This window comes from Marmota monax, unplaced genomic scaffold, assembly GCF_021218885.2.
Source record: "Marmota monax isolate L192 unplaced genomic scaffold, Marmota_monax_Labrador192_F-V1.1 WCK01_AAM20220418_F8-fsc00157, whole genome shotgun sequence".
In the NCBI taxonomy this organism is placed as follows: domain Eukaryota; kingdom Metazoa; phylum Chordata; class Mammalia; order Rodentia; family Sciuridae; genus Marmota; species Marmota monax.
Genome location: NW_026694573.1, coordinates 3,165,854 through 3,436,994, shown reverse-complemented (window position 1 = coordinate 3,436,994; position 271,141 = coordinate 3,165,854). Strand labels below are relative to the sequence as shown.

General features: G+C 44.9%; 8 protein-coding genes across 21 annotated transcripts; all 8 read right to left on the bottom strand.

The window, feature by feature from the left end:
* Positions 1 to 20,581: 20,581 nt before the first annotated feature.
* LOC124077005 (cytoplasmic dynein 1 intermediate chain 2) lies at positions 20,582 to 22,709 on the bottom strand. The gene has a single exon (XM_046421160.1). The coding sequence runs from the start codon at positions 22,594 to 22,596 to the stop codon at positions 20,698 to 20,700; it is 1,899 nt and encodes a 632-aa protein (XP_046277116.1). The 5' UTR covers positions 22,597 to 22,709; the 3' UTR covers positions 20,582 to 20,697.
* Positions 22,710 to 44,365: 21,656 nt separating this feature from the next.
* Susd2 (sushi domain containing 2) lies at positions 44,366 to 52,962 on the bottom strand. Of its 2 annotated transcripts, none has more exons than XM_046421293.2 (15): positions 52,801 to 52,962; positions 51,013 to 51,220; positions 50,682 to 50,833; positions 50,017 to 50,184; positions 49,308 to 49,482; positions 48,987 to 49,188; positions 48,722 to 48,807; positions 48,379 to 48,647; positions 48,150 to 48,293; positions 47,813 to 47,971; positions 46,195 to 46,443; positions 45,760 to 46,032; positions 45,451 to 45,627; positions 45,250 to 45,365; positions 44,366 to 45,139 (listed from the first exon to the last, which is right to left on the bottom strand). In XM_046421293.2, exons 1-14 carry the CDS (start codon positions 52,874 to 52,876, stop codon positions 45,262 to 45,264), a joined length of 2,442 nt encoding a protein of 813 aa, XP_046277249.1. In that variant the 5' UTR covers positions 52,877 to 52,962; the 3' UTR covers positions 44,366 to 45,139; positions 45,250 to 45,261. The 2 variants fall into 2 exon arrangements, with proteins under 2 accessions (XP_046277249.1, XP_046277248.1); XM_046421292.2 differs by having other exon boundaries at positions 45,266 to 45,365.
* Positions 52,963 to 56,080: 3,118 nt separating this feature from the next.
* Cabin1 (calcineurin binding protein 1) lies at positions 56,081 to 201,016 on the bottom strand. Of its 11 annotated transcripts, none has more exons than XM_058571780.1 (40): positions 200,908 to 201,016; positions 197,527 to 197,646; positions 196,851 to 196,886; positions 193,961 to 193,994; positions 189,435 to 189,509; positions 188,869 to 188,961; positions 179,366 to 179,479; positions 175,832 to 175,966; positions 174,630 to 174,810; positions 168,399 to 168,528; positions 166,709 to 166,858; positions 165,293 to 165,708; positions 164,068 to 164,236; positions 161,401 to 161,537; positions 160,417 to 160,634; positions 158,816 to 158,894; positions 157,921 to 158,108; positions 156,942 to 157,094; positions 155,549 to 155,743; positions 150,519 to 150,761; positions 149,127 to 149,298; positions 144,268 to 144,383; positions 138,919 to 139,080; positions 137,894 to 138,100; positions 137,525 to 137,670; positions 134,075 to 134,336; positions 132,465 to 132,725; positions 129,190 to 129,341; positions 127,312 to 127,490; positions 113,005 to 113,187; positions 107,176 to 107,507; positions 99,913 to 100,026; positions 71,179 to 71,342; positions 70,130 to 70,226; positions 68,891 to 69,571; positions 67,104 to 67,178; positions 62,803 to 63,085; positions 58,368 to 58,532; positions 56,898 to 57,124; positions 56,081 to 56,674 (listed from the first exon to the last, which is right to left on the bottom strand). In XM_058571780.1, the coding sequence occupies exons 5-40, from the start codon at positions 189,435 to 189,437 to the stop codon at positions 56,531 to 56,533; spliced, it is 6,726 nt and encodes a 2,241-aa protein (XP_058427763.1). In that variant the 5' UTR covers positions 189,438 to 189,509; positions 193,961 to 193,994; positions 196,851 to 196,886; positions 197,527 to 197,646; positions 200,908 to 201,016; the 3' UTR covers positions 56,081 to 56,530. The 11 variants fall into 11 exon arrangements, with proteins under 11 accessions (XP_058427763.1, XP_058427759.1, XP_058427758.1 ...); XM_058571776.1 differs by lacking the exons at positions 193,961 to 193,994; positions 200,908 to 201,016 and adding exons at positions 199,137 to 199,214; positions 200,534 to 200,901; XM_058571775.1 differs by lacking the exon at positions 193,961 to 193,994.
* A 2,220-nt stretch (positions 201,017 to 203,236) lies between these two features.
* LOC124077010 (D-dopachrome decarboxylase) lies at positions 203,237 to 206,422 on the bottom strand. Its single transcript, XM_046421167.2, has 3 exons — positions 206,140 to 206,422; positions 205,637 to 205,812; positions 203,237 to 203,487 (listed from the first exon to the last, which is right to left on the bottom strand). Exons 1-3 carry the CDS (start codon positions 206,359 to 206,361, stop codon positions 203,415 to 203,417), a joined length of 471 nt encoding a protein of 156 aa, XP_046277123.1. The 5' UTR covers positions 206,362 to 206,422; the 3' UTR covers positions 203,237 to 203,414.
* Positions 206,423 to 213,173: 6,751 nt separating this feature from the next.
* Ddt (D-dopachrome tautomerase) lies at positions 213,174 to 215,182 on the bottom strand. Its single transcript, XM_046421165.2, has 3 exons — positions 215,016 to 215,182; positions 214,509 to 214,684; positions 213,174 to 213,427 (listed from the first exon to the last, which is right to left on the bottom strand). Exons 1-3 carry the CDS (start codon positions 215,121 to 215,123, stop codon positions 213,355 to 213,357), a joined length of 357 nt encoding a protein of 118 aa, XP_046277121.1. The 5' UTR covers positions 215,124 to 215,182; the 3' UTR covers positions 213,174 to 213,354.
* Positions 215,183 to 216,113: 931 nt separating this feature from the next.
* Positions 216,114 to 239,812, bottom strand: LOC124077008 (glutathione S-transferase theta-3). 2 transcript variants are annotated; one of them, XM_058571774.1, is made up of 10 exons: positions 239,601 to 239,812; positions 237,639 to 237,726; positions 235,662 to 235,812; positions 225,706 to 225,882; positions 225,333 to 225,523; positions 223,097 to 223,230; positions 221,415 to 221,502; positions 219,066 to 219,216; positions 218,304 to 218,480; positions 216,114 to 217,999 (listed from the first exon to the last, which is right to left on the bottom strand). In XM_058571774.1, the coding sequence occupies exons 1-10, from the start codon at positions 239,710 to 239,712 to the stop codon at positions 217,805 to 217,807; spliced, it is 1,464 nt and encodes a 487-aa protein (XP_058427757.1). In that variant the 5' UTR covers positions 239,713 to 239,812; the 3' UTR covers positions 216,114 to 217,804. The 2 variants fall into 2 exon arrangements, with proteins under 2 accessions (XP_058427757.1, XP_046277119.1); XM_046421163.2 differs by lacking the exons at positions 225,333 to 225,523; positions 225,706 to 225,882; positions 235,662 to 235,812; positions 237,639 to 237,726; positions 239,601 to 239,812 and adding an exon at positions 223,607 to 223,731.
* A 12,619-nt stretch (positions 239,813 to 252,431) lies between these two features.
* LOC124077068 (glutathione S-transferase theta-4) lies at positions 252,432 to 258,865 on the bottom strand. Its single transcript, XM_046421295.1, has 5 exons — positions 258,754 to 258,865; positions 257,395 to 257,482; positions 255,437 to 255,587; positions 254,155 to 254,331; positions 252,432 to 252,626 (listed from the first exon to the last, which is right to left on the bottom strand). The coding sequence occupies exons 1-5, from the start codon at positions 258,863 to 258,865 to the stop codon at positions 252,432 to 252,434; spliced, it is 723 nt and encodes a 240-aa protein (XP_046277251.1).
* Positions 258,866 to 266,638: 7,773 nt separating this feature from the next.
* Positions 266,639 to 270,096, bottom strand: Gstt2b (glutathione S-transferase theta 2B). 2 transcript variants are annotated; one of them, XM_058571701.1, is made up of 5 exons: positions 269,574 to 270,096; positions 268,884 to 268,971; positions 267,459 to 267,609; positions 267,200 to 267,346; positions 266,639 to 266,875 (listed from the first exon to the last, which is right to left on the bottom strand). In XM_058571701.1, the coding sequence occupies exons 1-5, from the start codon at positions 269,776 to 269,778 to the stop codon at positions 266,666 to 266,668; spliced, it is 801 nt and encodes a 266-aa protein (XP_058427684.1). In that variant the 5' UTR covers positions 269,779 to 270,096; the 3' UTR covers positions 266,639 to 266,665. The 2 variants fall into 2 exon arrangements, with proteins under 2 accessions (XP_058427684.1, XP_046277202.1); XM_046421246.2 differs by having other exon boundaries at positions 267,200 to 267,373; positions 269,574 to 270,093.
* Between the last annotated feature and the right edge of the window lie 1,045 nt (positions 270,097 to 271,141).

Below are 271,141 nucleotides of genomic sequence, written 5' to 3'. Positions count from 1 at the left end.
AACTTAATGAGACCTTGTCTCAAAAAGAGAAAAGGCTGAGGATGTAACTTGGTGGTTAAGTGCCCCTGGGTTCAATCCCCGATACAAAAAAAAAAAAAAAAAAGCACTGAGTCCATGGCCTATTTCACAGGCCTTAATCCTCCATAGCATAGACCCCGACTCTAAATAAGTTGCATGAATATTTACAACAACGCAGAGTCCTTTTCCAACAGCTTATTGACTCCTGAGCTTCATGTAGGTAGTATTAGGCCCAGTTATATATAAAATCACTTCACTGCCTCAGGTGGCCACCCCAGTGCCTAAGAGGGAGGGGAAGCCCCATACCTGAAAATGCTTTGTGCATAGATGGATCCAGCAGGGGGAACCCAAGCATCTGAGCTGCTGCTGTAGCATGACCTGTCACTGACATTATCTGGTTTGAGACAGGAGAAAATCAGAGTAGCCAACTAGCAGAGCTATTGGCAGTATGGTTGGTAATTAGTCATGTGCCGTGGCTGCGGGTTATTTGTATTGGCATTCGGGTGGTGGACCAAAGTCTTACACTGTGGATAGCACAATGTTAAATGGAACAATGGTCTATAGTAAAAAGAACTTTCTAGGAAGCCACAGTGTGGCAACACATTTGAGAATGGCTACATGCACCAGAGGCACAATTAAACTGTATATCACGTTCCTGATCACGTTAAGATCTCTGTGCCTGAAATTATGGAGGTAGAAAGAAAGAAAGAAAAATAATGTCCTGAGAAGGTAAGTATGATCTGATGCATTGATAATGGTGGATTGACAGTGTCTAAGGCACCTATTTCACAGGACGTGCTGCTCAGGATTGGCCCCAAACAAATGATGGCACTTTCATTTGCCATACAACATTCAAACAGTATGGTTAGTGAACAGAAAGAATGGCTTATTAAAGCAAGAGGTATGTACCCTAGTCAGCAAACCCACCTTGGCTATTGGACCGAAGTCCTTGGAGAAGTGCTAAGACATGTATATAACCATATGAATGGCACACTTTATCCTTATGACCATCTGGGGACTCTGGTTCCTGCCCCAAATATTACCCATCTCCAAACTGTGTATCCAGATGTAATACTTCCAGAGTGGATGCATGAACAGAGAGTGCTACTGTTTTGCACACTACAAGCATTAACTCAAGGGTAGGGGACAGTTCAGTGGGAGTCCAAATGACTGCTTCCTCTTGAATAAGTTTACTATTTCTTGTCATAGTGTGAGGAGCTCCAGCTCACCTAACTTGGTTCTCATTGATCTTGTTGTACTCTGAACCATGTGGTCATGACTTATGCCCTAAGTAGACTAAAGGATATACTTCAGAAAGCTAGAGTTGGTTTATAGGTCCACTCAAAACATTTATTTTTCTGTGGTCTTGCCAGGCATGGCAGGGCACACCTATGATCCCAGCTACTTAGTAGGCTGAGGCAGAAGGACCATGAGTTTGAAATTAGTCTGAGCAGCTTAGTGAGACCTTGTCTCACAATTAAAAAAAAAAAAAAAGCCTGGGGGATTGTAGCTCAGTAAGAGAGTGGCATTGGGTTCACTCCCCAGTACTATTAAAAAAATAAATAAATAAAATAAAGCTATGGTCTTTTGCTGTGTCTTTTCCCCCTGGAATATCTGGGCCGTATACCAAAACCAAATTAATGCCTAGTGAGTTTCCTACCCCTTCCATGGAAGATATGCTATGCTGGTTTGATTTCTGGGGTTTCTGGTAGGAAAAGTTGGTTGTTATTATCATTTGCATAATTGTTCTTTGTCTTTTTTTCATGCATGTTTCTACCATTGTTGGGGATTCTGCTTACAAGCTGGACAAATGGACTTGCCACTCCCAACTACACAATGTTAAAACCCCTCACAGCCTCAGGGGACATAGCAGAAGAGTGGGGCATGTGTGATTGAAAGAGCCGATTACCGGGGTGATAGGGATACAGTTTGACATGACTGCAGCTGTCCTGTATCTTAACCACTACAATTATTCCTGAATAACCCTGGCTGGGTTTTTCCTGAATAGTTTCTCAGAAAAATATAGATAAAACCATTACAGTCAAATGTGAGGCTTTACGGATCTTCAGGGATGTACCTGGCTTTTCCATTATTATTCAAAGAGAAAAACCTGGTACATTCTAGTCAGGATGAGTCACTTTTGTCCTAACCCATAAATATACCCACCTCTCTGAGCTAAAATGTGGGATCAAAATGGTCTTTCTGACCCCAGAACCATGCTTCTATCAGTAAATTCCCCAATAAATTACACTCTGTGCAATCCCAGATCTGTCTGCCCCACTTTCTTTGGTCTTTTGGCAGCTTTGGGCCTCACACATTAGGACTGGGTTATTCTGCAACAGCAATCAGTATAGATCAGCTCCTGCAAATACAGCTAATGCAGGACTCAGAGGAAAATTTGTTGTTTTTAATAGTTACATTAATAATAAGCATTAAAGTAAATAAAGCGTTTAAGGTAAAAAGTTAGGACTCTAGGAAGGCTGAGGCAGGAGGATTGTGAGTTCAAGGCTAACCCAAGCAACACAGTGAGACCCTCTCTCTCCAAAAAAAAAGAACAATCAGAAGCAAAAGCAACGAAGAATAAAGAAGCCAGGCATCATGACACTTGTATATAATTCCAGCAACTCAGGAGGCTGAGAATTGCAAATTCAGGGCCAACCTCAATAATTTAACAAGGTGCTAAACAACTTAGGGAGACCCTGTCTCAAAACAAAAAAAACTAAAAAAGGCCTTAGGATTATAGCTCAGTGCTGCTAGGTTCAATCCCCAGTGGGGAGTAAACAAGACTAAAATATAATTTTAAAAAGGGCTGGGAAGCCAGGTGTAGAGCAGATGCCCATAATTCCAGCAGCTCCAGAAGCTGAGGCAGAAGGATCCCGAGTTCAAAGACAGCCTCAGCAATTGGAAGAGGTGCACCTGTAGTTCCAGCTACTCAGGTGTCTGAGGCACCTGCAAGCTTGATACCAGCCTAGGAATAATGAGAGTGCATCTCAAAATATTAAGAAGAAGAAGGAGGAGGAGGAGGAGGAGGAGGAAGAGGAGGAAGAGGAGGAGGAGGAGACCACCACTAAGAAGAATTCCTGAGTTGGGGATGTAGTTCAGTGGTAGAGCTTTGAATGTGTGGGGTTTTGGGTTTGGTCCCCAACACTGCAAAAATAAATAAACAAATACAAATAATTTTGAAAATAATACAAAATAAAAATACATATTTAAAATATCACACTCTGGAAAGCAGTATGGAGATTCCTCAGAAAACCTGGAAGGGAATCATCATTTGACCCAATTATCCCACCCCTTGTTATATATACCCAAAGGACTTAAAAATCAGCATACCATACTGATGTGGCCACATCAATGTTTATAGCAGCTCAATTCACAATAGCTAAACTATGGAACTAGCCTAGGTGCCCTTCAATAGATGAATGGATAAAGAAAATGTGGTATATATACACATGGAATATTACTCAGCCATAAAGAAGAATGAAATTATGGAATTTGTTGGTCAATGGAAGGAAGTGGAGAATATCATGCTAAGTGAAATAAGCCAATCCCCAAAAACCAAAGGCCAAAGGTTTTTTCTAATATGTGGGTGCTAACTCACAATAAGTAGGGGTGGGTAGAAGTTCACTGAATTAGACAAAGGGGAATGAAGGGAAGGGAGGGGGATGGGAATAGGAAAGACAATAGAATGAATCAGACATAACGTTTCTATGTTCATAGATGAATACATGACCAGTGAAACTCCACAACATGTACAACCACAAGAATGGGAAATTATACTTCATGTATGTATAATATGTCCAAACGCATTCTATTGTCATGCATAATTAAAAAGAACAAAAAAGAATATAGAAAAAATAAATAAAAAACTACACCTATCTTCTATGATTTTTACATGGTGGCACAAAATCCTGCTTGTGAAGCAAGAGGCTAGGTCTTAACGCTCTCTGCTTCAGAAACATTCAGAGATAAATTGGTAGGAAAAGAGGTTTTATTCAAAGCTACCTTTGAGGGAAGATGGGAGAAAAATGAAGGTTTCAAAAGTTCCACTTCTGTAAAGCTCTGGGTGGAGAAAAGTATTTAAAAGTGCCAAGGGAAGCCAGGAGCAGTGGCACAAACCCATAATCCCAATTATTTGAGAGATCAAGGCAGGAGGTCAAAGCCAGCCTTAGCAATATAGGGAGACTCAGTCTCGGGGGAAAAAAAAGTAAGTAAAAATTTTCAAAAAGTTAGTTAAAAACAAAAAGGAAAGGGGATGTGACTCAGTGGTTAAGCTCCCCTGGGCTTAAATGAAAAGGCTAAGGGATGTACTAGGACAAAAAAAAAACAAAAAACAGAATTTCAGTTTAGAACAGCTTTCACTTTTGGTCATTCTGGCCCAAAAGGCTTTTCCGTCTTTTGACTCCTGAGTCCCTGGAGTCTTTCTTACTACATCAGAGAAGCTGGGACTTCCTGGAGCTAGCATCTGCACCTTCCTAATTCAGAGGGTGGGAAGGTGTCTCAATTTCAGTCTGCTTCAAATACGTCCCCCCATTAATTTCTACCCTCAATCTTGAAGAAATTGGGGCTCCCATGACATCTGGCTGGCAGTCCACTGGTGAGCAGGAAGTCAGATGCTTATTCCTGAAGAACGATGCAAATTCTGAGATATTTAATAGCTCTGCTAGAAGGAAGGACTTTAACATTAGTTCCACAAATCCTGGCTGCTTACCTTTTTGGTGGGTGTGAGAAATAGAAAGTCTGCTGGGAGCCATTAGCCAAGTAGGTATGACAATTTCCTTGCCAGCGTACCCCATGTTGCTTAGTGGAAGGACTCCTGGAAATAGGACATTTTGCAGTGACATTGCATGCAGGTGACCTTGCTCAAGGACCAGGGCGGATCCGGGATTAGGGTGTTCCCGGTTTAGGATAATCAGGTTTAGGGCGTTCCAGGTTTAAGATTATTCCTGCTGGGAATAGGGCGTATCCTGCTGCCTGAGTTCCCCTTGAGTTCTCACGGGATTCAGACAGTATTTCTTTGGGGAGAAGAAGCCCAGTGGAGGTGGATTTGGGCAGAGAACGTGGATTTCCCCAGAACGTGATTGTAGATGGCTGGTGTGAGTTCGGGAATAAAGAGTTGCTGTTTGAATCTACAAGCTGTGTGGTGGCTCGTGATTGTGTGCCCAGCCAGACTGTGGCAAAAGTCCAGCTGTCCATTTTATTTAATATTTATAGATATTATTAATAATAGATAATAGTTAGCTTTAATTGGGCTGTAAGATCCAATCATAGCCATTTTAACTATACCCCGCCCCAATTTTAAAATTAGCCAGTTGAATAGGATTGTAACTCAAGATCCTCCTATTAGAGCAAGGGGTAGTGCTGCATTAGGGATAAAAACAGGTGGCCTGCCCACTCACACGGGTGCTTGCTTGCTGGATTTTTTTTTTTTTTTTGGATAACACCTTCTTCTGCAAAAGTAAAGTTTGCCTTGCAGAGCTACTTCCAAGAATGTGTCTAATTCCTTGTGGCGCCTGGTATTTCTAACAGTGGGGTTTGACAAGTGACTCCATAAGATTTCCTGCTCTGCTTCTGAATGATTTCCTCTGAAGTTCTGTTGATCATTTGCCAAGCATCTAGGTTTCACGTTGCAGGAACTTTGTCCAGTTCTTATCATAAGAGTCATTCCCGTGGGAGGGGAATTATTAGTTCAAATCTATTACACAGACTGGATTAGTCTAACTAATTCTAATTAGTCTAATTAATTAATTCTTGACTTTGAATCACCATCCCAAGACCTCTTTTAAACCAATTAAAGCAACAGTTTTTTTTGAAAGATTAGCTCTTTGGCCAGAAAAATACTGTTACTGAAAGCTTGATCCTTGTCTCTGATGTCAATCCAATAACAAGGACACGGTTTTGAGAAAAAGGGAAAGACGTTTGATTGCTTTGCTAGCAAAGGAGAAACACAGGGGACTCCTGTCCCACAAGCTGGGATTCTGACCATCAGGGGGAACAGAAGGTGCTTTTTTTTTTTTTTAATTGTAGTTGGACACAATACTTTGTTTTTACTTACTTGTTTTTATGTGGTGCTGAGGATCGAACTCAGGTCCTGGCCCTCACGTGCTCTGTGCTCTAGGCAAGGGCAATTCAAAGGTTACCTTCCAGGTGTGCCCAGTCCTGGCACATGTTGATTTGGGAGATAGTGGCACCATCCAGTAGGTCTGAATTACTTCAATTCCTGTGGTGTGTGCACTCAAGGACAGATAACTCAGCTTCTGATGGGAAGATGAGTTATCTTGTTCCCCCCCCCCAGGTTGGGGAGAGGGAAAGAGAGAAGAGAAAGGAAAAACAAACAACAACAAACTGTCAGTTTTCAAATAAACTGCAGTTCCAGTCCTGGTGGTGCACACCTGTAATCCCAGCAGTTTAGAAGTCTGAGGCAGGAGGATCCCAAGTTTGAGGCCAGTCTCAGCAAATTAGGTGAGGCCCTAAGCAACATAGTGAGACTCCGTCTTAAAATAAAAATAAAAATACAAAATACTAGCAAGAGCAAAGCGATCCATCTAAAAAGAACAACAACAAAAGCAATCCAGTCTGTGCAATAGATTTGAACTAATAAACACAATCTCTTTAGCTTTATCATCTTACCAGGTCAGGGAAAAACAACTTGTTTGCAAAAGCAATCTAATCAGATCTGTGTTAAGAGTGCCTGTTAGCAGTGCTTCTCGTGCAAATCCAGGTTAATCACCACCTGGGTAGAAAGTATCTTTAGAATTAGATTCAAATTTAGGTACATTTATAAAAACTTTGACAAGAATTAATGAAGGGTTAATGAAAATAATATTCCTACAAGACAGTCCCTGGGAAGGGAAAAATAGAGGGAGGAGGGAGGGAAATTAGCCAAACATTAAATCTCCCCCAGTATATCCTTTCCCAGTAACAATGGGCCCTAAGGGAAAAGCAAACTTTCATCCCTTCCCAGGTTCATCCCCAGGATTTCCACCAAAAGAAAACAGTCACCCCTTCCCAACCACAATGGGTCCTGAAGGGACGAGGCAGATACTGAAAGGCTGGGCCCTGGACTTTTACCTTTTCCCATTGTAGATGAGTCCTGGAAGGAGAAAAGCAAATCAAAAAGCTCTAGGTCCCAGAGGAAGGAAGATAAGTAGTGAAATCTGAGTTTCAAACCTTTTACAACTGCCTTGCTGAGTTAAAATTTTAACCTGCATTACTAGGTCCCTGACTGTCTGAACAGCACATCCGCAGTCTCCAATGATTGATTCACCCTCATTTTAAACTATAAAACTCAGACTCCTTCTATAACCTGGGGGCCATTTCCATACTCAGAAACCGAGCCCTCCGGTGCCAGATTGACTTTGCTGGAGAATAAAGGAGAGGCTTGCTGTTCCAGGGTTTGCTTCCCATCCCCCTCCTGTGTCATTTGTCCACCATGTGCTTACAATTAATGCCATTCCATCAAGTAAGATCGTGCATGTACACTTAAGTGTACTTTGCGAACTAAGTCACAACACCATGCAAACAGTTTAATTGAGAAAAACCCTTTTAAAAATAGCCAGTCTTGTTGGATCCAGTGGTGCTGAGAAACCAGCCTCTATCTAGGAGCAAAGCCTGTCCATGGAAGGGGGCGTGACCCTTGTCCTTGGAAAAACCCACAGAGGGTTACCCAACTTGTTCCTGCCAGTGAATGTGCTAATCATGTTTTAGAGTTGTTGTTTGATTTTTCCCGCAGTGTGTGATGATTTGCTAAGAGATGCTATGATGTACGTGAAGCCCCTGCCTTCCCCAAAGAGTGTATAAAACTGCTGCAAACCCTGGGCTCGGGGGCCTCTCAGCGTCACCAGTTGCTGTGTGTGCGCGGAGGACCCAGCTAGCTCACAATAAACACCTCTTTGCTACTTACATGGATCTTGGTCTCTGGTGGTCTTTTGGGGGTCCCGAATTCGAGCATAACAGTGCATGCGTGTAATCCCAGTGAGGAGAGGCTGAGGCAGGAAGATTTCAAGTTCCAGGCCAGACTCAGCAATTTAGATCTCACTAAATTGTTTCAAAAAGAAAGGAAGGAAGGAAGGAAGGAAGGAAAGAAGGAAAGAAAAAATACTGGGTATGTAGTGTTATGCTCGAATTCAGGACCCCCAAAGACCACCAGAGACCCAAGATCGATGAAAGCAGCAAAGAGGTGTTTATTGCGAGCTAGCTCAGTCCTCCGCGCGCGCACACACAGCAACTGGTGACGCTGAGAGGCCCCGAGCCCAGGGTTTGCAGCAGTTTTAGACATTCTTTGGAGAAGGCAGGGACTTCACATACATCATAGCATCCCTTAGCAAATCTTTACACACCGCGGGAAAATCAAACAACAACTTTAAAACATGGTTAGCACATTCACTGGTGGGAACAAGTTGGGTAGGGGCGATTGGTTACTACAAAAGGGGTATTCATTTGAACTGATTGGTTTAAGCTAAGAGGGGTGTTCGTGCTGAACGACATGGTTTCCCAACACGTTATCAACCACCATAAACTACTGGGAGGGTCATCTGGCATCCCAGGTATTTTCCCTGTCTCATGCTGATTGGTGGCTGCTAGGGGGTTGCTATGGGTCCCCACCTAGCCTGACTGAGTCAGGGACACCTGGCTCAGCAGATCTCTCCTGTTATTTGTAGTGTTATGCTCGAATTCGGGACCCCCAAAGACCACCAGAGACCCAAGATCGATGTAAGCAGCAAAGAGGTGTTTATTGCGAGCTAGCTCGGTCCTCCGAGCGCACACACAGCAACTGGTGACGCTGAAAGGCCCCGAGCCCAGGGTTTGCAGCAGTTTTAGACATTCTTTGGAGAGGTCAGGGACTTCACGTACATCATAGCCTCTTTTAGCAAATCATCACACACCGTGGGAAAATCAAATAACAACTCTAAAACATGATTAGCACATTCACTGGCGGGAACAAGTTGGGTAGGGGTGATTGGTCAGTACAAAAGGGATATTCATTTGAACTGATTGGTTTAAGCCAAGAGGGGTGTATGTGCTGAACTACATGGTTTCCCAACACCATAAACTACTGGGAGGGTCATCTGGCATCCCAGGTATTTCCCTGTCTCATGCTGATTGGTGGCTGCTAGGGGGCTGCTATGGATCCCCACCTAGCCTGACTGAGTCAGGGACACCTGGCGCAGCAGATCTCTCCTGTTATTTGTAGATAACTGTCTGTCTTAGCAGAGTGGGAATGTGCCTAGGAGTGCTCTGTGGGTTTTTCCAAGGACAAAGGTCATGTCCCTTCTTTGGACAGGCTTTGCTCTGAGATAGAGGTTGGTTTTTCAGTTCTCCTTTGCTAGCAAAGCAATACATATTCTTTTTCCTTTTAATCAAAACCATGTCCTCATTATTAGATTACACCAGAGAGAAGGATGCTGGGAGCCATCAGCCAAGTAGGTATGACAATTTCCTTGCCAGCGTACCCCATGTTGCAGTGACATTGAATGTACGTGACCTTGCTCAAGGACCAAGGCAGATTAGGGTGTTCCCGGTTTTAAGATAATCATGTTTAGGGCGTTCCCAGTTTAAGTTCCAGGTTTAAGGTTTAAGATTATTCCTGCTGGGAATAGGGCGTATCCTGCTGCCTGAGTTCCCCTTGAGTTCTCACGGGATTTAGACAGTATATTTTGAGAGACAGAAGCCCAGTGGAGGTGGATTTGGGAGAGAACGAGGATTTGGGAAGAGAATGTGGATTTCCCCAGAACGTGATTGTAGACGGCTGGTGTGAGTTCGGGAATAAAGAGTTGCTGTTTGAATCTACAAGCTGTGTGGTGGCTCGTGATTGTGTGCCCAGCCAGACTGCGGCAGAAGGACCAAGCTTTTGGTAACATGTTTGCTAACTTGGGGTTTAAAATAAATTTATATAGTGTTGTTTATAGAAAAATTCAAGTAATATTCATTTATAGTTTTATATTTTCTGTATAAACTTCCTGTGTTTATTATTTTAATGAGAAAGATGCTTCACTGCCTTCATGAAATGTTAAATGAATTTTATGCTGTCTGATGTTGTGAATTTAGTAATGTTTAATTCTAGAGGAACTTAAAATACATTTATAAGTAGGATATAACTGAAAGCATATGAAAGGGAATACAAAAAGAAAAAGGAAATGGAGGCCAACCTCAACAGACCAGCGATGCTTCATTAAGCAACGGAAAGGCACATTTTTAAGAGGGAAAATGGTGGCAGCCTCCAACAAGGGTTTGGGTTTCATAGGAAGGATATGGGAGGGCCAGGTCATGGGAGGAGTTTTGGCAGTGGGCCCATTTAGGGTGGGGTGGGTAGGGGAATAGTAAGGGAGGTTCCCTGGGGTCTATTGTCCATATCCTTCACTAACAGTTTGGCAATGGCTAACCCCCTTCATAAAGTTTACAAAGAGCTGGCTTAAAGAATAAAGATTTTGTTTTAGCAAGATAATTTCTTGTCAGTTTTCTGCTGATACTGGTTAAGTTTTTAATTGCTTAAAGAAAAATTAAGTCTTTAAGGATTAAGATTTATTCAAGTCTTCATTTGTTTCTTTCTGTAATTCTAATTAAATAAACTACTTTTTGAAAAATAACGTGGAGTTGTATTGATAAAAATGTCCTAAAGCTTTAAAAATCTGACAGTCTAAATATAATGCTGTTAATTGTGATTGTTGTAGAGTTAACTAAATTGTTTACTAAGTTGCTAAGTTCCCTAATAATAATAATGCCTTCCATGTTGCTGGTAATCATTTTTACATAATGTGAGCTATGACTATATAGTTAATAGGGGCAATCGTGCTTCGTTCATTCTTCATCTCAAGACAAATTTAAAGATTTCAATATAGAATATGTGTAAGACAGGTTATTTTGTTTTATTTTTGGTCCTGGGATTGAACCTATGGGTACTGTACCATTTGAGCTAAATCCCCTTACCCTTTTTAAATTTTGAGACCTGAAATTTATGATCCTCTGCCTCAGCCTCCTGAGTTGCTGGGATTACAGCATTCACCATCGCACCCCACAAGACTGGCTATCATTTTTTAGGGTACTGGAGATTCAACTGTTACCACCTAGGGGTACTGGGTTCATTTTCTTTGTTCAGCAAAGAATTAAAGAACAGCACACAGAGATAGCAAGAAGTAGGTTTATTGCAAAAGTGACAGAGATACAGAGGGACTTCTCTGGTGAAAAGGAAACCCAGAGTTGGAAACCCAGTGGGGGAGTTTTGGCCTGTTTTCTATGGTCCCTGGAATTTCCTTCTTTTCTTATCCCCTCCCCTGTCCATGCAGCTGTTGAGTTTTTCTATTGGATCCCCTGCGTAAGAGCATGAGTATGGCAATGTCTGTCTGGTTGGGTCCTCTGCTTGTGTCCACTAGTGCTTTCATTAACCAGGAAGTTGACCTCTTCAGAAGACCCTCTCCATGCTTCTTTGTTCTGGCCCTGCTCCTACCTTCCTCACTCGCCATCTTTGCTTTGACTGCCTAAGCACTATCTCCCTCAAAACCATGGGTACTTTATCCCTGCACTACTGAAAAACCAGCCTCTATCTCAGAGCAAAGCCTGTCCAAGGAAGGGACATGACCTTTGTCCTTGGAAAGACCCACAGAGCACTCCTAGGCACATTCCCACCCTGCTAAATTGTTTATCTACAAATAACAGGAGAGATCTGCTGAGCCAGGTGTCCCTGACTCAGTCAGGCTAGGTGGGAATCCATAGCAACCTCCTAGCAGCCACCAATCAGCATGAGACAGGGAAATACCTGGGATGCCAGATGAACCTCCCAGTAGTTTATGGTGTTGAGGAACCCTGTAGTTCAGCACTAACACCCCTCTTGGCTTAAGCCAATCAGTTCAAATGAATACCCCTTTTGTACTGACCAATCACCCTTACCCAACTTGTTCCCACCAGTGAACGTGCTAATCATGTTTTAGAGTTGTTATTTGATTTTCCCGAGGTGTGTGATGATTTGCTAAGGGATGCTATGATGTATGTGAAGTCCCTGCCTTCTCCAAAGAATGTATAAAACTGCTGCAAACCCTGGGCTCGGGGCCTCTCAGCGTCACCAGTTGCTGTGTGTGCGTGCGGAGGACTGAGCTAGCTCACAATAAACACCTCTTTGCTGCTTACATCGATCTTGGGTCTCTGGTGGTCTTTGGGGGTCCTGAATTCAAGCATAACATATGGGGGCTCGTCCAGGATCCCCCTAATAAGCCTACCCAGACACCCCGATCGAGAGGTGATAAAAACCCAGCCAGTAAGTAAAGGCATTGCCGATCTGTAAGTTTCTGTATTCTAGTTGCATGCAGGTTCTGGTTCTGTGTTGTGTGGTCGGCAAAAGGTCCAGGTGGACGCACCCAAGGGCAGCCAATGGGGTTTGTGGGAGACGTCCCCAGCCCCTTTCTGGGTTCTGAGTGGATTGCCTGTAGTAAAGTATTTTGTGAAGTGTTTGATATAAAGTATTTTGTAGCTGACGGATCCGCGATCCGCCTGTGCTTTTAGTTTCTGGATAGCAATCCACAACGCGCTGTGAATTCTGTGGCCATGCTGTGAATTTTGTGTTATGTGTGTTTGTTTCTATTGTCCTGTCTGTCTCCACCCCAACACCCTGGCAAGAGAACTAATCTCCCAATCTGGGGTCGTCAGACCCAATCTGAGGGGGATGCTCCCCCAATCCGTTTGTCTGAGGGAAGGCCCCAGTTGGCTTGGAGCCAGCACCCATTTTCGTTTTTTGACAATCTGAAAGGGAATCTATGTCTTTGTGTGTCTTTTTCTCTGTGTCTGTGTTAAGTGTGATGGCATTGTTGTACTTTGGACAGATGCAGTGTCCCAAGTTCCAATCTGCCTTAGATGTGTGGAGGTAAATTTAGCTAAATTTTAGCCTAAGAATGTCCCTAGTGTGCTTCTCCTGTAAGGGACCAAAAGCCAATAGAACTGCCAGCTTTTCTGTTCTCAACTTTTACATCCCTTTTAGCTGTGTTTTAAAGAACTTTGATAAACGTTACTCCCCTTTGTTAAAAGGGATTAGGGAAGCAACGTTTTCTTCCCGTAGTTGGCTTGAGTGCACACACTGCAGAGGGAAATGCCTGCTGGGGACCTAAGAACTTTGATACCTTACTTTTTCTTTTTCTCAAAACCCTGTCCTTATTATTAAATTGGCATTAGTTGGCTTCGAGGACAGGAACCAAACTTTCAGTCACAAATTTTGGCACCCCAGAGGGGACTTTAGAGGAGTCCCCACTCTGCCTTCTTGGGGAAGCCTAGCACTGGAAACAACTGCAAGCAGAGGATTAACTTTTTGAGAGCTAACTACTGGAAAGTTAGGAGATATGCCAGCGTGCCTGGGATCAGACCTAACCAAAGGAGCTAATCCTGTAAGTAAAAGAGGGACTGAGGGACTCCCAGCAGCTGCCAAAGCTCCTTTCGCTTTGGGGAACCTCCCTCATTTCTTCCCTGCACTGTAAGGATTGCTCCATCTCTGTCTACTTAAAAACAAGGAGACACTGAATGCAGTAAAGTCGCCACACCGAGACCCTTGATTTTATACTTCTGGTTGCCCCTATGTGAGAACATATGGTCCACTCTGGGGAAATCTATGGTGCCACTGATGTAGGAGTCATAATTAAATGGGAGTTAGAAACCTGGGGAGATTTTTCTCTTATCTGGTCTGTTTTAAAGGTTATTATAGGGGCTGTGTAAGGGTCCCGCGAAACGTCGGAGAAAGAGACCACCAAGTGACCACTCATGCAATTGGCAGAAGGGGGGATTTATTGAACCAGCATGCTGGGGCTCCGTGCCCACTCAAGAAGGGAAAGCAGCCCAGAGCCCCGAGCAGGGGCTGAGCACTGCTTAAGTACACTTTTTGGGGAGGGCGGAGGGCTTTGTATACATCAGAACAAATCATCATTAGGCACGGGAAAATTGAACAACAACTCCTAAACCTGATTAGTTCATTCATTGGCGGGAACAGGTCAGGCTGGAGTGATAGGTCATTCCTAAGGAGGGGGTTACATTTAAACTGATTGGTCCAGGCCCTGCAATGCCTGCGTGCAACCACACAGACCTCTTCAGTTATTAAACAACCAGACAATCAGGGGAAATGTTTACTGGGCGGTTCTAAGCATTGTCTTAACAGCTAACTCAGACCTTGCAGCTTAGAAACTTTTACAACACCCGGTCTTTTACCCTTTAACTTTTACGCTTTAACTTCAATTTCTTTTACCCTTACAGCTGGGGATGTGGCTCAAGCGGTAGCGCGCTCGCCTGGCATGCGTGCGGCCTGGGTTCGATCCTCAGCGCCAAATACTAAAAAAAATAAAATAAATATTAAAAATTTTTTAAAAAAATAAAGGTTATTATAGATTGTTTCTTGGGGATGATCTTGGCTGGATGTGTATCTGAAAGATTATTTTTTATTGTAACAATCTGGTATCTGAATGGGTTTTTGAAGCATTGCACAATCTTGCAGTTAAAAGTTGGGTTTAGGTAATTGTTTAGTTTATGATTTCAGATAATTCATGCCAGAGAACTTAAATACTTAGGATAGAAAATTAAAGAACTCTACTTCCAAGTTGGCAAGTAACTCCCAATCATTTATTTTTTCATCAATTTTTGAACTGGGTAGCCTGGGAAGATTTCACTAGGTGTACCAGTGCATTAATTTGGGCAAGGATAGTAAATTATGATTTGGTATCTGTTCCCCTCAGTGTGTAGGATTTAGGAAAGGAAAGTGTTGGATTGAGACGTTGGTCTGGCTTATTGAAATGCATTGAATAGCAACAGTCTTGGGAATTTTTAAAGCTTAATTTTGGATGTACATGGCAGTATGTGGTTCTCTTTTGGAATTTTTTTCAGGTAATTTAATGTAACTTAGTACTACTTTAGGAACTTCAGAACAAAGGATATGGCTTAATGATCCTGAAGGAATTTCTTCTGATGGTAGCTTTTATATTATCAAGTAAGATCCTATTTTCAGTTTTGTGTGAGCAAGTTTTTCTAGTGTAGGAATATGTAAAGGTATAAAATTTTGAGAATTGTATCTTAAACTTGTATCATAATTTTCAACATCCAAACCTGAAAATTGTGACTTATGGTTAAAATGCCTTAGGCATGAGGCTTCTCGGAATTCCAGTTTTTCTTGCTCCTTCCAGACCTATGCCAGGACTTAAGTTGAAATGCAATAGAAGAAGCCTGCAAGCTCAGTAGGAGACTGATCTGAGGCCCAAGGGGGGGGGGAAGTAAAGGTGTCTTTTACCTGAACTCAAACTAGATTAAACCAAAAAGTAAATTGTGTGGTATTTACTAATAACTGGCCAGTCATTTTTTTTCTAGGACTTTTACTTTTTCTTAATTCTGTATTTTTTTCTTGAGCTCATGATTTTGATCCTACAGATCTAAGTTTTCTAATCAGTTCTATTTTTGATCAACTGTGGAATTTTTTAAACATTGCAATGGAGATTTCACCTGAGAAAAGCTACAAGACCTTTACTATTGTGTATGTGTGTACACTTGTGTTATGTGTTGTATGTCTGTATGTGTATGTCCATATATCATGCAATTATATGACAATTGGCAGATATGAGGAGCCGCATGAAATTTTTAAAAAAAGGATCCAAATATCTTTGATTCACGTGATTCAAATGGTTCAATTTAAATTGGGTAAACAGATAAAAGTAAAGATGTCTTTAAAATTAAGCTTATAAGTTTTTTCTAGGTGTTCAAAAATAAAACCTAATAAAATGTTGATGTCTATGAAATAATCTGCCTAAATTCAGAAATTTACAAGTATTGTTTCAAAATGTGAAAAAAAAGGAGGTTAACAGATGGAAAAGAGAAATTAAAAGGTTTTAGGTATGGATTTAATAGAGGGAAAATGTGTTTCTGGATAAGAGAGTCTATGTGATTATGTAAGTAAGAGGGTTTAAGTAAGTGATAAAGAAGGTCTATGTAAGTTGGTTATATGTGTAAGTTTTTTGAGCAAGTAATCTTAAAGAAATTAAAAATTATACAATTATGGTTAGACAACAACTGTTATTTTTCAATATTGTAATATGTTATTTCTTTAAAAGCTAAACTTGGTTAATATAAAATCATCAATGTAATTGTGGTGCTATTAATGTGTTCATATCTTCCAGGTATACAAGTCTGTAAGGTAGAAGCTTTAAAAGAGCATTATATCAATCTGGTGTTCTAAAATAGTATGGTAATTTTAGGCTTAAAAGAAATCATGTTGGAGATTTATTTATATCATTTGTGTTCTATAACTGGACTTGTTATCAATAAGATATGTAAAGTTCTATGTTACTTTTCACACTGAGATACAATTTAAATGTATTTTTAAGCTAATGAGAGTCTAATCTGTGTAAAGGTTGATATTGTAAAACACAAAAGTACTTTGCTACTTTTCTACAAAAGGTTAAAAGCTTTCAGCCTTTCTTTAATTCATGTTTTGGATGTGATATTATATTCTGTTAGCTAATATTCATATGAACTTGAGCAACAATTTATGTAGGCTTTGTAAAATGATGTCTAAAAAGCAAATTTTAGCTTCAGAATTACAGTACTTAAGATTTATGAAGAGCCCCGCCTTACCTGAGATAAGGCTCTGTGTCCCATCTCACAACATGTAAAAATGACTATGAAAGAAGTAGGCCAGATTTCAGTACATTTAAAGTTGGTTTTTGTCAAGATTACTAGGATCTCAAACAGGGGTTATAATGTATAACTCTGCCAAAATTCAAAGTAGCTATTACATGAACTAAATATGTTTTTACTCTTGTTAATTTTATTTTGTAGTTTTCTTATAAATGGTCTAAAGATTGCCTGTTAATGTTTTGCAGAGGTATTCCTTTAAGAACACACAACCTGGGTTAATTTAAGATAATGAGTTATCACCTACAGGATAGAGAGATAGACATTAAGGCCCAGTACTCTTAATATAAGGCTGCTGAAATTTATTTGCTGGATGTTTAAGATTAAGTTTTAAAATTAAAGTTAAATTAAAAGGGCTAAGAAAACCAATATTTGGCTCTTGTCCTCTGAGTCAGTCTGAATCCAGGGGACATCTCTAAAGAGCTTTGCAACTCTGGGGCACATAACCTCCGGATCAGGGAGATTAATGAGACCACTGGAGAACAGAAAGCCAATCAGTGCATTTGCTATGAAGAGGAGGGTCATCAGAGAAGGGAGACATCCCTGATGCTTCCAAGGGAAGCCACATGGTCAAGCAAGGCCTGGACCCATCCTAGCGCAAATGGCACTAGCGGAACTGAAAAGCTGCTGTAAAGTTCCCCCAGGACTCCCATGGAAACACAGCTGTTAACAATAGATAGAAACAAAAGTCAGTTTGACTACTTCATCTTAAACACTTAATAAAGACAGTTAAAACCAAAACACAGCTATTCCTGGGCATTTTAAATAATAATAATAGTTAAATGTAACTTCCAAGAATAAGTAAACTGGAGGCTACAAAAGAGATTCTTAGGCAGGAATGCCTGATAACTATCAAAAGGAACTGCCAGAGTAGTTTTTAGTTTAAAGCCCACAGCTATTTCTAACCTATACAGGTAGGCTTAGTGTTTACTAGTGTGGTTATCCAGCCCTAAGTAACAGAATTAAAGATTTCTCTATTAGACACAGAGGTCATACTAGTAAAAGAATTTTGCAAGATCAGATGACATTAAAATTATTAAACTGTATCTTAAGGAGAAGGACATCTGTAACCCTAAAAGTTAAATGTTATGTTTACAGTTCTAATAACTGGGGATGTTAAAGCCTGGTGAGGGAACTTCTATACAGTGACATGTTCCAGCTGCTACAACATTTATTCAGTACTCATGGTTTTTGTTTCTCTCATAGAAGCACCCATCCCCAGATGACAACCTGTTTTTCCCCAACCAGACCTCAAATGGAACTGACTTCTAAAAAGGAACTCACGTGCCCCACGTCGCCCCCCATGTCTTCGAGCCCCCTAATGTTCGACACCCCTTTTCAGCTCTGAAGCAACCAGAACAAGCCGTCGCCCCTTCTCCTTACAGCAATAAAGAGTTCCTAAAATTAGGGGGAATGAAGCCAGAAATGGATAGACAGTATAGATAGGTAAATCGAGTCAGGTTGGATGGATATAGGAGGCCAATTTTGAGTGAGTCTGGGAAGTTGAAGACTGTCCCCTGAGGATTATGGTTTACCAAGATGTAGATCCTGGCCAAATAGGCCCCCAACTGAGGGAACCATGATTGGTTTCCAAGTTTCCAGACAAAGGGGGGAATGAAAAACTAGCCTCTACCTCAGAGCAAAGCCTGTCCAAGGAAGGGACATGACCTTTGTCCTTGAAAAGACCCACAGAGCACTCCTAGCACATTCCCACCCTGCTAAATTGTTTATCTACAAATAACAGGACAGATCTGCTGCGCTAGGTATCCCTGACTCAGGCTAGGTGGGGACCCATAGTAACCCCCTAGCAGCCATCAATCAGCATGAGACAGGGAAAATACCTGGGATGCCAGATGACCCTCCCAGTAACTTATGGTGGTTGATAACGTGTTGGGAAACCATGTAGTTCAGCCGAACACCCCTCTTGGCTTAAACCAATCAGTTCAAATGAATACCCCTTTTGTAGTAACCAATCACCCCTACCCAACTTGTTCCCGCCAGTGAATGTGCTAATCATGTTTTAGAGTTGTTGTTTGATTTTCCCGCAGTGTGTGATGATTTGCTAAGAGATGCTATGATGTATGTGGGGGTCCCTGCCTTCTCCAAAGAATGTAAAAAACTGCTGAAAAAACTGGGCTCGGGGCCTCTCAGTGACAACAGTTGCTGTGTGCGCATGGAGGACCAAGCTAGCTTGCAATAAACACCTCTTTGCCGCTTACATCGATCTTGGTCTCTGGTGGCCTTTTGGGGGTCCCGAATTCGAGCATAACACTGCTTTTAGGAATTCCTTCCTGCAATAATGGGCTTGAAAATTACTTCTTATGTGTCATGGTATCACAGGAGAGTGGGGAGCTGAAGCTTCAAACCTCCATTCTTGCATCCTGATGAAAGAAAATTTAAAGTCTGACATGAAAAGTCAAGCAACAAAAATTTATTATGAGTGAAAATAAAGTAAGGCTAAAGCAAAGCAGACTCTCAGAGACTGTTGTCTCTGAGCAGAGAATAACAAAGAAAACAATGCTGCTTCCAAATTTATTACTGTTTGATGTTTGCTAGGAAAACTGGGTTCCACCTTCCACAGTCTTTACCAAATGTTTAACTCCTTCTTTATGCCGGGTGGGGAGGTTTTGATCCTAATTCATCCTCTCTGGGACTGTCATAAAGACTGTCCTATTCAGGTGGACTTGTTATGCTCGAATTCAGGACCCCCCAAAAGACCACCAGAGACCAAGATCGATGTAAGCAGCAAAGAGGTGTTTATTGCGAGCTAGCTCAGTCCTCCCGCGCACACACAGCAACTGGTGACGCTGAGAGGCCCTGAGCCCAGGGTTTGCAGCAGTTTTATACACTCTTTTGGGAAGGCAGGGACCCCACATACATCATAGCGTCTCTTAGCAAATCATCATACACCATGGGAAAATCATAAAACAACTCTAAAACATGATTAGCACATTCACTGGCGGGAACAAGTTGGGTAGGGGTGATTGGCCAGTACAAGAGGGGGATTCATTTGAACTGATTGGTTTAAGCCACAAGAGGTGTACTTGCTGAACTACATGGTTTCCCAACATGTTATCAATCACCATAAACTACTGGGAGGGTCATCTGGCATCCCAGGTATTTTCTATTTTCCCTGCTGATTGGTGGTTGCTATGGGTCCTCATCTAGCCTAACTGAGCCAGGGACACCTGGCACAGCAGATCTCTCCTGTTATTTATAGATAAACAACTTAGCAGGGTGGGAATGTGCCTAGGAGTGCTCTGTGGGTCTTTCCAAAGACAAAGGTCATGTCCCTTCCTTGGACAAGCTTTGCTTTGAGGTAGAGGCTGGTTTTTCATCAGCCCTACTGTAAGGATCCTGCGAAATGTCGGAGAAAGAGACCACCAAGTGACCACTCATGCAATTGGCAGAAGGGGGGATTTATTGAACCAGCATGCTGGGGCTCCGTGCCCACTCAAGAAGGGAAAGCAGCCCAGAGCCCCGAGCAGGGGCTGAGCACTGCTTAAGTACACTTTTTGGGGAGGGCGGAGGGCTTTGTATACATCAGAACAAATCATCATTTGGCGCGGGAAAATTGAATAACAACTCCTAAACATGATTGGTTCATTCATTGGCGGGAACAGGTCAGGCTGGAGTGATAGGTCATTCCTAAGGAGGGGGTTACATTTAAACTGATTGGTCCAGGCCCTGCAATGCCTATGTGCGACCACACAGAGCCCTTATTAAACAACCAATAGTCAGGGGAAATATTTACTGGGCAGTTCCAAGCATTGTCTCAACAGCTACAGAAATTTCAGGTTTTGCAGGTAGCACAGATACCTAACAATACCTAATCCTTTACATTTTAACTCAGACCTTGCAGTTTAGAAACTTTACAACACCCGGTCTTTTACCCTTTAACTTTTACGCTTTTTTTTTTTTTTTTTTCCATGAAATTTCTCTTTAATTATCATTTAGACAAAAGCATGCAAATAGTCTTAGGATCTACTGTAGAGCCTTCCCCCAGTCCACTAAAGGCTATACTCCTCTTTTTAGGAACTAAGCAGGTATTCGGGTAGCTGCTTCCTCTTCTGCATCAGCTCGGTTTGCATTAATTTCTGCGAGTGTTCGGCCGAATCGTGCCCATTCATCATTGCGGGGAACGGCAATCTGCTCTCCCACATCATATATAACAATCTGTCCTTCAGAATCACCCACGGCAATCTCTCTTCCAGAATGGGTCCATCTTACACGATTAAGAGCAGGATTACCCTCCACAGAAATGCTGGCAGTTGGTACCTCTGTATCATTATTGAGATTCCACAAATCCAATCTCCCCATGCCATCAACACAGGCAAACAGGGCTGGGTGGGTGGGTGACCACATAACATCATAAACGTAGTCTGAATTATCTTCAAATGAGTATAAAGGCTTGTTATTCTTAGTTGTCCAAAGTTTTACTGTCCAGTCAAATGATGAAGTGACAAAAAGATGTGAGAAGTCTACTGCTCCAACAGCTGCATGACAATGGATGCCAGTGATTGGTCCTTGATGTCCCTCAAACATCTCACTAATTCCAGCTTTGCTGCCATGGCGGCATGCTGTGTACACAGAAACTTCTTCACTCCCAACAACAAAGTTGTTGACATCTCCAACAGGGAAAGACATAGATGTCACAGCTACTGCCTTTGACTGTTTGTGAACCAACTCCATGCTATCCTGTGGGTGGGAAAGCATGTCCAGACTCCATGAACATATTTTTCCATCAGTGGAGATGCTGATCAGATTGTGAGCATTTTGTGTTCCAACGACATTTACACAATAGACAGGATGTGTGTGTGCAGCAGCTGACAGTGGAGTTCTCTGCACTGGTGTTCTTTTATTGCTACGGTTATCCCAAAGCACAATTTGGCCTGAATATGTACCACCAACAACAAGATTTGGATGAAATTTTGCAAATGTAGCAGACATCACAGCTGACTGGCAGTGGAACACATACTCTGGAGTAGTTTTTTTGTATTTCATATTCCATACAAGGGCAACACCATCAGGTTCATGAGGAGCATCTTCATTGTTATTATAGGAAGCCACAAGTAACTCGGGATACTGAGATGACCAATCCAAACAACTAACAACCCGATGCTTTGACCAACGTTCATCAAAAAATTGCCGGTTTAATGATAGTTTAGCACCTGCTTGAATCTCTCCTTCTTTGTCTTCCAGATCTCTCCCACTATAGTCAAAGAAGATGTTAATCTGTTCAGAAAGAGCTCTTTCTACAATTCTTGTAGAATGGTCAAAGAAACTTAAAAATTCCTCTGAGTGTAAGATTTGTTGCTTTTCTTCTTCAGTCAGCTCATGAGGCGGAGCTTTACTTTCATTTTCTTCATCTTTTTTTAAAACTTTCTCTTCTTCAGGTTCAATAGGTGGTTTAGGAGTCACTACATCATCATCTTCCTCTTCATCTTCTTTGGGTTGAGCCATAACTGGAGTCTGAGTTTCCTTAGTATATGTGACAATTTCTCGAGGAGGAAAGTCAACTTGCGTAATTTTGGCCATTCCAAGTTTAATAGGTCCTCGTCCCAAATCGGAATCTGAGTGAAGCTGAAGAACTGATGGATCTGTATCCCAATGCAGCGTCCTAGATCCCACGGCACCATCTCCAGAGTCTTGGCTTCCAGCTTCACTTGGCGTACTCACAGACTTGGAAGATGGAGACATAGGAGGAGGGACAATGGGGGGTTCTGTAGTTAGCCCCATGCTTTGAAGCAATGCTTCAGCTTCTCTTCTTTTCTTTTCAAGATCTGATTCTTCTTGCACAGGAGCAACAGCTTCCTTTTTCTGATCAGTTTCTTTTTTTTTCCTTTCTTCTTCTTTTCTCTTCTTTTCCTCTCTGATTTGGGCCAATCGCTGTTTCTTACGTTCCAATTCAGCCTTTAATTCACTTTTGTCCGACATGTTTGTGACCTGTCAGGTGGCGGGATGGGGAAGAGTCGTCCCTTCTACAACTTCCCGGCAACGTCCCTAGTCTAAGCCCCAACGCCAACTGTAGCCACCACAAGCTCGGGCGGATTCCTCAACTTTTACGCTTTAACTTCAATTTCTTTTACCCTTACACTACCATAAGTAAATAAAACTGGAGGCTATTAAAAAAACTGGAGGTTCTTGTGTGGAAGTGTCTAATAATAACTATCACAAAGGACTGTAGAGTCACAAGTTTGTCCTGAGTCAATTTGAGCCTGATGTAATAGACCTGCAAATCTTGATAACCTCCTATGTTGATAAACTCAGTCTGTTTTTCACTGGTATGATTATGAGTTATTGTCTTCATGATTTTCAGAGACTGGCTGAAATATTATAATTGCCTTTGTGCTAATTATTTATAAAAAAAAAAGTAATGCTTTGTTATTTTGTTTGTTGTTGTCTTAGCATGATCCCTGCCCTTTGGGAAAAAGGAAAAACAATGTTTATTGCTTTGGGAGCAGAGAAACACGGTGACTCTTGTCCTGGAAGCTGTGATTCTGCTCCTCAGGGAGAAGGAGGCCTATTGGGGTGGGCAGATAAAGAGAGGATTCAAAGGCCACATTTCTCCTGTTCTTTGTTGGAGTTATAATTTGTAATTCACTAGTTATTCAAGTTGTAATTCACAGTGTCCTTGTTATTGGATTGGCATTGCAGACAAGAACTGAGCTTTAGTTAACATGATCATGAGGGGCTGGGGATGTGGCTCAAGTGGTAGTGCGCTCACCTGGCATGCATGCAGCCCAGGTTCGATCCTCAGCACCACATACAAACAAAGACGTTGTGTCCACCGAAAACTAAAAAAAAATAAATATTAAAAAATTAAAAAAAAAAAAACATGATCATGAGTTTCTTTGAAATTGCATTTAAAGAACAATCAGGTAACTTGTAGAAAAATAGCAGGTGTATTGACCCTGAAAAGCAACACATGGAAACAAAGTGAACCAATTGAGAAATAGACCGAGAAAGAAAGATTAATGGGGCTAACTCCTGAAGGGGTCTACTGAAGTCTTTGTAAAGTTAGGATTTATGATTATAGTTTTTTCACCATTTCAAAAGGGAAATTAAATTAATAGCTCAGGTGCATTAAGGTAAAGTCTGCCCAGTCCTTGACCCCAGCACCCACATTCACAAAGAATTGACTTGTAGGTAAAGTCTGAAAAAACAGCCTCTACCTCAGAGCAAAGCCTGTCCAAGGAAGGGGGCTTGACCCTTGTCCTTGGAAAGACTCACAGAGCACTCCTAGGCACATACCCACCCTGCTGAGTTGTTTATCTACAAATTACAGGAGAGATCTGCTGCGCCAGGTGTCCCTGACTCAGGCTAGGTGGGGACCCATACCAATCCCCTAGCAGCCACCAATCAGCATGAGACAGGGAAATACCTGGGTTGCCAGATGACCCTCCCAGTAGTTTATGGTGTTGGGAAATCATGTAGTTCAGCACGAACACCCCTCTTGGCTTAAACCAATCAGTTCAAATGAATCCCCCTCTTGTAGTAACCAATCACCCCTACCCAATTTGTTCCCGCCAGTAAATGTGCTAATCATGTTTTAGAGTTGTTGTTTGATTTTTCCAGCGGTGTGTGATGATTTGCTAAGGGATGCTATGATGTATGTGAAGTCCCTGCCTTCTCCAAAGAATGTATAAAACTGCTGCAAATCCTGGGCTCAGGGCCTCTCAGCGTCACCAGTTGCTGTGTGTGCGTTCAGAGGACTGAGCTAGCTCGCAATAAACACCTCTTTGCTGCTTACATCGATCTTGGGTCTCTGGTGGTCTTTGGGGGTCCCGAATGTTAGACCAGGATGCAAGAAAAGACCACTGACTCCAATTAAAATCAAATTAAAGCAAGCTTATTATTTCGACTGGCCGGGCTGCCTCTCCCTCCCAAAACAGCGGGAAAAAGACAGCAGCAGCAGCTTTCCTGCAGCTCAGCTTTATAGCCCAGAAAGTTACACAAAGGGGGGTTACAGGTAACAGAACTCTGAGGAGCATCACACGAATGGTGAATGGTAGTTTACATTTTTTGCTGGCCCCAACATCAGAATTTATGAGGACCATTAGAGCCTGAGAGAGGGGCATTATCTGGCCAGGGAAGGCCAAGATTTGTGAGGCGTCACTAAAGTTTCAGAGAGGGCTGCTATCTGGTCAGAGAGCCAGGCATGGGTGAGTTCAAGGCATGGGCAGGCATTCCAAGCAGGTTCAGAATTTGCAGCGATTTAAATTAAAACTGAAATTATCTTTTCAGGGCTCTGTGGCAAGATGGCTCCCAATTTTAAGAAAAGATCAGGTTGGGTCTATCACCGAATTCGAGCATAACAAGCCTCCCCCATAAAAATCCCAGAATTCAAGCCTGTTTTGCCTTTCTCTCCTATAGAGAGATGGCGTTTATTTGTCAGCTCTGACAAACTCTTGTGTGTGTCTCTGCCTGGTCTCTTTCATTTCTTGCTTACCCATCTCTTGTTCCTCACTTTCCCTTCAACTGTGCTTTGGTTATACTCTCCTGCCAGGTGTTTAAGACCAAGTCAATCAAAATTGACCTTGTTCCTATCCACTGCTTACTAAGAGTAAGCCAAGATTATCCAAGTGTCACTCTTGGGAACAAGTGAGAACCCTCTTTGTTCTTTGTGTCTTCCTCTACCAGTCATGCCATATGTTGGGACAGGTCAGAGTCTTGCTGACCATACATGTCCTCTCTTGGAAGTCTCAGGGATATTTCCTACTCCAATGACCCTCCTCTTTGCAAAATGTGTACTGGTTGGCTTCCTGTTCTCTAGGATCCTTGTAGAGGGTTCCTGTTGTTCCCTGGATCGTGGATCCTGGATGACTCTAAACAGCAAAGGCCAAAATATTGGCTGCTTTTTCCTTGGCCCTTTTACTTCCTTGGCCTTAGTCTCCAAGTTTTTGCTTTTAAACATCCAGCAGACCAGTTTCACCAGCCTTGAGGTAGGTTTTAACTTCCATGTCTATTATATTACAGATATCCCTTTCATTTAGTTGGAATCAGTATTAGTACTGGAAGTCAGCCTCTTCTGAACACAGCTTTACATGAGTTAGTCTATTTTAAATGAGTCTAGCCTATTTTGGAGCCATTCTAACAAGGTGAGAGGCAGAGCCTTATCTTAGGTAAGGAGGAGCTCTTGACAAAACACAATTCAACATTACATCTGAAACATGAAACAAACAAAGGCTAAGAGAGCTTTAACTTTTTGTGGAAAAGTGACAAAATGCTTTCATATTTTACATCAACCTTTAAAGAGATCAGGCTGTCCTTATTATCTTTTAAAACATACATTTCCAGATGGGCTCGGTGGTGCATTCCTGTAAACCCAGCTGCTCAGGAAGCTGAGACAGGAGGATTGCAAGTTCAAAGCCAGCCTTAGCAAAAAGCAAGGCACTAAACAACTCATTGTAGACTCTGTCTTTAAATAAAATACAAAAAAATAGGGCTGCGATGTGGCTCAGTGGTCAAGAGCCCCTGAGTTCAATCCCTGGTACAACCCCCCCCCCAAAAAAAAATCCATCCCAGTGTAAAAAGTAACAAAATTCAATATGTATCATACTGATAAAAGGTTATCTTCATCCAGTTACAGAACATTAAGTGACATAAATAAATCCCCAATTAAATTTGCTATTTTTATGTAAGTCTAAAAGAGATTATCACTATAGACAAGTTTAATTTGGAGAACACCAACTTGGTAAAGTGCTCTCTTAAGCTTTATATCTTAAAAGACTTGTATACTAGAAGAACATGAATACATCTAATACACAATGAAGCCAGTGAGGGTTAGCATTACAATTACACAGATGTCCTCATATTAACTAGGTTTAACTTTTACAGTAAAATTCAGAATTCATAAAAAGTGCAAGAAGTAAAATCAAGAATCAATATATGGGATGGATTGAAACTAAAAAGCTTCTTCTCAGCAAAGGAAAGAATCAATAATGTGAGAAGAGAGCCTACAGATTGGAAGAAAATCTTTATCACATGAACCCCAATAAAGCATTAATCTCTAGGGTTAACACCAAAAAACAAATATAAAACAAAACAAAACCCACCAAATAACCTAATCAATAAATGGGCTAAGGAACTGAACAGACACTTCACAGAAGAAATACAATTGATCAACAAATATATGAAAAAGTGTTCAATATCGATAGCAATTAGAGAAGTGCAAATCAAAAGTACTCTAAGATTTCATCCCACTCCTGTCAGAATGGCAATCATCAAGAATACAAGCAACAATAAATATTGACGAGGATGTGGGGAAAAAGGTGCACTCATACATTGCTGGTAGGACTGCAAATTGGTGCAACCACTATAGAAGTCAGTATGGAGATTCCTCAGAAAACTGGGAATGGAACCACCATTTGATCCAGCTATCCCACTCCTTGGTTTATACCCAAAGGACTTAAAATCAGCATATTACAGTAATGCAGCCACGTCAAAGTTTATAGCAGCTCAATTCACAATAGCTAGACTATGGAACCAAACTAAGTGTCCCTCAATAGATGAATGGGTAAAGAAAATGGGGTATTACTCAATGGAATATTACTTAGCTTTAAAGAAGAGTGAAATCATGGCATTTGCTAGTAAATGGTTGGAGTTGGAGAATATCATGCTAAGCGAAATAAGCCAATCCCACAAAACCAAAGGCCAAATGTTTTCTCTAATATGTGGATGCTAATTCACAATAAGGCGGGGGTGGGGGGCACTAGGGAAGAACAGCATTACTTTAGATTAGGTAGAGGGAAGTGATGGGAGGGGAGTGGAGGGGATGTGGGGATAGGCAATATAGAAGAATGAAACAGACATTATTACTGTATGTATATATGTGACTACATGACCAATATGATTCTGCAATATGTACACTCAGAAAAATGAGAAATTACATCCCATCTATATGTCAAAGTGCATAAATGCATTCTATTGTCATGTATAGCTTATTAAAACATATAAAAAATGAAAAAAATTCACACATATAATATTTTTATATTTCTTTTCTAGTTTCAGACCCTTTCTTAAATTTGTTTTCTAAAATAATCCTTATGAATTTTTTTTTAAAGAGAGAGTGAGAGAGGGAGAGAGCGAGAGAGAGAGAATTTTTTTAATATTTATTTTTTAGTTTTCGGCGGACACAACATCTTTGTTTGTATGTGGTGCTGAGGATCGAACCCGGGCCGCACACATGCCAGGTGATCGCGCTACCGCTTGAGCCACATCCCCAGCCCCCCTTATGAATGTTATTTGTGCATTTAATTTACATTAAAAAATTTCATCCCAGGAAAAGATTGGCAATCTGGCTTATACAAAAACTGTGCCTTAATCTTGTTTTTTTTCTCCTATGTTGCCTTTAAGTAGTTGGAGCACAGGATATTCTTGAGCCTGACTTGTATCTCTTATCATTATTATAATCTCATCAACTTTAAGTGAATTCCCCACTGTCAATTATATCCAGAGTTTCCTTTGGGGCCTTTTTCTTACACAAGGCATATTGATATTTAATGGAAGAGGCCATTTCCATCCCATTATTTAGGCTTCCATAAAGATCACTTTGCAAAGGCTATCAACAAAACACAAATTGGAGATTGGCTTTAGTTTCTGTTTTTCTTCTTCTTCTTCTTCTTCTTCTTCTTCTTCTTCTTCTTCTTCTTCTTCTTCTTCTTCTTCTCCTCCTCCTCCTCCTCCTCCTCCTCCTCCTCCTCCTTCTCCTTCTTCTTCTTTTCTGGGTCCAGTTGTTTCAGTGATATCCCGAGCCAAATGGGGTGTCCTTCCTGTCTCCATATCATAAACTAACAGTGCTAGAACCTACTGCCTCATCTTTTGTCTCCACTTCCCATAAGAAAAGAGGCTGGAAGGCAGGGCAGAGGCCAGTTTCTCTATGCCCATTTTTCTACAGCTCAGTCAGCTTTTCTGGAATTTTTTCCCCCAGGACTGGGCTGGTGTCCCTGATCCACAGTGAGATGATCTGCAGCTTCCAGGGCCAGGCAGAGAAACAATGCAGGGAGTGTCAGCACTGGATTGAAAAGATTTAAACCTTTTTCAAAAGCCTTTTCTTGGGCTGGGGATATAGTTCAGTGGTAGAGTGCTTGCTTCCCATGGATAAGGCCTTGGGTTCAATCCCCAGCATTGTAAAACAACAATGACAAAAAAAAAAAAAACAACTTTTTTCTTTTCATATCCTATCCACTCACACCAGAGGCAATACCTTTTGGCATCTTCAACCTAGTTTCTGACTGTTTAGACTTCTTATCATGCAACTGCATAAATGACTGTAATACAGAATCTTTTTCCATATACTTCACCTTTGACAGACCAACTCCAAATGCAATATTGTATAATAACCCAGAAAACGATTCAAAGGCTAGATTGTGTAAAACATAAAACATCTTTCTCTTAGATAGGCTTATAATTATAGGTCACCCATTGAGCTAAGTAAGATATCTTTTCTCAAGAGACTACTGGTAAGGTCAATGCAGCATGGCTCATGTTTTAAAGGGTCAGTAACAGATGCAAAAACCAAAAATGAAACACAGAGACAGACAATCAGAGATTATCTCCAAAATGATGGTTGACAGATGGGAACCTTTAAAATAGACAGATCTGCACATATAGAATTTCTTCCACTGACTTTACCTCTGACAGGCCAACTTCAACTGCAAGATTATACACCCCCCCCCAAAAAAAAAAAGAAAAAGAAAGAAAGAGATGACAACAAGAAATGATCCCCAAACCATGGCTGAGATACAGAAACCTTAAAAACAAACCAGCCAAATTCTTTCCCAGGAGACTACTTACAGGGCCAATGTAGCATTGCCCACATCTTAAAAGGCGCAGTAACAAATACAAAAAAAACACAGACAGACAAACAGAGGGAATAATTTCCAAACCCAAGGTCAACAAACAGATGAAAATTTAGAACAGACCAGAAGGAAGTAAATGTCCCACTTAACCATGACTCCTATACCAGTGGAACTCAGATGTTGTCACAAAGAAGGGCCAGATGTGTGAAATCAAGGGTCTCAGCACACACACCAGGGGGGCTTACAAATGACCAAGGTTGTCACTGTATCATTCAGGGAGAGTTCCCTGAAGCAAAAGGAGCTTCAGCAGCAGCTGGGACAGTCCCTTTGTCCCTCCCTTTACTCACAGAACAGCTCCTCTGGTTCAACCTGAGGCAAACTCATTTGTCTCCTAACTCTCCAGCAGTTGACCCTGAACAAGTTCACCAGCCATCTTTGCATTCTCAGCAGAGAAGTGGGGTTGCTTGGAGTACCAGGCCTGCCCAGGAAAGCTGGACCAGGAGCTGCTTTTGGGTCCCATCTGAGTTGCCAAGTTTGTTACCAAAATCTGGGTCCTTGTCCTAGATGCCAATTCGATAATGAGAACAAAGTTTTGAGAAAAAGGAAAAAGAAGTTTTATTGCTTTGTGAGCAAAGGAGAAATACAGGAGACTCCTGTCCCGGAGGCTGTGATTCTGCCTGTAAGGGGGATTGAGGGATTTTTAAAGAGGTGAATTAAAGGCTACATTCCACTGTTCTCTTTCAAGAGTTGTAATTCACTTGTTAATTTGGGAGATAGTCATTTCTGAGATCTTCTGGTGCTATCCCCAAAGTCTGAATTTCTTCCTTCCTGTGGTAGGTGTGTGCTCAAGGACAGATAACTGCCTAGGATGGGGAAGAAATGTAATCTTATTTCTCCTGAGATTAGGGAAGGGGAGAGATTAGGGAGGAGCAGGGAGAGAAGAAGAGAAAGAAACACATCTGTTTTAAAAATAAACCTCAGTGGAAGAGCAGCAGGGCTATAATCAAAGTGGCTGGAAGTAGTGGTGCACACCTGTAATCCCAGTGGCTCAGGTGGCTAAGGCAGGAGGATCACAAGTTCAAATCTAGCCTCAGCAAAAAGCAACTAAGTGAGACCCTGTCTCTAAGTAAAATACAAAATAGGGCTGGGGATGTGACTCAGTGGAGTGCCCCTGTGTTCAATTCCTGGTATCAAAAAAAAAAAAAAAAAAAAAAAAAGCATAAAGAGGACCACTGTTACAATCCTGCTATGATATTGGTTCAGATTTTACTGGTCACTACTATTGTAAGGGTCCGGCGAAGTGTCGGAGAAAGAGACCACCAAGTGACCACTCATGCAATTGGCAGAAGGGGATTTATTGAACCAGCATGCTGGGGCTCTGTGCCCACTCGAGAAGGGAAAGCAGCCCAGAGCCCCAAGCAGGGGCTGAGCACTGCTTAAGTACACTTTTTTTGGGAGGGCGGGGATTTTACATACATCACAGTCTCCTTTAACAAATCATCATACACCGTGGGAAAATCAAGCAACAATTCCTAAACATGATTAGTTCATTCATTGGAGGGAACAGGTCAGGCGGGAGTGATAGGTCAGTTCTAAACGGGGTACACATTCAAACTGATTGGTTTAGGCCCTGCAAGGCCTACGTGCAAGACCACACAGAGCCATTCAGTTATTAAACAACCAAGCAGTCAGGGGAAATATTTACTGGGCGGTTCTAAGCATTGTCTTAACAGCTACAGGAATTTCAGGTTTTGCAGGTAGCATAGAAACCTAACAATACCTAATCCTTTACGTTTTAACTCAGACTTTGCAGCTTAGAAACTTTACAATACCCGGTCTTTTACCCTTTAACTTTTACACTTTAACTTCAATTTCTTTTACCCTTACACTATTACTTAACAATGGGAAGATATTCACATGCCAAGGGGTGAATGGAATTGCTCAAGGTAAATGTTGACTATGCATTTTCCAGATGAGCTTAAGTTTCCTGAAGTTCTTTTCAACCCAGGAATGGGTTATGTTCTGAAATAAAATTTCCTATGCTAGTAGCTGAATATGTTGTTGCAGCCATCAGAACAGCTTGATAGCCCTGTTGCAACCATTTATCAAATTAACAAAACATCTTTTTCACAGTACTAGGAATTGAACCCAGGCTTTTGTGTATGTTAAGCAAGTGTTCTATCACTGTGCTACACTTGCAGCCTTTCAAGTTAACAAACATCTAAACAGTTGTACTAAATCAGCCTGCACTTTTAGATCTATAGGCCATGATGTAATCTTATCCCCAAACAAAACCGGACACTCACCCAACCAATATAATTGTTGAAGTTTTACATTCTTTGAATTTTACCTTACTGATCAGTATTCAAAAATCAAAATGGCTTAGAATGGTTCACTGGAACTTCAAGCAGCTTAAATTCCACTTATGTTCCTTTTCTTTTTTTTCTTTTTTTTTTTTTTTCCTGGTGCTGGGGATTGAACCCAGGGCCTTCTGCATGTGAGACAAGCACTCTACCAACTGAGCTATATCCCCAGCCCCCTTTTGAGTTTTATGGTTCACTCAAACCCAAAACAACTACTCAAGACTGGAGAGTAGAAAGCTGGCACAGAAATATGACCCACTCATGGTTCCAAACCTCAATCAATGGAGATAAAATCCTCAATGTGCACCCTGATGGGACTTCCAACATGACCCTGTTAGGTAGCTAGTCAGCCATGAATGGGTGAGCAGGGAAGGACAATGAAAGGCAACTGAAAACCAAAGAGAGCCTTATCTAACAGGGGGGGGATTGGTGGGTTAAAACCTCCTCCAGCCATAGTTACAGCCATTTAAGAACAACTATTATGTCAAGATTATGTCACACCATATCATGTGGTCTGGACTCAATTTCCCAAACTATGTCACAACCTCCATCACTTTTATAGCCAAACATCAAAGAAAGCTTGATGGGGATATTCGAAGGGTAATAAACTGATTTAGGGAGTGGGCAATTGAGGCAAAAAATAGGGAAACTTGGTAACAAACCCATCAAAGGGAAAGAAAATTGAAACAAGGGGGGGACTTAATTTCCTTAAAAACTCCTACTCTTGGGTTGGGGATGTGGCTCAAGTGGTAGTGTGCTCACTGGCATGCGCTTGCCTGGCATGCGTGCGGCCTGGGTTCGATCCTCAGCACCACATACAAATAAAGATGTTGTGTCCACCAAAAACTAAAAAATAAATAGTAAAGAATTCTCTCTCTCTCTCTCTCTCAAAACAAAACAACTCCTACTCTATAAGCACCACACTGTCTGTAAGCACAAATAATTGAGATGGGAGCAGATCTCAAATGGATCAGCAAACTGTCTTTATTAAGCATTTGGCAGAATGGAACATGACACATTTTTAGGTAAAAAATGGGCACTGGTTCAAGAGTGGTCTGCTTTTTATCGGTCTTAATGAGAGTAAATCATAGCATAATGTTTAGTGTGACTTAATCATTAGAGACTTGTGCAGTCAGGAAACTAGTTGTTCAGGGAAACAGCTGTAGAAGCACTCAGTGTTACTGGGAAAGGATGAAAGCCCAGAGCTTAGAGCTCATTATCCTTATCCTCCTACCTCCGGGATCCATTGTTACCCAGAACTTCACTATTTGCTTTTCTCCTTGCAGGATTCATTGGCAATAGGAAATGGTGAAAGTGCTCAGTATTTGCCTCCTCCCTTCAGGACCCGGTTGAATGTTTGCCTTCTTCCCTCTTCCCTCCTCCTGGGCCACATTGTTCTTTTTTTGGGGGGTGGGGGGAGGGCTACCAGGAATTGAACTCAAGGGCACTCGACCACTGAGTCACACCCCCAGCCCTATTTTGTATTTTATTTAGAGACAAGGTCTCACGGAATTGCTTAGTGCCTTGCAATTGCTGAGGCTGGCTTTGAACTCATGATCCTCCCATTTCAGCCTCCCAAGCAGCTGGGATTACAGGCATGTGCCACCATGCCCATCCCACTGTCCTCCTTTCTTCCTGGGGCTGTCATGGGGAATGTTATTTTTCATATCTTCATCGTCCTCTCTTAGAGGTGGTTCCTGCAGTTCCTATGCTGTCAGTCAAAAGTCAAGAGGTGGACTTGGATGGAACTCTGGAAACTTCCTGGGACTCCCTCCAAAACACAGGAGGGCAAAAGGGTCATGATAGGTCCACCTCTTCCTTGAGAGTGCCCTCCTTTCCTCTTTTTCATTCCTGGGTTGGGCTTGGTGGCACATGAATATAATCTCAGTGACTAGAGAGGCAGGAGGATTGCCAGTTCAAAGTCAGCCTCAGCAATTTTTCAAGGCTCTGTCTCATGTTGAACCCCGATGCAAAGAACCACCAACTCCAATTATTTTAATTGATTTTTTAAAAAAATAAATGACAGCAGAATGCATTACAATTCTTATTATACATACAGCACAATTTTTCATATCTCTGGTTGTATATGAAGTATGTTGACACCAATTGGTGTCTTCATACTTGTACTTTGGATAATGATGCCAACTCCAATTTTAAATCAAATTAAAGCAAGCTTGTATTTGTGTACATAAAGAAAGCTGATCAGTGACTGTCTCCCCTAACACAGGCTAGAGACCAGCACCCCCAGCTCTATAAGAATGATATTTTATAGCACAAAAAATTGTAAAGGGGAGTGTCTTGAGAACTTACGGATAACAGGATAACAGGATTTTGACAAGCATAATACAAAGGCAGATAGTAGGTTAGTGATCCACATGGAATGATATTTCAAGGTAGAAAGTAAATTCAGATCCCAACATCAGAATTTATGAGGCGCCACTGAGGTTTCAGAGAGGGTTATTATCTGGTCATGGGGAGCCAGGATTTATGTTTTGCCCCTAAGGTTTTAGAGAGGGCTGTTATCTGGTCAGGGGGAGCCAGGCATGGGTGAGTTCAGAGAGCACAGGCAGGAATTCCAAACAAGTTTAGAAATCACAGTAATTTGTAGTAAAACAGAAATTAACTTTTCATGACTTTGTGATGAGATAGCTCCCAATCTTGAGATGGAATTAGGATGGGTTCATCACTCAAAATAAAAAAAATTGAAAGGGCTGGGATGTGGCTCAGAGGTTAAGTGCACCTGGATCCAATCCTCAGTACCAATAAAACAAACAAACAAACAAACTCATTCCTGTAACTCTGAGCAATCTGTCTGAAATTTTTTGACCTGATCCCAAGAATCTGGGGGGAAGTGGTGGCCTCTGCACTGCCTCGGTTTCACAGAAGGCCCCAGCCCTGTGACAAATCATCTGTCATTTTCAATTACTTCATTTTCCTCACAAATTAGGCATTTTTTAGGTAGCCAAAGTTAAAACAGGAAGGAAAAGGACAAATATCCAAGGATTTAAATATCTCAGGATAGTTATTCCCATTGTTCCAACTGTAGGTTTGGTTAGTTACTAACGCATCTCAGTCCTCAGCCTTCTCCTTAGAGATAGGTGCTGGCCTAAGATTTCCAGGGCAGGATTTTGCTCCTGGAATGGCTTGCCAAAATTGTTACTGGGCAACGAGAGTCTTGACCATAACATTCTCTGCTTCAGAAACATTCACAGTCAGATTGGTAGGAAAAGAGGTTTTATTCAAATGAAGATGGAAGAAATCTAATTGTTTCAAAAAGTGCCATTTCCAAAAATTTCTGGGCAGAGGGAAGCTTTTTAAAGAGGAAAAGAATGCATTAGGACAAACCACAGAATTTCATAGGTTTGGAACAGACTTCACTTAGAAGCCATTATGGCCCAAAGGTGTGTCACAGGTTTTCATTCCTCCTGAATCCCTGGAACCTTCCTTATCATATCAGTCTGTTTCAGGATTAGGTGTGCTAATAGTCATATAGCTTCTAGCATAGCTTACAGAACATGATAAGCACTATATAAACTGTTGATTAAAGAAAATTAGCAACAAAGTTGGCTGTAGCATTTATTACAATTCTAATAAATACTTGTGTATCTATAAAAGAAAAAAGAACTAACACATTTGAACATGTAACAATGAAAAATTTTATGTAAAATTTTAAATTCTTTGATGTAGAAAAAAATTTCTTAAATGTGCAACAAAAGACTTAGGGGGGAAATTTCAATGTATAATATGATGTGGGCTAATTTCTTTAACATTTAAATACTTAAATATTTACCAACAAAGAGCAAGAGTCCATTAGAAATATTCACAGGGGTGTGACTCATTTGGCTGTCCATTAGAAATATTGGGGGGGTGGGGGGGGCGGGGGAAGGGGAGGCATGACTCATTTGTCCATAGAAGGAGAACTTCAAGTGGCCCTTTTAAACTTGTAAGAAATTACTCAACCTCACTCATAAATAAGCATTGCCAATTAATATAACAATGAGATCCCAGCAGGACAAAGGAAATAACTCTAGACCCAGAGGGCTTCTTCAGTGAATTCTTGCAAACATTGAAGGAAGAAAATAATAGCAGTCTTACACAAACTCTTCCAGAGAAAGAAAAAGAGGAAACATTGCTCAACCTCTTTAACAAGGCCGCTTAACCTTAAGAACAAAACCTGACAAAGAAATTTCAAGAAGGAAAGTTGAGGGTAATTTCATACATGAACAGAGATGGAAGACTCCTATACATCGTTCCAACTGTAGGTTGAACAAGCTTGTAATATAGGCCAACCAAATCCATAGATATAGAAAAAAAACATTTGTCACCACCAATTTTGGTTTGTTCCAGGAATGCAAGATTGGTCAAATGTTAGAAAAGCAAGCACTACAATTCACCACACTAACAGAACAAAGAAGGAAAACCATGACCATATCAACAAATGCAGAAAACTGATAAAATTTGCCAATATACACATGTGATAAAAACTCTCAGATACTAAGAATGGAAGGGAACTTCCTTAATCTCATAAATTGTGGCTACAACAAAATTACAATATGGAAAAATTGATAAAATGTAATGTTAAACATTTTAAATAAAGATTATGAATTAATTCTCACTCCCTCACCCCTCCCCCCTGAAAAAAAAACCTACAGTAAAGGTATTTAATTAACAAACATAAAAAAACCTTCTCTTTTGAGATCAGAATCAAGATAAGAATCACTCACTTTCATCATTTCCTTTCAATAGTATAAGGGAAGTCCTAGTCAGTGCAATAACATGAGAAAAAAAAAGGCATAATATGTATTAGAAAGTAGGACATTGCAGGGTTGTGGATGTAGCTTAGTGGTAGAGTGCTTGCCTAGGATGTCCAAAGTCCTGGGTTTGACAACAAAATTAAAATAGCAGGGAGTGGTGGTGCATGCCTGTAATCCCAGAGCCTGAGGCAGGAGGAACACAAGTTTGAGGCCAGCCTGGTCAATTTAGGAAGACTCTATCTCAGAATAAAATAAAAGGGCTAGGGATATAGCTCAGTGGTATACTGCCCCTGGGTTCAATCCCCAAGTCTGCAAATTAATAAATGAATTAATAAAATAAAAATGAAAACCACAGATGGGGTATCTACTATACCAGATATCAAGAATAAGCTACAGGAGCTGGGGTGGTAGCTCAGTGGTAGAGAGCTTGCCTAGCATGTGTGAGGTACTGGATTCAATCCACAGTGCCACATAAAAATAAATAAATAAAATAAATGTATTTTAAAAAAGAATAATATATGGTAATTAAGATGATTTTGTATTCAACAAAGAGTCACCTGACCCCTGACAGAGAGGACACAGCAGTGTAGTAGGAAAGTGACAATATTTCAATAACTGTTGCTGAATCATTTGAATATCCACATGAAAAAAGTATACCTTGACTCCCATCTCACAATATGCACAAAAATCTATTTCACATGGTTTACAGACCTAATTATGAAATATTAAGTAATAAAGTGTTTACAAGGAAAACATAGAACATCTTTGTGACTTTGGAGTAGGTAAATGTTTCTAAAATAGAACAAAAAATACTAACTATAAATTGGACTATTAAAATTAGGAAATTCTGTTCAACAAAATGTATTTTTGGAACACTGAAAAAGCAATTTCCAAAATAGAAGGATATTTGCACTTCCTATACCCGAAAACAAACTCTCATCCAGAATATATAAAGAACTCCTACAAATCAATTAGAAAGATCCAGACAATAGAAAATGAGCAAAACAATTGAATATGCATTTCACAAAAGAAGGGATCCAGATAGTCAAGGAACATATGAAAAGGTGTACAACTTCACTAGTTGTCAGAAAATGCAAATAAGCCCACAATGTGCTACCAATACACCCATCAGAATGGCTAAAATAAAAGAGACTGACAATATCAAGTGTTGATAAGGATGACACAACAGAATTTGAATATGCTGGAAAATGTCAATTGATAAAGCCACTTTGGAAAACTGGTATTTTCTATTAAAACTCACACACATGCCTAGCAATACTACTACTAAGAATTTATCCAAAATAAATGCACACATTTATGTATTAAAAGACACATGCAAGCTAGGTATGGTGGCACATACCTGTAATCCCAGTGGTTTAGGAGCCTGAGCCAGGAGGATTGCAAGTTCAAAGCTGTTCTCAGCAATTTACTGAGACCCTAAGCAACTCTGTGAGACCCTGTCTCTAAATACAAAAAGGGGTCGGGGTGTGGTTCAGTGGTAGAGCACTTGCTTAGCATGTGTCAGGCACTGGGCTTGATCCTTAGCACCTCATAAAAATAAATAAACAAAATAAAGGTATTGTGCCCATCTATAACTAAAAAAATATTTTAAAAAATACAAAAAAAGCTAGGGATATGACTCAGTGGTTAAGTTCCTTTGGGTTCAATCCCTGGTACCCTCCCCCCAAAGCAAAGAAAAAAGACAGACAAGGATGTTCACAGAGACACTAGCCATTGTAGCATATTTTAATCAGCATCACATTGCTGTGACCAAAAATCTTACAAGAATGACTAAAGGACAAAACGTTTATGTGGGGATCATAGTTTCAGAGGTTCAGTCCATGGTAGGTTGATTCCAAGGCTCTGGGCCTGAAGGAAGGCAGAACATAATAGCGGAAGGGCATGGCAGAGGAAAGCAGCTTCAACATGGTATCCAGGAAGGGGAGAGGGAGAGGGAGAGGGAGAGGGAGAGGGAGAGGGAGAGGGAGAGGGAGAGGGAGAGGGAGAGCCCTCTCTCTGCTCAACAAGGACAATATATAAACCCCAAAGTCACACCCTCAGTGCTCTACTTCCACCAATCATACCCTACTTGCCTAAATTTACACCTTTCATAATTTAATCATTTCACCCTTGAAAATCCTTGCATTGTTTCACACATGAGCTTTTGGGGGACACCTAGTGTCTAAACCATAATATAGCCCAACACTGGAAACCACCTCAATATGCCTCAGCAGAAGAATGGATAAACACATTGTAGTGTTATTAGCTTTTTGTTACTGTAACAAAATACCTGAGTAAGCAACTTATAAAGAGGAAAGTTTATTTTGGTTCCCAGTTATCCCACTCCACGGTTTATACCCACATCAATGTTTATAGCAGCTCAATTCACAATAGCTAAACTATGGAACCAGCCTAGGTACCCTTCAACAGATGAATGGATAAAGAAATATGGTACATATACACAATGGAATATTACTCAGCCATAAAGAAGAATGAAATTATGGCATTTGCTGGTAAGTGGAAGGAACTGGAGAATAATAAGCCAATCCCCAAAACCAAAGGCCGAATGTTCTGATATACAGATGTTAACTCACAAGAAGGGAGAAGGTAGGGAAGAATAGAAGTACTTTGGATTAGACAAAGAGGAATGAAGGGAAGGGAGGGGGAATGGTAATAGGAAAGATAGTAGAATGAATTGGACATTATATCTCTATATGCATATATGATTACATGACCAATATAATTCCACTTCATGTACCACCAGAATGGGAAGTTATATTCCATATATGTATAATATATCAAAATACATTCTATTGTTATGTATAACTAATAAGAATAAATAAAACAATTTAAAAAAACAGAAAAAAAAAGAGACTAGGGTATATAACTTCAGTGATAGTGTGGGCTAAGCATGTGTAAGGTCATTGGTTCCATTCCTAGCAGGCACCCCGCCCCCCTCAAAAAAAAAAAAAAAAGAAAAAGAAATAAAGAAAGAAAAGTAAAAGATATCATATTTACATCAGTTAGAGTTTCATCAGAGAAGCCAGGTCCTGCAACTGTGGAATTACTGAGCTCCTAAGAGGACAGATCTAAGTCTGTCCTCTTTGATCTAATGCTGGAGTTTAAGATCCACTCAGCAGGGAGTCAGGAAGGAAGGATGCATATAAAGTGGGGTGGGGACTCCAGAGCCAGCTGGAACCACAAGACTGGCTGGCACCCACAAGGATGGACTGAAGTCCATAACCCTTCTTGTTCCATGGGTGATGAAGGTTTCCTGCAGTAGCTGGGACCTTTCATTGCACACCTAGCCCAGGGGACAGCACTGCTGAAGGCCAATACAGGGCAAGGCAGGGTAGTTGCAGGCATAGCCTCTGATGATTAGAAGATCAGCCGCAATGAGAGTGAGCTCCAGAAATGACTACTGTTTCACTTCTGCCTGTCAAATCTTGCACAGGAATCTCTCTGTGACTGGTCCTAACCAGAAACATGCAGGGAAGGGAAATCTTGGAAACGGTGTGCAGACTAGCCAAGTTGACACAAGCCTTACATTTTTCATCTGTGTAGCAAAGAGGAAAAAAAAAAAAAAGTAGGAGCTCCACACACCAATAATGGGGGTGGGTGGGGTGGGGATGTAGGCTCTCTGGTAGGTTGTAGTGGATATCAGTGTGGGGGTCCAACTCAAGGATAAAAATGTGTGTATTGATTAACCAGCCAATCTGCTATAAGGATTTCTCCTCTGGGCAAAACTGAACTTATTCACAAAGTACAACAGTGTTTGAAGAAGTGAAAAAATTAGCACAACTGAAATGCCCAACTGGGTTGTGGGGTGTGGTGTGCATGCCTATAATCCCAGCCACTGAGGAGGCTGAGGCAGAAGGATCATAAGTTTGAGGCCAACCTTAGAAAGACCAGAAACAGAGGTATGGAAAACTTAGTGATACCTTGTCTCAAAATATCAAATAAAGAGCTGGGGTTATGGCTCAGTGGTACAGCGCTCGCCTTGCACGTGCAAGGCCCTGGGTTCGATCCTCAGCACCACATATAAATAAATAAATAAATAAAATGACGTTATAAAGAAATTTTTAAAAATAACAAAAATGGATGTGTCAAAGTGGTAGAGGCCTTGGATACAATTCCCACTACCATAATCAATCAATCACATCAAAAAAGGCCAACTAGGGCCAGGCGCAGTGGTACATGCCTGTAATCCCAGCAGCTCAGGAGACTGAGGTAGGAGTATCACAAGTTCAAAGCCAGCCTCAGCAAAAGCAAGGTGTTAAGCAACTCAGTGAGACCCTGTCTCTAAATAAAATACAAAATAGGGCTGGGGATGTGGCTCAGTGGTCAAGTGCCCATGAATTCAATCCCTGGTTTAAAAAAAAAAAAAAAGAGAGCCCAACTAGAACTATTTTTTAATATTTTTAGGTGCAGATGGACACAATGCCTTTATTTTTCTTATTTATTTTATGTGGTGCTGTGGTGCTGAGAATTGAACCCAGTGCCTCACAGGTGCTTGCCAAATGCTCTACCACTGAGCCACAATCCCAGCCCTAAAAATTGATTCTTAGATTGTTTTAGCTTTATACACACAGTATTTATTTTAATACTAATGAAAATTGGAAGGGCAGTTTTTCATACCTCTGTTTCTGGTGAATTGTTAGAGGGACTCACTGGTGCAACAAAACTAACCCCCATGCCCCACATTCAACCAACATATCCTGCTGAATCAGAAGTTTATTTCTTATTTCCAGAACAGTATAGGATGACCATGTGAGTATGTATGTGTGTAGGTCCTCCTCCATGCTGGGGACCTAGCAGAGACCCACATTGACATGGTTTCCAAAGTCATCCGTGCAAAGGAAAGAATCTGGAGGCAGGTGTCAGTGGGAGGTTGGGAGGTTTCTTATGGGCCTGGGTTGGAAATCTCTCCAATCCTCAGCTCACATGGCCCTGGCTAGACCCAATTACATGATCACCCCCAGCTGCAAAGGGGGTTGGGAAATATATCTAGCGTGCAACTGGAAGATGGGTCTGAGCTACTAGCAGTTACCTGTTCAACTTCACTTCCCTAATTGGTTTTCAACCTTAGACACTTGGCTGGAGACAGACTCCTCCAAGAAGCCCCATAACTTCCTACTCCCACAACATCCTACATGACCATTTCCTCCTCTTCAGGCAGCTTTGGACCTGAAGATAGGTCCCCCAGAGAGCCTAGCAGGGGTCTGGTCCACCCCAGAAACTCAGCCACCATAGGGCTTTTTTTCTTCATAGTGCTGGGGTTGGAACCCAGGACCTTACCCACACTAGGCAAGCACTTTTCCACTGAGCTACATGCCCAGTCTACCCTAGGGCTTTTGAAAGAAACTGTCTGACCTGGCAGATGTGGAGGGGACAGTTCCTATACTTAGTGGGAATCCTCCTCACCCTCTCCTGTGTCTACTGTTTTCAATTGTGCCCAGCCAATTGGAAGCCCTAGGGGGAGGCTGGAGGGCAGTAGGAGAGAAGTAGATGCTTCTTTCTGCTTCAGTTGATGGGGGAGTCTGCAGCAGGACCAATGCCCTTGTGACTCTGGTCAGGGTGAGCCAACAGGCCTGCATAGTTCCTGCTTCTGTGTGGATATGGGCCTGGTTCCAGAAGCACATCCCTCACTTTAATCCCTCTGCCTGGGATGTTGCCAGAATCCTGTGGGTGCTTCACTGGCAATTATCTGATCCCCTGGCTCTCCTTGGATTACCATCTCTCTTATCCTGACTTATTCGAGGGGGATAGCATGCCACAGGGCTTTGATTTGGATGATCTGTCAGTCCAACCTGTGGGGGACCATTTGCAAACCTCCCACTGTTGTCTATCCAGCAAGCTCTGTGGCTGCTGTTTGAGAGACCACCTCTCTGAGGTGGAGGTCCCTACCTTTGATGTCTGTAGAGCATCTGTGCTTTGTTCTGGTACCTTCTGGTACCTTTGTAAGGGACTAGTAGTACCTCTATCTCCTTTGGGACCCTGGGAAAGCCCCTGTCAGGTGGCGGGACTTCCCATCCTGGCCTGCCCCTGGCAATGGAAATGTCTGGGGCTAAGGCCGCAGCCAGTGTGCCCTTTTCTCCTACTGGGGAGGGGATATAGGTCATGTCCTAGAGGGAAATAGGTTGGACAGGGGAGACTGAAGTTGTCCATGCTTTACTCAAATGCCATGGTGTAGCAGCATAGTCATCTTGGTTGGCCCCCTAACCCACCCACTGCTCCTTAGACACAACTACCAATCTCTCCCTTTGAGCCTGAGATACCCTCTCTGATAAATGAGAGCTCTGAGAATACAATCTGCTTTTTTTTTTCTTTTTAAAAGAAAAAAAAAAAAAGAGAGAGAGAGAGAGAGGAGGCCTGACCATGTTGCCAGTCTGGCCCCAAACTCCTAGACTCAAGTAATTCTCCTACCTCAGTCTCCTGAGTAGCTAGGACTACAGGTGTGTGTCACCATGGATGGATTATAACCTGTCTTTTACCCTGAATGGGACACCCTCTGCTAGACTTACTGAGCCATGAAGTTGCCCCAGCCCTCCTGGGCTCCTTGGGTGCCTGTACCTACATGTTCAGGCCTTGACCAGGAAACCAACCTTTTATTGACTGAGGTGGCTAACCTGGCCTGGTTTGGCACAGGGATGCACTGGGGACTCAGGCAATGGGAAATGAGACTTTACCTCATCTGCAGAGAGGAAAGTACCAGCTCAATGGCCAAGCGGCAGGGAGCACCACCCTGCCCCAAGTTACAAGTTCAGAGGAGTCTAAGGACAAGGCGGGGAGGGATCTGGGAAGAAAGGAAACTGACCTCATTATTCCTCTAATTTCTTGGATGACCCTTCATCCTTCCAATTCCTGTCAGCTGTTTCCTTATATAAGCTCCATCATGCTTTTCTTCCAGGAAGCCCTCCAGATGGGAACTGTCACTGCCTCTAAGCTCTTCTATTTCTGTCCTGGGCCCTTTATTAAGTGCAAGGCTCAGTGAGTGGGAGTCCTGAACTCTGTCACCACACCTGCTTGCAGCAGGTTGTGGAGGAGATTGCCATCCCCAGCCATCTGGGACAGGGCACAGTCCCTTCCCTCAAAATGTTCATTGGTCCTACCCTCTGCTGCCTCCATGTGGTCACTCCTAGAACTACATGCTATACTGAAGCCTTCACTCTCTTAGCACCCACAGTACCTGTGGGCATCCTCAGCCCCACCCTCCCCCATACTTTCTCCACCTAAGATCAAGATGCCTAACCCTTATTCAGAAACCTATCCACAAAAGAGACTTTGGGCTCTACTTTTCCTCCACTGGCTCCTAGTTTGTGCTTCCATGGTGTTCGGCCACTCATAGTCTCAGAAGGCAGGTAAGGAGCTGCTCAGGTGGGCAGCAGTGTCATGTCTGTGTCTAGCTTCTGGACATTCCTGGGTGAAGGAAAATGAACCTTACTCACTCAAGGACTTAGGCATGGCCCTACTAATTACTGCCCAGTCAAGAAGCAGCCTCTTGCAGGGCAGTGCCAGGGTCATGATTAGGGACCAGCTTGCTGCAGGGCATACATTTCTTCTCAGAGAACACCAGGTGAGAGCAAAGGGACAGGAACCTGGGCTGGGAGAGCGTGGGCATGGCCAGGCTGGATCTGCCCCTTCCCATCTCCTGAGTAACCAATGTGACATGGCCCTTCATTTCCTACCCCACAAGGTGGTCACTATTCTGGATCCCATTTTATACATGAGAGAGGCTGTAGAGGCCTGTCCCTAGTCACCTGGGAGTCAATGAAGCAGACAGGACTTAGACCTTGATACTGTAGGTAGTGACTTCACAGGGTGACCATGGAACTCTCCAGAATCAAGCTACAGCATAAGCGCCAGGACAGCAGGAAAGGAATACAGAAGGTTTGTTTTCTCCTTTTACAGGTGGGGACAGGGGGTATAGAGATATAAGCCTGGAGTGCAGAGGGAGGTCTCTTTCCCACTGGAGGACTTCCTCTCTACCTAGGGGGCCCTGAGGTCTCTTGCCACCTTGGGGTTGAGTCCACCTGAGGTTTCAGGCTGGGACCATGGTCTAGGCACCAAGACCGCTTGGCACTGAGGCCCCATGGGGGAAGGGCAGCAGATCTCAGTCTACCAGGGGTCATGCCACCGGCGTCAGGCTATGCAGAGTGAGGTATTAAAATCTGAGTTTCTGATGCAGAAATATTAGGCTTGGGACACAGGCACTAGCACTAGCTTGGGACACAGGACATGAGGTCTCAGGTCTTAGGAATTAGAACTGTGAGTAGTAGGGAAACAGAACAAGGGGTTTTTGACAGGGATTTGGAATTCCTAACATTAGGTATTCTGCCTCCATCTGAGATGACAGACTAGGTATATGGTCTTGAGTCCACAGGTGTTAAAGGCCCAGTTATCACGTGTCCAGACCTAAGGATTTGAGAATCATAGGACTGGTGGTTAAGTTATTGGGAGTCCAGGGCCTTCATCTGGGAGGCTGGGTCTTGGCCTTGATGTGACCCTGTGCTGCTGGCCAGCCATGCTCCAGTCTCAGGGCTGCAAGTTCCACATGTTCCTGCAATGGAAATGAAGTTGGACCAGTCACAATTGTCCCACTGGCTGCCCCAGGGTCCCAAGAAAGCTGAAGAGGGGGATAGGTAGGGGTCTGTGGGTGGGGCTCTCAACCTGGGTAGGGTCTCACATGTTGCCCTTCCTTCGTAGCAGCACATAGATGATAGAAACCAGTAGCACCACAGCCAGCCCTCCGAAGATGATGCTCAGCAGTACCGTATAGCTCCGTCCTGGTGAGTGGGCCAGAGTAGTGAGTGTAATCTAGGGCATGTGGGCATGCAGGGGTGGGAGGGTGCACAAGAGAGGTATCCTCACCTAACTGGCACTCTGGAGTAGGTGTGGACCAGGTGCCGTCAGCCTGGCAGGTGCTGGTCTCTGCCCCAGCCAAGCTGAAGCCGCTGTTGCAATGGAAGTGCACAGTGGAGCCCACCAAGTACCTGAGTCCCTCCTTGTGCCCATTGGCGGGGGGAGCCAGCCAGCCACAGGACATCACTGGAGTAGGAGCAGAACATAGACAACAGGTCTAAGTTGCTGGCCACAGCATGCAGCTGGCCAGTCCTAGAGGCCATATCCTAGTGCAAGGTGGCTTCTCACTTGCCCAGGCCTCCTCTCTCCCACCCTTACCAGGCTGTAGGCTCTGCATTCGCTGCTGGTGCAGTTGGTGGGCAACCAGCGTGGCATTTCCCACACTCAGGCTCCCGGTGGCTGCCACATCGAATATGCAGAAATGATCATTTCCACACAGTTTGGCTGCCTCTTCTGCCTGGCTTGGGCTGAGAGTGGTCTTGTCTGGGAAGAGGGGCTCAAAGGTGGGGTCATGCTTAGGTTGGTACACGAAGTTGTTAATCAAAAACCAGGAGTCATACGTGAACAGAGAAGAGGTGTTGTGTACTGCCCCTGTGGAGACAGGTTGCATGCCTGGGTGGACACAGCTCTGAGTAGTGACCAAGGGTCTGATGTCCCTTGGTCCACGGATCCCACCTGTGCCATGCTCCAATCCACCCTACCCCACTCCCAGCTCTGCTCATTCTGCCCAGTGTTTTCCACAGGGCCACTTACAGTCAGCCCCAAACTGGAACAGCTCCTGAGCACTGGCGTTCAGGGGCAGGACCTGTCCACTGCGTAGGGTGAAGTCATCGGTGGGGTCATTATTAAGTGTCCCAAGAAGGCCACGGGTGTGGGTCAGAAACTTATCAGGTAGCAGGATGGCCACACTCAGGAAAGGGCCCTGTATGCTGACCTCCAGGCCGGCCCCTGATGACAACATGATGGATACCTTGTCCTCAGCAGCCACTGACAGGAACAAGCCTGGGCACAGGTGAAAATGGACTTAGTCACTCCCTGTGGTCCTTGTGCCTTGTCCTCATCCTCACCACAACCCCAGAATGGGGTTGGAGGCACCTAAGAGGAAGAGGAGGGCTGACCTCCTATGATATGACTATGATTATGATATTCTACCATCTCCAGCATACACTTGCAGCAGGAACCCAGATGCACCCAAAGTGCCTAGTTCCTGCAGAGAATCTCCCCATGCTGAGGCTTCATGTGGGGGCATGTGGGGACAGGGCACAGCCCCTTCTCCCAACACATTCATTGGTCTTGCAGCAGTTTCACCTGTCTCTGCCCTTTCTGAGGGTCTTTGTATATTCATCCGCTCTATTTCCATTGGGTACTATTTTGTTTGGAAGCCCCCTGAAGTATGGGAATGGTGGTGGCAAGGGAATGGGACACTGAGGCTATTACTCATTTTTTTTTGGGGGGGGGGGCGTTACCAGGGATCAAACTCAGAACACTTGACCACTGTGCCACATCCCCAGCCCTATTTTGTAATTTATTTAGAGACAGGGTTTCATTGAGTTGCTTAGGGCCTCACTTTTGCTGAGGCTGACTTTGAACTCTTGATCCTCCTGCCTCAGCCTCCTGAGCTGCTGGGATTACAGGGATGCACCACTGTGCCTGGCTGAGGCTGCTACTCTTGTGTGCCACTCTTAGCTGTGTTCTGAACTCTGCAGGCATGGCTTCCTTGCAATGGCCTGCCTGCCTCTTTCTTTCTTTCTTCCCTTCCCCTTTTCTCCCTCTTTTCCTCTTTTTGGATTGAACCCAGGGGTGTTCTACCACTGAGCTAATCCCTCAGCCCTTTTAATTTTGAGATAGGGTCTCATTAAGTTTCTGAAGGCCTTCTAAGGCTGAGGCTGGCCTGGAACTTACAATCTTTCTGCCTCAGTCTTCTGAACACTGGTTCTATTACATCCAACTTGCATGGCTTTTCATGATGGAATGAGTGACCACAACAAAGCAGTAGAGCCATGTGGACTAGCAGTGAGTCCTGGCATGCCGGCCCCTAGACTCCTTTGGGCCATAAGGAGGCCCCATCCTTCAATTCTGGCCTCTCAGGGGTATGACATGGATAACTTTATAGGTGTCAAGATGTGAGATCAGACCTCAGGCTGGACCCCTGCTACCTCTAGCCTAAGACAGCAATGGTTAAGGGCACAGATTCACCCACCCGGCTATGTTTTGCTGGACCTATCTCCAATCCCCAAGAAGCCTCCATCTTTGTTTCTGAGCCCTAGACACCACCCTAGTCCTTAGCCAGGGCTGGGGAGAGGCACAAAGTCCCTAAGGCTACCTTCAACCCCTGGGCAGATCACTGAACTTATCTAGCCATGCCACTCACCCTTCAGGTCCATCCAGCTCTGTTCAGCAAAACTGAGCACCTCCTGATTCAGCAGCACCTCTAGGACCCCAGACCTTTTGGCCAGCCGCACCTCTACCACATCTGAGTTGCCCTCCTGGACAGCCACTGCAGTCAGCCCTGTGCCTCGGGCCTGTGAGCCTAGGATAAGAGGTGCAGAATGGGAGCTGGGGCTGTAGCTCAGCAGTAGAGCACTCGCCTAGCATGTGTGAGGTCCTGGGTTCGATCCTCAACACCACATTAAATAAATAAATATAAAATAAAGATATTTAAAAAAAAGAGGTGCAGAATGGGGTAGACTGTGGGGTCCTGGTCTTACCATTGGTCATCATCCCTGGCTGAGCCCGTGCTTGCACCCTCAGGTCTGTCAGCACCGCCTCTAACAGCACATATTCGCCACGCCCATTGAATGTGAGGTTGGTGCCATCAAAGGTGACAAAGTGAGGATCCCCGAAGACAGAGGCTGGGGCAAGAGCAGATTAGATAGGTCCCCCAGTACCTGGCCCTGCCCAGCCCTCCCTGGGGCTAGTGCTCAAGCTGGCACCTACCCAGGTGTGGGGGCCGGTAATTGCGGCAGTCGCTGGAGGGCCGCCGCCGCATGTAGCGGGAGCACTCGGGAGCCCAGAGGCAGCAATAATAGAAGCTGATGACATCATAGAGCCAGTGAGACATGCTGGGCACACGGGGTGGTGTGCGGTATGGGGGTGAGCCCCAGTCGTGGCCACGGTCCGGGGTGCTGCCACTGGTGGAGTCCGCTGTTAGGAGCTGTGTGCCAGCTGCCGTGTAGCAGCACTGCTGACCTGAGGCATACTGGGGACTGGTAGGGGAAGGCAAGTCAGGAGCCTACCCCCAACCCCTGCCCTGTCCCTCATCTCTGGTCTAGTGGCTCACCTGGCTTGTACAGAGCGTACACAGTGTACGGCCCCAGGGTGGTAGGTGCAAACGCTGCCATGCTCAATGTCACAGCCGTAGTCTGTCTGCAGAGTAGCCAGTGGCTATTACCTGGGTTTTGCATCCTCTCCCTCCTTGGGAGCCAAACCCAAGGGGACCCTCTGAACCCAACCTCACCCCCTGAGGGTATCTGTCTCAGTGGGGAGGCTGGCCCCACCCATCCCCCAACATCCTCTCCCAAGCCCTAATGGGTTCAGGGGCTCACAAAATAGCGGCCAGAGTCAGCTCGGGCTTGGGCCAGGGTGCAGGGGCAGTCGGGCAATTCCTTCAGGAAGTTGGGCAGCTGGTCCTCCAGTGCCTCCCAGGCCAGACACTGTGCACGAGCCCAAGCCACAGAGTCCTCTCGGAAGTCGTTACCCAGGTGCCAGGCCAGAGCATGATCATTGGTCCAGAGTGCCAACACATCCCTATGATGGTGATGATTCATGAGCTAAGGGCCAGGCATGGCCTGGGGTTTCCCAAGCAAGTACGATGGTCTACATACAGTTGGATGCCCCCAGCCCATTCTCTGTACTGAGGCCCTTACTTTTTCCCTAGATAGTTTTTGCTGTCAACGATCCGCAGAGCACCCACTTTCCATCTCTGATAGTCAGGAGATGCAGGTTTTGGAGTGAAAGTGAAGAAGCCAGAGTTGGGAATGTTTGTGGCCAGGGTATACAGGCATGACCACTCTGCTGTCCAATTCTCTGAGTATGGCTTCCCTGAGGGGAGAGAGATTCTTGGTCAGCCCTAGGACTCCTCTGAAGACCCCCGGGGCAAGAGAGGAACCTGGACCCAGTCTCTTGCACTGAACAGCTTGGCAGATGGATGAAAGGGCAATGGATAAACAGATGGTCCTCATGGGAGGGCTTGCTGGAGTGTCAGGAATCCCTTGCTTTGGTGCTCCACTTTCTCCACTTCAGGGTCACTGTCCCTGTATCATGCCAAGCTCAGAGAGGAAGGATCAGATCCAGTTTCTCTTTTTCCAGCATAAGCCTCCTATCCAAAGGCCAGGGCAATCAAACCTTCTACTAGGCATGGGGCCCAAACAACCAGTCATCCTTTCACCATGCCTTCCCCCTCATTCAGTCTATTCTTCTTCCCTAGATTGATGTTTCTTGCTCCTGATCCCCCAAACCTACCTGGAATTCCCTTCCTTTCTCTTCCACTTACAAGACCCCACTCCCACACCTAGGACACCCATTTCTGGGAGCTCAAAGCTCCAGATGCCTCCACCAGCCCTGGACCAGCCTCACCTGTCTCTTCGTAGCCCCACAGCTCAATGGTGACAGTCTGCGTGGGCAGTCTTGAGGTGTTCCAAGTGAGACTGAGGTTACCTGTGGTGCCTGGGGTGCCGTAGTATTGCCAGCGGGTCTCATTCACCAGCTGGCTCTTCTCTGTCTCTGACACTTTGTAGGGGTGCACTGTGCAGAGGCAGGTGAGGGGTAAGTGAAGGCCTGGGGCCTAGGTGGTGCAGGGGAGGAGGCCCTGAGGCTATAAGGTCTAGGGAGAACTCTCAAAAATAAAACACTTAAGCAGCTGGCTGACTTGTCCAGTCCCTCATAGAAGAAAAGGATAGCAAGGCTGGGAGAAATGAGGGCCTGGCCTGGTCTGGCCTGGCTGAGCTGGGTGGCAGGCACTGGCCTACCTTGTTCAGGGACCCACTGCACCTCCACTCCTTATGGGCTGATACACCCATCTGGATACCAGGAGGTTGGGTAATGAGATGGAGGAACACTTGTCCAAGGGACTGGTTCAGCCAGGGTGGCAGGTGGGTGGACTAAGTCTCAATGTGCATAGATTAGCACTGGGGAAAGTCCCTATGGGCTAAGGATGTATGGGGGTGGGAACCAGGACCCACAGAGGGTGCATGCCATCTGGGGCCCACAGCCTGGACTGACTTGGTGGAGTGAGGGCTCACCAGCCAGCCAGGTGCCTGCATAAGGGAAGGAGCGACCATTGTCCATGGAGATGTTGAAGGGGATGCGACCACTCTCATAGAGCAAGGGTGATATACAGTGGACTTGCCCCAAGGAGTCCACATGACCAAGGGTCTGGATGCTCTCCTTAAACCTGTGGAAACAGAGCTAGTAGGAACAGCTGGGCCAGTGTGATCTGACCAACTCAAAGGCCCGAGTCCCCCACCTCCTCAGGAAACAGTGTAGCCAGCTGTCTCTGTGCCCTCCTGCCTATTCTTGGTCCCAGGGCTCCACCTAGCCAGCCAGTGGGGCTGGGAGTATGGGGCCTCCCACCTGCAGATCACACCATCTGTGGAGCTGATCCACTTGAGATGCTGTACCACAAAGTCCTTGCCACCCATCATGGAACCTGAGGACGGTGAAACCTCCAGGCAGAAATTCTGGAAGTCCAAGCAGCAGGTGCCAAGGCCTGAGCAGGTTGGGTGGCAGGAGCAGGGCCCATTCCGGTCCCCACAGCGCAAGGAACAGCTATCCTGGGCACCTGGAAAAGAAAATCCTGAGCATCTGGCTAAGGTACATGCTAGGCTTGCTGCTCTAAGCACAGGGCCTGCCTCTAATTTTCCCCAGAGTCAATTAAGGGAAGCATTCCCAGGGAGGAATGCTGGTTGGAACTGCCCTCCCTGGTCAACATGTGGACAAAATGGAAAGCCATGAGTTCCTTGGGGCTGGGGTCAACCTTAGCACAGATAATCCAGTGGAGTGACTAGAAAATAGTAAAATGAAGAAAAATGCCTCAGACATTCAACCTTATAGGGTCAGAAATAACTCTCAGGGATCTACTAGCTTTCAGACACTAAGGCCTTATAGCTCACAGGGCAGGCGTTCTGGGAAGGCCACAGTTGCCTGCGTCCTTGACCTGGGCCTGGGGACCTCTTTTGGCTCTCAGATGGGTCTGTGGACAGTGTGCTATCTTGGGACTCCATAGTCTGGAGAAGGACACTTCTTGCTCACCAAGGCTGGGGTCTGGTCACATAGCCACGTTAAAGATCTAGGAGGGACTGGTGCCTGGGCTGAGCTTGACCCATTTTACTTTCCCAGGGGGCAACAATAGAACTCCAACGAGAGCCCCAACTTCAGGGAAGAAGGTCAGGGGTGTTTCCTTCCTCTGGGGGAAGAGGAGGGACATTTCTAATAGGGAGCCAAGGAATAGGGAAAAGGTAGTCAGGGGTGTGCCATGGGGAGCTGTGGAGGTCACGCCTAAGACTTCTCCTATGGATAATGGGGACCTGAGGTAGGGCAAAGACTGGGGTGGGGTGGAAGTACTCAAGTTAGAATCACATATCTCACTTGGCCCTACACCATCCCCCACAACCAAATGAGGCCAGTCAAGGGCTGGGCCTGGGTTTGAGCCACCAGAATGTCCCTATTTAAGTGCAGTGCCTGGCATTCAAGAGTGGCAATAAATATTCATTGTCTCAAGTGGTGTGGGGAAGAGGCTTCTATATGCCAATAAGTGGCAGAAGGGTTGTGATACTTCCCTGCAAGATGGAAGACAGGGTGGGGTGGAGGGCTGTGGGTGGGTGATGCCTCTCTGAGCCTGAGGCCAGGGTCCCAACTCTGGAGTTCAGGCCTTCTGCTAGATTTTCTTGGGTTCAGTCTAACCCTGATGAGGACTAACAAGCCTGCCTAGAGCTGGGAGGGAAATTGGGGGCTCTCCATATGCAACCACACTCTTCACTGGGATTTGGGGTGCAGACCAAAGGCTCCGCTGCTCTCCCCTACCTCTCTTCTAGGCAGCCATGGCTTCCCGTCTCCCAGAAGCATAAGGCAGGCTCAGTCCAGACTTCCTTCCCATCCCTCAACCCTGGAGCTTCAGAATTTCTTCCCACTACTCCCAGCACAGTCACAGAGGCCCTGACAGATGGACAGAGGCCAAGCCCAGCGGGGCTTGGAACTGCTCTCCCTCAGCATGTGGACAAAATGGAAAGCCATAAGTTCCATGGGGCTGGGGTCAACCTTAGCACAGATAATCCAGTGGAGAGATTGCATAATCTACCCCAAGCCTGGCTGATTAGGCCGATGGACTGATAGACAGGGGGACAGAAGCGGGTGGGAACATACCTGCTGTGGGCCTGGGCCTGGAGCCGGGGACTGTCGCCAGCAGCAGCAGGACCCAGGGCAGGAGGGCAAGCTTCATGGTGAGGTCTGGGTCTGTAGTCAGCAGCAGCAGCAGCAGCAGCAGTGCAGTAGCTCAGAGGCGGCAGGAGGCTCTTACTCCTTGCTGGCCTGGCCCCGCCTGCCTGCCCTGAGCTTTGAGGCACCGCCCCTCCCTTCCCCACCCCACCCGTCTCCCTTCCCACCCCACTTATTCCCCTCTCAAAGTCCACAGGTGCCTGAGTAGAACAGCAGAGCCCAACCTGCCCCGTTAGCACATTCCTGGCCCAAGCAAAGGACATGGGAGAGGGAAGAAACCCAGCCCTGGGACGTTGTGGGAGGGATATGGGGCTGGAGCCTCCAGCTGCAGAATCTTTGGCACGTGATGAGCCGGATGTTCAGAGGTTGCAGCTTGGATCCTGGGTCCCAGCCCAGTCCTACATAGAGGGGCTGAAGGGTGGGGTTCCTGAACGGGTGTTTGGTGTGCGGGCAGGAGCTGTCAGGTCAGTCCCAGGTTGATCCTTGGCCAGAGGCAGCTCTGGGAGGATTCCTGTTGGAGGGAGGAAGGGGAGGGGAGTTCCCTGAGATTGAGACGGGCCCACTCACAAGCTCAAGTGATCCTCCAACCTGGGCCGGGGAGCCCACAGATGCACAGCCTGCTGCAGGATGGGTGAATCTGGTCTGTGCTTGAGATTGGCAGGATTCCAGCCCCTGTGCCTTCTGGTCAGATTTCACATCCTCAATTCTTAGTTTCCTGCATGGAGGTGTTGCTAATTCCTCCTCAAAGTTTGATGGGGTGAACAAGCAAACAGATTCTAGCCAGGGCTTGCCCCTGGTGGGCATGTGTTTGGTGTGTGGGAAGGAGCTGTCAGGTCAGTCTCAGGTTGATCCTTGGCTAGACAGCTCTGGGAGGATTCCTGTTGGAGGGAGAAAGGGTAAAGGAGGGGAGTTCCCTGAGACTGAGACAGGCCCATTCACAAAAAAGTGATCCTCCAACCTGGACAAGGGAGCCCACAGATGCACAGCCTGCCCAACTACACCCACCCTTGAGCTGTCATTCATCAGAGTTTGCATAATCTCTTTAATCTTTGGGCAGATGAGGAAGCAAGATGGAGACAGCAGGGGACAAATCAGGCCCCAGGTGGCTTTTGGGAGCCCATGCAATCAGGGAGAGCTAAGTTCCAGGCCTAGGACTTCTCACTCAGGATTTGCCACCTGGGCTGAATGTTAGGACAGGTAGGTGGTCCTCCCCTACCCTAGCTGCAGCTTCTCAAGGTGTCCTAAGAGGGTGTTTATTAACTTTGCAGCTAGTCTTGCACAGCACCGAGTTGAGGCCATCTGGGATGTGACCTGCCTCGGCCTGAGGCCCCATCAGTTCATTATTCTCCCATTTCTCACCTAGGTCTGCCCTAAACTACTCAATGTTAGTGGTCACCCACCTGCTCCTCCCTTGGGTCCAGATCCAAACAGAGAGACTGGCTCCTATTATAACAGTGGTCCATTTTATACTTTGAATATAGCCCTTGCTGCTCTGCCACTGCTACTTATTTAAAAATATTTTTCAGGGCTGGGGATGTGGCTCAAGCGGTAACACGCTCGCCTGGCAAGCGCAGGGCGCTGGGTTCGATCCTCAGTACCACATAAAAATAAAAGATATTGTGTCCACTGAAAACTGAAAAATTCCTTCCCTCTCTTAAAAAAATATTTTTCAGCTGGACACAATATCTTTTTTTTTTTTTTTAATGTGGTGCTGAGGATTGAACCCAATGCCTCACACAGGCTAGGCAAGCATTCTACCTCTGAGCCTGCAACTTATCTTTTAAATGGAAGTTTCTTTTCTTTTTTAGGCTCCTCCCTAATCTCAGGGGAAACAGATTACCTTTCTTTCACATTTTAGGCAGATTTATCTGTTCTTGAGCACACACTCACCATAAGAACAAAGTAATCCAGACTTTGGAGATAGTACCAGCTCTCAGAAATGACTATGTCCAAATGAACAAGTGAATTACAACTTCAACAGTGTACACGTGGAATGTAGCCTTTGAATCACCTCTTAAAATCCCCCTATTCCTGCTGATAGGCAGAATCACAGCTTCTGGGACAGAGTTCCCCTATGTTTCTCCTTTGCTAGCAAAGCAATAAACCTTTTTTCTTTTTCTGTGTCTTCGTTATTGGATTGGCACTGAGGACAAGGACTGAGCTTTCAGCAACTACTGAAACTGTCAGAGGAAGCTTATGGTTGGGGGAGTTGGAAAAGGGCAGAGTTGCTCCTTGGGAACCCCTGCCTCCATTCTATAATATTTGTGCAGCACAGAGACATTTGATAAGAAGTCTGTGAGACCCTTACCTCCAAGAAGGGAGAAAGTCCCTTAATGCACAGGGTTGCTGAACACTAAGGGTACTTCCCTAAGGTGTGCCCTGCATCTGGACACTGATGTCCTGTGCCAGGAAGCAGCTTATACCCCAGCCTGGACCAGGGCTGTGGGTGCTTTCATTCACATGGGCAAGGGCTGGCCTGAGGAACTGCTGGACCAGTTCTCATGTCCCAAGATGGCAGGTCCAGCCAGGATCCCCCTGGGCTGGCATATCTCTAGTTCCAAATGGCCTAGGCTGGGGATCCAGGATAGTGCCCTGTTCCTGGTGCCTTTTCTCCTGGGCAGGGCCACCTAGCTAGCAGTAAGGAGGTGCCCCATCTCCAACCTGGCCCAAAGTTTAGGGACAGATGGGTCTCTGAAGAGCAGAGAGGGAATGACAGTCGTAAAGGGCAAGTGTGAGCATTTGGAAACCGTGCATCCTCAAAATAGACAGGCTTGGAGCCTGTGAGGGCAGGGTCAGCATTAGGGGCTTGTTTAAGGCTGTTGTCACATTAAGATTCTTAGTAATTTTTGTACAAGAGGTTCACATATCTATCTTGTGCTGGGCTCCACAACTTATGTGGCAGGTCCTGTTGGGGTGGGAAGTATGATACCTCCCTCTGCATGGTGTTTCACTGCCAGTCCCTCTGGCATCCAGTGAACTCTGGGGACTTCCCAAATGCCCCTTTAGGCCCAATGCCAGCCTTGCCTAGAGGAGTCTGCAGCATTCTATGACACTCTACATTCTCCAGACTCTTGTGGTGCCCAAGAGCTGAGCCTAAGAGAAGGAAATCAGGTCAGAAACCAGGGACATCAACCTCCCGAAGTCTGGGGCCTCCCCACCTCCAGCCCCACTGGGAGAACAAAGCAGTGAAGACCATTGTTCCATCTTTATTAAAAAAGAACACCCCCCCCTCCCGCAAAAAAAAAAAAAAAAAAAGGTGTGAGGCAAGCCTGGCCCAGGTGATGCCTCCACTGGGATCTAGGCAGAACCCACTTTGTCCTGGGGTCAGGTTGTAGATACAGCCTGCTGGGCTAGGTATGAGCATGTTTACAAACATTTCATAGAAAATGATGCTGGCCCTGTTGTGCAGATACACCAATCCATCCTTACAGGGCTAAATTGGGCCTCCTCCTCTTCCTCTGGGCCCCCACACTGTGGGTGTGGACAGCCCAATCTGTGAACAGCAGGATGCTGGGAAGACAGGGCTGGTGGGCGGTGGAGGCTGCATGGGAAATAATACCCACTTAGGTTTCTGGCCTTGCTCAGGGTCTGGGCCAAAGGGGATTCCAGGCCCACTCTGTCCCCTTGGGTGTGGCTGTGGGGCTCTGGAAGGCCTTCCTCAGATGTCCATGTAGTCATCATCCTCATCTGTCTCACTCTCTAGTGAAGACTCCTGGCTGGATGTCTCCAGAACCTCCAGAGCTGGCTGACACAGGTTCTCCTTCCTCACGTTGGCAGCTGACTGGGCAGACAGGATGGCCGACTGCAGACAGGGCAGGACACTGGTCAAGGATGCCTGGCCTACTATAGGCTTCTTGACTTTATCCAAGCCCCTCTTCTTCACAGCTCCTCCCTCCCCCCCAGTAACCTGAGCCCTTGCCCCAGGCTCCCATTTGCCCAATCCCCTGCCCTAAGACCCCCAAGAACCCAAGCCCCCACCCCAGGCTCCCTGTAATTGGTGCCCTCTGCCCAGTACTTGTGGTCACCTTTAGCTTCTGCTTGGTCTCCTCCGAGATGCTGCCTTTAGGGGAGAGCAGGGTCGGGGTGGGCGGTGTGACGGTGATCTCCGGAGGGAACTTGGTGGTGGCCGAGGGGATCACCAGCTTTGGCATGTTGGGTAGGAGGCGGGACTTGGCCCGGCTGGGCTCGGCCTTGCCTGGATGGCCCTCAGGTGGCTGAGTACTCCCACTGCTGGGGACCTCGGAGCTGGCAGCTGTGGGGTGAGACCTCAGGAGCTGAACTTTGCTTGTAGCCTCCTGAGCCTGCCTGTCCCTCCCCTGCTCAGGATTCGGTTTCCCCTCTAGAAGACAGAGATACCCTGAGCATCTCTCTTCCTTGTTGCATTAGAAAGTGGGTGCCTTCTCTCAGCCCACTGGTCCTGGGCTTGCATGCCAATATGCTTGTTCTGGCTGTCAGGCCCCCAGGCCTCCAACCTGGTCAACTACTTCTTACCCATAGGGACTCAACTCTGGCTCTGGACCATGGGGTGCTGGGACTGTGACCCTGACCTGGAAGCACCATGAACTCTGAGAGCTCAGGGCCTGGGACATGGGAACATCCCTAAGCCTTCCCAGGGATTCCATGGCCCTCTCAGACATCACAGCTTACATGAACTGTTAGATCCCCCAAACCATTCCAGGCCACAAGACCTATTGATGTCCATACCTCAGGGAAGACACTGAGGCCCAGAGACAGTCAATAGCCAGGTGTGGTCACTGAGTCAGCCCTAGTACATCCACTTTCCCTTACACTCCAGGGAGAGTGAGGGGTTGTATTTTCCTGGATACCAGAAGCCGCAGCAGTTGCAGGCTGCAGCTCTAGAGCCTGGCAGCCTCCAGGGAGTTGCGTGAGCTGGGAGAAGCACAGCAGGCCTGGCAGAGCTCCACATTCCTCTGCAGTCCCATGGCTTTAAAAGGAGTGGGGCTTACTCAAAGCCTAAGCCTGGTCACTGCAGGCTGGCGCCAGGTCTTACTGTCCTGAGTGGTCTGTGGGAGGCTCAGCAGGGGGAGTTCCCGAGGGGCCTGAATGGGTAGGGTGGCTGGTGGGAACATGCAGGACAGAGGTTGGGATTAGGCTGTCTCAGTGGGGATGCCTCAGTGATCAAGCCAAGTTCTTCCCTATACATTTCTATTCTTCTCTTGTCCTGTCTGGGCTTTGCAGTGGGCTGATGGCTAAGAGGCCCAATCAAAATGTCTGTCCTTGTTGGAACTCCTCTGTGAAGCCAGGGGCAGAATGAAAGAGGCTCTAGGGCCCTGACAATGGTCCATATCAGATTCCAGCTTAGGTTCCTCCTTTGCTCCCCTACCCTCTCCTGCCTTTCTTTCCCACCTCATCTCAACTGACCTTCCCCAGGCCTGCCTTCAGGCTTGGTGCCTCTGTAGAGAAGCCTTCCCTGGCTGCCAGTTGTGAAGCAGCCTTGTGGGAACCAATGCCCAGCTGTTCCCAGCTGGCCTTACCTTGGCTGCAGGTGGGCTCAGCACCTATCTGGGGGGTAGCCTCTGTTGTCCAGCAGTGTGGCTCTACTGGGGGACCTGTGGGGGCCGTCTTCACCTGTTGACTGCGTCGTGGCTCCTGAAGTGGGAAGCCAGTGCTCTCTGCCACTCCTGCCAGCTCTTCTCCCTCTGTGGGGACATAGGCCAGATGCAGGTGACATACTCATAATACCTCCCAGGGCAGAGCCTCTTTTGTGGGCCCTGTGAGCCTGGGCTGTGCTCTCAGACACCCAGAAGAGAAATGTGTCCAAAGTGGGGAGCTTGGGCTAAAGCAGCTCTTTATTTCCACAGGAGCAGACTGGGGACCCTCAGGAACTCTTCTGGGACAATCTAGGTTGGTACTTTCAGGAAACCTCTCAGCCCCCAAGTGGACATTAGGAGTTGTTTCCTACTTGGACTGGAAGTATATCAGACACACTAGGGGCCAAAATGAAGGCTGTATGGCCCCTGGACCTGGGTAAAACACCACTATGGTTACATCATGGGATGGGGGTCTTCTCTCTCCTCTGGCTCACAGGAATGACGCTGAGAACTAAAGTCAGGATTAGAATCACAACTACCCAACTAAGACCAAAGAGGACAGAGAACACACTGGCACTGTGCCCTCATGCTGAGCCAGACCACTCCTTCCCTGGCACAATGCAGGGATGAGGAATTGGCTTCAGTTGTGCCAAGGACCAGATGGGCCCCAGGGGCTATTGCAGTGCCTGTGGCCGACAGCCAGGCCATTACTCAGCATCAGTGCTGCAGATGCCCAGGCCTCCCCAGACCCTGTTTCTAGTCTCTTCTCTGTCTTCTAAGTCATTCTCTTCTTCCTGCTTCCTCAGAGCTAGAATCTCTCAGCATGCTGATACTGTCCCATTGCCTGCCCTTTAGGCTCTTTTTACTAGGAATGCCAGCCACTTTTTCCATCAGGGGAAGCAGGCTCCCCTCCTTGGCCAGGCATGTGTGATAACTCCTGAGACAAAGATAGACCAGGCTGCAGGCAGAGGCCTAAGGGCCATTAAGCTTCCCTGGTCTCCACTGAGCTGCTTAAGGGCAGGGTCTGTGAGGAGGCTTTATCTTAAGCCTGGCTCTGGGGAGCCACTCCCTTTCTTGGTCTCACCACCTGGCAATCCATACTCATAGATAGCCCAACACAATGGTTTCAGAAGGCCACTCTAGTAATTCCTAGTCATCACCCCCAACTATTGGAGACAGGACACACACCACTAAACTAAGCTGATTTTCCCTTGGCCCTGGGATCTAAGGTCATGCCCTTTTGTAGGGTTAATGGCCTGCCCTTGCTCTGGCCGGATTTTTCCCTTCTGTAGCTATTCCCTCAGTAGTGTGTATGTAGGGAGCTGTTCAGGTTAGGGAGGCTAGAAACTTTTTTTTTTCCTTCTTCTTCTTTCTTGGTGTTGGGAATTGAACTCAGAGGTGCTTTACCACTGAGCCATATCCCTAGCCCTTTTTATTTTTAATTTTGAGACGAGTCTCTTCCTTAAATTTCTTAGGGCTTTGCTAAATTGCTGAGGCTAGCCTAAGAGTCTCCTGCCTCAGGACTAGATTCTCCTGCCCAGCCCTCTCAAGTGGCTGGGATTATAGGCATATACCACTATGCCCAGCAAGCCTGGCTTTCTTGGTAATATAAATCTATAGACTGGCTGCAATGAGGTGGGTCAAGCACACTCTGAACAGGCCTGGGGCCCACGGCTTCTCAGCCCTAGTAGCAGCCTCATTGATTATCCATCTTTCTCAGGCCTGCCTTTTCAGGGTGCCACCAAGAAGAGAAGGTATACCCCTGTGTGGAGTCCAGCAGAGACTTGGACACACAGTGAGGTGTTCCCTAGATCAGGTGGTCTCCTCCCCTCACCAGAGCCATCTGGGCAACCCAGGGGTGGGACCTACTAAGGGAACAGCCTGCAGAGAAGAGCTGTCTGGAGCTTCCCCAGCCTTGGGTTCTTGTCTGGGGAGCAGGTGTTCAGGCAGAGATTCTATGCAATCAGGACATTTCTCCTGTTTACCAGGACAGATACACAGATTGGCACCAGGTCTAGCTGTCTCCAAGGCTCATATTCTGGGAGACCATGGGCCTGGCTCAGACTTTCCTTGGCCTCTCAGGGCCTGCATGAGGCCAGCACTCTCACTACCCTCAATACTACTTGCATTTCCACTCTGCTTTACTCTTCCCACCCTAGAAGACACAATGGCTTTGGAGAAAAGGATCCTCTGGGGAGTCTGTTTTACACAAAACTAGGACCTGGCCTAGGGTGGGTGGACATCCAGCAAACAAGGAGATAGACACACTGGAAGAAGCTGCACAGTGATAGGCAGTGCCTGGGACTCCCTTAAGAGACACAGGGACCTTGAGCCCTGGCCAAACTTGAGGGGTACATCTGCTGCATGGAGCCAGTTTGGGCAGTCTGGCCTGGCAGGTGGGTGAGCTTACTGGGGCCTGGGGATGTTGTGTACAGCTACAGCAGGCAGGACAAACTAGGGTTCTCTCAGGGTTGGTTGGCCATTTGATGACCTCAGTGGATACTGGCTGGAAATCTTAGTTCCTCCCCTGTGGGCCTTTCAATAGATAGCTAGTATTCCCCATGTCATGATGAACCAATGATCCAATAGTTTGTGAAAAAGCCAGATGGCCACACACCAAACCTGGTACAGTGAGGAAAGAGTTCCTTGGGAAGGGAACCAGGAAGCCCTAGAGCGGCTGCCTTCATTCCTTCTTGGCATTGCCTGCCCCACCCTCAAGTAGGTGAAAACCTGCAATTCACACCCTATTCTCTAACTGTTGTATCTAAGGAAGACTATCAAGTGCACATTCTTCAGTCTGGAGAGTCAATCCTTTTCTACTTCCTTCCCCAAAACTAGATTAAATGACTTTTTGTCAGAATGAAAATCTTGAATATGTGCCCACGTAGGCCTGGCAGAGGGTCCTTCTAATGGCCCAGGTATCCAGCTTGCTCCCTAGCTTTCTGGGTTGGTGTTAGGGCCAGGCTGGGACAGGTAAATACCATCAAGCCCACATCTCTAGAGCAGAGAAAGTTCTCAGAAGGAAGGAGCTGGCTCCCAGCAGGGTCTAAATTTCCAGACATAACAGGGTTATGTGGCAATATGGCTGTAATGGGGGGGGTGGCTACCTGTAAAAGCTCCCAGTGACTACAGAATGTGCAGGACTAAAGCCAAAGCCAGGGTGATGGCATAAGATTGGGAGTCCATGCTAAATGAGTGCTGAGCCCTGGGGGAGCAAACTTGAAAACACATTAACCCAGGACACTGACCCAGGTTTCATGCAAGAGAACCAAGACAGTGGTTACAGAGGAGACTTGACAGTTGCAGTCCCTGAGGCAGTCATCCCTGTCTCTCCACTGGCTATCCCTCATGCTCAAGGAGAAGATAGCTGGATTGTTACTGGATGGACAGGTAAGCCTTCAGGGATGGCTCCAGATGTGGGTAGGTGGGAGCCTGGCTGTAGACCAGTGCAGGGTCTCAGGCAAGAGCACAGGCTGGGAGAAGCATGGGGGTGGAGCTTGAAATACAGGGCCAAGGAGACACATCCATCCCTGAATGTGCTCTGGGGACACAGGCAACTCACCAGACTGGTCTTGGCTAGGGACCCACCAGCTGGGGAGGTTAACTGGTCAGGGAATATCCCTGTCCTGTTATGGGTCTTCAGAGCCTGGCTGGGGCTGTTCAGGTAGAATCATAGCCACTAAGCCAGAAGCATGCCTGCACCAGTGAAAGAGATAGTGCTTTGCTTAGTCCCTTCCTCCTTATGGCCTGTGTGGTGCTGCCTCAATGACCCTTTCTCCCAGAAAAGCTCCTGGCCCAGACTTGTCTAGTCTGTTAGGTGGCCCTGAAAGACAGGCTGCCTTTCCAGGGGATTTCTTATCCTGGATGGCTTCCTTCTGTCTTGTCCATGGGGGTGTGATGGCACCTGAGCAGATCTAGTGCGGGAACAATGGAGGCCAAGTACTGGTGGCCCTGCAGTGTGTCAGAGTCAGGAGCCCTCCTGATACCCATGGGAGGCCTGGTCTGTGTTCTTCCCCTTCCTACCTGATCAAGCCATCTTTCTTATTTATTGAAAGGCTTTATTGGGGGGAGTGGAGAGAAAACCATTATGGCAGCAAACATCAAATGATGGTGCTTGCCCCTACTCTCATCACTACCCCTTTACAGATGGCATGTAGGGTTAGGTTGAGATTGGTATGTGCAGGATGTACCGATTGGCACCACTGATGCTGCCATACACTGACGAGCAGACCAGCAATCCCTGCTCTCCTGTGGGATCACACAGGCTGGAGGATACCCTTGCCTTCCCCCTTTGCCCATGCTTTCTATTCAGGGAGCAGAAGCTGCTGTTGACTAATGGTAGGGGCCCCATACACCAGTTTACCAGGATGGGACTCACCTGGGCCCAGAGAAGCCACATTGGGGGTGGCTTCGGGCCTGTGTGGTTGGGGGGGCCCAGGGTCCTTGGCTGAATCTGGAGTAGAGGCTGATACTGAGGCAGGGCAGCTGATGACAGTTGTGGCAGCAGCCAGTGCAGGGCGAGGTTTGGTGTGGATGTCGTTGGGTCGCTGGAGCACATCAGCTGGCATAGGGTCAGGTGTTGTGGTGCTTACCACTGTAGGAAAGAAGTTCTCTCGGCTGTCCTTAGGGTGCTTGGGGGTGGTAGGCATGTCCCCTGAGGTCTGTGAGGACAGAGGAGAGGTAAGGCAGGCCAGCTGGTCAGCCCTGGGCCCACACTGTCCTCCCTCACATCAACCCAGTGCAGTCCCATAGGACAGTTTGTCTGGATCTGGAATGCCAACATGACCCTTTGGCATCTAAGCCCCATCCTGCTGCCAACAAGATCCATAGGCACCCTTCCAGAAAAATGCTAATGTCAGCATATAGCTGGGAACTGTGCACCCCTCTTGGAGATGTCTAAGCCCTGCTGGTGGGGACTCGGTGAAGATCTCCAGCTGACCTCCCCCTACACTCCAGGGTGCCGGTCTGGAAAATCATATCCAGCTGTGACCCAAGGCATAGGGTATAGGCCTAATCTGGGAACTTTAGGAATGCACGGTCAGTCTTGGACAAGGACTCCTAGGGACACTAGTGGTTCCAAGAGAATACTACAAGAATCTACACCCTGAGCTTGGGATTGCAACTGGCTGCAAGCCCCAGCCTAATGCTGTCCCAAATAGGCCCTTTGCCTACAGCCTGGTCTTGCAATGCACCTGCCACAGGTCTTTGGTTCTCTTAGGGGCCTCCAAAAGTCTTCCTTCACACAGCTCCCTCTGTCATGAGACCCTTTTTGGAGCTACACAGGGCATACCCACTCCTCCCAACCACGATCGATCCCCCTCCTGGGCTGCATAAATGTGAAGTCCATAGTGCCTGACAGTGTGCTTCAAAGTGAGATTAGGTAGGGTAACTCAAGGTGGTAGCCTCTCACAGCAAAGCACCTGGACCCCCACCCCCTACCCCAGCACCAGGCCCACTGTACTGTATGAGCTGCCCACACTGGGGCAGTAGGACCCTCCACCCTGCAAATTGGGAGAGTCAAAGGCTAAAGGGTGGGCATCTCATTGGGAAGCTGGCTTCTACTGATAATCCTGCCTCTTCTGATGAAGTTTTGCTTGAATTGTTCCATCATTCTGAGATCCATATGATGGGGGACAGGCCCTGGAAATTCTGCCATGTAGTGGGTGCCTGGGATAAGCCCCAGGCTGGTGTTAAGGGCAGCAAGTTTGGTGGGAGGATGGGGCAGGACAGCCCTGGCTCTCAGGGTGCCCAGAGTGGTAGAGTTAGGAGCACCCCAAGTTGCAATGCGAGCAGACTTGAGCGGGAGGATAAGTGCTATGTCCCTATTCTCACTCAGGAGTAGGTCTCAGCCACAGGCAACTGCATCTAGCTTTTTACAATGTCCCGAGCACCCTCCAGGCGTGCATAGAGCTGCCACAGCAATTGGGACATGTTGAGGGGCAGAAGCATTGACTCTGAGGGCCATGGCTTTCTTCTCCTTGGTTCTGGTCAGAAGTGGGCCCAGGATGGCTGTGATCATCCTAACTGATGGCTCTGAAGTATGGGGTTGGTGGAGGGTACTGCCAGATCCTGTGGGAAAGGAGGTAAAGGTTGGGTGGCTTTGAAGAAGACCCTGAGATAATACCCTGCCTTCCATAACACCAGGAGAGGATGACTTGGCTGAGATGAACATGAGGCAATAGGAGAAGACAAGGGAACCTAACCAGAGGGCTTAAGGGGAGTGTTCTAGGTGGCTTCTTCTAGGAGAAGGGGGCAAAACACAAAGGTTCCAGAAGAGTGAGAGATGGGAGGCAGGAAATGGCCTCTGGAGGGAGATGAAGACCAGAGCAGAATAGCCCTCAGCAGTGATGCTCCAGGCCTGAGGCAAGAGTTGTAGGCCAGACTTGTGGTGAGAGGGCTTCGGGTAATACCAGGGGCATCCCATTCCACTGGGGTCTAGGAAATGGGTGACAGGTGGAACATTGATGGGGAGGACCTCAAGACCACTAGATTGGCTCTCCTCTACACTGGGTTACACTAGTGCCTGAACTGACATTGCCCAGAAGTAGGCAATCTAAAAGTTAAAGATCCCAGTGCCCTAGTTCTGGCCACTCCCAGAAATTTTTTGAGGTCCTTGAAATAAGGAAACCTCTGTCCACATCTCTCAGGGGCCCCGATATGAGCATGCCCAAGTAGCTACTGGTCCTCTAATATATGAGACTCTGCCCTGCCCTTGTCCCCCCCCACCCCCCCAGTACCAGGGATTGAATCCTGACTGTTGAACATGATAGCTGCCCTTGGATCTTGCCAGCTAGGTTCCAATGAAGAGAAAAGTATATGAATATTTCCTGTGTGAGTCTATCCTTTAAGCTGGATGTGTAATCCCAGCTACTCAGGAGGTTGAGGCAGGAGAATCACAAGTTCAAGGTCAATCTGCCCAATTTAGCAAGACCCCATCACAAGATAAAGTAACGTTTAAAAATGGTTGAGGGTGTAGTTCAGTGGTAGAGAGCTTACCTAGCATGCACAAGGCCCTGGGTTCAATTCCCAATATTGAAAAAACAAAACAGTCCTCCTCTTTTGTTTGTGGTCACTGTCTGCATGTTCACTTGCCCCACTTGGGTCAGTAGAGGCGACAAGAGGGGTTTCTAGGAGGGCTTAGGCCTGAGCCCTGCACAAGGGCCTCAGCAGTTATTTCTGCCCCATGGAGAAGGGAGGCTATGGTGGGGGTTAAGAGGCCATGGCCAACTGTGCTGTGCCCTTTGGCAATAATAAAGTGGTAAGGACTACAGGCAGGTTGGGGGCATATCTTGCCAAGGACTCTGGCTCTCAGGAGACAGGGCTCACCTATGACCCCCAGAGAGTCCCCTGCTTGGTCCATAGCCTGCTTGGTATAAGGGAACTCACCAGGGCTTTCTAAGACCTAGAACTTTGGCAGGAGTTATGGCCAGATGCTCCATTTTCCACAGGGAGGAAGCCCATCTGGACCCCCAGGGTGGCCACCAGTCAGTTGCTGGGGCTGTTGGGACTAGATGGCTTAGGGGCCACCAGAGTAAACAAAGGCTATACCTATTCAAATGATGAGCCTCTGTGTTTTTTTTCTGGTGGTGCTGAAGATTGACTCAGGGGCACTTAACCACTGAGCCATATCCCAGCCCTCTTAATTTTAAATTTTGAGACAGGATCTCCCTAAATTGCTTAGGGCCTTGCTAAATTTCTAAAGCTGACCTTGAACGTTCGAACCTGTTCCTCAAAAATGGCTCTAGTCCCTGGGTCCCCATATCTGGTAGGTCCCCATTCTTGCTATTTGGCTCCTAGAACACTATCTTTCTTGGATACCACTCTTTCTTGTCCCAAGACTCCTCCCTGTGTTTGTGGTCCTGTCAAGGTGCTTGGCCCTGCCCGTACCCTCTGGTCCATACTGATGATTACAGACTCACCAATACCAGGGTTCCTCACATATAGTGTTCTTGCCTGGATTGATCCTCTAAGCTGGGGCAGGGTGAGGGCACTCTTGACTTTATGCCTTCATGGCCTTTTCCTTCAAAGAATTTCAGATTCAATAAAACCCTAGTCTCCACTCTGGCTGGGGCTCTCCCAGGCACTTCCCAGGAGGGGCTTTAACTCCACTTCCACCCCTGCCATTTCTACCTTACCAGTTAAGCTTCTACCATCTCTTGGACCCACCTATCCTCATCTGGCCTCTGCACCAGCTCTATCCCTCTCCATCCATCAATCACTCCCCTGCCTGATAAACACCAGTATTCCTACCCATTCTCTGAGAACTTGTCTCCACTTTTTTGTTTCTACTACATACCCTCATTTGGTGGGTCCCTAGGCCCCCAGCTACTTTGCTCCTAATTGGCCTGCTTCTAACGCTACTTGGTCCTCTACAAATGGAAGGACCACTCTGGGTGAGGTCAAATGGCTTGAAGTCATTCTCTCTGTTTCTGGAAAAGGAGCCAAGACAAGGGGAGGGACCCATCAGGTTATGTATTCACATATGCCAGGGATCTGGGCCCTATCAAGGGCATCCCACTTTGGGGTAATACTCCACCAGCTAGAGATTCATTCACTTCCTGCTTATTTTCCCACAGCCCACTATGACCATAAGAACCATCCTCAGGGCCTACCTACTTCTTGACTTATAGCCCTGGGCCTTGGTGTGGGGCCGGCCCTACATGATGAGGCTGGGCTTACCTGTCTCTGGGCAGCAGCCCCAAGGTGGACTTGACAGAACTTCACAGCTTGCTCCAGTGCAGCCTCCTCATCTACCTAAGCAAGGAGATGCCCAAGGTCAGAGGGCTTAGTGGTGCTTGAATTCCTCCCAGCCTTGACCTTTAGGTAGCACAGACCAGCCTTTTTTTTTTTTTTTTGGTGGGGGGGAGACCTCACTCCTGTGAAGGGCCCTCTTCACTGCTGACCACACCCAGACTCCCTCAGTGATGACTGTGGGCAGGTGCTCTTGTCTTCCAGGTGGAAGGGCAGGTCAAGGTCCCAATGGTCCTAGGTACTGATGCCAGTGCTGGACCCAGCCACTATTCTGGCTACACAAAGTTAATTTCTGTGGTGAGTAATATTCATTCTCAAAGGCTAAGGCTGGCAGAAGGATTCAGATCCCAACCAAACCTTCAAATTTGGCTGAGGCCATTTACTTCTAGATGGCTTCTGGGCTAAAGTCTGCCTCTTGAGGAGGCAGGATAGAGGACTGTGACTCAACTGGGAGGGGCCTTGTGAAAACCCAGGTCTGGATGGTGGGCAGATGATGGTAATGGTCCTGGGCTGTGCCAAGTATGTCTGGAGACCAAGAAACCAAGCAATGAGGAGGTTAGTATGGGACTAGGGAGATGTGGGGGTCACTCTGGACAATCAGCAGGCTGAACTTGCTTGCAGGAGATGTCTATACATTGCCAAGCAAGGGCAGGAGAGTGAGCAAGCCAGGGCAAGGGACCAGGCAGGCTCCCTAGCAAGGAAACCAGCAGTACTTTTACTGTCTTCTGAGTAATTAGCAACAAAAACAAATGGAAGTTAACATTGGTGGCTGGTGAGGTGAAGGCAGGCCATCTTAAAGAATGTCCTGGAAATTGATAGAATTTGGGGAAAAAAATTGTTAATCAGGGATTTGGTCAACCCATTTGAACTTGTCACTGAAGTTCTGGGTATTCTTTCTATGGGAATAATTTCAATTTGAAAAAAATATGTGCTTAAAAATGAAATCATGTTATTTGCAGAAAAATGGATGGAACTTGAAAACATTAAGAGAAATAAGTCAAACTCAGAAGATCAAGGGTCATATGTTTTCTCTCACATGTGGAAGCTAGAGAGGACAAAGGAAAAGAGATGTTGGGGGAATCTCATAAGAAATGAAGGTAGATCAGTAGAATAGAGGAAAGGAATTGAGAGAGGGAGGTAGGAAGGAAAAGGGAGGATATTGGGGAGTGATACTGGCCAAATTATATTGTTATACTGTGTGCATGCACAAATATATAACACAACAAATCCCATCATTATGTACAACCACAATGTACCAATGAAGTATGGGGAAAAAAAAAGAAAAGAAAAAAAAGGCAAAAAGAGAAGGATGACACTTTCTTTGGTCACATTCAGGGTACTTCAGCCACCCTTAGATGGTACCCACAGAAGTCTCAAAGGAACTGCCTCATAGTGATGGGACCAGGTGTTTGATCTCTGAGTATTGGATTTGCAATGTGGTTTCATTTTACTTTAAGACTGAATTCAGACATTTTAAAGCTCATTATTTTTCTGACTCTAAATGTATTGCCTTATCATTGTAGAAAGACTCAAAAACAAAATAAAACCAAATAAATCATACTAAAGGAAAAAAAAGCACATAGTTGGATGGGGTGAACAAGATACCTAATACCCACCCCAGAGGCAGGACCTGGTACATCTAGACCCCCAGGAATAAGCCTCCTGGAGGACAGAAGGCCAAGGGCAGGTTGGGGTGTGTGGATAGGCCCACCCACCTGCTTGATGAGCATGTAGGTCTCTGACATGATCCTTTCAATGCGGCCCAAGTCATAAGCCACACCCTTCTGGCCCTGCTGCCACACACGGTAGGCATCCAGCAAGAGTGTCTTGCCAGACTCAGTATCCTCCAGAAGTTTCCTCTTGCGGCTGGGCCGTGGGGGTGGCTCCTCAGGATGGCTGACCCCCCTGGCCCCTGTGGCAGTGGTTGGGGAAGAGTTGGTAGTGGAGACTGGTGGGGCTGGTGTGAATGGAGAGGGCTGCTGGCGGGCACTGATGCTCAGTTCCTCCAGGGACAGCTCAGTGGGCCTGCTCTCAGGGCCCCGGTCCCTTGGGGGGCGACCCGGCAGCACAGCTGGTGTCCGCTCCAAGTCTGGGCGATGAATAACAGCCTCACCCGTGTCCATAGGCTCAGTAGGCCCTCCTCTGGAACTCTCCTTGTCCTTCTGTTCCTTGCCCTGGTCTGCACTGTCTCCTGCATCCATGGCCATGGACCGGTGGTTGAGTGGGCCAATTTTACACCCTGGCTCGGGACCTGGTCCTGAGCCCTCAGCCAAAAGGGGCTTCTTGGAGTGGGGGATGCTCTCCTGGCCATCTTCAGGACTGGCCTTGTGTGAGACATCGGTGGTCATCCTGGCTCCAGTGAGGCTACAGGCCTTGGGCCCTGGGCGTTCTGACTCCTACAAGGAAACCAAAAATAAAACATTGGTAACTTGTACCTTTTGACATCCTCTCCCACCCAAAGTCACTCCTGTCAACCTTAGACTGCCCTATGACACTCCCAGGTAGCCAGATCAATGGAACTATTTATTTGCTACTCCTGAGTAACAAGCCTGGCTCTAGCTGGGATGGCACTGCCTAGTCTTCTTGTCCCTTTGTGATGGGAGACACAGGGTGTTTTATAGGAAGGGACCTGCCTAGGGTCACCAAATGTGCTTGTTGCACAGCCAAGTCTCTCTAACCACTGGTACATGAGGCCAGGGTTTCTGGTGGCAAGGACACTTTCAGACCCAGATACCATCAAGCCCAGTCTAGCCTTACTAGGCACTGGTTCTGAAGAGACAGTCCTGGCTCAGTTTCCAGCAGCCTCACCTGTTAAGTGGGTCACTTAAACTCCTGGGCCTTGGTTCTTTCATCTGCAAAATGGGAGCAGTACTCTACCTGCTTGGAGGGTGAAGAGGGAGGGTGTACACACATAGTTCACTGGTGGTGGAGGAGAAGGGTAATGGGCAACATACCTCTGTGAGCTCACTCAGTGTATCCTCCAGCACCTTCACAGTGAGAATGAAGGCCCGCTGTGCCAGAACCTGGCGGTCTGCATCTCGTAGATACTTCCTATGGTGACACAGGGTGATTAGAAAGGATGGGGGCATGTCAGATACCACACAGTGCTGCTAGGTAGTAGCCCAGTGTCTAGTTCCTGCCCCAAGAATGTTTGTTTCTGTGTCCCACTTACTGAGGTCTGCTCCCCCAAGTTTCACCTGAGTCCCACCCTCCACACTCAACAGGTTTCTGACTTAGCCCCAGCTGGTTGCCCTGCACCTTCTTGACTGGCTGTGAACCCTGAAGGCAGGGCTATGATGGGCCAGTCCTGTGTACTGGCTTAGGGAGGGTGGGGGTGAAGGATGAGCTTTAGTTCTTCTCCCTAAAGTCTGTCTCAAGGGTGCTCCAAGCCCCAGCTGGAGGCCCCTTTGAACTTGTGGCATGTTACCTGGGAACTCATAGGTGAATAAAACCATGAGAAGGTGAGGAGGCAGCTAATGGAGGATGGTTGGCCTAGCTTATGGCTTTATGACCAGGCCAGTCCACCTGTGAGCTCTATTTCCCACACAACCCCTACATGCACCAGCTATGTCAGGTGCCCCTCTGTTCTGGCTGTTCCACCCTTCTGGTTGAGGGGTCCCTGGTCCCCATTGAAGACATGGCTCTCCTGCTGCACATTATTCCTGGCCTTTACCTGGAGTACTATGGCTATGGTATGAATATCTGTTTTCCCCAGGACTTGACACCACCTCTGAGAGTCCCAGGCTAAGAAGAAATAAAGGGAAGGGAAACCAAGGTCAGTGGAGAGGGCCTGTTTTGGCCCTGGAATGCTTGAGGGTGGGAGCGATATCCCTTAGGTTCTAGACACTGGGACAGAGAATTCTTGAGGAGAAAAGGCTGGCTGGGACTCCCCAACAAGTAGGCTTCAGGGCCAAGTTGAGCAGGGTACAAAAGCCCTGGGTAGATGACTGACTCAGGGTAGCATGGTCACGGGCCAGGATGGGTACGTGTGTGGCTCACTCACTTGCCCTGGTCTGGGGTCCGTTGCAGCATGGAGGACACCTTCAGCAGGGTGCTATGGTCCCGGAGCTGGGCCAGCACCTTAAGCAACAGCACAATGGAGCGGTTCATGTGCCAGGCGAAGCTGCCCGGCCGGTCAATCTCATCCACAGGGATCCGCCAGATGCCCTGTGGGATGGGCAGAGGTAGGCTGTGAGGAGGACTGCCATGGCTGAAGCCTCAGAGATACTCCTGCCTGGAACCTGCCATGGTGCCAAAGTCACACCATCCCATTAGGGACTCCTTGGCCCCTTCTCACCATCCAGAAGACAGAAGTGTGGCCACTTCCACTTATTGCCTCCTCCTCAATGGTGGCAAATGACATGCATGCAGTTCTGCTACCTCTTTTGTATGACTATGTTGCATGGTTTACTGGGTTTATCTTCTATGGTGGCACTCAGGTCACATGCACCCCTCTCAGTACAGGTGCTGACTTAGATGTACAACCAATACCTAGAGGTGAAACTACTAGGTTAAATGGGGACATGATGCTGGGTATGGTGGCACACGCCTATAATCCTAGCACCTCTAGAGGCTGAAGAAGAAGGATTTCAAGTTTGAGGCCAGCCTTAATAGCTTAGTGAGGGCCTCAGCAACTTTGTAAGACCCTGTCTCAAAATAAAAAGGACTAGGAATGTACTTCAGTGGTAAAGTACTCCTGGGTTCAATTCCCAGAACCAAAACAAAACAACAGCAGCAACAAAAGGGGGACCATGGTGAAGCTCTGGTGGCTGCTGCCCCCAGATGACTCCAACACAGCCCTATCTTGCACACCTCCTTCCCTACAGTACCCAGAGAATCTTCACAGCTCCCATGATACCCAGGCCCCTGTCACCTCACTCTGAGCAGTTTGCTCCGCCAGGGACCCTCCTCCCCTCTCCCTAACCCACTGCAGTACTGGACATATACTACCCACTGTCAGCTCCAGAATCTAGTCCCTTGCAGGGTCCTGGTGACCAACATGACATCTAACAACCACTTGGGGTTCAGTCAAGGTGTAGGGAAGGCATGAGTGACAGAGAAAGGGAATGATGAGTAAAAAGAACGTTAAGGAGGCTGGTCACTAGCAGAGGACCTCAGAGGCCTGGAAGGAGCTGGCAGGCTCCCACATGGGTCCCTGTAGCCAAATAATGGAGATATGCCTGCCTGAATGGACTAAGGCTGCAAAAGATACTGCCTCCTTTTGCTCCTCCTGGGCATGGGGCCTGATCTATGTCAGGCTGCAGTATGGGGTTCTTGGGACCTCACTTATCATCCATGTGGACTACAGTGGCGTGCCCAGGTGGTGCCCCTCTCAGGGCCCTATTCCTGTGGGTGCTCGCTGCCTGTTTGTATGCCCATGCAGAGCTTGGGCCTACTCTGTTCCAGCAGTCCTGGAGGGAAGACAGGGCACCTCCAGCTTTGAGCTCTTTGGATCCCAGTAGAGCTTAAAATCCACATCCCTGAGCACTTGCACCTCCACACTGCGCCACTAGGCAGAGAAATGAGCAGCCTGGCTCATACTGTGATAAAAAGGGCCCACCAGATAGGCTAGGGGGCTATTTGGAGGCCACATTCTATCCACAGCAGTGCCCAACTAGGATGAAACCAGGGGGCTGAGGCCATCTACATCCAGTATGACAAACACCAATGGTGTGTCTTCCTCAGAAGTGGTTCTGTAGCAGCTGAAAAGCTACCACAGGGAGGTATGTTGGATGCTTTTTAAGCAGCTGTAGCTGCTGGTTTGGGGAGGTGAGGACCCCAGGCCCTGGCAACCATCTGTTCCCAGAGCTGTGTAAGATCTAAATGAGACTGCAGTGGCCATGAAAGTGCTCTCTCTGTTACCTCCCAGGCCTAGCAGGAGGGGCCAGGGAAGGACCCAGCTCCCTGGGAAGCACTTTACCATAGTTTCACACAGCTACACTGTGGATGCTGGAGCTTGGAGATGTGGAGTAACTTTCCAAGAGCAGCTCAGGTTTGGCCCCTCACCACATCCATGGCTCTAAGGAAAGGATTCCTTTGGGCCTACGGAGGGAATCTTGGACCACCTGTACCAGCCTCAACTGCACTGGTTGGGAGAGGGAAGAAACCCAGGGCTACAAATTGCATTGGAGAACAGGGTATGACTTGGAGGGGAAAGTGAGTGATATGCCCTGCACAAATGAGAGGGTTCAGAATGATCCTGGAGAAATCCCTCTAGCACTTTCTGTGCTGAGCTTAGCTTACTCTTACCCAGAACTAAAGTCAGACCCTTTCAGACCCCAGGGCCCTGACAAACCTGGCAGAGCAGCTGTGGATGGGAGAAGGTCCAGCCCTCATATCAGGTGAGGATGAATAAAAGAACAGCATGTGTTTTCCTCAATTGTGTTTTGGGGAGTGGGGATGTAATGAGGAAGGCTGACTTTCCCATCACCCTGAGTCTCCACACTAGTAGCTCTGGTGCCAGGGCACAGGCAGGCTGAGAGAGGAAAAAAGACAGGAGTTGTGAGGGCCTCAAAGGCTCCCAGGCACTTAGGCCTAGAAAGACTGAGGGTGCTTGAGCCCTACTGCCTTTCTACCCTCCATACTATAAGTTTGATGCCCGTCAGATGCACATCTGAAAGGCTAACCACCTTTCAAAGTAGCCCACTTCATCTTAATTAGCAGGAAAGGTCTTTTTCCTATGGTGCAAGAACCCCAGAATCATGCTCTAAGGGTTGAAATTATGCCCACTGGCTTTTTAAAACCTCCTTTCTCAACTCCCTTACCAAGCCCTCAGCCCCTCTGGACTGACACAAGCCAGGAATTCTATGCCTGGGAGCTTCTGCTTACATCCTTTTACCTCCTTTGCCTAATCAATTTTTGTGTCTTCCCAGGTCCAGCTGTGATGTCACCTTCTCTCCAAAGCCCTTCTGGCATGCTGCCCTCCTCTGACTCTCACAGAGACAACTTAAGGTCAGCCCCTCAGATAGCTGAGGGTTGTTTTAGGCTGGTAGTATATCTTGAACAAGAGTGGGTCTGCTTTGGTTCTGGGTCCCCAGGGCCCTGACAAACCTGGCAGAGCAGGTAAGGCAGCCAGTTTGAGAAGGCTTTCTGCCTCCTAGAGAGTATACATGGACTCTGTTGAAGCCTCCATCTGGAGAATCATAGTTCCCTAATCTCCTTGTTTGTCCCTTACCCTGTAAACGCTCATGTTCAACTGTTTAGGAAAGGTGGGAGATAATTCTCATGGAAAAGAGAATGCTCTTCAGAACTCTGAGTATGCAGAGGTGCCCCATGCTGGGGACAGGGATGGGGCTGCAGGGAAGATGAATGGTGCCCTATCACCAAAAGGCAATCACTGCAAGGCAGCAACAGTTGATTAAGCCGGGTGACAAACAGCTCACCTCTCCCCCACAGGAAAAAAGAGGCCAAGAAGGTGCTACCTAAGATAACCACACCTGGCCCTCTGCAGACAGAGAAGCACATAGAAGTTCAGAGAGGGATTTCAAACTCCCGTTCCCAAGTTCAAGGATCGAAGACACAGGGTATTTATCTGTGTGTGTATGTGTGTGTCACGGGGGTCTTCTAAAATGAGCCAATGAGGATGTAAGAAAAAAACCTCCTGGAGGGCCCATGAGGTCACCTAAAGTGGGCTACCTGGTACTGTGAGTGCATCTAAAACTGCATGGAGACTGGATGTTGGTATACCCTCATCACTTTTGGGGACAAGAGCTGTCTTCTGTTTATTGAAGTGAGACAATGTCCCAGGAGACAGGTTTGAGTCCCAGGTTCATCCAAAGCCTCATCTGGAACATCTGGAATGTCCACAGGTTCTGTTTCAGAGGGACCTGGGCAGTGTTGGCCAAGCGGCACACCCAACCTCTTGCCTCCCCTGTCCCTTGCCAGCTGATGCTGGGCTTCCATCCTTAGCAACTGACCTCTCTGGCCCAGGCACTCACTCTGCTAGGGGGCTGGGGGATGAATGAGGCAGCTTCACTCTCAGTACCTACTGGTTTGGGGTAGAGTGAAAGGAAAGGGTAGGGCAATAAGGGTAGAGCAGGGAAGGACTCGACCCCTCTGATGGCCACAGAAAGGTGGCATAGTAGATAGATGGCAGGTGATGGCGACAGAAGCACATTCAATGTAACAGGAAAGAGAAACCTACACAGGCTGGGTCTGTCAGGAGTAGAAACCCATGTGGGCAGAAAGCCCTCTCTGAGTCTCTGTCATTGAGCAGCAGTATATAACCATCTCAGGTTGACAAACACTCCTGTGTGGACAGGTCTAGTTTGCACTGCACATTCCAGAACAAGGTTTAGATCCCTATCTTCCTTCTGTTTCCTTCCATGACATAACACCGCCCATCATGGAAAGAACAGAGGATGAAACGAATCAGGTAGTGAATCCATGAAAAAACAGAAGGGAACTATGGAGGTTCCTGTCTGTCTGTTGCCACTGAATGTCCCCAAACCAGTCCTTAGAGACTTGAAACACAACATTTTGCACTTGCACACACTTGTTTCATTTTGGTTTCTTGCTTATTCTTTCCTGATAACATTGGTGCTGAAAAGCATACTTCCTATGCCGAGTCTAGCTGGCTCAAGAGCCCTTGTTCATTCATTCACCTTTTATTCATGCACATGGCACAGCGTGGGACTCCTCGATCTGTTTACCAGGCAATGAGTACCATCCTCTCCCCTCTACCTGTAATAGATTTGTTCCTTCCCACTCCCAGGGCTGGACCTTTTCGCTGCTCTGCCCACCTCAGCAGCTATAGTGAAACAACAAGCAAGTGAATCCAAGATCCCAGTCAGGCCTCCCTTTCCAGCAGGAGCCCCAGGGAACATCCCCTCCTTTCCTTAGCATGGGGCTGTGTGCAGATGGAAGTAAACCCCACCTCAGCCCAGAGATGGCTTCCTATAGCCATGGGGATGGACTTCAGGGTCACTTGGACTGAAGAATTACAGCCACCAGGCAGAGATACAGGGTGGAGAGCAAGCCAACAACTCTGCTTCCTGGATGAGCCAAGAAGAGATGAGCTTCTGTGTTTGTAGCTCCAGGGTGGCCTGGACAAAGCCTTACTCCATGGGGACAGGGAGGAGCCAAAGTAGATCTCTCCTTATACTGCCCTTTTCATACCCTGCCTGTGGAGGGCTATGAAAAACCTCAGAGAGAGCCACAGTGTTACAGAGGTCCTCCCAGTTTGAAGACAGGAGTCCAGTAGGAGATGGCACCTACTTTGCCCTGTTTTCCTCACCACTGCCCCACATGAGGTGGTGGGAGGCTAGGTAAAGGTCCCTACTGCAAGGTGTGTGGGGGACATGCCAGCAGGTGAGTGGAGGAAGAGCTAAGTTGGGGCCTGATGAGAAGGGCTGTGGACAGCAGTGCCAGAAAGGAGGCCTGGCTGAGAGCAGATAGAGACCAGCAATGGGGTGCTGACACCCCTTAGAATCTGAAGGGCAGGCCAGAACAGAACCACAGATTTGAGAGAGCCACAGGCAGGAAGGAGTCAGAAGCTCCCCTGCCAGTTCTCCCTAGCTACCCTCCAGCCTGTGCTGGTGCCCATGAATGTTCTGTCCACTTACAAAGGGGCTGAAAAGTTTGTGTGTTGGGGAATTGGGCAGGGGGGCGGAGCCAGGAGAGCAGTTTGATTTCTGCTCATGGCAATCTTATTGACTGACACAGTAGGGAGATGAAAGACAGAAGTGGCTCCTGCAGGTATGGAAAACTGTTTCTGGACCATCTAGCCTGTGCCTGAGCTTGTGGCTCATGATGTCTCCTGCACACTGTTATCCAAAAGAACTTATTCCTGGAAGGGTATAGATGCTCTACCACTGTGCTACATCTCCAGACTTTTTTGTTTTGAGACAGGATCTTGCTAAGTTGTGGAGGTTAGCCTCAAACTTAGGATACTACTGCCTCAGCTTCCTGAGTTTTTGGTATCACAGGTGTGTACCACAGTGCCTGGCCAGGTTCCTCTTTCCCTGGATTCCAGAAGCTGGCCAGCCCACACTTCCCTAAAGGCCTTGGAAGAGCTCACCCAATGCACACTCCTGGGTCCTAGGGTCTGCATACCAGTGAGGCCACTGAACACAGCCATTTACTCAACCTAGAGCCACCTCTGAACCTAGCACCTGAAGGCCACAGATTCAAATACAGATCTGGTTCTCTCAGTAAACCCCATGGCCCTCTAATGGGCCACTGCTTAGGCTACTTTTGACAGTATAGCCCAAGGCTATTCTGGGGCTCCTAGGCCAAGGGTTCCTAGCCCTGTTATCTTAGCAGGCCCTGCCTTTCAGTTACAGATCCTGCTACATTCTCCTCTAAGGATACAGGGAAAAGCCTCTCCAGGAACACAAGTGCCCCGGAAGTCAGAGCAGGAAAGAACAGCAGGAAAGGGTGTGCCCATTCAGAAATTCACTAGGTCCAAGGCTTGTTGCAGAGCAGATGAGGTTTGGGGATGGGATTAGGAGGGGACTCAAGAGATTCATCCTACACTTATACTAGCAGGGAAAGTCTGAGTGTGTAATCAATCCAGCCCTTGTATTCCAGAGAGGGAAAATGAGTTCAGTGTCCTCCACTAGCACCACAGATACCTCTGAGGGTCATATTTAAGTCCCTTTAGACTCTGTTGTGGGAAATGACTTCCAGCCTTGATCCTCCCAGAGTTCAGTTGGCCTCTTCCAGCTCCCTCTTGTTGTCACACCCACAGGATTCAGATTGCCCCTTCCCCTGATCTGCCAGTCTCAGGGCCATGCCCACATGGGATGCCAGGCAAGTTTCAGGCAAAAGAGAAAATGTCCACACCTGGGAATGCTGAGAAAGGTTATAAAGAAACCACATGGGTGCCACACAGAAGTATTTAGGAGGGAAAGGCAATGAAGTGCCAACATCACTTTGGGGAGTCCCAGGGTACTACCTAACAAGACAGCAAGTGGGAAGCTGGGTGAGTGGGAGTGAATATCCCCTTCATCTTCCCTTCTCTAGCTCACTCAAGCTCGCCATCTCAAGCAGCCTGAGTTTGTTTGGGGCCTTCTTGGGCTGGCCATGTTCAGGCTGTCTACAGGAACTATCTCTCGCTCTTTTTTTTTTTTTTTTGTTCTGGGAATCAACCCAGGGATGCTCTGCCATTGAACTACATCGCTAGCCCTTTTTATTTTGACACAGTGTCTTGCTAAACTGTGGAGACTGGCCTTGAACTTGTGATCCTCCTGCCTCAGCCTCCCTAGTTGCTGGGATTACAGGCATGTGCCAGCATACATCGCTGTCCCTAGCTCTTGACATCAGCAGCTAATTTCAAAGGCCTGTGCCCTGGACAGAATAGCATCCCTGTTCTTGAAACTGAACTCTAGGTTGCTGGACTCTTTGAATGCTGGACTGCTCAAAGGTGGGAGGGCTGGTAGGCAGGCAGTAAGATGGCATCATGGCATCACTCTTGCTTACAACAGCCCTCTGAACAGACCTGCTCTCCTGGGGAGCGCATAACCTGTGAGGTGAGATGAATTCTCAGGGAACTCCTTAAGTCTACCTGTATGAGTGAGGAAAGGAAAATCAGGACAGCTATCTAATGGGCCTGCCTGTAGACTGTCTTGAGAAGGAAAGTTAAAGAGAGAAAGAGAGAGAGAGAGAGAGAATTTAATATTTATTTTTTTAGTTTTTCGGCGGACACAACATCTTTGTTTGTATGTGGCGCTGAGGATCGAACCCGGGCCGCACATATGCCAAGCGAGCGTGCTACTGCTTGAGCTACATCCCCAGCCCCGAGAAGGAAAGTTTTAGGTAAAAGTCTTAAAGCCTAGACTCCAAGTCCTTTCAACTTTGGTGCAAACCTCAGGTGGCTTTCAGTGAGTCCCAAGAGGGCAGGGAGAACTTCTTGTCCCCCAGAGCCATATCTGGGCTAGCCCTAGGCAGGCTCTGGGAATTAATGCAACAGACAAACCCTTTCAAAGAGCCAAGATGCAGGGACAGGAGAGAGGCTGACAGAAGGAATAGTGGGCCAGGAAAGCAAAGACTCTGAGGGCTTATCAGGGAAAACCAGACAAAGCAGGAGCAGGAGCTAGAGAAAGAGCCTCCACAGAACAGGTAGAAAATGGGCAGCTGAGCATACAGTGATGACTCTTTTAGTCAGCCCCACCACCCAGCATATCCTAAGCACAGGGAACAGGTAATGTTTATCTAGATTCTTTAACTCAGTAAATAGAGCATACATATTTTCCCACATTGTCAAAAATATCTCATTTAAAATGACCACAGTGTTGGGTGTGGTGGCACACACTTGTAATCCAAGTGGCTTGGGAGGCTGAGGCAGGAGGATCCCGAGTTCAAAGCCAGCCTCAGAAACGGCTAAGTGTTAAGCAACTCAGTGAGACCCTGTCTCTAAATAAAATACAAAATAGGGCTGGGTATGTAGTTCAGTGGTTGAGTGCCCCTGAGTCCAATCCCTGGTCCTCACTTGCCCCCAAAAAATGACCACAAGCGGGTGTGGTGGTGCACACTTGTAATCCCAGTGACTGAGGAAGTTGAGGTAGGACGATTGAAAGTTCAAGGCCAGCTTTAGCAACATAGCAAGGCCCTAAGCAGCTTAGTGGGGCCTAAGCAATTTAGTGAGGCCTAAGCAACATACTGAGACCCTGTCTCAAAATAAAAAGGGCTGGGGATGTAGCTCAGTGGTTAAGTGCTCCTAAGTTAAATCTGCAGTACTAAAAAGTAAAATAAAATAATCACAGAGCCAGTGACTCAGGAGGCTGAGATGGGAGGATGGCAAGTTTGAGGTCAGCCTGGGTAATTTAGTGAGACCGTGTTTCAAAATAAATTAAAAAGGGCTGTGGGTGTAGCTCAGTAGTAGAACACCCTTGGGTTCAATCCCCAGTACCATAAAAATAATAAAATGACCACACAACACTAAACCCAAAAAAGAAGTGGGTTATTGGTGGGTAACTGGGACAGAGTCTCCAGAATTATTATGAAGAATGCTGGGCTGAACATTCTTATCTATGAAGCTCTCCTCCCTCTACACGGGATGATTTGCCCTCAGGGACCAAGAGAGAAGGCACCTAGCAGCAGGCTGGACTCTTGGAGGTGATGTGGCTGAAGTCACACAGTGGGGGAGTTTACAAAGGAAGACCAGTAATCAAGGCTTCCCAGAGCAGCACTTTTTCAACAGCTTTGTTCACAGAAAACACCACTGTGAGTAACCAGGGGAGAGCCTGTTCTCTTGACTGAGGGATTCCTACAGCACCCCCCACCCATATGGATACAGTGGTGACTCAATGCTAAGAACAGGAGAAGGAGGGGGAGCTTACTGGCATCCCATTCCAAGGAGCAGCAGGCACAGGGATAAGGAAAGGCTGCTTCTAGCTAAGGACGAGATGCCTAGTGGTGGCTGGTGCTAAAGAGAGTGATGGAGCCTACCAGCAGGGTGGGGTTCTGGGACAGGAGATCAAGGGCCTTCCCCTATCCCCCAGAGAAGCACAAAACTTTCTGTGGGCTCCAGGACAGCCTCAGAGTTATAGCCTGACACCTAGCTGAGCCAGGAATGTGAAAGAATCTGGACTGTAGGCCCTGAGGTCAGAAGCACTTGTGAGGAAAATACCTGAAAATCCTCTAAAGTTTTAGAGAAACACCTGTCACTCAAAGACTCATACAAACCACCCAAATAAGACTACTTGGACAGAGAGGAGCAGGTAGGGTATGGAAGGATACTTCAGTGCCAGTGAGCCCCAGGAGTTGATTTCATCTTCTGGGGTCAACAATTCACAGGGTGCCTGCCCAGCTTCTTCAACACATGATTTCACTTATACCTTCACTGTGGGAGAGGAGACTAGTTCCAGGGCAGGCAGGCAGCCAGCAGGGAGCTGAGACCAGAACAGTACTCAGCCCACTAGGTTCTTATACTCCACCCCACTTGCCCCCAAGTAAGGACAGCATCAAGAACAGAGCCAGGCCAGGATCCTATATCCCCCTGCCTGTTCCTCTGCAGCCCTCATCCTCAGGAGACCAGGCATTTTGGGCCAGGACTGTTTCTAGGCTGGCAACTCTCCAGCCTTTGATGCCCTGAGGAGTTAGGGGCCCTCCCCCTCCTGTAGCACTTTTGCTTCAGGCTTAAGGGGGTGGGAAGAGGGCTCCTGAAGGCCAAGTTGAACACCACTGGGGGCAAAAAGTTCCTACAGCTTTTACCCCGAAGTCATCTGGGAGCCTCTCTAGCTGCAGGGCTGTGCAGAAGCCACCAGGCCCGCTCCCTCCCACCCCCAACACGGTCTTCGGTCTTCATTGTCAAGTTTGGGCTACAGAGGGCAAGGAATTCCCGGTGTCATTACAGGTAATAAGACCAGAACCCACACAGGAAGGGCCTGGGGAAGGCTGCAATTCGCCCGCAGCTGGCGCCCACCGTTTCCAGCCTCCTCTGCCAAAGGAGACAACGCGCACTAGGTTTTTCCTCCCCTCCCCCTCTCGGGAAAAGCAGAAACGACAAACAACCAAGTGCGAGTGTGTAGGGGAGAGCCCAGGGGCCAACTCTCGGTGGCCAGCCTTGCCTTCCACATGGGTACCTTCATCCCACGCCCAGGCCCAACCCAGGCTCAAGCGATCCCTACCTCCAACCCTACCCTTCCCACCAATGTGAGTGCTGAGGGTCAAGGACCGGGTTTAGCCCAGAGCTTTGAGCCCGCTGGCTCTCACTTTTGAAAAACCGCTTGCACCATCTTCCCACCCCCGCACAGCAGCTATTTTTAACTAGGGAGGCACCACGGCTGGGTGTTGCTGCCCACCCAGCCGGGCGGCCAGCTCACCATCCCCGGGAGCAGCACCGCGCAGCTTCTCGCGCGGTGCTTCTCATCGGTGTCTCTGCCGCCAAGTTGCTCCAGCTAGTGGCTTTCGCTTTCGCGCGGTGTAGCGCAGCACACACCCCCGTGCGCATCGGCTCACTGCCCTGGGCTTGGTCGGGTTGGGCTTGCAAGGGGCTCCCTGCGCGGGTGCGTGTGCTGGCTCCGGTGGCGCTTGCCACCCCCGCGTGCCACAGCCTAGGCCGGCGTGGCAGCCCACCTGACGCTGAGCAGAGCGCCAGCTCAGCTTAGGCGTGGGGGTACCGCACCCCACTGCCGGCTCACTTCCTCCGCGGGGTGTCAGGGAAACCACAGCGCGCGGGCTTCCTGCTGCAACAGGGGCGGGAAGGCTGGGGGCGGACGCGGGGGCCCACCCAGGGAGGACTGAGTAAAAGAAACACAGAAAAGCGGAGAGCGAGGCAGGCAGAAAAAGCGTGGTAGTCCTGTGGCCCTGGTCCCAGCCCCCGCCCTCAGCCAAGGGCAAGTTCCTACCCGCCGGCTCCGCCGTGGCATCTGTGCAGGAGAGCTAAAGCAGGCGCCGGGCCATGGCCGCGGAGGCTCGCTTGCTTGCTCTCGGCGGGCCGGGGTGGGGCGGGCAGAACCGGACAGGGCGCCGGCGCTCTCCTGGAAGCTGGCCCAGCAGTGCAACTGACTTTGGCTGGCCAATCCTGGCGGGGTCCCTGGCCCGCCGCGGGTGCGTTGGTGGTAAACTGCTGCTGATCCGACACAGGGTGATGTGGGTGCAACCCTCAGCACGGGAAGCTGTGGGGCTGGGCGGCCCCAGACTGGGCAGAGTAGGGGCGGCAGGGATGGCAGCGGCCAACTGAATGCCTGGGTTGTCCTCTACCCTCTTTTAGTACCTATGTGAATGGCGCCCCCTGGAGTTGTGCCACACAGTGCTCTGTGGTAGGCAGAAGTGTAGGTGTGTGGGACACCTGTAGGTGTGTGGGACACTCAAGAACTTGAGTGAAGACTTTTGAAGCAACATCCTCAAGGGGTAGGAGAGCAGAACAGAGATGTTATGATGAGTCCACCAGTGGGCTTTATTGCTGGAAGTGGCCTGGCTTCATTTTCTAGCTGGGTTAGAGAAAGGGCTGGGCCAGGTAGGCCTCAGGACCTGTGAGCCACTGCATTCCAAGAATAGCAGTACCCTTCTCCCTAGCACATGACTAGCTTTGCAGACCTCAGGGAGAGTACTGACTGTGACCATCTACAGAGGAGGAAAGGACTCAGAAGGAAAAGGCCTTACTCCAGAGCACATGGCCAAACCCCTGCTATTTATAGCCTCAAAGAGTCTTCCTCCCTGCTTTCTTTCCAGTGAGGTAGGCTGCACTGGAATTGTCCACCAATTGTTGGCTGCTGCTTCTATCCTCACTGAAGAAAGAACAAGGAAAGGTGGGAATGGACCATTATTGATGGTCTAATTGGAGAGATGCTGTACCCACCACAAGCTTCTCTTACCACTTGAGTGCAAGGAGCTCCCTCTTCCCTCCCTAGATCACCAAGGGCCTTGAATCCACCTGGCCCAGTGATATCCCCTCTTTGAGCTGACTAGTCTCCTACTCTTAGCCTGGTTCCTGCCCACTAGCATTTCTAAGCTTACCATGAGTCCTTTCCAGGTGCCTCTTGTCCAAATCAGCCTGGGTCCAACCTGTCCTTTCAGCCTGGAAAATGCAGTACTTTTTGCCAATGGAGGATAATTTCTTTGTCAGGCAATGTGCTTGCTACTGGGGACATGAAAGATGCATGCCTGGGCTCCTAGAAGTCACTTATTTGCAGGAAGACATACCTGGCACAAGCCACTCCTAGGCTGTAGAGAAGGACAAGGGGCTTCTTTAATATCCCAGTTGGATATTAAAGAGTTCTGAATCCACGTCAGTCACACCACTAAAGCCTCTCACCATCCACATTGATAGATACAACACACATGTGAACAGGTTCAGAGAATCTGAGTGCTTCATGCAGTTACATAGCAAGAAGTGTCTAGGATGGTTGAGATCTATTACCCAGGTCTGGACAGCTCCAGTTGGGTCACTCCTCTCAGTTGTCCCCAGTTACTGGCACAGGCATGAAAACCAGGTGCCAAAGTAATGCTTGCACCTTGCAAGCTCATGACCTCACTTTATACCTTATCTACTTCCTGTAAGATCAAGTCAGACTGAAGGAAGCTGAGAACATGTGCTCATCATCTCCAGGCCACAGAGAAGCTGTTATCAGTGTCAAGTGTTCAGTCCTTGCACCAGTAGCATCCAGCTCTCCAGAGCATGTGTGCTCACCCATACAGTCTGGGAGTAGGTCCATAGGCACATTCTCACATGCACAGTGGTGAAGGAGCCTGACAGCACCCCCACATCTGCCAGTACAGATGAATACACTGAGGTTTACAGATAAATACACCCAGGGGTAGGGATTTGGGCTGCCCAAGGTTCCAGTTTCTGCTGTCACAGCAAGAGGGAGGCCTACGGTGATTTGAGGGGAGCTCAGGGATTCTATGCTAAGCTCCCATTAAGCAAAGCCTCTGAGGAGACATCTTTGGGAGAATGCTTTGTAGACTCTGGCCTCTTTGGACGTAGTACTCTACCACATAGTGTCCTGCACTCTGAGCCCTGGTCTACAGCCTTCTCCAGAGCCCCAACGCAGGCATACCATCTCTAGATGACAGGTAAGAATACTTAGGCCAAGGGCAGGAAGGTTCCTCACAAGATGAGTTACCCTCCTTGTCTCTCCACAGGGGGAAGTGCCCAAGTCCATGCTAGAGCCTCCTGGGGCTTCGTGTGAGAGTACTATGACAGTTACAGGCCGTGTTGGATCCTCGAGAATGCCTTCTCCCCTGTCTGACAATCTGGCCAATTGCAAAGTTAGTATAAGCTTTCAGGAGTGTTCTGAACCACCCTTGCTGTGGACTGGCAGAAAACCCCTCTCCTAGGCCCATAATACTATGAGATCCACAGAATAGTATACCCAGGTGCCTAGGCTGAGAGTTGGGAGTGGTGCTCACATTGACCTCAGGGAATGAAGCTGAGTGAAGTGGGATCCCAGCCACTTGGAGTACTCCCTCTATGGCTATGCCTGAGCATGGGTATCTCCTGTCTCCCAGGAGAGGGACTTCTCATCTACTATAGCCACTGGAGGCTAACCTTTCTGTCAAAGGCACATTACCTCATAGAGTACCCCATTCCCCTGAGGCAGGGCCAGGTTCACTGTCCACCAGGCCCTGAGCTCAGGTGTGGCCTGCAGTCCAAGGCTCTCCATTCCTGCTCTGAGTATGGCTAAGTAGATCCCTCCCTGGAAATAAAGCTTGGAGCTAAGCTGATGGTAGCCCATTACTGATGGATGCTCCTATTGACCCAGATGCTGGGTTGTTTCCCCAGTAGTCCAGACGGGACCCTCATTTGCTTGGGCTTGTTGAACAAATGACCCAGTGTTTCTGTGTATTGAGAGGGTGGTATTTGGGAGACTACAGAATCTGTGTCCAGCCAGTGACAAGCTGAATCTGCAGGCATATTCCATGGGGAACTTCCATAAGGCTACCTGCTCTGAGCTAACTTAACTTATACACATATTAACAATCAGCATTTCAAAACTTTTTATTTTTTGATACCGGGGATTGAACCTAGGGGTATTTTACCACTGAGCTACATCCCCAGTGGCACCACCAAAATTGTTTTAAAAACAATTTTGAGACAGGGTTTCACTAAGTTGCTTAGGGTCTTGTTAAGTTGCTGAGGCTGGCCTTGAATTTGTGAACTTTTTGTCTCAGCCTCCAGAATTGCTGGGATTACAGGAGTGCACCACCACATCCAGCCAAAACTGTTTTTTAATAAGTGAATTTCTGCAATGCTTTCAGGGAGTCTCCCCAATTGGCCCCAAACCATCTTACCTTCTTCACTGACTCCAGTAAGCCCTATCACCTGTATTCCTTTAACCACCTAGTCTTTTCCCTACCCCATGTCCCCTAAACACAATGGTCACTGTTGCTGTGTACGGTGTCCCAAGCAGGTGCTATGGTCCACAGCAGTAATGTATTTTTGCTGAGCATTTTCATGTGATCCTTTCCATGAAGGAGTTGAGCCTTATAAACACTGATTAGCTTTCTCAAAGCCACCCAGTGGTATGGGGTGGAACCAGATGTGGAGAAGAGCCTGGAGGTGACTGGGGTGTTCCACCCAAGATCAGAGACAGGACAGGATACACACTACAGAAGCACAGAGGCCCCATGTGTAAGGGACTCCTTGGCTTGCTCCTGGGCAGTGCCTGGCCCCCAGGCACTTGTGGGCCCAGCCCATTACCATGGTAACCAGGAAAGGGCTTCAGTATTTCAAACTCAAGTTTCTCAGAAGCAACAAGCAACATGGTCAAACTTTCCAAATAGGAAAAGCGGGGTGGGGTGGGGGGAGAAGAAAGGGTGATAGAGATTAACTTCTTAGACTGAAGCCTTTCTACAAAGGAGACCTGGCTACTGAGCTAAGGACAACAGGAAGAGTAGGTGCTGCCTGGGACTCTGGAGGCAAGGAAGAGAGGAAGCCCACAGCTCTGGCTTACAGCTTTCCTGATCAGGAGCCTGGGCCAGTGGGAATGTGGCCTGAGAGGGTGGGGTCTGGCTCTTCCTGTGGCTGCTGGAGCAGCTACCCTCTCATCTGTTTTCCATTGGGTTTGTGAAAAAGGTTTCTTTTGGAAAAAGGGCTGGAAAACCACTGACCTCATTCAACTGGTCCACCTTTGGAGATGGAGAAACTGAGGTCAAAGGGGCCAGGACCAGAAAGTCAACAACAGAACTAAACCAAGGGCAGAGTGGCATTCTTCCCCAAGAGTGGGCACACTGTGAAGACCTGGGGATTATGTTGGACTTGGCCCAGATGTTCTGTTCTTCTGGGTCCTTCCTGCCTTCCACAAGCCCTGGCCACACTCACAGAGGCTCCTGGCTCAAGAACCCCACTCAGGGCAACCCCAGTGACATGCATAGTAAAGGATGGGAGCCCTCAGGTCAGAATGTGCTCTTTAACCCTGGGGCTTGAGGGCTAGCCAGAATCCCTAGAAAGATATGAGCCATACTAGACTTTGCTGCCATAAGAATCTATCATAAGGACACAATAGCATTTATTTATTTATTTATTTATTTTCTGTGGTGCTGAGGATTGAACCCAGTGCCTCACACATGCTAGACAAGCCAATGTTGACCTGGAGACTAAATGAACAAAGCAAAGGCTGGCACTGCTATCTCTTTCTTGTCCCCTCTCAATGAAGTGTTGTTGTTGATTTTTTTTTTTCCTTTGTGGTACTGGGAATTTAAATCACACAAGGGGTGCTCTATCACTGAGCTACACCCCCAGCCCTTTTTAATTTCTATTTTAAGACAGGGCCTCAATAAATTGCCAGTGCTAGCCTCAAACTTGTGATCCTCCTGAGTCTCTCAAGTCAATGGGATTACAGGCATGTGTCACCATGCCTGGCGAAAAGGACACATTCTTGAAGTAACCCCCTCTTCTTCCTAGCTTAGAGATAAGAGCTTTCTGTCTCTGACCCCTTAGTGGCCATAGACCTCCCCCCAACCTCTCTGCCTTTTCCCACGCCACCCTGAGTCTGAGAGGGCTGCCTATCTTGCTCCATTTTCCAGCCTTGCTGAGGGCACTACAACTTAGCCCAGAAGTGTTATCTTCCCTGCTGAGATCTGCAGCTAGGTGCTGCCCTGTTAGGCAATAGGCCTAGGCCTAGGCCTAGAGCAGTTTCTTGGGAGAACAAAGCATGTAGGATATAAGGCTTTTCCCAAGCTCAGTCCATCATCCATGCCTCAGAAAGACATGGCAGGAAGAGCAAACCTCTAAAAAATAACTTACAGTAGTAAAAAAAAGTCTATATTGAAAAATATTCTTCTCTTCAGGAATGTTAAACAGTGAGCTCTTGAGTGAACATACAGAGTGGAGCAGCTGGGGGCGGAGGGGACCAGAGCTGAGGTCAGAACTGGATGTATACACAAACATTGCAGTTCTTCTGGGGGAAAAATAACAGTGCTCCAGAGAGGCTGCGCAAAAACTCTGGCATGGAAGCTAGACCACAGGATATGGGTCTCCAATCCTGGGCTCTAGTCCAGGCTCTGCCACTCACAGGCTGTGTGACCTTAGCAAGTCATGGCTGCCTCATCTGTAGGGGATCCTGAACTCCCTTTTCAGGGCTATCCTAAGGACTTGGTGATGAGACCATGAAAGAGATGGATTCCCTCTGACCAAACATCTTGACCTCACCACAATTCTGAATCTATACCTAGAGGTGAAAAGTGTTTCCAGAAAAGAATGTACACCAGGGGATGACAGTCTAACATTTGGTTTCTTTCTTTCTTCCTTTCTCTCTCTCACTCTCTGTTTCTCTCTTTCTTTCATAAATCATAGCCATGAACACAGGCAGTCTCGCTTGGCAAGACTTCTAACTGGTGCTGTATCCTATTAAGGTAGGGGCCTGGGCATCCTGTGTCCATGGCTTTGCCCCCTCCTTGTCCCTGCAACCCTACTGTGTTTCCTTTTGCTGGCCCTCAGGCAAAGAGTCATGGAAGTTTCTCAGGAGAAGCACTCCTCCATCTGATGCTCTGGGGCTTGCCCCCTCCCCAGATACAAAGGCAGGGATGACAAGGAGGCCTTTGATACCTGCTCCAGGCTAGACCTGGGGCTGAGAAAGCCCAAAGCCGTTAAGTTTTACTCAATCTACAGAGTTAAGGACATAGGAAGAAAGGAAGGGTGGGGGATACGCTCAGTGTGCTAACTCTAAGATTCCTAAAAACCGGACCTTTTTTCCCCTGGAGAACTTGAAATGTTTCTTTTGTTTACTCTGCGTGTACAATTGGCCGATGGATCATCTCAGCAATGCTAAAAATAGTGCTATTGCAGCAATTCCTATTGCAGCCAAGAAGCTCGCATTTCCTCAATTTAAACTTTTCCCCTGCTTTTTTGTCCTCTGATTACCACTGTGATGTGATTGGGCTTCCTTTGACCCCACAGCACAGTAATGGCTCTGCTGTATACCTTGGGTCATCTTCATGATGAAGAGTCAGCTCAGTGAGTCTAGGTGACCTTTCAGAGTCACAGCCACCAAGGGTGGGCCCTAGGAGCAAAAGCCCCACAGGATTCCTGACCAGCCAGGGATGGTATTTCCACAGCCATTGGTGACTGTGGACGAAGAGAAAAAGCCATAACCAATCCCAGACCATTCTTTTGAGAACCAAATGATGCTGGAACTTTAGGAAATAAGGGTACTCTGGGACAATAAGCAGCATCCTCCCAACACAGTCTCATGCGGCATTGAGGACACTGCTTACCTCTTAGTGGCATCCTGGTATGGGCATCCTAGTATGCTGTCCACTGGAGGACAGGAACATCCTTGCACTCAGACCCAGGCCTACTAGGCTCCTGGGCCCACTTCTCTTTATACTCCCTGTCATTACTGCCCTGCCCCTTATACTGTCAGTTCATGGGTGTTCAAGGTCCTTCTTGCCCATCTCTGGAGCTGTTCACTGGCCACCATTCCTACTGCCACTGATTTGGTTCAGAATATCTGAACCTCAGGCACTAACCTCAGATTCTTTCATCTGTAAGGCAGGAAGGCTGTGAAGATTTAATGAGCTATGGTGAGTACAAGACCTGAGGATGGGTGTGTCAACAGTGCTCCTGGCAATCTACACTCATGGCAGCATCTACCCAACCATCCATGTGTACACCCTGTAACTCTTCAAGACCCTTACTGGTGTGTACCCACCTGTGCCTCACGTTATCGTGCACACCGTTCCTTTGTTCGGAAGCTGGGCCTTGTTCTATCCTTCACAGGCACATCCCCAACACTGACTTCATGTCTTTTTCACACTGTCTGCTCATCTTTAGGTGAAGGCATCTGAATTCCAGGAGGACTGAGTGCTTAGTCAAGTCTGGGGGCCTAGCCAGGCACAGTGGCACACACCTGTAATCCCAGCAGCACGGGAGACTGAGGTGGGAGGATCACAAGTTCAAAGCCAGCCTCAGCAAAAGCAAGGCGCTAAGCAACTCAGCAAGACCCTGTCTCTAAATAAAATACAAAACAGGGCTGGGGATGTGGCTCAGTGGTTGAGTGCCTTTGATTTCAATCCCAGATACCAAAAAGGGGCGGGGGGAAGTCCTGGGGGCCTCAAAAAGCACATATACAAAGTGATTCCTGTTGGGGGCTCAGGCAGGGCCTGACATGAGAAGAAGCTATTCTTGGGCAAGGAGGCTGCCAACCTGGGGCAAGACTGGGGGTGAACTTGAGGAAGCTAGGTGCAGAGATCCTGTGGGGAACATAAATTGAAGAATGGCATCCACAAGCAGGTCTGAACTGGCCTTAGGAAGGCACTGAGGGAGGCCAAAGGCCTGTGGTCAGGATGGTCAACAGGATGCCATTCAAGGGAGGCTGGAGTGTGGAGGAGACTTATGGTTTCTACAAACTGGGGGCAGCGTAGCCCCATCAGCCCTGTTCAAAGCAAGGGAGGGACAAGAGACTCTATTATTGAAAGGAGGAGGGGGAAAGTGGGACAAAGACACAATTTCCCATTCTTGCTGTCCCTCCCTATCACATACCCACAGCAGGCAGCACAAACAGAAAAGAGAGCTGGGAAGTTGCCTCTGAATTCCCAATGACACAGCAGCTAAGAAGGGTGTAGGACTTGAAGTCAAACAGACTAGAATCCCAGACTGGCCATTTGCTAGCTGTGTGATCTTGTGGCATTTCCTCAGCTTCTATACTTCAAGGGGGTACAATAGCACCAGTACTCTGCAGGGCCCTGGGTCACTGTGCCATGACCACTAGCAATTGCTGCTGCAGAAACATACTCAGCAACACCCTTCTGACAACATTAAGAAGATATGCAAGCTGTGGAATGAACTGCAACAGGGCCTCAAAATGGGCAGAGGATAGAAAAGGGCTTTTATCACAGCCTTTGGAGACCACTGGTAAAAATTTCTATGTCTCTACAGTGGGGATAATAATAGTACCTAAACCTCCTAGATATATTATGGGAGACCAAAGGATGTACCCCCAAATAAACCCTCCAATGAGACTGGTCCTACAATAGCTGCCATAGGCACCCTTCCCTGATAGGCCCCTAATAAGACCAGGCTGGATCAGGCAAAGATGTTCTGGTGCAGTAGCAAATGAGGCCTCTACTGTTTCTGCTCCTGGCCTCAGGAGCCCCAGCCCTGAAACGGGCCTGGGTGAGGTGGCTACCATAGAGAGGTGGCACAACCCCCAATAGACCTGGTGCCCAAGTTAGCCTATAGTGCTGTTCCACTCCCAAAAGCAGATCTATTAAACACCTTAGTCTACCTATTACATCCCCCTCATTGGCTTGGAATCCCAACCTCGTCTCCTAGGGAAAGGCTAAATGCCCATGTTCTTCTGTTCAATGCCACCCCATCCTCCCCATTCAGCCAATGGGTAACACTCCTGCCTAGGGTAGCTGTGCCAATGACATGAAGGTACCAGCAGACTCCTGCTTTTCTCCTTTGGGTGGGGCTGCTGGTCTCCATGCATGGGATTCAGTGCTAGACACTGAGGTTGATGCCCATCCTGCAGCACAGACTGGTGATGGGACCTTCCAACCTTGAGGGTTGGCCTTCAGATCTGAGCCTTGTTGATAATATAGTGGGCCCAGGACCTGATCCATAGCAGGTGTACAGTGGGTTAATGCACTTCTTGAAGCATGGGCACAGGGACAAGTAGTGATATAAGGAGAACCAGTCACAGCTGGTCCTGAGTGGGGAGAAGGTGATATAGGCCTGAATGAGGGAAGGCATGGGGCTATTATAACTCAGGCTCTTCCTATCCTGATGTTTCTTAGTCCTGATGGAGAGGGTAGGCAGAAAGTCCTCATACTGAAGCTTTTGGGGCTTGTTTACCCCTGCTGGCTGCCTGGGGTGATGGTAGGTCTTAGGGATAGATAGAGACTAATACCTCTTATCCCTAGTTTGCGACTTGGCCTTTACTGATATCTACCCACAACAAGCTCTGAACTTGGGGCTGGTGTCTGGGGATAGAGTGGTCCACAGGCCCACTAGGCATGGTACCTCTTAAAAGTAGGAGGGACTGAGGCAGAGAAGAAGCAAGTCTGGCCTAAGGTGATGGGGGAGGCAATAAGGGATCTGGCCCTGCAACAGGAGGTGAAGGCCCTGGATACCGGCCACAGCTGAATTCCTGGGTACATGAACTAAGAACACTGATATGCCTGTTATCCCTTTGTTCTAAGGCTGCCTCTTTCCAGTTATTCATCCCAGGTAATTCTCTTGGGGGTGAGAGGGATTCATAGTCACTAGGCATGTCCTCCCTGAGCTGGAGGAGGCATTGTGAAGACAATAGCAATGCTGTTTTAGATGAAGTCCCCAGGGTGGGGGTCCATTGGCTGTGTTCTGCCTGGCTCTACTGGTCTCCATCTGGACTGCTGGCTCTTTCTGAAGGGGAATGGCACTAGCTGAAGTCTGGCCTGAAAAGTGGGCCCACTGTACCTGGCATCTACTCGCCAGATGGGAAGAAGTAGGGATTCTCCCAAGGCCACATGAGCCAACTGGTAGCAGTTAAAATAGAATGGATGTGAGTGATTCTTGTTGAACAGAATGTAGTCCTGGGACCATGAAGACCTTTTCTCCTTCCCTCTAGCTCTGGCAAGTGGTCAGCCCCCCAGGTGGCTGCTCTACCAGTGTGTGTGGGGGGCCCTTCCTTCCCAAGACTGCATCAAAGCCCTTAGTGTATACTTATGATACAGGGCTAGGGACTACACAGAGCACACACACTTAAAAGATACAAAGATGGGATAGGGGTGGCAGACGCCAAGTAGGGCCATGAAGATGGCAAGAAGGAGCCCCTGAAATAGGCCAAGAAGTGCTGAGAGCCATAGCCGAGTGGGAATGACGCATGGCATTTTTGCCAGAAGGAGTGGTTGAGAGGTGACCCCAGCAAGCCACTGAGATGATAAATGGTTATGTTAAGCTGTGTATTCAATTGTAAATTAGACTCCTGCTGTCCACCTCAGCCTGCTACTTTGGAGTTCTAGGGCTACTTTGGAGTTTGGAATCTCCTGCTACTTTGGAATCTGGGGATTCCTGGAGAGTTCCCATTGGTTGGGGAAGTGCCGGAGGGGGGATTTCCGGAGGAGGGATTTCTGGTTGGTGTGTGGTTGGTGTGTGGTGTGTCCCGGGAGAAGGCCGCGTGGGTGGGTGGGTGGCGTTGGCGGAAAAGCGCATGTGCAGTGCCGGTAAGAGTTGAAATAAAGTAGTTGCTATTTGAACCTACAAGGCTTTGAGGTGGCTCGGTTATTTGTGTCCAGCCAGACTACGGCAAAGAAGCAGGACAAGGAGATGGATAAGGAAGATGCGCTTTCAAGCAGGAACATAAAGAGTAACAGAATAAATTTGAGGAGCTAAAATCAAAAGCCACAGGAAAGGACCCTGGCCATGAGTGGAATTAAGAAATCTGGCAAAAAGTAAGGTGGTTCTTTGATACTGAGATGATGGTGACCATTGATTCCATTGCTATTTAAATATCAGGGTCCCTGCTATAACATCTTGCCACCTATAGCTAGAATGAAATGCTGTCTTGGAGTCTGTTGTAAATTTAAGAATAAACTTTTGTTAAAAAAAAATAGATACAAAGATAGCTCATGATGACCATATTTCCCATCAATTTAAGTGGCATAGACTCAGGACAAATAGAACCAGCTGAGCCTGTGTGGGAGCTGCCAGGTAGAAGAGAAAACTTCAGAGCCTAGTCAAAGAAAGGGGACTGGCCTCGGGCCAAGTCACCTGGGAAGCACAGACTGAAACCACCCAAGTTCCTCACCATACCCCACACATGGGCCAAAATGAAAGTCATCGGTGATTGAGGGCTGGGGGTGGAAGAGGGAATGCTGGAAAGAGGGAAACTAACCCAGTACTGTAGAACTATCTGGTGATTTGGCCCCAGACCCCAAATGGTTCTACAGTACTGGGTTAGGAAATAGAGGGTCTATGTCCTGGTCTGTACTTCCAGGCATTTGTTCACAGAGATGCTAGAATAGGGGAGGAAGAAGATGTAAGGAAGCGGTGTGTCTGTACCAGTAGAGAATACCTATGTATTCAAAAGAGGGCAGGTAAACAATCTGTGGGATGGTCACACAGTGGAGTGCTATGCAGCCATGGCCAAGAAAGAGGGAAAATGACCTGTATCCATAGGCACCAACTGAAGACCTGGCCAAGCAGAAAAGGGCCTATGTGATGGCAGAATAGCTATGTCTGCATCTTGTGCAGCTCCACTAAAGCCAGGGTAGGCCTTGAGGCTCAGGATGTCCTAACCATGCATGAATCAGAGTCTCTACTAGCCCCTGCTTCAATCCCACCCCTTCCAGCATCAGCACTAGACTCTGGGATCAGTGGAAGTCCACTGGGATTCATGGAAAATCACTGAGGCTCCATGTGAGATGACCTCCAGTCCTAGAAATAAATTGTGCAATATGCTGAGGACTTTCATCTACTTGTCAGGACCACCCTGCTCAGGGGCAGTCCTAGGCTTGTGTAAGGCCAAGGAAGGGATGCAGTATCCCAGAGCTGAGTGTATATGTGACCAAAATCTGTTTGTGTGCGCTTTTTGGTGACTCTAGGTCCCAGGGACTGCTGGTGGCTATGGAGGAAACACCACATACAGGGTAGTCACAGAAGCTAGCATCTTCCCTCTGCTCTCTTTAGTTCAGGACATGGGTACTGCCCACCCCACACAGTCTCAGAAGTAGGAATCAGTGCCAATCTGGCCTGCACCTCCCTTTGCTTCTTTCACAGAGACTGGAAACTGAACTGAAATAAGAAAAAGCCCTGCCTGCTAAAATGAACAAACATTTTGGGGAAGAAGGGAGAGCCATCTCTGGCTTGGTTACTATGGAAGAATATTTCTGAATCAACTACAAGATAGGGAAAGGGGTTCACTCTGGACAAAGCAGCTTGGCCCCAGCCCCCACAGGCTTGCCTTCCTAGAGGTGCACTGCCTGCACAGGAAACCCAAGAAGTTTCTAGGGACCCAGAAATAAGCTTTTAACTTCATTGGAATGGACAGTCACCCAGAAACATGTGCCATCCAACTTGGCATGTGCTTTTCTGGCCTCCTCTGCCCAGAGGACGATAATCCCCTGGTTCCATTCTCTGTAGCCCCTTTGGACTTGACTGATAAAGGAGAGGGACTATCCTATGCCTACAGGTGCAATTTCAGTCTCATTGCCTCCCACCCCAGGCCTCTGTGTCTTTCCTGGACTTCCTTTTCTGTACAACTGGCTTAAGAGCTTTGAATCACATGGCCGGTGCTTTTTGTCAGCCCTTCCTGAGACTTTGAAAGGTTGGGCAATAGTGTCCTGGGTGGCCCTAACCAACAACATCCAACAACTCTGGCTCTGTTTTGGCACAGACTAGACTCTTCTGCTGGTAAGAGAGGACTGGTGTAATGGGGGCCTTTGCTGGGGATGTCAGCTTATTGTGGTGTAGGAGCCTCAGCCCAGGAGCTTTGACACGCTCCTGCCTTAGCTTGAATACCCACAAGCAGGATTTTCCACAGCAGAGATCAGGTGGCAGGAAAAGGCTAGGTGGGGAGCTGTTCTTTCTCTAAGGATGCTGGTTCAGTTAGTGTACAAAACAGTGGGAATGAATATGCACAAAGTTTATTCCTCCTTCACTTATCCACAGGTCCAACCCACACCACTGGGCTTAATGCACACCATGTCTGTGCCACTGCAGGGGACTAGACAACAATAGGGCAGGTCCCACGTGCAAGGGCTGGGGATGGAATGTTTCTTGTCTGGGATGTTAGAACCTAAGGTCCCATTCACCCATGTCCCTTAACATCCATTCTTTCCCAAGAAGGCTCAGTCACTTACCTAAGGGAGGGTCCAGCCTGAGGAGCTTCACAAGGATGCCTCTAATCCTGGCCCTTCTGGAAATCCATATGCAACAAAATGAAATTAAACCCCTATCTCTCACCATGCACAAAACTCAACTCAAAGTGGATCAAGGACCTAGGAATTAAACCAGAGACCTTGAGTCTAAAAATTAAAAAGTAGGCCCTAATCTTCATCATGTAGGATTAGGCCCCAACTTCCTTAATAAGACTCCTATAATGCAAGAATTAAGATCAACAATCAATAAATGGGATGGATTCAAACTAAAATGTTTCTTCTCAGAAAAAGAAACAATCTGTGAGTTGAATAGAAAGCCTACATCTTGGAGCAAATTTTTACCCCTCACATATCAGATAGAGCACTAATCTCTAGGGTATATAAAAAGACCTCAAAAAGGTAAACACCAAAAGTACAAATAATCCTGACCCTTCTCTCCTGCCCACTTCCTAGCTAAGCAGCACCCTGACCTCCCACATGGTCTATAGCATCCAACAGAGGCCCCGCAGAAAGGCCCTGAGGGGCTCTATCATAAGCCTTCTGTGTCCTGTGGCAGGAGCCAAAGATCTCCCTGTCATCTAGTGTATTCAGCACTAAATAGACCGGACAATGTGCTTGGAAGCCATCTATCAAGGGAAACAAGTTGAAATCTACCCAGAAATTCTCCATAAGCACCTTCTCTGGGTCAGGCTCGACCAGACCAGGAGACTCACACAACATGGCAGCAACACAAGAATACATGCCCTAGGATGCTGTGAGAGCAAATACAGGGCCTACCCATGTGCCCACCCAAGGAGAGGGCAGCAATTGCTAAGAACAAAATGGCCTGAACTTCTCACATGGAAACCCAAGATTTCAAGTCAGTGAAAAGAGCAAGCTGCCGAAGAACACACATTATGACATATTCACATATGCACACATACATGTTTTCAGAAACAGAACAGTTGTGCTCTCACTGAAGCACCTCTAAGAAGGGCACAGTGCTTGAGGTGGGCAAACAAAGGGGTGTAGCTCCTCTATGTATCTGTCTGTAGTGACAACATGGTCCTATATGACTCAACACAATTTTCAAAAATTGTCACTAAAAATATAATAGGAAGGTTTCCCACCTTCTGTTGGGATAGATGAGGGGGCTGCCTAAATAGTTGGGTGAATGGCACTGAGGCTGGGAAGCATGAATGGTCCAGGTCAGTGGGCCTGGAAGAATGGCAGGCCAGGGCATGTGGTAACCCTGCCCCTCAACCTCTACCTACCTCCTTTTAAGGAGGAAATCTCCTTAAAAGAGCTGGTCCCCACTACCTCACTTTTGCCTTCCCCAGAACAAAGCAGTAAACCCCATTGCACACTGGAGGGAAGGTGGGCCAGCTAGCTCACCCTGACCTACAGCTGGCCTTGAGCTTTTAGAAGTGGACTTGGGAAATCTTAGTGGGTCCAAAGACAATTACTGAGCCTTGAAGGATGTCCTCAGACACAGGAAATAAAGGACCACTGTGAGATGGGATTCCAGAGCTCTATCTGTCAAGAGACATGGTTTTGTCCCAGTAGTGTCTGAGGGCTGTCCTATATATTCCTCCATCAACATGTTAGTAAACAGTTTCCTCACACCTAGTAAAAGACATTGTTCAGAATTGTGTGCTGACTGCTCAAGGTCTGCCCAGCACTTCCTGCCATGCTGGGCACCAGGCTAAAAAAGCAGATGGGGCTGGGAGGGATGCTGAGGGTAGTAAAAACAGCAGGTTGCTGGAAGAACAAGCAGCTGACCCAGAAGAGGGAAAAACCACTCAAAACACCAGTCCAGCTTTCTACAGAGGCTTCTGGCTGACACAACCTCTAAATGTGTTTCTGTAGGACTCATTTTCTAGAAGTTCTCAGAAACTATGAGGGAACTTGCCAGGAGTAAGCCTAGTGGGAATGGGGCCTGGAGCACAGGGCCCCAGCTCAGATGTGCTCCATTTGACCCAGTACCTGAGGTACCAGTTTCCTTAACTTCAGCATTAGAAAGGCTGAGTGCCTCACCCATGAGGCAGGCATGAAGGCTGGGCCTCTCCTTCCAATATTTCTGCACTGTCTTTAAGGGCAAAGCACCAATAGTAGAGGAGGAAAGGAAACCATTTTCTCGAGTACCTACCATGTGCCAGATTCTGGATTAGGAATACCACCTCATCATTTAACTTGGTTCCTACAGTTACTCTTCAAGGAGAGGCAAGGTAATGGAAACCCACTTTAAAAGGTAAGTAAACCCAAGAGCTCATGGTAATTAAAAAATTTGCTTGGTCTATCAACTGCAGAAAAATGTTACCAAATGGGCACACTTCATTATATCAAATAAAAAAGAACCAATAATCCAACAGACAAATGAACATGAGTAGAACTAAACAGAAGTTAAAACTTAACATGATATCATCATCGTCAATCTCACTCATAATACATGAAACACGATAGATAGCATTTCCATCTACTTAGGAGCAAATATTTCCAAGTCGGTAATATAGAACTGATGAGGTCTGAAAACGTGAGTCTAAAAGGAAAGTGGGCCAGTTCTTTGGAGAGTGGTTATCTACTTTAAAGGTACCATACCCTTTGTCCTAGGAATTTGATTTCAGTATTTATCCTATAAATGGGCTCCCACAAATGTAAAATTAGGTGTATATTAAAACATTATAGAAACAAAAGACTGAAAATAATGTAAATGCCCATCAATAGGGAATAGGCAGATAAACTATAGGGCATTCATATTTTGGGAGTCCTGTGCAGTTATTAAAAAGACTGAGCAGGCTAGACATATAGCTCAGTGGAAAAGAATTTGCTTAGGCCCTGAGTTTGATCCTCAGCATCTCAATCAATGAATAGAATGAGCAAGTGCTAAACACTCTCCAAGACATGCTCTTCAATGAAAAAAACAGAGGGAGGGCACAAATATGTACTTTTACTTCTTTAAAATGCAAACTAGCTTACAAAAGGCAGATGTCCTCTGGAAGGACACACATGGGACAAAGAACAGTAAACTCCTGTGGGGTATGGCTATGGCCTGGGCATGTGGGTGAGAGCATACTTCTTTTTCATGGCAAACTCCTTTGTACCATGTTGCTTGATTACCAAAGACAGCTACTATTTGTATATAATACCAAAAGAAAGAGGTGCACAGATATAGGACTCCCAGGTCTGGAGTACCAACCAGACTCAGAAGGTCACAGTCTGAGACCTAGCCAGATGGGACCTGAGAACCAACTTCTGTCATATTCTTTGAGAACTGCCCTTCTTAGCTCCAATTCAGGCTGACTCCATTTTTCAGTTTCTCTATGAATATTGGAAAACCAGGGAAAAATACATAAGAAACAAAGGTGAGAGGGACTGTGTGACTTATCAAAGCCACTCAGCTGGGATCTGGCCATGCTAGGAAGGGTGGTGGAGGATGCATGTGGAGTTGGAGGTAGAGGAGTGAGGGGCCAGTTGTCTGTGAAAGGCAGAACAAATGATGAAGGGTTTGGCTTGGCAGGGTATCAAGGAAGACAGATGTGGGCTTTTGGGATGGGAGGCAGACAGGCCTGGGCAGCGGGCCATTCTTGCCTAAGGAGTGGGTTTCCATTCCACATGGAATGTCAAAGCTAAAAGGGTACTGAAAGCCCAGCATTGGGCAAACTTATTTTCTAAGCAGTAGAGTCACCTGTAGTCAGAATCTCTTGGTGCCCAAGACTACAAAGTGGGAGGTGGAACTGCTCCAGAGGGAGCAGGACTGTGACCTAAAGCTCTTCTCACCACTGCCCGCCTTATTCTCTGGGACTCCAGAGAACACACCAGGGTCACCCATTCCGCTCTCACTGCAGACAGCAAACCAGTGCACAGAGGGACAGTGATTTGCCAGAAGTCGCTCAGCAATCATCCCCTGCCTGAGTCTGGTGCACTCTCACCTGCGCCACCCTGCTTGTCCTCTGAAGGTACTGCAAATCTGTAGCCCTGGGAATGCCCGCCCAGAGGGTTGATTCATGCGCCTTCAATAAAAAGCAGTGGCAGCAAGAAGCCTCAGAAATCAACAAGGCAAAGTACTCACATTGAAGAAATTGGTCTTGTTCCTCTCACAGAAGAGCCCCTGTGCCGGCATGTGCTGCAGTTGTTGCCATGGGATACTGCTGCCTAGCAACACATCTCGGGCCCACTGGAGGTTCTGGGGAAACAAGAAGTAGGTTGGAAAGGAGTGTGTGGGCTGTTCAGGGCGCCCACGGGGAAGGCAGGCAGTCCGCTCCTTCCTGGCTGCACTAGCAAACTGAGATGAGCAGCAGTTCTGCAGACATCGATCCCACAGCTCCAGGCAGTTCTGGCCATGGGCTTTGACCACTGAGCTATGGAATGTATCTCCAGAACTGATTTCTTATCTAGTAGAGGTGGCTGAGAGGAGAAGTGTGGCCTCAGTTTGCTCAAAATGGGCACAGAGGGACTTCTCCCTTTAACCAACCCTGAAAACCTGCCACGTGGACCCAGTACCCATTTGCTATTGGGGGGACCTCCTACTACCCCCAAAAGCAGCTCTGACTTGTTTATCTGAAACCCCTACTCACAGCCAGAAATAAAGCTGCCTTAGACTCAAAGGGCTGGCAATAGTGCTCAGGCCCAAGATCCCTGGGCAATGGTGCCTCTGGTGAAGCTGGGGGCAGGGAGAGAGGGTGGGCATGGACCTGGCTTCCTCAAACTTTCTCTGGGGCCTTTTTACCAGCCTTGAGAGGAATCCTTTCTTACCAGCTTCCTAGCTAGCATCCTTCCCTCTATGTTCTGTACCACAGTGTGCTTAAATAGTGAGAACTAGAACCCTGGCCATACATCCCACCATAGGGCAGTGCTACCTATCCTACAGGGGAGGTACTGCAGGGAGCACAGCTGGGCCTGGACCCCCTATCCTTTCTATCATACCCACTCTCTCAGGCCAATCAGTCCTCTCCTCCCCGTTAGGCCCCTTGCTTATCTTTCCTAGCACTGGGCCTACACTTTTATCACCTCATATTCCATCTGTTCCCAACACCCTCTTCATTTCTTGGCCTATAAGCCTGTACTGGCCAGGCTGAACTTACTGTTATCTCCATCTTTAGGTTAAGAAAAGTGCAAATCCAGACTCTTGGCTTGCTGGTTGTGAGGCCCATGCTTGCTAGCCTCTCAGCTTCTGACACAGAGGGCCATGCCCAGCAGGCTGTTCCCTAACATCAGGTAGGACCTGCAGCTGTATGGAGGTGGGCCACACAAGAATGAAGGCCCCCCTTGGTATGCCTGAGGTAAGGTCCCAGGTATACATCTCCTGGATGATATATTCATGGCAGAAAAAAAAAATTGGCTCTTCCAAGGAAGTCTGAGGGAGAGAGCCACCTCCCTGTTCCCCTATTAGATGGTCCTCTAGTCCCACTTGCCTCTGCTCCCACTTGAGTCCCTATAGGTCATCCCTCAGCCTGGTGCCATCTTGCCTGACCCCCACCCAGCCTCCCACAATACTGTCCCCACAGCATCACTGCCACCTTGTGCAGTGGCACTGACAGGTTTGCTGTCAACCCCATGAGGAGAGGGCCATGGACTGACTTGTTCACTAGTGGCTCCTCAAAGGGTTAGCTATCAGTTTAGAGCCCACAGAGGGGATGCAATAGATATTTGTGGGGAGCATGAAACGAAGATGAGCAGGTTTCATGCTTTCAGAAAACGGAAAAGAAATCTGGATGCAGTGATATATGGCTGTAATCCCACAGACTTGGAAGGCTGAGGTAAGAAGATCATAAGTCAAGGTCAGCTTGGGCAGTGTAGTGAGATCTTGTCTCAAAAATAAAAAGGGATGGCGATGTAGTTCAGGGGTAAAGCATGCCTGGGTGCCATTCCCAGTAATAAATAAATAAATTAAAAACAAACAAACAAATAAAATGGGAAAGAAGAAGACATCAGGCCGAGGGAACAATCTGAGGCTCAAAGGCAGGAAAGCGCCAGCAGTAGATCAGGGAAGGAGAGGACTACATATTATGTGCCTAGAAAGAGGCTGGAACCCTTCCATAAACTAAGTTTCTGAAACAAGGAAGAAACGTGTCAAGTGAGACAACAGGGGGCCAGAGGGCATGAGTAGGGCAGCCTAGGCCCCACCCAAAGCCAGCATTGGGCTTCCCCTAGTGAGACAGTCCATGACTGCAGGGTTTACTTCAACTGTCTGCTTACTAACATGTACCACCCTACCATTAATTGTCTCAATACGTTACCCATTGGGCTAACTGCCAGAGTTCTTGGGAGCCCCTGAGGATTTCCTTTCATACAGGACATCAAGGCTTAGAGCAGGGTAGCCTATGTCCTTAACTATACCAAGAGTTCTACATGAAGTAGTGATTTAGCAATGTTTGCTAATGGCAGGAAACAGGAGAACTGGGCTACTGTCCTTGAGGTGTGAGAAATAGAAAGTTTGGTGGTCTATTTTCAGAATATAGTATTTTAGCCTTAATTGGGATGTAAGAGCCAATCATAGCCATTTTGAGATCCAACTATAGCCACTGTAACTTATAGCCCTTCCCTTAGCCCACCCCAATTTTAAAATTAGCCAATTGTATAGATTGTAACCCCAAGCTCCTCCTTTCAGAGCAAGGGACAGTGCTGCCTTGGGGATAAAAACAGGTGGACTGCCCACCCAAGTGGGCAGAAGTAAAATTCGCCTTGTTAAGCTACTTCTGAGCAGATGTTTGATTCCCTGCAATACCCTGGTATCTCTAACAGGGGGTCACCTATAGTCCTACCATGTAGGTGGTTCTGATAATGTGCTCTGCCTGTGTTTCTGCTCCCAGGAGCTCTCCCTCTGCTACAACCAATCACAGTGGTTCACTCACTGCTTAATGACCTCTTCTCTCACAAATCTATGAAAGACAGAGTGGGGCTCATAAGGGCCGGGTTCCATGACCCCTACATGGTGATACCAAGTGTGGGAACTACCTGGCATGCTTCTGGGAGGAGGACCAGCTTCTCTGTGAGACAGATGGGACTCTGCAGAGTGGCCTTTTGCCTAGCATGTGTGATGGCAGGCTCAGCTCTTTACTTGGTTATATCTCAGGAGTTGGTCTGAAGAAAGGGATGGGGTTCAGGGGTTCAGGGGTTCCAAGACAATTAGAGGAATCAGGAATGGGTAGAAGTCCTGGCTTTAGCCTGTGGAGCCACTGCTGCCCTGGTTTCCCCAGGGTAAGGGGAATTGGTTGGAGCTTACAGAGTGCAGAGCTGCATGAGCCAGGAGACTCTGGGGAACTCTGATGGAGCTGGGGACATTCACAAAGCTGAGGATACATCCTCACATGAATTCACCCAGCAAAATGCAGGACACCTCCATGCCCATCAGTAACTACATGAGGGTAAGAACAGAAGGATACATATATCCCAATCCCAGACCTGGTGGATTGATCCTTTTAATCATTGGAAAAAAAAGGTGATTAGACTTTACATGTTTGGAAAAAGCTAAATGTAAGAAATTGGAATACACTGATTGGCAAGGCTCTCTAAATTGACCTTTCACTGTCTTCACAGCAGCTCAAATATCTTTCACTATATATATATATATATATATATATATATATATATATAAGCTACATGACACCTCTGTTGCAATGGCTTGAAGTTCACTTGGAATGACGTCTCCACAATTCATCCTGCCTAACTAGGCCCCAGCAGGCCTCTGACCACACCCTCTTCCCCCTCCTTCTTGCCTATTACTTCCCACCAGACCCATTTCTATATCAAGGCAGGAATGCTGGCTGTGCCATCTACCTGGCAGCCTCTGCCCTGATGACCCATGGCTGTCAGGTCTCCATCAGGTAATTCAGGTCTTTGCTTAGATAGGTCTTCTTTGACCTCCCTGACTCAATAGCCAAACTTCCTCCTCCATCTCCTTATCCACTTTATTTTTCTTCCTAGACTCATCACTAGCTGCCAGTAGGCATGTTTTTCCTCTCTGCTGTCCTCCAGGTGCATACTGGCCTTTGGCAACTCTGCCCCAGGCAGGGAGTTCTCAGAAGGCCTGGCAGAAGAGCAAGCAGCCATGGAGATGCTGAGACCCCACCCTAATTAGAAGGGAAGAAAAGCTGTTGGCTGCTTTACCATGGAACCCTACCCTTCACTTTGTTATCACAATAATTCCATATGCATATCACCAGCATTCTCCTGGAACAGAATTTCACTGAGCCTCCAAAAGTTCCCACTATGAAGCCAGGATCTGAACCCAAAAAAAGTGCAGCCTCAGAACCCACATTCTTTCTCTCAAAATCCTTATGAAACAAACCATGCCCTTTCTGAGGCACTGTGAAAGATCTAAGGGGACAGGAGTCAACCATCAGGCCTGAGCAGGCTCTATCTGCTGGGTTCCTCTGAAGACTCAGACTTCTGGCACTCCAGTTGGCCACTGAGCCACAAGATAGCAACCAGAAAATGTCACTGTCAAGCCCACAGGCAAAATTTTATGAAGAAGTGTGTTGTCTTCAAATATACACAGTGTGAAGTGTTTGTTACCAAATAGCTATGTTTGAAAAGTGGTCATTGCTGCCAGTTAATGGTTTGGAATTAGTCAGCAACAGAAAGAGCTGTGTCACCAGATTTGTGGACAAGCTGCTACCAGCAGAGCTGACACTCAGGCCCTGTCCCCAGGACACAGGCATATCCTGAGTAACAGGATGGTTTTAACTTAGGTATTCAGTGGATCTAGATGCTAATAACCTGCCATTCAAGTTGGTGGTGTCAACTGGTGGCAAAGGTCCCTGGATAAAGCTGACAAAGAAGCCAATGGGAGCTGGCCCAGGCAAGCAATCAGGTTCCAGGGCGTGCACTTGATGGCCTGGAGACTACCAGAAACACATCTGGCTATGCCTGGGGTTCTGAGTTGGCAGTGTAGCTATAGAAAGGGAGAATCTGCCACAAAAGGGGTCTATCTCAGAACCAAGGCCAGCATTTCACTTCTAAAAACCAAGGAAACCAACTTAGGAACATAACTAACAGAAGAGTTGGAAGAAACAACTGTGACAACTGTGGGAGTTGCCCAGGGCCACAGGCATCAGTGGGGCAGATAGTTCTAGGCAGCCTCTATCCCTACTAATGGGAATGGCTGGATCTACTGGGTCCATGGACCCATAGATGGTTCACGGACCATCACAGAGTGACCAAAATGACCTGGGGACATATATGAAAAGAGCAAAATGGGAAGACACACTTAAGGTAGACACACTTAACAGAGTGGGGGTAATGGAGCAACTGGGCCCTGAGTGAGGCCATCTAGGCCAATATCTGGCTTTGAAACCCAGCCCCATATAACACTGAGCCTGGGTTCCCAGATGTAATGTAAAGGGGATATGATCCCTGCCATATAGGCCCTAAAACAAATAGTGCCTCAAAAGCACACAATCAAAAGTGCATGTGCACAAGAGCCATGAAATAGCTTTTGTTTTAGAGTGGTAGAAGTGTGGTTATCCCCCTTCTATTTTACTTTAATTTGACATAAATACCATTTTCTACTTTGAAAAAACTCATCAAATGAGGAGGACAGGATATAATCACCACAGCCTCTGCCTGGTACTGTGCTGAGCACTTAATGTATATCAGCTCCCTCAGGCTCCAAATAAAGTCCTTTAGCAGGAAGCAGAGGCTGGGTGGCTGGACATCATGGGGCCTGCATCGCAGCTCACCTCTCCTCCCAACAAATCCTGCACTCTCCCCCTCACTTCCACAGGTACTCATCCTTACAAACCATCTTGTTCTCCAAATTCCATTTTATCATCTCCTTTGGGGAAGGTGCCCTGCAACAGCACAGGGAAGAGCTTCAGCACCAGGAAGTGGTTGCGTCTTGTTCAGAGCTGACACCAGCTACATTGGGAAAGTAGGGGAACACCCAATGATGATTGCTAATGTTCCTCTCACTGAGACACAAGAGGGCTCTTGCAGTGGGCTCTGCTATTCCCAAAAGGAACAAGGTAGAAAGTTCCTAAGGCAATGATCACATTGGGGTGGGGATGATGTCTCAGTCCTTGTCCCTCTGGTCTGCAAACTGCTTCATCAGTGAAGATACAAGATGGTTGGAGTTTATTAAAACTCAGGCCATTCTTGATACAGAAGGCCTGGTGTGGAGAGGTAAGGTCCACTGTCATGTGAGGCAGTGGTCCACTGTCAGGCAGTGAGTGGGCCAGGCTCCTATGTGGCAAGAGCAGCAGCAACAGGCAGCGGGTAATGGAGAAAGCCATAACATGCTATTGTTTGCCAGCACACACTTCACAGAGGCCAAGGCCCTGAGGACAACAAGATCTTTTCCTTCCTCAGGCCTGCTGAGGCCAACTTTAAGGGAAACTGGTCAAGCCCTATGAGCGATCAGTTACTGAGGGGATAAGGCATGTACCCTTTTGGATCTTTGAGCCTAGTCTCCCAAACAGAATTCTGTAAAGTAACCAGTGCTAAGCCAGGGTCTATCTCTCTGGCCAAATGCCTTTCCTGGTTCTTTAAACATCCTACAGAGAAGGTGGAAGGCTTGGGGGGTGGGGGCAACAGTAGGAGACCTCTAGGAGAAAAGCCTGAGTTCAGAGAGCCAAATCTCCCAAGGAGACCCCCACAGGCTTCTCTGCTTGCCTGCCCATTCTAGCTGTCAACCACATATCTACTTTTGGGGGCTGCTGATCCTAGATAGACATTCTCTTTTTCAATTAGCCTGCTGCCACTGGCTACTTACATCACAGGTCTCAGCACAGATGCCTTCACAGATCTACTATACTACCCCCATGCCTGTGTCCTGTTATTTTCTCTGTAATATTGGTCAAAATGCTTTGCTTGCACATTTGAATGTTCTAAATCACTTAGAACGTAGCTACATGGGGCAGGTGCCATGACCAGGTGCACTGTCTCTCCATTACCTCCTGGGTAAGTATGGAGTGAGTGAAGGAAAAAAAGAAGTCACCTCAGTCTCTCCACAAATGCTAAATGCCAATAGAAGAGGTCTGGCTGGGAAGCCCTTGGGGGCACTTAAGCTTGAGGCACAGCTGTTGCTTTCTAAAAGGAGCCAGAGAAGGCTGTCAACACCTAGCTCCCATGAAATAGCCTGAAGACTGTTGTGGCAGCTGTGCCTGGGAGGTGAACCCCAGGGAAGGGTGACGGCAAGGAAGCCACTGCAAAAGATAGTTGGAGGGCTGGGGCCTGGGACAAGTTGGTCCTGTCTCTGCAGGGCCATTCCCTCCTCTCCCATCCCTCCCATGAGAGCCACCAGAGCCCTATCACAAAACTCCAATCTGTTAAGGTTCTACCTATCAGCCTTCAAGGATCTGTCTGCCCTGGAAAAAGATCCAAGTCCACTCACCCGGTGGGTCTTGCTGTAGGTATAGAGGAAGGCCAGTCGATAGAGACTCTTGTAGTGCTGTGGGAAGCGGCTCAGGCACAGGCGAAAAGAGGCGATGCACTGCTCTGTGAGGAACTGGCGCTGTTCTTCGGCATCAGCTGGGAGCCCCTGGGGGAAGGCCATTGGCTCCCCTGGGGGTTCACCCCTCTTCTTCCCATCCCACAAAGCAGGTGTGGACATTGGGGCCTTGACAGGAATACAACCAGAGGCCAGGGGGTCTATAGCAGGTTTCTGGACTCCATGTTCTGCAGCCCGGAAGCCTTCTGTGCTCTCTGAGGACTCCTCAGTCTTTCCTACAGTTGAGAAGCAAAAGAGTCACCCTGGTTTTAGGACCTGCTCATGCAGCAATCTATTAACAGTGGTGGAGGCAACTCAGTGAGGTGACTGGAAGAGCTGGTTCAGTGCCCATGTTGGACCCAGCAGTGGGAGGTGAAGGGCTGAGTGCTGGCTTTGCCACCACTGGTTTAGGCCTCTGTGGCCACATGGTCTCTTGTCCTGTGAAACAGGAGATCCCAGCTGGCATGCAGCAGAAGGGCCCAGAGGCTATAGAGAGCAGGAGTTATAAACTGGAGTCTGATTCCTCCCCACTGAATATTTGGCAGAATAGGCTGTCCCACCTTCAGGGATGGTGTAGGTGCAATAGGAATGTGGCCCAAAGAGGGCAGATGCTATCACCACCACCATCAAATAAAAGAGCCAGGAAAAGTCTCACCAAGTGTCATATCTGTTCCTCTGCTCAGAATCTCAGCCCACAAATCTATTCAATATCACTCTCCAGACTCCAATGTGAATTGAGTGCTTATACACAGGCCCCAACTTGATGCAAGCCTGGAATGTGACCATCTAGTCCTCCTTCATTAGGGACCTCAGAGTCAGGCAGCCGAAGAAACCCAAGTTGGGTACCAGGATGATAAGAGAGGCTGGGTGGCCTCAAGCTAATAGTCCCTGAGGTGCAGGTTCCTTAGCTACAGATTGAGGAGGCTATCTGGCTCAGGAGAAAATGATGGAAGGAAGTGGGGTGGGGACAAAGGGCAAAGGCCAAAGGGCCTTTGGCTGGTAGTTCCTTTAGCACTGGGAATTTGGCACATCTTGTACAACTTGCCTGGAAGGGGCCAGAGAGTCAGCTGTTGTGGCAGCTGTGCCTGGCTACCACTGGTCACCAGTCTGAAGGCAGTCTGCCTTCTGATTGACGCCTCTGACAGTGCTCTATATATTGTAGGTGCGGCACTTGGAGTCTCTTGTATGGGCAAAGACTAAGGTCCTAAGTTCCTTTCATACCAAGTATAAACACAATCAGGTGAACATCAGGTATGTGGCAAGCTTGACGATCACTGCACTTCTTATTGAGACTGTGCTCCCCTCAGCTACCAGCCATTTCAGCTTCCCTGAGACCAGCTACTCAGAATACCTCCTTCAGTATCCCTGCATTTGCCCTGTCATTCTTTTTCCTGGAACACTGCCTTCTTCTCTACCCTTCCTCACCCATTTACTTGTATCTCTCAGTACCCTACTTGGTGTGGCCTCTCTTAGGCTTCCCCACCTCAGGATAGAGTTTGCAGAGTGATGGCATAAAAACATCTTCCCTCCCCAGTGGCCCAGAGCCTAACTGAGACCTACTCTCTTTCACCATATGAAGCAGACTGAATGACTGAATACCAGGAAGTCCTATTTGGTCTAGATGCTATAATCTCTCATGTGGGCTCAGGACGCTACTTAGGTCCCACAGCTTAAGGCTGGCATCATCTTGCAGGGGATACTGGCATTTTACATAAAAGTGTGCCAGGTTTCCAGTATGTTTGAAATGTGGCTCAACATACACTGTAAGAGTAATGGCTCTGGGCCTAGCCCTGAGGCCCCAAGGAAATAGAAAAATTGGATGATGATGCAGAGCACCCAGGGGCTCAAAAAAAGGCACTAAGTTCTCAAACACAAAGACACAAGAATACAGTTTTTATTAAAAAAGAAAAAGAAAAAAAAAAGTAGGCAGAGGGCAAGAATTAAACCAAACAGAATGCAGAACACATATCTGAAGATACACGAGAAACAAAGAAAAGAGCAATCTCAAAGGGAGATAAAATTTGAGGAGAAATGAGGCAGTTGCCTCATCCACAGCCTCTATTTCCCACTGCTGAATAAGCCTCACAGGTCAACAGAATTCTCCATTTATTTGATGAAAGGAAGAGGGTCAGAAAAGTTAACAAGGCCACAAAATGCTTCCTAATCAGGAGGTTTAGTGCTAACCCTAGCTGCAAGAAGCTGGGAAGACTTCTTCCTCTCAATAGAAAGCAAGAGAAATGCATCCTTTGGCCACCTAGTCTTGGGTGGGATCTGTTGCTGACAAGAACAGTCAACAACATTATATAGGTGCCAAGGCCACCAGAACACAGGACCCCCACCAGAGTGGAGTAGTGGCTGTATACGGTGGGCTACCTGGGAAGGCTGGAAAGGATCTCTAGTAAAGCTTGTGGGCTGATGTGCATAAACAGCCCCCTGAATTCAGGGTCCTCATTATGGAAAAGCTTGACCTGAGGTGGCTACATGTCTTGTAGAGATACCAACAGCAGAGAAGCCTAAGCCAAAATCTGTCCTAACAGAAAGACCTCAAATTTCTTTCTCCTGACTGCTAAGATCTTCTTATCCAAATTCCACTAGTCTGAGATAAAAGCCCAGTAAGGGTGTTCCCCCACAAAAGGTGAGCAGCCTTCTCCCACATTCAGCACTCCTCACCCTGCCCTGCCCGTGATTTAGGCCTCCATTTGATCAGGAAGGGGGAATATGTGGCTATAGTATGGCAGGTTGTGATGTATACTGCATGGACCACACATGTTTAAATGTGAAATTGTGGGCAATGTTTTCCTCTATTAAAATATAAATCTTTACTGTTGCCATGTTCACATTCTGGACTGGTAAAGAAAGGGTAGAAGCAAGTTATGACCTTGAAATGGTAGGCTTGAAATGAAGTATCTTGCTTCCACAGACATGTTCTTCTCCTCTAAGCCTAGCTTTTCCTGGGAACTGCAGTGGTAAAATTGATCAACTTCTTCTTTTAGAATAGTTGATGTACCAAGGAATGCATTGAGTCTGTACCCAGCAGACAGCCAGACAGTACCTAGTGCTGAATGCACTATATTTTTTATTAAAAAAAATAAAAACTCTGATCCTTGCAAAGATGAGCTTCAGCTAGCTGCAGCAGTCATCTTTGCAAAGCCTCCTTCCTCAAGCATTCTGGTACAGACCAGTGTGGAGGATAGCTCATATCCACAGGACACAGTAGGAAGAAGTGCAGCTCAGAGCCAGGCAAGGTATGTTTGGCAGCTCTTTCCTGCTTCCCTCAGCACTGAGTGCCTGGTACAGACCTGTACCTGTTACATCCTGTTACTCAATAATGGACACAAAATATGTAAGTAAGGGCCTGTGCCCTACTACATGGGCCATGAAGGAAGCAGCAGGTTGCCCATGAGGGCATGCCTGGAAGGTGAGGGGTATGTAGGACACTTAGGGCACATGCAGCACTGACCCAAGCTCTGGCTTTTTCAGCGAGGCCAAAAGCTGCTCAAAGGCTGAGGATGCAGCTCAGTGATAGAGAACTTGCCTAGCATGTTTGAGGTTCTTGGTTTGCCTTAACTCTAGAAACAGAGGGACTCAAGCCTAGAGATCATGGTGGCCAGGACTATAGCCCACTAGGAATGCAGGGGAGAGTGTGCCAGAGGCTACCACTGGTCAAGGCCAAGCCTAGAGGAGTACTCAGCACTAGGTACTGTCTGGCTGTCTGCTGGGTACAGACTCAATGCATTCCTTGGTACATCAACTATTCTAAAAGAAGAAGTTGATCAATTTTACCACTGCAGTTCCCAGGAAAAGCTAGGCTTAGAGGAGAAGAACATGTCTGTGGAAGCAAGATACTTCATTTCAAGCCTACCATTTCAAAGTCATAACTCGCTTCTACCCTTTCTTTACCAGCCCCAAACACTGTGGCTTGAACCACTGGAATGGAAGAAGCAGGATGCTCCTTATAAATCTAGAAAGGTCTGGACAAGCTAGAGTGAATCAAAGCCAAAATTCTTGCCTCAATCCCCACTTCACCCCACCAGGACCCTCATCCCACACATGGTAGAGAGAGAGGCTCACAATGACAACAACATCCATATCAGTTAACTGCTGCATAAAAAGTTTTACTTTTGCTTGTCCAAAAGTAAAAATAATCTGATTTTTAGGATCAGTAATGCTGTATAATAGTGTAGAGATGATAAATTACTTGTTCCTTCCCATTCTAAATTTCCTACAATGTTTTCTGTCAGTTTACAGAGTGTTGATATTGCCTGGGGATAGCAAATAACTATTTAGTGAGAAGGCAGGGCAGTGGCTTCAATTCTGATGGGGAAGGTGCAGGTAAATCCATCTGGCAAGTCAGTCCCCTGATTCCATATCTCTTACCTGATGCTAATCGGGTCACTTTTTCCACCTATAGCGGGTGTGGCCTCACCCCTTCAAAGGCTAGCATGGAGTAGAGAGCTGGATAAGGCCTTACCTCCTGCTCTGTTTCCATTGCCGCCCCTGCAGGTGAGCTCCCAAATCTTAATCTTCCCATCTAGGATCAACACAGTGACTAGGCTATCATCCCCTTGCTCCCTTCCAGTTCACCTGGAGAAGCACAGGATAGTGGCTAAGCCTGACCTCAGGCAAATGAAAAAATTTTAGATTCTTTTTTTTTTTTTTTTTAATTTTTATTAGTTATTGATGGACCTTTTTTTGTTTATATGTGGTGCTGAGAATTGAACCCAATGCCTCACACATGCTAGGTAAGCACACTACCAGAGCCACAACCCTAGTCCCCCAAATTTTAGGTTCTTCACCTGTAAAATGGAAACAGTCATACTGCTTTCTTCCTAGGGTGATTAAGAGGACCAAATGAGTTAAAGCAGTGTCTGGCCCAGGACAACCAAGAATAGAGTTGTTGTTGCTATTGTTTGGTAAGCACCTGTATGCCTGGCTCTCGCCAAACTGGGATAGTTTTCAAAAATCCATGGCTGATCAGCTAAAACCTTAGAGTAGCACAAGAAATTCCCTGACCTGCCTGTGGTCTCCCAGCAAGCCCAGAGGTGGGGTTCTGCCCACTGATTTCTACAAAAGGGGTCTGGGGATCCTAAGAGTGCTCGGTATATCCTGGACTTAAATCAGGGCTGTCTGCTGGGTACAGACTCAATGCATTCCTTGGTACATCAACTATTCTAAAAGAAGAAGTTGATCAATTTTACCACTGCAGTTCCCAGGAAAAGCTAGGCTTAGAGGAGAAGAACATGTCTGTGGAAGAACATGTCTGTCTAGAAAAGGAGATTTTTTTTCCTAGAGCCTTGATGTGATTTAGACTAAAAAGAAAACACATTTTTGACATTTAGAATCTAAGGACTTTTTTAAAAATAACCATTTACCAAGGAGGAAAAAAATAGGGCATACTGACATTGTGGACATGGCTTTCCCAGGCTAGGCTGTGGGGGTCATAGTAACAACAACAAATGTCACTGAGCACACATGGTGCACCAGGCTCTGTGCCAGCACCTTCAGGAGCTGCCTTGTTTAATGAGAACCCTGGAAGTGGGCACTGAGATCACTACCATCTTACAGGGAGAACAATGGAGGCCCAGAAAAGTGAGTAATTTGACCAATCAAGGTCCTAGGGCAGTAGCTAGAGGCATAAAGACAGAAGCCAGGCCGGACCCATGGTCTTCAGCACTGCTGAGACTGCCACAGGACACCAAAACAGTTCTAATTTACTGACTTAGGTCTTCATACCTCTTTCATCTGTGGCCCCCTGAAGGTCTTTACCAGTTGGTCCTGTTTGGGCACTGAGCATGGGCAACCTCTTCTCTGCATAGGGTTTCCGGGAGCCTTCCAGTGAGCTGGTGGGCTCGTTAAAGAAGTCCTGCGTTGAGCTGGAGTCTGAGAGCGCCACGGCTGTGCTGTCCTGGCTTCGGTCTGGTGGGGAGAAGGAGGGAGAGAGGGCGGGAGCATGAGTCCACACCACTTCTAACATGGAGAGGCCTCCCCATGGTGAAATCTCCCTGCCGCTCTGGAAACTACCCTGCAAAGGAGATGGCCTGAGCACAGCCACTCTGACCCTGCTGAATCCAAAACATCCCAGAGGCCCCTGAGCCACTCGCCAAAGGCACCAATCTCCATAGTCAACCTTCCTGAAGTTTCCCCAAACAGTGGTAGTTTAGTAAATGTTGTCAACAAGTGGCTCTGAGAAGTAAAAGACTCTGATTTGTAGCATTTACTCATTTGTTTGGTATAAATATTCCCACCATGACCAACTGTAAGCTATCAGTGTGCTATTGGTGAACACGGAGGTGGGAAGAGATGCATAGTAGGCATCATTATATAGTATTTCTATCATATACAGATAATAGAAATAACATGTGGGAAAGAATTAGGCAAATGTTTTTAACCTACTGTTAAAGGCCAGGTAGGGTCTAGAACCAGAGTCTAGATCTCTCAGAGTCACAGACACAAAGGGAGCTTGTACTCATTTCCTGGCTATTCTCCTAGGGTTTCTCTAGGGACTGGTGTGGGAGGAAGACTAGCAGAATGTATATGGGTACGAGTACCCCCTTCTGGGAGTGCAGACTTGGAGGGAGGAGCAGGAGCTGCTGTGGGAAAGATCTGAGTCTGATTTGGACTCTTTTTCTCTAAAGGTCAAAAGCCTCTGGCTGGGGCTGGGGATGTGGCTCAAGTGGTAGCGCGCTCGCCTGGCATGCATGCGACCCGGGTTCGATCCTCAGCACCACATACAAACAAAGATGTTGCGCCCGCCGAAAACTAAAAAATAAATATTAAAAAAAAAAAAAAAGCCTCTGGCCTTGGAGGAATGGCAGCAAACTTTGTTACTTCATGGTATAGGGGAAAGGCAAAGAACACCCTCTGCCCTGAAGAAGGGCAGGAAACCTACTAATAGGGGAGGGGCAAATCACTGAGAAAGCCCCACACTCAAGATGGAGGGACAGAGAGGCTGCTTAAGTCTTGAGGCTGGACCAAGACAACAGAGAGCTATCCTTGCCCCTATCCCACAGTAGCAAGCACTGAGTAGCAAGAGAGCAGCCTACTGCAGAGAGCGGGCAAGAGCAGGCAAGAGCAGGCAGGGAGATTCTCCATGAGGTGCACATGAAGTCCTAATGTGGAAGGTGGAACTGGAACATCTAAAAAAAATTTGGGCAAACTAGACCCCACTTTAAGTACAAGGTAACACAAGGGGAATACAAAGCCAGTGGTGCAATTAAGATAACCAAAGCAAAACAACTTCCAAGCCAGCTCAACTTCTTATTAACCTAACTCAACTTCCCCTGATAGCCTAGAAACAGAAGAAGGACCATTTTGAGCATAAATGTTATTTATTTCAGTTTATTTATTCCTTCACCATATCTGGTATTAAATATAAAAATTAAAAGATACCTATACCAAGAAAAAATAAAGAAAAAGAATGAAAAAAAAAGTGTTGCTAGGAGATAAAACAATCAATAGAACCAAACTCAGAGATGATCCAGATGTTAGAATTACCTGATGGGGAATTTAAAATAACTCAGAGTAATATGATTCATAAATATGATTAGTACGTTAAAGGCTATAGTGGAAACCTAAACATCACCCCATGAATTGAGGGAGAATTTTAGGAGTCAGATGGAAATTATAAGCAAGAGTCAAATAAGGACGCTAGGGAAAATAACAACAACAAGAAAAAATGTTAACAGAGAAGACTGCCTTTACCAGACTTCTTAGCAGACTTGACACAACTGTGGAAGGAAAAAGCAAAACTTGAAACTAAGTCAACAGAAATAATCCACACCAAGAGAAAAAGTGGCAGAATGGGTGTTTCAGAAGAGCATATCCAAGAGTATCCAAATGATCTAACCCATTAATTGGGCTCACCATAAGAGATGAGAGAAAAACAGGACTAAAGAAACATTTGAAGACATGACTATAGTGCTTGGCTAGCATGTGCAAGGCCCTGGGTTTAATCCCCAGCCCCACCCCCACCCCTCAACACACCATCAAAAATAATGAAAGACGGGGCTTCGACTGTAGCTCAGCAGCAGAGCGCTTGCCTAGCATGTGTAAGGAACTGGGTTCGATCCTGAGCACCACATAAAAATAAACAAAATAAAGGCATTCTGTCTATCTACAACTACAATTAAAAAACATAATGAAAGACATCAAATTACCAAGAACACCAAACACCAAATTACCAAAGAACACCAAACAGGGAAAAGACCTCCTGCACACATATTAAGAAAAAAAAAAAATCATATCTGTGCTTACTCAAACTGCTGAAAGCCAAAGATAGAAACTCTCAATGACTTCCAGGACCTCATGCATGCCAGTCAAATGCTCTATTACCAAGCCACACCTCTAGCCCTAGACATTACCTTCAAAGTGCAAATAAATAAATAAAAACTCAAAATTCTACATGAAGATGTAAAACTACCACACACCCCAAATGCAGGAGAAACAAAGGCTTTTCTTTAGATGAACAAAAACAGAGGATTTCTTAATGGTAGATCTGAGTTACAAAAAATGTTCAAGGCAGTTCCTGAGATAGAAAAAAATATGAAACCAGACAGAAACTTGGATCTACACAGAGAAACAAAGTTAACCATAAATGGTTAAAGTGACAGTAAATATATAAAAGACCTTTCCTCTTATTTCTAATTTTACTAAAATACCACACCACTTTCTAAACCAAAACAGTAGCAATGTGTAGGCCAGTAGCGTAAGTAAAAGCAAAATGAATGAAAACAGTCTAAAAGATGGGAGGCTCTTACATTGCTCATGAAGTAGTACAGTATCTTTTGAAGGTAGACTATTGTTAGAGATGTATTTTGTTAACCGTAAGGCAAAAGCTATATTTAAAAAAAAAAACCCAGATATTAACAAATGAATAATAGAGATAAAATAGAACCATTAAAAAATTAAAGTGCTTTGCCTTGAACTTTTATCTGAAGGTGATGCTCAATGAACTAGGAATCAAAAATTCCTCTTGTGTTACTCACAAGTTGTGAGACCTTGGCCCTGCCTCATCTATAAACTGTAGTCACATATTTCTAAGAGGTCCATGCCATAGGCTTCTGAGGACAAAGGAAGAAAGGTAGAGTCCCAAGACCCTCCAGCTCTATGCTTAGTTACTTTAAAAACTTGATATTGATGTTTTAGCACATACATCTGCTCTGCCCTCTTGGCCCATGTCTCATCGTATATCCAAGAGCTGGGGACAGACATTGTAGGCAGCACAATATAGTTGCAGTCTTTCATAGCTGCCTTTGTAATATTCACTGCTTAGTAACTGATGTGTCATAAGTATCAGTTGGGCTGCTAGAAAAACATGAATAGGGTATGTGAGACCCAAGCTGGGGAGCAGGGATCCAACTAGATAGACCCTCTCTGACTTACACTCAACAAGGTGTTCTATGCTTACTTGTGAAGCCACCTGTGACCCTAAGACTCCATAAACACTGAATGGGAGTTAGGAGCAGGTTTGTCCTGAAAAATTTCAAACCTTTTAAGGGGATCCCTTCCCTTCTCCCTCAGGAGAGGTGGGGAAGCTGTTTTCTGTCCCTGTAAAAAGGAAGACCTGACAATAGAGACCCTTTATTCCAGAAGCCATATATGATAATTGCAGGAGCTCCAAACTTGGGGTCTCAGTCCCACACTCAGACATAGGCTGGCTAAACCTGGCTGAATGATTTTGCTGCTTTAAAGTCCCCACTTCATGATTTTTTTTTTTTTTTTTTTGGTACTGGGGATTAAACTCAGGGGCACTCAACTACTGAGCCACATCCCAAGCCCTTTTTTGTATTTTATTTAGAGACAAGGTTTTACTGAGTTGCTGAGTGCCTCACAGTTGCTGAGGCTGGCTTGAACTTGCAATCAGCCTCAGCTACTTCAGCCTCCCAAGCCACTGGGATTATAGGCATGTGCCACCTCGCCCGGCCTACGTCATGCTTTTTAACATGATTTTCATGGTCTCCCAACCTCTGCCAGACACATATGGGATTACAACAGGGGTATGGCCTGGTGCCTAGCACACTTGAATGATGGCTCAATGACCCATCCTGTCCTGTAGCATTCTCTCTGGTCCTGACAGTGAGAATACTGATGACTTGGACAACTCTTGAGAGGCCTCAGTTTCCAAAAGATGGGAGAGGTCGTGCTCTTGCAGTTGATGTCTCTCTGAACATCAGACCAGGGCCAGCTCTCCTCAGATAGCACAAGACAAGCTGAAGTCACTGCAGGCTGATCAGTACACCCTGCAGCAAGCTCCAGGAAGCAAGCATGGCCAAGATGATCTCACCTACTGGCATGCTGCCCCACGAGCTCGCTGGTCACAAGCTGTTGGGCTCTGGGCCTAAAGGAATAGTCAGTTTGGTGGAACCCCAGCTGTCATCATTTTGAAAACCAAGAACTGGCTTAAGCAAACAGGTATTTAGTCCCAATGTTCTAATAATAATGCACTCTGGGGACGTTTACTCCCTGAGGAGCAATAGCCAATTGAGTGAGTATTCTCCTGAACCTCCTTTTTTTTGCGGGGGAGGGGCTGCTGGGGATTGAACTTAGGGGTGCTTTGCCACGAGTTATATACCTAATCCTTTCTATTTTTGAGACAGGGTCTTGTTAAGATGCTGAGGTTAGCCTTGAACCTATGATCCTCCTGCCTCAGTCTCCTAAGTCACTGATATTATAGGTGTGCACCACCATACCTGGCCTTAGCGTCTTTTAAAATAACAACCATAGCTGGGCATGGTGGCGCATGCCTGTAATTACAGCAGCTCAGGAGGCTGAAGCAGGAGGCTCACAAATTCGAGGGCGGCCTCGGCAATTTAGCAAGATCCTAAGTAATTTAGTGAGACCCTGTCTCAAAATGGGATGTGGTTGGGATGTGGCTCAATGGTAAAGTACCCTGGTAGAATAAAATAAAATAATAACACCCACAGCAGAGAAGCAGGTTTCATGAGAGCTGAGAGACCCAGCAGTGACGGGACTGTAAATGGCACTTTCCCAGGCCCTTCCTGAGCCTCTAGACATGTGCGAGAACCCAGAACATCTAATTCTCTGACAGCCCCTGAAGCAGAGGCTGGCAGTGGCATTGTGGTGATTCTAAATGAGCCTTCCTCCCAGGGTGACCACAGTACCTAAGTGGCCCTGAAGAAGGCACTACTAATGGGTTAGAGCCACCATAGTTCTGAGGTGCCACTTACAGGTCACAGTGCTAGAGCAGAGTTGATGAGGCAGGGGCTATGCATGCTAAGGGCACCAGGCAGGCTTGGGGAGCAAGAGGATAGGGGAGGTGCTAGCCAAAGTTCCTACCAACCCTTGGGGTAGAGGCACCATGAGACACACTGGGGACTTGCAATGCTTCAGAAATAGAGAACAAATGCATTTCTTCAAATGAGAACCACCATTTGGACTCAAGGCTCAAGGTTCAGTTTCTCTCTGCTCCTTTAAGGTCTTTATTGGTCTGATAGGGTAGGCACAAGCTAACTTAAAATGATCCTTATTTTTAAATACCAAGAAGCAACCCAAGGTGTGACACCAAGAAGTCAGCCACTCAAAGGAAAACCAAGTTTCTTTTCTTTTTTTTTTTTTTAAACACCAATAGGGTAAAAAAGATGAATGAAATGGTTCTATTTACCTCTACCTCTCCAGGGAAATCAGACCTTCTCTGACACAGCTGATTGAGGACCTCAGGCAGGTTTAGACAGACAGACAGATGGTGGGGGAAGTTTGCCAGAAACATTGCAAGCATGTGAAAAGGTCCTTCTTCCTGCCATCAGCTGGACTGCTACAGATGGTATAGCTTAAGGACTGGAGTAAGATGAGGTAGGGAGGACAATGGAGTCATAGTGCTGGGAAGAGGCTCTTAGCAAACAGAACAAACTTACACCCTCAGAGATAAATGAGCTGGCTGGGCAGGCAGCAAGGAGGGCTATTTGAACTGAGGCATAAAGCCCAAGGCAGCCTTCACTTCCTGATGTGGGAAGCCCCTACCCTGGGAGGATCCACAGAGGGGCAGGAGAAGATGCTGCTGTCCTTTCCCCACTCCCAGTAGGTTCTTCTGTGGGGTAATCTCTTAGGTCATCAGGCACAAACCACAGAAGGGCCAGTGTACTCAGGGAAAGCTAGAAATGGGGGGCTATTTTAGGAGGGCAGGAGTAAAGACACCTCTGGAGTGGGTCCCTACCCATTAGCCTTGTGCCCTTGAGCAAGAATTCACTCTCTTGATTCACTGAATAATTTCTGAACAGTTGAATTCAGCTTGGTCCCAACTAGGCAAGCTCTTATTGTCCATGTGCACTGGTAAAAGAATGTGGGGAGTATACAGGTGAGTGCAGGGGGGAAATTCTGGCTTGGAGAATACACAGACAGCTTCCACTTCACTGTGAGCTGAGTTTCCAGGCCTAATTCTAGTCCCACCTCTTCTGTGAAGCTGTCCAAGTATGACAGACCTTATCTAGGATTCTGGCAGCTGAGGTTCCAATTGGGATTGGCAAACAACTATGTGTGTTATGGCCTGAGCTGAGCACTCAGAAGACCAAGTGAGTCAGCCGATGCTTTGCAAGAAAACGATGCAAGTCTGGTGGCTAAGACTCTCAGTTGTCTTACCTGGCCCAGCAGAGGCATAGCAAAGCCATAAGTAAGGAGACAGAGACAGGTAGTACTGTTATCTTGCCTCAGTCCCACCTAGAGGGTCTGTGGAGGGGTCAGAGTGGGGATTTTTTTGGATCTCTGGTCCTGAGACAAAGCAGGAGACCAACGGAAAGCCTTTTTGACATAGGCGAGATAGATGCAGCCCAAACTTCTCATGGGGTGGGTGGGTAGTGCCTACCAAGGAGACGGGTTCATTTAAGGAGACCCCCCGCAGGGATCACCTACATCACAGCTTCGACTTTAGTCTTACCATCTGAGGGAGGATTTATTTATGGAGCTGCCTGGAAGCCAAGAGGAAAGACAACTGGCACCAGCAAGCAAGCTGCAGGTTGGCGCTGCTCTTTTCAGAACATTCTTTTAAAAACCTGCCTACATAACTAACTGCTCATAGTAGTTAATATTTGGGACAAGATTATAAATATTTGATTCTCTTACTGTTAATCAACCAAAACATTTCACATTGAAATACGTGGGCCATTTCAGCCTTTCTTCTCTGAATCCTTAGGGGTAGGTGTAGGTGCCAGCCACCTCTGATTAAATGGCCTACTTCTAAACTCTGGCACTCTGCACTTCCAGGGTGGGATCCAAAGGAATGACAGCTAGCTATGAAGACAGAAGAACCTGGCTTGGTGACAGAAAGGCAGCCTGTCCCACTCACTGTGAGAACAGGTTCTGTTCTGAGTCTTCCTTCATCCAGGTTTGATTCAGCTCAAATTCCTTGCACATTCCCAGGACTCTCAGGTTAGCCTATAAGAGCTCTTCAGTTATAAGATGTGAGTCTCTATAGTATCTCCTTAAATGTGTTTGTGCCATTTGCTCCAAGTATGATTGGCAACAGCTCACAGCCATTGATTCTTTTTTTTTTGGTATCGGGGACTGAACCCAGGGGTGCTTCATTGAGCCCCATCCCCAGAACTTTTTTATTTTGAGACAGGGTCTTGCTAAGTTGCTTAAGTCCTCACTCACTAAGTTTCAGAGGCTGGCTTTGAACTTGTGATCCTCCTGCCTCAGCCTCCGGGTTGCTGGGATTCTAGGCATGCACCACTGTCCCTGGCCATAGCCATTGATTCTATAACCTCAGGTCAATTAGAGTCTGAAAAAAATGTGTGGTTGTACCATCAGAGACTGCAGTGACTCTGACTAGTGAACACTAAAAAGATCACAGATGTCCTGCCAACTAGAAAACAATGGGTTTTTAAAAACCATAAACTCAGGTGGAATCAATATTTTAAGAAATTTTCAACTGAATAAAACCTATTGCAGTAGGTCCCTGCCAGCCAGCCAGCCAGCCAGCAGGAAAAGAGACAGCTACCAGGAGCAGGGATGGCTATGTGGAATGGAAGTACCCATGGCAAGCTAAGGAGACTGAACAGATGCCAAAGAGAGTAGACATCAAAAACCCAGGAGCCCTGAGACAGAGGCAGACACATGGCAGGCAGTAGGTGGGCAGGAAGGCATTATTGTGGAGGCCAGGCTGCACTCCAACCTCTTTGTGCCAGTGCTTGTGGGCTGACAGAGTAGCCCAGGTACCTGGAAGCCCCAACACATTCAGACAGTGGTGTTGCCCTGCTTGGAGCCTGATGTTGGGGGCATGGTCAGAAGACAGCCCCACTGTCTCTCTCAACCTGTACCTCAAGCCAGGGGAGACTTTGACTAGGGAGGCCTTGGCAGGCTTTACAGGTTTTCCTAACCAAGGAAGATGGGCAGCCTGCTCTGGACACAAATGGCAGAGGAGCAGAGGAACAGCTGTATCAGGTGAGCCAGTGCCCCACAGTCATCTGGTGAGCTTCCCAGGAATGCTCTTCTGATGAATGTTTGCAGAGAGTCTGCTTGTTGTTGAGTCAAAGAAAGGCCCTGTGATTGCATCATTCTTCTACCACCCTCAGGAAGAAGTTCCATCCCTCAGAGCTCAGCTGCTTTCTCAAACTCTCTCCTCACAGTCTCTTTTTCACCCATTCTGGTTATCATAGTGTCCAGACACTGAAAGACTCTCAACTTCCATGTTTTTGTTCCCCCTGCCTGTAGACTTCTACCTATAGACATTTCCTCCAGGAAGTCCTCTCAACCTGTGAACCCCAGAACTTACTCCTGCCATCTGCTGGTACAACCAGTGCCCCAAGAAAAACGTAGAGACTTGAAGATCCAACCTGGCAGGATAGATAAGGGTGCCCTCACCTTGGCTTTCTCCACAGTGCCCTCTTCTATACCTGGCATACAGCAGCTGCTTAACAAATGCCATAACCTGCTATGGCCTGAAGGGGTTTTCAGAAAGGTATTTTCAGAAAGGTAAGAATAAGAGGAGACCAAGGGGCAATTGGCTCTGTTCTCTGACAGCTTTCCCAGTCTTCACAGTGTGGGGAATAAGCAGGACAGCCTGAGTTTCCCTGGGATTATCTCCCACTTTGAAAAGGAGGGCAGTGTTCTTACCAGAAACTGACCTACCCTTGACCCTAGAAAGGGAGGTTGCTGGGCAGAGACCAGGACAGGCCTACCCTTTCAGGACTGATAGCATTTTGCAGCTCCTGGCCCTCTGCAGCCTGGTCTCCATGAACTATAGGCACAGAGTGTTTTGAATTTGGTATTGAGTCTGTTGCCTTTGTTGTTATTATAATTTTTTCGTAAAACAAGAAAGAACAAAGTAATGGAAATATAGGACTAAGCCACCTGCTCAGCAGGTGGATGGGTGAGGGTCAGGTAGAGGCCACAATTGCCTCTGCATCCAGCCAGAACTGGGAAGATGGGTCATCAACAGAAGCCAAGCACATCAAATGCACACTCTCCAAATCACAGGACCAGTGAATATGAAGTGCTTCTGGTCATAGGGGAAGCAGGGAGCCGGACTAAGGGCTGAGCATGCGGTCTGCGCTGTTCCCTGAAGCGAGCCGTGACAGGTGCAAGCAGAAAGACAAAGCCTGGAGTACAGAGTGTGGTCAGGGTTAGGGGCAGCACGGGCAATATTGGTGAAGGCAGTATGGGGTGAACAGGTGAAGATGAGCACAGATGGCACACAACAGACGGTAACAACATGGTGGGTGAGGATGAACGGCCGTGAAGGGAGTTTGGCTATGGTACCCATGACTCTTGAGAAGGCCCACAGCCTACAACCTGGGGGACACAGGACAACCTCAGAGGGTCTTTGGCAGTTGTGTTCATGCTGTCAGTGTGGCTGGGTGGGGTGCATCATCTACACCATGAATATCAGACCAAGTCTCCCACTTGTCCTTTCTCCCCAGGCCCTTCACAGTAAACCAATGCACCCCTCAGATATTGGCTCTTTTGACTCCTCAAGAAGGCCTTCTACCCCTGACCAGGCCAGGCCTCTCTGGGACAGGCAAACTTACCTCTTTGTGGCTAGCTTTGGTTGTATCCCAACCCTTGGCTGTTTAACTGACTAATGTGACCTGTATCCTGTGTACCTGGCATAGTGCTGATAGAATACCTGGATGGATGTGACCATATTCTGGCCAAAGAACCACAGAGAAGGGCAAGGCCTCTGACCTCTGAGGTACTTCCTTGAAGTGGCATTCTGAAGTGACAGAGTAAGACAGGCAGAGGGTCTTAGTTCAACAGAGCTGCTACATATCCCAATGGCTAGCTAAGCCAGACAAAGTGAAGGACCAAACCATCCTGGAACAACCCTGCTAACCTAGGCCCTCCTCTAAGGTACCTCCAAGTAAGAAAACACATTCAGATGGAATCACTCAGGTCAGCCTGGCACAGGGACTTCCTTGTATTAGCTTCATGTCTGGCCTCGGTATAAGAGACTCAGAGCTTGCAGTCTTTTCAGCTTTGCCCCAACTAGTGTGAGTCTTAGATGCGTGTCTCCCCTCAGTTGATTTCCTCTCAGAGATACAAAGACACAACCAAGCCTGCAATGTGGCTGTCAAGATGGAGATATGCTACAATCCTGCAGGCACCTGCTTGAAATCTGGCACATAGTAAACACAGTGCTTGTGGAGGGGCCTAATTACTTACATACATACATGCACATACACATACACTTGCACACCAACACTGCATGTAGGAGAGGGACAAAGGTTTCTTTTAAACATCTCCTTACCCTCTGTTTGACATGTGTAAATAACAATCACTGGGAGTCCCTTAAAGGTCACACCACTCTCCTCATGTCACTTTTTTCTTCTAGACAGCTTCCTAGTCCTGACTAGAGGTTTCAACATGAAGTATTTCAGCACTGTGGATCAATTCCAAGAGACTGATGAAAGGCAGAAATTAATTAGGTGGGAAGGACAACCTTCTCTGGCTTATCTCTTCTCTCAGCTTGGCCAGAGGGCCCCTCCTGACTGTCATGAGAAGGGCTGGCAATGAAAGTTGGCTGTGGTGGTCTCGAGATGACCTAAGGGGTTAATTCTAAAGGCTTTCACCGAGCTGTGGAGGGGCTGCAGGAAGCTTCCAACCCTAGCAGAGAACCTGGATCCTATGAAGCAGCTATTACCAAATGTCAAGTTACCTATAAATACATGGAACCATTTTTCTAAATCTTTACTATACCTTACATCAAATCAGTTGAATCCAGCTGATTTCTGCTTTTGAATCAAAAGAGTACCAAAGTGGGGAGGCAGCCTTAATGGTGTCTCCTAACTACACTCAAAGCCAGTCCTGATGCTTGGTTCCCTTTTCCCGCTGGTGGCAAATTAATTAGCCTAAGAAGCCTCCAGGAGGCAGGAGACTGGAACTCAGGAAGCCCAATGCCCAGGCCCATGCAGAACTGCTGTTTCAGATGACAGTGCCTAACCTTTTTTGAAGTCATACCACTGGCTGGAGAGGTAGGGTGCAAAATAAGGGTGAAGAGTTCTAGAGCCCAGGCTCTTCCTTCTATGTGATTCTACCCAGTTCTCATCCCAACATCACTAAGAACCTGGACAAGAGTAAACAAGTACTTTTGTTTAATACCCATGAGGCAAATATACTCCATTTTATAAGGGAAAACTAGCTCAGAGAAATGCAGGCCCTTGTCCAAGGTTGCTAAGCATGTAAGCAATGGAACTAGGATTGGAAGCCAGATGTCTTGACTCCAGGTCAGACATCTGCTCTGTCCTTGCCTTCCTGTCTGAACTCAAGCAGTTCTCTGAACCCAGTAGTATCAGGAGTAGAAGCACCCATCACTCTCCTTGCAGGAGGAGGGCTTGGGCTTGGCTATGAATTGCAATGAGTGCTAATGCCCTTGTTCTTTCAGGGAGAACCTGAAGCTGTGTTCAGACTGAGGAGCTAAGTGGAAAGCATGAGCCATATATTTTCCTCCCAGAGCCAGCCAGGTCAGGAAGCAGGAATGGGCACTGTGGTCTCTTGAGGTTGCGAAATCCCCTGACACAGCAGTTTGCTGTTTCTGCCTAAAGTCTGGGCCTTTCCCTAAGAACTAGTGAAGCTGGTGAATGGCCACTGTGGCATTTGAAAATCACAGCTATTTTAGGGCTCTGAATATTTTTCTGTTACAGACATTGTTTTCTCTTAGAGGTGAGGGAGAAAAGCACTGTGCTGCTCCACATACTGGGGTGGGACTGGGCAAAAATGGGCGATGAAATACCAATGGTTCCACACTGCTGATAGGAATCACTTTGAAACCACTGAAAGCATATTTGAATTTATTTATATGGCTCCATCTGCAAGCTTATAGAACCAATAGTTATGTTGGCATCCTGAATGTGTCATGCCTAGTGCCTACTTGCCTTCCCAACTCTATGCACACTTATGTACCTGCATGGGGCAGCTAGGTAGTTGGTGCCAGGTGGTGACATGTTTCCTCTTCTGAGATGCTCCTGCCTCCTTTCTTCCCTGATTCTAGAGGTGCTCCTAGCTGTATGCACTGAAAGCCAAGCAGCCAAGCCCTATGATGCCTGTGGCCTGAGCTGGGTGGGAAGATGCACAGCTGGTGCAGGAACTTTCTACCCAAGAACACAGGAGTGGAGCCACATGGCATGTTCTCTTTCCTGAAAACTTTGGCATGGTGCTAAATCCTCACAGGAAGTACCTGGCAGACACTAACTCCCAGAGCAAGGATTTATTGCTAATGCAGTTTCTCAATATTCTCAAGAGCAAAAGATTGGAACAGGGTGGTTTCCTGGGCTAACATGAGTTAATTAAGAAGGAGAGGATCTTACTTAAGGAATTTCCACAGAACTGAAGACTGGAGTAACAGGCAGCAAGCTCAACACTCCAGGGAGGGCAAGGAGGTGCCAATGCTTGGACAGGGTAAGGACACAATCCCATTGAGAGAAGTCAGAGACATGCAGCACACACACAGATACACTGCTTCTCTCTCAACACACATGCTACAGAGCCAAATCCAGGAAGGGACGCTGCAAGTCTTCTGTTCTCTCAGGAGATGACCAAATCCCACCCTTGGAGAAGCTAAGCCTTGGCCATCTTGTCATCTCTCACCAGTGCTTCTGATGATCTCTTGGCTCAGCAAGCTGGGGCATATGCCCATGTTCTCCAGGAACCTGTACACACTGGACAGGGCCTCAGCAGGGCACTGGAGCCAAGGCAGTATGCCTTCCTGGCTCCCCTCCACCCAGAGCTGAACTGGACCTCAACTTCAAGGCTATTGTGGTGCCCAGAAGGCCCATCCTTCCTCTGAGGAACTGCTCTACAAAGGCTACCTGGCAGGAGGCAAAGCCCTGGGTCCAATCCTACCCACCTAGGGGTTTCCCATCACCTTGGGGAAAGTAGAGCAAGGCCTGTTTTCCCACAGCCTGGATAAGATGAGCCACACTGGAGTGAGGGCCTAGGTATCTTTCAGCATTGTCACTATCTTCTCAGGGGTTCACTTTAATGGTTCTCTAAATTCACCAGTTTGGTTTATCCCATCTTGTCACTGTAAAGGTGAGGAGAACATGAAGAAATAAAGCTACATGCAAGCATGCAAGCCTCCTAAGGTTAGTAAGAAATGTGATTGAATAGTCGCCACCTGCCCCATTCCACATGGGATGGCCTTGCACATGATCCCAGGTGACCTCCATCAACATCCTGTCTGAATACCCCAGGGTGAAAGATTTAATTAGTCATCACCTTCCTGTGATGGTCAGGACAGAGATATAACATGCTACTGAATGGTGCAGGCCTCACCAAAGACATGTCTTCCAAAGCACACTCATTTTGCAACTGAGAAAATGCAGGTTCAAACAAGTGAGGCACTTAAGTCCAACCTGACCCTTACACTGGCTCCCAGGTGGGCAAGCTAGCAGGTGGCGACCCTGAGCATGTCTTGGAAGCACAAGAATCACCGTGAGTCCATGAAGTTAATGAACAGCCGCAACATTGCCCGTGTCACCCCAGACCCAACACCCACCCTCACCAAAACAAAGCGACAAAATAAAGTCGCTTGAGCACCCTCCCCATGATTGGCGTGCCGCCCTGGGCTGGCAGTAGGGAGAACAGGGACTATACCGTCCGGCGTCGCCTGCTGGTGGGGTTTTTTACATTTGACGTAATCGTGGTCAATCGGAGTGGCTGTGTAAGGTGGGGATGTCAGACCTGGGCCAGAGGAGGAGGGGAGGGAGGCTCCGGGGCCCGGCAGTGTCCCAGCTGAAGAGTGGGAGTCCTCATCCACCAGGCAGGCCTTCTCCCTGTGGGGACAGAGGGTTGGGGCACAGGTTAGAGCCTCCATATCACAGTGAAATGGACATGTGCCACTGTGGGTCAGTATCCTTCCCAGAGTATGCTGCTCTCATGTAAAGCTGTTTTGACAGCACCCGGACAGCTCAAGCCCCTAAATGGATGGCGGCTCAAACTTTTTGGCCCAGACTCTGAGGCATCTCTGGATCTCAGGGCCCAGTAGTCTCTTTAGGGAAGCTGACAAGCCTCTCCTCAGAAGCACCCAACACCCCTTCATACCAAGTCAGTGCACTTCTATGTGACAACCCAACAGATCTAATCCCTGACAAGTGGGTGGACAGAAATACATCTGTATTATTATAGGCTCACACTCATACAAGTACATCTACTGCAACATGGATAAAAAAAAAAAGTAGAAACACCTTCCATATAACCTTGGAATGGTTACATAAAACCAGGCATATCTGTACTATGCAATAATAAATATGGAATAGAAAGAATGTGGTGAGGGGCTGGGGTTGTGGCTCATTGGTAGCGTGCTCGCCTCACACATGCGAGACCCTGGGTTTGATCCTCAGTACCACATAAAAATAAATAAGTGAAATAAAGGTATTGTGTCCAACTACAACTAAAAAAATATATATTAAAAAAAAAAAAGAAAGAATGTGGTGAAAAGGTTATCATCTTTACAGACTGTGGCCAAGGCCCATCGTTGAGGGAAAAAGCAAACTCTGGAGCAACACCTTCAATAACTTATTTTTATGAGATAAAGAAAACCCTTAACTCTATGTGTGAACATAAGCATGTACAAATTACAGAAAATGATTTGAGAAATTAAACTATGAATAGTGTCTAACTCTATTTATATGTACCTAAATTTCTTATAACTAGAATATGGTCAGTCACATTTTATTTGTATAATTAAAAAACTATTATAACAGAATTATGGTCAATGAAAGACAACTTCATTATACCCTGGGGGTTCTTTATATTTATGTAATTTCTGAGAACACTGAACCTACCCAAGTAACACACCACCTGGGTGCTTATCTTTTCAATAAGCTGAAGGATACTGCCTCTGTGGACTATTTGTAGCAAATTCTCTCTGTCATGTGTCTACCTGTGGCCATGAACATAAGGCCCTCAGGGACTGGACCTGGGAGCAGGGCTCAGGCAGGGGCCCCAGAGATGGAGTGAGTTAAGAGAAGTACCAGGGTGGGACACTGGACCACGCCAGGGCACCAGCTTCCTTGAGCTCTCTGACACTGCAGGAAGAACCCATGCCTCTAATGGCCCTCACTGTTTCTGAGAACAGGCAGTACACCAGGCCTCAGAGGTAACCCATCCTTGGGAGGACCCCAGAAAAGGATAGGGGGTGGGGTAGGCATCTACAAAGTGAAAACTGGCCTTCTACAATGCTCTGCATAAAACAGAGCTGTACTTCAGTGGAGTGAAAGGGAAGGTACCGGCTTCACTTTAGGACATGCACCCAAGGGTGGGGTGACACCAGGTGTCATGGCCACAGGATGAGGAGCTGAGGACTACACACTCACCTTCTCCCTCACATTCAACAGGATGATCTTGGCCCAGCAATTAGAGTTTCCAGGCAGGTTCCAGAGACTCTGAGTTCCAGTTTACCCAGTAGCCATATTCTGAAGACTATACTGCAGTAAATGAGGCATGTGGGATTACCACAAGCATGCTACTCACTTCTCTGAAGCTTTGGGTGTATTCTTCTCCTCACCCCTGGCAAAGGGTCCTTCTGCAGCTTCCTTCATAAAGTTGACCAGGACCTCTGCACCAACCCCAGAATCGGGTTTTCCCAGGAGCTTCAGGATGGAAGCATGGAGCCGGAAGTACACCTAGAACAACACTTCTGGTGTAAGCAGCCTTCCCAGTGCTATAACCTTAGCTAGCAGCCACACTGGAAGTGGGTCCCTGCCTGTGATGACAGGCCACCACACACTCCCCTGTTTTGGTTACCTTTTAAGCCAGCCAAATCCATAACTAATTCAAAATTTAAAATTAAATGAATTAAAAAATTAAAATGAATACTGTCAGCATTTCAGCTTAAATGTTTACCTAGTAATCCAGGCTTGTGGCGGTGAGATAAGAGTAAGGACCTTGGCTCCATTCACTGGGCACTGCCTCCTACTGTGATGCCACTGATCCTTTGTGCCCCTTTCCTGGCACCCACAGAAACTGAGACTATATATCTGTCTTTACAATGAACTAGGCATGCCCTAAGGCAAAGACTAGGTAGGATTTCCTATCTGTAATCCAGCCCCAGGGAAGAGCAAGGTCTTCATAGGTCTCAAGAACCTTTGCCTGTAGGATTCAGGACAGGTAAACAGGCAGAACAATGAATCAGATAAGGTTCTGTGCTTTCTACTACATTCCTTAATTTACAAATAGGTGAAGTCAGTTGCCTAAAGTCCCACAGCTAGGAAAGCTCAAAGCCAGGTAAAACCCAGGTCTGTCCTGTCTTCTGCCCTCTGCTGCTCCTACATAAATGATATACCACAAGCAGACACACCTCCACAGTCAGCTTGATAATGTGGGTATAATGTAGCTCCTGCCTGTAGTACAGATAGCATATCTATAGCATGGATATCCCAGGGCCTGAGAACTGCTGGCACCTCAGACCCTGACTAGCAGGCTTCTGCATATATCAAAGATGGTTTTCACTTAGGTGACAAGCGTCTGCTGGTCCAGGCCCTGGTAGCATTTTCAAGGGGGCATACCAGACAGAGAGGGCTCACACCCAGAGTGCTCCACTTCTAGCCTATGGATTCTAGAGAAATTGGCTCAGCAACTCCATTTTTAATTGTAGGAAACCATCCATAAATATCCAGGTGGCCAAACTTGGAGGAGGGCAAAGTGTTTAAGAGGCAAGTAAAGTTTTTGAATCAAGGTTCCACATCAGAGGGACCAAGGCATTTCATTTTCAACAGAGCAGGGTTAAGTTCTTCACAGAAATGTCATTTATAAAACAAGATATACACATGCATCAACTGATTCAAAGTTACAGATACATTGGAATGCCCCTGGAATGAACTCTGCACCTGCAATCCTTCAAGCCAGCCCAGTGTACTGGAGAAGGGTGATCCATATAACTGGGGCCTTAATTCCTCATTTGGAAGTCCCTGGGCCCCCTGAGGCCATCATCCTGCTTGGTCACTGGCTCTACTAGACAGAAGCAGAGTCCAAAACTCAAAAGAAAAAACCATGGAGAGTTGATATCATCTTTGTGAAATCCAAGTCACTTTCCCCCACCCTCCACCTCCACTCTAGCCAGGGTCAGTTCTGCCCAGAGGTGTCACATATCAGTTAGAGGCCCGGTGGGATCTGGCCCAGCTCCCTTTCTCTCCTGCTGGTAATTTAGGGTGAGTCACATTTCTTCCCTGGACCTCAGCCTTCTCCTCTGCAAAGTTATAGTTCCTCCAAAGCACTCAGTGCCTAGTAGATCGTGTGAAAGTACAGTGAAGAGGGAAGGAGTTGGCCACTGCTGAAAAAGCATTCAATAGGAAGCTTTACTCTCTATACTTAAGAATATCTGGCCTCCTAATAGCCACTATATAAACACTTCACAGCAACTTTTAAAAATTAAGATTTTTTTTTTTTGTCTGCTCACAGGATTAGCAATTGTGTAAAAAGCAAGTTCTAGCATGACTGGGGAGAAAAACAAGTTCATCAATCAGTATAACCTGTCAGGGTAACTGGACACTGTTGCTCAAAATGTTAAAAGACCCAGCAATTCCACCTTTGAACTTTAGCCCTTGGAAATATTCATTAAGTGCTCTCTGATACAAGTACAGGAACATGTCCTAAGAAGTGGAGGGGAAGCCAAACCCATTAAGAAGGCACTGCATAGATAAACAAATGCCCAGCCCAACCATGGGGCACTAGAACAGGCAGGGAAGCTCACCATACCTTCAACTACATCTTGTCCAAAGAACTCAGAAAATGTTATTAAGTATCTACCTACATATTGATTAAAAAAAAATAGGACATACAGGGACATGCCCAAACTGTTAATAGGGATTATTAAAATGGGGCAGGTGTTAATATCACTGGGGACTTTCATGTTTTATATACTTGTGAATTGTCTGATTCCCTTTAAAAAGAAAATAAAAACATGACTACATGTTAATTTTATCATGGGGGGAAAAACACATGAAGGTAGAAAAAGGATTAGTAAGCAGTAAATTCTACCTTAATTCTAAAAAACTTGCTGGGCATGTTAGCAGTCTCAGGAAGGGCAAAGCTAACATGTTCAGGGGAAGTTTGAATCCTGGGTTAAGCCAAGCATGTCTGGATCTCCACCCACATCTTTGGTTTCCTCCCCTACAAAATGCACTGGTCACAGCTGCCTGGCCTGCCCCTCAAGACTACCTACCATGAGCAACAGTAAGAGCATTCATCAGAGGTACACTGGAAATCAAAAAAGAAAATCCCAGCAGTTCAAAAACAAAAACTGCTTTTCTCTTGAGAAGCAGTGAGAAAAAAAACAAATCTGGGGTAAAGAGCAGACTGTTCACTCTGGTTCAACTTTGCCAAGCTGGGTATCCCAGACATAGGCTGGGACCTCACTGGGCCTTGGATGTCTCATATGCACCTGGAAGACAGAGTGTCTGTACTCCCCCTGCCGGGCTATACTCCCCCTTGGCACCAGAAGACATTGAACTTTACTGTCATCACCAAGGTCAAGCTCTTCAAACCTGTGGGTGCTAATGAGAAAGGATTTTTTTTTTTCCCTGAGAGATGAGAACAATCGCACGTTCTTCCAGAAAGGATGGTAAGCACCCTTAGAAAAAGAGAAGAAAGGCTGCTTTAATTTAATTGCACATAAAACTGCTGAACACAGAGAAGTTTCCAGTGGGTTTGCAGGAGAGTCACTGAGATTGTGAGCCCCATCCCCAAGGAGACAGAGAGACCAGCCCATCCCTGCCCTGACTCCCAACCCTGAGCCAACATGGTGTCACCTCCAGGGCCTCCATGGCCAGCTCAGGTGGGTTGTGGTAGTGGATCTTCTTGGGGTAGCGGGCAGCCTCCTCATGCAGATAGTGGCTAGCCTGCCTATAGTGCAGCAGATAGACGGCTGGTGACTGCTGCTGCTTCTCAGCCACCTTGCCTAGCATATAGTGGATCAGCCATTCCTCTTCATCACCATCGCCCTCACAGTGAGCTGCCGATGTAAAACAGTGCCTGGCTGTCTCCAGCATGCTGTCTCTCCGGCCCTCCATCTGTAACAAGTCCCAAGAGCATAGGCCTTAGGCACAAGGATTGAACCTACCCTGGAATCATGCTTTTTCCAATATTAATTCAGTTGATTTGTTGACAAAATTTATATTCCTCTCAACAACCCTGAGACCAGACTGTTGTCAGCATTTCCCAGCTGATGACAATGAGACATGAAGAGTCTTGGGGATTCCTCACAAGTACACATAAAGTAAGGTGCAGAACTGGACTTAAATTAAGGGTGCCTCTCACCAGTGTAAGGTCCTTTCTTATGCCCTCCCGCTGCAGCTCTTAACAGTTTATGAATTTGTGAAGTATCCACTGACTCCCTCTAAGGTTCCTATCTATGATCTATGTGGCTGCAGTAAGGACTTGAACCTGCAAAGGGGAAAGAGTAGAGGGCTGGGGCTGCTATCACCAGAGGGAAGAACCAGGCCAATGGCAATTGTGGCATGTCACTGACAGTCTCAGAATGTTGGGCACAATGACAAAAGCTCATCCTCCAGGGCAGAGGGGCTTTCAGAGGATTTCAGTGGCACAACTGTGGGCTGAGACTCTCATTCAGTCCTCCAACAATCCCATGATAGTGTTAACAATGCCATCATCTTTTTTTGAATTTTGATTAAAGATGAACACTACAGAACTTAAGGCTTAGCAACATCTATCCAACCAGCAGTTCTCTTTCAGCACACTGCTTTCCTGGGAGACCTTTTTGGGCCAGGGTACCTAACTTCTGTACTAGTCTAAACATGTCAGTTTGAGGGCTGGGGATGCAGTTCAGTGGTAGAGTATCTGCTTACCATGTGTAAGGCCCCAAGTTTGATACCCAGCATCACCAAAACACCAAAACCAAAACCAAAAGTCAGTATGGTTCCTTTGCTTCCTTTTCAAGGAGGCCAGGGTTACCTGCTGAACAGAGACCTCAGGCTAGACCCAGCATCTCCCACTAAGGGTGCTCCTTACCAAAAGAGACTTAAAAAATCCCAACACATGGTCAAGAATTTTATAAGGACCCAACAAATTCCTTTGAGGAAAAAGGGAAGAGATACTTTCCTTCAGTTGGCTACCACCTCTTGCCCTACCAATTAACTACTCTCAAACTGATGACTGACAAGTCAGGTCACAATAGTCTGTCCCTGAACTTGCCTGCACTGGATTGGGTGTCTAAAAACCAAGGGGACAAGTTATCATTATGTATGGTATGGCTTGAGCCTCCTGGGAATAATCACTCCTGAACTCCTGGCTTGAATGTGAAGACAGGCAGAAAGAATGTCTGGAAAAGAATTTTGTAGTCCTGAGGGCACTCTGGTCAGACAGAAGGATGACAAGGCCCCTTTGCTTAGCTGGTCCTCACCTGCTGCACAAGCTCAGGAGGCAGCTCCGCTTTCCATTGCTTCAACTGGCGTGAAGCGAATGAGTGCAAGGCATAGGACATGGTGCCATACTCAATCCACAGGGACAGGTTAGAGCTGTCGATCTCCAGGGCCCGCCTGAAGCAGTTCAGGACAGGTGTGGCATGTTTCCAGATTGGTCCATCACTCTTCAGCTCATTGGAGTTCAACTTATCCTGAATGCGACTGGCCCGGGCCAGAGCCATGCCTGCCCAGGAATCAAACCTGGAGTGGGTGACAAAAAAAGCACAAGCTAAGACCACCATTGCCCTGATAGTAGGGCAGTTATGATGGCTCTGAGGGTAGGCAGATAGGCACTGTGGACACTGTACTACCGTAACACTAGAGCTCAAAGCCCAAGATCATGATTTGGACCAGCCACGTCTCAAAGTCTCAGTTCCTATATCATGACATATGGCACTCAATGACTGCTTTACTGGATGGGCTCTTGGACTTTGCTGCCCTCTGTTTCCCTGAACTGAGGAGGAATAGCTCTCGTGGAAAGAAACAGGGGCGCTCTGCAAAGCATCAAAAAAGGGCCCAGTCAAAGTGATGGGGAAACTTTCAGCAGGTGTCATGGTCCCTCCTCCTACATAGGCAGAGCCTGCATCAACATACTTACCAAACAAGAGCACAGTCACCAGCCACTCCTCTCCCTGTTTTCCCTCTGGGACCCTGAGCAGACTCTGACCTTTCCAGCTCAGTTCCCAGCAGTAAAACAAAGAGTGAGGGGGAATATGTGATGGCTGAGCCCCTATTATTCTGAGATCATCTATCTGAAAGAAACTAAGGGTGAGAATGTAGAAACCTCTCTGCGAGGATAATCAGTTACAAAGACACCAAGACCAAGATAATTTATGGGCTCTTAACAGAGTTTGGAATTTTCTGAATGCTAGATAGACAACAAAAAAAGGAACTAGAAGGATGAAAGAAGTTACTCTCCCATATGCCAACAATTCTTGACCACCACAGCTAAAGTTAGCTACTATGACTTTAAAAAGGGTTAATTGTCTTCCTGAACTATTTAATAGTTTACCATATCTCCAAGATGTTGTCAAGGAACCTTGTGAGTTCAGATGTACTTTCACTGCACTTCAGTACCCAAGGAGGAAACTGTATTAATGAAGGAAACAGAAAAAGACAGAAGGCTCACTGGGGTAAGGAGGACAGCAAAGACAAAGGCTTCATCCCTCATTCCATTTGAGGGGCTCCTGAGAGTAGCTCTTCCTCTTCAGGGACCTGGGGACCCAAGGCTACCATTTCTTCCCTTCCTCTGCTTATATCACCCTGGAAGAGGGTGGGGCTAGGTGTCAAACTCCCCTTCACTAGGACTAGTTTCTTTCAATTTCCAGTATGTTTTCTGTATTCCATTTGTCCTCACCTTGAAAAAAGAGCCCACATCACAATACTGCCTATGTGGTTACATAGAACCAACATAAAAACCAGTATCTCTTATCACAAAGTAATCAAAAGCAGAAGCATATCATCAGGACAACTGAAAATGTTTAAGTGTCCCACCTAGAGCCATCTTCTGATGTGAGTATCTGACCCTGGCAGTGCAGTACATGCCCATACTCTAGAAATACTGATTTACAGGGACACCGAGGGGCCTGAGGGCCAATGATGTGAACTTGGGGGTGGGGGTAGAATGTCAGCTCTGACTTATGCAGGGCAGGCCTGATGCCAGCACAGGATACAGAGTTATCTCCTTGGCAATGGAGATAAGTTGTACTAGTACTACTTTCATTTTCCCCCTCCCCAAATGGTGCTGTGACCAATTTGGGCTACCTCCAGTTTAGCAAAAGCAAAAAGAAAGGTCAACACAAAGGAAGGAAAAAACTGTTACCAGTATTTGTTCTCATAGACTCTGTTTCCGGATAAGAACCTCCAACACTATAATCATGACCCTATTATCCACCCAGCTGACTGTTATGGGCTTCACCCCTACCCAACAAGCTCAGAAGACTTTAATAAGGGAAAAAAAAAAAAAAAAAAAAAAAAACTGTATCCAAACTTCCACATTAGTTAGACCAGAAGCCACAAGTCTCCCCTGGCACCTGTCTGTTAGGGCCAGAATGAAGAAGGCGAAGGGCTGAGGCTCAGGACCAAGATAGGTTCCTTCTTGGCTCTGGGGCCAGCTTTCAGAGACCCCTCCTCTGTAGCAGGTAGACTTAGTGGGTTGATACCCTCCGATAAGGTGGTATGCAAATTGGAGGGAGGTATGGTTGAGACTTTGCAACTCTCATTTCAGTGATTAAGGGCTTGTCACATGAGAGAAGCTACATGAAGTGCCTGTCGCCCCAAGGTTGGTAGGTTTTACCATACTTTACAGATGAGGCAGCAGCAGTACAGAGGAGATGATCCCTAGTAACACAGTGTATCACACAGTGAGCATTCAGCCAGTGTTAATGGAAGTCTGTGCCACTACAATGGTATACAGCCCCCAGAGAGGATATCCAGGGCTCTAAGTACACAGTCCCTTGCCTGGAAGGAACCACAGACTGAGCAAAAGGGGCCCAATAAGGACTATTCCCATAAGCTATGGAAGTCTTACAAATTGGCTTTACCACTCAGATCCCAACCCCTTCTCCCCCTTGGTCAGGTGGAATCCATTGAAATTCTCAGGTTTCCCAAGTGAGAACAGTTTTGTGCTTATAGTTAAGGACAGCTACTATGGGCTAGCCTCTGAGTACCACCAGGAAGCCTGTCTACAGACATAATACCTTCAGAGGCTGATCAGCCACAGAGGGTGGTCTTATGTTAACTGTGACACAAGGCTTACCTCCTAGGTGCGCCAGCCATGAGAAGGTATCAAGTGCACTTGACTTCATGAGTAGAGCAGGGCCTTTAAGGATGTTCAGGCCAATCACATTTTAAGAGAAAGTTAAGCAAGGCTTCTTGGGAAGAAAGCACAAGTCTCACACATACAGAGCTCTCCTACATGCATCAGGTAACAACCACTACTGCCAATGATGCCCTGAGTCTCATCAAGGAAAGAGAACTTCAGTTTGAGTTTTTCCTATTACCCTCTCTACCCCAAGAAAACAACCATAATTAAAGAACCTGCAACAGAAACACTTAAGGGTACATATAACCCAACTTCCTGGGGCCTGAAACCAGAAAGGAAGCAGCACAAAACAGCACCTCCTTGTCTCACACAACAAGGCCCAAATTATACTTTGGACCTTCTCTGATGCCCTGTCCCTTTCAGGGAAAGAAGCCTTCTGTCCTGTTCTTTTTATGGAGAACCTACTTTTCTAATAACTGTAGTGTACTAAACTACCTTCTTATTTCTTTTCCCTGGCCCCCTTGTTGTGAGCAGGGAAACTCCAAACTGGCCTCCTGAAGATCTGGCTGAGCCAGTCACCCCAACCCTCTGGGTAGCCAGCCTGGCCCTAGCCCAAATTACCCACCTGTTAGGGCAGATGCAGATGTCATGCATGTAGAATTTGATGGCCTTGGACTGCTCCTTGTTTTTGAAATGATAATCAGCCAGGAGGTAGTAGAGTTCATTTACTACTGGAGGAGAGGGGTCAGCCCCTTCTGGGAGGCAGGGCACCTACCAGGTAAGAGAGTAAGTATAAGAGGAGGTGGCCTCAGCTGTGCCCTATAAGCCCAGGACTGCTTGGTCCTATCAACACATGACAGATCCCTGGCTTCTCCTAACCCTGGCATCTTATGCACAGCAGGAAAGAAACCAGGGCATACAGGTAGCAATGTTGGAGGGGAGGAATGTGATATGGCCCCATAACCCCCACCTCCTTGTATCTACTGAGGCCCACCTCAGATGATGTCCCCTCAATGTAAGCAGAGACTTTGTCTAGGCTCAGTGCTGGCCTCTCTGTACGGGGCACAATGGTAGCAATTCTTTTCAGGAGATTGGCCAAATCAGCAGATACAGTGCTGGTCTTGTAGCTGTCAAATTCAGGAAGGGTCTTGGGCTTAAAATACTCAAACATAAACAGGGCATCCTCCCATATAAGATCCACCTTGAAAAAAGACAGAAGGCAGATTCATATTACACTCAGAGTAAAGAAAAAAGTTTCTCCATAGATATGCATTATGACCAATGTAAATAAGGTCACAATATATTAAAGGGTCTATAACAAGTCCCCATTACACTTCTTAAAATCTGCACACCAAGTGTAATCCTTAAATTCAAGTGTTTGAAAAGTATAAGCCTAGTTTTTATAAAGACAAATATTTTAACTGAGGATTATGCTCTGTGAGATCACATGGCTCAGCCAGAGGGTGGGTTCTATCATAAGTGGGGGCCTGGGGCCAGCCACTGACCCTCTCTGTACCACAGCTGCTCCCTCAGTCATTTGGCTGATGAAAACTGAGTGCTGACTCCGGATAGTTTTAAAGGCAGGAACCAGAGTGGAGACCCTAGCCTAAGGAACTCATATTTTAGAGGACAAAATTCCTAAGATTAGAGAAAAACTGACAGTATTGAGGAACCATGAGCTAATAACCCAAGAGTGCTTAAAAAAAAAAAAAAGGAGAGAGAGAAAGAAAAACCTCTAAGGAATTATTCATATCCAAGTTACAAATAAATCTACAGAGAATTGCAACACTACATTTTTGAATCATTTGTCAACATTTATGAGGACACCATTTTTTGGAAACTCTTTATCCTTTAATCAAAGGACATCATAAGGTCCTCTTGTACTCTTCTTGCAACTTGTACTGGGACTGTGGAGCTGGGTATAACAAATCTGACATGTTTCAAAAGAGCTTCTGCTTCCCTAGAGCCCCACTCTTCATCAGAGCTGCCTCCTTCCCAGGCCTATGGTGGCAGACTTACCTGCTGGGCTGAGTGCTCCTCTAAGTACCTGGCCTTGCTCTTCTTGCTAGGGAAGCTGTATAGGCAGTAGAAGCACTGCTCCAAGGCTGTCTCCAGCTCCTCCTTATAGGGGTGTGTGTCTTCAGAAGTGGAGGCAGCAAGTTCCTTTTGGAGAACTTGCACCTATGGTGAGTAGAAAGAGATGCCTGGAAAAGTGGCCTGCTGCCAGAGCCTCCCTGTCATAGAAGGATCTCCCCGGAGAGATCCAAACTCTTTCAACCTAAGGAGGCAATGTTTGCTGAGTCCCTACATGACCTGATTCCAAAAGACTTGCTTTCTAGAAAAGACCTGTTATCCTAATGGGGTTATCTGGACCAGTTCTGGCAGCAGCCTCCTCCCATTGGGTTTGCTGAGCTGCCTTCTTTCCAAATACCCAGTTTCCACCAACTACTAGAAGAAAATATTATACTCCATTTATTTAGCTGTACATTTCCTAAATGAATTATTTACTTAGCACCTTTTTTTCCTAGGCAGTGAAACACAGTCCTGCTTTTAAGAAGTTAAGGTTCCAGTGGAGATAATGGAGTTAAATATTTAAAACATGTAAGTGTAAGAACATAATCCCATTAGGGTTGAGGGAATCTCCCTCAGACAAAATATTTGTGAGGATCAGATAGAATGTGAATAATATAGTAAACAAGTTGTACCTATAGATATGAGATCCTATGGCTATTGAACTTTTAGTAAACAGGCATTCTTTCCAAGTATCTATGAAATTTTACCAAAATTAGATAAAAAACAAGACTCATAAAATACCAAAAGATAATACAGACCACATCCTCTAAATGTAATTCAATAAACTTAGAAATCAATCATATAAAAATAGCAACCACGAAATATAAAAATTTCTGGATGTACCTAAAAATGTATTGAGGGAAAACTTATATACATATATTATACTTCAATACATATATTAGGAAATTAGTATTAAAATAGCATTGTACTCAATAAAGAAACAACAGAAAATAAAAAGATAATAATATAAATAGATAATATTAAAGTGGTAATTAGTGAACTAGAAAGTAAAGAAAAAAACAGATCCAGGAACTAACAGGTTATAGTTTGAAAACATTAATATAGACCTCAGGAAAAGACTGAGGCAAACATCATGAACAGTTTTATATTAATATTATAATATTATGATATTAATATAAAACTGTTATATTAATTATATTAATAAGTAGACCCTATTCTGAAAATATAATTGATTTGAGAAAAAATCTAAACGGATCTATATTCACTAAAGAAATCGAGTTTTAGTTTAGATCTGTGTTGAAGGCTTTATTTAGAGACTGCATCTTATCACACTGAGTTGCTTAGGGCCTTGCTGAGTTGCTGAGGCTAGCTTTGAACTCGAAATCCTCCTGCCTCAGCGGCTGGGATTACACCCATGTGGTACCATGCCCAGCTTAGTAGTTCTTTTTATAGGAATCCACACTAGAGAAATTCTCACAAATACACATAAACAACTTGGTGGATGTTAACCTCCAAAATGGATAAATAATAATGCCATCACAATCCATAATGCCATAATACCATCATTAAGAGAATGATAATCTATTTATAGACAAAATGATACAATGTCTAAGATTTGCTTCAAAACAATGTGGGATGGGAGTAGGTGGGGGAATGGCAATGCATTATAAATAAATAATTACTTTTCAGTGCTCAGCCTCTTGGAGTGTACTATACTATTACTTCTATTTTATTGTTTGGAAATTTCCATACTAAAAAGTTAAAAATAATTCAGATGCTCACACAATATATGATCCTATAAAGCAACTGAAATGAATAACCCAACATTACTTATTAAAATGAATAAACCATTGATTTTTATCAATGTGGAGATATCTATGTGTTGAAATTAATAAAAGCAAGCTGCAAGAGATTATAAACCATATATTTTGTACTTAAAATTTTAAAAATCGTGCAACTATATGTTGTTCAGTAATGTGCAAATACGTAATAATTAAGCATAAAAACCTGGACTACAAAGATACACACCAACTTTAATAAAGTAAGCAAGAGAGGGAAATGAATATATGTTACCCTTCCTATAACTTTCTATTTTCATTAGAAGACAAGTTTGCAGCAAATAGTAGATTATTAATATGCATACAATCTGGGTAGTGGTATGTGGGACACAGTATAAAAGGGAACACCCCAGAAAGTAGTAAAGGCTCCACAGGAGAGGGGCTATCTGAGCTGGATGTGGATGAATAGATAAGAATTCCTCAACCCAAACAGAACATAGAATAAGAAATGCTAACTCTAGCTAGGCATGGTGGTACACACCTATAATCCCAGAGATTTGGGAGGCTGAGAGAGGAAGATAACAAGTTCAAGGCCAGCCTAAGCAACTTATCCAAGGACCTGTCTCAAAATAACAAATAAAAAGGGATGGAAATGTAGTTTAGTGGTAGAGCACCCCTGGATTCAATTCAAAGTACTGGGGTGGGGGTTGGAGGAGAGCTAACTCCAGAAAAGACGGGATACAAGAGAATTTCAGACTATTTCTACTCTAAGAGAAAATAATCCACACAAAGGGTCTCTCTGATGTTGGTCCCAAAAACACTTTCAAGACAGTCTTTTACCTACAGATCATGAATCTGAGATAAACTCCACAGCACCTATGATGAGTGCTCAGGCAGCACTTCTGGATAAATGAATAAGTGTCTATTTTATTCTCTCGCTGAAGAAATATCACTGGGACAGAAATCTACGTCAGGCACTGCTCAACTCCTAGGGATACTTCAGACAGCAAGACAGAAAAGGTCCTGGACTCAGGGATGCAATCTAGTTGGTGAGGGGCATGCAACACAAAAAAATAGCAAGGTATCCAGCTGTAGGGGCAACAGAGAATGGAGGAACTGGGGAAGGCTGCTTCAAAAGAAGGAAAGGACCAGCCAGTCATGTGTGACCCACGAGAGAGTGGCAGGCAGAAGGCATGGGGTTGAGAGTGGGGAGTCAGAGGAATCTCAAGTTGGACCCTGGGCACAAAAATTAGGAAGTACAAACAAAACACAAGTGTACTCATATCACTTCTACTCTCTTAAATTCAACTGGCAGATACTGGCAGCTACAATTCACATTCTTCCAAAAACAGACAGAGATTGAGTAAACTGTCAATAGGACCACATGCTGGCCCCTTTAGCCTTCTCTTCTCTATCAGCACCACTCCTACCCAAGGCCAGCCTACAAAGGTAGTAAAGTAACTCACTCTTCCAATTTGAATAAGGTGACTTTGTGGAAGCAATGTCCCTATACTAGGCAACTGTCAGAGGAAAGAAAGAAGGGGGCCAATTCCTGGATATCAAAACAGATTCCACCTGGCATAAATCTTCGCAAAATGATCCTGGAGCATAAAGACATCCCAGGGTGAGCACACAGGCCCTTGGAGCTCACAGGGTAGGGTAGACACTCAGCCATCTGGAGCTGGGGCTGGAACCTGGGCCAGAGGGTTTCCTCACCAAGTCTCCACATCCTCAGCATGATGCTTTGCCAACTGAAAGGCCCTACACATACATGAGCTCTGTACATATGCTTAATCTCCTTCAACGTATTTATTAAATAAGAACCTACTCTGCATTGCCAGGAGCAGTGGTGCACGTATGTAATCCCAACCACTCAGGAGGCTGGCAAGGTGCTAAGTAAATCAGTGAGATCCTGACTCTAAATAAAATACGAAATAGGGCTGGGGATATGGCTCAGCGGCCAAGTGCCCCTGAGTTCAATCACTGGTATCCCCTCGTCAAAAAAATAATAAGCTAATTTGTGCCAGGCACAGTACTAGGTACTTGGATCCAGTCATGAAACAACTTACAAAATTCCCTATTTTTTCACAAGCTACATTTCAGTGGAGAAGACACACAACAAACATAATAAAGAAGCAAATTATATAGCATACTACCAGGTGATGAACTATGGGGAGAGTATAGAGCAGAGGAGGAAGATACTAGGAAGGGAGGCTACAGCTGCAAAGAGGGTATGCTTGCTGAAAAGAAGGTAAAGAACAGGGGATGGCAAAATTCTTAAAGGACCATACAGTAAATATTTCAGGCTTTGTGGGCTATAAAGATTGTAATATATACTTGACTCTGCTGCTGTACTGCAAACACAGCCATAGTTAATTTGTAAATGAGTGGATGTGGCTATGTCCCAAAAAAAACTTTAAAGAGACATTAGAGACTGGGTTGGATGCCTCTCCCTTGGCAAATCCAGAATACCTGATGCTCTGTAACTTGTCTGGTATTGCCAGGCCTCCCACTCAACAGAGAGCTTTGGGGACGGGGTTAATACTGCTTATCCTCAGTAACCCCAGAGAGCTACTACCAATAAATCACAGTTGGCAAGTTCAAGGAAGTCTGCTTATGGAGGCTCACTAAAGAATTACTGACTGAATAAATTAATAGTTATTGACTGAGCAATTATAACCTGGCATAACAAGTGGTATTGGCAAATAGGACTTCAAAGACTTTGGTGGTAATGGTGAATGCAGTGACTACTTTAAAAAAATTATTATGGCCTAGTTTTGTGTCCAACTAGTAACAGAATCAGCAATAACTAGTGGAACTAAATTCACCTGCTATTTAAAACCAGGTCTATAGTTCCCTGAGCCTCAGTTGCACAAGGGAACTGCTATAGTTTGGATTTTAAAAGAATTTTTTTTAAATTTTTTTTATGGTGCTGGGGATTAAACCCAGGGCCTCAATTAAACCCTTGCCTTGCGAGGCAAGCACTCTACCCCTAAGCCACATTCCAAGCCCTATAGCTTAAATCTTGATTGTCACCTAAAGGCCCATGAATTGGCACTATTGGAAGGTGGTAGAAACTTTAGAAGGCAGGGCCTAGTGGGAGTAAATGCTACTAGGGGCATGCTCTTAATGAGGATTTCAGGACCCCAGCTTTTTCCTATCTTTCTTGTTGCTTTTCAGCTGCCATGAACAGGTTTCCTCTACTACATGCTCTTGCCATGATGTACCGCCTTGCCACAGGACCAAAAGCAATGGGACCATGTGACTCTGGACTGAAACCTCTGAAACCATGAGCCAAAATAAATCTTTCCTCCTTATAAGATGATTAGCTCAAGTATTTTGTCACAATAATGGAAAACTGACTAACATAGGAACCTTTCTGGCAAGTCTCAATAGTCACACACATATAGAGAGTAGTCAAAGAAGCACAGTGGGCCCTCCTGCATGGAAAGGCCAAGCAAACTCAAGGGAGCCAACACAGCTCTGTTCCTCTTGGTACCCCTCAGCCCCATCCCAACCCTGTACTAATAGCCCATGGCCTGGGGAAACCACGCACATAGAATCGTAGCAGAGCCCCATCTGAATTGCAGCACCAGGACCTTCTTCCCAAGTATTCATGGGCTGTGTTGAGCAGCATGAGGGAGGAAGGGAGCATTGGCGTCTCTGACATTCCTAGAGAAGAACAGACCAACAGATACAAAGTTAGCAGGAACAGGTAGAACTGCACACAGGTTGAAGGCTCTCTCTACTTTGGGGGCTTTTTTGTCTTTACAAAAGTGGCCACAGAATTTCTTACTTTCCTTTATTTTCTTGTTTTTAAATAAGAATGATTTGATTTGCTTTACTAAAACATGCATATCAAAAAGCAATTCAAATCATACAGGAAAGTATAAAGAAGGAATGCTTCATTTACCAAAATACCAACCTCTAAGGATGAACCAATGTTGACATTTGGGACAAATAATTTATAATAATGGAACTCATAGTACCATTTCCTAAAATGTCTTATCTTTAGACATGCCTGAATATTATAGGAAAAAAAAAAAAAAAAAAGGAAAACAGAAGGGGGAAAAAACCCCTGAATTTCAGTTAAATATTTGGTTACCAATAGAATTATTATTAGTTTCTTAAAGAACTTCACTATTTTTGAAACTCTAGGCCATAATCTATTAGTGTCTTATGACTTACACTTTTAGAAGGGATTGAGACAGAACATATCAGAACAGAAAATATCAGAAGGTATTACTCAGGAGAAAAAACTTTCTTTCCTGAGATTTGCTTGGTACTTTTTATTATTGGTTAGCACCAGTCAAAAAAGTAAAAGCACTGGTTTGAAAAAAGGTCAGGTCATCATTAAGTTTAAGCAAGTCATTTTTTTGCTCTAAACCCAATAGGCACTGACCTATTTCACTTTTTTTTTTTTTTTTTTTTTTTTTTTGGAGACAGGGTCTTGCTAAATTGCCAAGGCTGTCCTCCGACTTTTGACCCTTCTGCCTCAGCCTCTAAGTTGCTGGGGTGACAGGTATCACTGTGCTCTGCTAGTCACTCCAGTCCTCTGAGGGTCTACATAAGATCAGTGAGGGTTACATAAGATCAGTGATTCACTTTATAATACTTCCTCCTCTCCCTACCTTTCAGTTTTGTTTCATATGTTTTCTATAACCATTCCACGTTTATAACATTTCCATTCTTTTCTACAACCACACTTAGCCCAGTTGTTTTCTCTCAACACCAATTTTAAATGGACTCAGTGCTCCTCACAAATACCTTCCTATGAATTAGCCACTCTGACTAAGAAGTGCTCATGAGAGCTGGAGCTCCTGTTTATAAACGTCTCATTATCTCTGTAATTACAAACAACTTGGCTAGATATCTTAGGCCACATATTTTTTTCCTGAGGAACTGGACAGACATATACATTATCCCAACTGCATTGACTGAAGTTATAGAGAAATCTAAAATGAGCCTAATTTTTTATCCCATGAAGACAATAATTACTTATTCAGCTTAGAAACCAAAATAATCTTTATCCTTTCAGTAGATGATTAACCAGGATGTATTTGATGTGGCTTGCTATATATTAATTTCTCTTGGTATCTACTGTACACTTGGAATCTGAAGATTCAATTTTTACTACATTTACAGATACTATCTTATATTGGACATTAGGAGGGTTGCTCCTCCTGTTCCATTGCCTAAGTCTTTCCACTGGGGGCACTACTTATCCTTATATTAAACCCCAATCCCTGTTCTCCACCTCTATCATCTTTCAATGCTTTTGAGTTCTTCACTGCATTCACTTGTTCATTTTGGTCATATTCATTCTGCTCCTTGCCATTTGGGTTTTTGAATTTATAATAGTGAGATTTGGTTTGCAGAGTTTTCTTTTAGTTCTTCAATTTCCTTTTTACCTCATTGTTTATCAGCTCAAATTTTCTAATTATTTTCTTGGACGAACCATATACAGAGATTCTGTCTCTCTTCCTTAGAGATACATTCTCTGCCAGGATGAATACATCAGTTTTTTTGGTAGGCTACAGTCACTCTTTTCTTTTTGTTCCCTCAGTCCTTTGTGGGGGTGGTTACAATATGTTAGTACACTTACCATGTCATTTCTTTTTGTCCTGCTCAAAATCAGCCTGGGCAATTCCTCTAGACTCAGAGTTCTAATATATCATGGACGAATTAGCTAAACCTTCTCCTTAAAGCTACAATTTTAATTCTCCTTCTATGTCTGCAGAGACAGACACTGCTCACCTTTAGGGTCTGCTAGAGCTAGAGACTCACCTCACCTGAAGTTACACACTTCTCACTGAATGTGTAGTCACATTCAATGACTAAGTGAGATGAGAGTATAAAGGCCAGGCTACCTCAGCTCAGGCAGGACAGTTCTGATGGGCAACTGTCATCCAGAACTCCCTGCCAGGTTGGCCAAGGCTCTGTCAGGCCTGCATCACAATTTGACTTCTCCCTCCACCCACTTCTGCTTCTTCCTGTCCTACTTTTTGCACATATTAATCCCTAATAAATCTTATTACAGTATCTGCTTCCAGAGCGCTCAATATGTGTGTGGGCAACCTCTGCATCTCAAACCACCTCACTCCTGCTAAGAGTTTAGTGTGTGACAATGGCCTCACCACACATTCAGAAGTGTTTTATCCCTGAGCTCTTTCCTTCATCTTAGCCTGCTAAAGCCAGTGCAATATGGAGGGGCTTCTCTATCAGTCCACTCTCTACAAATTAGAGAAAATTAATATTTCCCAGAATTTGATCAATTTACCATCTTTCCTCAGTTTACCTAAATTGGGGCAGAGGGAACAGAGCCACGTGTGCTGTCAGTCCACCCAGAATTTTTGTCTCTTTCTTTGGCATACTTTCCAAAATTGGAGGCATATTGACTCTTCCTCTTTCCTTGTCTACTTCCTAGAAGGTTCTTTTTTTTTTTTTTTTAAGACTGTTTTTGTTTGCATAATTAATTTTGAGGGAAAGGGAAAATCTCAATATAGAAGTTTTCTTGTATTATCTTTTTTTTTTTAAGAGAAGAGAAGAGAGAGAGAATTTTTTTAATATTTATTTTTCAGTTTTTGGTGGACACAACATCTTTATTTTATTTTTATGTGGTGCTGAGGATCAAACCCAGCGCCCCGCACATGCCAGGCAAGTGCGTTACCACTTGAGCCACATCCCCAGCCCTTCTTGTATTATCTTTAGAAAAATAATAAACATTTACAGTTATAAATCTTTTACTTTTTCACTACTAAGATTTTATTTGGAAAATAAAAAGGTATTGTTTAGTCAAGAGCTCTAAAGATGTTCATTTCCAGAAATTTATGCTAAAAAAGTAAAATGAGCGAAAGAAAAAGGGTATACATGAAGTGTTCCCCACAGTATGACCTATAAATAGAAAGAAATATTGCAGTGTTCCTAACTCAGCAGGGGGAAGAGCTCAGGAGAGCATGCACTTGGAATCAGTATTATGAAAACAAGACAATAAAATGGTGGCTGGGTTGTAACTCAGTGGTTGAGCTCTCACCTCACATGCATGAGACATTGGGTTTGATCCTCAGCACCACATTAAAACAATAAATAAATAAATAAATAAAACAAAGATTTTTTAAAAATGGGAATAGCTTTACAAAACAAAGTCTGAAAGCCCTTTGTAGTCTGCTCTCCCTCACATACAACCCACACACTCCAGGCCTCCTGAGTCACTGCCCACTGTGGCTCCACCTCCCTAGCATCTTCTGCTCTGGATTTTTCTATCAGTTTTCAGCTTCACCTCCCAGCCCACCTCAGGCAGCCTCAGGCACCTCACTAATCTCACTGGCCTAATACACAATCAGAAAGCTCACCTCTCTCCCCTTATCACAAACCTGTCAAGGCCAGTGGAGTCTAATTCAGAGCTGTAATGAGCAGCTGAGAAATATCTGAGGAGTACACAAAATTATAGAGACAAGGGTAGAAGGAGATAAATTAATTAAGGAGACATGTTAATTCTAGTTTTCTCTGTTCAGGTGAAAAAGTGATGAGTTTCTTTCCTCTCCACATTTCTTATTTTATAAATAACTAAGGAAAAACTTCCCAGTAAACTTAATTTTAAGTTAGTTAAATAAATATATAAATGTGTATTATATATACTAACAAATAGATGTATATAAGCCAAGGCTGGACAGCAAACTGAAGAAAAGAAAAAAATGAAAAAAAAAAGCAGGATTACAGCAATGATTGCTTTAGGTGTCAACTAGGTGTTGTGATATAGTTCCTTTAATTCAGCACATTTTCTACCCATATTGACCATAGTTCAAGTGCCATCTCCATCACTGGTCCTAGCTTGTCTTCTTCAGGTTCTCAATTCATGACTATTTACTACTCAGCACCTATGACACTCTAGTTTCTAATTTGCTATGGTGCTTCATGGTTTTATTTCAGTCTGTTCCTGGAACAAACCTCTGAGGTAGCTGCCATTATTCCCAGTATAAATAAGGGAAAATAGAAGCTGAGGTTATATGAACTGCCAAAGGTCACATCACACAGCCAAGAAAGGACAGCTAGAATGTGGAACCTTTGCTTGCCCCACATTGTTTTTGGCTTCCCATTCTGGGGCTACTATGGGATTAAAGGAGCTAGCAGTATGAGACACTTCAAGGCACTCCTTAAAGCACTGGCCTTGCTGTCATTCCCTCCATGCTGCCACATGCACCAGACATGCAACACATCATACATTCATGCTTCCCATATTTACTGCACAGTGAGCTTTCTGAGGGAAGAAACAGGGAAGTTTCTGTCTCCAAGTGCCGTGAGAAATCCTGTCACACTGAAACCCAAGCCAACTCGGAGTACCTGGGTAGGGCCTTGAGACCCTAACATAGAGGTCGGGGCAAGGACACCATGGGGCAAGGCCCAGCCCCATCAAACCTGTTGCCAGTGCACCTTCCTCTACTGGGTTCTGAAGCTGCTGCTGGTGGCACAGGGAACGGAAGGTATCCTCTTCCTGCCAGATGATCCTGTGCAGGATGATCCAGGGTAGCACTGAGGAGACATGGGGCTCCTTGGGCTCTTCCTGCACAGCCATGCTACAGTCGATGACCTGGCAGGCGGCACCAGGGGTATCAGAATGTGGCCAGTTCTATTCCCCACCCACCTGAAATAAGTCTCCATTGCAGTGCCCACTAGGAGATCTGGGGCATGAGGCCTTCCCACCCTCACAACTCTGGTGTGAGAACACTGACCTAGTAGCACTCCAGTAACGCATCAAAGTCTCAGAGTACCCAATGATCAAGTCACAGCATTCTTCATCATGCCATGTGCAATTACTGAATGTGGCATGATGAGCTAATGGCCTGGGGGAAGAGACCTATGGATAAGCTACCTGAATGCTAATGAGAGCAAATGCAGCAACAGGGAGTTGCAAAGGAGGGGGTAGGGCAGGCAGAGGTGAGCCCTTTAAAGGAAGTTTCCAGGTGAATGGCTATGCCCAATACCTAGAGAGGGCAGGCATATAGATGGGGCCCTAGGGGTGGCCCAGAATGGCTGCTGCCAAGGAAATAGAAGAGGAGAGAGAGAGACAGTATCAATGCATCCTGAGCAGCACACCACCCAGAGGGAAATGTGAAGGGTTTTAAGCAAGGGGAGAAACACATTCATATTTCAGTTTTGGAAAAAGGCCTCTATGGTAGGATGGTAGTTGGGCTGGAAGGGTAGAAAGACAAGAAGCACCATAGGGTTGTGCTGTCACAGTTCATGTAACAAGTGACAGTGCCTAGACTATGACAGAACAAGGAAGATGAAAGGAGAAACAAAAGAAAGAGATGCAAAGGATGTGGGGTTGGCAGGATTTGCAGATGGCCTGAGTGGAAGTTAAGGAGAAAGCTGAGCTAATGGCCTGGGGGAAGAGACCTATGGATAAGGTCAGAGGAAGATTCTCTGCCTGGATGATATGGGGTGCTGTGGTTACTTTTTAGGTAGAAGCACCACAGCAACATGGGTGGTAGAGAGTCCTGACAGGAAGTCAGGAGGCTTAGACTTTCATCTCCATTCTGCCTCTGGCTCACTGCAAGCAGACTAGGCCCTGTTCTGAGCCTGTTTTCTCCTCTCTAGGACTGGTGGTCTGGGAGAATCCCATCCTGCCAAATATTACATTGACTCTAATTCCCAGACCCAGGGAGATTTGCACACAATCTCAGATCCCCAAATTGTCTGCCAGTGAGGGCAATTCATCCTATTTGAGGTCCCTAGTTCACAGTGAAGGAGGCATTAAATTGACACACTTGCTGAGCCAGGGAAGAGAATGAAGGAAATAGGGGTTACCTGAATGAGGTTATTGGTGAGCCGGACAAGGCCAGTGGTGGAGGACGATTCCTTCAGGATGTTGCCATTGCTGTCGGCAGAGAGTGCCTGCTCAATGCCCAGTAGCAGCTGGGTCACTGTGGCTACCCACTCCTCCTTGGCTGCAGCCTCACTTGAATTCACCATCTGTTGGACAGCTTCGTTCAGAGCCACATCAGAGCATTCAAAACACTGTTGGTGATCCTTCAGCTGGAGCAAGGAGTCCTGAGCACAGGGAAAAGGGAGATGAAAGGTGCACTGTAAGTTCAGCACACCTTGGTCTCAAACCTGAGACGGGAAGAGCCGAGATAAAGAGATGAGGGACAGTACAAAAGAGAAAAAGGTCCCCAGTGCCTACACAGGTCTACATAGCCTTCAGGCATCTAAGAGGGAAGACAGTGACCTATGTACAATGCCAGCATAGTTGTCACAAGCCAGGGGACTTTCAAAAAGGCACTTTGCCTCTCTGACTCATTTTCCCCATTTATAAAAGTGGGATCCTAGAAATGAGACCACACAGTTGGCAACTGGTCAACATGAAACTGAGGGACTCAAACAGCTCCATCAGCTCTCCCCTAAGGCATCATGTCCCTTTAGTGCCAGAGCTCTGGAGGGGACTCAGCAGATGAGGGGTGGGCTGCTGGAGAGGAACTGTTTCAGCAGAGGAGGACCTGAGCTAAAGCCATAGCAGGGAAACTGGTCAGACAGTCCTGAAGTCATTGTTCTATGAGGCCCCTCGTCCCCAATGGCAGGCAGGGCCAAGGTGCTGAGTCCTTCTCAGCCTCAGCCCTGCATCACCCCCTTGGAGGTACCATGAGTATTCAGTGAATGCGTTTATGTGCCCATGAAAGAGCTCTCAGGACATCACACAGAAATGTTATTTCTATTTTAAAAATCTCTCTGGGAGCCATCACTTTTTGTAAAGCTCCCCCCTGCCCAGGGCCCTAGAATACAACCTATTTAAACTCCTGGGAATTTTAGGTTCTTTTATCACTGGCTGGTACATGGGGAAATATAGTCTGTCTGTGAATTAACAGATCTGGCGGACTACTTGTTAGACCAGCAGGAAGCGCTTGTACCTGGTGCCCCATTGGGATCTGACATCCCCACAGCCCAGGCCCAGCAGTAGCTCCTTCCTGCCTTGACATGGGTAGCCACCACTCTCTGAAGTGACATTGACAGGAGCAGAAATACCCAAACTGCATTTGAAATGTGCTGCAATGTTTGAACAAACATCAAAACCTCCCAAACTTAGCCCTAACTGCTAGGAAAATGGAATCTGTGTTTCTTTAGAGAAAACTGGCTAAGCCAGAGGCCACTGAGGCAAGAAGCACCTTTGAAGTGCAGCTATGGGGTCTAAAACCAGAGTTGATTCCTCCTGGTCAAATCACTGAGCATAAAAGGGCAGATAAAGACTCTGGCCTTAAACTGTAGTCAGATTGTGGTGAAAGTTAGGGACAAGACAAAAATCCATTAGGAGTGCCTTAATATGATACAATCCCCAGGGCTCAAGGCAAGAAAGAATTTAAGTGTCAACAAATGTGGAACACAAACTATTACTGACTGTGAGCAAAACAACTGTCTATCCAAATAAAATGAGTAAAAAAAACAATCAGAAATAATGGTAATTCAGTAATCAGTTGGATTCAAAAAAACAGGCAAAAGTTAGTAGGGTTCCTATAAACCAGCAATGTACAGTTAGGAAGTATAATACCCAATAAAAAGATACTTCTCAAAATAGCAACCAAAAATACTCAGATCTAGCAATCAACTCATCAAGAAAAAAAATTATACTGAGGGATGTAAAAGCAGCTTGCCTAAATTGGGAGACAACCCTCCCACCCTTATGGCCAAGGGTTCTAAATTCAACTCCCAACTCCAGAGAAATCAAAGGAAGTAAGTAAACTTACAAAACAAAAGATGAACATTGCTAGAAGAAAACAAGGACAAATAAATTTTTTATCTTTGGTGGTATATCCCTTGCCTGCCTCCCCTCTAGAACATAGGCTCCCTCAAAACTGCCTGCTTCTTGTCCAGTACCAGGCACCCTGTAGGAAGGAAATCAAGCCATGTGTGTTAAACAAGTAGATAAGTATATTTTTTTTTTCCCCCAGTCTGGAAAAGCCTGTTTAAGCAAAATGAACAAAAAACACAATTAAGAAAATCACAAAGATTTGAAAACATTGAAAGATCTGACCACATAAAAATCCAAAACTTTTATGTGTAGAAACAAACAAAAAACAATAAAAATCACAATTTACAAGCAAACAACATACTAGCAAAAAATATTTGCAAGATATGATAGAAAAAAATTAATATCAGATTAGGTAGATAAGCACTCTAGGGTTGGGAGTGTAGCTCAGTGATAGAGCCCTTGCATAGCATGTGGGTTTAATCCTAATACTGCAAAAAAAAACAACCAAAATGCCTGTTGAGCTAGTTTATGTACTGTTCAGGTGTTTTGTTTTGTTTTTGTTCTTCCTGACTACTTTATGTACTTATCTTATTCTATAGGGCCACATTCCTAACTACTGTTAGCATCCAACTTAGAGGACAGATATGCAATCCATATATTTTTCATTCCATATTTTCTTCAAAAGATTCCCTCTACATTGAAATTGCTTAGACAACATTCTTCAATTATTTGTAAAAGTTAGTTGATAATAGTCTTTGTCTTCTGAATAACTGAAATTAAAAAAAAACAAAACCAAAAACCTAACCAAACAAAAAAGCACTCCCATCAGAAAAAAAAAAAAAAAAAAAAAACACTCTCTCAACATGAAATAGCAATGATCAGCAATCACTTATTCACAAAATTCAGGAGCTTCTATAGCATGTGGCACAGTCCTAAGGTATAGTCCTTAACACTATTCAGTGTCCATTCAAACAGTGACTCACCCATCCACATCAATTCTTCCTAAAGAATGTGGAGCTTCCTACCACATTCAGTAGGTGATTACAATGACCACAAGAGTAAGACATCCAAACAGTGGGGACATCCGACAGGGACACAGACAGAGCTGGCCTCTTCCCCCCACAGCCATCCTGGGGTAACACTCCTCTGTCCCTCCCACACACTGCCATGCTGGGCCACCCAATAGCCTGCTATGATAACTTAGGTCAGATACATCTCATTTCCTAATCTCAGCTTGGTTCTGCCTGACCTCCTCAGCCAGGATCTACAGTCTGCCTCCCCATTCCCTGTTCTCCCTCCCTAAGCCGACTCTTTCCTCCCTTTTCACCAGGGCTTTGTTGCCTGATTTTTGCCCATAGTTGCACCTTCCTAGTTCAAGAAAGTTAATGACTGAAATGCCACATGTAATCTGAACAAAAAGCTGGGATAAGACTGTTGTCTCTTTCCAAATTAAGAGGTAAGAATCCAATAATATAATATATACAATGTGATTAGTGGTACAAACCATAAAGGACCAGGATTCCAGACCAGTCAATGCCACCAAATACATTACTATTGTCCATGTTTGTCCCTCTGTCCAATTAGGCATAGAGTTTGGTGGCAGTGATGACACAGGCACCTCCATGGTACCTGCTATGTGCCAGGCCCTGTTCTAACACACATTAGCTTGCATAATCCTCAGGGCAGGCCTGAGGTAAGAAAACTTGCCATCCCCATCCTAGTAATGAGGAACTGAGGCTCAGAGAGTTGAGCAATTAACTCTCCAAGGCAACTGCTGGCTCCCTGGCGGGTTCCAAAATGATTTTCTTCCTAAAGAACAGAGGTATGAAGGGAGTTACCAGAGGGCATGTGCAGCTTCAAACAAGATGTTGCTGTTCTTTTTCTTCAACTATGCAGTTGTACACAGATCTTTATCTTGATTCTTTACACTGTACAGGTATTTTATCAATTTTATATCTATTCAACAGTTAAAAAGCACAAAAGCAAAGATGGATGAATAAACAGGTGGATGGATGGATGACATTCTGACATTTCTTTCTTCCTCTGCCATACAAAAGTTCAGAGTCTCTAAATGGCAATCATCAAGAATACAGGCAACAATAAATATTGATGAGGATATGGGGAGAAACGTAAACTCATACATTGCAAATTGGTACAACCACTGTGGAAAGCAGTATGAGATTCCTCAGAAAACTGGTAATGGAACCACCATTTGACACAACTATCCCCCTCCTCGATTTATACCCAAAGGACTTAAAATCAGCATACTGAAGTAATGAAGTCACATCAATGTTTATAGAAGCTCAATTTACAATAGCTAAACTATGGAACCAACCTAGGTGTCCTTCAACAGATGAATGGATAAAGAAAATGTGATATATATATGTGTGTATGTGTGTGTGTGTGTGTATATATATATATATATATATATATATATATATATATTTTCAATGGAATATTACTCAGCTTTAAAAAAGAATGAAATTATGGCATTTGCCAGTAATGGATGGAGTTGGAGAGTAGCATGCTGAGCAAAATAAGCCAATCCCAAAAAAATAAAGGCCAAATGTTTTCTCTAATATGCAGATGCTAATTCACAATAAGGTAGGGGGGACACTAGAGAAGAACAGAGTTACCTTAGATTAGGTAGAGGGAAGTGAAGGGAGGGAAGGGAGGGGACGTAGGGATAAAAAGGATACAACAAAACAGACATTATTACTTTATGTATATATGTGACTGCATGACCAATGTGATTCTACAACATGTACACTCAGAAAAATGAGAAATTATGTCCCATCTATGTATGATATATTAAAGTACATAAATGCATTATACGGCTATGTATAACTAATTAAAACAAATAAAAAAAGTTAAATTAAAAACAAAAGTTTTTGAGCCACAAAGAACTCTAGAACCTGCATTCCTAGATTCTAATATTCCCCCAGTTTTGAACATCTTCTAACATTTTCATAGAGCCAGGTTTAATAGTTTCGACTCCCACTTTTCTAAGTATGTGTTCTCAAGGGCTACCTCAGAGCCTCCAGAGAACACACACATGCACAAGCAAAGGTGAGAAATACAGACAGGGAGCACAAACCTGTAGCAGAAGCAACTGGGCTGGCCTCTCAGGAATAGAAGTCATAAATTCTAGATGTTTAGCCCGGTCAAACCCACTGGTGCACAAAGTGGGGCGGAGCAGATGCACAACAGCTTTGTAGTCACCTGCCTCATAAAGCCGCTGAATCTCCTCCAGGGACTGGCACCGTTCTAGTGACTTCAGGTTCTTATCAATCTGAAAAAGGTCCAAAGATGTTGTCTGATGGTAAACCCTTCACACCCTCCCAGAATCTAGTCAGTGTTTCCATTTATCCCATCCAGATGAGGATAAATTAGATGTTGTCCCCTACCCTCAACTCAAGCCAAAAAATAATATGAGTGTTCACATAAATATATGTGCTTTTTAAAGTATTTATATTAAGGTCAAGTCATTTAGTTCTTTAATAAAAAAATATACCCAAACCCCAAAACCACCACAGAAGCAGAGGGGTTCCAGAACAGCATCTACCGTAATAGTTAAGACAGCCTTGTGGGCTGGCACAATGGTAAATGCCAGCAGCTTAGGAGGCTGAGGCAGGAGGATCGTGACTTCAAAGCCTCCAGCAACTTAGTGAGGCCCTAAGCAATTCAGCAAGATCCTGTCTCTAAATAAATTATTAAAAAGGGTCTGGGAATGTGGCTCAGTGGTTAAATGTCCTTGGGTTCAATCCCCCAATACAAAAAAAAAAAAAGACAACCTTGTGGTCACAGTTCAGCAAACCAGATTTTCAGAACTACAGTGTCAGGTTGCCAGACCTAGAGAGATTAGGCACTTATAACTAACCCATAGAACTGTTTCCTTATATGGCCTGATGCAGTTTCAGCACATAGGAAGAAGGGCACTGTCATAGTTCTCCAGAGCCTGTTCCATGTCTCCCTAGTTAGAAGGAAAACCAAATCAAGAAACAGGGGCAAAAGTCAGGGAACTGGACTTGCCCTGAAAACAACCTTGAAGAGTCTACAGGCTACTTTCAGAAAAGGTGGACATTACAGATGTGGAACTGCAACAGGACTAAGGTTGCACAAAAAAAAAGAGTGCCATCTAAGTGGAGTCTATCTAGCATGTGTGCTAGGCACCACTATTCCACCCTCATGGGCATATCGACAATTGTCTTCATCAGCTGACATTTCCCTCTAGCTCTGCTAGAATTGCCACCACACACAGTCAGGGGAACTGAACATAATTTAACTAAATTATGCTAGCAGAAACTTCCATATCTGCCACTGGGCAAGCCAGAACTACCTCTCCTAGGCCTCTCCTGCTCTCTCTTCAAGAGCCCTACTTAGCATGCAGGAGGTTCTCTTCTTCTTCAGGGACAGGTCAGTCTGGTCTAACTCGGTCAACTCAGAATAAATCTTTGACTAAGAAAACAATATTAAAAACTCCTACTCACCTCCTCCAGGGAAACGATGGAGTCATTGTGGAGGTTGGGCAGCCGGATAACAATGTCCCTTTGCTCAGCCCCTGCCTCTGCTTGGATGGCAATGGAACTCTGGAGCATTTCTGTGCAGATGTCATAGTTCTCCAGAGCCTGCTCCATGTCTCCCTAGTTAGAAGGAAAACCAAATCAAGAAACAGGGGCAAAAGTCAGGGAACTGTCATGATGTGCCAGGTTCTTCACATTCCTGATCTCAATGGACAATGGGTGCCCTCAGAGCAGAGTTTTAATCCAATTACAGCTCTACTCCCCTAAAAGGGTCTGGCACACAGCTGGGGCTCAACAAATATTTGCTAAATGCTTGAAAAAATGAATGATCCATACCACAATTCTAAGAGGAGAAGTATCATTAACCCTTCATTATAAGTGAATAATACTTAGGCAAGGCTAGGTATATTGCAGAGCCAGGATTCGAACCTAGGCCTGCCCTAATTCTAGAAGTGACATTCTTCATATTAAACAATGATACTTCCCTCAAACTGAACTGCTGCTGCTGCAACCTTAGTAATCTATGGCTTGTTCTACCACAGTGCACCATGTACCACCCAGCACTGGGTAGTAGGTAACAGCCAATCCACCCTGGCCTTCCTAGAATTCTCACAAAATAGGTGGAGAGTTCCCTTCTAGAAAATACTGCTTCTATTCATGTACTTGCTAAAGCTTTGTCAGGAAAACATAAAGATCAACCAAGGCAATCTTGAGTAGGGCTCAATGAGGCACAGGAAAAAATAATAATAATAAAAATGAGGCACAGTAGATCCCTTGTAGAGTTCTGTGGGTATGCTGAGGTATTTTACAAACTGGTGGCCATGCTTGGATTTCTGACAAGCTTAAAATTCCCAACCATTCCCATTTCTTCATGTCAAGCCCAGTGCCTAGATAGGTACTATGCATATATGCATGCACTCACATAGCAGCTGACTAGAGAACCAACCTGCAGTGCCAAGAAACGAGCCTTCAGCCAATAAACACGGACCACAAACTCTAGCCAGCCGTCCTCAAACAGGTCACGCTGGGATGAGGCAAATGACAACTGCAGGAGGTCACCCAGGCAGTGGGTTCCTGGGAAGTCAGGCCCAAATCTGCCATTCACCATACCAGCAGGGCAGTTACGAGGAGACACTGAAAACCATCAGGCCAGAAAGTCACATTCATATGCAGGATCCAAATGCCCTTCTGCTCCCAGAGGTCACCCTCAGCCTTTACCACATCTGCTCTTAGTCTTTTTGGGTACTCTAAGCCCCTCTGCATTCTACAGGTGGAAATTTGTTATTTATTTATGTATTTCTGTAGTACTGGAGACTGAACCCTGGGCCTCACACATTCTGATCAAGTGCTCTACTACTGAGCTATATCTCCAGCCCTTTTAATTTTTTAATTTTGAGAAAGAATCTTGCTAAGTTGTCCAGGCTGGCCTCAAACTTGTAAGCCTCCTGCCTCATCCTGTAAAGTAGCTGGAATTGTATGCATGCTCCATTGTGCCCAGTTTAAGTGGTAGTTTAAAAGTCAGAATAATCCATATCACCTGGGAAATAGAGCATTGAGCAGTCACTCCAAAACTGAGATCCTGCTTCCTTTAATCCCGAGGAATACCTAAGGCAGGCAGATGGCTCGCTCTGAAGGCTGAGCTGCTGCTAACTACTCCTTGAAGTCAGGGAGATTTCTCTGGGATTTTGGAACTTGTCTGCGACCTTAATGAGCCAACCCAGAAAATGTGCCCACTGTGAATATAAGTATGAATTCCATGACTCAGCCTCTCCATTTCAGCTTCCTCCAGCCTGCTGAGAGTTCAGAAAATCACCCCACCACAGAACATAGATGTCTCCTACCTGCAGAGCTTCTGCCTTTGGTCAACAGCCACTGGTCCAATTGGAGCTCCATGCAGGAAAGAGACATAAGCATCATATCCTGCAGGAAAGGCACAGGAAAGGCAGGAACAAAGTCGTAAAGATTCACCTAAGTATGGGGAGTAGGGAGGAAACTAAACTAAAATTTACTTTTTGGGTAAAAAAATAATTCTTCTACCTACTTTCCATTTCCTAAATGTTAATCAGTGGCTACTTGCTATGACATAAAAAAGGCACATGGATCTACACTGAGATAAGACTTGGGAAGGACAAAAGACCTGCCATCAGAGTCCTGAGGGACTATCCTGAAGAAGAGGATGTCATTCACCTGCCACATGCCAGGCCAGACACTGTATCCACTGAAGCCTTTAAAGTTCCTTGGGAGGTCAATGCATCATTCCCAGAGCACTCAGGGAAGCTGAAACTCAGTGACAAGGAGGTACCTGCCAGTATGCACTGTTAGAAATTAACTTGGTTTGCCTGGAGATCAAAGCCTTGGCTCTTGCTGCTCCACACTATTCCTAGCAGAAAGCCTGATGCACAAAAGCTACCAGGAGGGAGTCCCTGAGGTATTGCAGTGAGGTTTGCCCAGCAAGGGAGTGATGATCCACATGTTCCTCAAACTTGACCCTCAGCCAGAAAGATTACATGGGCAGGCCCTAATAGCTCCCCATGCTCCCACCTTGATACTTGCATAACACCTCCAATGGGAGGAGGCCTGAGTATCCTGTGCTCCCTTGAGCTCTGGGAGGCAACTAATGGAGGAGCCTGGGGTACAGAGTGCAGTTAGTAGACAAGGCTGAACAAGACTCCGTACAACTGCTGGAGGCTCCACCACTTCCCTAAGCTACCTACTTAGCCTCTGTACTTCTGTTTTCCTACAAGTTAAAAAAAAATTAGTGAGTCCCTCACACCTTGAACAGTCAAATTTGTGTGTTCAAGGTCCTCAAGCTTCACCCAGCTAACTTGCTTATCTCAGTAAATGACACTAGAAGCCCTTGCTATGACTCACATTCTCTCACATCCATACTCAATTTATCCTGTCAGTTCTGTCTTCAGAATCCTGATTCTGTCAGGTATGGTGACAAACGCCTGTGATCCCAGCAGCTCAGAAGGCTGAGGTAGGAGGATCTGGAGTTCAAAGGCAGCCTCACCAACAGTGAGGCACTAAGCAACTCAGTGAGACCCTGTCTCTAATAAAATACAAAGAAGGGCTGGGAATGCAACTCAGTGGTTGAGTGCCCCTGAGTTTAATCCCTGGTACAAAAAATAAAAAAAGAATCCTGATTCCACTGTCACCACTGATATCAGCCACCAACATTGCTCAGCTGGCAGCAATCTCCTGCTGGCTCCCTGAACCTACTCTTATCCCAGTTTATCCACTACTCAGTCACTAGAGGTCTTTCTGGACACAAGCCAGGTTAGTCCTATGATTTCCTACTTCAAACTCCTTAGGGGTCTAGGTTTTAGGCACATAAGTAGATGCAACAAGTGGACTAAACATATCAGCCATATACCCACAGAAGATCTCTGTCTCTGTCCCCTGGTCCCACTATGATGCTGGCCATAGAGAGGCCCCTGACCTTGATGTGCTTGTTGCTGCAGTCTCTTAGCAGTGGGTTGGGCAGGCTGGTGCTGTGCCTCCTCCAGCTGTGGTAGACGCTGAGCACAACCTCTGCCAGGCCTGGTGGCCACCTCAGCAGGAACTTGTGGCCCATGCCCTTCAGGTAGCGCATCATCAACTCCAGAATGCCCCCATTGGTCAGGTTCTCCAGTAGGAACTCATGTACATCCTGCTTCTCTGCCCAGAGAAAGAGAACAACCTGACCTGGATGAAGGGGACTTCCTATGTCCAGTCTCCTATTCTCTTTAAAAGAGGAGAACCTGTGCCCTCCTCCACCACTCAATTCAGGTGAACATGGTATCAAGTTGCAGTGCTGAGGTCAGGTTGTTGGGGTTCAGTGTCTAGCTCCAGCCCTCATCAGTTGTGAGCAAGCCTCTCATAATCACCATGTCTAGGGCTGGGGATGTGGCTCAAGCGGTAGCGCGCTCGCCTGGCATGCGTGCGGCCCGGGTTCGATCCTCAGCACCACATACAAACAAAGATGTTGTGTCTGCTGAAAACTAAAAATAAATATTAAAAAATTCTCTCTCTCTTAAAAAAAAAATAATAATCACCATGTCTAAGGTGGGCATCAAAAGGGCTGACTTCCAAATGCTGCTTTGTATGCTTAATGAGATAATGCACATACAATATTGCACAGTGTCTGGCACATAATACGTATTCAACAGCTGTGATCATATAGATTCAAGTTGTAAAGCCAAGTCTCTGAATTCAGCCTTCAGGGAGCACACAGCTTTCAAGGAGCACAGCAAGTATAAGCCTGAACATTTCATTAGACCTACCAGTTAGCCACAGATCTCAGGCCCGAGCAAATTCAGGTAGCTCTTTGATCAAAGCTTAAAAAACCTCCCCAAACCATCCTCCCAGAATAAAACATAGGCAGGTTATAGGATAATTTGAGGAAGAATTTCCAGCAGTGATTAACCATATTGCTAATTCCTACCAGATTCCATGAACGTGGCCGAGTCAAAGGACAGTCGATGAGGCCCCATGCTTGAGAAGTTTTCCAGTTTGGCTTCTGATTGGACTTCATAGTTATTAAAGGGATCATCTTCCTCCTCAGGGTCCAGCTTTCTTAACCTGCATGGAATGTGTCAAAGTTACTAAAGTCATATCACTCATTCTGATATAAGCATCTGAATTTTTCCTATTAAGAAAAACTAAATCAGAGACAGGGTGAAGTAGACTAAAATAAGTGAGTGGCAAGGTCCCAAGCCTCCAGGTGGTTCTGCCTCTCTCCAGGATTTTGTGAGCTGGTGTCTGGTCTCACTCATTCATTTATCCATCAACAGATAATTGCTCTGTATCAGCCATGGGCCCAGCATGGTACTAGGTGCCAGAATATAGCCTGCCTGCAGGAAGTTTATCTTCTAATAGGAGAAACAGCCAAAAAGCACAAATATAATCAACTTAGATAGGGACCAACCACAACAGAGTGCTTGAAACAGAGAACAAAATCATTCAGGCTGACAACAGAGAAGGGCTAGCAAAAAAGCAGGCACAAAGCCACAGGCTGGATGAAATTAGATATGCTCTACACCCTGCAGGGAGGGAGATGTCTGGCAAACAAGAAAAAAGTGTGTGGGTGAGAACGTGGCGGGTACATCAGGCCCATCTGAGCTTGGTTCTGGGCCTCTGGGCCTGGCCCAATCTTGGGATTAGAGAGACCTCTCCCAAGAGAAATCATTCTTTCAAACTGCTCTCAGGTATCATGCCTTGGCTATCTTTGTGGCTTTATCTCAAGCCAGCATCTCTACAGCATAAATACTCAGTACACTTGTAAATGTGTTCACTCACTTATTGCACACTCCCAGAGAGAATCTATTGAGCAAGCTTCCATACTGTTGCCTGAAAATTCAAGGAAGCGAACACTAAAACCTTACAGGAGATCAACAACTGAAATAAAGTAGAAACCATTCCACATAAAGGGGGCTGGGAAGCAAGTTCTCAAGGTAGAACAGCATGGTTAAGGGGAAGTTGGGGGTCACTCTACCAAAGTTTAAATCCTGCAGCTCTTCCAAGGAGAAATCTTTTGGTATCAAACCTCAGGAGAAATTTATCAGAACAAACTATATCCTCACCTTGGTCCACATTAACTGCATGCTGAGATTAACCTTTATTTGAAGCATTTCACCTTCACCACAGAAAGGCAACAAGTTAGTAAAATTAGGAATCCTGCTGTAAAACAGATTTATAATTCTCCTAAAGCTTCTGGCTATTCCTTCTGGACTTTGATGAAATTGCCACTGAAATTGTTGCAAGACAAAATGACAGCTGAAAAATCCTGGTCAGATGGCATACTATACATAAATAGTTACCTCCCAAACTCCATTCCAGTAACCATGAAGGAATAAGAAAGGTTAAGAACCCAAAAAGATACAGGAGATATGAAAGGAAGCCCTACAGAAAAAAGATGTGCCAAACAGATGTTAGAAGGCAGAAAGATAGACTAAAGTGACTAAATGCTTTCTCCACTCAGCTAAAGGTAGAGGAAAGGAGTTATCAAGAAGCCTACTTACTGGCACAATAAACCCTGGGAAGGCTCAGAAATGCAGGGCCTTGAAGCCTCTGAAGGTGATCGAGTAAGAACAAAAAAAAAAAAGTAGGACTGGTGAGATATCTATTATATAGGGAGCAGTGGGGCCCAGGTCCCTCCCAGCTCTAGAGAACTTGGCACTTTCTCCTCCCCTAGGTTTCTCTGAGGAACACTAAGAACCAGTGAAACCAAGGAACACCTTACAAGCTCTTCTTCTACCTTCTCAGAAAACAAGGGAATATTGCTGAACCTGGAGAAAATCAAGTAAGCACCCACTCCCTGAAAGAAGTCCTTTCAAATGGGGTTTGACAAGCATTTACATCTAAGTAAGGCACTGTGGCCCCAGGCTCTCAGCAATAAGCGGATATCTGTGGGTGCACAGGACATGTGTTATGTTTTGGACCTTAAATGTCCCCCCAAAACTTGTGTATTGAAGGCTCCCTCCATGGCTGATTGGAGCTATTGGGAGTTGGTGAACACTTTAGGGATAGGGACCAGTTGGATGCAGTAAGTCTCATATGCTTCCAATATGACATGCCTCACCACAGGCCCAAAGATAAAAGGTCCAAGCAACCACAGACTAAAACCTCTGAAATCATGAGCCAATAATAAACCTCTTAAGCTGATTTTTTAAAAACATTGTTTTAGTTATAGATGTAGGTATTTATTTTAATGTGGTGCTGAGGATTGAACCCAGTGCCTTACATGTGCTAGGCAAGCGCTCTACCACTGAGCTATAATCCCAACCCCTTAAGCTTAGGCACTCTGTCATAGTGACAGAAAGCTGATTAACAAAATTATGTGTTGTCTTTAGCTCCCTAGAAGTACCCAGTCCTCAAAAGATTAACAAGTCACACCTTCTACCTTAGGAAGTTCAGAGGCAGGAAGAGGCAAGAAAATCCAAGATCTTGGTCCAGTATGATGTATACTATGGATATTTGCACAGATGTTAAAGGAAAACAAAGGAGGTACCCAGAAGAAAGGATGGTGATTCAATAAGAAATATTACTGAGGGTATAGGTTGGCAGTTTGTGCATATACTGTTTTGTCAAACAGAAAAATTGTGCACAATACCTGGATGGCAAGAATTTCACCAGAAGCTCCTGGAAGTCCACTTTCTCTTCTTTTTTACACTTGGTGTTTCGGACACGGGCAGATCTCCGCTTTGCAGTCTCTCCACTCTCTTCTGAAATCTTCTTCCGCTTTACCCCTTTCTTGGATTTATCTCCCCCAGAAACATCGCCTTCACAAAGAACACAAATTAAAACCTTATAAGGTAGCAGAGGTGAAAAAAATGTACTATACAGATGCGATTAGTTTCCCTGTTTTATAACTATCAGCATTGAATTTTTCTTTGACATTCAAGAAATCTTTCTTTTTCAACAACAGAGTCTTCAGTAAAATAAATTTAAAACCCCTTAACTCTCACACTTTTCTTGAGTTGACAAGATCCACAAGCCAGGTCTCAGAGCACCTTTATCCCTCTGGGGCCTTATGAGAATAAGGCTTTACTATTCCCTCGCTGGGAGTAGATGAAGTGAGTGATACTGACCCTATCCAGGACCCTCTGAACACAGGATGATACGAAAATACCAAAAAAACTGTGTGAATTACCCAGAGAGCAGAGGAAAGCCATGTATAATTAAGAAAGAAAGTTAGAAACAACTAGGCATGTGTTCATTCAAAAATTTCTATTATTCTTTCTTGCAGTGACAGAGAAATTAAGGAAAATTGTGGGAGCTTTTGTCAAAAATTTTTTATAACTCCAGAGATAATAAAAACCACTAAAATAAGTGAGGCACAGTGGTGCATGTCTATAATCCCAGCTACTCAAAGGCTGAGGCAGAAGGATCACAAGTTCAAAATCAGCCTCAGCAACTTAGCTGAGATCCTGTCTCAAAAAGAAAAACAAAACAAAAATACTAAAAAGGGTTGGGGATGTAGCTCAGTTGATAGAATGTACCTGGGTTCAATGCCCAGTATGGCAAAGAAATTTAAAACAATTTTTTTTGAAAAAAAAAAAAAAAACCACAAAAATATACTACCACTTGGTGGTGATTTTACTGACTTGATTTTCTAAGGTCAAAGGACTCAGAATGCATGTAGCAAGCTAGAGGGGATCTGGCAGTGTCCATTTCACAAAGTGTGACTCAGCAACTGGGGTGGGGAGACCGGTTGCTGTCAATGAGCAAGGAACTCTATCCCAGGGCCTCACAACCTCCCTGCAGGGGCTTTAGTACTGAAGTGCTGGCCCTGGGGACAGGCGGATAGGCTCCTCTACAGGGCGATGGGCTCTCACTTCCACTTATGCCATGAGGATCAGCATATCTCATCTCCCTGGAGAGGCCAGGGAACACCAATGCTCTCATTCCTGCTGAGGTCAGCAAATAGGGTCTCTCCAGAAGCGGACTCCAAGAGGCCTGCTCACCCACAGCAGTGCCTGTATCCAGCAAGCTGGGACTGTGCAGTGGGAAGCTAGCTGTTGCCACAGAGGTATAGGAGAGCACAGGCTCAGCCACAGTTATGGCTGGGTTGGTGTTGACAGGGCTCTGCTGGATCACACTGACAGGCGTCACCACCATGGAAGATGCTAGCAGCAGGCTGGGGTCCTGGTAGTCAGACAGGTCAATTCTCTTGCCAAGGCTGGGTCGTGGGGGCTCACAGGTGGTGAGGTGGTTGTACATAGCCAGCAAGCTCTCTCCAAGGCACTTCCACCTGCAAAGAAAGAGCCACCACACCTGGTCAGCACCTTGTTACAAGAGTCAACTGGCCTACAGAAAGACAACAGAGATGCTTTTGGAACTATAACTTCCATGGGAGTGAAGGGAGATAGTTAACATTTTGTCATTGTTGTAAGTGACAAAATCTTGAGCATAATACATCTGAAGGTGGAGTAGCTTGAGACAGTAGAAGCAGGGGCTGGCACCTTCCTGCTCCTCACCCAGCAGAAGCTCCTAATGTTCTTTTACTAAAGGGATGTTGCTTTCCTGATTTTTAAGGAATAGCAATTAGTGTCCCAATGGTCACCAGCTAATAACAGCAGGAGTGCCAGAACCGGATCCCGGTGTGTCTGATCCAGGAAAGGAACTCCTGGACAATGTCTCTGAGGAAGGTGTACATATGTCGGGGAGGAGGTGCAGGATATAGAACATTGATGCCAAGGCATACTAAATTTAAAGGTTTAAGATTCAATGTCAGAATTTTTTAAAACAGAAATTGAATGCCAGAGTTCACAAATGGGCTAAACTACCCCAATACCAGTGTGCCCTTCTTGATGGGGGAGGGCCTCTCACATATCATAGGGCTCACAAGGGTGACCTTCAGAGTTCCATCTTGCAGGAAGGAAAGCACAAACTTGACAGCCAGGGAACTCCAAACCTGGGATCAACTCAAGATTTTCCAGTTTCCTTCTGGCAAGTGCTTTAGTTTTCTTTTCATCTCTGGATAGGGCCTTACAGAAACATGGCAGATGGCTGGGGTCAACAATGGTGAGAGCCAAGAGGAACTAAGACTGGGCATACTTGAAAAAGAGCTGAGCTGCTACTTAGTAGTCAAGAGTAGGTACATGTCTCCAGCCTTCTGGCATTGGTTCCCAGCCTCTACCCATGACATCAGCTCAAGGTCAAGCTTGGCACTTCTCTCTCCTGTGCAACGTGGTGTCCCACAGAGGGTCCACTAGCCAACCCAGCGTTCCTAGAGACACAAGATAACCTACGTGAAGAAGGGGATTGGCTGCACCAGTTTCAGGTCTGGCTCCTTCTCCCGCACAATCAATGCTTGCCTCTTTTTCCGAAGTCCCAGGGCCTCATCTACGATGGCCTTTGTCTCAGCAGCACTCACTGACACATCATGAATTGACATGTCACTAAAAACATGTAAAACAGGGAGAAATTACAATGTTACAATCTAGAGCCAAGGCTGAAATTTTATAGAGAGGGGTGTGTTTAAGTTAACATCCTTTAGCCTGTATCCATTCTTCTCACATATAAAATAACCGCTTGAATTTGGCCTCAAATGGACAGTAACTAGCATTCTTAATACCCCCATAACTAGAAACGACTAACAACCTTTGTTCCTTCCAAAACCCACAAATGAGAAGAGAAAGGGATTTTTTAAACTTTATTTTATTTATTTATTTATTTTTATGTGGTGCTGAGGATCGAACCCAGTGCCTTGCACGTGCTAGGCTCTACTACTGAGCCACAACCTCAGCCAGAGAAAGGGTTTTTGTATGTATTAATATTATCATAATGCCTTGAAAAGCCACAGCAAATAAAATCATGCTCTTGATTATTTATAGAAAAATTTAAAAGCATTTAACTATCCTATACTGCACAACCCAACAAAAAAACCATTAGACAAACCAACTCACCAAAGTCAATGGTATCCCCCAAATACAATAAGGGTAGGGCGCTGAGGCCTCAGATGCCCTTCCAAAGTCACACTCTGCTTGAAGTGGCCCAACAAAAACTGCCCTCCTGTACAGACTGTCCTGATCCCAACAGGGCTACCCAACACAGCCACTCAGGGACTTGGTTCCCTCATAACAGATGTGAACACAGGCATAAGCTCATGGAGGACAGATTAAAACAAAACAAAACACCCCAGTATCCCTAAATAGTTGAGTTCTAATACAAAAGGGCAAGAGGAGCTGGCTCATCTGGAGGTTTGGGGGAGGTTCACCTAGCACACAGAAAGTGGCAGAAACACCACTGGGAATTGAAATGTGAAGGAGGAGCAACCGCAGGACAAGCAGAGGGGTGGGAAGATGACAAGGCTATTCCTCGAAGATCTTCTCCTTGAGAACCAGGTTAGTACACAGTGGGAACCAGAGAGAGGAGACAGAATGGTTCACAACAGGGCCAAGCCTGGAATCTATCAGGTACCTGAAGCAACTCTAACAAAAGAAGCTTGAGAGGAAAAACAGGAGGTGAGAGTGAAAAACCAGAGGACCAGGCTAGAACCTCCTGGATGATGCAGCTGGGTTCTATCCTGGAGGCAAGGCAGAAACAGCACAAGATCAGAGGTATGCTTGGAACACTGAACTTGAGCAGTACTGGAGACAGAACCTTGAAAGGAGAAAGGAGATAAGGTGGGAAGCAGGCTGTCATAAGCATCCAGAAGACAACTAAAAAACACTGAAAACTTTCAGGGCAGTAGGAAAGGAGAGCAGCAACTATGTTTACCTCAGCCTGAGAAGGCAGAGCCAAGCTCAGGTACAAGCTGAGAGATAAATAAGGCAGGTTGAGTAACCTCATTAGTTAAGGGGCCACTATAGGAGATGAAGCCCTGGAATTCAGGGCTCCACCTACTAGGAGTTCAGGACCTGAGAGAATGAGGTGCACTCCTGCTATTTATCAGCTGTACAGGGAGGGATGCAACCATATGGGATGACACAGACTTACCATTTGAGGAACATTCTGAGAGAGTCCTTCCGGAGACAAGGCTGTTCCTCGAAGATCTTCTCCTTGAGAACCAGCCCTTTGCTGTACCTGCAATCCTTCTCCAGTGCTTTGCAAATAAAGTATAGACACGCTGGCAGGGAAAGAAATAGGACTTTTGAGACTACACTTGGAAACTCTGGTCTTGCCAGTTAACAGAAGGAAAATGTTCCCACTCTGGAATCAAAGAAATGTTTGATAATAATTGCAAGACAGTACTTTATCCAATTCCATTAAGAAAGATTTCTAAGATTATAATATCATATATTAGTATATTATAATATTGTAATATAGATGGGGCACTCCAACATGAACAGACCCAAACACTGCCAGCAGAGGATAAACTATATGAACTTTCTAAAGGACCTTGACTCTGCAATCCCACTTCTAGGAATTGCTACAGGAAAAAAAAACCCATGGGGCTCACAGTGATAAGATATTGGCCAAGTGGAAAACCTCCTTCAAAAAATCTGGTAACTACTCTGCCCCACCATAGGGACCTGGTTAAGTGATGTTCAGCTGATCCACACACTAGGTTGCCAAGCAGCCATTGTACAAATGCTCAAAGAATGAGCTAAAATGACCAGAAAGAAGGCCATAATATAGCATTGCGAAAAGAGAAAGGAAAAAACAAGTTACATAGTGGGATTCCATTTGTACATATAAAACTATTTTTTTCTTTTAAATTTTATTTACCTCTATTTTCCAACATTTCTTCTTTTCCTTTTAAAAACTATTCTTAAAGTTATTGTCTACAATTTAAGATGTGTACTTCCTTCATGTAATCAAAGTACCTTTCTCAAGTCATTGATCTGGAAAGCCTATGCCAATTCTGGCTCCTCCAGGCCTGGAGACAGTAATAGATGAACTAATGCTTAGAGACAAATAGGATGACAGATTCATGAAGCAGAACTACAATGTGAGTTATAAAAGTCTTTATCCCTTATAAGTGGGACTAGCCCCTGGCAAACAGTACCACTGAGTTCCCAGCTACTCTGTGTTGCCAGGTCTCACCAGTGAGCACTCAAGGATGCAGTAAAGTACCAACTCCACTCTGCCTGGGCACTGGGACTACCATCATGCCCTGCTATGCTTCTCAATTTGAATGTGGTTAAGCTGCAGTTCACTCCTATCAAGAATAACCAGAAAAAGAAGGAACTGGAGCAAAAGAAGGAGGAAAGCCAGAGCAGAAGTGATCTGAGCATGGAGGTCTTGGGAGAGAAGGAAATAATATGCTTCTGGTGTACCAATTCAGGAGACACAAGAGCCTACTCATGACACTAGTCAGGGGCCATGCCTTTGAAGGCATACAAAGGGTCTGCACCCAGCATGCTATATACTAAACTGGTCCAAAGATGCCTACCTCAGGTAAACAAGGAACATGGTTCCTCTGGGAGCACAGTGGGACCTGAGGGTAGCCATCAGAAACTTCCAGAGAGAAAACCAGGGAGGAACTGGGAATCTGGATGGTGCTTGTTCTTAGCAGGCATATCAGCTGCAGTGAGGTAAGCTTGCTATCTGTATTATGCTTACCATTCTACAGAGGGAAGACCTAAGAAATCTCAAGGAAACAAGAGGAGGTTAATAGGCCTTAACCCAACACCCTGCCTTCTTATCTCATTAAGCATGAATTCAACATGCTGCTTTTACTTTTTGTATTAAATGAATGGAAAATTTATGGGGCTCTCATATGAATCAGTTCAATCCCTGTGATGATTAACTTTATGTGTCAATTTGACTGAACCACCAAGATGTCCAGACCTCGGTCAAACAATATTTTGTGTATTTCTGTGATGAAATTAAATTTTAAATCAGTGGATGGAATAAAATAGGTTGCATTCCCAAATGTGAGTGGGCCTCATCTAATCAAGTAATGGCCTTAGTAGAACAAAAAGGCTGACCTTTCCAAATAAAAGAGAATTTTTCCTGCATGCCTGACTTCAAACTTGAACACTGATTTTTTCTTGTCTTCTCAATGGATCAAAATATCAGCTCTTCCTGGGCCTGCTAGCCTACAGACAGGAACTACACCATCAATTCTCTGGGGCTGAAGGCCATTGGGCTTGCTCACCTGGGTCTCCAGCTCGCCACCTCATCCTATAGATCTTGGAACTTGTCAACTTCCGTGATTGCATGTGCCAATTCCTTATAATAAATCTTTTTCTATATATGTATATGCATATCTAATTGGCTTTATTTCTGGAGAACCTGTGTACAGGCCCCCAATTATGGTTTTTCCCACAAGGACTAAGCTTACCAAGCATAATTTCTACCATAAAAGAGGGGTACAAAAACTAAACTTGTTGGCTTGAGAGAGGAAGGCTGAAAATTGAAGATGGTACCCAAACTGTAGGAGGAACCACAAAAAGAAACTAAAAGCCTCTGAAAGACAAAACCGCTAGTCAAAATGTTATACTATAGAACTGTCATATTCTGTTGGTGATAAAAATTGGAGGAAACTTCAGAACAAGTGCATATGTCTACTGAAGGATATATATATAAGAAATGTTTATAACAGCATTATGCATAAGAGCCCAGAGGTGGAAAAGAAACCCCAAATGTCCACAAATAGAATTGTTAAATAGTACAGACTACACAGCAATGAAAAAGACCTAGTGGCTGCTATGTCCTACATGGGTGTACTCACAGACAGGATGACAAGCAGAGAAAGCCAGGATGAGAAGACTTCGGACTCTACTGCAAAGAAGTTCAATTATTGGCAAAGTTAATCTCTTGTAACAAAAGGGAGAGAACAAAGTTGCTTTATGGGGTGGTAATGAGTGGAAAGGACCTAAGTAGCCTGCCTTCTGGGTTGTAGCAAATGTTTCATATATTGAAGTATTTTCACATACACAAAATGATGGGCCTCATTATGTACTTTATTTTTATTTTATTTATTTATTTATGTGTGTGTGTGTGTGTGTGTGTGTGTGTTGCCTCAATTAAAAAGATTTTAAAAAATGGTTCTGGAGAACAAGAACTAGAGGTAGAAGAGTGAGCAAGGCCTTGCACTTCTCAACATATTCCATTCTGTTGCCATTTGGCTCTTAAAACGAAAGGGGAGAAAAGACTTCCCAGCTTCCAGAACTGTGAGAAATAAATGTTTATTGTCTAAGCCACCCAATCTATCATTTTGTTATAATAGTTTGAACTAAGACAGAAGTGGGCACTGAGGAATGGGTTGTTATTATAACAAATACCTAACAAATGTATAAGCAGCTTTAAACTAGGTAATGGGTAGAAAATCGAAGAGTTCTGAGGTGCATGCCAGTAAAAGTCATATTACCATGAAGGGATTGTTAAAGGTGACTCTAGTAAGGGCTCAAAGAAAAAAAGGCCAGAAGCTGTTGAGAAAGTGTTCATAATTACATCCAAAATGTCAGTAGAAATATGGATATTAAGGGCAATTCTGCTGAGGTCTCAGGCAGAAATGAAGAACACAACAAAGAAAAAGTGATTCATGTTATAAAGATGCAAAGCACTTAGCTGAATTGTTCTAGTGTTTCATGAAAGGGAGAATTAGTGAGCAATGAAATTGAATATTTACCTAAGTAGATTCCTAAGCAAAGTGTTAAAGTATAGCACAGTTCTTCTTGACAGCTTAGTTAACCCTCCATATCCACAGGTTCTGTATTGGCAGATTCAACCAACTACAGACCAAAAATATTTGAAAAAAAAACAACTGTGTCTGACTTTTGTCATTATTCCCTAAATAATACCATATAACACTATTCATTTACATTGTATTATGTATTAGAAGCAATCTAGAGATGATTTAAAGTATACAGGAGGATGTTCCTAGGTTATATGCAATACTATGCTATTTTGTATAAGGGACTTGAGCATCCACAGATTTTGCTACCCAGGAAGGTACTAGAACCAATCACCCACAGACACCAAAGGACAACTGTATAGTAAAATACAAGAAGAGAGAAATGAATCCAAACTAATACAATGAATTAAAAGGGGAATTACTTAGCAAAAAGAAATGAGGACTTAAAGATTTGGATTATTCTCAGCCTATATATATTGCAAAAATTGCAAAAGCTTGTTCTGAAGAAAATACTTGTATGTGGCAATCAACCATTTGATAACAAGATTTATGTATGAACCACAACTTAATCACTTATCTCAGCAGAAGCTAGGAACAGAAATGGAATTATACTAGCAGAAACACCACCAGTTGGGAATAAAGGGAATAGAAAAAAACAGGAGGGAATAAAGAAAGGCTATGAATGTGTGCTATCCTTTAAAAAAAAAGGAAAGGAAATGAGAGGGGCTGGGGACATGACCCAGTAGTAGAGCACTGGCTTGGCATATATGTGGCACTGCAAAAATATGGATAGATACATGAATGAATGAATGAATGAATGAATACAAAAATATATAAATAAGTGGAAGAAGGATCCCGAATATAATTTCAGGGTCATTAGGCTGCCACTCCTCCACTCCTACCATAGGAGGTAGGGCTTGTTCCTTAAACGGTGGGCTATCTCTCCAGTTGGCATGAGCCAGGATATCCCAGATCAAGGTCTCAGGGATAAGGCCCTACAAAGTAAGAAACATAGGGTCAAACCACTGAGTTGTGGGAGTGACACTCTCCCCAAAGGGCCTAAAGGGCAGAGCATAAAACCAAAGAGAATTATTCCTGAGCCTTTTGACCTAACGAAATTTGCCTTGATACGTTTTGGACCTATCACCACCCTTCTTTCCTATTTCTCCCTTTTGGAAGGAAATGTCTAGTTTATGTCTGTCCTATCATTATATTTTGGAAGTACTTGACTTAATCTTGCTTAACAGGTTCACAAATGGAGAAGAAGTTTGCTCCAGGATGAACTGTATATTCCATCTCACCTATATATGATTTAGATGAGAATTTCTGAAATTGATGCTAAGACAAGTTTGAGGGTTGCTGGAATAAAATATGTATTTCTTGCATGTAAGAAGGACATGAATTTTGGGGGTCCAGGGAAAAATACTGTAGACTGAATGGTTGTGTCTCTCCAAAATTCATTTGTTGAAGCTCTAATCCCCATGTGATGGTATTTGGAGGTGAGGCCTTTGTAATATAGGTTTAGATGAGGTTATGCATGTGGATCCCCCATGATGGGAGTGGAATGGTGTTCTGGTTGGTTTTTGTTTTTCTTTGGTACTGGGGATTGAACCAAGGGGCACTTAATCACTGAGGCACAGCCTTTTTTTGTATTTTATTTAAGAGAGGGTCTCACTGAGTTGCTTAGAGCCTCACTAAGTTCCTGAGGCTGGCTTTGAAGTCGAGATCCTCCTGCCCCAGCCTCCCAAGCCACTGGGATTACAGGCATATGCCACCATACCCAGTGGTGTTCTTAGAGAAGAGAAAGAGACTGGAGTTCCCTCAAGCTCTCTCTTTTTTGCCATGTGGGGATATACCAAGAAGATGGCCTTCTGCAAACCAAGGAAAAAGCTAAGATCAGATACCAAGTTTGCTGGCACGCTGATCTTCAAACTTTCCAGGCTCCAGAACTGTGAGAGATAAATCTCTATTTTTCAAGCCACTTCATCTAGAGTATTTATTTTTACAGCAACCCAAACTGATTAAGACACAAAAGATGGGACAATGCACAGATGAAATAAGATAGCCAAATGGAAAAAAATCACTCAGAGAAAATATGACTTATTTTTATAAAGCATCTGATAAATCAAGAAAGACAAGAAGGCTGTGGCATACTATGATCCAGTAACTTGGAGGGCTGAAGCAGAAGGATCCCAAGTTTGAGGCCAGCCTGAGCAAATTAGCAAGATCCTGTCTAAAAATAAAACATAAAAAGGACAGCTCAGTGGTAGAGCATCCCTGAATTCAATCCCCAGTACCATTAAAAAAAAAAGGGTGGGGGGGAGGCTAGGATTGTGGCTCAGCGGTAGGGCACTCGCCTAGCATGCGCGGAGACCTGGGTTCGATCCTCAACACCCCATAAAAATAAATGAATGGAATAAAGGTATTGTGTCCAACTACAACTAAAATAAATAAATAAATATTTTTTAAAAAGACAAAATAATAAGTTAGGGGTATTAAGATAATAACATTTCATTCTCTTTGACAGTCTGGCAGAAAGCCTGTCAGTGTTAACTTTGGCTACCAGCTTATACCCAAGCCACCCTCCCTCCTCTGATGCAAAAAATATAAGCACATGGAGAAAGCACCAAAGCCTGACTCACTTGTGTAATCACTGAGGGTGTACAGGACAGTGATGAGGTTGTCCAAGCAAGGCCAGTGGTCAGGATTGCACCGCAGCCCTTCCTCAAAAGCATGACGAGCCAGGGGGAGCCGGATGAGTCTCAGGGCCACATGTCCAATTTTATACCAGAGGTTGACATCTGTTGAGTCCAACATTACTGCCTGGAAGAAGCATATGCACATTTGGTTGCTGAGATCCCAAGAAGTACTAGCCTTGCCATTGAACTACCCTCTTAAATGGCAAAAGTGGCATGATTGCCTTATAATTGATTAGCAAAGCCAGTCCCCAGAGTCACACTTTTTAAGAGCCAGAGAAATGACACATAATAAGTTATTTAACTCAGGACATTTTTTTATCTATTTTGTTAATTTAACAGGTAAAAGAAGGGGAAGGAGTAGAATGAAAAGAAAATATGGCAGTCTTCTGGGACTCTAGAATGATTATATGCTTTGGAGAGACTTTAGTTCACATCCCTGCTCCATTACTGATTAACAGAATGATCCTGAGCCTGTTTCCTTATCACTGAAATGAGGATAAAGACACCTTCCTTGCAAGACAATAATTAGAAAGCAATTAGAATGGTGTCCAATTATCACATTAGAGATGCACCCAGATACAGCAATGGTAATATAGAAATAATGGCAATGCTACTATGACAGTATATTGTCAGCTCTGTTCTTCATACTTGTATGCATATCAACAAGTTTGATCTTCACAACCGTCCTCTTTTTTCATTATTTCCACTACACAGGTATAGACCAAGAGGGTCAAACAATTCACTCACAGTCTCATGTGTACTGGGTAGCAGAGGAAGAATTCACATGCAGATCTTTGCATCCAAGCATGCCCTTGCCCCACCACTGCTCTCCAGGCCTGTATGTAGTTACTATTAACACCCATTGACTAGGGCTTTCTAGTTAATGGGTGTTAATAGTAACTACATACAACGGCTTTTGATGCACTGCTACAAATTCTTTTTGGCCAACAAGACCACAACCACATCCCTTCAGCAAGAGCTTTTAAAACAGAGAAAACTAAGAGCTGTCAAAACTGCACCTCCAGGGCTAGGGTTATGGCTCAACGGCAGAGCACTAGGCTAGCATGTGTGAAGCCCTGGGTTCAATCCTCAGCACCACATAAAAATAAAATAAAGATATTAAAAAACAAACAAACAAACTGCACCTCCAAGTAGAACTCCATGGCTGTCTCCAGATCCTCTCGCTGGGCTGCCAACTGAGCCAGGTTCTTATATGTGGAATATTTCAGTATCAGCCCAGGGTGTTTCAATCCCTCTTTCTCATCACCAGATGAAACTGCCTGTGAACAAAAGAAACAGGGGCAAAGAAATGACGCCTAGGCCTTGAATCTTGTTATAGTTTAGATATGAGATTCTCCCCAAAAGCTCGTGTGTGAGACAATGCAACCATTTTCAGAAGTGAACTGAGATCATGAGGTGTAACCTAAGTGGTGAATTAAATTCACTGATATGGACAGTAACCTTAGGCAGGTTGGATGTGGCTGGAGAAGGTATGTCACTGGGGGCTGTGCTTTTAGAAAACATATTTTGTCCCTGGTAAGCAGTTAAGCAATATTTCTCTTTCTTTCTCCCCCTCCCTCCCTCTCTCCCACCTTTTCCTCTAGTTCCCTGTTGCCATGTCCTAAGCTGCCTTCCTCCTCCACACCCTTCCACCACAATGTTCTGCCTTACCTTGGGCCCAGAGCAACAGAGTTGGCCATCTATGGACTAAGACCTCTGAAACTGTGAGAAACCTCTGAAACTTTTCCTCCTCTACATTTTTCTTCTCAGGTCTCTTGGTCACAGTGATAAAAAGTTGACTAAAACAAAGTTTCAGCAAATAGTTTGCAGGATACCTGGCTTCCAGTCTAGCCTCTTCTATGGGCTCTTGAGTCAATTCAGTGTCAGCCTCCACTAGAAAATGAAGGTGCTAGAATAGGTGTTCCTAGAAGATCCCAGCAACTCCAACTTCACTGAGAGAAAGACCACCATAAGGCAGTTTGTAAAAGTATGGGCACCAACAGAGACAGAGGGAACCCTCCCAACCAGTATCACTACACCTGAGGGCTCAAAGTTTGAATGATAACATTTACCAGCATTCGTAAGCCAGCCCAGTCCTACCCACTGTAGGACTGAAGACGGAGGACAAAGTATAAGGAGACTTTCTGGGACAGCAGGTAGGACCTAGAACTTCAACCCAAGGAACCCTGGATTAGGAGTTAGGAAACAGAGCTCCCAACCTTGTAAATTGTCATGAGACCATAAACAAGTTACTTTAACTAAATAGTGTCTTATAACCTCTGTAACAAAAGGACAATCATTCCTAGCCTGAATAACAAAGGTAAACACGAGCTTAAAAATAAATATTGTAAACATCTTTATGAAAAATCTTAGAAAACATATCTTCTAAGAAATTACTGATTAGAAAACTATTACTCTACCCATAGGACAAAGGCAAAAACATTTTCTAACAGAAAACTCACTGGCACAAAGAAGCAATTTCCAGGAACTAGTCCATATTACAGTTTTGTGTCCTGAAACCAGTGGCTTCCACACACTATTCTTTTTTTTTTTTTAAATGTCTTTGTTTATTTTTATTTTTATATGGTGCTAAGGATCGAACCCAGTGCCTCACACATGCTAGGCAAGCGCTCTGCCACTGAGCTACAGCCCCAGCCCCTCAACACACTACTCTTTTTTTTTTTTAAAGAGAGAGAGAGAGAATTTTTTTTTTTAATATTTATTTTTTAGTTTTCAGCGGACACAACATCTTTTGTTTGTATGTGGTGCTGAGGATCGAACCCGGGCAGCACGCATGCCAGGCGAGCGCGCTACCGCTTGAGCCACATCCCCAGCCCAACACACTACTCTTCATGTTCAGAATAAGCAAGACCTGAGGACATACCATCCTCAGGAAGCAACCCTTGACTAATCCAAGAAACCTAACTTGGAGTTCTTAAGGAATTCCATCAAGACTGAAAACTCAAAGCAAAACCCATACATTCATATTCTACCGTTGTCTGGCTTAGACTGTAAGAAGGTCCCCAAGAACCAGCTGACCAGGGCTAGGTCTCAAGTATCTTTTACTCCTCAAAATATAGAACTCTTCAAAAAAATTAGTATGAACAAAAATAGTGTGAGTCTACTTCACAGACTAAATAGCAACAGCAGACGCACTCTTAACTGACTTCCACCCAGTGACCACCTATATCCAGCACCACTCTCTATATTCCTTAAAAGGGTCACCCTAAGAAGCCTCTCTGTGATGCCACCAGCTAGGCTATATACTTCTTAGGAATCAGCTGTGGTCCAGGGCCTAATCATGTCAATGATTTGTGAATTATAATTACCCAATTTAGTTTAATATTAAGTATACCAATGCATATAAGTATAAAAAAACTTTTTTGTATATCTTTTATACTTTTCAATTGTTTACAATGATCATGTTTTACTTTTATAAGCAAAGGGGAAAGGTGCTAAAATGATATACACATGTATGACTACAAGGTTAACACAGAGCCAGTGCCCTTAAGTTAAAGCCTTCCTACCTTATACCTATCTGGCATTAGCTCTGTACTTAGAATGCCTGCTCAGTCTTACCTGTTTCCTTCTGAGATCTACTCAACCAAGGGCTGAGAAGGAAGACCCACTCTTGAAATGAGCCCAGTGTCTGACCCATACTAAAGTTTAGTAATATGGATTAAATTATTTTCCCTCCCTGGGCCCTCTCTTACTTCCTACTAATGAGAGAAGGGCAGGCCACATTTCCCATACCTTTAATTCTAAAACAACATAACAAACAACCAAAGAATCCTGACAACCCTTAAAACAAGGGTTTTAAGACATAAGCATCTGCCTTCCTGGAGGTGTAAGGGACTCTGCTTAACTGAAAGAAAAAAAAAAAAAAATGTGTGGTCCTGAATATGCCTGTAGAGTCTGTTTGCTTCCTGAATGCAAGCTATGGAGCTACAGCCCCAGCCCCTCAACACACTATGGGCTCTTGAGTCAGTTTAGGTACCTGAAAGCAAAAACTTTTATTCCTAATGAAATACAAACCTATCTAAGTCGATTTCAGGTTGAAACCAATTTCCAAACCTCATGTGACATCTTCATGACTCAGTAAACTTGAGGTGTAACTGACAGCATGGTCCCTACACTAGCACCAGTTCTTCCTACCTACCCTTTTCTGGCATTCCAGAAGGCAGGGGCAAAGAGATAACTTGAACCCAGGAGTCTTTCCTGAACAACATAGTGAAACTCCATCTAAAAAAAAAGTACATAATGTTCTCACACAGACTCATGGTCTATCACCCAAATGGCATCTGCCAATATATGCTTCCCAAAGGATCATTATGTATCAGAAAAGCTGGGATCGAATCCTACCCTAATACTTCATTTACATGAGTGGCTCTGAGCCATTGATACCTCACTAAGCCACAAGTTTTCACATTTGTAAATGGGAACAATACCCCCACCTACTGGGCAGAGTGGCTGTGAAATAATAATGGGCACTTGAACTGGAATCACTCAACCCTCTCAACAATCCAATGAAGTAGGTACTCTACAGGTGGAGAAAACGGGGGGCTCATAGGTGCAATACTGTTTTCAAGGACAAGAAATGAGAACACAAAGGTAACATCCAGCTTCACAGTCCAAGTGCTACCCACCATAGCTCACTGCCTAGCCTGCAAGTTCCTTACCTCCCGCAGCAGGCGTGCCTCCAGAAGCTCATGGTAGGCTTTGGCAGACTCCTCAAATCGGTCATGTTTCTGCAGATCCAGAGCTTTGTGATACAAGGCAAAAGCCTCTGCTTCCTACAAACCAAGACAGGAGATGTTGTCATAAAACACAAAGGTTTGTCTTTCTTAAACCAAAAATGTGTATAAAGGAAGTTATAATCATGTCCATGTTCATTGTCAGCAGCTGCACTCTCTAGTGTTAAAACAAACAAACAAACAAACAGCAACAACAACAAAAACAGTAGAACTACAATCTCCCAGGCACTAATCACTGGATAAAAACTCCTTATGAGCACCCCTTCCCAACAAGGAGACATGAGTAATGGAAACATTACCAAGTCTAAGCAATGGCAAAGACAACATAGAAAGCTGGGACACGGAATCAGACATGCCAAGATATAGGCCCAGTGGCCCTTTCTGGGTAAAACTGGAAAAGTGGACACAGGGCCCTGAGTAACCCAGAGAATTAAAGAGACTATGTATCGGTCCCGGAACCGCCCTGGCTCAGGGCTGCGGAGCCTGCGGAGGCTGCTTCTTGGACCCTGCTACTATCAGAGCATACACCAAGGACTAAGCAGCCGAATTCCGGCTCCCGGAACTGAGCCCGCTGGGACTGCTTCTTGGAGCTTACACTTATAGGAGCTTACACCGAGCACGGAGCGGCCGAGTTCCGGCTCCCGGAACTGTCCCAGAACCGCCCTGGCTCAGGGCTGCGGAGCCTGCGGAGGCTGCTTCTTGGACCCTGCTACTATCAGAGCATACACCAAGCACTAAGCAGCCGAATTCCGGCTCCCGGAACTGAGCCCGCGGGGACTGCTTCTTGGAGCTTACACTTATAGGAGCTTACACCGAGCATGGAGCGGCCGAGTTCCGGCTCCCGGAACTTCCCTGGACCGGGGCTAGGAGCCCGCGGAAACTGCGTCTCGGTCCGAGTCCTGCTGAGGGCCAGCCAGGACTCACCCGTTGCTTTGGTTGCCTGGCAAGGGGAACGAAATGCTGCCATTCGCATAGGATACCAACATGGCAGAGATCTGATGTCAGCAGAAAGCGGCGGAGGAGAGATCTTCATCAATACCAGCGGTGATATAAGCAGTTGGTCTCCTGGTAGGGGGGGTGAGGCACAGTCACTCGAGTCTCCTCAATTTGTGCTCGAGCCAGAGGGGAGGAGCCAGGCCGCCGCCAGCGCCCGGAGCAGGCCCAGCGGCTCGCCAGCGTGGTGACCGCGTGACCCCAATTGGAGAGGGGGCGGAGCAGAGCCGCCACCCACACCCGCCAGGTGGGCAGACCCGCGACCCAGTGGTACATGGGCGTGGTAGGAGGGGCAGGGCAGAGCCGCCCTTCGCGCTTGCAAGGTAAACAGACCTGTGACAGCCTGGTGGGTCAGGCCCAGTGGCCTGCCAGTGTGGTACACATGTCACCCCAACTGGAGTAGGGGCAGAGCAGATCCTTCTCCCACGCCCGGATCAGGCCCTGCCGGTGTGGTGGTCACGTGACCCCAATTGGAGTGGGGGCGGAGCGGAACCGCCACCCGTGCCCGCAGGGTGAGCAGACCAGTGATCAACCTGTAGATCAGGCCCAGGGGTCCGCAGGCGTGGTAGGAGGGGCAGGGCAGATCCGCCGCCCGCGCCTCCAAGGTAGGCAGACCTACAACAGACCGGCGGATCAGGCCCAGGAGCCTGCCGGCGTGGTACAAACACCACCCTAATTGGAGTAGTGACAGAGCAGAGTCGCCTCCCGTGCCAGGAACAGGCCCAGCGTCCTGCAGGCGGGGTAGTCACGACACCCCAATTGGAGTAGGGGCAGAGCAGAGCCTCCACCCGTGCCCGAAAGGTGGGCAGATCTGCGACCGACCAGCGGGACAGGCCCAGTGGCCTGCCGGTACGACAGACACGTCACCCCATTTGGAGTAGGGGCAGAGTAGAGCTGCCGCCCGCGCCTGCAGGGTAGGCAAACCTGCAACCGACCGGCGGATCAGGCCCGGTGGCCTGCTGGCGTGGTACACTCGTCACCCCAATTGGAGTAGGGGCAGAACAGAGCCGCCGCCAGCTCCCAGAACAGGCCCAGTGACCTGCCGGCGTGGTAGCCACGACACCCCAATTGGAATAAGGAGAGAGCAGAGCCGCCGCCCGCACCTGCAGGAAAGATACGCAAGCAGTATGAAAAGACAAGGAAAGAAAGGACCACAACCAATGCAGGTCAACGCAACTTTAGAAGAGGTAACAGCTGCAGCAGATGGAATGTCAGATAAAGAATTCAGGATATACATGCTTCAGATGATCTGGAGTATCAAGGAAGACACTAAACAGCAAAATCAGACAATGAAAGATCACTTCGACAACGAATTACGCAAACAAATCCAGGAAGCAAAGGATCAACTATACAGGGAGATAGAGGTTATAAAAAACAAGCAATCAGAAATCCTAGAAATGCAGGAAGCAATAAACCAACTTAAAAACTCAATGGAGAATACTACCAGCAGAGTAGAACACTTAGAAGATAGAACATCAGACAATGAAGACAAAGTATTTCAACTGGAAAAGAACATAGACAGCTCAGCAAGACTGTTAAGAAACCATGAGCAGAACATCCAAGAAATATGGGATAACATTAAGAGACCAAACTTAAGAGTCATTGGGATTCAGGAAGGTACAGAGCTCCAAACCAAAGGAATGAGCAGTCTATTCTATGAAATAATACAAGAAAACTTCCCAGACTTGAAGAATGAGACAGAATCCCAAATCCTAGAAGCCTACAGGATGCCGAATGTGCAAAATCATAAGAGATCCACACCTAGACACATTATAATGAAGATGCCCAACATACAGAATAAGGAGAGAATTTTAAAAGCTACAAGAGAAAGGAAGCAGATTACATTTAGGGGTAAGCCAATCAGGATAACAGCTGATCTTTCAACACAGACTCTGAAAGCTAGAAGATCCTGGAATAACATATTTCAAACACTGAAAGAAAATGGGTTCCAACCAAGAATTGTGTATCCAGCGAAATTAAGCTTCAGGATGGAGGATGAAATTAAAACCTTCCACGATAAACAAAAGTTTAAAGAATTCGCAGCTAGAAAACCATCTCTTCAAAACATCCTTGCCAAAGCATTACAGGAAGAGAAAATGGAAAATAACAATGAAAACCAATAGTGGGAGGTAGGACAGTAAAGGGGGGGGAAATAATCAAAGAGGAAAACAAACAATGTTTAGTAACAGAAATAAACAAATATGGCTGGAAGAACAACCCATATCTCAATAATAACCCTAAATGTTAATGGCTTAAACTCACCAATTAAGAGACACAGGCTAGTAGAATGGATCACAAAACAAGACCCAACAATATGCTGCCTACAGGAGACGCATTTGATAGGAAAAGACATACATAGGCTGAAGGTGAAAGGTTGGGAAAAATCATATCACTCATATGGACTTCGGAAACAAGCAGGCGTGTCCATACTCATATCAAATAAAATAGATTTCAAGCCAAAGTTAATCAAAAGAGATAAAGAGGGACACTACATACTGCTTAAGGGAACCATACACCAACAAGACATAACAATTATAAATATTTATGCCCCAAACAATGGTGCAGCTATGTTCGTCAAACAAACTCTTCTCAAGTTCAAGAGTCTAATAGACCACCACACCATAATCATGGGAGACTTCAACACACCTCTCTCGCCACTGGACAGATCTTCCAAACAAAAGTTGAATAAGGAAACTATAGAACTCAATAACACTATTAATAACCTAGACCTAATTGACATATATAGAGTATACCACCCAACATCAAGCAGTTACACTTTTTTCTCAGCAGCACATGGATCCTTCTCAAAAATAGATCATATATTATGTCACAGGGCAACTCTTAGACAGTATAAAGGAGTAGAGATAATATCATGCATTTTATCTGATCATAATGGAATGGAACTGAAAATCAACGATAAAAGAAGGAAGGAAAAAGCATACATCACTTGGAGAATGAACAATAGGTTACTGAATGATCAATGGGTTATAGAAGACATCAAGAAGGAAATTAAAAAATTCTTAGAGATAAATGAAAACACAGACACAACATATCGGAATCTATGGGACACTTTGAAAGCAGTTCTAAGAGGAAAATTCATTGCTTGGAGTTCATTCCTTAAAAAAAGAAAAAACCAACAAATAAATGATCTCATACTTCATCTCAAAATCCTTGAAAAAGAAGAGCAAAACAACAGCAAAAGAAGTAGAAGGCAAGAAATAATTAAAATCAGAGCTGAAATTAATGAAATCGAAACAAAAGAAACAATTGAAAAAATTGACAAAACTAAAAGTTGGTTCTTTGAAAAAATAAACAAAATCGACAGACCCTTAGCCATGCTAGCAAAGAGAAGAAGAGAGAGAACTCAAATTACTAGCATACGGGATGAAAAAGGCAATATCACAACAGACACTTCAGAAATACAGAAGATAATCAAAAACTATTTTGAATCCTTATACTCCAATAAATTAGAAGATAGTGAAGGCATAGATAAATTTCTTAAGTCATATAATCTGCCCAGATTGAGTCAGGAGGATATAGAAAACCTAAACAGACCAATATCAATTGAGGAAATAGAAGAAACCATAAAAAGACTACCAACTAAGAAAAGCCCAGGTCCGGATGGGTATACAGCAGAATTTTACAAAACCTTTAAAGAAGAACTAATACCAATACTTTTCAAGCTACTTCAGGAAATAGAAAAGGAGGGAGAACTTCCAAATTCATTCTATGAGGCCAACATCACCCTGATACCTAAACCAGACAAAGACACTTCAAAGAAAGAAAACTACAGACCAATATCTCTAATGAACCTAGATGCAAAAATCCTCAATAAAATTCTGGCGAATCGGATACAAAAACATATCAAAAAAATTGTACACCATGATCAAGTAGGATTCATCCCTGGGATGCAAGGCTGGTTCAATATACGGAAATCAATAAATGTTATTCACCACATCAATAGACTTAAAAATAAGAACCATATGATCATCTCGATAGATGCGGAAAAAGCATTCGACAAAGTACAGCATCCCTTTATGTTCAAAACTCTAGAAAAACTAGGGATAACAGGAACATACCTCAATATTGTAAAAGCAATCTATGCTAAGCCTCAGGCTAGCATCATTCTGAATGGAGAAAAACTGAAGGCATTCCCTCTAAAATCTGGAACAAGACAGGGATGCCCTCTCTCTCCACTTCTCTTCAACATAGTTCTCGAAACACTGGCCAGAGCAATTAGACAGACGAAAGAAATTAAAGGCATAAAAATAGGAAAAGAAGAAATTAAATTATCACTATTTGCAGATGATATGATTCTATATCTAGCAGACCCAAAAGGCTCTACAAAGAAACTATTAGAGCTAATAAATGAATTCAGCAAAGTGGCAGGATATAAAATCAACACGCATAAATCAAAGGCATTCCTGTATATCAGCGACAAATCCTCTGAAATGGAAATGAGGACAACCACTCCATTCAAAATATCTTCAAAAAAAATAAAATACTTGGGAATCAACCTAACAAAAGAGGTGAAAGACTTATACAATGAAAACTACAGAACCCTAAAGAGAGAAATAGAAGAAGATCTTAGAAGATGGAAAAATATACCCTGTTCATGGATAGGCAGAACTAACATCATCAAAATGGCGATATTACCAAAAGTTCTCTATAGGTTTAATGCAATGCCAATCAAAATCCCAACGGCATTTCTTGTAGAAATAGAGAAAGCAATCATGAAATTCATATGGAAAAATAAAAGACCCAGAATAGCAAAAACAATGCTAAGCAAGAAGTGTGAATCAGGCGGTATAGCGATACCAGACTTCAAACTATACTACAGAGCAATAGTAACAAAAACAGCATGGTACTGGTACCAAAACAGGCGGGTGGACCAATGGTACAGAATAGAGGACACAGAAACCAATCCACAAAACTACAACTATCTTATATTTGATAAAGGGGCTAAAAGCATGCAATGGAGGAAGGATAGCATCTTCAACAAATGGTGCTGGGAAAACTGGAAATCCATATGCAACAAAATGAAACTGAATCCCTTTCTCTCGCCATGCACAAAAGTTAATTCAAAATGGATCAAGGAGCTTGATATCAAATCAGAGACGCGCCGTCTGATAGAAGAAAAAGTTGGCTACGATCTACAGTCGGTGGGGTCGGGCTCCAAATTCCTCAATAGGACACCCATAGCACAAAAGTTAATAACTAGAATCAACAAATGGGACTTACTCAAACTAAAAAGTTTTTTCTCAGCAAATGAAACAATAAGAGAGGTAAATAGGGAGCCTACATCCTGGGAACAAATCTTTACTCCTCACACTTCAGATAGAGCCCTAATATCCAGAGTATACAAAGAACTCAAAAAATTAGACAATAAGAGAACAAACAACCCAATCAACAAATGGGCCAAGGACCTGAACAGACACTTCTCAGAGGAGGACATACAGTCAATCAACAAGTACATGAAAAAATGCTCAACATCTCTAGCTGTCAGAGAAATGCAAATCAAAACCACCCTAAGATACCATCTCACTCCAGTAAGATTGGCAGCCATTAGGAAGTCAAACAACAACAAGTGCTGGCGAGGATGTGGGGAAAAGGGTACACTTGTACATTGCTGGTGGGACTGCAGATTGGTGCAGCCAATTTGGAAAGCAGTATGGAGATTTCTTGGAAAGCTGGGAATGGAGCCACCATTTGACCCAGCTATTCCCCTTCTTGGTCTATTCCCTAAAGACCTAAAAAGAGCATGCTACAGGGACACTGCTACATCGATGTTCATAGCAGCACAGTTCACAATAGCAAGACTGTGGAACCAACCTAGATGCCCTTCAATAGATGAATGGATAAAAAAATGTGTCATTTATACACAATGGAGTATTACTCTGCATTAAAAAATGACAAAATCATAGAATTTACAGGGAAATGGATGGCATTAGAGCAGATTATGCTAAGTGAAGCTAGCCAATCCCTAAAAAACAAATGCCAAATGTCTTCTTTGATATAAGGAGAGTAACTAAGAACAGAGTAGGGACGAAGAGCAGGAGAAGAAGATTAACATTTAACAGGGATGAGAGGTGGGAGGGAAAGGGAGAGAGAAGGGAAATTGCATGGTAATGGAAGGAGACCCTCAGGGTTATACAGTGGAGGGGGTAGAGAGAGAGGAGGGGAGGGGAGAGGAGAGGTGGGGAGGGGGGAGGGGGGAGGATGGGAAAGGCAGCGGAGCACAACAGACACTAGTATGGCAATTTGTAAATCAATGGATGTGTAACTGATGTGATTCTGCAATCTGTGTATGGGGTGAAGGTGGGAGTTCATAACCCACTTGAATCAAAGTGTGGAATATGATATGTCAAGAAATTTGTAATGTTTTGAACAACCCACAATAAAAAATTAAAAAAAAAAAAAGAGACTATGTATCACACTAAAAGAAATACATATTTAGTCTTTGTCCCTGATTTTTGAACTGAAACTTCTGAAATCCTTGGAAGTGCAAGAGTGTGTGCTTGCCTAGTATGGCAAGAGTCCTTGGGTTCATTCCTTAGCACTACAAAATAAATCCATAAATAAAGTCTTCTCTGAACCATCATCAAAAATAAATAAATAAATAAAAATAAAAACAAATAAATAGGGTTGGGGTTGTGGCTTGGTGACAGAGTGCTTGCCTAGTATGTGTGAGGCACTGGGTTTGATCCTTAGCACTGCATGCATATATATATATATATAAAAATAAAGGTTCATTGACAGCTAAAAAAAAATATTTAAAAAAAACAAATAAACAAAACCCTTGGTATTTCCTGGGTGACAAGGATAATATGAGTACCTTTTATTATTCATAACAAGACCCTTTCAATCATATTTGAGTTTATGTTCATGAGGTTATAGGTTGTTGGGGTTCACTAGATAGCTGCAGGACTAGGCTGGTGGCCAGAGGAACCAATCATGATTAGAGAGTTGAAACTTTCAGTTTCCCCACCTCACCTCTAAGAGAGTCTTGACATTGAGTTGATTACCAGTGTTTTAACCTATCACACTTATGTAATGGATGGGGCTTGGAGAATTTCTGAGTTGGTGCTAGAAGGGTGGCACACCAGAGAGGGTATGGAAGCTCTGTGTACCCACCACCCCCTATGTCTATGCTCATCTCTTCCATCTGGCTCTTCCTGAATTATATCATTTCTAATAAACTGATAAATGTAATTAAAGTGCTTTCTTGAGTTCTGTAAGCCACACTAGCAAATTACTGAACCTAAAACAGGCAGGGGATAAGAATTTCTGACTTTATAGCCAAGACACCTGAAATATACCTATACTGTCACTCAGTACTTGCAACTGGCATCTGAAGTGAGGGAAGTCTAGCAGGACTGAGCCATTAAACTTGTGAAGTCTCACCCTAATTCAGAGTAGTTAGCATTAGAATTGACTAAATTGTGGGATACCTAGTTGGTATCCGGAGAATTGGATGGTGTAGACAAAAAACAGTCCAGTCCAGACATCTGAGGTCAGATAATTGTTGTGTGAAAAAATAATTTGGCATAAATAGTTTCCTTCACTGCTTAACTGCTTTGTGTGTGTGTGTGTGTGTGTGTGTATGTGTGTGTGTTGGGGATTGAACCCAGGGCCTCACACATACTAGCATATACTCTACCACTAAGCCACACCCCTAGCCCTCCACTGCTTTCTACCAAACAATCTGTACTAGCCTGATCGATGCCTAAAAGAGTGAGAGTCTCCTCCAACACTCCCAATCTACCCACTGACATCCCTTGCCAACCAGAGATAGCTGACTAGTAGATTTCTGAGAGGGCTCTGGAACTGTCCTGGTTTTTCCCATAAAAGAAGGCAGGGGACACATGTCCTAAGGAAAACAAAGACAAAACCAAACCTTGTTAAATTAGGGTAGAGCACAGGTGGATAGATAGAGGGATGGAGGAAAAAAGGAGGGAGAAAATGGATAAGAAAAGAAGGAAGGCCAGCTAAAATGGGAGAGTTACCAGTAGAGAAGAGTAACCAATATACAGAAAATCAAAGTTGGACCTGGCTGTCCAACTAACCTACAGTGAGATCCCCATCAAGGCAGCTTCCCTCAAGGGTTTCATTACATTATAAAGTAAGAGCAACACACTAGGGAATCTTGTAGTACCACTTACCAAAAATATTCTACCATTCTCTGGGTATGCCAACTATGAGGGCTACATAGAGAGCTGGCCCCAACTGGAAAAGTGGCCCTGGTGCTGAATGGGACTTCATATACACTCACAGAATACTCAAGTAAAACAGATTTAACAAGAGATAGAGAACTAGCCATGTTCAACAATGGAATTTCCTCCTAAAATCTCATTAAGGAGATGTCTGAATGCATTTAAAATGAGGTTCCATTTATACAAACAAGAAGCAGAGGAAGATGATCTTGGATTACGTACCTGAGCCTCCTTCGTCTGGGTTTTGTGACTTTTAAAATTTCCTTCATGATCATCCTCAACTGTGGAGCTAGCATTTAAGGCTGCAATTCGAATCTAGAAACAAGTTTAGAGGAAGAGAAGTGTTGCTTTCAGATGAATACAATTCCGCACCAACATATAATATATTCTACCTTGAAAAACTACAGAGGTAATAAATTATAAACAACGGACCATCTAGGAAGAAAATAAGGATTGGAACATGCCAGTCTACATGGGAAGCCCAGCCTGGGTTCTGTGTATTGCAAAAGGAACAGAGGATAGGCACCCCAGCATCAGCTCAACATAGTGGAAGACCCAGGTATCAGAATAACAATTCCAACAAAACATATTCACTGTGATTTTCCAACAACAGTGATTCTGCAAGCAACTTCAATAACCAGTCAAGCACCCACACCCTCAAATGTACCAAGGCCCTCCTGGGAGGAGTCTTCCCCGCAGTCTGAGCCTTCAGAGTCTACCAGGAAAATGGATCTCACCCCCAAGAGTTATTAAACACTGGTGCCAGCAACACAGGCCTTATTCCTTACCATATTCAGGGAGATTCAGCACCAACACAAGGTATAACTTCCCATCAGTGGCAGAGGCTATGACTATCCACAAATCTAGAGAGAAAATACAACAAACTGTGAGAGGGCCCAGGAAGAGCCCAAAATTTTATAGTTCTAGGGGTTCATCTATGTTTTAGAAACATAGGAGGGGGATAATTAGAAGTAGGCAGACCAGTATGAAACTGATTGGCAAGGATGTGGAGAAATTAGAACCACACACATTGTTGCTGGGCATGTAAAATAATGCATCTCCTGGGCTGGGGTTGTGGCTTAGTGGTAGAGTGCTTACCTAGCATGCTTGGGGCACTGGGTATGATCCTCAGCACCACATAAATGTGAAATAAAGATGTTGTGTCCACTTAAAACTAAAGGATAAATATTTTTTAAAATATTTGAAAAGAAAAATAAATAAATAAAGTAGTGCATATCCTGTAGAAAAGACAAAGACACTGGCAGTTCCCAAAATGTTAAACAGAGTTAGCATACAATCTATAAATGCCACTCCTATGTATCTAATCAAGAGAAATAAAAACAGGTTCACAACAAAACTTGCTCGTGAATGTTCATAGAAGTATTATTCATAACAGCTAAAAGGTTAATAACCCAATGTCCACCAACTGATGAGTGAACAAATAAAATGTCATTTCCACACAAGGGAGTTGTTATGATAGGGATATCAGGTGTCCCCCAAAAGTTTCTCTGTTGATACAAGAAGTAAAATGATCAGATCATGAGAACCATAACCTAATTATGAATTCATCCATTTGATGAATTAATAATTTGAATGGACTAACTAAATGGTAATGTAGGCAGTTAGGGTGTGGCTGGAGGAAGGGGGCATGTCTTTGGGGTTTGAATTTTGTCCCTTTGCTCTCTCGGCTTCCAGGTTGCTATGTCCTTCCACCATGATGTTCTGCCTCACCTCAGGCCCAGAGCAATGGAGTTAGATGACCAAAAACTGAACCTCCTAACCATGAGCCAAATAAACCTTTCCTCTTCTAAGTTGTTCTTGACAGTTACTTTGGTCACAAAACACAAAGCTATTATTCAGTCATAAGAATAAAATTCTGATATATGTCACAACATGAAATGCCCAGAATAGGTAAAGTAATTAGTTGGCTAAGGGAAAGGACAACTGGGGAGTGCTATAGTTTGAATATTATTTATTCCCTCCATAATTCATGTTGAAATTTGGTCCCTAATTTAACAGTTTAAGAGGAGATAGGGCCTTTAAGAGGTGATTAAGTCCTTAAGAAAAATTAACACCTTTCTAGCAGGAGTAGGGAGTGAGTTCCCTTTTCTGCTTCTGGTTTAGTTAGAAGTGAGGTGTTAGAAAGTGTGGCTGCCCTCTTTGTTTTGTCTCTTTGACACAATTGCTTGCCCTTTCACTCTCCAAATGTGTTGAAGCAGGATAAGGCCCTCACCATATGTAGCTGCCCAATCTTAGACTTCTCAGTCTCCAGAACTGTAGCCAAAATAAAACTCTTTCTTTTATTAATTACCCAGTTTCAGACTAAGATGAACTGCCTACTAATGGGTTCAGGATTATTTTTCTGGGGTGATGAAAATATTCTAAAATTGATTTATGGTGATGATTACAATTCTGTTAATACACTAAAAAGCACACTGAAAGGCTGGGGTTATAGCTCAGTGGTAGAGCACTTGCCTAACGTGTGGGGTACTGGGTTTGATCTTCAGCACCACATATAAATAACTGAATAAAATAAAAGTCCATCAACATCTAAAAAAATATTTTTTAAAAAAGCACATTGAATTGTATACTTTAAATAGAAGAACCATATAATTGGTGAATTACACCTTGAAAAAAGCTCTTAATGTACTCCACTTTTTTTTAATTTAAATATTTATTTTTTAGTTGTAGATGGACACAATACCTTTATTTTATTTCTTATGTGGTGCTGAGGATCGAACCCAGGGCCTCACATGTGCTAGGGGAGCGCTCTACCGCTGAGCCACAACTCCAGCCCTCCACTTTTATAAAAGAAAACCACCACCACCAACAGTGCTTACAGCAATAACTTCTAGTACTGGCTTGTGCCACAGCTATGACTTCTCCAAGGGTTCTTGCACGGAAGGAAGTATGTCTTTTTTGCAGACAAAGGACACTAACCTTTCAAAGGCTAATAGCTAGGTTAGTTCTACATTAAGAATTAAGAATGCTGCTGATTAAAACTGCTGCATTACCATAAGCTATGCCATGATGATCATCGCGACTACCATGGGGAAAAAAAAATAGAAAACACAGCATTACAAGGCTATATCCAGACTATTATCAAAACAAAACCAGAAAATGACAAGTATTTGAAAAAATACAGAGAAATTGGAGCCCAGGTGCACTGCTGGTGTATGTGATATGGAAAAGAGTATGGTAACTCCTCAAAAAATTAAACATAGAATTAACGTGTAATGCAGCAATCCCACTTCTGGGTATATACCCAAAAGAACTGAAAGCAGGGACTTGAGTTATTTGCACATAGTACCACAGCCAAAATGTGGAAGTAAACCAAGTGTTCATCAACATATGAATGGCTAAACAAAATATGATATATACTAACAATGGAATATTATTTATTCTTAAAAAGGAATGGAATTCTGACACCTACTACAAGAAGAATGAACCTTGAAAATATTATTATTTAGAGATGTGGCTCAGTGGTACAGCACTTGCCTAGCATGCACAAGGCCCTAGGTTTTTAACTCCCAACATTACAATCAATCAATATCAGACATAAAAGAAAAAATAGTGTCTGATTCTAGAATAGACAAATTCACAGAGACAGAAAGAAGAATGGTGTTTGCCAACCCTAGGGGAATGGCAATAGAGTTAGTATTTAATGTGGACAGAATTTCAGTTTTGCAAAATGAAGAGAGTTCTGGAAATAGATGGTGGTAATGATTGCACACAATATGAATATATTTAATGCCACGAACTGTACATGTGAAAAATGGTTAAAAATGGTAAATTTTGTTATATTTTTTACCACAACTGGGGGGAAAAAAGCCTGAACTAGCAATTATGGAATAGAAAATTTCCAATTAGGATGAAATGTGAACATATTTCAAAGACACTACTCCCCATAAAGTATCTACTAGATTCTGATCATCCTCAAAGAGGGGCACAGCCCAAGGTGCAGACCAGCCGCACAAGCCTCCTTGATGACTCCCAGCAGGCAGAGTCCAGGCACTGCTGGATCCCACATGGCCGTTCTCTCACACTCATCCATTGGGCTCTGTGTACTGAATCCCAGAAAACCTTTATTGTTATTGAGCAACACACAGCCTCCTACCTAATAGTTGCTCTCACTTTCAAACAGGTACTCAATAACTATCCATTGGTTAATTTTTTTCTACCACTACCATGTTATAAAAATTGACTGTCCTGCCTAAACCTAAAATTTTAAGAAGAAAATTTGAAAGGGCACTGGATTAGGAATGGGAAGATTTTAAAGCATAACTAGGTTCTATCTCAAGATGTTTGAGACCCTGATCCTTCACCAGTCTTTGTGTGCACAGTCTTGTGCATAAAATGGGGACAATGGCCTGACTACACTGGTAAGGAGCTCACCTGGGATTCACTGTGTCATGCCATGTTCTTGGAAACTCTCAACTTTTAGCCAAATGAAACTAGTCAACCAGCCTGTCTCTGTTCCCCTGTCAACAAATGACATTCACATCTAGTCACAGGCCTTTCAAACCAGTCTCAAAAGGTCAGATGTACCTTTTGAGTGGTTTGAAAGTGACAGCAACTATTAGGTAGGAGGCTGTGTGTTGCTCAATAACAATAAAGGTTTTCTGGGACTCAGAAAGTCTCTCTAGATGCCAAATGAATCCTCATGGGGAAAAATAAGAGCCCAGAGATGGATGCAGGATCATGTCTCTATGCGGCACTGGCAGGACCTGTGTACATGGAGGCAGAGCATTACATTAATAGAGCCATCATGTAGGGGCCCAACCTACTCCCAAAGAATAACAGCTCACCTACTTCCTGCCTCAGCACCCAACAACTACCAGGATTGTGCTAAGTGAGCCTATGCCTTCCCGGGTCAATCTCACTCTCTCTTCTTAGGACCACATGGGTATAAAGGTTGATTCTCAGAATTGACAGAAGATGGCCCTCCCAGGACAGACAAAACAACTGAATAATTGGGCAATGATGTAAATCAAAACCACCACAATGAAACACCACTTCATATCCATTAGGGTAGCTAAAAATCAAACAAATAGATAAAACAAAAAATAACAATAGTAAGGATGTAAAAAAACTGGAACCATCCTGCACCACTAGTAAGAATATAAACTGCTACAGCTGCTGTGAAAAACAGGATGGTAGTTCCTTAAAAAGTTAAGTATAGGGGTTGGGGTCGTGGCTCAGTGGTAGAGTGCTTGCCTAGCACATGCGAGGCACTGAGTTTGATCCTCAGCACCACATTAAAAAAACAACCACATAAAATAAAGTTTGAAAAAAAGGTTAAGTATAGAATTACCACAAAATACAGTGAGTCCACTCATGGTATATACCTGAAAAAAAACAACATGGATCAAGCAGATATTTGTATATTCATGTTCATTGCAGCATTTTTAACAATTGCCAAAAGGTAGAAACAATCAAATATCCAACAACAGACGAATGCCCAAACAGAATGTGGTGTACATATACAAGGAAATATTAATTCATTAAAAAATGAAATTCTGACATATGCTGCAATATGTATTAACTCTTAAAACATTTTGCTAAGGAAAATAAGCTGGATACAAAAGGAGAAATGTATGAGTCCCCTTATACAACATACTTAGAATAAGTAAATTTGTACAGGCTAAAAATAAAATAGAGGTTATCAGTGGCTATGTAGAGGTAGAAATCAGGAGCTACTGCCTAATGGGTTCTATTTGGAGTGATGAAATTTTTCTGGAAACAGTGGTGGTGGGTACACAACATCATATCTACACTTACTGTTACTAAACTGTTTAAAAATGATTAAAATGAGACTAGGAATGAAACCAACATATGACCCAGCTATATCACTCCTCAGTATTTATCCAGAGAATTAAAGTCAGCATACTATAGCAATAAATACATACTCATATTTATAGCAATGTAATTCACATTAGCCAAATCATGGAACAAGCCTAGGTATCCACTGACAGATGAATTAAGAAAATACGGCATATAGAGATGGACATCATTGTCCTCAGTACATGTATGCAGACACAAATGGTGTGAATCTACATTGTGTACAACCAGAGATATGAAAATTGTGCTCTATATATGAAATATGAATTGAAATGCATTCTGCATATGACAAATTAAAATAAATTTTAAAAACAAAGAAAATGGGGCTTTCCCCTGGATCTGCTATAAAAAAAAATATGGCATATGTATACACAATGGAGTTTTATTCAGACATGAAGAGTGAAATTATGTCATTTGCAGGAAAATGAATGAAACTTGGAGCATTGTGTTAAGCAAAATAAGACAGACTTAGAAAGTCAAGCATTGTATGTTTTCTCTCACATGTGGGAGCTAGAGGGAAAAATAAAAGTCAGGAAGGATCTTGTGAAAATAGAAGGGAGACTAGTAGAGAAGTGGAAAGGAACCAGGGGAAGGGAAGAGGAGAAATCTGCAACCTGGGCTAGGGATATAGGTGAGTTGGTAGAGTATTTGCCTCGAGTGCACAAGGCCCTGGGTTCAATCCCCAGAAAGAAAGAAAAAAAGAAAAGAAAAGAAATTAATGAATAAATAAATCTGCAACCTATGTAAGGAAAATTTTTAAACACTACTGAAGAATGCTTAGAGTGAGCTTGAACAAATGGAATTACTCCTTGTGCTTGGGTAGGACTCAACAATATAAAGATGTCAGCTCTCCCCAAGTTAATGTATAAACTCAATATAACCCCCCCAAAAATACCAGTAAGATAACAGGCAAGTTGATAATGAAATTCATAGGGAAAAAAACAAAAATTTGAGACTACCTAGGAAAACAGTGGAAAGTAAAAAATTCTAAGAGGGGATTAAACTTCCCAGATATTAAAATATATTATATAAAACCTTAATAATTTGACCCATCGTACTGCTGCATGCATAGACAGAGACTAGGTTAAGAATTAAAACTCAAGCACTCGTTTGTTATGACTTGGATTTGGTTCAAGTGTGTCTCCCAAAGGTTCATGTGCTGAAGAATTGGTTCTCAGTACAGCAACACTGAGAGACGGTAGAACCTTGTGGTAGGTATATCCTCAGAAGAGGTTAATGTAATTCTTGTAAGACACTGGTTAGTTTCTGAGAAAGCAGGTTATTAAAAAAAAAAAAAGCAAGACCCATCCGTGAGTCTCTACTGTACGTAAGAATAAGTTACAAATGAATTAGGGATCTAATGGTGTGTGTGTGTGGGGGGGAGGGGGGATTGAAACCTTACTAATACTAAAGGAAACATGGGCAAACTTCTTTTTAATATTAGTATAAGAAAAGCCTTTCTCAGTATGATTTGAAATTCAAATATACTAAAATATTAATAAATTAGATTGTATAAACCAGGTGCTGTGGCACACACCTATAATCCCAGTGACTCTAGAAGAGGAAATAGGAGGATGGCAAGTTTGAGGCCAGCCTCAGCTACTCAGTGAGGCCCTAAGCAACTTAGTGAGACCCTGTCTCAAAATAAAAAGGGCAGGGGATGTAGCTCAGTGTGAAAGTGTCACTGGGTTCAATCCCCAGCACCAAAAAGAAAGTTTAGCTACATAAACAATTTTTAAATTTGTATGTAACAAAAATCAGGAAAAAGACAATTGACAAACTGGCAGAAAATACTCACTACATGTACTGTAGACAAGGGACTAATATCCATAACATTATAAATGGTTCTTAAAAATTGAGGGACATAAGCTGGGGTTGTGACTCAGAGGCAGACACTTGCCTAGCATGCATGAGGCACTGGGTTCGATCCTCAGCACCACATTAAAAACAATAATAATAAAATAAAGATTGTATCCACCTATAAATAAAAAAATAAATATTAAAAAAAATTGAGGGACATAGTATTATTTACAATAGCCAAAAGAAGCAATCCAGTGTCTATCAGCAGACTAACAGCTAAAAGAAATGTGGTATATACACAAAATGAAATATTATTCATCCCAAAAAATGAAAGTAATTCTGACATATGTTATAACATGGGGGAACTCTGGAGACATTACATAAAGTGAAACAAGTCAATTCCAGAAAGACAAAAACTATATAATTCCACCTGTATGAAGTAGCCAGAGTACAGTCAAAATCATAGAAACAAAGTAGAATGGTGGTTGACAGCAAGTGGGGGCAATAAAGCTGTTTTTAAAAATTACTAAGGAAGAGCTGGAGTTCAGTCATACAGCACATACCTAGCATTCATGAGGCTCCAAGATCAATCCTCAGCACTGCCAAAAAGAAAAAGAAAAAATAGCACTGAGGAAGGCTTCCATGAATAAATATAGGATGATTTTCAAAACACACTGTTAAGTGGGAAAAAAACAAAACTGTATAGCATGCTGCCCTTCATAGAAGAAAGAAGATATAAGAAAATACACAACTATGTGTGCAAATTGAAACTCAGAATAATTTATATACTAAAGTGTGCTATACAGGTAGGTAGAAAAGAGGTTGAAAAAAAAGAAGAAGAAAAAGAGGACAGTGAGCACAGTGTGGTAAGACGAGGAGAAAGACACTTTTGTGCATAGCTCAAACTTTCAGAACCATTCGTGGTTCAGACCCCAAAAATAAGTAATTAAAATCAACTATGATGTAGGGGAAACCTAATAAGGAATATAAACATTAACAATGAACCCAACTGTACTCTAATTAACTTAACAAAACAGAAGAGAGTAAGAAAGAAAATAACTAATCTAAGTAACTGGAAAACAGTATCTTGACTGGATACTGTTAGACTAAAGACAAAAAAGATTTCATGGTTATGGCTGAGGAAAAAAACAAAACAAAATGAGGCTAGAACACCTTTTGGTGACTTTATAAAATGAGAGCTCAAAAAAACAACAACAAACTAGGAGTGGTGGCGCATACCTGTAATCCCAGTGGCTTGGGAGGCCGAGGCAGGAGGATCAAGAGTCCCAAGCCCGGGACTGGGTCTGTGGCTCAGCAGTAGAGCATTCTCCTAGCATGTTCGAGGCCCTGGGTTCGATCCTCAGGACCACATAAAAATAAAGAAAATAAAGATATTGTGTCCAACTACAATTAAAAAATAAATATTAAAAAAATAGAGTTCAAAGATACTCAGTAAGATTCTGACTCTTAATAAAATACAAAATAGGGCCCAGGATGTGGCTCAGTGGTTGAGTGCCCCTGTGTTCAATACCCAGTACCCCCCACCAAAAAAAAAAACAATAATGAAGGCCCATTGATAGGAGACAGAAGTTTTAAGATCTACTTCAGATCTTAAATAGCCAAGGCAGAAGCAGTAAGCAATAAAATAATAATAATGGATCATAACTCAGAGAATAAAATTAATATCTATGGTACATTATGATAAAAGTAAATAATCAAATAAATTTTTAAAAGAGAATAGACAGCTCTTCCATTATAGATTTTCAATTCATAAATGTAGCAGGAAAAAAAGAATGGCTAATTAATCACATTTAGACAAACACCAAAAGATTCACAAATGAATGCTAAAGTCAGTGGGCTCGAATTTGAGGAAAATCAAAATTTGTATCTTCTCAAATTATCTTCCTCAAGATAATTATTAATTAGAAAAGGAATAACTTTAGCATAGAAACATGGCAGACACCAACTAAACCAAGTGATCAAGGTAAATATCACATATAATAAGATATATCAATATCTTGGACTCCTTTATTGAGATTCACATAAGACACAAAAACAATGTTTCTGATATTTTAGCCAAAAATGCATATCCTGACTCCAATTCTGAAAAACACAGAACAAACCTAAATTGAGCGACATTAGACAAAATAACTGAATCAGTTCAATCCCAGCACTCCTCAAAGTAAATATCTGATCAGTATTCTTTAAAAATATCAAGGCCAAGGGACCAAGGATGTGGCTCAGTGGTAGAGTGCTTGCCTAGCATGGCATGAGGTCCTGGGTTCAGTCCCAGCAAAAAACAAACAAATGTATCAAGGCCAAGAAAGGACAGAGGAAATGTTATGGACTATAGGATACTTAGGAGAAATAACTAAATGCAACACAGGATCTTGGTCAGAATCTCGAATGAAAACAAAGCCTGGCAGAAAAACTGGTGAAACTTGAATCATATCTGTAGTCTAGTTAACATTATATCAAAGTTGGTTTCTTGTTCTTGATAATTGCACTATAAACATAAACATCAGGAACTGAGGTTGTGGTTCAGTGGTAGAGGGCTTTATATGAGGCACTGGTTCAATTCTCAGCACCACATATAAATAAATGAATAAAATAAAAGTTCATTAACAACCAAAAAAATTTTTTTTTAAAAACATAAGCATCAGGGGAAATTGGGATGAGAGACATAAGGGTGTTCTGATTATTGCTCTAAATTTAAAATACAAAAACTTAAAAGAAATAACCATTTGAGATTACACATTTATCATCCTGAGGATGATGATGTATTTATTATTCACCATGAACCCCCAGAGGAGCTTTAAAAAAAAAAATCCAGTTGCAGTAGTGCATACCTGTAATCCCAGTACTCAGGAGACCAAGAGGATTGCAAGTTTGCAAGTTTGAGGCCAGCCTCGGACACTTAGTGAGACCTTCTCAGAATAAAAAATAAAAAGGGCTGAGGGTGTAGCTCAGTGGTAAAGCACCCCTGACTCAATACCTAGTACCAAAACCAAATAAACAAAACCCAGCTATAATAGAAGATGAGGAAGAAAATTCAAGTTACCAGAACTGTTTTGGATTTCAGATTTCCTTTGATTTTGGAATATTTGCATATACATGAGATATCTTGGGCATGAGATGTAAGTCTAAACACAAAATTCATTTTTTTCATATACATCTCATACACATAGCCTAAAGATCATTTTATACAATATGTTTAATAATTAGATACATGAAACAAAGTTCTATGGTGTGGAATTTTCCACTTGTGGAGTCATGACTGCACTCGGTTTCAGATTTTAGAGTATTTCAGATTTTTAAGATTAGTGGTGTTCAACCTGTAGTAATTTCTCAGATTCTCAGCCCAGCAGTTGCATTTTTCCCAGATCAGCATTTTAAGCTCACAAGTATTCAAACTCTTTATAGTTTCCATGAGTATAGTTTAGGGAATAGATTCCATGGCCTAATAACACATAATAACAAACAACACTTTGAGCAACTCAGCATCCTGATCCAGAGCCATAAGCAGTAGCATTTCCTGGTCTGTTCTGGCCCAGATGTCTGGAAGCTTAAGTCTTAAGCTCAGTTGTGGCAAGACCTACCTGTGTGACTGGCTTGGCATAGATGCCCCTAAGTCTCCTCTACTGTGGACTAGATAAGGATTCTGCAAGCTATTCAGTCCGCTGCTTTCTTTGCACATGAAAATTACATAAAAAGTCTACAAAATTCAAATCCAGTATTCATAAATAAAATTTCTGTAAAAACACAGCCACTCTTATGTATTGTCTTTGACTGTATCCAAACTACAACAGAGTTGGAGTATGGCCCCCAAAGCCTAAAATACTATTAAAAGTAGAGTTATGATATTTACAACATATAATAACACAATCTTATTTATAAAACGTTTGCTAACCTCTGGATAAGACAGTTCTAAGGCCATTCATTCACAGTAATGAATCACACAGAAGGAATCTTAGCCGCACGCAATCCGAATATCCCACTTATGAACCGTAATAACCCAGGAACTTAAGAATGATGGTGGCCCCAGAAGTCAACTGTGCTGACATCTGGGACTGTTGGGTGAGGTCTGTCTAATCCGGATCTGACTCCTCCGAGGGGCAGTGCAGCGGGATGGTCAAAATTCTCAGTTGGAGACATGCTGACCAATTAGGTGACTTTAAGCACATCATTTCACCTTCCCTCGGCCTCAATGTCCACCCTTGTAAATAGCACTAACAAGAGCACTCACCTCGCAGAGCTATTGTGAAGGTGAGTGAAAGGACGAGAGGAAAGGGTTAGCTCCCGGCTTTGCACCCAGCAGACGCAGAATCAATGGTGGCTCCTACTGTTGTCACTGTGACTCCCGAGGCCAGAAGCCATCACCTCAGAGAACTGGCGAGGGCTGTGAGGAGGCCCGCGGGGCAGACAGTGAACCCTGTCTCTTTCTTTCAGCTTCCCGGCCTCGGTTTCCCCAACTGTGGCTCGGGGAATGCCAGAGAAGACCCCAGAGTCTTCAAGTGACTCCACCTCGCGCCAGCAGCCTCTGTGGCCAGGCCTGTGGCTCACGAGAGCGGCACCCCTACACCGGGACCGCCCCGCCCAACCTGCTGCCCAGAAACTCACCATATGTCTCCAGGCAACAGCTCCTCCGCCGACCCCCGTGCCGGCCGGCAGCGCGCCTAACAACAAGACGAACTCCCATTGGCTCGGTTGCCGGCCCTGCCAACCAATCAACGTTGGCGCACGCGCCGCTCGCCCTCCGGGCTCACTGAGGCCCAGTAGAAGGCGCCCCTCCAATCCGCGGGTTCAGCGTCTAGGACCGGGGGAGAGGAGCTGGTTGGTTTTGGAGCGTATCTCTTAGTCCTTGAACTTCAGGAGGTCAGAGCTCCAGCTCGCGGTCGGACTCCTTCACTTGTAGTAATTGTAGTACTTGTAGCACTTGTAAGATTGTGTGATTATGTGTTGTAAATATTATAACTACTTTTAATAGTATTTTAGTATTCACTTGTAGTACTGGTCCTGAGCAGTGGCTAAATAAGGGACTGCGTATTCTTGTTTTGAGCCGGGATAGGCGCTCTTAAGGCAGTGGAAACTTAGGGAACACTTAGACCGAAATAAGGGTGGCAAAGCATTCCCATTTTTTCCGAAAATTAAAAAAAAAAAAAAAGACGCTCCAAAGGCACAAATTATTGAAACATGGGGCGGAGTTGGGGAGGGAATAACAAGACCCGTGAAATGAACGGGGTTGGGGGTGAGAGCGAACAGGAAAGGACACTGTCCGAATTGGAGCTGATAAAACGGTCCAGAGTTGAAGAGTTTCTAACGGGGGCCTCAGATTAGGAGACGTTACACTCTTGGATATAAATAATAAAGCGTTTTAGGGAAGTGCTTCACACTGTGGTCAAATTCATAGGGTCTGGCAAGGATGATTTAAATAAGAATGAATGTTATGGGTTTCTTTTTGACCTTATTTAAAGACAAAAAAATAATATATAACTTTTAAAACCAAGGACAATAAAACCGTGCTGAATAACTCAGAGTCAGTTCAATATACAAAAGCTCGACTGATATTCTAGGAGGATCGAAAATTATTGAGTCATCAATCTTTGACTTTAAGAAAAGTGTAGCCTGCCACACAGCAGGTGGAGGTGTGAGGGGAGTGGGGAGAGCTGAAACGGGTGGTTTCAAAGTTGTATGGGTAATATGCATCTTTGATCCACCTCTCAACCGAAAGTTGTATTTTGAAAGATGCGTTCCCACCCTTAGATAAAGGGTGGGAAGGGCAGTTACAGCAGCAGGGAGCTGCATGACCAGGGTCCAAAGATAAAAAAAAAAAAAAAAAAAAAAAACACTACAGGGCAGCACAGTATTACTAGGAGGCAAAGGTCAGGGCCAATGTGGGGCAGGACCAGTCCATAAAAGCCAGCAGATGATATCACTCTTACACAGTGGTGTTAATGTTTAATATTGGAGACTGATATGGCCATGTTATGATCCTGCTGAGAGTTAGACCCCAATTCCATCTTCAGGCACTGCAACTATTCATTCACATTCAGCCCACAAAAAAATCCTTGAGCCACTCTGGGAAAAGGTACACCATGAAACACCTTGGCAGAAGAAAGGTATGCAGAAACAACTGGGACAAGCCAGGGGAAGGAACTGCAAGATGTAGTTTTAAATGAGAGGCCTCAGCAGTGTTTAGGTACAAATACAGCAAGGGCAGTCATATTCCGTTGGAAACTCACCTTATTAACATGTAGACTGCATAGAATGAGTTTCAATTTGATATTTCACAAAAGGATCACCAAACATTTAACTGTGCAGGGAAATAGCATCCACCAGTGCATAGAACATCTGGAAAGCTACTTAGATGGAGGCTTCCTTTGGGTTTCTATACTTGCTTGTACACACTCTGAAATGCAAAGGGCATAATATGGTATGTTGATGGGGGAAAGGGACATTCATTCAGTTTCCAGTGGCAGATATTGAATTTCCAGTTGGCATGTTGGGACATGATTCACAAAGTGCATACCTTCAGCGAATTCTTAGCAAGACCCTAACAGAGAGTGTCACCTTTTTAGAATAACTAGAGAAGCTTTCGGAAGTCTAGCCAGCCCTGTCCCCCAACTGAACAGGGTTTTTGTGGACAGGGAACAGCCCAGGCTACCCCAAACAGAGAACAAGAGCCTCAGGATATCAGCAGAGTATACTGGAAGTTTCAGGACAGATTAGCTGCATCCATGTCTCCACTTATTTGCACATGGGTATAGAGAAGAGAACCTGGAGGCTGAGCCACCCACCCAAAGAATTCAGCACTGTAAATATATTAAACAGCAGCCCTGAAGACGGAAACATCCTACCTCCATGTTCCCTGGTACCCCTCCTTATAAAACAAATCACCTGCCTAGGGAAGCCAAGGGTTGCCAGGGAGGGAAGTAGGGAGGTAAAGAACTCATGTTTGAATGATCTCTTCATTTATTTGACATGACATGGAGAAGAGAAGGATTGTGAGGTCAGTAGTGATTTTGTATGAAGGGTTTCCGAAGCTGGTATCCACTAGGCCTTGACTGCCAGGATGATTCCATGGAAGGGACAGCAAGCTTGCAGGTGCTCTAGATCCTTAGTACCAATCATAAAAATGTCACAACTGTCCCATCCTTGCCAATTTGCCAGGGCTCCAAGGGGTAAAAGCGGATAATTATCCTTTGTGAAACAGAGAAAAGGATGTCAGCTTCTTGGCAAAAAAAAAAAAATCACTTTGCAAGACACCTACCAGGCGCTCCTTCGTCAGCCCATGAAGTATTTACCAGCCTGCTCATCCAAGTTAATGATCTTCTCCTGGTCCCAAACAGGATAATGGGACTATCAAGTACAAGATGATGGCTGCATATCAGCATTGCCCACCCAAGACAGACACAATACCATGGCCTCAGTGGGTATGCTATGTGCTCATTTGAGTCTGCCAGTTTGTGGGCTCAGAGGGACAGTCTTCCCTCCTAAATGCAGGCTGCATGGGGTATGCTCAAGGCATCAGGCACTTCTCTTTTCTCAAAGTCTGACTCAGGGTTAGGCACAGGGTGACCATAAAGTCCGTGGAATAACTGAATGTGCCCTTTTCACAGAGATGACAGGAAATTCTTGGTGAAGAGCACCAGGGATGGAGACAGGTTGGCAGGGGATGGGTGGTTGGCAGCAGGTGACAGCCTCAGTTTCCCCATCTGCCAAGTCAGCAAAATGCTGTCATCTGTCTCATGGGATGGCAGGTCGTCACCAGGGGGTCAGGGCTTGTACAGATCAAATGGGATCATGTGTGTTGAGTTCCTGGCACACTGTAGGCATCTAATTTATTGTTAGAGTTATTCTGTCTCCCCAGTCTGAGAATCTGAACACCCACCAGGAGCAGCTGTTCCTCACCAGCCTCCCTGAGTCAACAAGGGCTTCATTTTGGAAGGTCCTTTCAAGTTTCTCATGCCCTTAGTTCCTCACAGACATAGACTTGGCTTGGGAATATTTTTCACTCAGCAGGAAATCTTAACCTTATCACAGTGTTCCAGGTTTGGGTGGTAGGGCCTTCTTGTGGGGAAGAGAGGTCATTTAACCTTCCCCTTTCTGCTCACAGAAGAGGAAGCTGGAAAGTGGAGATGGTTCATTTCCAGTTTTGTCTTAGATTCCCCCACCTTTGAGGGACCCAAAACTGGGTGTCTAGACATCTAGATCAGTGCTCTTTTCACTACTCTATCACACCTCCCCCAATTTCACTTGGGACCTGGTGGGGCTGATGTTTCATAGTCTGAGGACATACCCAGATTTTCTTCTGATCAGCCTAGAAAAGATTTTTTTTTCTAAGAGAATTAGACTCCCTGACTTCTTCAAAGTAATAATGTCCTCCTACTTTGCCTGGTGCCAAGGCAGATGCAGGGTATAGGCCATCTCAATGACTCTTGCAATGCCTCCTGGGGAGTGGTTAAAAGAGAGACTTCCAAGTGGACAGATGGAAACACTGTTCTAGCATCCATGCCTTCTGAGGTCTCACAGTGTGAAAATAAAGCACAATGAAAACAACAACAAGAGAGCTTTCCAAAATGGGTTCAGTAGTTCATTAAAGGAAGCAGGACTTGTGTACTTTTGAAATCATTATCAAAAATTGGAAGTTAGGTTGCCTCCACCCTTTGATTGTGGATATCTGAAATGATCTGAACTCTGAACCACAGGAAAATTCCATTATGTCCAGAGATTTAAAATGCATATTAAGAGATTATTGGGGGGCTGGGGTTGTGGCTCAGCAAGGCCCTGGGTTCGATCCTCAGCACCACATAAAAATAAATAAATAAAGGTATTGTGTTCCACTACAACTGAAAAATAAATTTTAAAAAAGAGATTATTGGATTCATTTTATGAAATTTTTTTTTACTAAATATGCATTTTCTTTCTTTATCTTCTAACTGCTCAGACATGCCTGTTCTTTCTCAAAGAAGATTCCTACCAAGGAATTTTTACTGCTCTGTAAATATGGAACATAGCTTGCCCATATAAAATTCAACTTTCCCTGCCTGCCTCAGAAAACTGGTTCAAAGCTGTCTCCCCAGCTGCAATTCTTAGGATTACAAATAATGTTTTTTTTTTACAATTTCTGAGTTTGATTGGTCAACAGCAAGAACCACTGCATACCCAAAACTAATCCCATTTTACCATCACGGTTAACACAGACCCATCAACAGGAAGGAGGGGTGAAGAGGCTCAGGACTCCTGGGCAAGGCAAGGAATGTAATTTCCCCCCTCTTTATGTAGGGCCCCTATCACTGCCTCAGGTTGGAAGCAGTTCTAAATGGGTTCTTTCATTACCACAACGCACCTGTCCTGGCCTAGGGCCAGCTCCTTGGTAAGGAACTCGAAGAAACTGGCGCTGTGGCCGCGGTTCTCCTCTGCAGTGCCCACCACGCCAATGGAGGAGACAATCAGCTGAGCACAGGGCTCTGTAGATCCACACAGCGCCATGGTAAGACCGGCCCGCACCGTCACATTCACACGCTACAGGGGACACGGAAGTTTCACCTGAATCTGAGGCAACTGGACTAGAGCTGGGGACCTGGGCGTTCGAAAGCCGAGATGCGGAGAGTGTATGGGGTCAGTTACTCTAGGCAAGGGCCTGGATTCGTGTCGGGGTAAGGAACGAAGGAGAAAAGCGACTATGAGAAGCGGGACCCGCGGGTTCATGGGCATAGAAGGTCAGAGTTGGCGGGCAATGAAGGGTCCCTGAGGAGAAGAGTTCTAATCACTGTGAGGAGGCGAAGAGTGGACAGACCCTGGCCCCTAGTCTGCCAACCTTCCCTCGAACCTGCTCCAACCCTCGCTCACGTTCTCAGGTTTGCCCAGAATGGTGGCAGCGGTCGCGCAGAGCCGCTTCTCCAGCCCCGCAGGCACGCGATTGAACGGCAAGTTGGTGTCCAGCTCAATCGTGGGCATGTTCCTCAGGAGAAGGAGATCAAGAGGCGGAAAGATGCGCTGAGTGGAGTTCGAACTTCTCCAGGGTAAGTAAAATAGAGAGCAGGGACGAGGCGTCACAGCAACTAGGCTCATCGTTGGCTGGCCAGAGATTCATCGGTCCCGGATTGGCTGCCCATTCTACTTAAATTCCGGTCTCAGCCGACACCTACAGGTGCGCAGGTTGATTCCTGTAAGTCAGGTAGCCAGCACGCTGCAAGAACTCCAGCTACGTCAAGGACCCGCCCACCTGCTGCAACAGGCTGATGGTGGTTTTCTCTTTCCTGGGACTTTACAGTTCAGGTGCATGGGACCAGGGTTCCTAACCCTGTACTTAGAGAGGGGTCTCAACACACACACACACACACACACACACAGGGCGGGGTTATGGCTCAGCGGTAGAGCGCTCCCCTAGCACATGCGAGGCCCTGGATTCCATCCCCAGCACCACATAAAAATAAAGATATTGTGTTCAACTACAACTAAAAAACTAACACACACACACACACACACACCCCTACCTGTAGAGATCTATCACAAGTTTGACCATAATCTCCAGTGTCAGGGAGGTTTGACATTTTTTTAAAACGAGTTATTACCATTTCAAAGTCACATATCTTCACATTCAGTATGGAAATCTGAGACAAGGTGACACAAGCAGGTGCGATGGGGCTGGGAAAGAAACTAGGTTATACCATCCCTGCCTGGTCCCCACAGACATCTGCCTTTTATAGACTCTTACTCCTAATGCTGAGCCACTTTCCACTAGGGGGTAGCAAAGGATAGATATTATAACTCAAATCAGTGGGTTGATTCAAAATGATTATCAGTGTTGGAAAGTAATTTTAATAGGAAATTTCAAATATAATTAAAATTATGTGGGTATATAGTTGCAATTTCAATTATGCATATAAATTACTATATAAGTGTGCATAATAAAGTATTCTCCATGGAAAGTCCGGGGATGGGGTGGGGCTCTGTCTTGACCTTTCCTGTCCCTTCAACAGTTTATTTATTAGACACCAGATTATCAGAGGGTCTGGGACATAAGACAGTTAGGTCTGTGAGAGTCCAGAGGAAATGGCAAGAACAGGTGACAAACCTTGGATCCAGAGTTGAAAACAGAGAAGACAATGGTTAGGATTAGGAATAGGCAAGAGAAAGCAAGTCTGCTTAGCAGTACCTTCAGGGCCATGAACAGGACTTCCAAAACTAGGGACTTCCCTCCCTGCAAGGAAGTTCATGAAACAGCCTTGCAACCTACCTATGGAAAACAGATAATGACTCCTCAGAAAGCCAGAGACCTAAGAGATCAAGGCCATCCCTGATCAGACATCTCTATGCAGGGTCAACCAATACTTGTGGCATGTGCTCAGCCCAGGGGGCAAGGAGCTTGCTCCCTGCCAGGACTGAAGGAGGGAAACATTGAGCTGAAGACCTCAGAGAGTTAGCTGTCCTTGCCTGGGGATGGGGAGGTAAGGGATGTCTCTCTGGAGAAGCAACATGGTGCCAAATGCCAAAAGAACAGGATGATATCTGACAGAGAAGGTGGGGAGGAAACAGCATGAGACAGGCCAGCAGGAGAGGGGTCTGAAATTAATACAGTTATGAGGCAGGGAGGCTTGTAGGAATAGGGGAAGATTTTCAGTGCTAAGTGCAATGACTTATATTTTAGGGGCAGTGAGGAAATCTACTTAATGTCAAATGGTCCTCCAAAAAGGTGGTATCCTATCTGCAACAGGGTATGAGCATGCTTGTGTCATGTTCCCTCATACACACAGGGCCCACAATGTGCCATGAACTAAGGAAATGCTAAAAATATGGATTTCAAAAATATATGCACATGGTAAAAATGGTATGTGCATCTTGGACTCATGGGTACTTACTTGCTGGTGACTGTTTGCATCTATTTATGGCCAATTTCCTCTTCAAGCAAACCCTTACTATATTCCTTGGCCTATGTTTCTCCAATTTTTTGTTGTCCCTTTTTAAATTTTAATGCATGTATTTTCTTTTTTATTATTTTTTTAGTTATACATGATAGAATTAATTTTGACATAATTATAAAAACATGGAATATATTTTGTTCTAATTCAGTCAGTCCCCAGTACCTTTCCTTTCCCTTCCCTCCTCTACCCCTACTCCCTTTCCCTCATTGATTTTTCTATTATTTACCCATAATAATTTTTTTAAAATTAATTTCTTGTGGATGTACACGATGGTGAGAGTCACTGTGGTATATTCATATATGTACATAGGAAAGTTATGTCAGATGCATTCTACTGTCTTTCCTTTACACATTCCCCTCCGTTCTATTCACTCCTCTTGTCTACTCCACTGAACTTCTTTTCTCCACCCGCCCCCAACTTATTGTGGGTTAGCTTCCACATATCAGAGAAAATGTTTGACTTTTGGTTTGGGGGGGATTGGTCTATTTCACTTAGCATGATAGTCTCCTGGTCCACCCATTTACCACCAAATGTCATAAAGTTATTCTTTTTTTTTTAATATTTATTTTTCAGTTTTCGGCGGACACAACATCTTTGTATGTGGTGCTGAGAATTGAACCCTGGCCGCACACATACCAGGCGAGCACGCTACCGCTTGAGCCACATCCCCAGCCCCATAAAGTTATTCTTTATGGTCAAATAATACCTAATTGTGTATATATACCACATTTTCTTTATCCGTTCATCTGTTGAAAGTCACCAAGTTTGGCTCCATAGCTTAGCTCTTGAGAATTGTGCTGCTGTAAACATTAATATGTTTGTGTCCCTGCAGCATGCTGATTTAAAATCATTTGGCTATATACTGAGAAATGGGATAACTGGGTGAAATGGTGGTTCCACTATGAGATTTTTGAGGCATCTCTAGCCTCCAAGTCTCCATACTGCTTTCCAGAGTGGCTGCACCAATTTTCAGTCCCATCAACAATGGACGACTGTGCCCTTTTCCTCACATCCTCACCAACATTTATTGTTATTATATTCTTGATAATTGCTATTCTAACTAGAGTTAGATGAAATATCATTGTAGTTTTAATTTGCATTTATCTAGTTGCTAGAGATATTGAACATTTTTTCATATACTTGTTGAACTTTCATAGTTCTTCTTTTGAAAAAGTGTCTGTTTAGTTCCTTTGCCCATTTATTGATTGTTCGTTTTTTGTTTGGTTTGGTTTGGTGTTAAGTTTTTTGAGTTTTTTGTATATCCTGGATATTAACGCTCTATCTGAGGAGCAGGTGGCAAAGATTTTCTCCCATTCTGTAGGCTCTCTCTTCATGCTCTTTAAAGGGCTCAAAAAATAACATTAAAGATCTTCCCTATGTGTGCTTGCCATGACCTTTGCACCCCTTGATGGAATATCTAAAGAAGACTATCTTCTGGATGGGTTTGGTTTACCTGGAAAATTCAGCAGCAGCACACATATGTAATGCTTTAATGTTACACTCTTGTTTCCTTTGCTGTGAAGAAGCTTTTTAGTTTGAATTTATTAATTCTTCATTTTACTTCTTGTGCTTTAAAAGTCTTGTTAAGGAAGTCAGGTCCTAAGCTGACATGGTGAATATTTGGGCCTACTCTTTCTTCAATTAGGCACAGGGTCTCTGTTCTAGTGCCTAAGTCTTTGATACACTTTGAGTTGTTTTTTATACAGGGTGAGAGATAGAGGTTTAATTTCATTTTGCTATGGATTTCCAGTTTTCCCAGCACCATTTGTTGAGCAGGCTATCGTTTCTCCAATGTGTGTTTTTGGCACTTTTTGTCTAATATAACTGTTTTTATGTGGGTTTGTCTCTGTGTCTTCTATTCTGTACCATTGGTCTTCATGTCTATTTTGATGCCAAAACCATGCCATTTTTGTTACTACGGCCTGTAGCACAGTTTAAGATCTGGTATTGTGATGGCTCCTGTTCACTCTTCTTGCTAAGGATTGCTTTGGCTATTCTGAGCCCCTTATTTTTCCAAATTTCATATTTTTTGTGATGAGTTTCTAAGAGCATGTTAAAGATTACTTATTTCTAACATAACTTTAACAACATTAGTAGTAGTGTTTTCCATTTAACCTTTTTTTCTTACATACAATTTCATTGACTATAAAGTCTATCAGAATTTTATTTGTTCTTAAATTGTGCCTAGGGTTAGAAAGTCCTTCCATACCCTAAAAATCTAACAAACATTAATCGAATGTCTCCTCATGTCCTCCTAGTTTGATTCTTTTTATTTAGTATTTCCCCATTGGGGAATTATGTGTGTAGCTTGTATTTTTTTTTTTTTCCTAGCCTCAAAAGGCAATATTTCCAGGCAGCATGTGAAAGGGAATAGGACTAACTATTGGTAGCTCAGGAATTAAGGCACATTGCAGGAATCTCTACTTGATTTGCTCTGTGCCTTGGTTTCCCCTCTGGGCCACAAGTTGGGTTAGATTTGGCAGTCTTTGGCATTCCCGAATATGGTGTTTTTAAGGTCTCATATCTGAATGGAAGTTTTGTTTTATTTTAAATTTTTTATACTGGAGATTGAACCAAATCTCCAGTCCTTTTTATTTCTTATTTTGAGACAGGGTCTCACTAAGTTGCTTAGAGCCTCACTAAGTTGCTGAGGCTGGCCCTGAACATGCAATCCTCCTGCCTGCCTCCTGAGTCACTGGGATTACAGGTGTATACCACCACACCCAGTCTTGAATGGAAGTTTTTGAATAGAAAGCACTATCACTTAAACATCTTGTGAGGTGTCCTCATCCCTCATGACTCACCTGCCACATGGCTTGGCCTTAGTGAGTGGCTCAGCTTAGCCACCAAGCTCACTGGGTTCTTCCCAGGGAACCAGCCCTTCCTCTCGGGATTTGTGGGAGAAGTGGTCACTTGTAGATGTCTGATGCAGTTGTGCTGCTTCACACTTAGCATTCTACTTCCTTCTGAGGCCTGGGTTGGTAGGAAAGGGGCCTGCAAGCAAGGTGGGTCCTAAACCTTGTGCAAGTTCCTCCCTTCTGCCTGCTTCACTTTCCTCATAAGCACAATTGAGGATGGTATAGGAGATGCCATAACTTAAATAGCCTCTCCCAACTCTGACATCTTTGCCTCTTCAGTCAATTTTCCACCCTGGGGCTGGCACAGGTACTTGGGACACATAAGCCATGATTCAAACTGTCAAGAGCAACAAAGATGGATGATTATCCTCACAAGGTTTGGCTGCAGGCCAGGGTTCCATTATCTCATGGCCAATGTGAAGTTCCATCCTTCAAGGCTTCATCTGGGCAAAGGAATCAGTGTAGTGCTAGCCAGCAGGAGAGACCAGTAAGGTGGTGGGGAGGAGAACTCTGAGCCTTTTAAGTTCTCTGTCCCCATCCCTAAATTCAAGTACCACCTTTCTGGGGTGGAGGGAAGGATCAGGGAAGAGGAGGGTACTGTGCTGGTGCCTGGATCATAGACACTGACCCCATCTGCCTTGTGCCTATTCCCTTGAGCCTGGGCCAAGCAGAATTTCAACTTGGACCTGGGGAGAGGTGATTCCCTGGAGTTTTAATCTACCTATCATCTAAGTCAGCTCCATCCAGTCTTCTGGATGGCACTCTAGTTTTCTCCCTGAGCTCTACTCTTGCTGTTCTGATTTATCTTTGCAGCCCACATTGAGAATCAGATCTTTTTGATAAGGCTGAGGGAATCATCTGCAACTCAGAGCTCCAACATGTGAAACTACTGGGCAGAAGGAAGGTGTACAAAAATAATTGATACAAGCCAAGCAAAGGAACTCCAAGGTCTAGCTTTTTTAATATATTTTTTAAAGTTGTCAATGGACCTTTTTTTTTTTTTTTTTAATTTATTGATATGTGATACTAGAATTGAACCCAGGGCCTCACACATGCTAGGCAAGTGCTCTACCACTGAGCCACAACCCCAGCCCGCAAGGTCTAGCTTTTAGTGAGAAGCCTCAGAAGTGGTCAAGTACAAACATAGCAGGAAGAGGCATATGCATTAGAAACTAATTTTATTAACTATGTAGACTGCACAGAAAATGAATTTTTTTGAGAGAGAGAGAAAGAGAGAGAATATTTCAATATTTATTTTTCAGTTTTCAGCGGACACATCTTTGTTTGTATGTGGTGCTGAGGATCGAACACCTGGGCCGCACGCATGCCAGGCGAGCACGCTACAGCTTGAGCCACATCCCCAGCCCCAGAAAATGAAAATCTGAATTTGCTATTTCATTGATGCACTAAAAATAAATCATCGCACCTCCAACTGTGCTAATTAGTATCTAAGGGTCATGAACTGTAAACTCTGCATGGAACACTGGAAAGCTAGAGATGGAGACTTCCTTTGTACTCCTCTCACTCAACCTGTATACACTTTGAAACATAAAGTCATGATCTGGTATTTAGATGGGGAGCAGGGATGACATTCATCCAGTTTATACTTGCAGACACAGCATTTATACAGCTGGCATGCTGGTGGACGTTGTATGTCCCATGTTTGGCATAGGTTATATGAAGTGAACCGCTCCAGAGAATTCTCAGCAAGAATCAAGGTGCAGATTGAGGTCCAAGAAAGTTCCCTGAAATGAAGCTAACCCTATTCTTTTGGTTAGCACAGCAAACTAAAGACAAGTAAGGGTCCAGGTCAACCCAGACTGAGGTCATGATTCTCAGGATATCAGCAGAGTACAGAAAGTTCCAGGCCAGAACAGCTTCCCCCATGTTCCCACCCTTTGCACATGGGTGTAGAGAGCAGAACCTCCAGGCTGGGTGACCCACCCACATATTTTAGCACTATAAATATATCAAACAGCAGCCCTGAAGATAGGAAACATCCCACATCCATGTTTCCTAGGGTCCCCTCTTTATAAACCTACACTCTGTCCATAATGGACCAGGATGCTGGGGAGTGGAGTAGGGAAGTAAAGAACTCATGTTTGAATGCTGAAGAGCTCCTTGTTTATTTGGCAAGAGGATATGGGAGAAAAAAACTATGAGGTCATAGACAAATCTGCACAAGGGTTCCCAAAGGTGACATCCACTAGGCCTTGACTCTGCCAAGAGTATACTCCAGAAGGGGCAGCCAACTCACAGATGCCCTGGATCCTTTGTGCCAATCATAAAAATGTCATGACGGTCCCTTTCTTTCCAATCTGCCAGGGTTCCAAGGGGCAAAAGCGGATAATTATCCTTTGGGAAACAGAGAAAGGATGTCAGCTCCTTCAAAAAAATTCACTTTGCAAGACACCTACCAGGTGCTCCCTCATCAGCCCATGAATTATTTACCAGCCTGCTCATCCAAGTTAATGATCTTCTCCTGGTCCCAAACAGGATAATGGGACTATCAAGTACAAGATGATGGCTGCACATCAGCATGGCCCACCCAAGAGAGACACAAACCATGGCCTCAGTGGGTATGCTATGTGCTCATTTGAGTCTACCAGTTTGTGGGCTCAGAGGGACAGTCTTCCCTCCTAGATGCAGGCTGCATGGGGTATGCTCAAGGCATCAGGCACTTCTCTTTTCTCAAAGTCTGACTCAGGGTCAGGCACAGGGTGACCATAAAGTCTGTAGAATAACTGAATGTGCCCTTTTCACAGAGATAACAGAAAATTCTTGGTGAAGAGCACCAGGGATGGAGACAGGTTGGCAGGGGATGGGTGGTTGGCAGCAGATGACAGCCTCAGTTTCCCCATCTGCCAAGTCAGCAAAATGCAGTCATCTGTCTCATGGGATGGCAGGTCTTCACTAAGGGGTCAGGGCTTGAACAGATCAAATGGGATCATGTGTGCTGAGTTCCTGGCACTCTGTAGGCATTAATGCATAATTTATTGTTAGAGTTATTCTCTCTCCCCAGTCTAAGAATCTGAACACCCACTAGGAGAAACTGTTCCTCACCAGCCTCCCTGAGTCAACAAGGGCTTCATTTGGAAGGTCCTTTTAAGTTTCTCATGCCCTTAGTTCCTCACAGACATAGGCTTGGCTCGGGAATATTTTTCACTCAGCAGGAAATCTTAACCTTAACACAGTGTTCCAGGTTTGGGGGAAGAGAGGTCGTTTAACCTTCCTCTCTCTGCTCACAGAAGAGGAGGCTAGAAAGTAGAGATGGTTCATTTCTAGTTTTCTCTTGGGTCCCCCACCTGTGAGGGACCCAGAATTGGGCCTAGACATCTAGGCCAAAGTTCTTTCCCTCAATCTCAGGATCCTGAAACAAGATCACTATTTCTGGTTGCACATCAGTACCAAAGGGATCCTCACTACTGCTACGCACCGGTCCTGGTCCAAGGCCAGCTCCTTAGTGAGGAACTCAAAGAACTGGGCGCTGTGGCCACGGTTATCCTCTGCAGTCCCCACGACGCCAATAGAGGAGACCACCAGCTGGACACAGGGCTCTGTGGTTCCGCCCAGTGCCATGGTCAGACCCGGTCGCACAGTAACGCTCACACGCTGCGAGGGATACAAAAGTTTCACCTGAGTGTAGGGCCGGTGGGGCTGGCATTAGGCATGGAACCGCGTGAGAGCCAGGACGCAAAGGGTCTGAGGTCAAGACACCGGGATGGGCCCTCGAAGGTCAGGCAGGGAACATGCGACAAGGGCAGACCGGGGAAAGAGGGCTGCGGGTTCGTCAGGGGCACGAAAGGTCAAAGGTTGGCCGGCCTATGAAAGTCCCAGGGGAGAAGATTGGTGTATGGGGGGGAGGTCCCTGTGGAGAGGCAGAAAATGGACTGGGCCCGACCCCTAGCTCCCAAGCTCCCAGGGAAACCCGACCCTTGCTCACGTCTTCGGGTTTGCCCAGGATAGCGGCGGTGGCCGCGCAGAGCCTCTTCTCCAGCCCAGCAGGCACGCGGTTGGCAGGCAAGTTGGTGTCCAGCTCAATGAACGGCATATCGGTGGACAGCGAGAGGGACTACAGCGAAGAACGCAGAGTCCAGCTCCGGTTTCCAGTAGCTGAATACGGAGAGAGGGCGGAGCGCCGCAGTAACCAAGCTCCTCATTGGCTGGGCAGAGCCAGTGCTCTCCGATTGGCTTCCAGAGTTCCACCCCATCCCTTCAGTCACATTAGCTGGGCACCAAATTTCCTGTAGTTCTACCTCCCAGTAAATTAGGTGTAATCCCACCTTGAACTGGAGGCTGGCCACTCTCGGCCTGCCCACTCCTGGGGGGCTGGGCGCGGCGGCCTGTCGTGATTTTCTCTTTCCTGACTTTGAGTTGTTGCGCTAAACTATTCCTAATCCATGCTTACGATGATACTGCTGGTTATCAGTGACAGGTTCTGCTTCCTCACAGTAGCATATAGAGCAGGGTTTATTTTAAGAAGGGGTAACATAGACTTTTTCAGGGAGGGAAAAGTGGGGCCATAGCTGGTATCCTAATAGGTGAGGTGTTCTGCCCTTTTTATGTCTTAGGCTTCCTCTGTTCTCCTGCCCTCTTCCCCTTCTCCTTCCTGCGTGGGTGACTAGGCCCGGGAATGCTGGTGGGAGGGCCAAAAAGTGGGAAACAGTTGGGCTGAAGGGAGAAGGGCAGGATGAAGCAGCCAAGGACACATTAATTAATAACCTGTGGCTCCCTATAGGGAGGGGCAATTCCTGGGACAGGTTACACTGGCAACAGGCTGGAGGCAGGGGCAAGTTCTTGATAAGGGCAGAGGGAGAGCTCTGAAGGAATTAACATTCAGTCCTTCAGGGGACTGTGAGTCCAACTTCCCGGACTCACTCAAAATTGGCCTCCTTGATCTGGCGTGACTTGATTTACCTATCTATGCTGACTGCATGTCTAATTCTGGCTTCACTAATGTGCAGGTCTGAATACTCCCAATACAAACAGGTCTGTAGGGGCCTTTAGAGGTTCACTCGACCCTAATAACCATTGCCACACACAGGTTTAACTTTTGTTTTTATTTTTAAACGATTTGCCACCATTTCATAGTCAAAGAATTCACCTTCAATATGGGAATTTGCCCTTCTCTCAGTTTGGAATCCCGGTAACTGAAAGGAAAGTGAGCAAGCAAGAGGCAGGAGAGCGAGAAATGAAGGACAGAGACGAGGTAGATATCCACACAAAGGTTTATTTGTCAAGGCTGACAAATAAAGGCCATCCCTCTATAGAGTGGAGAGAGGCACCCGAGATAGTTGGGTGTTCAGCTTTTGTGGGGTAGGGGTTTGGATTGTAGTTATGGCCCTAAGGGATAGACTCAGGTGCCTGCATCAGAGCTAGGTGGGTGGGGAATAGCATGGCTTAGGTCAATGGCACCAAGAGCAGTTCCAGAGTCAAGGGATGGTGTCCTTCTGGGATTGGCTTAGAGTTATGGTATAACGTGGTAGGTCAATAATGGGGGTAGGGGGAGTTTGGGTAAGAGGAAATACAGGAAAGCGAAACTTATTAGATGGTGGTTAATATTTAAGATGGCTGCTCAGATGTTAAATCAAGACCCTGTAGTGGCAAGTGCAGGTGCATTTGAGACTGTGAAAGACCCTTGGGCAAGGGCATCTCCTCCTTTGTTGCCTCTTGTGCGAGTGGTGGCAAAAGTTGTTTAAAACAAGACAATCTGTTCAATCACACATAAGAAATTCTAAGAGTGCATATCAAAGTGGTCTTCGTAGGAAGACATGTGGGCTAAGAGATTGTCATTACCCTGCTAATTCTGTTAGCAGTTTATTTATACAATGACTCAGCTATCAGAGGGTCTGTGTTATAAGAACAAGCAGGCTGTGATGCAGACTTAAACCATGGTAAGTTTGGGAGCTAGAGTTGGGCATAGAGAAGATAGTGGTTGGGATCAGGAATAGGTATGGGGAACAAGGCTATTGGGGCCAGAAACAGGGCTTTCCTAACGAGGGACTGCCCTCTCTGCAAAGAGGTTCATGAAACAGCCTTGTACCCTGCCTGTCTCCTACAGAGGGAGAGAGACTTAGTAGACCAAGGCCATTCCAGATCAGACTTCTGCACAGGGTCACCCGACATCTATGACATGTGCTAAGCCCAGGGGCCATGGAGCTTGCTCTCTGCCAGGACTGAAGGAGGGAAACATTGGAGCTGAGGATCCCATAAAGTCAGCTGTTCTTCCCTGGGGATGGAGAGGTGAGGGATGTCTCCCTGGAGAAGCAACATGGTGCCAAATGCCAAAGAACAAGAGTAGTATCTGGCAGAGAAGGTGAGGAGGGAACAGCATGAGCCAAAGATAGGAGGCCAAGGTAGGACTAGGACAGGGGTCTGAAATGAATGCAGTTAGGAGGCAGGGAGGCTTATAGGGGTAGGAGAGCAAGATCTTTAATGCCACATGCAATGACTTATACTTTAACTTCAAGGAAGTGGGGATACATGGAAAGTTTCCAAAGAAGAGGGATAAGGCCATTTATGTGTTTACTAAAGCTCTCTCCAAAGGTCAGGTAGAAGCCGAATAAAAGTGGCATGGAGACACAAAAGGAATACAAATCTGATACTTGGACAGAACTGTGAACAGACTGTGTGGACATGTCCTGCTTACAGCAAAGGAAACAAGCAGCTTCATCTCTTTATTCTGACAACCCAGCATTTCCCTTGGTAATTTTACTGGCCAGGGCCACTCACTCACTGCAACAAACCCTGCAGTGACTGCCTCAGTTTCTCCTTCAAGGCGGGGTCTGCTGGAGGAATGTCCTTGGCCTTCAGGATAACTGCATGGGCTTCCTGGAAGAGGTCCTCTCCTACTGCAGACTCCACACGCTGGCGCCATGCAGCCAACTTGGGTCGGCATTCAAAGACTTGGCAGCCAGCACTGACAGGCTATGGGGAGGAGAAAGTGGGTAGGGGGCTGTGTATAACCAAGCACAAGGCAGCATGACTGCTTTAGGGCTCTCAGATTGAATTTTCCCTCCTCCACTGTGTGTGAGAAATTGGGGGTCCCCCTCCCAGGGCACACTGGGAAGTCCCCCAACATCCCTGCAGTGAGGGCTTATGAAGATTCATTTTACAAATGAGGAGATTGATGCTTAGAGGGTGAAGTGATTCCTCCAGGGTAGGAAATATAAGTGGAGACATTAGCTCCCCACAGGAATTCTCACTATTCACCCTACCCCATGGAACTCACATGCATCAGCTCTGTGATGGCCACCAAGTCAGCCACAGAGATATGGGACCCAGTAAGGAAGGCCTGGTTTTGCAGGAACTTGTCCTCAAGCAGCTGCAGGCATCTATCCAGCTCAGCCAAAGTGGCTGCCAGTGTCTCAGGAGGCACTGGCTGGCCCAGGAACATAGGGAACAACATCTGGGTGGGCCCGCAGACAGAGAGAAGGTCAGGCTTCACTTAATGCCCATCCTTTTTCCTGCCCTTATCCCATTCAATACCAGTCCCACAGTTTATTTTTTTTCCTCCCCAAGATGTTCCTCCATAAAGCTTTACATGGCTCCTCAACACAGAGCCCTCCCCAGTGCAACAGTCATCTGACCAAATCCCCCCCACCTCTAACTCCAGAATTCTCAAGTAATACGTATGAACACCCTGGGACGTAGTTAGTCCATGTTCATCAACACTGTGACTGGCAGTCTCTGGTATTCCAAAATTTGGTGTTCTAAGGTCTTGTATGTGAATGAAAGTTTTTATTTATTTTCACATTTTTATTGATGCATTATAAATATACATAATTGTGGAATTCATTGTTACATGTTCATTCATACACAAGATATAATAATTTGTCCGATATCTTTCCCCATTATTTCCCCTTTCCCCCCTCTTCTTGCTCCCTGATCCTTTTCGTTTACTCTGCTGATCTCTCTTCAATTGTGAGTGGAGATTCTAAATAGCACCATCACCTAAACATTCTGAGAGGTGTCCTTGTCTCCCATGACTCACCTTCTGCCACATGGCCCTGGTGCAGCAACTCCGCAGGGTGGTGTGTTGCCAGGACAGGTACTCATCCACCCGGGCTCTGGCCTGCAGGTCTTGGGGGTACCAGTGATCGGGGGCCTTGTACTTGCGACTCAGATACAAGAGGATGGCCACACTATGGGAATATGGCAGGGGTAGAGGACATGCCTTGGTCACTCTTCAGCCATTTGGTGGGGCATTTTCACTATCCACATTATGCAGAGCAGGAACGAGAGGCTTAGAGAGGTCAAGTGACTGCCCAGGGTCACACAGCTCTACACTGGGCCATCTCATCATCTGAACAAAGGATGCCAAATGAGAAATAAAATGCCATGGATTTCGGAAGGAGCCAGGGACTCAGAGAAGACTTCCAGGAGGAAAGGGTACCCAGTGAGTCTTGAGGGATTAGAGCAACTTGAATACTATTCCCCACCATATCCAAAGGATGGACAGAGCCACCAAGGGTACCGCCCCTCCCGATTCTCCTGAGACTGGGAGAATTCTCCTAAGTGACATGAGGACATTACTTGCCACCCGGTCTCACCCTTTCCCTACCTGCTCAAAGTTTTTAGCCCCTTCATCCAGGAAACTCTTCCTCACCTCCTCTCATCGGTTTCCCTACTGGGTCTGGTGTGTGCAACCTGACCCCCAGAGCTCATTGTGCCTCCCTGGGTGTTGGACTGTGCCTGAACCCCAGGCTCTGCAGCCAAGTGGCTGTGAGCATGAATCTGGCTTCAACAAGAAGATACTCTGTGACCTTGGTAAAGGATACCACCACCATTCAGTCACCAACCCTTTGGGCTGACCTTGGCTTCCCATCTTTCCCACTCATGTCCAGCCTTTCTAGAGATCATGCAGTTATTTGACTCTGAAGAGAACTTAGAGTCAATCATTCCCCATGGTGTACCACCACCATGTTGACCTGGGGCCTAGCACCTTATTCCTGTATTTCCTTGGTAGACTTCTCACCCCAGGCAGGGAGATCATTTCACATATAAGAGGAAACATAGCTCTCCTCTGTAGGGAGTGGTGATGTGAATTAAGATGTCAGATTACCTCATGGTTGTGGTGCACTTGCACTGGGATTCCCCTGTACAGGGTTAACATTCCTCTGTGCAAAAGTACAGAGTTACCACCTGTAAGCCCAGTGGCTCAGGAGGCTTAGGCAGGAGGAAGCAAGTTCAAATCTAGCCTCAGCAAAAGCGAGATACTAAGCAACTCAGTGAGACCTTGTCTCTAAATAAAATATGAAATAGGGCTGGGGATGTGGCTCAGTGGTCAAATGCCCCTGAGTTCAATCCCCAGTACCGAAAAAAAAAAAAGTGAAGCCAGCTCTAGGTCACTGTTCTCAGTCAGAGTTCAGAGTTCAGTTTTCCACCTGATCCCGCTTTTCTGTCTAAATGTTGTGTGTTTTTCTTAATCTCTCAACCAAAGTCCCTCACCAGTTTCTAAATAAACAGAGCAGGTCGTGGCACACCCCTGCTCAAACCCTCCAATGGTCCCATTCACCTATGGGAAAAGCCCAGGTTTTCCCTCCCCTTCCCTCCCCTTTCCTGCTCTGCCCTTCTCAACACAGCCATATCAAATCCCTGCTGTTTAGCCTGCACCCCAAGCAAGGTCCCACCTAATGACTTTCTCCCTTGCTCTTCCCTCCAACCAGAACACTCTCTATACCTTGCATCTGAGGCAACAAGTTCCTGCTCAAATGCCACCCCCTCAGCAGTTCTTCCCTTGACCACCCACTCAAAACTGCACCTTCACCTATTTCCTCCACAGAACCCCCACTTGTTTATGTCATGATTGTCAGTTTCCTCTAGAATGTGAGCACCACAGGGCTTAGACATGTCCTCTGTACAAGGCCAGGGCCTGGATGGTGCCTGATGCTGATGGATGCTTGGTAAATAGCCACTGAGCTCATTGGGTGTTTCCTTAATCTCCCAGGGAAACATCACTCACCCTGAGGATATATGGAAGCAGTGATTGCTTTGAGATACCCAGTGCTGCCACTGTTCCACATTTAGCATTCTCCTTCTTTCTGAGGCATGGATTAGCAGGGAAGAGGCCTGAAAGCAGTCTTGACCTACAATCTTGTGGAAATCCCTGCCCTCTCCCATCTGTTTTCTTATCTGTATTATACAGGGGCAAACAGGTGTTCCATAAGTTCAACAGCCCCTCCTAGCCCTGGACACCTCTGTCTGCTTCTGCCCACACTATACCCTGCAGCTCCATGGGAATTTGGGACACACAAGCTGTGGTCCCAGCCATTAACAGTGAACATAGACAGGCTTGGCTGAGTGGCCCCACAGGCTTGGCCACAGGCCAGGGATCCATTACCTTTCAGCTAATGTGAAGTCCCCGTCCTTTAGGGCTGGCACCTTCCTCAGGGGGTTCACCTGACCAAAGGAATCAGTGTAGTGCTGACCTGCAGGAGAGACCAGTGAGGTAAATGTGGATAACTCCAAGTCTTCTGAAGTCTCTGGCTGCCCCCACCTCTAAATTCAGGTACCAGCTTTTGGGAGCATAGAGGAAGAGGTGAACACTGTGCTTGTCTCTGGATCATAAATCACTCCACCTTCCCTGTGCCCACACAAATGGAGCCTGGGCCAAGCAGAATTTCAACTTGGGCCCCAGGAGAGGGTGATATTCTAGAAGCATAATCCACCTGACACCTCAGCCAGCTCCATCCATGTCAGGCACTCTAGTCCCCTCTCTGAGCTCTACTTTTTCCCTTCTGATTTCTCTTCCTACCCTGGGGAAAAGGAGGGGGATCAAGCCCTTCAAACCAGGCTGGGTGACCTGTTCACAATCCCAGAGCTTCAGCCACTCTTATTCTCATCTGTCCATCCAGGAACACGGACCCCATTCAGCCACTTAGCCTTTAACAGCTCAGCACTTCTTTCTTTCCCATGCCAAACCCTCAAAACTCCCTTCTCAAGATGGGTTCCCAAGCTGGGGTTGTAGCTCAGTGGTAGAATGCTTGCCTCATATGTATGCCTGGGTTCGATCCTCAGAACCATATAAAAATAAATAAGCTAAATAAAGGTATTGTGTCCATCTACAATAAAAAATATTTTAACAAATGGGCTTCCAAGTCTGAATCACTTCCACAGACCCTATATCCAAGCCCAGGCTAATGCTGGAGGGTACATTAAGTGCCCAGTTAGTATGTATGGAGTCAGGGGGCCTCCACCAAGCCAGCCTTCAGCTGATCATAGACTTACCTATGGGCGTCTTTTTCCTTACACTGAATGGACACATTTCCCTGCCCACTCTACCTCCAGAAACTACCTGTACCCACACTATGTCCCATAGCAGTTGGCTCACGCTGGGCCAATGGGAGGGCTCAGCTGAGCAGGGGCCTTCACCTGGGCTGGTTACCTCTTGCCTCCTTTACTAGATTCTGCTGCAGCTGTTTTCCCCGGTCAGTCAGACCAGCAACACTGCTTCTAAGGTAAGAGTGCTGGCCTTCCCTACTGCCCTGCCACAGGCCTCAGAGCCCTGCCAGTGGGTGGAAACCACCAGGGACAGGAGCAAGTCATTAGCAAGGAAAAAAAAAAAAAAAAAAAAAGCCGAAGAATGGCAAGGAAGACATGAAAGTAGAAGAGAACTAGATGGGGTAGATAGGAGCAAAGAGAAGACCTCCAAGTGGGGGCCATCTCCTGCCGGAGGATGCAGAAACGTAACAGATGGGGACAACTTCATCTTGGAAACGAAGAGGTATTTCGATCTTTTTCTCCAATCCTAGAGGTGAGGATAGTCTGGCTCTTTCTCCACTTGCCTCTTCTATTCAAGGACTGCCTTCTCCCTTTTATTCTATGTTTTGAAGAATGTCTTGTATTCACTAGGCAAAGATTAGGGTTCTTAAAAATACACAATTGACAACTGACGCAAAGGCTTCCACACTGGAGAGGCTGGGCTTCCCTCTAGTTTGTACACCTGACCACGAAGCGACGCCTACAGGGAGAGGACCGCCTGCACACTCAGCCCATACTCCCCAGCCTGCCTACCCAGCCCACCTTTGAGCAGTTCCACGGTGCGCAGCTGGAAGGGGATGCCGTTCTTCTTGGCGAAGATGTAGACAGCGCGGCAGGGCTGGGACATCAGGTCCAGATAGAGTTCCAGGCCCATGGCGAGGTCGGCAGTGGGTCGGCTGGGGAAGTGGCGTGCAGATATACGGGTCTGGCGAGGAGGCCAAGGACAGGAGCCGTAACCGGAACTTTGGGCAGGAATGGCTGAACACCTACTCCACAGAGCTCAACCAACTGGGAACCTGGCCCGACCACGCCCTCCCCGCTCATTGGAGGGCTCAAGAAACTTAGGGCCAATCAGTGGCGTCCCCACTGTCTTGCCCCTCCACCCCGCTCAGAGAATCTGGGCTGAAAGATTTCTTCCCAGTTGGAGAGGGCTCAGACAGGCGGGTCTAGGTACCGACCACCTCGGGTCTCGCTGCCAGGTCAGATACCATCCCTGGACTCAAAATCCATCTTTGTCAGATGGAGCAGAGAGAGAGGTGATCATAGACTTACCTTGGACACTTCCAACATAGACCCTCAGAGAATTTAGGATGGAAAGATTGTGCTGTCTGCTGTCAGCCCAAGCCTCCTCCCTCCACCCTCCGGAAGAGGAGTGGCTTGGGGTCCAAAAAGAGAAAGAACGGATGTGCAGCAGCGCTCCCACCCGTGCCTGGGCCTAGCTCTCAGGATGGAGACTGGGGAGAATGGGGGGGGGGGGCTGTTTGCTCTCTACTGAGGCCAGCCCTACACTTTGTGAAGGAATGAGTTTATTCCTCTCCAGTCCCTAGGGTGGTCTTCATTACACTCCCGCTAATCTCTCCCCAAGAAGCTAGAGCCCTGTGCGGCCTAACCAGAGGTCAGCGGGTGTGCCTGGGATTGTACAGAACTTCCCCACCCCTTTTGCAAGGCCAAATTCCTCCAATTGCATGTTTTTGTTTTGTCTTGGTTTTGATTTTGGTACTGGGAATTGAATCTGAGTCCTCACCCATGCTAAACCATGGTTCCCTCCGCTGAGCTACATCCCCAGCCCTTTTTTCTTATTTTAAAATTTTGAGACAGGCTCTGTGCTGCCCAGACTGATTTAAACTTGAGACCAAACGGCCTCAGCCTCCTAGATAGCTGAAGTTACAGGTGTGCACTACCATGCCCAGTTCCAACTGCAGTTCTGGAGCTCCTAAGGCCTATGATTATGGCACTACCATTTCCCTTGGGAGCCTTCCAAGATGTGAAGACCCCGATCCCAAATCCAAGATTAGGAGAATGTCTCTTGGCAAGAGGATAAGTTATTGGGAAGCTTAAGAAGATCTTTGTCTTCCTGGTTCCAAATAGTCCCCATTTAAGAAACATTTATTTCTCCCTTATCTCAATCCCCCCATCAGGGACCAGGAAAGTCTTCTTAAGATATTAGTGCTGCAGCCCTCTCCAAACTGAAAGGAGCCAGTTCTCCACTCTTCTCTGCCTCTCACTGCTTGCCAATTCTTCACAAATCACCTTTGGCCCTAATTATTGCAACATCCAATCTCCCTGCTTCCTCCTTGGCTGTCCTCCAATCCAAATCCCACTGGCAACCAGAATATTATTCTAAAATGCAATGTGAGACTTTTGTTCCTGTTTACAGTTTGTAGCTAAGTGCCTAAGCATTGCATTTAAGCCCCTGAAAGCCTGTACTCAGGAATTTTCTCCTCCTGACCAATTCCTCAGGACAGATGCAGGACTGGTGATTAACAATACTACATGCCAAAGGGCCATGTCCTGGGAGACTGGCCAGTCCAACTGATGGATCAGTAAACATGCCTGTAAATAACACATGAGATGCCTACAGACCCCTATGCTGTATGACAAATCATTCTCCAGGAACTAGAAGGCTACAGGGCATTTGTGACTTCATTCTTAGCAACCATCAGGAGGAAGCCAACCCTCACTGGGAAAGGGGGTTGTCTTTCAGATAGAGACCAAGACCAGGATCAAGGACAGAGGAAGGGAATAAATTATACAGAGCTAGAAACAAAATAAGTCTGAACCTAGGTTTATTCTCTAAACTTAAAAAATAAAATGCAGTGATTAAAGGTCTGGGTTTGTGTCCTTATCATGACTGTGATGGAGCCTTGGCAGTGGGATCAGGGCAAGTAACTCTTGCTCTCTGGGCTTGCTTTCCACAGCACACTGGAAATGAAGGTGCTTTGTGAACATGTTCACAGTGCAGGGCTGGGTGGGGGGCGGGGGGGGGCTCCAAGCTCACTGGATCATGGCTAGCACTCCAGGCATCAGCTTCTGCTTTATGGTGGGGTCTGCAGGGGGAGTGTTCTTGACCTTCAGGATGACCTCATGAGCTTCCTGGAAGAGGTCCTTCCCCACTGCAGCCTCTATTCGCTGGCGCCATGCAGCCAGCTTGGGTCGGCTTTGGAAGACCTGGCAGCCAGCACCCACGGGCTGTAGGAAGAAGACAATAGAGTGAGGTAAAGCTGAGGACCTACCTCATTGTCTGGTCTGTGGACCCCAGTACTCCAGCAGGGATTTCCATGCACAAGCATAATTTCTCAGCCAGGTGTGGACAGCATAAATAGGACTTCAGCACCTCCATCTAGTGGGCCCACACTACCCATGGCACTCACATGCATGAGTTCAGTGATGGCTACCAGATCAGCCAGGGAGATGTGGGGTCCGACAATAAAGTCCTTGTTCTGGAGGAATTTGTCCTCGAGCAACTGCAGGGTCACATCCAATTCAGCCATTGTGTCTTCCAGTGTCTTGGGAGATACTTGCTCGCCCAGGAAATTAGGGAGCATCACCTGGTGAGGGGGCAGACAAAGTGGGGGGTTAGAGAACAGCCTAGCCATGGTTGTAGGAATATAAGACCCCCAACTTTGGAGTTGTTTTTTGGTTCTATGCATCTTTTTTCCATGACCTAGCTAGGCCTGCAAGGAAATTTCCAAGGGATTTCTTTTCCCAGGTATATTCTTGCTTCCCTGATCTCTGACTGGCTGAGCCCTTGGGATATCAGACAAAATTACTCAAACCTCTTTGAGAACCACTCAAATGGGGACCTGAACAATGGTTTTAATACTTTGTGGGGAGGGAACTAGCCTAAGATGTACAATCATGCATCGATTAATGGTGGGGATATGGTTTGAGAAATGCGTCATTAGGAGATTTCATCATTGTATAAACATCACAGAGTGTACTTAAACCTTATTGGCATAGGTCAGTCACTCAAAATGGCCTGTTGAAGAAATCAAGAGACATGGTAAACAAGAAATGGATGAGCTACTGCTGGTATAACACAATGAACTATTTTACAGTCATTTTTTTTGTATAAGTAGAAGGAATATATTCTAAAACAATGATAAAAAAGTATAGTAAAGTAAATACATAAACTGGTAACTTAGTCATCCATTATCATATAAAGTATTATGTATTGCGGTGCTGTTGGTATAAACATATCTACTGCATTCCCAGTCATGCTAAAGTATAGCACATGCAATTATGTGCTGTACATAATACTTGATATGATAATAAACAACCATGTTATTGGTTTGTCTATTTTCCATACTCTACTTTTTAACATTATTTTAGCGTATACTCCTTCTACTTAGAAGAAGTTTGCTGTAAAGCAGCATGCCATGTTTCACAGGTAGCAGCCTCAACCATCTCAAGTTTACTAGATCTCTTGGCTGCATCAAAAGCACAAGACAGACCTAGCTGGTGCTTTTCAGTCTTGTTGGAGGCCACCTCTTCAGAGGCTGCAGTGCACAGGTGGCTGAGACAGAAGAATCCATCATCAGTGAGCTGTGTTAGCCAGGGGGAATATTTCTGCACCACAGATCACCTGCAGAGAATCCACAACCCCAGGGCCTGTGCTTGCAGAGAGCCACTAGGCTCTACCTTACCATGAAAAAGATCCTGTAAAGGGGTGTGGATACACAGTGACCCACAGCAACCAGAGGGACAGCCTAGAGTCCTGACTCCCAAACTTCTGCACACAATAGAAACAACCAACAGACATAGCATCATACCCTCTGTACCCTCTGAGCAATCAGCAGCAAGTCCCTGATAAACCAGAACACACTGGTGGGATGTCCATAGCAACTGGGGAGTGGCTCCTGTGCCCCCAGAACCATTGGAGGGATCCAAAGTCAAAGGATGATGGACATCTTCTAAATGTCTGAAATCCTAATGAAATTCAAACCAAGGTTCAACAAGAATTTTCTTTGCCTTGACATGGTTTACTGTAAATAACTCTAATGCCAAATTTGAGCATATATATCACTCTTTATCTTGATTGATAATTGTTACCCTAATAGCCAACATTGTACCTTCAACCCATTTCAGTGTGTTTCTCCTTATGGTTTAAAACATTAATTGGAATCATTCTCTATTTCTTTATTTTCCTAGTTCAAATTTATACTTCCTTCTCTTGCTCACTATTCTCCCTCTTCTTACCATCTGTTGCTACCTAAAATACCCCCATCCACCTCTTTCTCCTTTGTTTTTAATATTTATTTTAATCTTTGTTTTTATTATGATTTTCTATCTTTTCTTTCCTCCCCTCTTTTTTTCTTTCTTGCCTAATCTTTCTTCTTCCCCCTTTCAGCCTTCATATAATGTTATAGAAATTTTATTATACTTAATAACTAGACATAACTAATTTTTCAACTTGCTCCAGAACTTTCCTCAAGTTTATACCTGGATTAGAGGAACTGTGGAGAACACTATCAACAAGTTTTTTTTTTTTTTAATTTTCATAGGTTATATAATATGTGCTTTGGCTCTAAAGTGATTGAGGTAAGTAGGATTCAGTGACTTCTCTCAAAGTGGTGCTGGTACTGAGATCAGCAGAGGCCACACATTGAGTTAAAGTATCAATACTTGGATAGTCACCCAAACCAGGGTTTCTAAGAGAGAGAAGTTCACAAAATAATCTGTGGCTAAAAGAAGAGGTAAGAATAGAAAATATAGGAAGTGAATCATTCCAATGAAGAGATAGAAATCCTAAAAAATAATCAAACAGAAATCCCAAAAATGAAAGGCTCAATAAACCAAATTAAAAATTCAACAGAAAGATTAGACCACTTTGAAGACAGATTTTTCAGGCCTTGAAGAGAAAGCACATAATCTTGAAAATAAAGCTGACCACAAAGAAAAGATCATGACCAGAATATTAAAAAAAATCTGGCATAACATCAAGAGACCAAATTTAAGAATCATTAGGGTACAAGAGGCTCTGAAATACAAACGAAAGATATGCACAATATTTTCAATGATAAAATATATATTTTCCAAATCTTAGTCATGAGATGGAAATTCAAGACATATAAAACTCCAAAAAGACATATCATAATAGATCTACTTTAAGAAACATTATAATAAAAATTCCTAATATACAGAATAAAGACAGAATTTTAAAAGCTGCAAGAGAAAAATTACTGATCATATGTACAAGTAAACCAGTTTGAATTTCAACTGATTTCTCAACCCAGACCCTAGAAGCCAGGAGGGCTTGGAATATATCAAGCTTTGAAAGAAAATGGGTGCCAGCCAAGATTACTATGCCTGGCAAAATTATCCTTTAGAATTAAATATGAAATAGAAACCTTCCAGGATAAACAGAAACTAAAAGAATTCATAACCACAAAGGCTGACCAACAAAACAAACTCAATATTTCATGAAAAATAAAAATGAAAACCAATATAGGGACGAATTAACTGGAATAATACTCAATTAAAGGAGAATCAAGGCATCTGAATACCTTTAATTTATTTAATATCAATTGTTTAGAGCTCTGCCATTTCATCAGTGCCTGTTAATATTAATATTTATGTGTACCAGGAGTGTAGTTGATATGTTTTATTTGCAGTAATCCAATCTCCAAAGATTTCCTTTTGAAGACACTTTTCTCCCTCGTTAATTTTTACATTCCTATTGTACTAAATATTAAGTGTTCTTGGACAATTTTAGTGCTCATGTGTTTTAGGGACAAAAGTGAAATGACTTTATCATTAAACCAGAATGTTTGTTTTTAACTCATAGATCAAATGTGCCTTAATCATTTTTTTCATTTATATTTCAAACATTTAGTAGGCTTGCCATTTTAATATACGTGATTGGAGATCTGCTTATTTGTAAATAGCCTTTTGCTCATTTGGAAAAATAAACCAGTGGAAATTTTTTTTTTTAAGTAGAATCAAGCTGCACATGGTGGTGCACACCTGTAATCCCAGGGGCTCCGGAGGCTGAGGCAGGAAGAGCTCAAGTTCAAAGCCAGCCTCAGCAATTTAGGTCCTAAACAACTCAGTGAGACCCTGTCTCTAAATAAAAATATAAAAAGAGCTAGGGATGTGGCTCAGTGGTTGAGTGCCCCTGAGTTCAATCTAAAATACCAAAACAAAAAAAAAAAAGTAGAATCAAGTCTGAATTAAACATTAAAAATAGGGGCTGGGGTTGTGGCTCAGCAGTAGGGTACTTACCTGGCACGTGTGAGGCCCTGGGTTCGATCCTCAGCACCACATAAAAATAAATAAAATAAAGATATTGTGTCCAACTACAACTAAAAAATATTTGAAAGAAAATAAAAAAACCCATTAGAAATAAATCAAAATGGCAGGAGATAAAAATCACCTCTCTATAATAACATTGAATGTACCTGATCAAAACTTTTCAATTAAAAGATATAGATTGGCAGATTGGGTAAAAAAAAAAGACCAAGCCAGGCACAGTGGTGCACACCTACAAGCTCAGTGACTAGAGAGGCTGACTCAGGAGGATTGAAAGTTTGAGGCCAGCCTCAGCAATTTAGTGAGGCCCTAAGCAACTTAGTGAGATCCTGTCTCCAAAAAACAAGGCGCGGGTGGGGGAGTGTGTGTGTGTGTGTGTGTGTGTGTGTGTGTGGAGAGACTAGGGTTGTGGCTCAGTGGTTAAGTACCTCAGTCTCAATAAATAAATAAATAAATAAATACGTACATATATACATACATAAATACATACATACAAAAAACAAGACCCAACAATATATTGTTTTCAAGAAACACAACTTAGAGACAAAGACATCTTCAAATTGAAGGTGAAAGGATGGGAAAAGCTATACCATGCAAATGGTACTTGTAAAGAAAAGGGGTAGTTATTCTCATATCAGACAAAGTGGACTTCAAGCCAAAATTAATCAGAAGAGATAATGAAGGTGACTTCACAGTGGTTAAGGGAATCATCAAAAAACAAGACATGGGCTGTAGCTGAAGCTCAGTGGTAAAGTGTTTGCCTTGCATGTGTGAGGTACTGGGTTTGATCCTCAGCATCACATAAAAATAAACAAAGATACTGTGTGTCCATCTACAACTAAAAAATATATTTTTTAAAAAAACAAGACATAATGATTATGAATATGTATGCACCAAAACAATGGTGCATCTACATACTAAAAACAAATGCTTCTAAATAGTAATAATCAAATATGATTATATGATAATATAATGATATCATATAACCATATGAGAATACTGGGTGACTTCAACACACCTCTCTTACCACTAAATAGATCATCCAGACATAAACTAAATAAACATTCTTCAGAACTAAAAAATACTATCAATCAAATGGAACCTCACAGACATCTATAGAATATTTCATCCACCAATGACTCAATTTACTTTCTTCTCAGCAGCACATGGAACATTTTCTAAAATGGATCATATTTTAGGTCACAAAGCAAATCTTAGCAAATACAAAAAAACAGAGATTCCTTGCATCCTATCAGATCATAATGGAATGAAATTAGAAGTCAGTGACAAAATAAAAAACAGAAACCACTCTAACATCTGCAGATTAAATAATACATTTTTGAATGATTAATGGGTAGCAGAAGAAATCAGGGGATAAATTAAGAAATACTTAATTTCTTTTTTATTTTATTTTATTTTTTTTAATTTTTTATTGTTGGTTGTTCAAAACATTACAAATTTCTTGATATATCATATTTCACACTTTGATTCAAGTGGGTTATGAACTCCCATTTTTACCCCATATACAGATTGCAGAATTACATCAGTTACACATCCATTGATTTACATATTGCCATACTAGTGTCTGTTGTGTTCTGCTGCCTTTCCTATCCTCTACTATCCCCCCTCCCCTCCCCTAGAAATACTTAATTTCAACACCAAAATCAGTAGAAGACAGGAAATAATTAAAATCAGAACCACAATTAATGAAATTAAGAATAAAAAAATAAAGGATTAATGAAGAGTTAGTATTTTGAAAGGATAAACAAAATTGATACACCCTTAGCCAAATTAACCAAAAGAAAGAGAAAGAAGACTGAAATGAACAAAATTCGAGGTAAAAAAAAATCACTATTTTGAAAATTTACACTCAAAAAGGCTAGAAAATCTTGAAGATATTGAGAAATTCCTAGACAAAAAATATGAGCTACCCAAAATGAACCATGAAGATATAGAAAACTTAAACAGATCAATATCAAGTAATGAAATGGAAGCAACTATCAAAAATCTTCCAACAAAGTAAAATCTAGGATCACATGGATTCTCAGCCAAGTGTTCCCAGTCCATCAAAGAATATAATATACTAATATCAATCTTCCCCAAATCATTCCATGAAATAGAAACGGAAGGAACACTTCCAATTCATTCAACAAAGCCAATATCACCTTGATACCAACACCAGATAAAGACCCATCAAGGAAAGAGAACTTTAGGGCAACATCCTTGATAAAAATAGATGCAAAAATTCATAAAATATTAGCAAACCATAAACAAAAACACATTTAAAAGATAGTGCATCATGATCAAGTGGGTTTCATCCCAGGGATGCAAGATTTGTTCAACATATAAAAATCAATAAATTTAGTTTACCCATAGAGTTCATAATAAGAATAACATGATTATCTCAATGGATGCAGAAAAAGCAGTTGACAAAGTACAGCACCCATTCATGTTTAAAGCACTAGAGGAAATAGGAACAGAAGGAACTTACCTCAACACTGTAAAGGATATATATGACAAACCCAAGGCCAACATAATAGTGAACTGAGAAAAAGTGAAAGCATTTCCTAAAAATTGAAAAGCAATGAAAGAAAGCATTTCTAAAAACTGTAACAAGACAAAGATGCCCACTCTCACCATTCCTTTTCAGCATAGTCCTTGAAACTCTAGCCAGAAAAATCAGGCAAAAAAAAAAAGGAAATTAAAGGAATATAAATAGGAAAAGAAAATGTCAGGGCTAGGGTTGTGGCTCAGTAGTAGAGTGCTCAATCCTCAGCACCACATAAAAATAAAATAAAGGTATTGTGTCCAACTACAACTAAAAACATTTTTTAAAAAAAGCTCAAATTATTTCTTTTTAAAATTATTTCTATTTATTTCCACATGATCCTATATTGAGAAGACCAAAAATTCTCTACCAGAGGACTTCTAGACCCAATAAACAAATTTAGCAAAGTAATAATTTGCCATAAAAATCAATGTCTCCCAGCACTGGGTTTGATCCTCAGCACCACATAAAAAAATATTTTTAAAAATGAATCTGCTAAAAATGAAATTAGAAAAACTATTCCATTCACAATAACCTCAAAAAAAAAAACAAAAACAAAAACAAAAGACTTGGAATTAATCTAACAAAGAGGTGAAGGACCTCTACAATGAAAACTATAGAACACCAAAGAAAGAAACTGAAGAAGACGGTAGAAGATAGGAAAACCTCCCATGTTCTTGGATAGGCAGACTTAATATTGTACAAATGGCCATGCTATCAAAATCTGTTTTACAGATTCAATGTAATCCCTACCAAAATACCAATGACATTCTCCACAGAACTAGAAAAAGCCGTTCTAAAATTCATTTGGAAAAATAAGAGGCCTAGAATAGCCAAAGGAATTCTGAAATTCTGAGCAAAAGAGAGCAATCCTGAAGTCATCACAACACTGGGACTCAAATTATACTACAGAGCTAGAGTAACAAAAAACAGCATGGTACTGGCACCAAAACAGACACAGAGACAAACCCACATAAATACAGGTATCTGATACTAGACAAAGGTGCCAAAAACAAAAAAGAATACAAATAATAATAAATTCTGTTGAGGATGTGGAGAAAGTGAACACTTTTACACTGTTGGTGGCATTGCGAATTAGTACAACCACTGTGGAAATCAGTATGGAGATTCTTCAAAAGACTAGGTATGGAATCATCATACAACCCAGCTATACCACTCATTAGTATTTATCCTAAAGAATTAAAGTCATCATACTACAATGATACATACATACCCAGCGCAATCCACAATAGCCAAACTATGGAACCAGCCTAGATATCCATCAGTGGATGAATGCATAAAGAAAATGTGGTATACATACACAATGGAGTTTTATTCAGTAGAAAAATAAAATTGTGTCATTTGCAGGAAAATCTATGAAACTAGACCATTCATTATGTTAAACAAAATAAACCAATCTGGGGGGGCAGTGCTGGGGTTGTGGCTCAGCAGTAGAACACTCGCCTCGCACGTGCAAGACCCTGGGTTCAATCCTCAGCACTACATTAAAAAAAAAACTAGATATGAAAAAGGAAAAGAAAGGTGGGGAGTGGATCTCTTGAAAATCAAAGGGAGATCAGTAGCGGAAGGAATCAGGGATCAGAGGGAGTGGGAAAGGGCTGGGGAATGATATTGGCCAAATTATAATGTAATATTGTGTGCACACACAAATATATAACAACAGATTCTATCATTATGTACAACTATAATGCATCAACAAAAATGTGGAAAGTGTGTAGGGGAGAAGAATGTTGGAGCTGGGGCTGTGACTCAATGGCAGAGTGTTTGCCTAGCACATGTGAGGCACTGGGTTCGATCCTTAGCACTACATTAAAAAAATAAACAAATATAATAAAGGCAGTCTGTCTCTATCCATAACTACAATTTTTTTTTAAAAAAGAATGTCTTGTGATATAACCGGTTACAAGCATGTATTAATGAAAGCTCTTTTTACATGAACTTCCTCATCTGCATTTTGTTGGAGTTTGACATAAGTGACTCCATTTTGGTATCAGCAACTTTCACAGGGTGTATTTCAAAGTATATAGTTTACTGTACATAGTTTAAGTAGATCTACATTGTTGTGGAGCCATCTCCAGAACTCTTTTTTAAAATATTTATTGTTTAGTTGTAGGTGGACATAATACCTTATTTTACTTATATGTGGTACTGAGGATTGAACCCAGTGCCTCACGCATGCTAGACAAGCACTCTACTTCTGAGTCACAATCCCAGCCCCTCCAGAGCTCTTTTTATCTTGCAAAAATTCATCTCTGTTCCTATTAATCATAACTCCTCATTCACCTCTTCCCCAAGCCCCTGGAAATCACCTATCACTCTTATCTTCTGTGCTTAGATTCCAGAGCCCTGCTGAAGTGAACCAGTGTCACAGTCCCACCTTCAAAATATAGTGTTTCTTCATTTATGATAGGGGTAGGTCCCAATAAACCCATCATTAATTTGAAAACATCATAAGTCCAAAAAGCATTTAATATAGCTAATGTACTAAACATTATAGCTTAGTAACACTGTTACTAAGTACACCAGAGCTATGGCCTGCTTCTGCTGCCTAACATCAGGGAGCATATCATATGGCATATCAGTAGCCAGAAAAAAAGATAAAAATTCAAAGTATGGTCTTTACTGAATGGACCATCCTAAAGTTGAAAAATTATAAAATGAACCACTGTAAGTTGGGGACTATCTGTATTTGAAACAAGAGACAAACTGAAACTACCTGAAGCCACAACCCAACCCACCTCCTTATTAGCTGGAAGATAAGCCTTGTGCCCTGGATACCTGACGAAAGTACAATCCCTTCCTGGGAGTGTTTATTATATACTTCAATCTCTATTTTTATTTTATATATAATATTTGGCATTCAATAGTATCTTATGAAACATATAAAGAAGCAGGAATTTGTGATCCATAATCAAGAGGGGGGAAAAAAATCAGTGGACTGAGGTGTTGAAATTAGCTGACTTTTTTCTTTCTTCCTTTCTTTTTTTGTACCAGGGATTGAACCCAGGGGCACTTAACCACTGAGTCACATACACAGCCTTTTTTTATATTTTATTTTGAGACAGGTTCTTGTTAAGTGTCTTAGGGTATCACTAAATTGCTGAGGCTGGCTTTGAACTCACGATCCCCCTGCCTTAGCCTCCTGAGCACCTAGTATTACAGGCATGCACCACAGTACCTGGTAAAGAGTTTTAAGTAACAATGATAATATGTTAAAAAAGTAAAAAAGATTAATGAAGCCTGGGTGAACAGATGGTAAATTTAGCAGAGAAATGGAAACTAAAAAAAAAAAATAGCCAAATAAAATTTCTAGAAATGAATCTACATATCCTAAATAAAGTATACCATTATGGGCTTAACAGCTATCTGAGTAAAACAGAAGAAATAATTAGTGAAGTGAAAACAGGACTGTAGGAAATACCCTAACTGAAGTGAATTGGATGTTGCCCAAATCCCTTTGGGATAAGGTCCTAACTATCCCCCCATCCCCCAACCTTCCAGCCTCACCTTATGCCACAGGGCCCGTAGGCAATTTCTCCGCAGAGTTGTGTGCTGCCATGCCAGATACTCATCCACACGGGCGCGGGTCTGCAGGTCCTGAGGGTACCAGTGGTCAGGGACCTTGTACTTGTGTGTCAGATAGAGCAGGATCGCCACACTGTGGGCATGGGGGGGTATATAAATGGGTGGGGGAAGTGCACTATGTTAGGGACTTAATACCCAGTACCTTCTTTGATCTTCCTGACAATCTGTTAAGCCTTATTTTCCAGAGAAGGAAGGCAGGCTTAGAAAGGTGAAGACTTGCCTCAGGGCATACAGCTCTTATTGGCAAAGCTGGGAGTCTTTCTGGGGCTAATACCCAACTTTTTCCTACCACCAGGGAAAATCTCACAACAGAGTATCCCTTTAAGGGTTCAGAGACAGTTTTTGATCAGAGGATCAGAGAGAGTTTCCTAGAGGGGGTGGCATCTAAATGAGCCTTGAGGAAACTCAGTCCTTTCTGGTTTGTGTATACTCTCATTCATTGTCATTCAGACCAGCCTCAGATTACCTGATCGTTCAAAAAGAACATCGTCATCCCTCTATTCTCTATGTCATTCTTTCTGTTAAGAATCAGCTTCTATCTAAACCAACCACCGTGGCTCAGCCCCTTAAAACCTTACTCAGGATGGCCATTATGGCGCATGCCTATAATCACAGTGGATCAGGAGGCTGAGGCAGGAGGATCATAAGTTCAAAGCTAGCTCAGTAACTAAGCAAGGCCCTAAGCAACTTAGCAAGACCTGTCTCAAAAAATAAAAAGGGTTGGAGATGTGGCTCAATGGTTAAGTGCCCCTGGGTTCAATCCCTGGTACCAAAATAAAAAACAAAACCTTACTCAGGAAACATTGGGTGCTCAGAATCCTAGAACAACAGAACAGGCATGGCCTCTAGTTTTTTTCTCCAACCCTGGTTTATGAGGGCTGTCATGGCATGGGGATGGGGATGATCCTTAAAGGACATTGAGAATGTATTCACTGGGGCTATAGGAAAGTTTTCAGGAACTTGGTGTAACCCAATGATTGGGTATCACAACCCAAAAGTAAGAAAATCTCTGTATCTGCCACTGGCTCATGTTCCCTATTAAGATTCCTGCATCCACACCCAAGCTTACTGCCTCAGTTTTTCTGAGCAAGATTCTTTGGTGCTTCTTCTGCTCCCAGATAATTGTTCAAGGCACCTCTGAGTGGGTCCCTATTAGTATGGACCTCTCCAGGGTGAAAGAAGAGAAATGGAGAAGTTGCTCTCTGCTCCTGGCTGGTACACAAGGGTGTTCAACTCTGAGCTGACACAAGGACTCAGGATACTAGGGGGCAGCAGAAAGGAAAGAATGGTGCTGGGAGAAAGCCAGAGGAATTCACTGGGGTGCATGCATCTCAAAATTTCAGAGATTCTGAAATCTCAAAATTCTAGGTTCTCCTTGCTTTGGAAAAAGTGACTCATGTGACAAAAGGGCAGAACTGGGAAAAGGCTTGGCATTTCCTAAAGAGGGAGATTTCAACTTCTTGGGATTTGCTGTGATATAAAACATCCACATGTATAGAGGGTCTCCCAGAAGGGAGACCTATAGGGAAGCTACAGTGGCTCCAGAGATGGAGACACTGGGTAATCCAGATACCACCAGGCCATCCTGATCTAAGATTGCCAGAGGGATGCCCCCATAGTGGGTGAAATGTCATCCACTCCTGCTCCAAATCTCTGTCCCAGGGATACTCTTGTCAACAAATAAGAGACAGGAACAGAAGTAAAGTAGGTACCTGGTTTTCCAACTGGAAAAGAAGACAGGTAGGGAGGGGTCTGGCTTCCAATCCCAACTCTCTGTGGGATATGGGGGCAAAGGAACCCTTCATCTCTAAGTTCTTTAGTTTCCTTGTCTATAACTATCTATGGGTTAGGACAGGATGTTCTGCTAAGGCCTGGCAGAAGCCCCAGGTTCCCAATTACCTCTCAGTCAAGATGAAGTCCCCATCCTTCAAGGCTGGTACCTTCTTCAGTGGGTTCACCTGGACAAAGGCATCACTGAGGTGCTGGCCTGTGGAGAGCCCATTATGACAGGGGTGGGAAGAGAAGGCTGAGCCTTCCATGTAGACTGGGCCCACTCCCTATGATGCTCAGGCCCAATTTCATGGTTCTTCTCCCCACTGGTCTGCTTTCCTGAATGGGACAAACTGGTGGGGGGCTTCAGTGGAAGGAGGGGGGTGGTTGTTCCAGCAGCTGGAACAAAATATACCTTGACATCCTTTGACAAGTCCTCACGGGCACTACCCCTGTCCAACCCCTCTCCACCCCCACAACAGAGCTCAATGTGCAGGGCATGATGTTTAGGCCTCCTCTTTTCACCATTGCCAGCTTCATAAACTCATGCTTAGAGTGTCCCTAAGCTGCAAGGGCAGGTCACCTGAGTGGATCTCTAACTTCCAACAGCACCTGTACCCCATAGTCTGACGAAACACTTTAAAAAATTGGCTTTTCTCTGCTATCTATTTACTTGTTATCAACCTTTATTGCCCATCTATGTTCCCTTGCTCCCCTTGACCTAGGCTCTAGGACTACAGAGCTGGCCCTGCTTTCAGGTTCTGGTGAAGCTGGGACAATCTAATTTCCTGCCCTACCCACAACTCCTGCAAGGTACGACCCAGTGTCCCTTGAGAACCTGGTCTCTGCATTGAGCTTGTTTTAATGGTTTCTGCTCCTTCAGACACTCTCAGAAAAGCTTCTAAGATCACTTAAGTCTATTGCTGCTCTGCCCCATGGCCCTCAGTGGTTCACCATTAACCCTGGATCAAGTGGAATCTCCTCAAAGCTACATTGGATCATCTTTTCCCTCCACCCTTGAGGCTACCCTCTTTCCTTCAGACTGTTCCTCCACTAAAGGCATCCTCCCCTCCTTTTCTGGTGGAAAAGGCACCTCTCCCTCTGCACCTCTATAATTGACAGCCAACTTGACATCCCCTTGTCCACCATGCCCTTTCCTTTGCCCTATACTCTGTAAAGGCAGTCCCTGAATAAGGCAAGTGGGCAATCCCCAGAGGAGGTTGGGTAGAAGTGAAGTTTCAGGCAGAGGGACAGGCTTGAAAAGGCACAAAGGCCAAAAGAGAGGCACCTGGTGTTGGGAGAACTCAGCCAGAAAGCTGAGCCAAATAGAGTCACCCTGCTTGACCACCCAACACCACCTATATTCTGCAGCCTCCTCCTCTTAGCACCCCACCTCTGCCAGATTTGAGCCTGAGTCTGTCAGCTATCCTTGAGGATCCCCTACAGGTCTGTAAGAGAAACAATCACCCCTGCTCAGGCTGCAGGTTTCACCAAGGGGGGGGGGGGGTCCTTCTCCCAGAACACCCCATGGGGGCAGTCTCCCTTGGCAGCAGGAAAGGGAGGCAGAGGACAAGATAAGTAAGGCAAAACAGGAGGAGCAGAAGAAGGAAGGGACAAAAGGGACCTCAATACACTGTGGGACAGTGTAAAGGACAGAGCTGGAAAGACAAGTTCCCAAAGCAATGCCTCCTCTTTGTGTTGTTGTCAGTCTCAGGACTGGGGACCACAAGGGAGGGACCTAACTACATTTGGTTCCCTAACCCCTCTCCTCTCTCAACCATCTATTTTCTGGAGGTCGTCTATCTTAAGGCCCAGGTCACACCTATTTCATGGGCGCCAGGCCTTTCAACTCCTCACCCTATCATTTGGCTTCAGCAGAGCCCCTATTGTCTATTCCATGGGACAGCAGAATTTAGGGGAGTCCCAAATCTTGGATCTCCTTGCTGGTTCTCCTTTCTCACAAGATTTCCAAAGCCAGATCAGCGATGTCCCCAGGAAGTGGGTGGCATGGGAAGTGGCCCTAAGCTTTTGTGCCTCCCAGAGTGACCCTTCCCTATCTCTCAGTTCCCAAAACCCCAGACCCGGGCCCACCCTTCAGCAGCTCCACGGTGCGCAGCTGGAAGGGGATGCCGTTCTTCTTAGCGAAGATGTACACAGCGCGGCAGGGCTGGGACAGCAGGTCCAGGTAGAGCTCCAGGCCCATGGCGGCGGCGGCGATGACCAGACTTGCAAGTCCCAGACACAGCAAAAACGTTGACGATAGATATTTAACCAGTCCGTGTTGGGCGGCTCCAGCGCTGGGGCACTTTGCCTTAGCAGCTGAGCCTGGCAGGGGTGAGTGGAGCGAGAGGGTGGGGGCGTGGTTGAGGGGAGGCGTGTCCTAGAGGTTGGTGCTCCAGGAACTCAGACCAGATAGATGCGCTGGAGCCGGCGAGGGAGGCACGAGGAGGTCCCAGTTTCAGTTCTTCTGTGACCGGTTTATTTGACTTAGCATAATGTCTTCAAAGTGCATCCTGTTGTAGTGTGTTTCAGAATTTTCCTATCATCCCCGTGTCCAAGATGGGAAAACCGAGGCATTGCGTGATGATAGATCCAGAAAGTCAGTCTCCAGACTCCATTCTCTTAGAACAACACTAGCAATCCTGGTGCCAGGAAGTGGCAAAGCTTCAGGCTTGTATTCAGCATTTTGTGGTCACTTGCCTCATTTGAATTGCACGTCTTGAAATTTGATTGTGTGTTCCTGTGCTAAAGCACTTCCCTCAATCACATTCCTGAGTGTCCTAGTCCTGTTTAAGCTGCTGATACGGCTGGTTATCAGAGTTCTGTTTCCTCACATGTAGAAGCATAACACTAGAGAAGCACGAGGAGGCAAACATATAAAGCAGGGTTTATTTAAAAATACACAGGGGCTGGGGTTATGGCTCAGCAGTAGAGCGCACGCCTAGCCCGTGTAAAGCGCTGGGTTCTATCCTCAGCACCACATTAAATAAATAAATAAAATAAAATAAAGTTATTAAAAAAAAAAAGGAGTAACACAGCTTCTCCCAGGAGTGGGAAGGGGGGGCCATCGCTGGTATCCTGGAATCCTAAGAAGTGAGGGTGTTCTGCCTCTTTTATGTATTGTTAGAACAAAGAGACTGGGCTGGATGCAATCGTCAAAGATCATTTCAGCCTTTATTCAGGAATGGGATTACACTACACCTACAGGAATGACCTACTTTCCTGGTGGAAAATGAGCCATTTGGACAAAGGAGGAACTGGGCTTTATAGGTTGTGGGTGATTTAGTGAGGGTGTCAGTCTGAGCATTCAGGAATTCAGTTCTTGGGCTGGAGGTCAGTGGCCAGCACCCTGAGAGGAGTTATCTTGGAAGAGATTAATGTTTCCTAGAGATTATCACTTCTAGATTAAATGAGACACTTTCTCCCCACCTGTGGTCAGCATCTGGGAAGGAGTTATCTTTGGAGAGAAGAAAGCCATACTTTGATGGCTTTCTTTTCTAGTTCCTTCTTCCAGGCCTCACTATCTTGTGATTTTTATTTTCATATTCAATATTATTCTAGACTTCCTTTGTTCTCCTGCCTTCCTCCTCCTTATCGCTCTCCTTCCTGCATACCTCACTAGGCCCAGGAGATGGCCCAGTGGGATGGCCAAAAAGTGAGAAGCAGATGAGCTAGAGGGGCCAAAGTGGAATGATCAGGGCAGGAAAGGGGCCCAGGGTGCATTGATTAACAGCTCCCTCTCTGCTCAGAATTTGCTTCATTAATAACTCTTGGGGAGGGGCAATACAGGCAAGGTTCTGAGGACATTAACATTTCAATCTCCCAGGGTGGTCCCCAACTTCCTGGACCCAAATTGGCCTTCATTCTCTCAACCTGACCCGAGTTGCCTACATACACCGACTGCCTGTCTTTAATTCTGCCTTCACTGCCATAACAAAATACTCTAGCCTGGGTAATTTGTAAATAATAGAAATTTGCTGCTCGAAGTTTTGGGGACTCGTAAGTCCAAAACCAAAGTTCCAGCAGATTCATTGTCTGATGAATGCTCGGATCTCTGCTTTAAAAATGGTACCTCATTTCTGTGTCCTCATATGGGGGGAGGAGCAAAGCAGCTCCTTTTAACCTCTTTTATAAAGGCACAAATTCCACTCATGAAAGGGGGGCCTTGACTTAATCACTTCCCAGAAGCCCCCCAATACCTTAGGTCTCCACATTAATTTGGAGGAGACAACAATATTCAAACCATAACCCTGGATTTCTTTTTTCCCCCTCTCTCAGTCTCAGTTTCTCCAACTATAGAGTGATGGGGAGGCTAAAGCCCTCCAGTACCTTTGCAAGTTCAGGACACTGGACTTAATTGTTGAGTCCCAACCTCAGTCCTACCCATTGCCACCCAAGTACCCTTGGGGCCTGCTACCCAGGTAGCCAAATGACATCAGTGTTATAGATGTTATCTTCTTAAAAAAGGTCCAACTAAAAACACATCAGGAGGAGCATGACATTTTCTACATAGTAAGGAAGATTTCTATAAAGAAAATGAATGTTGGTAATAATGGGAGGAGGTGGTACTGGGGATTGAACCCAGAAGTACTCAACAACAGAGCTATATCCCCAGTCTTGTTTGTTTTGAGACAGGGTCTCCCTAAGTTGCTCAGGTGCACCTTCATCTTGTGATTCTTCTGGCCTTGATCTCCTGAGAAGCTGGGATAAAAATGTGCACCATTGCACCCAGCAGTAATAACAATTTTTAAGTAAAAAAAAGTTTAAAATGAGAAATTTTGGTTTTCATGTTAAGGTTTTTAAAAGAGCTAGATACTCAGAGAAAACAATATTTTCCTTATTTTCACCTCTCAGTGTCTCTAGTAAGTGCTCCAGGAAAGAGCTATTTGGATCCTTGTCTAGAGTAGAACCAGTCTTCCAAATCCAAAACCTAATTTAGTTCAACTTTCAGGATTGATCATGATCTTAGGACTAGACTGAAATCAACTCATATGACACAGATTTACTAATTTATAGGGGGGGGAAAAAGCCATTTAGACAGGATACTGTTAACAATTGCTCAGTATAACCCAAACTAAGTAGCACCCTCTCAGCAGTGCAGTCTCCCAGAAAACTGGAGGACTCTGGGTAGGTAGAATGAGAGTAAAGGCAATCAGATGACCCACAAACCACCTTTGGGACACTTGAAAAGACCTTCTGTAGTACTTATCTATTGCAACATAAAAAATTATCACAAACTTAGTGGCTTAAGATACATACATTTAGCCAGGTGCAGTGGTGTATGCCTGGCTAATCCCAGCAGCTCAGGATGCTGAGGCAGGAGGATCATAAATTCAAAGCCAGCCTCAGCAACTTAGCAAGGCCTTAAGCATCTTGGGGATATCATGTTTCAAAATAAAAAATAAGAGCTGGGGAAGTCACTTAGTGGTTAAGTGCCCCTGGGTTCAATCCCTGGTACCAAAATAATAATAACAACAACATATATTTATTATTTCACACTTTCTTTGGGTCAGAGTTCTGGGTATAATTTAACTGGTTCTTCTGCAAGGCTGCAATAAAGGGGCCAGACCCCCCAAATTCATGAGATTGAAAAGAGCTGCCTATCCCCTCCCACCATCCAAGGCTCAACTGCAAAAAGATTCATCCCTAAACTCTCTCAGATTGTTGACATATATTATTTCTTTGCAGTACTGAAGTTGCCTACTGTCTGTTGGCTGGAGGCTAGCCTTAGCAACTTGCCATATGGACTTCCTAACATGATCATGCTTCAAAACCAGCAATGGAGACTCCAGAGCTAATAAACTAGGAAGATGGAGTCTAATACAACAGGGTATTCTCAGTAATCTCAAATGAAAACAGACAAGGTTTTCATAGGCCTGTAGCTCAGAAAGCCCTACACTTGGGTGAATGCTATTACCATCTTGAAATTCTTGATAATTTTTGGTTAAGTAGCTCCATGTTTTCATTTGTATTCAGTCCTGGCCAAGGAGTTCAGAGAGCTCATGAGGGTGGACAAGCATGATTTGCTCTGGGTGGTGATGTGGCCATCAATTAAGACAGGCTCCTGCCTCACCCTACCCAGTTACTGGTTTTAGCAAGAAATATTGGTGCCCTCAATTTCCTCAAAGAAGGGGGCATTTTCCCACCACTGAAAAGATAAGTGGCTTAGAACTTGCTACTCAAATTGTGGTACTCTGATGAGCTGCAGCTGCCTTGCCAATGAGTTTATTAGAAATGAATCTGGGGGTTGAGGTTGTAGCTCAGTGATAGAGGCTTGCATAGCATGTGTGAGGCACTGGGTTTGATTCACAGCACCGCATCTAAGTAAATAAAACAAAGGTCCATTGGCAACTAAAAAATATATATTTAAAAAATAAAGTAAGAAATAAAGAAATCTGAGGCCCTGAACTCCAGACCTGCTGAATCAGAGCCTGCCAAGAATCATGCTAAGGTGATTCAAATACACCTGAGTTTAAGAACCTGAGGTTACGGAGAGCCAACTCTGTTCCAGAGACTGTAAGGCATTTTTTTTTTCTTTGCTCTCTTCCCTTTTCCCTCAGGATTTCCTCTTCTCTGTGCGTCTGCTCTGGAAGTGCCTACAATATTTCAAGGGGGTTTCCGTTGCCAAATATCTGATTCCCCTAGTATTTCTGAGTTAGAGTCTGAGAGAATCTGCACCATTCTCCATCTGAGCTGCTCCTGCATGACAATTCTGCTCTGGTGGAAAGAAGTCACATGATATAAAACATGGCAGCTACCTTAACTCTAGATTTGGGCTAAGCAGTTCCAAAGAAGGTGTTGGAAACAAGTAGATCATGTTCTATTCCCTAGACCCATACTTGACTTCCAGTCACCAAGGTATGCTTTTATAGACCATATCATCTGTGACATAAGAGAGTTTTTCTTTCTCCTTCCAATTATACTCACTCATAGCTACCTGTCTAGCACCACCTCATAGTCCCTAGATTTATCAGCTTTAGAGCAAAAAATAGGCTCAGCACAGGGCACAAGGCTGTGTTAGGTCTTACCACAAAGACAGCCAAATGAAAAGACTTTTGTTTTTAATTTTAATCTTGAGGGAAGATGGTCAAATTCTACATTATAGAATAAAAAGAGCCATCATTCATGTTTTGCATTTTTGGAGGCTACTTCCATGTTCTTTTGGAATAAATATGTTCTTCATAGAATAAATATGAACAATGAAATCTTATTTTATTATTGTGATATAATTCACATATCACAATACTCACCCTTTCAAAACATACAATTCAGCATATTTTAGTATAGTCACAAAGTTATGTCACCAGCACAATGACCTAATTTCAGAATATCTTCATGAACCCACCAAAGGAACTGTATATCCATTAAGCAGTTGCCTTTCATTTCCCCTTTTCCAGCCCCTGATAATCCCTAGTCTACTTTCTGTTTCTATGGACAGAAAGTATTTGCCTGTGTGGTTTTATTTCCCAAGGATTCATGTCCATGCAGGTTTGATCTTCAGTGTGTCCATGTGAGGGGTAGTAGGATCCTTAAGAGGTGGGTTTTAGTGGGAGGTTATTGAGAGTGCTACTCTTGGATTAGATTAAGGTAGTACTCATGACACCCCTGATTAATTTTTGCCAGAGGGTTTTTATAAAAGCCTGGGCTCGGCCCCATCCAGTCTCTCTGGCTTCCTGATTTGCCACATCTTCCCTTTACATATTTGACCATGATATCATTTACCTCTAGGCCTTCACTTAGAGGCCAAACCAATGAGGCTACCTGATTTTGGACTTTCAGTCTTCAAAACTGTAAGCAAAATAAACCTTTCTTCCTCAGTAACCTATCTCAGATGTAGTAACAAGACACTAACACATTTGGGCATTTCACTTAAATGGAATCATATGGTCTTTTGTGACTGGTTTCTGTCATTTAGCGTGTTTTTAAGGTTGATTCATGCTGTAGCATATAACAGTATTTGTCCCTTTGTGTGACTGAATAATATTCCATTTTGTGGATATGCCATCTTTCATTTGTCTGTTCATCAGTTGATAAGTTTGGCGGGGGATTCCTACACTACCTGGCTGTTATGAATATTACTGTGATGAACATTCATGTACAAATTTTTGTCTGCATATTTGTTTTCAATTATATTGCATATTTACTTGAGATGTCTAATACAATAACTTTGTGTTAAGCTTTTTGAGAAACTGCCAAACTGTTTTCCAAAGTGGCTGCTCCATTTTATATTTCCATCAGCAGCAGTTCAATTCCTTCACATCTTCTCCAACATTTGTTATTATCTGTCTTTTCCACTATAGACAATGTGTGTGAAGTGGTATTTCATTGTGTTTTTATTTGCAACATCTTGATAACAGTTACCTTGTATTTAGTTTTAAAGTCTAGAAATATGAGTCCTTCAGCTTTTTTTTTTTCAAAAAATTTTGGCTATTCTGAGTTCTTTGAATTTTCATGTGAATTTCGAAATAAATTTGTCAATTTCTACAAAGAAACCAAATGGAATTTTGGTGGGTATTGTGTTGAATTTGTTCATTATTAGGATTGGGTTGCCATTTTGACAATATTAGACCTTCTAATCCATTAAGAATGTCTTTCCATTTGTTTAGATCTTCTTTAATTTCTCTCCTCCCAACTTCTTTTATTATAAAAATATTTAACTGAGCACAGTGGTGCATGCCTGTAATCCTAGTGACTCAGGAGACTGAGACAGGAGGATTGCAAGTTCAAGGTCAACCTCAGCAACTTAGGCTCTTATCAAAAAAAAAAAAAAAAAGGACTGGGGATGTAGATAAATGGTAAAACACTCCTGGTTTCCATTCCCAGTATCAAAAAAAATTTTAAAACACATAAAATGAAAGAACTAGAACAATACCACTCATATATACAACCCAACCTTCAACACTTGTTAATGCTTTTAAAATTTTTTAAGTTGTTGATAAACATTTATTTTATTTATTTGTTTTTATCTGGTGCTGAATATCAAACCCAGTGCCTCACACATGCTAGGCAAGCACTCTAACACTGAGCCACAACCCCAGCCCTTGTTAATGCTTTTAATAAGTAAGATACCAACATCAAGCCACTTTACCCAAAGAAATATCTAGAGGAAAGATATTCTAGCTTCATCTGATCCTGAGGTTCTATTTATAAATGTTCTTCTATGGATGATTGAATGTTTCTAATGATTGATTCAGACTCCCTTGATCTTTTTTTTTTTTTTTTTTTTGCATTTCAGTTTCAATATGTGTCTACATTGCCAAACTTGCCTCACAGACACAACTTGAAAACAAAATAGGTGTTTACTAAAGAATGGGACTCATGGGCTGGGGCTGGGGCTCAGTGGAAGGGCACTTGCCTGGCACTTGTGAGGCACTGGGTTCAATCCCCAGCACCACATTAAAAATAAATGAAACAGAGATATTTTGTCCATCTACAACTAAAAATATTTTTTAAAAGAATGGGACTCATTCTGTTAAACCTATGATGGATATATTTTAGATATAGGTTTTTCATAGAAGCTGTTTATCTTCTTGTCTCCATCTGTTGAGTGATTGTATTATGAAAAGCTATTGATTAGAAAATAAGTTATTTCTTCTTCAAATATTTGGTAGAGAGAAATTCCAGACTGTGGGTCTATCTAGTCACTACTCTCAGCTCTTGGGTTGGACTCTTATGTCCCTGAAGATATAATTTAAGAGTTTTCTATTTCCAAGAGCAAATAAAATGAATATATCTCCAAGTTTGCCCATCTTCTCATCTTTTTAAAGATTTTGGGGAGACAAAATGGTGGGTCAGAGGCAGCCAGCACTCACCCATTTCTCTTAAGTTGGAATCAGAACAACTAGAGAGCAGTTTCTCATTGAGGTGGGTGACTGTAGGAAGACTCTGAGGTTCAAGAGTGAACAGAGATTTGGAAAAGCCCAGGGTCTCTAGAGAGTAAAACTGAGTGAGAAAGTGTGTGCAGCACTGAGCACATAGAAGTGAGATGCGTGGCATTGTAACTAAGAAAGGGGTAATAGAGGAAAAGGGACCCAGTGAATGCAACTAGGATAGAAATTGCCACCAAGCAGAAAGGAAATCTGAACTCAACTGACGGAAATCTGCATAGCAGGTTGGCACTGGAAAAATTCTCTGCACTTTCCATTGTGTGCTCATGGTGATATAACAGGGAGTCCTCTTGAAAAGATCATGTCTGAGCTTGCTGCTTTTGAAAAACAAAGACCCTGCATTTTCCTGTGCTCAGGAACCCACAGCAAACATTACTACACTGTCTTAGTGTGCAACTCTTTTGAGAGTTTGGCCCAGGGGAGAGCTACTGAAACAAACTCACTGGAAACTCTACAGAGTGGGAAACCAATCAGGGACCCAGAAGGGGACAGAATTGGCAGCGGTAGTGCACACCTGTAATCCCAATGGCTCAGGAGGCTGAGGCAGGAGGATTGCAAAATACAATAATCAGTAGCTTTTCTATACATCAATAATGAACTTCCTGGGCTGGGGCTGTAGCTCAGTGGCAGAGCACTTGCCTAGCATGTGTGAGGCACTGGGTCCAATTCTTAGCACCATATACAAATAAAATAAAGGCATTCTGTCCATCTACAACTACAAAATCATCATCATCATCATCATCATCATCATCATCATCATCATCATCTTCCTGAGAAAGAAATCAGGAAAGCAATCCCATTCACAATAATCTCTAAAAATAAAATAAAATACTTAAGAACAAATCTAAGGAAGTGAAAGTTTCCACAGTGAAAAAACATTATAAAACACTGAAACAAGAAATTAAAGAAGAAACTGAGACATGGAAAGATCTCCCAAAGTCATGGATTGGGAGAATTAATATTGTTTAAATGGTCATACTACCAAAAACAATCTACAGATTCAATATAATCCCTATGAAAATATTGGGACTTTTGCCACAGAACTAGAAAGAACAATTCTAAAATTCATATGGAAGAACAAAAGACCCCCAAATATCCAAAGTAATCTTCAGCAAAAAGAGCAATGCTGGAAGCATTTTAATATCTGATTTCAGAGCCATAGTTACATAAATAACGTGGTATTGGCATAAAAACAGACATGAGCCAAATGAAACAGAATAGAGGACCCTGAATTAAACCTATGCACCTACTGCCAATTGTTTCTTAACAAAGAAACCAAAAATATATTGCAGACAAGATAGCCCCTTCAAAAAATGATGATGGGAAAACTATATAACCACATAAGGAAGATTGAAAGTAGATTGCTATTTCTTACCCTGTTCAGAAGTCATCTTGAAATGGATCAAGGAACTTAGTAAAGGAGATGAAACATTGAAACTACTAAAGGAAAACATAGAGGAAACACTTCAAGATGTGGCACAAGCAACAATTTCCTAAATAAGCCTCTACTAGTTTGGGAAATAAGAGCAAGAATTGACAAGTGAGATTACATCAAATTAAAAAGCTTCTGCACAGATAAGGAAACAATCAACAGAAGGAAGATACAACCTACAGAATGGGAGAAAATCTTTTCCAGCTATTCATCTGACAGAAGATTAATATCCAGAACATACAAAAGAACTCAAAAAAGTTAACATCAAAGAACAAGTAATAAAATCAAGAAATGAACTGAACACTTCTCAGAGGTGCAAATGGCCAATAAATTTATGAAAAAATGTTCAACATCTTTACTCACAAGGAAAATGCAAATCAAAACTTCATTGAGATTCCATTCCACCCTAGTCAGAATGGTTATTATCAAAAAACCGTATCTGGGTACAGTGGCGCACACCTATAATCCCAGCTACTCAGGAAGCTGAAGAAGGAGTATTGCATGTTTGAGGTCAGACTGGGCTACTAAGTGAGACTCTCTGTCTTAAAATGAAAACTTTAAAAAGGGCTTAGGATATAACTTAGTGGTAGAGTGCTTGCCTAGTATGTGGAAGAGTCTGGGTACAATCCCTAGTACTGCAAAAACAAACAAACAATGTGCAATTCTGGTGAGGATGCAGAGTAAAGGAAACCCTTATATTTTATTGGTGGGAATGTAATATACAGCCACTGTGGAAAACATATAAAAGAGAGAACCTGCAAAGTATTCACAAATTCCAGCACTATTCACAATAGCCAAGATATGAAATGAGCCTAGGTGCCTGTCAACAGGTGATTGGATTTTTAAAATATGGTGTCTATACATAATGGAGTTCAATTTAACCATAAAGAAGAATAAAATCATGTCATTTTCAGGAAAAGGAATGGAACTGAAGGTTATCACATTAGCCAGACACAGAAAGATGAGTACAACACGTTTTCTCTCATATGTAGAAATTTAAAAAATAAAAAAAAAATTAGAACTGAAATGATCTGAAAACAAAAAACAACAAAAAAAAACAGACTATTAGGTAAGGGGAGGAGGATCCAGGGGAGGATAAGAGAAGATAGTAGGGCCAGGAATGGCAGCACATGCCTGTAATCCCAGAGACTAGGGAGGCTGAGGCTGGAGGATTGCAAGCTTAAAGCCAGCCTCAGCAATTTAGCAAGGCCCTAAACAACTTAGTGAGACCCTGTTTCTAAATAAAGAATAAAAAGGGCTGGGGCATGTGTCTTATCGTTAAGTGCCCTGAGTTCAATCCCTGTTGCCAAAAAAAAGGGGGGCGGGTACTAGGGAGGGTAGATGTGGAAAGCAGATGAACCCCTAGTCATCAGCTGATCCAAGCCTGGGAAAAATTCCTTGCCAAAGGCAAGGATGTTCTCAGCCCTGACTCTCGGCTCTGATGCTAACAGTCATCAGAGGTCCCAGGACAATGGGTGTCCTGGGTACAGCAGAAGAATGGCAGAATGTTCTTAGCACCGCAGCAGTAGTATAGCTGCTGCAAAATGTTTCTAGCTCTGTAACTGTTTAATGCACAAAGAAGGCTCTGACAACTTAAAAAACCTTGAATAATTTACAATGCCCCTTAACTTCCTGATTATGAGACCCTATATAATAAACTTGTGAAGCTAGTTCTAAGTCACTGTTCCTCTATCAGAGTGCAGTCCCATCTGGCCCCAGATTTTCATGAAAATATCTCTGTGTCTTCTTTGTGTTTTTCTTCATCTCTAGTTGCTCCTACTGGAGAATCCTTTGTTGATGCTGCAGTGGTAGGTACCATCAAAACATGATATGTGCATGTATGAAAATGCCATAGTGAAACTCAATTAATTTGTATAATTAATATGATCAAATAATTATAATTTTGAAAAAGACTGGATTTGGGGGATGGAAAAAAGTTTCTAGCAGAAATCATCATGAAATCATCTGGTCTTTGGGTTTTCTTTTTAGAAAGTTTTTTTTTTTTTTTTTGGTACCAGGGATTGAACTCAGGGGCACTCAACCTGAGCCACATCCCCAGCCCTATTTATATTTTATTTAGAGAAAGGGTCTCACTGAGTTGCTTAGTGCCTCGCAGTTGCTGAGTCTGGCTTTGAACTCTCAATTCTCCTGTCTCAGCTTCCCAATCCTCTAGGATTACCGGCGTGCACCACTGCGCCCAACTGTAGAAAGCTTTTTAAAATTAATATTTTTTGACCTATTTATTATATAGGTCTATTCAAATTTTCTATTTCTTCTTAAATAAGTTTTGGACAATTGTGTTTTTCTAGAAAATTTCCCATTTAGGATATCTAAAATACATATTTCTTTATAATTCTTTGTACTTTTATAAGATCAGTAGTTATGTCCTTGTTTCCTATCCTGGTCTGAGTAATTTTTAATTTATTTTTTGATTATTCTAGATAAAATTGTTAGTTTTGTTGATCTTTTAAAAGATTATTATTTTTCCTCTATTGTTTTTCTATTCACCTCATTCTAATCTTTATTGTTTCTGTTTTGTTATTTTTGCAGTGCTGAGAATTGAATCCAAGGCTTTGTGCATACCAGGTAAGTGCTTTACCACTGAGCTACATCCTCAGCCCAGTTTCCTTTATTCTAATGGGTTGGGTTCAGTTTGTTCTTATTTTTCTAGTTCCTTAAGATGTAAAGTTAGGTTTTTGATTTGAGATCTTTTCCCCACTGTCTGAGGATTGAACCCCAGGGGTACTCTAACACTGACCTGTATCACCAGCCTTTGTTTTTGAGATAGGGTCTCACTAAATTGCCCAGGTGGACCTCAAACTTGTGATCTTCCTGCCTGTGCCTCCTGAGTAGCTGGGATTACAGGCATGCACCACTCTGCCCAGCAAAGATCATTCTTTTTAAATTATATGTTTATAGCCATAAATTTTCTTCTTGGAACTACTTATACTGTGTTCTATACATTTTGGTATGTTCTGTTTTCATTTTCATTTATTCAAGGCACTTTCTAATTTTCCTGTGATTTCTTCTTTAACCCATTGGTTATGAGTACGTTGTTTAATTTCTACATACTTGTGAATTTTCTAGTTTTTCTTCTGTTAGGGATTTCTAGTGCTATTTCATTGTGTTCAGAAGACATAATTTACATAGTATTCTTAAATTTGAGACATATTTTATGGCCAAACATTTAGTCTATGCTGGAGAACATCCCATGTTCCTTTGAGGGAAATGTTTACTCTGCTATTGTTGCGGGACTGTCTCTGGGCCCAAATGGCTTATAGTATTGCTCCTTAATTATCTTATTCTGTTATTAAATGGGTATTGAAATAATCAAATATTATTATTGACAATATAATCATGTTTAACCTTTAATTTTCCAAAAAGAATTTATATTCTTTTTGGAAACTGGGAAGACCCATGACCACCACCTGCTCCCACATCAGGCTCTATGCTTATACCAACTGTTCTGGACTCAGTAGTCATGATGGATGTTCCAATTCTTTATTGGGCAAAAGAACACAGTTGTTTTTTAGTATCTCCTTTAAGGAAGGAGGCTGAGAGGACTGAGCCAGTCAAGTCCTGCTGGATCAGCTGCCTCTGGGGTCACTTGGACTTCTTCACAAAGTCAGAAATTCTGTCTTTGACAAGTGGATCCAATGCTGAACAGTCCCATTCTGCCAACTTTGACAGCCGGTCATGGGCATCCCAGAAGAGGCCAGAGCCAATTGCCAGCTCTACTCTCATGCGCCACTCAGCCAGCTTGGAGCTGAGGAAAACATTATAATTGGTCCCCATGGGCTGTAGATAGACAAAGAGGAAGATGTGGTCAGTGCCACTTGGGTCTTCTCCTATAGCTTCAAAGGCCCTCCCCGTCTGCCTTTACAAAGGGTTAGTCATCCTCTGGCCCCCAAGACCCAGACAAGGGGTCACAAACTATGTAATAGATGTGAGGTAGGAATAGGTATTTCAGAATCCCCCAGGGTTCTTGGTCACTGGTCCTGCTCCAAGGCTCCTGAACCCCTCTCTAGGTGATCCCTGATCCAGGTAGTTCCCACTTCTCTGGCTTGAACCCACCCCACATGGTTCCTACCCATTTCCAGGTAGATTCCTTGTTCCCAAGGGAATTGGTGGAAGAACTCAGTTCTGTTCTCCTCACATTGAACTCTTCTCTGTGATCAAACACAGGGGATGAAAGAGGAGACCCAGGAGGCAACCTGCCTACAGATTTGTCTTGCTTGTTTAAGAAATGTATAACCTAGGGGCTGGGGTTGTGGCTCAGTGTAGAGTGCTTGCCTGGCCCATATGAGGCACTGGGTTCAATCCTCAGCACCACATAAAAATAAAAATACAAAAAAAATGTTGTGTCCATCTACAACTAAAAAGGAAATATGTACCTAAAAAAAGAAAAGAAAAGAAAAGAAAAATAATTAACCAAGGTTTTCAGGAGGCTCATGAGAGGTTGATGTGGGTGAAAGGTAAAGAATGCAAGTGAAGCATTGGGCTGTATACTTAAGACATACTTGAATAGTTTTTCCTGGTGCTGGTCTGTACTGCACATTGACCAGGGACCAAAGTGGCTGCTTTTCATACCAGCCAGAGACCATACCAGCTCTCAAGACACTGGCCAGGGTTAAATTATCCATCCTGCACGTACCAGCTAGCTCCAAACTAGCTACTCTTCCCTGCATATAACGGTTACATAAATGCCCCAACACCCCTGCATGCCTCCAAATGCATACTGGATACCCCTCAGACCCAGAATCAAGACAGCTTTACCCATACTACTCTCTGTATAGAGCTCTGGAAAAGAGGCAAGACCTCTTAACATTTCCTGGAAAATCCTATAGTGGGGCCAGAATGTAGCTCTGTGGCAAAGCATCTGCCTTACATACACAAAGCCCTGGGTTCCACCCCCAGTTTGGGTTCCACCCCCAGTTCCAAAAAAAAAAAATGACAAAAGAAAAGAAAAGAAGAAGAAGAAAAGAAAATCCCTAGGAGGAGGAGGAGGAGGAGGAGGAGGAGGAGGAGGAGGAGGAGACATGGACTGAGAAATGTGGTATTCTCTCTATTCTAAGTTCATCCTCTAGTTCCTCTACATGCTGTGGAAGCCTTGCCAAGATAGATGATCATGATCTTCCCTGATTCAAAACCTTCTGTGCTTCCCAAATGTAATCCAGGCACCCAGATCTGGTTCCCACAATCCTCAGGATGGGCATGCCTGCTTCTCTTGCTTTGACAGTCTATTCTCAAGTTGTGGGTACACTGATCACAGAAGTTTCCTGCTTCTGCCCATCCTCTGACCACCCCCCATTACCCCACCCCACACCTGCATCATCTCCATTAGAGCTACCAAGTCAGCCAGTGAGATGTGGTCCCCAGTGATGAACAGCTTGTCCTGTAGAAACTTCTCCTCGAAGAACTGCATGTTTTGCTTCACTTCTTCCAGCACCTGTTCTGTCTTATCAGCTGAAACTTCCTCACCTGTGATCATTGGGATCAGCAACTGACGAGGTGGGGGAGAGGAAGGAAATGGAAGCTACAATTCTGTTTCATCTGTCCCTCCAGATCTCTATATCCTTGTCTGCTAGATACATAGTGGACAGTACCAAGGGCTGTAAAGTAGTTTCATCTATTTTAGCAGATCTGATTGGTAGATTTTGCCTGGTGCCATGTAATCAGAAGGATTTTGAGACCTTATCAAGAGTGAATCCTATGATTGGTTAGTAATGTTTGCATAGGTTGTTATAGTTTATATTTGGTTTGAGTGTACTCCCCAAGGATTCATATGTTGGAAATTTGGTCCCAAGTAGAGCAATGTGAAAGGTGGTAAAACCTTTAAAAGGTGTGAAGATTAGTAGTATATCACTGGGGTCTCTGCCCTTAGAAGGAATTAAGGTAATTCTCATGGGACACCGAGTTAGTTCTTAAAAGAGCAAGTTTTTCCGAAGAGCAAGACTGGCCCCTCCCCATTTTCTGGCTTCCTGTCTTACAATGTGATCCTTCTTATACGTTCCCATTGTGATGACGTCTGCCATGAGGCTTTTACCAGATCTGGTGCCATTTGTTTGGACTTTCAGCCTCCAAACCTGTGAGCAAAATAAACCTCTCTCCCTCTCTCTCTCTCTCCCTCTCTCCCTCTCTCCCTCTCTCCCTCTCCCTCTCCCTCTCCCTCTCTCTCTTTTTAAAAATAAGCTACCCAACTTCAGATGTTCTGTTACAGCAATGAAAGATGGACTAAGACATAGGCTTAGGATTAGAAGTAAGAGCACGCATGTTATTTATCATCTTTAAGTTTTCTAATCTCAATGGGCCCTTTACATTCTCTAGTTCAGAATCAATTTTTTTGAATCCTGTTCTGGCTTGAGTCATATCAGCCCTTCTTGGGTGTTTTTTTCCTTGTCTTAACAAGACTCTGTCATACTCAATGGTTCATTCCACATTCCCAGCAACTCTATAAGGAAGGCAGGAGGGGGAGCAGGTGAAATAAAGCTCAAAGAGGGAGGAAGATTTTCTTGAGCTCATTAGTGGTCAGCAGGGCTGGGACTGGACTCTAGGCTTCCTAACTCCTTTCCCCCTTGTCCCCAATCCCCAGACATGGCCCCATTTACCTTGATCCAGAGTATCTTGCTCATGGGCAGCTGAATGGCCGTGTGCTGCCAGGCCATGAACTCATCCACACGGGCCCGTGAGTGCAGGTCTGGTGGGTACCAGTGGGAGGGTGTGCTGTACCTTCGGCACAGGTAAAAAAGGATGGCCACACTGCAGAAAGGGCAGATCAGGACAACTGCTCTTATCTTCTGAAGGCTCCAACACTGACCACCCCAGCCATAATCAGGCTCTAGATGCTGACATTCTTCCAGGAGAAGGAGTCCAAAGGACCCAAGGAAAGGTCTCCCCGAAGCCGTCAGTCTAATAATCAGCAAGGGCAGGGAAGGAGACCTGCAGGGTGAGCAGGAGTCATTGGATGGCATAAGAAAGGGCAGTTTAGCTAGGAGAAACAACGTATGTCAAAACACCAGGGTAAGAGGGCATGAGGTAAATTTTGGGAAATGGAGGGCAGGCAAGTACACCATAAAGTGGACAGGGGCGGTCAGGGAGTGAAGAGAGACAGTCAGATGCTGTTGAGCCCAAGTATGGAGGCCCTTGGAAATGCAGGGAAGTTTGGACTTAATTCTTAAGATTATAAGGGATGAGAGAGAATCCATTTCTCTAGTGCTGGATGGAAGGGTCAGAATTGATAACAGAAAGGCCAAGATGATAGCTCCAGCATCCAGTAATAACCAAGCAAGGGTTTCTGGTATTTGTGGGATGGAATTAGGAACAGAGGCCTGGGAATGCAGTACATATTGGAGACATTCTGGTGGTGGATGGGTCCTAGGCATTGCCTCCACAGGACAAAGGACCCAATTTCCTCATCATAATTAATAATAAATATGCTAAGACAAAGAGGTCAGGGAATGGAGAGGATGCTACAGTTTAAATGTCTGTATCAAAACTCGAGTTGAGATTTAATCCCTGCTGTAAGGTATTAAGAGATTGGACCATTAAGAATGAAGAGGCCCCATAAATGAATTCATCCATTTGCAGTTAAAAGAGTTACTGGATTAATGGTTTGCTATAGGAGTGGATTTGATATAAAAGCAAGCTCTCTCTGGCTTGCTTGCTCTGTCTCACCATGTAATTCTTTGTGGCATGCTATGATCCAGAGGGAAAGCCCGCAGCCAATGCAAAGCAGATGACAGCTCCATGCTCTTAGATTTTTTGACATCCTGAACCATGGGATAAATTCAACCTTTATTTGCTATAAATTTACCAGTCGGTACTATTCAGTGATAGCAACCCAAGATGGAATAAGACAGGGGGCTATAGGTAGAGAGGCATAAGAGAGAGACCAAACAACTGTAATACTCAGAACTTTTTTAGACCCTGATTCAACCAAACTGCCAAAAAATATTTATGAGATAATTAGAGACTTTTGACTAGGAGATGGATATTTTCTGAAGTCCAAGAATTATTGTTAATTTTATTGTCATATTAGTATTGGGATGGTTCGTTTTTGAAGAGTCTTTATCTCTTAGAGACATATTCCTAAACATTTATAAGTGGAATGGGTGTGAACTGAATATTTATGGGTGTCTGGAAGAGGAACTGGATGTGGTATGAATAATGCAAAATAAACCCTAATTGATAAATGCTGAACCTGGGAGATGGGTATGTGGGTTTGTTATACTCATATATGCATATTAGTTAGTATGCATTTACCTTTAGTGCATGTGTGAAATTTTCCATGGTAAAAAAAAAATAAGTAAATAGGGGTGGGGTTGTGGTTCAGTGGCAGACTGCTGGCCTCGCACATGTGAGGCACTGGGTTCCATCCTCAGCACCACATAAAAATAAATAAATAAAATAAAGATATTATGTCCATCTATAACTAAAAAAAAAATAAAAATAAAAAAAGTAAATAAATGCTACAAGGGGGGTTCCTACTGAATTTCCTAGGAAGAGCACTTGCCTAACATCTACAAGGCCCTGGATTCCATCCCCAGAGTACTGGAAGGTCACTTACCTTTCAGATAAGATAAATTTTCCATCTTTGAGGCTGGGCAGCTTCCTCAGGGGGTTGATCTCAATGTATTCCTTGCTATGGTGATGACCTGAGAGGAGCAGGGAGGGTCTGAGGCTGTTGGGATCCTATCTCTGCTTCCTAGAAACAGAAATTTCTCCCTATTTCATCCAGAAGGGGAAACTGAGGCCTTAAGGAATAAGACACAGAAGCTGGGTGCTATAGTTTGGATCTTGAATGTCTTCCAAAGACCCATATGATCCTGGGGCAAGTCAGCAACAGAATAGGAGCCAGGATCAGGACTTCTACCTTCTACCCTGCCCATACCCCAGACTTGGTGACCCTTGTGCCCTGGAACCAAGATAGTCTTTTGGCTCCCCAAACTGAAGGTCTCCAGCTCCTATTCCACCACTACCTGAAGCCACAGCTTCTGAATGAACAGGAGCCCTAAGGACCTGCCCTGACACTCCTTCACTCTGTCCCCTCTTTAAGTGGAACAGGGCAGCCACAGCTGCCTGAACACAGCTGAGTGTCCAAAAAGGAATCCCCCATAGGCAATCAGGGTCATCAGATCTGAATGCAGAACTCCACTGGGAGCAGGAATCAGGACTCTTGACTCCTTAACCAGATGCTTCTAAGTGGAAACATTTCTTAGGGCTCCAATTACATCTCATTCATTCCATAGTTACATTGTCTCCTTCTCTAAGTCTAGAGGCTTCTGTCTGCATAAGCTGAACTTTTAGAACCTCCTCTATTCTTGGGGTGGGGCTGGTGTTTGATTCCCATGACATTCTTGTGAGGTTGGTGTAACCCTGAGCAGGTTTGCTCTTCATATAATTTTTGGAGGGACTGGTACTTGGGATGGAATCCAGGGTCTTTCACATGCTAGGCAAGAGCTCTACTACTGAGCTACATCCCCAGTCATCTAAACAAGCTTGAACACCTGGAAAAATGGAGATGGACTGAACAACAGCTGCACTCTCATGTGGGGAATGACTACCTTTCTGTGAACTTTACTAGACTGATTGGCAAGGTAGACTAGATAACAAGATGCAAGACCCCCACATGGAGATGGTGAGGATGCAAACTGGGTGCTCAGGGATTCTCTAGAAGTCCTTCCTTCCCTTTTTCTCTCAGAAAGTCTGTTCATCTCACCATCATTAGTGGGGACTCTGACTAAGGTGGGTTAGACAGAGATGCAGACTGTGTACCTTGACACTTTGGGCACCTTTTATTCCCCTGCAGACTTTTGTGGAGAGTGGCCTTTGTTTCTGTCTCTGCTTCTCAAAAAACACCCTACCCTCCTGGGTATTCTAGCTGCACCTCAGGATGAGATCTGCCTGGGTAGACGTAGGGACTGACCTTTCAGCAGATCTACAAACTGGAAGTCAAAGGCTATGCCATTCTTCTTGGCAAAGATGTAGACAGCGCGGCAGGATGCTGACAGAAGATCCATGTAGAGCTCCAGGACCATGCTGACACTTCCTGGGCCCCAAAGCCCCAGCAGACCAAGCACAGACCTGAGTCTGTGTTCAGCCTGAGCCCCTGACCCTGTGCCCTCTCTGACCTAAGCCCAGGCCCCCACATTCTGGAACTTCTTGTTTCCCTTGGTGTTGTCATAAGACAAGGAAACCTAGAACTCTCACAATAGCAGGGATTCTGAAGATAACTAAGAGTGGGGAGAGGTTCTTGGAAAAGGGTTGGTGGAGGGGAAGCAGGTGCTGGTTTATGCCTGTTGCCCCTTGGTTCTGCCTTAGAGATAGCCTGTCTGAGAAGGGGTCATGCATGAGAATTCCCAGGGCCAGGCCTTCAGTGTAGTCCTTTTTGTAAAGGACTTTGCAAGGTCCAGACTGAGGAGGAGGCAATGAGAACTAAACTTTCAGGGTCAAAAGTAGGGACTGGGGCTATCCACAAGGAAATTTAGTCTGAATTGGGAGAATAAGACACAGAAGCTGGGTGCTATAGTTGGGATCTTGAATGTCTTCCAAAGGCCCATATGCTAAAGCCTTCGTCCCCAGAGTGGTGCTATTAGGAGTGGCAGAGCCCTTAGACAGTGAGGCCTAATGGAAGGAAGTTAGGTGGCTGGGGGCATGCCCTTGAAGGGAATTGTGAGACACCAATCTCTTCCTCTTTTTTCTCCTTTGCTTTCTGGCTGTGAAGTGAGCAGTTTTCTCTGTTATACATTTCCTGCATTTTCTTGAACACCCCCGCCAGACTGGAAACTGGTCCACTTAATCATGCACTGGAAACTCTGAAACTATGACCCAAAATAACCTTTTCCTCATTATAAATTAATTATCTCAGATAGTTTCCTTACAGTAATGGGAAATTGACTATAGCACACTGTGGGAACCCAGGGGACATCAGGGACAATACCAACAGGGGTCCGAGGGTGTGGTCAGCCCAATCATGCCATGTAATGAAGCCCAGAAACTTCCTGGCCTGGATTAGGCCTGCAGTGAGTAGACTGCCCGCGAGACTGAGGAAATGAACTAGAGACCTGTGGTGAGGCCTGAGTGCTGCTCTGTGCTGTGTGATTTTGAAAGATTCCCTGTCTTTCTAGGCCTCAGCTCAGAAATGAGATAGGCATCACTTCCTGGGGACAGAGTAAGGCATAGGCAGAGAGTACAGTGTATTTATTACAAACAGCCGAATTCAGGGGAGTGATCAGGCTGTACCCATCAATAGAGCTGGCTTCTGCAGAAGCTGCACCAGCTTCTGGGCCTGCTGGGGGTCCAGCTGGGCCTCAAGGGGGTCCCAAGACTAGAGTATGAGCTTGTAGGCCTCCTTAAAGAGATCAGCACAGAGAGTGACCTCCCCAAGGACCCACCACACTGCCAGTTGGGTCAGTCTTGGAAGAAGTTATAGCCAATGGAAGTGGGATGGGGAGAGAGGGCAGCTGGCTGAGTCCTCAGCTTCATGCCTTGTGTCCCCACAGAAGGCAGGGATGTAGGAAAGCCTCACCTGCATCAGCTCTATCAGTGCCATCAAGTCTACCCAGGAGACTACCAGGAGCATCTCATTCAGGTGCTGTAGGACTGATGTCAGCCTATCCAACATCCACTCTAGCTGTGCAGCACCCACAGGCTTCCCAAGAAGAGGGACAGGAGAGACTGGTTTAGAAGGAGAGAGAACAGCTTATCTTAAGCCCTTCCAACCTTCTCTGATTTCCTCTCTATTTTTTTCCTTTGCCACCATTGATTAGTGATGCCCCCTGAGCTGAGTATTCAGGATTCTGAGGCTTCATTCATTCACTCAGTAGGGAAAGTATTTTGATGGATTGGTGATTATCTGCCCAGGACTGTGGAAATGAGGCAATATGTATGACAACAGGTATCTACTGCTCTAGGGTCCTGGCTCCCACCCCAGCTGCATAATAGAGCCAAGGAGGCTCACCTTGCACAGGTAGACACTGGTATCCGGCATCTGTATGGATGCTGACATAACAGGTACCTGCTGACACAGGTGCAGGCCTGCAGTTCTGAGAAGTGACTCTCTGTATGCTGCTGGCTCATATTTGTGGCTCAGGTATAAAAGGATGCCAGAATGGAGGCAGGGATGTCAGGGCTCTTCTGAATGCCCTATCAGGGTGAAGAAAGCTTTTTTGCTTGTACTCAGGGTGATTTGACCAGGTTTCTCCCCAACTCCATCTCCAGGGGAGAACCTCCCCACAATTCCATGCTTCTCCAGGCAGCATCTTCCCAGACCACTCCATTCCTCTCTATCTAACTCAGTTCCTCTCTAGGCTCATAGTCCAGCCTGCCCTCCTAGCTGTGGCCCAGACCTGCCCTCTGGGTCCAAGCCTTGCTACCTGGTATCAAGTTTCCTATTCAGTATGAGGAAGGCAGTTCTGCCACGTGAGCCATGTCCAGAGGGTCTCCAAGTTCCCTTCCTAGTGCCTCAGGCCTGAGGGAGGGGCTCAGAGAATCTACTTTCTTGATTTCTAGAATTGGATTTCTAGCATTAGGATCCATTTTCCATCCTCAGGCAATACCTGGGAGGTGGTGATATTTCTGTTTGTTTCTCCTCCTCCTCCTCCTCCTCCTCCTCCTCCTCCTCCTCCTCCTCCTCCTCCTCCTCCTCCTCCTCTTCTTCTTCTTCTTCTTCTTCTTCTTCTTCTTCTTCCTCTTCTTCTTCCTCCTCCTCCTCCTCCTCCTCCTCTTCTTCTTCTTCTTCTTCTTCTCTCTCTTTAGGTGGTGACATTTCTTTTTCCATGTTACAAAGCAGAAACCTGGGGCACAAAGTTCTTTGACCTGACCAAGGACACAGAGAACAGAAAGTGGGGAGCTGGGATTCAAAGTGCAATCTGACCCTGGGAGTGCCTAGCTTTTATGATTCTGAAAGGATATACTGAGGACATTCAGGGAAGCACTAACCTTCATCCCACAACTTGCCCACTGGCTCCAAGTTATCCAGATCTGGCTAGTTGACCTATGCCCCCCTCCAGCCTGCAGCTCTAGCCATCTCAGGCTCTAGCCAGGCTCCAGCCTCCCGGCTCTTACCTTTAAGTGGCCCCTGGGTCTAGCCCTTGTCTCTGAGCTGGGCAGGCTGCCAGTAATTTGGAAAGATCTGCAGGCCAGGGGTGATCAGCTTTCTTCTATCCCCTTTACCTGTTCCCAACATCCTGAGCCCTAGAACTGAGACAGAGCCTGATGCTGGCTCATGAGTGTGAAAAGCGAGTGACTCATCCAAGACAGATTCAACCAAGAGATTTTATTGGGGGGCTGCCCGAAGGGGAAGAAAGGAGAGGCAGAGAGCAGAGAGAGGAGAGGAGGAGGGCACAGAGCAGAGAGCAAAGAGCAGAGAGCAGAGAGGAAGAGGGAAGAGAGCAGAGAGGAAGAGAAAGAGGGCAGAGAGTGTGAGCTAGCAAGCTTTGGCTAAAGAAGGGTTGCATAGGTGACGTGGCAGGTGAGGACTGGCAGGGTGACTCAGGAATGGGGGAATGGACACTATGTCCCAAGGGGATTGGTGGAGAAAATTTTTGAATTTGGCGACCTTCAGAGAGGAGCGGGAGGGGTAAGGGATTCTGTGATGTTCTCCAGAGACAGAAATTTAACTTCAGTGGGAAGTCTCCCACACACCCAACAGTGGGTACCAGCTCACCATTAGCTCCCAGTCAGCAGGAAGTCACCATCCCTGAGGGGGGGCACCTTCCCCAGGGGGTTCACCTTTAGGAATCCAGGGTAGAGGTGTTGTTTTTGTGGGCAGAGAGGAGGAGAGACTCAGTACATGACCTGACTGCTCACCCTTCTGGACCGTACCCTTCTCCCAAAATTGGTCCAGTATTCTGTGCTCCTCCCTGAAACCTACTTCCTCCAGACCCAGTGGGCTGGTGACCCAGTACCCACTGAGCCACCACCCCTCCCTGGCCTTTGGAATGGAAGTAGGGGCCCACTCTGGAACCTGAGGAAACAGGAGCCACCCTCTGGCCACACCTTCCTGGCCCACACGAGCGGACTATAATGCTTTCCCTACTCTTTTCACAGGAACTGAAACTTTCCGGTGGATAGAACTTTGGGGGACATGCCCCTAACACACATTCACAGGTTTTGTGGCTTGCATGGGGCTGATACTATGTCTGGTTTCAGGAACAGCACATGGCTTATCTTGGTGGGTGGACACCACGCAACCCTTGGCCATTCTGAAAGTGTCTATAGGGTCACTGTGAGAAGTTCTGGGACCATGGTTGGTGCTCTTGGGAGTGAGAGACCAAGACATACGTCCAAATCTTGCACCCCTGGCTGGGCCATCAGTACACTCTAGGAGTCACTGGGAGCACAACAAACATGGGCCCTTTCCCAGGGCCAGGCAGCCCCCTAGGAACCAGCATCCTTCATGAACTGGCCGATGTGGAGCCCAGACAGGCAGGAATTGAAACTAGATAGGTCCAGCAGAATCATCTGTTTCCCAGCAAGACTTGTGATGGGAAACTGGACCCAGTTCTGGCATGCCCAGGAGTGCCAGAAACCCTTGGCCTGATACCCTGGGACACAATGTATCTACTCTGCATCTACTCTATGCAGGCAGCTCCTCATCCAGATTTGCCATCAGGGATCTGGGGCCACACCCTGAAATGGGAGATGAAAAGAATAGCCAGAGAAAAAGGAAAGCAAAAGGGGAAATAGGGATAAGAAAAGAGCAGAGAAACATCCATTCCTTTGTTCATTCATTCATTCAGTGGAGAGTGAGATCAGAGACAGAAAATAATCAATGGAGGGAATGGACAAGGACAGATGACAAGAGAGAAGTCTGTTATTCCTTCAAGAGGAGTCCTAATGTAACTTTTGCAGAGACTCTACCTGCCCCAGAGACTCAGGATAGGGTTATGGGCCTCCTGGGTTTGTTCTCTACCTAAAAAAGACTCCACTTGCCCATGTCATTCCACCAGTCATCCCTCTCATCACAGCTAACGGTCATAGGCTGTTGGACATGGATGCACCAGTGATAAGGTCTCCAGAGACAATAGCACAGGATGCAGGGACATCACCCTGACCTGCACCTGAGAAGGGTGACAGCTGCAGAATCTGAAAAAAAGCCAAAGAGGGATTCTATCACCTCTGCCAGAGGCAGGCAGGAGGCCAGAAAGCACCCCAGGCAGGGGAGTGGATGGACACTGCGCTGCCGCTCCAAGCATTCCTGCAGCAGCACGAATTTTTCCCATGCCTCTCTGCTCCCCGTTATGGATCAGCATCCACTTATCAGAGAGAACATTCGACCTTTGGCTTTTCTTGGAAATGACTTGCTTCACTTAGCATGATATTTTCAAACTCCATCCATTTATCTGCAAATGACACGATTTTATTCTCTTTTAATGCTGAGTAATATTCCATTGGGTATATATACCACAGTTTCTTTATCCATTCATCCATTGCAGGGCATCTGGGTTGATTCCACAGTTTAGCTATTGTGAAGTGAGCTGCTATGAACATTGATGTGGCTGTATTACTATAGTATGCTGATATTAAGTCCTTTGGGTATAGGCTGAGGAGTGGGATAGCTGGTCAAATGATGGTTCCGTTCCAAGATTCTTTTTTTTTCTTTTTTTATTAGTTGTTCAAAACATTACAGAGCTCTTGACATATCATATTTCATACATTTGATTCAAGTGGGTTATGAGCTCCCATTTCCGTTCCAAGATTCTAAGGAATCTCCATACTGCTTTCCAGATTGGTTGCACCAATTTGCAGTCCCATCAGCAATGTATGGGTGTGCCTTTCCCCCACCACATCTTGCCAACATTTATTGTTGTCTGTATTCCTGATAGCTATGAAAGGAAATGAAAGGAAATCTTAGAGTAGTTTTGATTTGCATTTCTCTAATTGCTGTTGATGTTGAATATTTTTTCGTATATTTGTTAATTGAACATATATCTTCTTTTGAGAAGTGTCTGTTCAGATCCTTAGCCCATTTATTGATTGGGTTGTTTGTTTTAGGGACATTATGTTTTTTGAGTTCTTTATATATTCTGGAGATTAGTGCTCTATCTGATTTGTGTGTGGCAAAAAATTTGCTTCCAAAACGTAAGCTCTCCGTTCACCTCATTGATTGTTTCTTTTGCTGAGAAGAAGCTTTTTAGTTTGAGTCCATCCCATTTATTAATTCTTGATTTTATTTCTTGTGCTTTGGGAGTCTTGTTAAGGAAGTTTTTGCATTAGGAGTCTTGATTAACTTTATTGCTTACTTTTTATTCTTTATTGGAGTGTCTGTTAAAAGTAAAATCATCCAATTGTAAACAACTGAAAAGCACACAGGGTGGATCAAAAAGGTTCAGGCTGCCACCACTTATCCTCAACCCCAGGGGGATGCAGGAAAAAGCCTAGAAGAGCAAGTTAGGGTGCCCCTAAAAGTACGAGGAATCTCTGAAAGGAAGAGGCAGCCAGAATAGTGCCTAAAAGGGCTGCCACACACCAGCCACCCCCAGGGCAGTACAGCCACAGTTTGGTTGCTGCTTGGAGCACAATAGGTAATGAAGAGCATAAAAGCAGGTTGTTAGGAAGTCCATTCGTAGTTGTCAGTGACATCTACCATCACCTACCAGAATGTATCCACTATCAGCTACATGGCTTCCTGTGAAGAGCTCTTGAGAAGCTGGAGCACCCTTAGGAGATGATACCATGGGTCTAAGTACTACCATTCTTGGAAGTCTGAGTTCTCAGGAGCCCCTCCTCTAGCACCTAGGTTTTCAAGATTCCAATGTCCTTCCTTGGTTCCTAGTCCTAGGAATGGGGACCAAGGGCGGGGCTTCTTGCAGTGATACTCTCTGTGATAATCTGGTTTGTCTGTATTTAGGGTTCACTAATACCTGGATACGAATTCTTTTTAATAAATGTTTTTTAGTTGTAGATGAAAACACAGAATTTTTATTTATTTATATGTGGTGCTGAGGAATGAATCCAGTGCCTCACACATGCAAGGCAAGCACTTTACCATTGAGCTACAGTCCCAGCCCTGGATACTAATTCTTTATATTGAATTCTCTCTGTTAAAATAACTGGTGTGATACACATGGAGGTTTGTGTAACCATGTATGAATCCTACTGTTTGCTGTTACTGTGAAACTGTCTTGGAAGACTAGTGCTTGTTAAAAGAAACCTTTCAAGTTTCTTAGACTTCAAAAACAACTAGTATGTCCTGTGAAACATCATATTCATCCTGTAATAGTCTGCAATTCTAATTGGCTACTTAATATTTTGTTGCCTTGCTAATAGTTTTATATGGTGTTTGATATTTGTGAGATTTCTTTAGTTAATCATATGGGTCACTGGGACAAAATTTTATCCCATATGTATAATAGAACAATGTAATAAAAACAATAATTCTTGGTTTCTTATTCATAGTCTTTTTTTTTTAGTACTGAGGATTAAACCGAGGGCTTTTGCTTGCTAGGATGTTATATTCTCAGCCTCCCTTTTTTTAAAAAAATTATTTTGAGATAGAATATGGCTATGTTGTACCTCAGTCTCTAAGAGTAGCTGAGATTACAGGCACAATCATGCCCACTAGAATCTTTACTATTTTTAAAACACAGATGGTGTTTGCCAATTTTTTTTTGGTTTTGTTTTCCTTCATGTAATTGATTTTTAGGAGCTCTTTATATATTGTGGATTTAGTCTCTTATTGGTTATATATGCTGCACCTGAGAATTCCTGTCAAACATACCTGATGTTCTGCCTCTGCAGAGCTCCTCCTGGAGCCAGAGACAAGGGACTAGAACAAAAAGAAAAAGATAAAAAGGGGCAAGAAACAGAATGAGTCTTTATTCTAGTCAGATCACTCAAGGAATCTTAGAAATACGAAACAGCATATTTGTTTGGCTCTCTGGTGGGGGCACAGGAAGTGTTTTTTTGGTCATCTGTTCCAGAATGTTGAAGATGGGGCCATGGGCCTCCTGCCACAGCTCAGTACCCAGGGACGCTTCCATACATCCACGCCAGGCTGCAAGTCGTGGCCGTCCCACAAACACATCATAGCCAAGAGCCACGGGCTGCGGGGACAAGGATGGGAAAGTTGTGAAGATACTGAGGACCCAGAGCTGGGAACACAGCACCGATGTAAGGGACATGATCCCTTCCCCAACCTCTACATGAGGCCCAGGTCAGAGAAGTGAACCCCAGGGCCTGAAAGCAGCCAGAGTAACACCACTAAGCAGGAAGCAGAAGGTCAAGCTCTGTTCCTAGTTTAGCCAGAGACCCTCTCTGTGATTCTGGGCAAATCCTGGCTTTCCCCAGGCCATATTATTTCTGACTTGTGGGAGTGGCAATAGAAAGAGTTCTGCCCATAGCCACTGCTCTACTGGCCTATCTCCTACCTGTATCAGCTCCTCCAGCAACATGAGATCAGCCAGCGACACCTGCTGTCCCACAAGGAAGGGCTTATCCCCCAGGAACTTGGACTGCAGTTGCTGCAGAGCATGGTCCATATAGGTCCTGTTGCGTTTCACCTTCTCCTCAGGCACCTGGGTCCCAATAAGTGGTGCAAGCACCTGATGTGGAATAGGTTGGGCTTAATCGTGACCCTTCCCCCTCCCAGGTCCCTGAAGGGGACTATCCCCAGATGGCTCTCCTCACCCGGATCCACAGGGTCACCCCAAAGATGTTTCGGATGTTGTCTGCATGCCAGCCCAGGTACTCATGGATCTGGGAACGGGTCTGCAGGTCAGATGGGTACCAATGGTCTGCTACCTGGTACTTACAGCTCAAGTAAATCAGGATGGCTGAGCTGGTAACAGGGATAGGAAGAGGGGCTGTAAGGACCCTGGCTCTGAACCTTTACCTCCCAGTGCTTCCATCCCCCAGTGGGTCCTTGGGGCTTCTCTGCATTTGATGGATACTTCTGTCCTCACTCTCCCCTATTCCCACCTCTCTGATTTCTCCTTTTCTTCCTGACCCCTGCCCTCAAAATCCCTTCCTTCCTCTCTCTCTCTCTCTCTCTTTTTTTTAAGTGCTGGGGATTGAACCCAGGGCCTTGTGCCTAGGCAAATGCTTTACCACAGAGCTACACCCCTAGCGTTTTCCTCCATCTCTCAGCCAGACCTGTTTGTCCTTTCAAAGACTTGTCTCTGGGACAAGTCTGGGCTGCTTCCTGCTTATCTCAGCATCTGCCCTATAAGGTAGAGGCTCTTGTTCTCCCTTTTGTATATGAGGAAACTAATGCTCCAAACAGTTAAATGTAATTGTCCCAAAGCTTCACAACTCAGAAAACTGACTCTCTTGTCCCCTGGAATCCTGCATGGAGCAGGGACACAGTGGGCTTCCATGGATGCTTTTGAATGTCCACACATGCATGGGTCAGCGATCAGAAGGGAAAGCATATTCTTAGGTTTCCTTGTCAGGTTCCTTAGTCATTGCTTTTTTTTTTTTTTTGTGGGGGAAGTACTAGGGATTGAACCCAGGGGTGTTTAACCACTGAACAACATCCCCAAAGCTTTTTATTTCTTATTTTGAGACAGGGTCTCACTGAGTTGCTTAGGGCCTCACTAAGTTGCTGAGGTTGGCTTTGAACTCATGATCTCAGCCTCCCAAGTCACTGGGATTACAGGTCTGTGCCACCATGCTCAGCAGCCATTACTTTCAAAGTCTCCTGACCTCTTGTCCTCTTCCTGCATGATGGGAGAACCCACCAGGAGCTATGCCTTCAAGCCCTGGCACTGGTCTCCAGAGCCAGCTTGGGCAGTCTGGGGCAGGGAATATCTGAAAAGTCTGGAGAGATCCTTTTCAGCTTCCATTTGTTGAACCTACTCTCTGTCCAACAGTGGACAAATGTCTCCTTGACCTCTTCTCCAATACCCCTCAGTCTGGGAATGGAGAAGCACTAGGGACCAGCAGAGGAGGCTATAGACAGAAGCAGGGACAGGGTGGGTCAGTCCCTAGTAACAGATCCTGCTCTCCCCCAACCTTTTCCCTCACTGCCCCACAGGGTCTGCAAGAGCCCACAGGAGGAGGGGTGGGAGAGGCTGGAAGGCTCAGGAATTAGGAGAGAGGGAAGGAGGATACCTTTCAGTCAAGATGAAGTCACCATCTTTGAGCACAGGCAGCTTCTGCAGGCTGTTAATCTGCAAGAACTCCTTGCTGCAGTTCTGCCCTGAGGAAGAAGTTTAAAAAAAAAAACCTGTTGGGGCTGGGGCAGAAATTGGACCTCTTACCCTCCCTCTTTCTCTCCAACCAGGGTCCTACTGGGGCTGGGCTGCAGCCAGAGGGCCCATCAGTCCCACCCACCTTTCTGGGCCTCCTAGGTTGGGCCTAGTGCCCTGGGAATAAGGATGGCCTCCCTTCTCTGCCTTCCAGGGACAGCCAGGTGCTGTGGGTGGGTCAAGAAAAGTTATTTAGCAGGGATGGGGGAGGTGATGGGTAAACAGGAGGGGCAGCACAGTGGGGTGGCTTAGCTCTTCCAAGGCCTCAACGATTAAATGAGTGCCTTCAACACAGGAAATCTGAAACCCCCTGTGATTTTTCTCCCCACTCCACACAGGAGAAAGTATCCTCCTCCTCCTCCTTTGCAGCGCAGCAAGCTAAAGTTCAGAGAGGCTTGTGACCTGTCTAAGGCCACTCCGTAGAAGGCGGCGCTGCAGGAGAAGCCGCTGTTGTACAGACTGGGAGGGTAGGGGGGCGCTCAGGGAGGAGCCCAGCCTTGGGCCTGTGGATGCACCGGGTCTGCCAACACGCTAACAGTCGCTCCGAGCCCACCTTTGAGAAACTGCACCGTGCGCAGCTGGAAGGGGATGCCGTTCTTCTTTGCGAAGATGAAGACAGCGCGGCAGGGCTGGGACAGCAGGTCCAGGTAGAGCTTCAGACCCATGGCGGGGTTGGCGCGGACAGCGATGACAGCAAGGAAAGCGGAGACAGTGTTCTGGAGCAGCAGGACAGGTAGACTCCGGGTGGCCCCCGACATATAAGGGCCCAGACTCCGCCCCTTTTGTCAGTGAGGGCGCATCCCGCTCCACCCAGGCAGGTGTCTACGCTCGCCCCGATTCTGTGTCAGGTCTGTCATATCCCCGCCCGCTTGATCCCGCTCCGCCACCAGATTCCTGAAGAGGACCCATTCTGGGCGCCAGGCTAGGAAGGGAAGGCCCACGTCGGAGGGAGTTTCGCCTTGGGGATGCTGTGCAGTGACGTGGTGGGCGTGCGCTGGGGGACAGCAAGGCTTTGGATAGAGAGTAGCGGCCTTATTTCCCCCACCCCGAGTACCAGGGACCCAACCCCAGTTGCTAACCTCACCCTACCCTGGAAATGGAAATGGGCGGGCTCTGTCCTCCTGGAAAATCTCCAGGGCCCAGATTTTAGAGGTTACTTTCAGAATTTTGTTTCTGGATTCCACAACTAATGGAAGAATGGAGGCAAGGGTGGGTGGGGGGAGGAGTTCTTTCACTCCCAGCTGTCAGGTGTCGCTGGAAGGGATCTAAAGCCTATTCATTCGGGGATCACCTGTGCAGGTGTGTCCCAGCCTGGTGGGAACCTTGCCTTACGGAAGAACTTTCTACTTTCCATGGTTCCTCAGCAGAGCAGCTGTGCTCAGAAAGCTGGAGCGCGGACAGGATGGGGTCAGGAAGACCAAGAAGCGGGGGACAGGCTGGAATGACTGCACAGGAACATCCTCCTTCCTCTGACTCTCCTCACCCCATCCTCCCATCTTCCCAGGGGCCACAGTGATAGTACCCGGCTGGGCACTGATTCTGGCTGATTCTTTCTGAGTATCTTTTCCCCTCTGGTCAGTGACCCAAATGGGGGATCAGAACACTTCCCTGGGAGTTGGGGTTTTTTATTTGTTTGTTTCTTTTTGAGATCCTGATCTCCCTATGCTCTCAGACTAGACTCTGTTTCAGCCTTCCAAATAGCTGGGACTACAGGTGAACACTATATTGCCTGATTTACCCAGGAGTTTTGAAATTGGAACTCAGGAGAAAGGCAGTCCCTTTGGAGAGATAACTGTGGGCTGGGGTGGCCTCCAGTGACATTTCCAGAATTCACTGAGCAGGCTGGTCCCGGAGGGAGAAGCTGACACACAGAAAAAGAAACTTGGGAGTGAGGAGAAGGTTCTGACTGCAGTTCTTCCAGTGGCCTGTATACCTCTCCTCTCCTAGGATTGAATGTTTGCAGGAAATCCAATGTTTTTCTTTTTTTTTTTTGGGGGGGGGTGTTCTTTTTTGAGTCTAAACCAGTTGGTATTGAATTTCCACAGAAAAGAATTCTGACAAACACAAAAAAAACTTCCAGGTGAAGCTTCAGAAGCTCTAATGGCTAAGGATTCGTCTTGT

Bases quoted from the DNA above. Each gene is read 5' to 3' on its own strand.
- Susd2 (XM_046421292.2), bottom strand. From the start codon at position 52,876: ATGAAGCTTGCCCTCCTGCCCTGGGTCCTGCTGCTGCTGGCGACAGTC. The intron at 50,185-50,681 runs GTGAGCCCTCAC...GCCTCTGCACAG, and splicing joins TGCAGGCACCTGGCTGGCTG to TGCACCCCTACAAAGTGTCA. The intron at 45,140-45,265 runs GTGAGACCCTAC...TTTCCATTGCAG, and splicing joins CTACGAAGGAAGGGCAACAT to GAACATGTGGAACTTGCAGC.
- Gstt2b (XM_046421246.2), bottom strand. From the start codon at position 269,778: ATGTCGGGGGCCACCCGGAGTCTACCTGTCCTGCTGCTCCAGAACACT. The intron at 268,972-269,573 runs GTGGGCTCGGAG...CTTCTTCCTCAG, and splicing joins CACGGTGCAGTTTCTCAAAG to GGCAGAACTGCAGCAAGGAG. The intron at 267,374-267,458 runs GTGAGGAGAGCC...ATTCCACATCAG, and splicing joins GGGTGACCCTGTGGATCCGG to GTGCTTGCACCACTTATTGG.
- LOC124077008 (XM_058571774.1), bottom strand. From the start codon at position 239,712: ATGGGCCTGGAGCTCTACCTGGACCTGCTGTCCCAGCCCTGCCGCGCT. The intron at 237,727-239,600 runs GTGGGCCCGGGT...GGCTCTCCACAG, and splicing joins CACCGTGGAGCTGCTGAAGG to GCCAGCACCTCAGTGATGCC. The intron at 221,503-223,096 runs GTGGGCTGGGTA...TCTCTCCTGCAG, and splicing joins CACCGTGGAACTGCTCAAAG to GTCAGCACTACACTGATTCC.
- Ddt (XM_046421165.2), bottom strand. From the start codon at position 215,123: ATGCCGTTCATTGAGCTGGACACCAACTTGCCTGCCAACCGCGTGCCT. The intron at 214,685-215,015 runs GTGAGCAAGGGT...TATCCCTCGCAG, and splicing joins TCCTGGGCAAACCCGAAGAC to CGTGTGAGCGTTACTGTGCG. The intron at 213,428-214,508 runs GTGCGTAGCAGT...TGTTTCCCAAAG, and splicing joins CTGGCCTTGGACCAGGACCG to GATAATTATCCGCTTTTGCC.
- LOC124077005 (XM_046421160.1), bottom strand. From the start codon at position 22,596: ATGTCGGACAAAAGTGAATTAAAGGCTGAATTGGAACGTAAGAAACAG.
- LOC124077068 (XM_046421295.1), bottom strand. From the start codon at position 258,865: ATGGTCCTGGAGCTCTACATGGATCTTCTGTCAGCATCCTGCCGCGCT. The intron at 254,332-255,436 runs GTAAATGGGGCC...CCACCTCGTCAG, and splicing joins GCAAGATACTCTGGATCAAG to TTGCTGATCCCAATGATCAC. The intron at 252,627-254,154 runs GTGTGGGGTGGG...GTCTATCTACAG, and splicing joins CTCTAATGGAGATGATGCAG to CCCATGGGGACCAATTATAA.
- Cabin1 (XM_058571780.1), bottom strand. The intron at 164,237-165,292 runs GTGAGAGCCCAT...TTCTTTGTGAAG, and splicing joins TCCTCATGGCATAAGTGGAA to GCGATGTTTCTGGGGGAGAT. The intron at 158,895-160,416 runs GTCAGGGGCCTC...CCTTTCCTGCAG, and splicing joins GCAGCAACAAGCACATCAAG to GATATGATGCTTATGTCTCT.
- LOC124077010 (XM_046421167.2), bottom strand. From the start codon at position 206,361: ATGAGCCTAGTTGCTGTGACGCCTCGTCCCTGCTCTCTATTTTACTTA. The intron at 205,813-206,139 runs GTGAGCGAGGGT...TGTCCCCTGTAG, and splicing joins TTCTGGGCAAACCTGAGAAC to CGTGTGAATGTGACGGTGCG. The intron at 203,488-205,636 runs GTGCGTTGTGGT...TGTTTCACAAAG, and splicing joins CTGGCCCTAGGCCAGGACAG to GATAATTATCCGCTTTTACC.